Raw genomic sequence first — 288,358 nt, forward strand, 5'->3', positions numbered from 1 at the left:
GACTGACCTTCATTTGATCCAATCGAGAAATTCAGTTGGATCACTGTAGGAAACTGCTAGTCACTTCTCTCCCTTTTGTATTGTTTTCCTTTGAGAGTAAATACGCAGCCTCAACCACACAGCCTCCTGCAACCTTAAGGTGCGTTCACTAAGGAGGCGAAAATAGTTTTTGCATCACTTGATACACATAGCGAACTTTACTCAAGTTTGGAAATTTGGGAGAAGACGAGAAGAGACAAATTTATGTCGCCTGGTTCGCCCCATTCGCGTCACCCAATGCAGCGATGCCTCAGTTTACATTTTCGTTTTTGATTGCTTCCCTTATCGGATATATACAGTACATGACATTTAATGTCCATGTACAGTATCTGTACAGAAATTGCGAATTCCACAAGTCACGATGTTATTTAGCTACCCTAATAATGTCTTCTTTCACTTTAGTTGAAGATGTTTGATCTCAATGGTGATGGTAAGCTGGGCCTCTCTGAGATGGCCAGGTGAGTCTTTTTCATGTCAATAAGTTTTATTTTGTGTTTTGACACCAGTCTTTTACAGCTGTTTACAAGAGAATATCTTCTTTCAGGCTTTTACCAACCCAGGAAAATTTCCTGCTGAAGTTCGAAGTAAGACACACACACACACACACACACACACACACACACACACACACACACACACACACACACACACACACACGCACCAACTCACACACACAGGCATTATTTCAGATTTGTGTGAAATACTGTGTCATGAGACACTCAAATAATATCTCAGACCGACAGCTCAAAATAAAGTGAAACACTGCACAGATTTAAGTGTGTGGAAATCTCTTCTATCAAGTTTAATCCAGTAAAAATGTTACAGTGAACATGTTTTCTCCCTTGTGTCTATGTACATCTGCTGATGTTAACTTGTGATAAAGCTGTCATTTGCTTTTGAGTATACTATGTACTAGTCTAGCTTGGAGAAGAAGATCAGCTGTTTGTTTTTGACACAGGATTAGGCAGTCTGATCAGGATTAACTCGACTCCAGTCCCAGTTATCATAATCTGCTGGGATTACATTAATATGAGTTCTGTGTGAGGTGGGGATGTTTTCATCACTCTCTAGAAATATGCTGCAGTTTCTAACCGTTCAATGATCTCCATTTCTTATAGGCCTTCAAGCTGACATCTGAACAGTTTAACACTCTCTTCACCTTTTATGATAAGGTGAGTCGACCCCACTCAGAGTCCTCTCGTTATTAAACAAACAACAATAATAAGTAACATAATTACTCATCTAAAATGAAACAAAACAAACATACTAACTAACAAGACAGAACAAAATATAATCTAAAAACAAATCACAACAAACAGGTATAAACAGTAGAAAAGAAAAAAAGTAACTAGAAAGGGGCTCTCCGTAGAGCGCATATCTCTGCCAGGCTAGGAAAGATTGCAGGAACAATCTTCTTCTTACTTTACCTACTGGCAGTGTGCATGACAAGTTTGATGCTGAATGGTCCAGCGGTTTCTGAGATTAGCTGGACACAAACTTAATCTCCATCTGCCCAGCGGAGATACTGTAATTTCATTATGTAAAAGAATATCTTACCATAAGTTTGAAGATGAAATTGGTTGAACTGTGAGATGTCCCCCAGCTCCTTACTGTCACGTGGCCCATTAGGAAGGAGTTAGGAGTGACAGAAGTTACCACAAGTGTGTGGTGAACTTGGGGATTGGCATAATTAGTAAATTGGGAGAGAAAAAAAGAGGGGGGGGGGCATAATTGGCAACTCTAAATTAGAATGAAATGATAAGCATTTATACTCACTATATTTTATCTATCCACAGGATGGTAATGGTTCTATTGATGAGCATGAGCTGGATGCGCTGCTGAAGGATCTCTGCCAGAAAAGCAAAATGGTAAATTCTCAAGTCCTTTGCTATCAGAAAACTATGGAAGTCCAATACCACCACTGAATAAAAAATAAAAAGCTTTTTCACACAAATGTGAGCGAGGGGGACGACCTGATAGCTGAATGGTTAGTGCGCAATGCACATACTGTACCACATGGGTGCAAAATGCCCCCTTCAGCGTGTCCCCGGTTCGACTCCCGACTCCTGTCTCTCTCTTACTGTCAAATAAAGCAGAAATGCCTAAACTAATCTTTAATAAATGTGAGATAAGTAGAAACCATACTCATAATTCTCATATATAAAGTCACATTCATGAGAAATAATACCCTAACAATTCTGAGATATAAAGAAAAGGAAAAGGAAACTCAATTTGGGACATTTGGGTTTTATTCAGTGGTGGAAATGGGCTTCCGTAGAAAGTCTTCTCTATTTGAGCTAAAGTAAAAGTTGTGTTTGAGTCCAGCCTGTCCACTGACTGCATTTGTTTTGTTGTGAACCTCTTGTGTGATGAAGGATGTGAGTGCATCTGGGCGAGCGGGATACAAGAAGAGCATCATGGCCCTTTCAGATGGAGGAAAGCTCTATCGTACTGAGCTGGAGATTGTCCTCTGTAAGGAAGTCTGAGTCCCCAATATTCTCATTCTGTCTCCATTCCAGCCAGTGATATAACAAGGTGCATGTATGATCCCTATCTCTAGACCACTCGAAGGGAAATTGAATGTGCTTTTGAAAGCACAGGCAAACCTCTTGCCCTAGACTTACCCCCACACAGTAAAATCCCCTATGTTAATTGGACTCAGAGAGTGTATGTAACCAAATTGATTAATTAACACTAAGGATTTTACTGTGTACCTTTGTTTTTTGTTTTTTTTACTTTACATGTACTGTAGTACTATAGAGTGGTAGCCATTCTTGATGAATGAATACAAATAAGATATACGTATGTGAAGTATATACTGTAATGACGTTTTTTGTTATTTGTTTGAAATCCAAAAAGGTCTGCTTGTCTTCCCAAAATGTCCCAGTTTTATTTATTTTTACTCTTCTCAACATTTGCTTCTGTTACTACCTGTCAATACCTGTCACTTTTATAACATTTGGATTTGGCTTGTATTTATCTGTAGAAGATGTCTTTGAGGGAATGAATAAAAACAATATGAATATGTGAGGATAATTTCTGTCTCATTTAACTGTCTCTAAAAGTGAGTGAAAAGAGCAGCATCCGCACACTCACCAATCATAGTTTATTACAAGCTTTGATTGATTGATTGATGTACTTTATTTAGTAAGACATGAGAACAACAGTACATGGAAGTACAAATTCACAATACAAGGTCTACTAAACTGGAAGACTCATTAAGCACTGAGCTTGTTTAAGATGAGATCCCCATGCACACAAATCATGATGACGTATAAGAGACAGACAGACACACTACTATACAGAACGTCACACGCTTACAGGTTACTGGTATGAAGAGTGAAAAATATGTACAAGAGAAGAAAAAAAACGGGGAGGGGGGTGGGGGGGATAGGTTAAGACTTAGACAGGGGCCATTTTCGAATTGCAGCCTCCTGAAGGTGTATCTTTAGTGCAGTTTTGAAAGTGAGTAGGGTTTTACACTCCTTTACTCCTTTTGGTAGGGCATTCCACATTTTTGTTGCTATTTTCATGCTATTGCATGAGAACGAGTTCATTCCCTTTGTTGAGCTTTCGGCCATAGACCTTCTTCAGGCATCCATGTGTTTGTGTCACCTTTTTTGCATTGTTTTGAGTGTGCTGATGCTGCTTTTGTCACTCATTTTCATTCTCTTAAGGCCCTGCACCTCAGCTAAGTTTATAACTGATAAGCGGTCGTATCTTCTACTCTCTACTGAAAGTAAAAAAGAAAAAAAGATATGCTGAGAAGAACATCATGTTTCGATTTCCTGGCACCTCCTCACCTATTAGTGGGGACAATATAATTCTGTCAGATGTTCTTTCATCTTGAAGCTGGGAGCTAAAGTGACTCAGGGTCACTTGACAGATGTAAATGAAAGCACTGTACTTACGACGGAGCTCTGAAAACCTTTAAGTTCTTGTTGAACTGCCTTGGGAGTCTGTCTTCAGTTCAGTGAAGATAAGATGGTCCAAACAGATGGTCCAAGAAGGCATGTCATCTCTGGCATGCCCCACTCTCACACAATGAAAGCCCGAGTGTTATTTTATCCATTTGTAACTCTGACATTGTACAAATGTGGTTACATTTGTACACTGTCAGAGTTAAATTATCACTCAGGGTTTTACAGTGCATTGCTCTAATCTCCTGGTAAAAAAAAGAAAGATGATGGTTGAAGAGAGGGCTATTTCATTTTTCATAGATGAGAGTTTCCGAGGCGCTCATATGTCTCTGTAGCACCCAGCGATGAAGTGTGCACAGAAAGACAAGTAGTGCAATCATGAGAACAGCAAGATGTGTATTAACTCCTCGTACATGAGCAGCAACCTACTGCCACAGCTCAAGAAACTAAAGTAAAACAACGATTTTTTTAAATGTATCAAAGAACTGTCAAGTAGCTCTGAAATGCATGTATTTTAGCCTCCTCACAAGAACAATCTTTAAAAGAAAATAATGTAGGTTACAATGTGCTCTTAGAAAGCTTGCTTCATTGGTCATGCTTTCTAGTTTAAACTCATGAGTGACAAAATACGCTTTTACATGTAACACTCATGTAACACTCAGTTTTTATATAAATAGCGTTATGGCTTTTTTGTCTTTCAGGAGATTGTCAAAGTTTATAAGGTAGCCAATTCTCAGCACAAACTATCACATTTCTGTAACTCATTCTGTAGAGTTGGCACACCCCCATTTTTTTTCAGCTGAATAGAATATTCTACCTTCCATCAATTAATCAGCAGCAGCACTTTCATCTTTAATTAAACTCACTTACTTGAAAGTACAACCCCCCCACACTAAACGCATGCACGCACGTTTGCACGCACGCACGCACGCACGTGTACACACACGCACACACACACACACACACACACACACACGCACACACACACACGCACGCACGCACGCACGCACGCACGCACGCACGCACGCACGCACGCACGCACGCACGCACGCACGCACACACACACACACACACACACACACACACACACACACACACACACACACACACACACACACACACACACACACACACACACACACACACACACACACAGTCACTGAAAACTATCCACAGATTTAAACATTACTGCAACACATTCAGAGGGGCAGTGTCGTCAATATTCTCACATTCAACTCTTAGGAATCAGGTTTTTGGGGGGATTTAAAAGGATACACTAAACGTTATGAGATATAGGACAACCCATTTGGTAAATAATATTATTCAGCAAGAGCAGTGATTTTATATGTGCACATGTCACACAATTGTTGGACGGCTATAAGACTTGATAAAGGAACACTCCTAAGCTTCTCAGGAATTCACTCTATAGCCTGAGCGAGAAAGGGATATAATGTGACAAATCCTTGATAGGTTTTGGAACACCCGCCTCTTTCAAAATTGTGTCAAAAATATAGCACTCATCGGATTTACACGTTGTTGTTTCTGTCTGTAATCTATTTATTCTGCTGAAAAATAATTTGCAGAAGTTGCGCAAAATCTGTGAGGATGATGGAAGTTTGCACACATTGGGGATTCCAACCCCAGACCCAACTAATTTAGAAAGGTGTGCTCCACTGAGCACAAGTCTCCACCAGAAGGCCTGCCCTACATCTCTCCATTTTCTATGACTGGGGCATGTGACGATAATGTTTTGGGGTTGTGCGTGTGTATAAAAAGGGGAGGATATATAAACGACTGTTATTACATCATTACGTTGCACCCACAGTAGACAGTCTGTATGGAGACAAATCTTTTTTTAATTGAACACATTTTGCCGTATGGTGGACGTTGCTCGCCAGACGTGCTGTTCTGCTCCGATGGAAGGACGCTGACCCGCCCGTGCTCACTCAGTGGCTTCGCGATATAATGTCTTGCCTTAAGATGGAGATGAGACGAGAAATAAGACCTGGGGTCTGTTCATGACATTTTACCACAACACTCAGGCTGCATAGTGTGGCGTATGCCTGTTGCGACTGCAGCACACAGCAAACCTAAAATGTTTTTATTTTATTTTTATATATCTGCTTTTGTTTCCTATTCTATCTGCTCTGATAAATGTTCGTGCCTTTTGTTTTTCCTTTTATTTCTAATTTTCTCTTACGATTGTGCCCTACAACTGTCCTGGGGATTGAGGGTGGGGGGAGGGTGGGATAGGGGTATGTAGTATGTACATTTTGTTTGTCCTTTTTGTGATACGATATGAAAATATTTGTATGTGCAGTATGCTTGCCCCTGGGCCTTGTACTAAAAACCAATAAAAAGATCTTGAAAATAAAAGAAATAGAACACATTTGGTGTTCCCTTCTGGCTTGCGCACCACCATACCTTCAGGAAATGATCAAACCCCACAACCCTTCCCTATCATTTAGATCAGCTAACACAGGAAGGCTGTTTGAACCTTCCCAAAAGCACCCTGGCCAACCTCCACACATCCTAGACCTAGATTAATCTCTCTCCTGGCTCCCAAGCTATGGAGTAAACTACCCCTTGCAGTCAGAGCTGCAGACTCACTTCCGATTTTCTGCCACAGTCTGAAAACTCACCTCACCCCACCTCAAACACTTCTCTCTTCTTGTACATTCTAGTCACCTTTTGATAGATGCTAGTTATACTATACAGCTATGTTGGTTACTTGTTCACACGTTTTGTGTGTAATCTGTAAAGTGTAGGCCTAACAGTTAATTCCTTGTGTCAATTACGTTTTTATCACCGGGTAAATCAAAGGTTGCGAATTGCTGCCCCACCGTCGCTTTGCAAGTCCTTAGAGACAGTTAGTAAGCACTGTAATGTCACTGACATAACAGCTACACAGTTGTACATGAAACTAAACAATAGTGGTGTTTGTAGGATGAGATGTACAGCTACACATGGCATTATATAGTTACATTATTGAGTAAAACATGAACAGTATAAGCTTGACCAAGCAGTTCATTTTTAATCACGTAGAACTTCCCATAAGTTATTTTGTGTACCTCTTTATATATAATAATGTTAAATGGCTGATGATCATAGAGATTGACATCACATAATTCAATTCAATTCAATCTTTATTTCAGACTCAGGGTCCATATAGCAAAACATGACAATCACACAGTAAAAGCAATAAAATAATAAAAAGAAATAAAAAAAACACATAAAAACAGTCCAACTACAGCTTTTCAAAGTCCGTAGAGATATAAATGACCTTACCCCATAAAAGAATAATCACATACCATGCACACTTTTTATCACTTTATTCTTGTGCTAGTGCATATTCTTTCTTGTAGTAAAACTTCCAGTGTAAGTTCTTGACATTTGGAAAATGTTTCATTTTTAGTTCTATCCAGTGAGGTTCCTCCACATTCCCCCAAGGAGCAGCGTAAACAACTACCCTGCCCACAGAGCAATTATAGGGCTACAGTATCAGTGGCAGCACATGCTTTTCTATTGATAAGAGAGACCAAAGCTTCTTAACAACATGCCATCAAATCAACTCTGTTATGAAAAGTTGGTGGATAGTTCATATGAATATACCTGTACAGTAGATTGTAGGCATATGTTTGTGTTGATTAGAGTTTGTTTTCTAACAGGTTGTGTTTCTATCTTGAGAATATCATTTTCTAAGTAATGTACCCCTTTAATTGTGTAAGTAATGTAATTACCCCCAAACAAAAAATTGTTAACCAGCTGCCGTATTTATCTGGATGTTTTTTTGTGGAAGGGAAGGCCTGCCTGCAAGTGACAGACCTCCTTACGGTAGATGAGAACTGTTCCTACATGGAGAAAATGAAAACAAATCATTGAGTATATTGATGAAAATAAAGCCAAGTAGACAAAGAATAAATGAGGCTTAAATGTCATTAATTCATATCGTAAAACATGTCAGTGTGATTGCATTATCTATCTTTTGATGCCATCCAGTTGTCAGCGGGACAACTTGATACAGATAGTTGTGTTACAGATTGCCATGAATATACAATAAACATGTATAGCTTGTCATAATAAAATCATCAGGGTGACTCATGACTGTGGTCATACTGCCATTGCCTCTCCTAGATTTACATTACAGCTTACATATCTTTGAAAAAAATATATATTATGGCATAATGTACAAATGTAAAAGAATGGATGTGTTAAATTGAATGAACTGGTTACCTTTGCAAAGTGGGCCCAATGGATAATCGGGCACTAAGTATTAAGTGGGCCCAGTGCAAATCTGTATGTCTTCATAATTTCATTAAGTAGCCATAAGTATAATTGTAGTGACCGGACATCCGCAGGGCCGCATTAAGACCCCTCAGGGCCGTGGAACAACACAAAATCAAAGGCCCCCCCTCAACATTAATCGGACAATATCGGGTGCGTTCGCGCGCCCAGTGAATGAACGCGCACCGCACGTGCGTTCGGTGCATGTGCCACCGCCAGCACGAGCGGCGCTGACAGTCACACTGCACAGACACAGGGCACAGCACAGCCTTTCCAACAGTCCGTTTCTGCTATAAAGAGACGTGCAGAGGGATTTGGAGAGGCAGGGGCTGGAATTTCAAAAGGGCATTACAGGACATTAGATTACATTTCTACCCAGATATAGAGGAATATCTCATTTTAAATTAACACTATGAATCGATTCGAGAGTTATACTGAAACAAACATGAACAATATTCATACAAAAGTTACTGTCACTGATGATCTATATGAGCAATTCAGCATATTACTCTACAACAGTGGGACACAACCTTCTTGCCCTGATCACATTGACAAAAAACAATCTTTGCCAGAACAGCCACAACAACCACCCAGCCTGCCCTAACAATCCAGTATAGCCTTAAATTGCTGGTTAACAATGTAAAATGAGCAGTTTCAGTTATTAAGTATTTAAGTAGCCTTAAATACTGAAGGCAGATAGATGTATTTTATCGATTTTGATATCCTTTATCTCTACGAGAGTCTTATCTACCACCCCCCCAGATTACCCTGGAATATCAGCTCCAAAGCCCGTACTTCTCCAAACATGGACAAATGCTAAATATAAGGTGCTTACCCGCTTGCCCCAAATGTTAACTCGGTGTCCGTTCTGTTTGTGTAATGTATTAGTCCATATTTTTTAATAAAGAAGTGTTTTGTTCCCGTCTGTGGCTGAACGCCATTTTCCCCCCTCGTTTATTTCCTGTTTACATTGAGTGTAATTCCGGATTTCACCGGATGCGCCCCGTCACCACCGCTATTGGGAACCGACAGAATTGGCCACAGACGGGATTAAAACACTTCTTTATTGAAAGATATGGACTAATACATTGCACAAATACGCCTTAAACCGAGTTAACATTTGGGGCAAGCGGGTAAGCACCTTATATTTAGCATTTGTACATGTTTGGAGAAGTACGGTCTTTGGAGCTGACATTCCAGGGCAATCGGGGGGTGGTAGGTAGATAAGACTCTCGTAGAGATAAAACATAGTAAAATCGATAAAATACATCTAGAGTCTTTATCTAAGGCTATATTAGATAAAGAGCGAGAGAGAGAGGAAATGAACAGTATAATTATTTGTAATCCACATCTACCTACTGTATCTGTCTCAAATTGAGACGGATCACTGATTGTCTGCGCTTCTCTGTGTGCGTCTGCTCTCCTCATTGAATGGACAATGGACATGTGAGTGCGTGCGCCCGGCAGGGTTAGGTTTCGATTGGACATACTTCGTTGCGCGCTGTATCGCGTACCGAAAATAGACGATCTACAAGCTCACAACTCGTCGCGCTGGGACGCGTTGTGAGCTTGTAGATCGGCTATAATTCATGGTCTGGAGAGGGCACCTTTTTACCAACGGGTAAAAGGGCAGGGGCTCAAGCCCCCTTTTATGTCTATGTGTGCACGTGCAGTGTCTAAACTGTCTATCATTCTCACAGGGCCCTGCAGGCTGCAGGCCGTGGAACACAAGTTCCACTAAGTTCCACGGTTAATGCGGCCCTGGACATCCGTAATTCAAAGGTAGGCCACCTAACAAAGTGAGTGACACCCACAGCCACAATACTAGCGGGAGCGACAACGATCTGGTACCACTACCACCCATTTATAAAACAAACATGGGAAAATTCTCATCTACTACTCTGCCTCTATCAGGAGACCACAAGGGGAGGCAAACTAAATGTTCCCATAGAAAGGAGGTGACATTCACTGCCGACATTTTTCTCCTTTGTACATATAGAGTTTTATATTTGTTGATGATAGGTATTATTGTGTTATTCTATGCTATATTGATGAATTGAATACAGAGGACCACAATGGAAACAAGTCCCCAGGACTTTTTTGTGTTATCCTTTAAGCCTAAATGTCTGACTGTACCTCGTGCTGTTTAATAAAGTATTCAATCAATCAATCAAACCAAGTTCTCAACCTAAGGTGTGAATTGAGATGGGGCACTCAACTGAACTGATGTAAAAGCAGCTGCTGCAGGCTACAGCTCAGCTCAGATCACAACGTTCTATTGTAACATGTCGCTCTCAAGTGGACAAACGAGGAACTACAATGCTTGTGGATGAGTAAAATGTTTTACTTTAATCAACCATTATCGTCGTCGTCGAGATACTCCTACAGCAAACCTTGAATCCTAAATGTGGCAGAACAGCTGTACATTTGAGCCTATTGGTCTATGCTCTATGGGGATGGCATTGTAGGACCTAATGGTCGGAAATAAGTATAGGGATATAGCCTACATTATTTTATACATGCTTGAACATTTAATATTTAACCCCTAATTTTTTAAACAACTGCTACAAATTACAACAAAAGTGGCTAGTCAGTCATTATGGCATAAACAATAAATTCAAGGGTACGTTTAGGTCTGACAATGATTTACTGTACATTATTTGAGCGCATTTTCCAAAGCATACTTTTATTCCTTACTTTTTCACATTTTGGAAAATAAAATAGCCAATTTCACATTGAGGTGCCCAGACTTCTCAGGTGCCACTGCCCACTCTTCCTGTATCCCTCACATACCCAACCAGTCCCATTACATGCAGTTTACAATCATCTCCTCATATGGGAAATTGTGGAGAATCTTTATTGTATAATACTCACTCCCACCCCCACCTCCCTTTAAAGTAAAATGTTATTGAATCATGAAATGAAAACAGAGGAAACAACCTTTATTAAGGCAGTTTTAATAAAGGCTGTCCCTTTACAATTGAGTGCCTGGATAATGTTTAATAGCAAAATTGTATTATTTGATTTGATAACAGGTTTCAAAATGGATTGGATACACATGTACATGGCCTCGGAGGATTCAGGATTGCTAATTGGGCATCCTTGGTTTGGTACCGTGTGTGCGCTGCCTGCCACACACAGGACCACAATGGAAACAAGCTCTAGGGCTTTTTGTGTTATCCTTTTAGCACCATTGTATAATCGTACCACTGTGCTATTTGCAGTGGTGTAAAGTACATTTACTCAAGTACTGTTGTACATAAGTTATGTATTGTTAAGGAACATTTTTTACTTTACTGGAGTATTTACAATTTTCAGTACTTTTAATTCTACTCCACTACATCTCAGAGGCAAATATTATACTTTTACTCCCCTACAATTATTTGAAAACTTTAGTTACTAGTTACTTTATAGATTTTGATTATCATTACAGAACATACATTATTACCACTTCTTCAGCCCCATTCTTCAGCCCCATTTCGGCGATTTGAAAATAGCAGATCTACAAGCCCACATGCGTTGCATCGCGATGCATTGTGAGCTTGTAGATATGCAAATTTCAAAAGATTTTTATACATTTGATTTTGAAACTTGTGAAATGGGACATTCTGCATAATGAGTACTTTCTACTTGTTAATTCCGGACTTTTACTTGTAACACTACAGAGTATTTCTACAATGCAGTATTGATACTTTTACTCGAGGAAATGTGAGTACTTTTTCCACCACTGACTACTATAGTATTATTTGAAAACTCTTAATAAAGTATTCAATCCAGTACGTCATATTGTAGTCACACACGGGCTCGAGCACGTTTTGGCCCAGAGCCTAGCCCCTACGGAACCTCTCCCTCCGCTGTATAGCTCCGAGATGAGGTTCCTCGTTTCCCTCTGCCGTTTGAGAAGGACATTGTCGCACATTTTCCACTTTACATGTTTCTTACCCCTTTCTGCACATCGTATCCAAAACGCAAAGCTTTTCCACCATTCTCTCAGATGTTTTAAGTTCTAGCGCACCATAAAAGCTATCCAACAAGTTGAAAAAAGTATTTAATTTGCCTCTGTCCTCAGCCGGTTACATGTTTTTAAGACATTGCGCAAGAGTTGCGCCCGTAGAGATAACATTACTGAATCCCCTACTGGTCAAATGTTGAATTGCATCTTCTAATGCAAAATATTATGGAACCGGCTGAGGACCGAGGCAAATTAAATACTTTCTTCAACTCGTTGGATAGCTTTTATGGTGCGCTAGAACTTAAAACATCTGAGAGAATGGCGGAAAAGCTTTAATTTTTGGATACGATGTGCAGAAAGGGGTAAGAAACATGTAAAGTGGAAAATGTGCGACAATGTCCTGCTCAAATGGCAGAGGGAAACGAGGAACCTCATATCGGAGCTATACAGCGGAGGGAGAGGTTCCGTCGGAGCTAGCCCAGAGCCATGTTTTGCCTTGACGCAGACACCACGTGACCAGAGCGTGGCTACGCACTACTTGGTGCCCTTTCCGTCTCGTCCGTCCACACTCTGCCAACCTAGTCTGTGACCGAGCGCTGCTTGTTACAACAAACATGGCCCTCCTCAAGTCCAGCAAGGTGATCTTCTGCGTGGGGAACATCTCCCCGAGCCTGGGAGCTCTGTCCACCCGCAACAGGTACCGGCGCATTATCCTTAAGAAAATGAAAAACATCCTTCTTTGGGCGTTTGTATGTCATTCAGTAATGTGTCGCTCGGGCAGGTGTGCTTCTTGTCGGTGTTTAGTATCTACCAAAAATAGCGAATCTACAAGCTCACAGCGCGGCGCGTCCGGGATGCTTTGTGAGCTTATAGGTCTGCTTAGCATTAGCTAATGTTTAGCTAGTAGCTCTTGTTAGGAGAGCTGTCAGCCAGCGAACTTCCACTGATGCTGAGCTTTACCTCCGTTAACCACGTAGCTAGCTAATACAGATAGCGGTCAAATGGGACACAACGGGCCTACATTCAGTTGTCTTTATAGAGCTATTGTCGCGCAAGTGGCACTGGATCCGATTAACGATCCTTTACACGTTGTTTCGTCTGAAATGACTTTCATTTCGCTAAATTGTTGTATTCACCGGGTTATTTGAACAGGTTTCCTTTGGTATTTCAGGGTCGCAATCGCGCGTTCGCGGTTTGATCCAAGCGACGTCCCGTACTCTGTGAATTCGCACAATATAATTGGTTATCGTGATCTCGCCTTTAGTCGTTGATTGGCTCAATTCTAGACCGGAGGATCTGGTCGGTGCGTGTCATCATTATACCTCTCTGTGTCCTTTCACGTTCTCGTTGGAGGGCAAATACTTTTACTGCAGTTGTTTTCGCAGGATAATAATGTATGCACATTTATAATGACAGATCATGTCTCATCATATGCACATGACCTGTCCTGTGCGTGTCGTTGTGTCTCATCAAAATGAGTCTGCCCAATGCCTCTGAGTCTGCATCTGTTGCTTGCTAGCCATGGATCACACGACGGTCGTCTGTCACGACCGTCATGGTGAAACTTAAACCTGGTGTTTGCACGTTCTCCCTTTTTGGCCCGTACATCTACGTACACGTTCAGATATAAAATATAAAGTGCTTACCCCATGGCCACGGATGTAATAATTATATACGGGACCTCAGAAGTACCCGTATCTTCCATATTGTTCAATAAAAAGCATTTTAATCCGATCGGTGGCCATTTCTCCGCATTTCCTCCATATGCTTTCAACTACGTGACCCTATGGGTTGGGAGGTGTATTGCACTCTGTTACATTATAACTTTGGAAAAAATAGCCACCAATTGGCTTAAAATGCTTTTTATTGAACAATACGGAAGATACGGGTACTTCTGAGAGGCCGTACTTAAACGTAATTGTAACATCCGTGGCCATGGGGTAAGCACTTTATATTTGAAATCTGAACGTTGATGTAGATATACGGGCCAAAAAGGGGGAGAGTGCAAACACCAGGTTGAAGTTTCGTCATGAAGTCATGTTTCAGGGCTACCTCTTTTGCATACTTGGCGGTTGGCTTCCAAACTACTGCAGTTTTATTCAAAGTCAGGGTGTTTGACATTTGTTGTTTACTTGATACAAACGTTTTTCTTTGAATCATTATTATTTCTTAATAATAAATGAAGCCTAGTTCTTTGACCAAAATCAACAGTGGTACTGCCCATTCTAATTAAGTAAGGCCATTGAACCCTGGCACTGGGACCTTGATGTCTGATGTTCGTAAGTTCAGATGTTCAAAGGTTTTGTGTGCATGGCATGCACACATACTCCTACAATAACAAAGCTTTGGACAGGTGAAAGTTTTCTGTACTTAATCATGAGTATAATTCCTCAGAGAGAGACAGTATAATTATTATTTTTTGCAAAAGACCCTTTACCATTTATTGGACTAATTATTGGTGTGTAACTGTTTAATTTGATTATATATAGCTGTCAGACAAAACACATTTCCAACAAGTCAAGTGTAGAGCAATGGATGCCCAACTCACTGTTGCAACTGAAACTGAAATATATGACCTTATCCGTTATCGGTCTGGTCGTTCCTGCCTCTTGCACTACTTTAAGAGAGCTTTAGGTCTAATTTTAGCTCCAAGCTTGCTTCTGTGAGAGTAGATGAAATGAAACCTGAGATTTTGAGTCATTTAACATTCAACATATAGTCTAAATTTATTTATGACTGTGTGAGTGACCCGATGTGATAATTACCAAAGGGTCAAAAGGGAAATGCATTGTTGTAGATGCACAAAACAAAATGGTTTATGATTGGGCATTTTGATATAATGCTATTTTAAAATAAAATAGCATTATATATGTCTTTATAAAGTTTATAGCAGACTTTGTTCATGATGCTGTGAGATAAAAAAAAAGATCTCTGCCACACATGATGGCACTGAGTAGGTGACATTGATCAAAACAATTAAACATTCTTAGTTCATGGGCTTTACATGTATGTAGATCCATGACTTGCATGAGACATTCAGACTGACATATGAGCATTGTATCTTACCAACAATTTATGCACATTGTCTCCTGTAATGTATGAAACATTGGCTGTACACAAGATGAAAATGTCCAAGCCTGTTAACTCTAATCCACTAGTACAACTAGACCACTGTATTGTGGAAGATTAGCTTAGTGTGTGCCCTTAGCCTGGCGTCATGTGAAAGAGTTTACTATAAGATTTGATGTGTAACTTAAACTTGTAGATTTTAATGCTTATTGGTCCCTTTTTTATTTCCCCAAATTTTGATATTGATTTAATACAATGCATCTGGGAAGGTAACCTAGTGGTTTGAGTTAATACCTGGCAGTAAATGTAACATTTAAGCCTTATTGAGCTTGAGTTAGTAGACACTGGGAAAAGACAATGGCTAATCATGCTCCAAGTGAAAGGGGTATTTCACTTGATACACTTCTGTGGTCATTGTCACACCTATCCATGCTGTTGTGTGTGCCCCAGCCAGTTTTTAAGTTGCTTGCTTCAATATTTAGATATTTTATATTCATTTTGATCAACCCCCCTCCACCATCCAATAGAAGTCCATTCAACATCAAACTCCACATTAGACTCATTGTAACAAGGTCCCTTCATCTCATGACTGATATTAACCTTCTAATGAATGTGTAGACCTTCATTCTTTTATTAGTTTTTTAATTGTTAAACATTAACATTGGAAACAGACCCATTTTCTTTTAGTGCAAGTTCACATATCGGCCCGCTCTCGCACATCAGCCTGCAAAATTTGCCTGCTCTTCTTCTGTATATTCTGTCTCCAATTGATGGGGGACAACAATACCATGACCCAAAACTAAATTTCCTTCAACCTCAGACAATTTCAGTGTTTCTTTTCCGCAGGTATGCCCACATCAGAAGTTGCGCAATGATATGCATCCTTGATTTCAAAAGTGAACTGACTGAGTCTACTTCCTGCATTTGGAAAGGAAAGCAACAGCATAAAATATTAACATGAGAAATAACTAATCGAAAAATAAAGGTCAAAACATTCACTTGGAGGACAATGTCGGTCATCATGAGAATCTGAAGCAGAGACATGCGTTTGCAATGGGCTTATATAGGATGGGGGGGGGGGATTGAATTAATATAGGGTTAAGGTCATATAATATTGAAGCAAGCAACCTAAAAAACTGTCTGGGGTGCACACAGAAGCCAGAGTAGATGTGAAAATAACCCCTTAAAAGTGACATTTCACTTAAGTGCGATCGGTGTTAGAGATGAGCTGTGTAGATTGATAGAATTATTAATGCACTCTCCTAAGTGAATGGGAACTAGCTTTCTCCTCAACATGTTTTTCCTATTTTTGGTGTTTCTGGGTTAAGAGTTTATTTATAGTGCAGTGCACACTATTTACATCTCACTCTTCACCCTGCCTTATCACCCATGACCCACCCTTGACCCTCCTATGATCTCTTCTATATCTTATGTCTATTCTCCCATTCACTTATTGGGCTTCTTTGCAGCTCATGGTGGGGTGGATTGCAAATGGGCCCCCCAGATCCCATCCTGGGTGTGACTGAGGCATTCAAGAAAGACACCAACCCCAAGAAGATGAACTTGGGTGTGGGGGCGTACAGAGATGACCAGGGCAAGCCCTTTGTGCTCAGCTGTGTCCGCAAGGTAAAGTGATCTCTCTCTATCCCCGAAGGTGTAACCCCCACCACTCCATGTTTTAATATACAGCTTCACTTTGAAAAAAATCATATACACACACACACACACACACACACACACACACACACACACACACACACACACACACACACACACACACACACACTAGAAAAAATAGGGTCCTTAACAGCATTGAACTATGCAAAACATACATACTCCCATTAAATAAGGCACTGTTGTTGAACCATGGCAGTATTTTATTGGCTTTCACCCCACCCGCGCAAGGGGGAAATATTCATTGTTGTTACCTTTCCAAGTTTAAACGGATCAATATATTCCACTATTATGCAGTATGAGATTAAGTGCAAGATTTTGTGTGAGAGAACATTGACTGTGCTTGTAGGATTATAGGGGTGTAGCATGTCTGTATGTTTCTCATTGGTGCATTCTTGCACTGTCATCCTGACCTCAGCTGCTATAGCTATAGCAGCGGAAAATCAGGATTCTGAATGTCTTAAGGCACACATGTTTGTATTTAGTGGATTTTTTTTTTTACTTCATCACCATAATGGTGTACAGTTGTTATATGCTTGTAGCAATTGCACAGCAAATAAAATTAAGAAGCTATTGTGTATTCAAAAGGAATCAACATACTCTTTCTGTCCCCTTGCATTTTGAATTTTCCTTATAGGCAGAGGCTCTGATTGCAGCTAAGCAGATGGATAAGGAGTACCTTGGGATTGGCGGTCTGGGGGAATTTTCCAAAGCGTGTGCCCAGCTTGCTCTTGGAGATGATAGTGAGGTCTTGAAGAGTGGCAGAGTAAGTCACAACATATTGCAATTGGGACATGTTGAAGGCTTGTACAGTAGATTGGCTATTTTTGCTATTGTCTTGCGACGAAGTATATAGGGCTTAACATAAGTGGTTAAAACCAAGCCACTACAGTAATCTTTCTCTTCCATGTTCAGAACATCACTGTCCAGACCATCTCAGGAACCGGATCTCTTCGCATTGGAGGCAACTTCCTGGTTAGGACCTCCTTTTTTTGTGATTTCTATTAATGCAGGTTGATGTTTGGGTGGATTAGTCATTAAATATGTTCCCTTGTTACAGGCTCGTTTCCATGATGGGCCTCGTGATGTGTACCTGCCCAAGCCTTCCTGGGGTAACCACACACCCATCTTCAAGGACGCTGGCTTGCAGCTCAAAGCATACAGATATTACGATCCTTCCACCTGCGGCTTTGACTTCAAAGGGGCACTTGAGGATATTTCGGTAAGTGAAGAGACCGGAATAGTTCAGGGGGTTAAGAAGAATGATTTGAGAAGATAAAAATGGAGGTGGTGACCCGTGTGATTGAAGCATTCATGCATTTTATTCCACAGCAAATCCCAGAAAAGAGTATCATCCTGCTGCATGCATGTGCCCACAACCCTACTGGTGTGGACCCCAGGCCAGAACAATGGAAGGAGCTCTCTGACCTGATTAAGGTGAGAATGCACTCACTCTCCTTAAACTTTTGTTGCTACACACAGTGCACCTTGTCAAAGACTCCAAAGACAGGACTTGGGAGTACAACCAAGATTAACCATTGTGCGATTTCCTCACTCTACCCTTTTCACTTCTAAGAAACGGGACCTGCTGGTGTTCTTTGACATGGCCTACCAAGGCTTCGCCAGTGGAGACATTGATAAAGATGCCTGGGCTGTACGTCACTTCATTGAACAGGGTCACAACATCGTTCTCTCTCAGTCCTTTGCAAAGAATATGGGTCTCTATGGTCAGTACACTGTAATGATAATAAACTTTATTTATGTAGCACTAGCAAAAGATACGAAGTGCTTGGTATAAAAAATTCTACTGGTGTGAATGATACATTGAAAATGTATGCTACCATACCATTCAAAAGGTACATTGTCATAGTCATCAAGTAGATAAAATCACTAAAAGAAAGTTGTTAAAATGTGTATTATGTAATAACTTGTGTACTGTGTAACAGTGCTCATTTACATGCTAACTTCAGCAAATACATAATATTAAATGATTAATGTACAGCAGAAATATACTTTGATTAAAGCCCAAGTTGTGTGTGTGTGTGTGTGTGTGTGTGTGTGTTTATGTAAACAGGTGAGCGTGTTGGAGGGTTCTCTGTTATATGTAACGATGCGGAGGAGGCTAAGAGGGTTGAGTCTCAACTTAAGATTCTCATCAGACCCATTTACTCAAATCCACCAATGAATGGTGCCAGAATCGCAGCAACCATTCTCAACACACCAGAACTGCGTGCATTGTGGTATGTCCTTAGAATTATTATAATTTTTATATGCGTTTGTGTGTATATTATTTGTTTTCCCTTCAGATGTGCATGAGTCTAAGCACATCAGATCTTGTTTATATGTCATAACATTGTCGTATGTTACTACAATCATTTCATCAGTTTACTTATGTTTTTCAATCTCTTGCCCAGGTTGCAGGAGGTTCATGACATGGCCAATCGCATCATCGTGATGAGGGAAAAGCTGGAAGCTGGCCTGAAAAAGGAGGGCTCTAGCCGCAACTGGCAGCATGTTATCGATCAGATTGGCATGTTCTGCTTCACAGGCCTTAAACCTGACCAGGTACATGGATGCGTATAGTCTTTTTTACAGGGTTTGTCCACTTGAACAGTAGCGTCCCTTTTTTGGGGGCAAACATTCGGAGACAATTCACCGCTGTGCGTTGTGAGCTTGTATATATCGGCTATTTTCAGTAAAGGTTTGATCTTGATGGGAAAAAGGAACAGAGGTAGTATAAAGCTCTGGGGGACTCCGGTCAACTAAGTATGTATGGTTTACATGTTTAATTTGTCTTATTTTCTTCCCCTAATCCTCGGTAGAATTTGGTGTGAAGAATCATGAAGAGGTGGTATCTGTTACCGTCTCGTTCTGTAACAAAATCCCATGAGTTTACATTGGAATTTCAATTGCTTAAAGCTGCAATATGTTACTTACTCTTAAATCATACCTGGGTCCCCCATGTGAGTACTGACATTTCTACTGCTGAGCTAAGACAGAAAGCACATTTAAACACTTTGAGCTTCTTGCAATAGGCTCTGTGCATAACTTTAATCCCGGGTTTCCCAAATGTAGAATACCAGAACCTGGTTTAGTTTCCCATAGCTTCGCTTGCTTGGTGCAGCAGCAGATAAAAAAAATCTGAGTGACTACAGACACAACCCAGAGCGGAGCCACAGCGCCACATATTGAACTGCTCGCGAATGCAAACATTGTTTTTATGACTTTTTTTATTTTGTTGGTAGAACAGTTTGTACAGTAAAACTAATATCTCTTATTTAAGCCCCGTCATGACTCACTGCGTTCACACTTGTGCTGTTATGACAATGTAGGCATTTTGACTAGGTAGGGTGATATTGCCTGCACGAAAATGGTCGTTGAATGCAGCATAAAAAAATAACGCACATTCACACATGATGCCAAAAGTTTAATATACCAGTAAATGCCAGCATTTATTTTTTATCTGTATAGTATACATAAATCATCTCAAACTCTTCCCCCTATTCTAAAATGGAACAATGTCATTAGGTGAGGATTCATCTACGGTATTGAAGTGAAGATGCATCTCGACAGCATTTGTGAACATATATTGTCTTTGAAAGCAAATGGAAAAGCAAGACTTAATCTGTGATGTTGTGATGCATGAAATGTACACTTTATGTACTTATTGAATATTTATTTGGCCTATTATGTTCAGTTGAGCTTAACTGAAGTGCTTCTTTGTCCATATAGTTGGTCTTCTATCTAATGTCATTATAAAAGCATTAAAAAAAGCTTCAAAATGTAGCCACATGCACAAATGACCATACTGGCATGGCCATTGTGTTCTTGTGTCATACATATGTGAGTTTTTTGTACGATGTAATAGCAAAATGGCTGTCGTGTGAAGAGTATATCCATATCCAGGTGCTTAGCACAATGTACACAATACCAAAACAACACCACACACACACACTCTGGAGAGTTGATCCCTAAGATCAATTTAATCCATTTAGACATGAGCCTGATTCTACACATGCCTTCTAAATCCTAACCGTTTTCGGAAAAACGTATGTTGCTATATGCAGTATATAGCTCAAATCTAAAATGACACAGACGCTTTCCCGGTTTTAATGGGTTGATAATGATTTGACTTAACAATGTGTGGTCTACTGTATGAGCTCAAGTTTTTGACAATGTAAACATGAGCAATTGAGGTGGGCAAACTTTCCTCCTGAAGAAGCACTGTGTCACAGTGACATTGGGTTTGCCTTAAGATCTACAGTAATAGAATTGCCTTGAGCCGAGTAAGGCCATTCCATTGTGAAATACTGTATGTGCTGCTGACTTTAAATTACTGACCATATCTCTTATTGTAGGTTGAGCGCCTGACGAAGGAGTTCTCTGTGTATATGACCAAGGATGGCAGGATTTCCATGGCTGGTGTTACTTCGGGCAACGTGGGACACTTGGCACAAGGAATCCATGCAGTCACCAAGTAGAGAGGATCCCATAGGAGAGACCACATCAAAGCAACTATCTAAAAGAGGAGCGTCGTGTGTCATTTTGTCTCTCTTTTCCTTTCATTCCATCATAGAAAAAGAGCTGGATGTTGGGTTTGACATTTTATTGATTGGGTTTCATCATGAGTTCAACTTTGACCAGTGAGTCCCTAGCATTTAGGGTTATTGTTAAACGGTTTGTTTCTTTTTAGTTTCCAAACGCACATCTTTCTGCCGGAGAGACGACTATGTCAGAGATTGTAAAAACAACTTTTACCCCAATGCTGACTGAAGGGCTGATATCTGAGGACCTTGTCTGTGCTTATTTATTATTTGGAATCAAATTATGGTTGCATTTTAGATTGTTGTTCTTCTCATAGCTTTATTTGTCTGCTGTGGGCCATTGTGATCCAATCACTGGGGTGATGTTAGTTTGTAAATTTGTTCTTGGACTGAATTTTGTTCTTGTATGTCTTTAGCCAGAGTTATGTTTTCCTCCTTGAAGCTGAGACCATTATATTAAAATCTCATAGCACTTTATTGGAGATAATTGTTTCATCGTTTCAGTAGAATGGCACTCTACAGTGTATATACTACAGTCCCTAAGTGTTGAGCTTTTCTTGCTTTTTAACCAATCAAGCACAATCAATCTGGTTTCAGGATGAACTAACATGATGAACGATGAGTGACTGGCCCATTGTCTCTTAATTATCGGGTCCTTTGTTATTGCGCTATCTTGTCTCCCTTGTATGCAGTATTTGTCCTGTAGGAATGTTTAGCATTTCGGTGTAGTTGGTTACTGTGTGTTCTATTGACAGACAGCGGTTTCTAAGTCAGTTCTCTTCAATGTCTCTTGCAACACGAGCACTAGTCATGAGACTTCTAACAAGGTTTAGAGATGGATGGTTCCTTTGCACAATTGCTTGACACCACTCTTTTTTTCATGCCCGAAATCCAAACACCCAACTTTATTTCTTTCCATATATGTTGAACATTGTACTGATATGGGGGGGGAAATAAAAATGCATCGGGTTCTTGTTTATGGATGTTACCACCCATAATAACCTATTGGCCTCATTAGGAAATTGACAGATTGAGGGATAAAGGTCCAAACCACATTAAAGGGGATGTTTGTTTGGAATTTCCCCCCCAATGGAAGTCAGTGAATAATGGGGGCACTGGTCATGTACTTTACTCTGAACAAACAATAAATCAATTCTAGAAGAAACTGCAGTGTTTTTTTTTTTCCTTCTCAAGCTCATTATCTTTAAAATATAGACTCATGTAAACACTTTTTTTTCTTCTAAAAAGAACAAATTGCAAAGCCCTGTAATTATAGCTAATACTGAGACCTGATTTTGTGTTGACTGCATAAACAACTAATATACTGGTTAACCACTTAACCTTTCACTGAAAATAGCATCTGCTATTTTCAGTGAAAGCTTTCCCCACAATAACAGAAAACAAAAGATACTAGTATTGAGCCCTGAGGGACTCCGGTTACCCCTTATGGGGTTTAAGTGGTTAAGAAGACTACAATTCCCAGAACTCCAATCACATGATACCAGGTCACGTGATGTCTCACTGCTTGTTCTAAGGTGCGGACCACCGTGGTGGCCACTCCACACACAAACACCCTCTCATTCTGAGGACAGGACAGGAGAGCTGCAACATACTGGACCAGGTAAATGCCCTCTGCAAATGTCATATTATTCTGTAAACCTGTGTCCACAAAGTAAACAACATTGGCAAATAAGGATATTTGTTTAAACGTAAATGGATGGTCTAGAAAGATTTGCTTTTGTCTGGTTAACGTTGGTCAACATTGAGTTACCATTTCCTATGCAGCGTTAATCATGTCAGATTTATTCTTCTGTTATTCACTAAGTAAATCACAGCTACTAAACGTTAATTGCCTGAAACACGGGTAGCAGTTTTAGCTGTTAGCAGGTAAAATCTGGCTTTTTCCCCCCTGTACTATTTAATGCTAGTAACATTGAAATAAGTCAACGTTAACATAACCGTCTTGTCCGTTTTAGATATCTGGGATTTTGTGCCTCCTAGGTTTCAGGTCCTCACTTAATTGTAAACGTTGTTCTGCTAAACAACAACAACAACACTACTATTCATTCAGTGTTATTATTAGGTTAGCTTAGATCTGGGTGCTGGTTGGTCATGTGACCCGCAGATGTCGCTATTCCAGGTTCCTGGAGTCAGGAGGTGATATCAGTGGTGGAAAAAGTACTCGAATTTTTTAACTTAAGTAAAAGTATCAATACTGCAATGTAGAAATACTCTGGTAGAAGTCAAAGTCCGGAATTCAAAATTTACTTGAGTAAAAGTACAAAAGTATTGGTTTCAAAATGTGCTTAAAGTACCAAAAGTAGAAAGTACTTATTATGCAGAATGTCCCATTTCACAAGTTTTCAAATGTATAAAAATGATGCAGTGCTTTGTGAGCTTGTAGATCGGCTATTTTCAAATGGCAGAAATGTATATAGGGTTGAAGTGGATACTGTATGTGTTGTTGTTGTAATCAAAATCTACAAAGTAACTAGCAACTAAAGTTTTGTAGTGGAGTAAAAGTATAATATTTGCCTCTGAGATGATGTAGTGGAGTAGAAGTAAAAGTATTGAACATTGGAAATACTCCAGTAAAGTAACAAAATTGTACTTAAGCACAGTACTTGAGTAAATGTACTAAGTGACTTTACACCACTGGTGATAATGAGATGTGGTGTGTGGACTGAGCCAAGACTTTAATGCATTATGGACCTCAGACTTGGCACGACTTGGCTTGCGCAAAGGTATGCTGCAATCTGCGGTACTTAACATTAAAACGAACTAAAACCATGCTTATTTGATTGATATTGTGGTCTCAGTGAGGAAGGAAGGGTTCATTATTCCAAAGTGAATTCATGAATTGCATAAAATACGATCAGTAAAGCTCTCTTCACTGATCACATGCCTTGTGGGGCTGACTGGGATGAAATAGAGTTTTTACAATGATTTTTTTATTGTAGTTTAGAGTCTTTCCACTTCATAAACTGTGTTCTTCTAGAGTTCATACAATTAATTGGTCATGAGTGTTTTTTTATGACTTTGAAAACTTAAAGAGTTTGCTCATAGGGCAACAACTGTATGGTGTTTTTTTTTAACCATACAAGTCTTTATTTGATATTGATAGAATAATAATTAGGCATAAGTTTGAAAAAACAAATCTTTAACACTTTCCGTGAAGCCCATTTTTATATTGTCCATATCTGATATATTGGCCATAGCTGAATGGGTAGAGAGGCCCCCTGTGAAGAACATAAATGTAGAAGTAGACTAATCACAGAAGGTCCAAGGTTTGATTCCTGGCAACGGCAGTCTTCGAGGTGTCCCTGAGCAAGACATTTAACCCCTAACTGCTCGCTGTTATAATGCACAGTGTGATTATAAGTCACTATAAGTGGTCATTGAGCATTATAGTATTTATAGAGGGCTTATAACTATAATACTGTTATAGCAGATTATAATGCATTATAAGTATGTTTATAATCCATAATAGATATGGGCTATATACAAGGTTTTATAGATATCTTTATGCAACTTCTGCAGCATAAAAAAAAGTTGAAAACCATCCACTATTTGTGGTATCCATTCACAAAAACATTTGACTAATGAATCCCTTTCTGTTAAGTTTTCATTGTTAACGGGATGTTTTAATATTTTAAACTGTACCACTTTGTTTTGCGTTTCTCATAATGAACTTTACTTGTGAACAATGTGTCATTGGAGGTCACTGAGTAAGTGAGACAACTGCCACTTTGAACTTGGAAGTCAGAGAACAGGCTGGACATTTACACTCTTATGTGATTTCTTGTCCCCTCACACAGGCTGAGCACCCTGCCTGTTCCTAGAACTTCCTACACTCACATTGTGAGGTTTTGAGGTCGTTTTTTGTGGAGTCCTTGCAGCTTGACTGTTAAACATGGCGATTAACAGTGACACAGCAGACTGGGTTGGAGTAGGGAGTGAGGACCCTGGAGAAAGAGCATGGCTCTTGCAAAGCCCCAGTGTGGATTCTGTCCCACACCTCGATCCAGACAGGAGAAAGAGTAATGGCGTGTCGTCTATGGGAGCTGTCTTCATTGTAGTGAACGCAGCACTGGGAGCGGGACTCCTAAACTTCCCAGCAGCCTTCAATATGGCAGGAGGCGTGACTGCTGGAATAATGCTTCAGATGGTGAGAAGTTCTGAGAGAGGAACTCTTCTGTTCTAATATGCAGTTCATTTCTCCACTTCATGGAAGACATGTTCACGACTATTAACATTTTTGTATAAAGATCTCATCATACTTGCAACTTAAGCATTCCTACAGTATTTGTTGATTTCTACTAGTATAGTTGTGTCACAAATGGTGACCGTTGTCTGTCAACTACAAACTCATACTGTATATGGACCCTCTTTTGATCGACCACAACATTATTTATAGACACGGTAACGGAAGAACATAATGTAATACTTTTTCTTCCTATTTCAGTTCATGTTGACCTTCATTATCACTGGATTGGTGGTCCTGGCCTACTGTTCCCAGGTGAGTGTCTGTCTAGGCCGGGTCTATTATGTCACTTGGTAATGATGGTCTGAAATACTTTCTGCCTTTCTCTCATGCTTTCAACCTGTCTGTATCGACTTATCGATCGATCACTCGCAGCCCTATAACTCTATAGCCCTGCTATAACTATGTCTCTTAACTTGCTCTGCCTGCCCACTGCCTGTTGGTATTGAAGTTATTTGAAATGTGTTATTTATGCTGTGTATTTAATTTGTAAGATATGTATTTAATTATGTATTCACATGTTGCCATATGTTCATCTTTGATGAGTATTTGATTAACTACCATATTTAATATTTTAAATAGATATACTGTAGTCAGAATCAATAGCTGATAGTCTGTTGCTATGCGTAACTCATCTTTTTTTTATAATCAGGAATTCATGTGTTCATAGCCAAAATAACTTTATACTCAATGGTTCGAGAGTACTTTATTTTATGTTTTGTTGCACGACAAAAAGAACATATTTCCACCTAGTTATTGTTGTCACGTGACCAGTGTTAATTTAGTTCACTAAGACTAAAAATATTTTGATATTTAGTCGACTAAGACTAGACTAAGACTAATGAATTTCAGATTACTAAAATAGTACTAAAGGACTAAATCAGAATTTGCTGTAAAAATGAACCCTGCACATGACGTACACAAGTCGTACGACAAAATACAAATGAAGGCTGACTGTATATCCATCATAATGCATGAGATTACATTGTTTTTACCTCATTGGTCCCTTGTGTTATTACTAGGTCAGTAATGAAAGCACCTATCAAGAGGTAGTGAGGGCCTCTTGTGGGAAGGTTACAGGCGTTTTATGTGAAGTGGCCATTGCTGTCTACACCTTCGGCACCTGCATTGCATTCTTCATTGTCATTGGAGACCAGCTAGACCGCTGTGAGTGTATGCTTTTGTATTGAATTTCAGGTTTCATTTTTCTATCTTAACTGTTAGTCCGTTTTTATAAATGCCACTATTCCATATGTGAGTCAGTTTTACGTGCTGCCAGAATCAGGCTCTACCTTCTCACATAAGAGCAAAGGGTGTCAAAGCCAACTACTACTACTTCTGCTTTTACAGTCTTTAAACGTATACATCACATGACCCTTCCATGCAATTGCATGATCTGAAGTGCTGACAGTATAGAAATTCTACCTCCGTCTGCTTATGGTAGCAGAATGTGACCGGTGACGCTTCTATCTGTTGTTAACACTTCCCTCTCAATTCTGCATATCTATCTAGTTGTATAGCTATATTTATATTCATATTTATATATATACACACATACACACACACACCCACACCCACAGTATACAGTATGTCATGAGTCGCGACAATGTAAATACCCTGTTCCTTCCTCCAAGGTGATAACTGGTGCAAGAATCTATGAACAATGTTTCTATACAAATAATACAGTGTAATACAGTGCATTGAACTTGACTTACATTTTTATTTGATAGTTTTGTTTTGATTCGAAACAGAACTATTTCAAGTAAAATAGTCAAGTTCTATGGTGTGCACTGGATTATGCATTACAATATTGTGTAATATTGTTTACTTTGTCCTTTTTTATATAGTGATGGCTGCAATATATCATGAAGGGGAAGCGGAGGTTAATAGCAATTGGTATACGGACCGCAAGTTCACCATTGTTGTTACTGGGGTCCTGGTTATTCTACCGCTCTCCATCCCCAAAGAGATTGGGTTTCAGAAATATGCCAGGTAATTATCACTCAACAGTTTTAACATTTAATTATGCCCTGCAAATGTAACATGAGATATCCGTCTGTGTTTTTATTATAGTACATTGAGTGTCATTGGTACCTGGTACGTTACCATCGTTGTCATTATCAAGTACATCTGGCCTGATAAAGAGGTGGTTCCAGGCTACATTCCTACCAGGTGAGCTCTTAATATTAGTATGTAATATCAGTGTATGCCATGACCTCCTTTATATTCAATTTACAGCTTTTTCTCCTGCTGGGATATGATGATATCAAAGCTTAAACAGCATATTGATGATTATTTACCTCTCATTCAAACCCTAACATAAACATTGTGCTAAACCAGTGTGTTTCTTACAGTGCGTCTTCCTGGACTGCTGCGTTCAATGCAATGCCCACCATATGCTTTGGTTTCCAGGTACTGTATAATTTTAGATCATGAAGTTTGCCCAACAACAAAAAGAGGGACATAGGGATGTTGCTATAAACTTAAGCTAATGTATATGCCTGTCAGAGAAAGCCCCCTCCCATCCAAATAAAGTGATATACTGTAGGCACATAGAAGGTGAACTAGAACGTTGTAACAAAGGTAGATAAAATGTCCAAATTGTTACTCATTCAAACTCCATTCAAATTCTATTATTGAATTTATTACCATTACCATTGCACTGTAATGTAAAAAATATACATACTTCAGTTTGGGGGGCAAGCTAAAATATTGGAAGGTTAAATGCCAAAATTGTGTTTAATGTCCTGTTTAGGCCAAATGATGTATTGGTCAATCACTACATGTACTGCAAGTGTTTGCCTGTTTGGCAATTGCTATTACTTGTTGTGACTTCTATTGAATGTTGAGAGAAATTGATTTACTCCTCCCTCCTTGTCTCTCTCCTCCTATATCACAGTGCCATGTCAGCGCTGTCCCAGTGTTCAATAGCATGAAAAGGAGTGAGCTTAAACCTTGGGGAATTGTAGTCACTTTCAGCATGCTTATCTGCCTCTTTGTGTACACAGGGACAGGTATGTTGTTTATGTGTCTCTGTCTATTTTTCAAAATGCAAAGGTTTTATATTGGGGTGCATCAGCTTGGGTTCTGAAGAAGACCATGTGTCGAAACGTTAATCTATAATAAAGCCTTGATTGGGAGCTTTTGCAAAATCACAGTGTGAGGACATATATATATATATATATATATATATACTCAGTGGTTTTGAATGTAAGTTACAATACCCAACACAATAACACGGTGGTAATTTAATATTCTCCATCTGCAGGTGTCTGTGGGTTCCTGTCATTTGGCTCCAATGTTAGTCAGGATGTGCTGATGTCATATCCTCCTGATGACATTGCAGTTGCCATCGCAAGAGCTTTCATCATCGTCTGTGTTGTCACCTCCTATCCCATTTTGCACTTCTGTGGCAGGTGAGGCAATGCTACTGAGGCACAGAAAAAGACTGTGGTACACAGTATCTCTATAGTCATTAAACGAAATAGGTCTTTAACATTTTTCATATTCCATCCTGATTGGCTAAGATTGGCTTCCAAAGTTTACAGGATTGCTTCGTTTTGAACAAAATGCCACAAAACATGAATACATCGTGCGATTTCCGTGAAATGTTTCAAGCATATTCCCACCAGGCCGAGGAAGAAATGCCACTTGAAAATGTTCTAATCAGCCTCATGGTGGCGTTATACCAGGCCGATTTGCGTTTTTACCTATAACTGCACCGATCTGTGTAAAACTGTATGCGCACTCCCTAGACCTAGAGGCCAAGGAAAAACCTTTGCCCTGCATTTTTCACATCTGCCATTTATAGCGCCACCAGGAGGCCAACTTATGTAAAAAAGAAAAAAAATGATATTACTCCTTCAGATTTTATCAAAATTTCACGCAAATCGGTACACATGATCTCTATAGTCATGTGATCAAGACTAATCTGTCGATATTCCATCCTGATTGGCTAAGATTGACATCTAAAGTTTGCAGTGGCCCGTTTTGAACAAAATGCTGCAAATCATGAAGGCAGCGTCCGATCGCGGTGGAACTGTGTGCACACACATTCGCACATTGATTTTTGCGAATTACGCCTACAAATTTGTCCAAACATCACGCAAATCGGCACACATTATCACTTTAGTCAAGTGATCAAGACGGATCCGTTCTATTTTTCATATTCCATCCTGATTGGCGAATTCCGGACATTGCTGGCCCACAACTGACTCAGCGCTTATTTGGTTTTGGTCAACATTGTAGCAGCAATAATAAACAAGGGGTATAGCATGCTGTAATAATAGAACCTTTTCCATATGAGAGAGTGGCAAGACGCAGTCCTACTACTAGGCTATCGTCCATACTTATGGTTCCCCTCTAAAACTCCTTTATTCCCAACCCCCAGAATACATATCCTACAACTTGTCATCTTCTTCTGGTCTGGGTGTGATCATTAGAAAATGTAATTCTCAATGGTGCTAATGTAGTATTTTCTCACTGTAGTGAAAATGAATATTACTGTTACATTCTTCCAGGGCGGTTATAGAAGGACTGTGGCTGCGTTTCCAAGGCGAGCAGGTTGAGGTGTGTGTGCGACGTGAGCAGAGACGCAGGATACTGCAGACGCTGGTGTGGTTTTCTATCACCCTCGTCCTTGCCCTCTTCATCCCAGATATAGGACGGGTGATATCACTAATTGGAGGACTAGCAGCCTGTTTCATCTTTGTTTTCCCAGGTATGATTGTATGATATTTGGCACTGTGTAAAGCTTTAATGCCACAATAATTGTGATACTTTAACATCTGTTCATTTATTTTTTTCAATAGGTCTGTGTCTCATTCATGCCAAGCTTTCAGAGACCGAGAGCAGATCTCCCAGGTAAGATAGATTGATCATTACTTGGCAACGGGTCTCTCAAGTGAATTATTTTATTTCCTTTCAGTTGGGAAACCAACCAGCAACCATATTTATTGGGAATGTCCCGATCCAGTCTGAAAGATCAGTCTCAGAGCCGATCAAGACAATCTAATCAAACGCTTAAGTTCAGAGTGCCGACAATCTCTCTTACTTTGTAGGGCAAATAAATTACGCCGCTATAACTATGACTATATCACTCAAAATCTTGGTTTTGATATCATTTTGGTGCAAGCTGGGTAACTACATTGCTGTTACAAAAGAAGTAAGAGAATTCTAACATTGCGCCAGAATGCACTGTAACCGATCTACAATCTCACGTGTTGAGATGCAACACGGTGCAGTTAGGCCATTTTCGCTGTAGATCACCGTCGTACGACAAAGTAGAAAATAGGGCTCAAGTGATTTAAAGGGGAAAATTGAAGTAGTCCAACAGCCACTCCTACTTAATTTGATTGGCTTTACTAAGTAAATTTTTGCAGCTGTATTATCTGGTTAAGTATAAATCTTGGATAGGGAGGGGATTCTGTATTGGCAGATTAATATTAAATTACTTGGATCCCTAAGAGTTATGCAAGCTAATATTTTTTTTACATTTTCAATGCATGAACTGGTCCTCTGGTGCCATTTGAAAATATATTTCTAACTCTTATGACTTTCATGTTGCTTCTGTCACCTACAGTTGGCATGTGTTGGTGGTGTATGGTGTAATCACAGTTTCGCTTGGAGCATTCATCTTTGGCCTGACCACCACCAACTCCATTATTCAAGACATTAACAGCTAAAAAGGCAGTTTCCTGGATACAGAGGCATCTTCGCTAGAAGGAATGGTGTGATTAATTCTCTGCTGCTATTCTGAACTATTTGAATGAACTAGAATGAGATGAAGAGGATGCAACTCAAGACACACTGATTTGAATACTCTCCTACTGCATGTCATTTCTCCACTCCTTGCTGAGCAAATGCCTCAGAGGACTTACCTCAACCATGGGGCACTGTTGTCTGATTTAACAGAAGACAGAAGACAGATAACTTTCCTTTTTTATTTTTGTGCCAGTTTTTATGTTGCATGTTGTTTTAAATATTGTTCTCTTTTACGGTAGAAGCAGCTTTGGGGTTCTACCTGTTTGAGGTAGTGGGGCACTGAACTGCCTCTGTCATCTCATAGCCCTGGGGTGAGAACCCCAATCTTATTGTATATAAAGTCCTCATGATCAAACTGGAAGCAATGTTTGTACGCCAAAATGGTGGTTTATAAATCTTTTAATTTAATGTGCAATAGTTACCAACTCTCCACCTGGTCCAGACTTGACTTTCAAACATGTTAGAGTTCAGTGTTGATGTATAGCTGACTTGACAAAGAAGTGAGCTGCTTTTTTATTTAATTTCCCTTTTTTTCCATCCTTTTTTTTTAGAATGTCATGCTTGCTTCTCCCATTTATGGGTTAACAATTGTAATCATTGTTACGGTTTGGTCTGTTTATTTCCCCAGCCAGAATCAACATCTACAGTATTATACTTTTCAACTCCATTGCATTGACATTATTTTTTTTATACATCTTCAATTTACACAGCTGAACTACTGTGTTTCCTGAAATGCATTGAAATGAAACTTTTTTATTTTGGCACTACATTACTATAAAACAAGGTGCAAAGAGGGAGTGGCAAAACAGAAGAAGCAATTTCTTACAATCACACCTAAGGTAGACATTACTGTATGTGCATTTGTATTCATGAAGCCCTGTGTATGGAGGCTTAATTTCTCTGACATTAATTTCATGTGTCTTCTAGGGTCACCCTAATTTATCTAATTATGTATCATAAGGAAGCAAAACATGGTTTACTCATATAGAGCTTCCAAGAATGTAAAAGTAGCCCAAAGAGGTTAACCATTTGACTCCAACTCCAAACTCAGCGCTGCTGCAACAAACGGGTTAATCTGCCAGCAGCAGTTAAACCAAAAACAAGAATGCCTAAGCCTATGTACAGCACACCATTGTGTGACGCTCATGATGAAACCCCCTTTGGTCTCCATACTTGGATGTTTGGCAGGTTTTTAAAATAACATTTGTATGATTAGTTTTACAATTCCATAAACATGTCTTGCCATCATGGTTAACTGGCCTCGTATAACCTTGTGGTGCATGTCTTGGGAAATTATAAAGTTCTTTTGGGGTATTGGATCAATTACTATACTTGACAAGTGTATTTGTGTTTTGAATGACTATACCTGTATGTACAGTACATGTAACTAAGAAGGGATATAAAATCAGGGGATTCTTTAAAATTGCAGTTTTGTCAGTGACTTATGAAAGAATACTTGTCATATCTGTATATTTTAGGAAAATTATCCGACAGCTAGGCTCAGCATATATGCTACATGTTCTCACCAGACCTTTATACTGATCACATTTCTACCAAAGAAATATTTGAGACACGGTCACTGATATCGTTGCAGTCGGGCATAAACCTCCAAATTTAAACAGTAATTAATGCCCTGCTTCAACTACAGTGTCACACAAAGGAGCTGATCTATAAGCTCACAACGTATCGCATTGTGAGCTTGTAGATCAGCTTTAAGTTAAGTGGTTAGGTGTGCGGGTTTTATAAATATTAACCAATGAAAGTATTAAGAGCTTGTGCCTAAACTACAAACTAATTGAAAAGTGATGTGTTGTCTTCGGTCTATTTGTTCCGTCTCCCCCCAATAAATAACTTCAAATCTAGATTTGAATGAATCCATGACACGGTAGTTCAGACAACTTTAATACAGACACAAAATTCACATAAAAATGAAGACTGCTCAAGACAATTTGAGCTAGGTTGTTCAGAGCTGACAAGTCCCTTTAAGGCACACCCGATTTGACAATAGTACAGTGATCTAATAAAGCTAGCTTCAGAAGCATAAAGTTAGACTTGTGGCTTGATGATTTAAACCATATATTGATTAGGAGTTCTTCCCTGAGAAAAATGACCTGTGCTCACTACTAGGGGTGTGCCGATACACTAATTTCACCAAACGATACGATATTTGGCTCACAACTTCGATACGATACGCACTTTTTTTATTATGAAAATATATGGGGGAGAGAAAATGCAAACAAATAATTCTGTTTTTGCATTATTCAGACGCAACCGTTTTGAATCCAAATAGGGCAATAGTGTGACACCTGACCCGAAAAAAAAAACAACATGTTGTCACCCTTTTCACCTCGGGGCTGTTTTCAAGCCTGATAATTTTTTTTCTTTTCGATATTTTTTTCCCCCAAAACGATACATATCGTCACGAAAACGTATCGCGGGACGATATATCGGCACACCCCTACTCACTACACACAAGTGTAGTTATCAACGTTTCTCCAACATGCTCAGTAGGAGCCATTTGTTACAAAAGACTGGAACATGTGGAAAGCTGGGCCTGGAGCCCACTGGGGAACCATGTGTCCTGCACCCTGGAACAGAGGATAATCAGTTTGATTGAATATTTTAACAGTTTGAAAATAGTACAGTCGTACGATTATACAATGATGCTAAAGGCTGTTAAGTTATTATCTTTAAAAAAAAAATATATATATATATATATACACACACACACATACACACACACACACACACACACACACACACACACAGACCCCCAACCAGGGCAAATAAGTGTGATTTGTTGACTACTAATGCTTACCTTAACCGTCAGGAATGTGACGTTCCCAAACTGTTGGTAGAAGCCAGCAATCTGGTCATCGTAAAACCAACTCTGGTATTTGGTGGTTGCCTATGAGAAAAGTTTACATACTTAACATGCATGTACAAGATCCAAGTCATGTGCATCTGATAATTAGCTCTTGAATTAAAAAAACCCCACCTTCTGGCCAAGGTCTTCCACGAACCACTGGTCTCCCAGAAAGTTACAGGCCATGTCAGTGTCTCCATTGTACACCAGTGCCCGGACACCCAAAGACAACAGCTTCTGATAAACCTCCTTCACCGTTGGGTAGACAGTGGAGTATTGTGCTCCAACCTCAGAACTACAGATGAGAAAAACAATTTATATGATGAGGACTAACCTCTTTGTGACCATCAACTCAACTGCAGGACAAGGGTGTGTCAAGTTAGTTTCAAACAAAACTGAAAATAATTTGTGATCAACGTGGTACACTCAATCCCAGTAATTTGTGATCAACGTCACTGGTACACTCAATCCCAGTCATTTAAGTCACGTCTATATATGTAAAGTATAATGTATTTGAGCTGACAGACCAAGTTCACTAGTGTTATGCTGCGTCACCCTAATCTTAACCAAATGAACCCTAGGATCCTAGTCTGGGGCGAGCAGTCTGTGAAAATAACCTACAAGCTCAGAACATGTCACTTTGCAACGTAGATGGCCATTTTTGGCAAATGGAGTCGAGGGAAATGCTTATAGAGCCCTGGGGAACCCCGGTCAACCAAGTAAATAACATTTAATTCCAATGCTTTCAACCATTACGTCTACATTTAATTTGGTACTCTTGTATGAACATGTTGCTTGCTGAAAATTGATCAACAAAAAATTATGCTTTTTAGTTTATCGGTTATGTTGTCATAATTTACCTGCAAAGGTCCCACGGTGGTAGTGTGTCTGGAATGTGCAAAGCCTTTCTCACATCACCCCTGATAAGCCAATTCATCTGAGCTGTACTGTTGATGCAAGGAGGGACGTGACTCAAAGACGGAGGGACGTCACTCAAAGACAGAGGGACAAATGCAGTCTGCAAAAACAAACAAAAAAATAAAATGCAAATCAGTGATTTGCTTAACAAAAACCAAGATCAGATATGCATTTAAGAACCAAAAACTGCCAATTGCTCATGAAAAGAACACTCACTTGAGTTTCCCAGTACTTTCTGTAGTTTGTAAAGAGATGGCGCATGGACATTTCATAGGCTTTGATTCCACCTGCACAGTCCAAGTATAGTGCATACGAATTGAGCCCAGACTCGTAAACTATCCTGAAGGCCAGATTTAGCTGCGAGTGGGAATGAGTGCAGACACTTAAAAATCACTCAAATACAACAAAAAGTGCATGTGCATATTATACAGTAAGTAGACATGCATATTGTACCTGTGTCTTGCAGGCATCCACACTGTTATTGTAGAAGTTACAGCTTCCCTTCTCACAACAATTGATGTTCAGATCACGCCATAAACTGCAGAGAGAAAAAAATAATAATCCTAACTTTACTGCATTTGTGCAAAATGAGCATTTGCAAATTGATTGTAGCCGAAGAAAAATCTAGTTACAAACCCCCCCTCCCCAATCCTTAAAACTATCGCACTACACCAATGTCTAAACTTAACCACGCTAAAGAAAAAGGCCAATTTTTTACAAAAACAAATTAACCACACTAAACATTACAGTCATTTAGCAGACGCTTTTATCCAAGCGACTTACAATAAGTAAACCTGCCTACAATCAACCATATTTAATAACCTTGGGCTGTTTACACAATGCATCATGGGCATTGTCCTGCAGCAAATCGGCCAGTAGAGGTGGAATGACCTCAGTTAAATATCTCTAGTGTAAATACTTTCCTTTGCCTAACTCAAGGAGACAATGGGCTCTGATTTGTTACTTACTCTTCTCCCAAGAGTCCATGGTAGTAAGCAAAGTAGACCAAAGATTGGTCATTGAGAGCAAAGCTACTGAGCCCGTTGCCCACTGCAAAGCCCTAAAAGAGAGGAGAACACCAAAATCACATAAATAATGAATGGCTCAGTGGCAAATTGAACGCCAACATCTTAATGCTAGAATTTTCACAGCACTACTGAGTGTGTAGTGCAGGTGAAACCAGGCTTGTTTGCTCACCTTGAAGTTCATTTTGCCAGTTCCAGTGACCACACGCTGACTCAGGGTTGGGGCATAGATACCCCCATAACTCTCACCAAATATGAAGAACTCATTTTGTGTGAAGTTGGGAAACTTGGCAAAGAAACTCTGTAGCGCCAAGTAATTATCATCAGCAACCTACAAGATAGATGAAATAAATAAAATGATGGGATTGTCAAATGCAAGGTTATGTATAAACTGTCAAAATAGTCTTAACCAGGGGTTCTTCCTTGAGGGGGTTCCTAATCAACCCTTACTGGTCTGCAACTCTGAGTGTACAAATGGAACCATTATGGAGGTCCTTGAAATTAAAAGGTTTGAGAACCACTGGTCTCAACCATGTTCTGTCGCTGGCACCTGAATTTCCCTCACGGAACAATAAAGGCATCTATCCATCTGTTCTCCTGGGCTTAATGACACTAAACAGACTGAACTCACCTGGTTGTCATCCGTTTTGTACTTCTGGTCATCAGAGTAAGAATAGCCCACTCCTGCAGGAGATTCCAGATATAGAATGTTGGCTATCTTGTTCCAGCTGAATTTGTTCTCATACAGTGTAGCCCCATCATCGTGTACCTGAAAAGAAACCTCATTTAGTTACTTTCAATCTGTGCTCATGTATGCAGCTAGTACAACCAAGAAGGGGAGAGGGGCGTCTACATGCAAGGCAATTCAACAAGGGAACTTCAAGTGCTTCACATAAAACAAGCAAAAATAAACTCATTATAAAGAGGGAAATTTAAATTCAGTGAAAAGTTCAATACCCATCTCCTCAATAGGAAATGTAGAGCAAAAATCACAATACAAAAAAAAGACATTTGAATACAATAAGAGTAAAATGGCAGAATAATAATTAAAAGACTCAATAAAGGCAGCAGCAAACATAATTTTAGCTGCGACTTAAAGAAAGGTTGTAGACCTGCACTTTTATGAGAGTATGTACCTGCACTTTTATGAGAGTATGTAGTCTGTTATAGTTCCAGATATGTGGTGCATAAAAACTCGACATTGCTTTTAGTTCCGATTCTGGGGATATAAAGCAGACCTCTCCCAGATGACCCAAGAGGTCTGGAAGTCTGGATGGTTCATGACAGCACAAGATAAGAAATGTATTTTTTTTTAAACCCAAAAGGAAACAGTAGGAGGATTTCTGATGTTGTATGTCCTCCAAGTTTTCATGATCGATCATACTAAATTGTGTCATGGAGCTGACTTAGTTTTAAGTAGACCCACACATCATGCACCAAGTGCATGTCTATTTTTGTTTTAATTTATCACAAGCGTGCCCATATACACATGGAGAGAAATCAATACAAAAAAAACTTGCATGAAAGGGGCCATTCTCTGACAGGAACCCATCCAGAGAACTGCAGCCAGGCCCGCCGTTCAGCCACAGCACCAGGGGGTCTTTCAGTGGGTTCCTCTGAGAGGTCACAAACCTGGGGATTTACAGGTTTAAATAATTGGACATCCTACAAGTAAGTGTTTACTTTACGCCAACAGGATAGTCCTAGTCACATGAATAAGAAGGCAATTGTGGCAGGGCTCACAGGAGGGAACAGATGACTTCAGGGTTTTAGAGCAAAGTTTTTTATTTCTATGCTGTTGGTCATGCCTTAGGTGTAAATACAGTATACTGTATTGCCAAAACTTCTGGAATCCAATAAGCAGATGGAACAAGTTATAATGGCTGTGTGCATTAGCTCATGCAGGACAGGTGTGTACTGTGTACTAGAGCCTACTTAGTTTGGCTCAGGCCAAGTGTGACTGCCTGCATTTAGAATATAGTCTACTCTGCTACACTCCAGGCACTTTAGCCTCCAAAAAAGGTGCCCACACACTCTGATGTGGTCATTCATTAACAAGGTGTGCACAGGCAGCACTCCATAAGTGTTGACTGTCATTAGCAAACAAGAGCAAAATCATCCAAGACTGCAAACTTATTTAGGAACCAACCATACTGACATAAACAGTAGATTTGTGATCATTTCAAGATAAATCAAAAACAAGCACAACCGTCTGTTTTACATCAAAAAGAGCCCATTTTAAAACGGGTTTAATAGTATTTGCATACAGTTTGACGAATGTTTTTATATACAAACTCACAACATGTCACTTGTAAGTTTAGATAGGGCTGAAGTGGTTAATGTACGTTTTGTAATAATCTACAACGTAACTAAGTTTTCAAAAAAATGATTTTGAAAATACTTCAGTAAAGTAAAAATCATTCAAATTAGTACTTAATTGCAGTACTTGAGTACATGTACTTAGTTACTTTCCACCACTGCTGGTTTAAAAGTGACTCAAACCTACCAGTAATGTAGAAACTTCCCTGGACCAGCATAGAGATAGCCAGACCACTGACGATAGTTTGGTTTAAATGCCATGCCAGGAAGCTCGGTCACCTCGTCGGGAGCATAGTGACACTGCGCCACGGTGAAGACACAGAGCAAGGCGACAAAACACGACAATACACCTCCAGAAAACATTATCTGTAGCACCGAACCGTTGATATGATCTGTCAGGAACACAACTTCTTCTATTAAGCTAGGCTTGCTGCCCTGTGCTTTAAACTGAAACCATGCAGGTCATGTGACTGCTCTGCAGCGTTGCCAGATTTCGTGAGAGAAATATAAGCAACCAGGTCTATGAAAACAAGCCACATGAACTTTTGATTGATTGAATACTTTATTAACAGTTTGCAACAAAAAAAAGCACAGAGGTACAGTTCCATAAAAAAGGATGCTAAAAGTATAAACCCAAGAAAGCACTATGGCTTGTTTCCATTGTGTATTCAATTCATCAAAAACATTTAGAGACAAACGAGTATAAACGAGTAGTAAAAAAAGAAAAATATGTAAGGTAAACAGTTGGGGGGTGGGGGCATTTCTGGTGATAAGCTTGGACTTTTTACATAAGCCATTTATATGGCATTATAAGTATGTTTATAATGCATAATAGATATGGGCTATATACAAGGTTTTATAGATATCTTTATGCAACTTCTGCAGCATAAACAAAAGTTGAAAACCATGACTATTTGTGGTATCCATTCACAAAAACATTTGACTAATCAATCCCTTTCTGTTAAGTTTTCATTGTTAACGGGATGTTTTAATATTTTAAACTGTACCACTTTGTTTTGCGTTTCTCATAATGAACTTTACTTGTGAACAATGTGTCATTGGAGGTCACTGAGTAAGTGAGACAACTGCCACTTTGAACTTGGAAGTCAGAGAACAGGCTGGACATTTACACTCTTATGTGATTTCTTGTCCCCTCACACAGGCTGAGCACCCTGCCTGTTCCTAGAACTTCCTACACTCACATTGTGAGGGTTTGAGGTTGTTTTTTGTGGAGTCCTTGCAGCTTGACTGTTAAACATGGCGATTAACAGTGACACAGCAGACTGGGTTGGAGTAGGGAGTGAGGACCCTGGAGAAAGAGCGTGGCTCTTGCAAAGCCCCAGTGTGGATTCTGTCCCACACCTCGATCCAGACAGGAGAAAGAGTAATGGCGTGTCATCTATGGGAGCTGTCTTCATTGTAGTGAACGCAGCACTGGGAGCGGGACTCCTAAACTTCCCAGCAGCCTTCAATATGGCAGGAGGCGTGACTGCTGGAATAATGCTTCAGATGGTGAGAAGTTCTGAGAGAGGAACTCTTCTGTTCTAATATGCAGTTCATTTCTCCACTTCATGGAAGACATGTTCACGACTATTAACATTTTTGTATAAAGATCTCATCATACTTGCAACTTAAGCATTCCTACAGTATTTGTTGATTTCTACTAGTATAGTTGTGTCACAAATGGTGACCGTTGTCTGTCAACTACAAACTCATACTGTATATGGACCCTCTTTTGATCGACCACAACATTATTTATAGACACGGTAACGGAAGAACATAATGTAATACTTTTTCTTCCTATTTCAGTTCATGTTGACCTTCATTATCACGGGATTGGTGGTCCTGGCCTACTGTTCCCAGGTGAGTGTCTGTCTAGGCCGGGTCTATTATGTCACTTGGTAATGATGGTCTGAAATACTTTCTGCCTTTCTCTCATGCTTTCAACCTGTCTGTATCGACTTATCGATCGATCACTCGCAGCCCTATAACTCTATAGCCCTGCTATAACTATGTCTCTTAACTTGCTCTGCCTGCCCACTGCCTGTTGGTATTGAAGTTATTTGAAATGTGTTATTTATGCTGTGTATTTAATTTGTAAGATATGTATTTAATTATGTATTCACATGTTGCCATATGTTCATCTTTGATGAGTATTTGATTAACTACCATATTTAATATTTTAAATAGATATACTGTAGTCAGAATCAATAGCTGATAGTCTGTTGCTATGCGTAACTCATCTTTTTTTTATAATCAGGAATTCAATATGTGTTCATAGCCAAAATAACTTTATACTCAATGGTTCGAGAGTACTTTATTTTATGTTTTGTTGCACGACAAAAAGAACATATTTCCACCTAGTTATTGTTGTCACGTGACCAGTGTTAATTTAGTTGACTAAGACTAAAAATATTTTGATATTTAGTCGACTAAGACTAGACTAAGACTAATGAATTTCAGATTACTAAAATAGTACTAAAGGACTAAATCAGAATTTGCTGTAAAAATTAACCCTGCACATGACGTACACAAGTCGTACGACAAAATACAAATGAAGGCTGACTGTATATCCATCATAATGCATGAGATTACATTGTTTTTACCTCATTGGTCCCTTGTGTTATTACTAGGTCAGTAATGAAAGCACCTATCAAGAGGTAGTGAGGGCCTCTTGTGGGAAGGTTACAGGCGTTTTATGTGAAGTAGCCATTGCTGTCTACACCTTCGGCACCTGCATTGCATTCTTCATTGTCATTGGAGACCAGCTAGACCGCTGTGAGTGTATGCTTTTGTATTGAATTTCAGGTTTCATTTTTCTATCTTAACTGTTAGTCCGTTTTTATAAATGCCACTATTCCATATGTGAGTCAGTTTTACATGCTGCCAGAATCAGGTTCTACCTTCTCACATAAGAGCAAAGGGTGTCAAAGCCAACTACTACTACTTCTGCTTTTACAGTCTTTAAACGTATACATCACATGACCCTTCCATGCAATTGCATGATCTGAAGTGCTGACAGTATAGAAATTCTACCTCCGTCTGCTTATGGTAGCAGAATGTGACCGGTGACGCTTCTATCTGTTGTTAACACTGCCCTCTCAATTCTGCATATCTATCTAGTTGTATAGCTATATTTATATTCATATTTATATATATACACACATGCACACACACACCCACACCCACAGTATACAGTATGTCATGAGTCGCGACAATGTAAATACCCTGTTCCTTCCTCCAAGACTCCAACTGGTGCAAGAATCTGAACAATGTTTCTATACAAATAATACAGTGCATTGAACTTGACTTACATTTGTATTTGATAGTTTTGTTTTGATTCGAAACAGAACTATTTCAAGTAAAATAGTCAAGTTCTATGGTGTGCACTGGATTATTCATTACAATATTGTGTAATATTGTTTACTTTGTCCTTTTTTATATAGTGATGGCTGCAATATATCATGAAGGGGAAGCGGAGGTTAATAGCAATTGGTACACAGACCGCAAGTTCACCATCGTTGTTACTGGGGTCCTGGTTATTCTACCGCTCTCCATCCCCAAAGAGATTGGGTTTCAGAAATATGCCAGGTAATTATCACTCAACAGTTTTAACATTTAATTATGCCCTGCAAATGTAACATGAGATATCCGTCTGTGTTTTTATTATAGTACATTGAGTGTCATTGGTACCTGGTACGTTACCATCGTTGTCATTATCAAGTACATCTGGCCTGATAAAGAGGTGGTTCCAGGCTACATTCCTACCAGGTGAGCTCTTAATATTAGTATGTAATATCAGTGTATGCCATGACCTCCTTTATATTCAATTTACAGCTTTTTCTCCTGCTGGGATATGATGTTATCAAAGCTTAAACAGCATATTTACCTCTCATTCAAACCCTAACATAAACATTGTGCTAAACCAGTGTGTTTCTTACAGTGCGTCTTCCTGGACTGCTGCGTTCAATGCAATGCCCACCATATGCTTTGGTTTCCAGGTACTGTATAATTTTAGATCATGAAGTTTGCCCAACAACAAAAAGAGGGACATAGGGATGTTGCTATAAACTTAAGCTAATGTATATGCCTGTCAGAGAAAGCCCCCTCCCATCCAAATAAAGTGATATACTGTAGGCACATAGAAGGTGAACTAGAACGTTGTAACAAAGGTAGATAAAATGTCCAAATTGTTACTCATTCAAACTCAATTCAAATTCTATTATTGCATTTATTACCATTACCATTGCACTGTAATGTAAAAAATATACATACTTCAGTTTGGGGGGCAAGCTAAAATATTGGAAGGTTAAATGCCAAAATTGTGTTTAATGTCCTGTTTAGGCCAAATGATGTATTGGTCAATCACTACATGTACTGCAAGTGTTTGCCTGTTTGGCAATTGCTATTACTTGTTGTGACTTCCATTGAATGTTGAGAGAAATTGATTTACTCCTCCCTCCTTGTCTCTCTCCTCCTATATCACAGTGCCATGTCAGCGCTGTCCCAGTGTTCAATAGCATGAAAAGGAGTGAGCTTAAACCTTGGGGAATTGTAGTCACTTTCAGCATGCTTATCTGCCTCTTTGTGTACACAGGGACAGGTATGTTGTTTATGTGTCTCTGTCTATTTTTCAAAATGCAAAGGTTTTATATTGGGGTGCATCAGCTTGGGTTCTGAAGAAGACCATGTGTCGAAACGTTAATCTATAATAAAGCCTTGATTGGGAGCTTTTGCAAAATCACAGTGTGAGGACATATATACTCAGTGGTTTGAATGTAAGTTACAATACCCAACACAATAACACGGTGGTAATTTAATATTCTCCATCTGCAGGTGTCTGTGGGTTCCTGTCATTTGGCTCCAATGTTAGTCAGGATGTGCTGATGTCATATCCTCCTGATGACATTGCAGTTGCCATCGCAAGAGCTTTCATCATCGTCTGTGTTGTCACCTCCTATCCCATTTTGCACTTCTGTGGCAGGTGAGGCAATGCTACTGAGGCACAGAAAAAGACTGTGCTACACAGTATCTCTATAGTCATTAAACGAAATAGGTCTTTAAAATTTTTCATATTCCATCCTGATTGGCTAAGATTGGCTTCCAAAGTTTACAGGATTGCTTCGTTTTGAACAAAATGCCACAAAACATGAATACATCGTGCGATTTCCGTGAAATGTTTCAAGCATATTCCCACCAGGCCGAGGAAGAAATGCCACTTGAAAATGTTCTAATCAGCCTCATGGTGGCGTTATACCAGGCCGATTTGCGTTTTTACCTATAACTGCACCGATCTGTGTAAAACTGTTTGCGCACTCCCTAGACCTAGAGGCTAAGGAAAAACCTTTGCCCTGCATTTTTCACATCTGCCATTTATAGCGCCACCAGGAGGCCAACTTATGTAAAAAAGAAAGAAAATGATATTACTCCTTCAGATTTTATAAAAATTTCACGCAAATCGGTACACATGATCTCTATAGTCATGTGATCAAGACTAATCTGTTAGATTTTTCATATTCCATCCTGATTGGCTAAGATTGACATCTAAAGTTTGCAGTGGCCCGTTTTGAACAAAATGCTGCAAATCATGAAGGCAGCGTCCGATCGCGGTGGAACTGTGTGCACACACATTCGCACATTGATTTTTGCGAATTACGCCTACAAATTTGTCCAAACATCACGCAAATCGGCACACATTATCACTTTAGTCAAGTGATCAAGACGGATCCGTTCTATTTTTCATATTCCATCCTGATTGGCACATTGCTGGCCCACAACTGACTCAGCGCTTATTTGGTTTTGGTCAACATTGCAGCAGCAATAATAAACAAGGGGTATAGCATGCTGTAATAATAGAACCTTTTCCATATGAGAGAGTGGCAAGACGCAGTCCTACTACTAGGCTATCGTCCATACTTATGGTTCCCCTCTAAAACCTTTCTCCTTTATCCCCAATCCCCAGAATACATATCCTACAACTTGTCATCTTCTTATGGTCTGGGTGTGATAATTAGAAAATGTAATTCTCAATGGTGCTAATGTAGTATTTTCTCACTGTAGTGAAAATAAATATTACTGTTACATTCTTCCAGGGCGGTTATAGAAGGACTGTGGCTGCGTTTCCAAGGCGAGCAGGTTGAGGTGTGTGTGCGACGTGAGCAGAGACGCAGGATACTGCAGACGCTGGTGTGGTTTTCTATCACCCTCGTCCTTGCCCTCTTCATCCCAGATATAGGACGGGTGATATCACTAATTGGAGGACTAGCAGCCTGTTTCATCTTTGTTTTCCCAGGTATGATTGTATGATATTTGGCACTGTGTAAAGCTTTAATGCCACAATAATTGTGATACTTTAACATCTGTTCATTTATTTTTTTCAATAGGTCTGTGTCTCATTCATGCCAAGCTTTCAGAGACCGAGAGCAGATCTCCCAGGTAAGATAGATTGATCATTACTTGGCAACGGGTCTCTCAAGTGAATTATTTGATTTCCTTTCAGTTGGGAAACCAACCAGCAACCATATTTATTGGGAATGTCCCGATCCAGTCTGAAAGATCAGTCTCAGAGCCAATCAAGACATGTTTAATTTGCCCGAATTAATTAAGCCCGATCAAAGTCTGATCCTTCTACCACATTGCTCTCCTGTCTATGTCAGCTGTCATAGACTGTAGGTGTTGTAAACGGACATTACCCACAACTTGCAGCAGTAAGGCAGAAACACGTATTTACTGTTCAGCAGCTGCTAAATTGTCTGCAGTGTGGAGATATTTTAAAGGGCAATTCTAGCCAAATTTCTCTATCTTCTGAGGTCAATCTAATCAAACACTTAAGTTCAGAGTGCCGACAATCTCTCTTACTTGGTAGGGCAAATAAATTACGCCGCTATAACTATGACTATATCACTCAAAATGTCTTGGTTTTGATATAATTTTGGTGCAAGCTGGGTAACTACATTGCTGTTGCAAAAGAAGTAAGAGAATTCTAACATTGCGCCAGAATGCACTGTAACCGATCTACAATCTCACGTGTTGAGATGCAACACGGTGCAGTTAGGCCATTTTCGCTGTAGATCACCGTCGTACGACAAAGTATAAAATAGGGCTCAAGTGATTTAAAGGGGAAAATTGAAGTAGTCCAACAGCCACTCCTACTTAATTTGATTGGCTTTACTAAGTACATTTTGCAGCTGTATTATCTGGTTAAGTATAAATCTTGGATCGGGAGGGGATTCTGTATTGGCAGATTAATATTAAATTACTTGGATCCCTAAGAGTTATGCAAGCTAATATTTTTTTAAACATTTTCAATGCATGAACTGGTCCTCTGGTGCCATTTGAAAATATATTTCTAACTCTTATGACTTTCATGTTGCTTCTGTCACCTACAGTTGGCATGTGTTGGTGGTGTATGGTGTAATCACAGTTTCGCTTGGAGCATTCATCTTTGGCCTGACCACCACCAACTCCATAATTCAAGACATTAACAGCTAAAAAGGCAGTTTCCTGGATACAGAGGCATCTTCGCTAGAAGGAATGGTGTGATTAATTCTCTGCTGCTATTCTGAACTATTTGAATGAACTAGAATGAGATGAAGAGGATGCAACTCAAGACACACTGATTTGAATACTTTCCTACTGCATGTCATTTCTCCACTCCTTGCTGAGCAAATGCCTCAGAGGACTTCCATGGGGCACTGTTGTCTGATTTAACAGAAGACAGATAACTTTCCTTTTTTATTTTTGTGCCAGTTTTTATGTTGCATGTTGTTTTAAATATTGTTCTCTTTTACGGTAGAAGCAGCTTTGGGGTTCTACCTGTTTGAGGTAGTGGGGCACTGAACTGCCTCTGTCATCTCATAGCCCTGGGGTGAGAACCCCAATCTTATTGTATATAAAGTCCTCATGATCAAACTGGAAGCAATGTTTGTACGCCAAAATGGTGGTTTATAAATCTTTTAATTTAATGTGCAATAGTTACCAACTCTCCACCTGGTCCAGACTTGACTTTCAAACATGTGAGAGTTCAGTGTTGTCAAGTGAGCTGCTTTTTTATTTAATTTCCCTTTTTTCCATCCTTTTTTTTAGAATATCATGCTTGCTTCTCCCATTTATGGGTTAACAATTGTAATCATTGTTACGGTTTGGTCTGTTTATTTCCCCAGCCAGAATCAACATCTACAGTATTATACTTTTCAACTCCATTGCATTGACATTAATTTTGACATTACATCTTCAATTTACACAGCTGAACTACTGTGCTTCCTGAAATGCTTTGAAATGAAACTTTTATTTATTTATTTTGGCACTACATTACTATAAAACAAGGTGCAAAGAGGGAGTGGCAAAACAGAAGCAATTTCTTACAATCACACCTAAGGTAGACATTACTGTATGTGCATTTGTATTCATGAAGCCCTGTGTATGGAGGCTTAATTTCTCTGACATTAATTTCATGTGTCTTCTAGGGTCACCCTAATTTATCTAATTATGTATCATAAGGAAGCAAAACCAGGTTTACTCGTATAGAGCTTCCAAGAATGTAAAAGTAGCCCAAAGAGGATAACTATTTGACTCCAACTCCAAACTCTGCGCTGCTGCAACAAACGGGTTTATCTGCCAGCAGCAGTTAAACCAAAAACAAGACTGCCTAAGCCTATGTACAGCACACCATTGTGTGACGCTCATGATGAAACCCCCTTTGGTCTCCATACTTGGATGTTTGGCAGGTTTTTAAAACAACATTTGTATGATTAGTTTTACAATTCCATAAACATGTCTTGCCATCATGGTTAACTGGCCTCGTATAACCTTGTGGTGCATGTCTTGGGAAATTATTTTGGGGTATTAGATCAATTACTATACTTGACAATAAGTGTATTTGTGTTTTGAATGACTATACCTGTATGTACAGTACATGTAACTAAGGGATATAAAATCAGGGGATTCTTTAAAATTGCAGTTTTGTCTGACTTATGAAAGAATACTTGATTGTCACATCTGCAGCATAATAGCAGATAAGCAATGTTGTACAACTGAAATATTTTAAGGAAAATTATCCGACAGCTAGGCTCAGCATATATGCTACATGTTCTCACCATACCTTTATACTGATCACATTTCTACCAAAGAAATATTTGAGACATGGTCACTGATATCGTTGCAGTCGGGCACAAACCTCCAAATTTAAACTTTGTTTTTAACGGTAATTAATGCCCTACTTCAACTACAGTGTCACAAAGGAGCTGATCTATAAGCTCACAACGTATCGCATTGTGAGCTTGTAGATCAGCTTTAAGTTAAGTGGTTAGGTGTGCAGGTTTTATAAATATTAACCAATGAAAGTATTAAGAGCTTGTGACTAAACTACAAACTAACTGAAAAGTGATGTGTTGTCTTCGGTCTATTTGTTCCGTCTCACCCCCAATAAATAACTTCAAATCTAGATTTGAATGAACCATGACACTGGTAGTTCAGACAACTTTTTAATACAGACACAAAATTCACATAAAAATGAAGACTGCTCAAGACAATTTGAGCTAGGTTGTTCAGAGCTGACAAGTCCCTTTAAGGCACACCCGATTTGACTATAGTACATCTAATAAAGCTAGCTTCAGAAGCATAAAGTTAGACTTGTGGCTTGATGATTTAAACCATATATTGATTAGGCATTAGGAGTTCTTCCCTGAGAAAAATGAACTGTGCTCACTACACACAAGTGTAGTCATCAACGTTTCTCCAACATGCTCAGTAGGAGCCATTTGTTACAAAAGACTGGAACATGTGGAAAGCTGGGCCTGGAGCCCACTGGGGAACCATGTGTCCTGCACCCTGGAACAGAGGATAATCAGTTTGATTGAATATTTTAACAGTTTGAAAATAGTACAGTGGTACGATTATACAATGATGCTAAAAGGATAACAAAAAGCATTAAGCGCTCGTTTCCATTGTGGTCCTGTGTATTCAATTCATCAGTGATACCTCTTGAATCTTTCAGAGTATAAGACGTGGGTAGCAATAATTGCAGTGGCAATCATTTTTTATTACATACCCTTATTTAGTCAAAGACTGAGAAAAACCCATTTAATGAGCGCAGCAGCTGTGGCGACCATGTTTGATATGCATTGATCTTCTCCAGTGGTGTTGCTCATGGTGACAGCTCTAAAGGCTGTTAGGAGAATTCCGGACAAATTAAGTGTTATCTTTCATGTCTCGTTACTCACCTAGCGACGTAAAAAAGTGGCGTTCTTTTTTTCCATATATTCCCCTGTCGTCATTTTTTAAACACCCTCCGTTGTTATAATGGGAGCGCGTGGGTTAGTGAAGTTCGTCTATTATAACCGATGCAATGTTATTTTTTTTCTCTTCTACGATTCATTGTAGAGTCTCATGATAGTCAAACATGCGCTGAAAATTCCTGCGAGCCTGCCGTTAATGGCGAACGATTTAACACTGGATGCTTGTTTCTTTCCAGAACCTGGCAACTCGTGTTGCCAGATTCTGGAAACAAGCAACCAGTGTTAAATCGTTCGCCATTAACGGCAGGCTCGCAGGAATTTTCAGCGCATGTTTGACTATCATGAGACTCTACAATGAATCGTAGAAGATAAAAAAATAACATTGCATCGGTTATAATAGACGAACTTCACTAACCCACGCGCTCCCATTATAACAACGGAGGGTGTTTAAAAAATGACGACAGGGGAATATATGGAAAAAAAGAACGCCACTTTTTACGTCGCTAGGTGAGTAACGAGACATGAAAGATAACACTTAATTTGTCCGGAATTCTCCTTTAAGTTATTATCTTTAAAACTATACACACAGACCCCCAACCAGGGCAAATATGTGGGATTTGTTTTTAGATTCCTTTCAGACGATTTTAAATGTCTAGCAGAGTATCGCATAACTAGTATAGTCTGACTGGAATAGCATGACTTTGAGATGCATATGCTCTACTAATGCTTACCTTAACCGTCAGGAATGTGACGTTCCCAAACTGTTGGTAGAAGCCAGCAATCTGGTCATCGTAAAACCAACTCTGGTATTTGGTGGTTGCCTATGAGAAAAGTTTACATACTTAACATGCATGTACAAGAGCCAAGTCATGTGCATCTGATAATTAGCTCTTGAATAAAAAAAAAAACCCACCTTCTGGCCAAGGTCTTCCACGAACCACTGGTCTCCCAGAAAGTTACAGGACATGTCAGTGTCTCCATTGTACACCAGTGCCCGGACCCCCAAAGACAACAGCTTCTGATAAACCTCCTTCACCGTTCGGTAGACAACTGAGTATTGTGCTTCAACCTCAGAACTACAGATGAGAAAATCAATTTATATGATGAGGACTAAGCTCTTTGTGACCATCAACTCAACTGCAGGACAACTGGTGTGGCAAGTTAGTTTCAAACAAAACTGAAAATAATTTGTGATCAACGTGGTACACTCAATCCCAGTAATTTGTGATCAACGTCACTGGTACACTCAATCCCAGTAATTTAAGTCACGTCTATATATGTAAAGTATAATGTATTCGAGCTGACAGACCAAGTTCACTAGTGTTATGCTGCGTCACCATAATCTTAACCAAATGAACCCTAGGATCCTAGTCTGGGGCGAGCAGTCTGTGAAAATAATCTACAAGCTCAGAACATGTCACTTTGCAACGTAGATGGCCATTTTTGGCAAATAGGAGTTGAGGGAAATGCTTATAGAGCCCTGGGGAACCCCGGTCAACCAAGTAAATAACATTTAATTCCAATGCTTTCAACCATTACGTCTACATTTAATTTGTTACTCTTGTATGAACATGTTGCTTGCTGAAAATTGATCAACAAAAAATTATGCTTTTTAGTTTATCGGTTATGTTGTCATAATTTACCTGCAAAGGTCCCACGGTGGTAGTGTGTCTGGAATGTGCAAAGCCTTTCTCACATCACCCCTGATAAGCCAATTCATCTGAGCTGTACTGTTGATGCAAGGAGGGACGTGACTCAAAGACGGAGGGACGTCACTCAAAGACAGAGGGACAAATGCAGTCTGCAAAAAACAAACATAAAATGCAAATCAGTGATTTGCTTAACAAAAACCAAGATCAGATATGCATTTAAGAACCAAAAACTGCCAATTGCTCATGAAAAGAACACTCACTTGGGTCTCCCAGTACTTTCTGTAGTTTGTAAAGAGATGGCGCATGGACATTTCATAGGCTTTGATTCCACCTGCACAGTCCAAGTATAGTGCAAACGAATTGAGCCCAGACTCGTAAACTATCCTGAAGGCCAGATTTAGCTGCGAGTGGGAATGAGCGCAGACACTTAAAAATCACTCAAATACAACAAAAAGTGCATGTGCATATTATACAGTAAGTAGACATGCATATTGTACCTGTGTCTTGCAGGCATCCACACTGTTATTGTAGAAGTTACAGCTTCCCTTCTCACAACAATTGATGTTCAGATCACGCCATAAACTGCAGAGAAAAAAAAAATCCTAACTTTACTGCATTTGTGCAAAATGTGCATTTGCAAATTGATTGTATCCTAAGAAAAATCTAGTTACAAACCCCCCCTCCCCAATCCTTAAAACTATCGCACTACACCAATGTCTAAACTTAACCACGCTAAAGAAAAAGGCCAATTTTTTACCAAAACAAATTAACCACACTAAACATTAGTCATTTAGCAGACGCTTTTATCCAAGCGACTTACAATAAGTACAATTAACCATATTTAATAACCTTGGGCTGTTTACACAATGCATCATGGGCATTGTCCTGCAGCAAATCGGCCAGTAGAGGTGGAATGACCTCAGTTAAATATCTCTAGTGTAAATACTTTCCTTTGCCTAACTCAAGGAGACAATGGGCTCTGATTTGTTACTTACTCTTCTCCCAAGAGTCCATGGTAGTAAGCAAAGTAGACTATAGATTGGTCATTGAGAGCAACGCTACTGAGCCCGTTGCCCACTGCAAAGCCCTAAAAGAGAGGAGAACACCAAAATCACATAAATAATGAATGGCTCAGTGGCAAATTGAACGCCAACATCTTAATGCTAGAATTTTCACAGCACTACTGAGTGTGTAGTGCAGGTGAAACCAGGCTTGTTTGCTCACCTTGAAGTTCATTTTGCCAGTTCCAGTGACCACACGCTGACTCAGGGTTGGGGCATAGATACCCCCATAACTCTCACCAAATATGAAGAACTCATTCTGTGTGAAGTTGGGAAACTTGGCAAAGAAACTCTGTAGCGCCAAGTAATTATCATCAGCAACCTACAAGATAGATGAAATAAAATTATGCGATTGTCAAATGCAAGGTTATGTATAAACTGTCAAAATGGTCTTAACCAGGGGTTCTTCCTTGAGGGGGTTCCTAATCAACCCTTACTGGTCTGCAACTCTGAGTGTACAAATGGAACCATTATGGAGGTCCTTGAAATTAAAAAGGTTTGAGAACCACTGGTCGCAACCATGTTCCGTCGCTGGCGCCTGAATTTCCCTCACGGAACAATAAAGGCATCTATCCATCTGTTCTCCTGGGCTGGTAAAGACTCTTAATGACACTAAACAGACTGAACTCACCTGGTTGTCATCCGTTTTGTACTTCTGGTCATCAGAGTAAGAATAGCCCACTCCTGCAGGAGATTCCAGATATAGAATGTTGGCTATCTTGTTCCAGCTGAATTTGTTCTCATACAGTGTAGCCCCATCATCGTGTACCTGAAAAGAAACCTCATTTAGTTACTTTCAATCTGTGCTCATGTATGCAGCTAGTACAACCAAGAAGGGGAGAGGGTCGTCTACATGCAAGGCAATTCAACAAGGGAACTTCAAGTGCTTCACATAAAACAAGCAAAATAAACTCATTATAAAGAGGGACATTTTTATTCAGTGAAAAGTTCAATACCCATCTCCTCAATAGGAAACATATTCAAGATGCAGAGCAAAAAAAAAAAAAATCACAATACAAAAAAAAATACATTTGAATACAATAAGAGTAAAATGGCAGAATAATAATTTAAAGACTCAATAAAGGCAGCAGCAAACATCATTTTAGCTGTGACTTAAAGAAAAGTTGTAGACCTGCACTTTTATGAGAGTTTGTAGTCTGTTATAGTTCCAGATATGTGGTGCATAAAAACTCAACATTGCTTTTAGTTCCGATTCTGGAGATATAAAGCAGACCTCTCCCAGATGCCCCAAGAGGTCTGGAAGTCTGGATGGTTCGTGACAGCACAAGATAAGAAATGCTTTATATATTTATGCTTTATAAACTAACAGTAGCATTTTCATTTTGCGCAGCAGCTGTGGCAACCATGTTTGATATGCAGAGATCTTCTCCAGTGGTGTTGCTCATGGTGACCACCCGGTGTCATCAATTGCTTACCAGCTCTAAGATGGCCACCAGGTATTCCTAAACGTAACCGCAGTAAAACAAGAACCACTGGGGGAAAGCGGTGCACAAAAAAACAACAACCCCAAAGTGTGTTTCGGGGCGAGTGCTCCGGTTACCGCTGAGACATAAGTCCTTTAATCCTTAATATATTTTTGTGGCTGCCAACATTCAGATCGGAGCTCATGACTACACCAAGGTTTTTGGCTTGGGTTGTAGTTTTTAACATTACCGATTGATACTAGGCACTGACTTTTAAAACAGTCTTCTTTGACTCCAAAAACAATTGCTGACTGAAAGATTTCAAAGCCAGGATGTTTTTCAAGCCATTTCAAGTCTACTCAAAGGTTTGTTATGGCACTATAATAGTTCATTAGTTGAGGTTTAAACTTTAGAGCACTTTTTTGAGAGTGGTGTGATGACTGCAGACAGTTTTCAGGGCCTATGGGAGAGGTTTTGACAATTTGTAAGAGATCTGAGCCCATGCAATTTGAACTATTTTTGAAAAGGCCTGTTGGAAGAATATCAAGGAAACAGTAGGAGGATTTCTGATGTTGTATGTCCTCCAAGTTTTCATGATCGATCATATTAAATTGTGTCATGCAGACGACTTAGTTTTAAGTAGACCCACACATCATGCAAGTGCATGTCTATTTTTATTCGGCACAAGCGTGCCCATATACACATGGAGAGAAATGAACTTGCATGAAAGGGGCCATTCTCTGACAGGAATCCATCCAGAGAACTGCAGCCAGGCCCTCCGTTCAGCCACAGCACCAGGGGGTCTTTCAGTGGGTTCCTCTGAGAGGTCACAAACCTGGGGATTTACAGGTTTAAATAATTAGACATCCTACAAGTAAGTGTTTACTTTACACCAACAGGATAGTCCTAGTCACATGAATAAGAAGGCAATTGTGGCAGGGCTCACAGGAGGGAACAGATGACTTCAGGGTTTTAGAGCAAAGTTTTTTATTTCTATGCTGTTGGCCATGCGTAAACAACTCACAGTATACTGTATTGCCAAAAATTCTGGAATCCAATAAGCAGGTGAAACAAGTTATAATGGCTGTGTGCATTAGCTCATGCAGGACAGGTGTGTACTGTGTACTAGAGCCTACTTAGTTTGGCTCAGGCCAACTGTGACTGCCTGCATATAATATCGTCTACTCTGCTACACTCCAGGCACTTTAGCCTCCACAAGGTGCCCACACACTCTTATGTGGTCATTCATTAACAAGGTGTGCACAGGCAGCACTCCATAAGTGTTGACTGTCATTAGCAAACAAGAGCAAAATCATCCAAGACTGCAACTTATTTTGGAACCAACCATACTGACATGTACAAGTAGATTTGTGATCATTTCAAGATAAATCAAAAACGGCACAACTGTCTGTTTTACATCAGAAAGAGCCCATTTTAAAACGGGTTTAATAGTATTTGCATACAGTTTGACGAATGTTTTTATATACAAACTCACAACATGTCACTTGTAAGTTTAGATAGGGCTGAAGTGGTTAATGTACGTTTTGTAATAATAATAATAATCTACAACGTAACTAAGTTTTCAAAAAATGATTTTGAAAATACTTCAGTAAAGTAAAAATCATTCAAATTAGTACTTAATTGCAGTACTTGAGTACATGTACTTAGTTACTTTCCACCACTGCTGGTTTAAAAGTGACTCAAACCTACCAGTAATGTAGAAACTTCCCTGGACCAGCATAGAGATAGCCAGACCACTGACGATAGTTTGGTTTAAATGCCATGCCAGGAAGCTCGGTCACCTCGTCGGGAGCATAGTGACACTGAGCCACGGTGAAGACACAGAGCAAGGCGACAAAACACGACAATAGACCTCCAGAAAACATTATCTGTAGCACCGAACCGTTGATATGATCTGACTGTCAGGAACAACTTCTTCTATTAAGCTAGGCTTGCTTCCCTGTGCTTTAAACTGCAACCATGCAGGTCATGTGACTGCTCTGTAGCGTTGCCAGATTTCGTGAGAGAAATATAAGCAACCAGGTCTATGAAAACAAGCCCAAAAGAGGCCACATGAACTTTTGATTGATTGATTGAATACTTTATTAACAGTTTGCAAAAAAAAAGCACAGAGGTACAGTTCCATAAAAAAGGATGCTAAAAGGATAAACCCAAGAAAGCACTATGGCTTGTTTCCATTGTGTATTCAATTCATCAAAACATTTAGAGACAAACAATAATAAACAAAATATCCAAAAACATCATATAAACGTAGTAGTAAAAAAAGAAAAATATGTTGGGGGGTGGGGGCATTTCTGGTGATAAGCTTGGACTTTTTACATAAGCCATTTGAGAATAGCCGATCTACAATCTACTTGTAGATCTGCAATGTTCAAAGAAAAAAACATTTTGGTCAAGGTACTAGTATAATTCGGGTCCTATTTTAATACACAAATCCTGGGGGTCCCTGGCACAAAATATTTTCAGATCGGTGGTCAAGTAGCCTACATGTTAATTTGGGGGTGGGTCTTTGACATGAAAAAGTTTGAGAACCACTGATTTAAACAACATTTAGGAAAGTAGCTCAAATGAGCAACGACTCTTTAGAAACAAGCCCCCCCCCCCAAAAAAAACGCAACCCGCAACAATAACTACCAATATTTACAAACAACTTTACAGAAAAACAAGCCCAAAGTCACTTATAAAAAGCAGACATGGCAACACTGCTGCTCTGGTGTCATGTGACTATACCAGACACCTGGCAGAGGAAGTTCACTCTCACTTTGAAATTAGATCTACATGTACAGAGATACACACTTTGGAATGAGAATCTAATTTCAAAGTGATTTTAACAACTGCCTATAGTGGTTGAAAGGGAATGACATTTAACTTTTTTTTTTGCTAAATACATTCTTCATCACCACCACCACCACCATCATCATCACAGGACCACAATGGAAACAAGCCCTTATAGGGCTTTTTGTGTTATCCCTTTAGCACCATTGTATAATCGTACCACATTTGCAAACTGTTAATCAATCAGTCAATCAATCAATTAGAACATTTATTGTGAAAGAAAAAAAAACCCAAAACAACAACCAACCACTTTATTATGAAGTCCCGGAACAAACGTCTCCCGGAAGTTCAACTCGCTGGATTCATTCAGCTCAGCCTAGATGGTCGGGAGGGAGTTTTCAAATCGCTTTACTCGGCTGCTGAACTAAAGACGCCAAACTTGTTGTAGTCTAATCTTCCGTGCGTTAGCTATGATTAATATGAAAGACTATCTGAATTCTAAAGTCACTCTGGAGCAGAACATCCTGATACTAGAGCACTTCTTGGTACGGTGAGCGATTGAGGTAAACAAAACAAACGGCTCCATTTCAGCCATACGGCACACTTCAAAACAAACACAGCTTCTACTAGGAAGTGAAACGACCTTCCACTTCCAGACAGAGAGAGCTACTTTCTGCAGACCTGCTGGCTGCTTCATCATCATCATAGTCATCATCAGTGCTCTATGTGAGTAAGTGTGGTGGGTGTCTGGGTGGGTGGCTGTTCGTCCCGCCACTTCAACCAGCTCCTCCACCGCGTTTGTTTTGAAGTGAACAACACGAACATGAGCATGATGGACGTGGAGCCGCAGTCTCAACAGGCTGGAACACAGAGACGTGAGAGGAGCCTGGGACTGCTCACTGCCAAGTTTGTCGCTTTATTACAAGATGCGAAGGATGGTGTGGTGGATCTCAAAGTAGTAAGTACTAACAACAAATATTTAAAAGAGTATTTATTAAATATGGTGTATAATTAATTATTTAAATATGTTTTAACACAGAATCGAATGTGTTATGGTCATGATTCATCAGGAGCCTGGATGGCTTGGTTCCAGGCTAATAATATTCTTGGAAATCTCTATGGGGGGGGGGGGGGGGGAATGAATGGGTTTTCTATATGTGGCACCACAAAATGGCTGTGCTGGCACTGCTATGCCCTATATATAGGCCCAATAGCCAATTGCACAGAATATAAAACATCTCTCTCTTTCTCTTTCTAAATATTGTGGGCACCTCAGTGTTAAATTGGCTATTTAAAAGAAAATAACCGGTCTGAAGTAATGTAAAGAATACATGATGTGAACATGCACGGTACATCATTATCAGATTACCCTTCTTCAACTTATTGTTTATGCCCATAAATGACTGACTAGCCACAGATTTTGTAGCAATTTGTAGGGATTGTAGAACTATTAGGCCTTGCATGTCTTTCCGGTTTAGTTTTTAAATGTTGTGCAATGTGAGACTACTGTCAAGTATCCAAGGAATTATGAAGAACACTGATTTATGAAATGTCTGATAGATTAATATGCTATGGCTCACTCACTGTGGATAATTTAACGGCTGTATTTAATTCCAGGCTGCCACTGTCTTGGCTGTCAGACAGAAGAGGCGCATCTATGACATCACCAATGTACTAGAGGGAGTTGGTCTGATTGAGAAAAAAACCAAGAACAGTGTACGGTGGAAGTAAGTTTTAGCATTTGTATGGGTGGATATGCATGTGTGTGCGTACTGCATAGAGAGATTTTACTTCTTGTAATAACGACATATCGTCATTGTTTTTGTCTGAATAAGGGGTGTGGCGCTTGGAGGTAACTCGAAGGCGATTGCTCAAAGGGTGATGGGCTTAAAGTCAGAACTGGAGGATCTGGAACTGAAGGAAAATGAGTTGGACCAACAGAAGGGCTGGGTCCAACAGAGCATCAAGAATGTGACAGAAGACTCTGATAACCATCCATATCCTTTGAATACTAAAGCAAACACTTACTTAACCACTTAAACCCTCTAGATTGTATTTAGACCGCTTTTTCTCTTCACCAAAAATAGTCAATCTACAAGCTCACAATGCGTCGCAACGCGCCACATTGTGAGCTTGTAGATCTGCACTTTTTTTGGCAAACGTTCTAATTTTGCAATGAAACTTTGAATTGAACATTAAGGAGAAGTTTTAGAGATGATACTGATATGTGTGTTAAAAACAACAACAAACCAAAACAAATGACATATTATTTATGTAGTTTTAACTACAAGTACTCTAAATTCAACCTTAACTCTGATCAACGCTTGCCTATGTGAACCATGACGATATCTGCAGCTGCTTCAGTGGTACATTTTATTTTCTCATAAACGAACCAGATACGCCCATATATAGGCATGTCACTATGACTCAGACATAACCATAAAATTGCCGATCCAACTGATATACCTATATATGGGCATGCCAATATTGGGCATATACTGGGCATAAAAGGGACAAAGACCGACAGATACAGAGATCTCCATATATGGGCATAAAGGGACACAGGCAGACGGGTACAACGGGTACTCTGACAAAGCCCCCGACATTATGACTCAGACATATCAGTCGGATCGGTGGTTCAACGTAGGTGTGAGGGTCATGTAGCAGCCCGAAATCTAGTTTGTTAAAAAGCACAAAGTTTCATGTCAAAAGCTAGCAGGACCCACATTGTGAAAAGCACAATGCTAATAACACATTTTGAACACAGTGATGTACTGTCGCCTCCACCCGTTGGATGGCAATTTCAGAGTAGGCGTGCAAGAGGTGGTAGAGAAGCGTGTGTTCATTTTACATTTTCACCGTCCGTTTATTTCATGAGAAAAACTCTTGTCTTTTAAGCACAAGCTCACTGGCATTCTCTTTCAGCGGCAACTGAAATTACTACAAAAGCCAGCATTGTTCAAAGTTCTTACATGGCTTAGCATTAAAAAGGCACATCAAAAGATGACAGTCTATCCTCTTTTAATTTGACATAATAGTGAATTTATTTCTTCTCAGGTCATACCCTGTTGGCCGTGCGTGCACCCTTCGGTACACAGCTAGATGTCCCCATACCCAAAGCTGTAAGTCTTGCAACATTAGAGCTCTAGTCTCTTTATAGTTGCTTGCGTTACTTTACCCCAGATAGTGTGACTTGTTCATATCTCTACTCAGGGGCGGGATGGTGAGAGGAAGTATCAGATCCATCTGAAAAGCACAACCGGACCAATTGATGTCCTGTTGATCAATAAAGGTCATGCTGACTCTGTTCCTATGGTGCTTCCTGTCCCACCACCTGAAGACATTTTGCATAATGCCAAGTCTTCTGCAGATGAAACGCAGGACCCACTAAGCCAGGCCTCGGCTAATCCCAGCTATAATGTTGCCAAGTCCATCACTGAATCAGCTGAATGTGAGTGGCTTATTACGCCCCCTCATGGAGGGTTATTGTTTTAGTCCGTGTCTATCTGTTTGTTAATAACCTTTCCTGAATTGGATCAAGGTCAAAGGTCACATTAAAAGGTAATAGTTTTTGGGCTATAACTTAATTAAAGAATATTAGTCAAATTTACTTATAACTAAGAAGACCCCCCCCCCTGCCCCCTCAGTTATTGAGCTATATAATATTCCCATCTATTGAAGATTGTTGGGGTTTAAAGGTTTGGTGAAGGGCATCTGTCAAATGTCAGTTTACGCCACAGCTCTAAAATGGTTGACGGTAAACATCTTTACTTAATGGACAAATGGTCTAATTGGAAACATGACCTTTGACCGTGAAAGGGCAAACTCAAAAGTGACATTATTCTAAAATGAATCAAAACCCAAATATGTGTGTATTTGTTCAGTTTAAAGGGGTGGGCATTGTTGTGCTAAGCACCACTTGTTGATTTTATTTTTATTTTTTAATATATATCTTTATGGAGAGTATTACTGAAAATAATCGAGTAATGTATATACAGTAACAATTTTTTCTTCTTGAAATGTGTTCAATAGTTTGGCTATACTGTACCTGAAAAAGCACGTTTTTAAATTTTCATGGAAAACAAATCAGACATAAATGTCAAGTTGTTCCTTTTAATAATATTGAAATCTGATCACCCTATTACTGCACAGAAATTAGAGAAGAGAGGAAAAGGTTCAAATGTTTCCTGTGCCTGCCACCTACAGCAAGGTGGCATGACCCTGGTAACTACTAGTGTCCACTATCCAAATATTCTATTACAGGCTTTTATTCTGCAGTGTTTTAGCTGCTGTTTCCACCATGTTCTTCAGTTGTCTTCTTTCTGTACTGACTGCTCTGATGTATTTGTTTTACAGTGATGGACGTATCCAAAGGCCTGGCAGATTTACTAGACCCAACCAAAGGTACTGATTGTGTTTTTGTGTTAATTTGATTATTTTTGTTGTTCTTCTCAATGTTACTTCCATTTTCACATGTAAATGATTGAGTATTCAAACCACATTTCTCTTAATTTTGTAGAAATTATGACCGAAGATCTAATAGCAGAGCTTATGGCTTCTGACGGTAAGTGTTGGTGAAAAACGGCATATAATCACGAAGGACCAATTAATAGAGTTGATAAAGGGTCGTTAATCCTGCTCTATGTTATTTATAACTATTTGTAGTTAAACAGCTGAAAACCAGTGTAAAAAGGATGAGACGAAATCAAAGACAGACACAGGCCGGTTCTCAAATTAAAAGGTTGACATTGTATTAAGAGAGAGAATCAATCCACGAGGCACCGTACAGCAAAAATATCTCTCTCCTATTACAAATACAGGCAATAGTATTTATACACAAGTTGGAGTCCGGACATCAGACATAAGGTGGATCCTAACGATTGGTTAAAACCCTCAGACGTCAGATCATATCTGATGAGCTGTCAGGCATCAGGGTGTCATCATAATAAGTTGTTGTTCATCTTATAGTGTCCTTGTGTACAACTTTTGGTTCCATAAACAAGTTATTCCTTCGATATCATAGGACATGTGGCAGGTTTATCTGTGACAGGGTGACAGCTGACAGAGTAAATTAGTGACAATATCCCGGTCATACAGGTCATCTTACACAGATACAGGTCATTTGACATTTAATCACAAAGCGTTGACCAAGACATGTTTTTACTGATTGGGAACATATCGAGCCGGCACCAGATAGCAAATATGGAGCCAGCTACATGGCCTTGGTAGAGAAAGTATAGTAGAGTTACAAAAGGCATGTTTAAAATACTGAAGTACAGGCCCAAAAAGACATCAGCTATATTTAATTTGACTGGTTAGATCGATAGTTCTAGATCATATCAATCTGGTCCACAAAACATATATATTTTTAACTCCATCAATCAGTATCATCTGATCATATCAGATGCTGTATTTGTACGGTGTATATACGATGATCTCAACCTAATGAATACATTTTTATTCTTCAGTTTTCTCTCCACTCCTGCGTCTTTCTCCTCCCCCGGGTGAACATGAGTACATCTATAATCTGGATGAGACTGAGGGCCTCTGTGACCTCTTTGACATCCCTGTCCTCAACGTCTGACCTTGGAATCATGTTTGGTGAAAAGCAACTTAAACCTGCAGAACATTTCTTTTTTTCCCCAAATTATTATTTTTAATTATGTATTTTTATACTTTATTAAGGTCTAATGTCTGCATGGCTTCCCTGTGGATCTATGACGTCATGTTGACGATGTCATGTTGATGATCTCAGTCTTGCCCAAATCAGTTTTTTTCCCCTTTTATAAAAATAGTTATTAAGGGCTAATTTGTTTAAACAAGACAGGGTCTAGTACCGTCGTGGCTTCCCTGTGGATCTCTTGATGTCATGTTGATGATGTCAGTCTTGCAAAAAAATATGGCAGTACAGTTGATCTAAGATCTGAGGCCCATCACAAAATGGAAAATATATTCACACAACTATAACGAAAAACATCACATGGACACGGCTTGGCCCCTATAGTGCCACGCTGTAAAGAAAAAATTATGGTGCCGCTGGCTTGGCACTTCAATGAACACAGTTGGCGTTGTGCTTGTGTAGGAAGCCCGGCGAAAGAGTGTTCTCTGTCACTGCACTAGTGACTCATACAGGCCTTTTCTGTTCAGCAGGGAGCGGAACTGGGAGGAATAGCATGTTCCTCTGCATGCGTTATAACCTCCTGGTGAGACCCCTCGATGTCAGGTGAAAAAAGGTGTTTGTTGACGTGTGTATCGGAGGAGATGTGTGGTTGTCTACACCCTCCCGAGACCAAACAGTAGCGGTTGGAAGTGGCAGGGACTATACACATGGGGGTGGGGGACGACAACAAAAGGGGGGGAAAAACAACTAATAGTTGATAAAAAAATACATTTGTAATTTTGAACTGGTATATGTGCATATTATGTGACAAGGAAAATGCTGTCTGAGATGTTTGATGATGTGATTAAAGTGGCAGCCCTCGACTTATTTTAATGAATAAAATATTTTAACCATTCTCTATGGTAGAGTATGTTAATACTATATAACTACTGAAGGTGTTGCATGTGGTCCCTGACCATGCATTTAGGAATGGAGGAAAGTGAGGATTTCTTCCACAGAACAGTGCACTAAATGACCTGGTGACCTATAAGTGTTACTGGGAAGGCGCCAGGCGGAGGTCAAGAAAGAAGGGAGGGAAGGGAAAGAAGGGAGTCAGAATCTCAAGAAGGGGAAGTGTACCGGATTGCCTGATTGAGTCCTCAATATTAGGAAATATGCTCATATAATCACATGTGTCTGCTCACTCATACATAAAATACAAATCAGTATATCAGTTAACATGAGTTTAATGGAATGTTGGATAAAGTAAGAGAATGGGATAGGAATAGATCAGTGGTTCTCAACCTTTTTTTGAGCTCTGGAATACTAGCATATTTCAGTTAAATAATGCCTCGGCTTTATATAATTTGTTCTACATAGTATCGTGCAAGAAATTAAATAAAATCAAGTCATTATTCAATTTCAAGCTTTTTCTCCCACACCGTGCTTATTAATTCAAATATTTTCTTACATTTGATGGACTTATGAAATATCATTTAAACATTTTAATACATTTAAAATTAGTATTTTATTTATGTATTTACATTTTAAAACGTTTTCCCATGGATCACCTGCAGACCTAATTATGCCATGGACCACTAGTAGTCTCATGGACCATTGGTTTAGAAACAGTGGGATGTATAGCAAGTGTTACCAAAGCACTAATCTTAACCCAACACAACAGTGGTCCCCAGGTTGATTCTTAGTCAGGGTGGTGGTCAAAATTGCTCTTCTTGAGTAAAGGCGTGATTATAAAACCCTGAAGTGAACATTTCCCTTAACAATGGGCTAGGGAAATAAACCTTTAAAAGCATCCATCAGGGCTTCCTGCTCAGCCAGTTAGTGGACAGACCATATGCTCCTTGTGAGTGCGGGACCCGAGTTTGCATCAGACTTTCATCTTGTCTGCATTTCTCTCCTCTCTCTGCCATTGGTTTACTGTCTGTCTACCGCGTCTAAACTCTCATGAAATAAAGCATTCAATACAATACAAATAAATGTCTACATTTTGTTTTAAATTAAAATACAATAACTTACACAGGCATATGCCAATTTCGACTGTCAGATACATACCGCTTATATATCATTTGTTAATGTAAATGGAAAATGTTATGTTTAGAGTCATGACTCATGACCTAACCTAATCAAGTGTTCTGTCCAAACCACCATGAATCGTACCATAGGCGTAGGACAGGAGCCAAACACGCAATCAAACCAGTATTGAAATCTCAACAGCATCTTTGTGTGTTGGTTTTCTACAGCTGATATCTCCTGTGTCAGAGAGAGAGAGAGAGAGAGAGGGAGAGGGTGAGGGAGAGAGAGAGAGAGAGAGAGAGAGTGAGTGGAGCGCAGTCTGAGGGGGGATCCAGTTTCTCATTGAATATTCCTGCAGCCAATCGAGCCCTGCTGCACTGAGTGACTGCTGTTCCCTGAAGTATTAATAATACAAGAGGAAGTTATTGTCCTACTGAAGGCCACAGTAATACACAGCTAAAGGAAAGGAGTGTGGGGGGAGCATGTTTCAATCAACCCTCTAGGGTTTCAGGGCCTGCAGACAGCGGTCTGACACTGGGGAGCCTGCTGCTGTGCCCCTGTAAAGAGCTTGATTGTACGGCTGCAGTGACCGAGAGGATAAATGTGTCTGACCAGTGACAGCCTGCAGAGTCTTGCTGTCCCAGCTCAGTGGGTAAGACTACACCCCCGTAGAACCACAGTCACAAAATGACTCCCAGCTGAGAGACAACTCAATAGAGAATTAGTCAGTGGGAGACAGTGGACACGTAGAGAATGGGGGAGATGCCTGGGTGTGATTAATATGATCCAGATTTTCACCTTGCTTGTTATATGACAGCAGTGACCTTCATATTGCTTCATATCGGACCTGCATAGAATAGAAAAACAATAACTATTTTAGAAGAATCCTTAGCATGGCATGACATAACTTATGAACTTAGGGATATATTCTGATCTATACCCTTTAAGATACTGTGTGAGCTCATGCTTTCTGCACACCACTTTTTCCTTTTCTATGCATTATCACAGGAAGTGGTGATCCAACACATGATGGGCAGCCAGATTACTCATGAAATATGAAGCCATGCATCTACATGAACCCCAGAGACATGAGAGCAAGTTCACAAAACAGAGAAAAGTACGCAGAGAGTTACAGAACACAGGTAGGAGGGGGTACTGAAGGAGAGTGAAATGGAGAAAGGAGAGATGGTGAAACAGAGTGATGGTGAAAGAGAGATCGACTGCTGGCGCATGATATCTGCAAGTTAGAGATGTTGACAAAGCCTATAAAGGATATTTAACAAAGTGAATGGGGATTAACAGTTGGTGAGTTCATATTTATTTTTTCTGCATTGCACTGCTATAGTTGTGCTAAAATGTAGTTTATAATTATTATTATTATTTTTAATTGTTTTTTACATAAAATTGTACCCACAACATTAGATGTATCCTTAATTGGTATACTTGTTTAGATCAATCTAGCTGGCAATGAAATACCTATCCATGTCCTAAATTTAAAAGGGGTTTTCTGGGGCACAGCTAATTTTCCATAAGCCCTTCAGTAAAGTATTAGTATTAGTAGTTCATATATCGATAAAATGGATATATAACTAGAAGTATTATTATTCTTTTAATTAACATTGGTTAAACAACTTCACTTGAGAGAAAGTGGTAACGTGATGTAGCCTGTCATTAAGATTTAATATCCTCTCTGCAGTGAGACACCGTACTCCATGTCCACCCCATCACAGAAAATGCTACAACAACTCACATTTGAATACATGGTTGTGTGACATCAGCAAAAAGCTGATTGAAGAGACAGATGTGACATCACTGTGTGCTTGTACTTAATGGTGTGAGAGGAAGATGGCAGAGAAAGGGCAAGGCATGGCAACTCTTAGATTCACAAGCATCATAATTTGGCTAATGTTACTGGGACAAGCATATCCTGAGAGGACAGGTGAGTGCACAACCTAAATTAATGTAAATGCTATATTTTACACAAGCGTGAGTTGAGTTTGTAATATAATGGTCCTATTTTCAGAAGGAAAAAAACAGAGAGATGCCTCTTTCAAGGAGCTGATTTCAAAATGGAAGCAAGGAGGTGAGTGGAATCCTCTGAAGGACTCTCCTGGCCCAGATACAGGCCAAGAACAATATGTCCACCCTTGGTTGAGGAGCATCATGGGGGGTCTTGAGACACTGGGCTTTATGTCAACCAAGAACTTGGGCCTGCCCTCCCTGAACAAGCCTGTGGACAGGCAGCGACTATCAAGCTTCCTCTACAACATCTCCCTTTACCTCCAAGAGATGGGTGCAGAACTAGAGGAGAGACAGACCTCATCTGATGAGGGGCAGCTATGGGAAAAGGTGCTGCAGTCGTTCATCCAGTCTGAAGGGAGTGCTACAATGAGCCAATGGAACGATGGTCACTTTCCACCTAGACCCAGCGTCAGACTCCAAGACTGGTTTTTGTCCTTGAGAGGCAGCCCTCACTGGGACTGGCTACTGGGGCTGTTGCAGAGTCTCATCTCTCTGTCCGAGCGCCAGCCTCAAAAGCCCATTTTGGCTTTGTTATCTCAGAACTGGAGGACAGTAAGTGCTGTGCTGGAGGCAATGATCCAGGCTATGGTCAGTGGAACCTACGGTCAAGCCAGCGCGGGTCTTCAGGGCTTCATTTGTGCACTGAAGGGCCGTAGTGACTGTGCTTTCAATGTCAGCTGGCTACAGCAGCTGCTTCTGTATTTAGAGACCCGCAACTGGAGGCCAGTGGTCAGTCTGCACCCAGTGGGTGAAGGGGGGGACCCAAATAGGGGCTCGCCTGTGTATGGACGAGTAATGCCCTTCAGGTTGCCCCCTGAGGCTATGAGTGAGGGCGGATCTCCTGAAAATACTTCTCTGGGAGACACATGGGGCACAGCGGAGGATTTAGGGTCCATGCAATCTTTACTCTTGCAAGCACTGTCACGCACAGGCGGGGAGAGGGCAGGTCACATAGCAGAGAAAAATCCTGAACTTATGCAACGGTTGGATGGTCTAAGGAATGGTCTCCTGCACAGGGTGGGTAGTTCTGTCTACAGTAACTTGAGGAAGAAAGTATCACGGGTTACCATGGCACTGCTTGATGATGCAAGCAGCTATGTGGATGTGCCACACCCCAGCCCACAGGGAAAATGCTCATTGGGTGAGTACGTGGTCCACTTGGCCTTCAAATTATAATATCACAAACAATTGAATGAAGGCCCACTTACCATTAAACATTAACATTAAATGCTCTATGAAAAAAGGTAGCAATGTTGTTTAAGTAGGCCAATCCCTGCATGTATTTTCTGTTCAGTTTGACTTATTCATGAATACAATCTAACTATCAAGTTATTTAAGAAAGACACTACTACACTCGTGTTAAAGTAGAACTGACATTTCAAACAAATGTATCTAACATTTACGAAAGAGTTCAGAATATTTAATGAAAGTACGATGGAAAAGTGCCAACAATACAATAATTTTGACAGAGCTCAGAACAATCCAAGACAGTGCACAACACTTGAATGCTTTACATCTAAAGATTGTTATATGAGTTTTACTATATTTAAAACTTTATTAACTGTTGCTGCCTGTCTTGGCCAGGCCTCCCCCGAAAAAAAAGACTTTTAATCTCAATAGGTGTTTCTCTCCTTTTTAAAGAGCTATGAAATATAAAAATAAAGGACAAATCAGAGCTAATTTCACAAAACAAATCACAAAATCTCCATTTTGTCATCAGTATGAATCTAAAGCATTAGAAACTTTTCTAAATAGCGGGATTATTGCTGGTCACTTAAACATGCAAACAATAAAGATACTGTGACTGACACTGCTTTAAAATCATTATGTCTGTGTCATTGAGAGGATCTGTCTTACCCTGAATCCCTTGGCTCGGTTAATCTCTTTACCCTTTCATTGATGCCAGTAACACTATATCCTGGGCATTGTTAGCTGTGGTATGCTGTTACAGTACAACCATAACTGTATGCTAGGGCATCCAGTTGCGTTCACAATTCCGTACTTTTATTCCTCTGTGATTTTCTGTTAATATTTTCCCTCATTTGTCTTTCTAAAGGTAACCTCAGACAGCTTATATTATGGTAAGATATCCACGTTTACACACACACACACACACGCACACGCACGCACGCACGCACACACACACACACACACACACACACACACACACACACACACACACACACACACACACACACACACACACACACACACACACACACACACACACACACACACACACACACACACACACACACACAGTCACACAGTCACACAGTCACACACACACACCCCCACACACACACACACACACACACACACACACACACACACACACACACACACACACACACACACACACACACACACACACACACACACACACACACACACACACACACACACACAGAAGGATAGTTATAAAAAAGTCATATGATCTCCATCTTATTGTCTTATTTGTCCATACATATTTAGGGGCATCAGACATAATGTAACATGGAACACCCAGGCTTTAGGCTTCACCTCCCAGGGTCTCCCCACCGCTCCTCCATTCCTGCTGTCCTGCACATCCACTGGGGATGATGGAGTAAGGTCCAGATCACCACGTCCAGCGCCGGCATCCCACCAAACCTCTGAGAACCCCCGTCCCAATCCTCGCCACTCCCGTTTCAAGCAGCGAAGGACAGAGGGCGGAGGTGGGGGTACAGACCACCAGGAAGACATGGAATCATCCTCCCCCTCAATAGAGATCCTGGAGGCAGCGTGTAATTCTACTATTCCAGGTTTGACAGGAGTCTCCAACTTCACAGTGTTTCTGTACTGCAACCTGTATGAAGTGGATAATGGGTCAGAGAGCCCTTCAGTGGTTCAGATGGACCTTGACCTACAAGCCTCCTGTTCTGATGCTGCCTGGTACCTGTCTGCTGCCGAGGAGGACTTCATGTGGGTTCATGTTTGTAGTGAGTTCTTGCCCCATGAGTTCAACAACACAGTGTGTGCCAATTCCTCTTTCTGGCTGCAGAGAGCCCACCAGGTGAGATTCATTTGATTATGTTTAAATACAAATATTTAGCAATACCATGACAAAACTATCTAAATTCACAAGCACCACAAATAATGTTCACTAAAAGGTTTTGGTTATTGGTATATATATACAGTATGTAATGTCAAAGCAAGTGTATGCAATATTCTGTATTTGATATTGGCTTTCATTCAATTTATTCTTTATCAGTGCCATAAATGCTAACTTAAATCTTTGCAGGCTGCATTGACGAAGGACTATCATTATTTAAACCAATCCAGCATAGACGACTTGTGTGTGCAACTATCACCGGAGACAGTAGAGCCTGGAGGGAGTCCAGGCCCTGATGAGAACTGTTTGGCTCAGCTGGGCAGCAGATCCCTCAGTGCCCGGGATTTCAGACGATGCTTCCTGCCCAACAACTCGGCCATGATTTCGGCACTGTGTGGTGGGGATTCCCCGGAATCTCACCACATCGTCCCAGGGGGAAGCTGGGCGGCGGAGTACTGCTCAAAGGTACACAACTCCTCCCGTGGCAACATCACTGAGGACATCTGTCTCTACAGGAAGTGGGATATTCAGCATTTTACCAACACCACCCTCCTGGAGCACTGTAGGCAGACACCTGGACTGAGAGAGTACGTTTGTCACAACGACAGCGTCTCACTCTATCGCCAGCAGTTAATACCTATATCGCATCTTTATGTCTTCTGTGCTTATATGGAAGCAGAGCTGGAGAGCAGGAAGTGCTTCCTGCAGAGATTCTTTGACATACTCCCAGCACCGTATGACTTTGACACATCACAGCTGTGCGTAGAGCCGGGCCCGCTACTGATGGATGCTGTGGAGAAGCTCAGTGCGTGTGAGGTTGAGGATGCTGAGAATGGTGGGTTTTTAGCTGCCTTGGGTTACCTGTTGCGAGTGCTGGACTTCATGGTGGGACTTTCTGCAGGCCTGGAGGAGGGGGAAGGAGAGGCGAGGCTAGGTTTGAGCCAGGCCATACTCCTCTCCGGTCTCCTTGACAATACCTCGTTCTGGACCACTCTGCAGCCTGCGGCCCCGCTGAGCGTGCTTCACACTGTGGGGATGTTCCTGCGCAGGGAGCAGAACCACACTGTCAAAGAGGATCTACTAAGCTGCTTCAGTGTAAGACAGACGCACGCACGCACGCACGCACGCACGCACGCACGCACGCACGCACGCACGCACGCACGCACGCACGCACGCACGCACGCACGCACGCACGCACGCACGCACACTTACTCACTCACTCACTCACTCACTCACTCACTCACTCACTCACAATGAGTAAATAAAATGTTTCCACTATCACCATCAGCCTGTTCTGTGGGACCTCATTCAGCAAGAAGACAACTCATCTGCCCTCAGAGTTCTGATGCAGGTATTTGACCATAAAGCTCCATTAGTATCCACACATCTGTGTTACAGATATCAGCTGCCTTTGGAGTTAGAGGAATAATTTTTTATTTTTTTTGGGCGGTGAAACCGCCCCTATAAGTGAGATTTGGAAAAATGTACAAATATCTTGGGCAGTGAAACCGCCCCTAAAAGTGAGGTTTGGAAATTTGTACAATTATCCTGCGCTGTGATTGGCCAATCACAATCTATTCAGGACTGTGATTGGCCAGTGTCACATGACACATGTGCATAGCCCTATATAAGCAACCATAACTTAAAAAAAACCATAAATTGTTTTTTTTAAAGTTATGGTCTTGTCCATCATAAATAGTGTTTCAATAAATGTATTTATCTTTTGTACATGATTGATCGACTCCATTCAGTATTGTGATTAGCTAGCAAGACACCGCCCACTTCACACAGGGTGTGATTTTTTATCTCAACAGGAGTATCTCCAAATGCCAAGAGAGAGAATTCGCACTCTTGTGATGTCTGCTGAAAAGGATGCTGTTAAGCGGTTTCTGTCTCACATGCATCAAAGTTGGGACCAATTACACGTTGAAACCACCCAGGTTAGCTTGAAAGATGATTCACATACCCTGGCAGTAGGGCTGGGTGATGTGACTTCAAATCAATATCACAATTATTTCAAGCATAATTGCCTCGATTACGATGAATGAAAAAATATATATATTTGAAGATCTCCAAGTTTGCACAAGCTTGTCAATCGGATATTTTCACAATTTTTGTATGCTACCATTGTAAAAAGAAGTATAATACAGGTTTAAGTGGTTAATCAGACTATTCTGTTTAGTGGATTAAAATCAAAACCTTGTTCTCGATTATTCGGTTATAAGTCGATTGGTATTGGTTTTGATTTTTTTTCCTTTAATTGCCCAGCCATACCAGCAACATTTAAATATTATTGAAACTACAGTACAAACCCGTTACTAGGCCGATAATATAGCTCTTGTATGCCATGGTCCTTGTTAAGTGCTTGAATGCTCCATTTGTGTCCTCTCTGTTATTTTCTCTCCCAGGCCTCTCAAAAAGAGTTACAAGCCATGGAAACAATGACAGCAGCCTTCATTCAAAAGTTCCCTCGTGTTACCCCAGAACTTTTTGTGGATCTATCTCAGTTCATTCCCTTCATGTCCGTCTCTGACATCATGAGCTTCCCAGCATCCCTCATGGTCAATGATAGTGTGTGAGTTGCCTAAAATGTCAATTTGTATTCTGACAGATTTGAAGATGCTGTTGCTAATACATTCTACATTGTGCTCGAAGGTTGCTGGCCATTCGTGACCATAGTTCGGAGATGAAGTCCCCACAGAAACAGGCTTTTCTAAATAGACTTCTCCAGTCAAATATGGTTGGTGATGTCTCTACATGGCCTCCATACTTTCTCAGTTCCATCCTCCCACTACTCCCATACCTACCAGTCAGTTATTTTCATCAGCTGACACCACAACAGGTAAGAGACATCTCTGCTTATGAAATTCTCCCGATGTTAAAGTCACAATTCATTAATTCATTAAGATAATCAGCAGCAAGTCTGCCTTCTCAGGAACTTTCATCCTGGCTTCCCTATTTTGGATATGTCATTGTAGGTGGAGACTTCAAACTTCAAAAATATAGTCGCTGGGTATCTAATATAAAAAATAACACAAATATAAAGTATTGTATTCTATCTCCCTTAGCTTAGTCCTCTTGTGGAGTTGTTGGGCAACATCAGTGTTGATGGCACAAGGGGACGCCATGTGCTCCGGACCCTGTTCAATGGCAAGAAGAAGAATCTCACTGGCGATAGCATACTGAGGTATAGGTCCTTGAAACTTGACACTCTACTCCAGCTTTATTCCCATGAATATGAAATAAATAGAAATAATTTACGTTGCAGGTTAGGAGTTCTTCTGTGTTACCTAGATGCAGAAGATCTATGGCCATTTCTCCAGGCATCACCTGTGTCCTCTGCTCTCTGGCAGCAACTGGCTCAATGCATGTCTGATGGACTCATCAGTCCCAGTGGCAGGGTAAGGACCACAATGCGGCACAAACCCTTACTGACATTTCTTGCATAACACATTTGCTCCTTACAACATCCAACACCCGTTCTGCCCACCATATCATCTATTGAAAGTTCTAGAACCCGTCCGATTATCAGGTTAGCAGATATATCAGGCATTATTTTACTTTCTTTTTTCCAACATCGATATCGTCAATTATCGTCGATGTTTCTGGATGTTTTTACATTTTAAAAAAATTTGGAGATCTACAAGCTCATGTTTGTGAAGTGGGTAATTAAAATAAAGCTTATTTTATATTATACTGTACTTATTTGCTTGTTCATTGTATAAGTAAGTTATGTTGTTTTTTTTCTTTTGAAGTTATGAAATCTAGGTTTTTCAAATTGATGAAAAATAAATACATCTTTTAACAAAACAATGGTCAAAACATTGACAAAATCGAGATCAACATCAGACCCAAAAATCTGGCATCGGTCGGCCTCTAGAAAGTTTCAAAATGAAATACCAGGGACTGGATCGACTTGCAAAAGACATAACCTAATGGTTGACCCATGCTCGTTTTTATGTAATTTTTGTTGCTGTTTTTTTATAATGCTGTGTGTATGCTACTCTTGTCTTGTTGCATTGCCCGCTTGTATCTGCTGTTTAATTTTAACATTTTTATATAGCTTGAATGTGTTTGTTCTTTAGCCCCTACCTCCTTTCCCTCAAGAGGCCTTGCCTTTTTCCAGGCCGTAATTGTTAAAAGGAATTTGTCCTTAATGACTTTCCTGGTTAAATAAACTTTAAAGGTTAAATTGATATTAATATTAATATTAATATTAATATTAATATTAATATTAATATTAATATTAATATTAATATTAATATTAATAATAATAAATAAATTTAGAATGGTACCGTAATGTACAATCTTCATGAATGATATTTTTGCTCAAATATGCTTTTCTGTTGTACATTTTGTTTAATGATAAAGCAAATATTTTTAGATGTGAGGGGCTAACCCTTTGAACTGTGTTTTGTACTCAGATGTCCTCTTGGTTGATACCAGCAGTTCAGACCATGAATGTCAGCAGCCTCTCCCCTGCAGAATTATCTTCTCTAAGTGGTCTGCTGCCCCAGCTAGGAGCATCCTTCTTGCTGTCACTTCCCTCACAGCAGCTTCTGGAACTCCTCACACAACCAGGATTACCTAGTTATTCCACAGCACAGGTCAGCAGGAATTCTGATAAAAAGTGATAAACCTTAAAGTATTTTTCTTCTTATATGTTGGTTATTTGCCATTCTTGTCTTGTTAAGTGTTAATCTGAAACCACAGATTAGGTGGTTCGGGCATCTAGTACGGATGCCTCCCGAGCGTCTCCCTAGGGAGGTCCTTGCTGCACGTCCCACTGGGAGGAGACCCCCTGGCAGACCAAGGACCAGATGGGGGGATTATATCTCCACACTGGCCTTGGAACGCCTCAGGATAGTGGCTAATGTTACTCGTGAAAGGGAAGTCTGGAGCTCTCTGCTGAAACTGTTTTCCCCGCGGCCCGACTCTGGATAATCGGTTGAAGATGGATGGATGGAACCACTGTTCTTCCCAATTAGAGTATTGATTTATTGCGTTGGCATTTTTTGCTGCCGATCACTGCCATGTCTGAAAATGTATTTAAAATACCTTTGATACACTTGAAAACCCCCAGATTTTATTTAAAAAAGATTATGATATTATCTTCACCGTATACTATAGACTGATAATTGCTTTGTGGCAACCAAATCATGTCAGATGTTCTGCTTTAACTCCTATCCAGAGAAAATGAGATTTGTACTCTAACTTGTAACTTGTACTTGTACTTGTATCTTGAAGACTATAAGAACTTTTGCAACAGCTTTTTGTTTTGTTTCTTCTTCAGGCTTTTCAATTATTATCCAAGATCTCAGAAGAAACCAATGTAAGTACTATAGATCTGTTCAACTGTTTTAGCTGATTTTCGGCCAAATATTTTGTAACTGGGCTGTGTTTCTTTGGTGACTCACTCCCTGCTAGCTTACCATGGGAACACTGTGCAGGCTGAAGCCGTTACACCCTGGTCTCTCCCCTGCGGTGCTGAGAAACCTCCACTGGACTGAGACCAGTGGAAAGGCCCTCTGCCAGTGCTGGAGAGACCTACTGACTGAACTAAGGCCTGGCCAAAGAGCTATGCTTTACACTGCACTGCAGGAGGTGAAGGGGCTCTTGTCTTTCTTTCAGTAGATCACTTTCTGCTCTCACTGTCTACAGTTAATAACTTGCAGTGACTCTCACTTATCGTTGTCACCACATCTTTACTGGAGGACAATGGGGGGGTATAGATGTTGGTTGGCAATAGATACCACTTAAACACAGCCTCCTTTCACATGCAAATACAGATCATATTACTAGACTTAAAGACCTTGCTTGGTAAATACTACCACTACTATTACTACGAACTACTACTACTACTAATATCAATAAAACAATTCCTGTAAAGAGAGGATAGATAATTGTGGGCATGGTTAACTATTGAAAATTAATCCAATAGTAAGTTTTATCCATCTGATCCATGACTGTGAAACATGCATTTATGCCTGTCTTACAGGAAATGGCTATGTAGGATTCATTTATTTTTGCTCTCTGTTGCGCATCCACAGGTTCTTGACAGAGACGTGAAGGACATCAGTCTGCAGCTACAGTGTCTCCTCCCTTTTGTCCCCCTGAGGAAGCTAACCGAAGACGTGAATGGGAATACAATCCTCAGACACATCAGCTTGTATAGACACATGCCCTGGTCTCATCAACAGGTTCACTGTTTGTTCCAACATGCTCTTGTGTGACTTACAGCACTTGATTGACACACCAATCTGACTCCAACAGACATGGTGCTAGCTTGGATCCAGGCTCCAATTAATCTGCAACTCATTGGCTATGCTTCAGCTAAGCCATTCAGGATATTAATACTCCATAGGCTTCAACTGCCATCAAGCTAATTAGTTTGGATGTAGTACAATAGTCTGGAGCAGGTGGTATAAATTATTAATGGCTACTTTAAAGAGATTTTGTCACAGCCAGCAGTGCATTAGACTGCTTTCATCACCTGTTCCCTGCCTACGTCCTGGGCCAAATTAATCTAGTATATACTGAAGCATAACAACAACTCTTCCAGCTAGTTTGAAATATATTATGAGACAGATCCCCCCCCTGCCATTCAAGATTATATTTAAAAGCTAAACATGTATTATTGTTGTTGGATGGGAAAGAAAGTGAAAAAAAAGAAAGAAAATAACAACAAAAAAAATCTAATCTTTTTTCTGTCTGACTAGGCTCAGCTTCTGTTCAATAAGATCCAAGGATTTAGAAACACTACCAGAGCAGCTGTTGAGTAAGTTGAAATACTGATCCCAGCGATGAAGTCCTCATTTTGTGGTCATACTGTCCAACAACTACAATGTTTAATATATTTGAAGGAATTTGGGCCATATTGCTGGTGGAATGAGTTGTGACTATTTGCGGCTCTGGACCAATGAATCTGATTTCCCAGGATTGCTTCAGTTTGTCAGTCAACAGCCTGGAGGTGTGAGACCTGCTCTGGTGAGAAATTTCAGATAACGCCACCTACCTCAATCACGCTTTTAGAACAGCAATTGATCATTAACGACGTAAGCCCTATTTTCTAAAAAAAATTATAACTTTTCAAAAACAATTACAAAATGGCCGATGCTACAATTTTTACAAACCATTTTTCAAAAAGTGTCAAAATCAGGGTTAAAGTGGTTAAGTTGTTTTATTAATTTAGTGTCAGGGTTATATTCCAAGATAATTGATTTACCGAGAATGTATCAATATATTGAGAATTAACGTATCTGTTTGAATTTAACATTTGTTTTGTCTTTGTTGCTAGCGAAAATGTATTGTGGAAGAACTGAGCAACAGACCAGATATAGACCTTGGCGTTCTGAACTCATGGTTTGCGACAAGATTACCGTAAGCACCTTATTACTGTATTATATACATTTTCTTTGTGAATGTTTGTATCCATATATTAATACTTCTATTCTGTTCCAGAGCAAGGATGATAGAGAATCTATCCAATACATCTCTCAGAGCCGTTTTGGATCACATCCTTGGACACTTTGCTGATTTCCTGAAACTGCCACGTTATAGACAGGCGACTTTAGCAGAGAAGACCATTACTGTGCTGGTAATTAAAATAAACAAGTCATATCATTATATTACATACAGTGCATTTGCAACATAATACAATTGATGTTTTTAAGAGGCTAATTAGATAACATGAGAAGTCACCGAAATGTGAAGGAAATGTTGATCACACAAGCAATGGGACTTATGCCAGTCCCTTTGAAGAAGTGTTACATTTAATTCATGTTCATAAAATAACAATATTAGATTAGACACGCACGCACGCACGCACGCACGCACGCACGCACGCACGCACGCACGCACGCACGCACGCACGCACACACACTGATACACTTGACGCCATGGCCATCAACCTCTTTATCAGATAGACAGATGTCTGTGCACAATGATACGAGACACATGTTCTTCTGTTCTGTTCTTTTCCATGTCTCATATTCTCTAGTCACGTCATGTGTCCAGTACTTATTATATTCTCTATAAACTTCAGAACTTGTCATGTGATACTGCCTGGCGTCATCTTGTTCTCTGAGCTCGCCACTCAACTGAACCATCATTCACCACCCTTAGTTAAAGGGAGAGTCTTAGGACCACATGGAGGGTCAACTAAATTCTCGCACACACATTACATTACACACACACACACACACACACACACACACACACACACACACACACACACACACACACACACACACACACACACACACACACACACACACACACACACACACACACACACATTGTGTGTAATTTGAGATGATTCATGTCTTACTCATCTGCTATTATAGAAGTGGTGTCTTATCATTCTTATGTGTCTCCCATCTTCTATAGGGCCCTTCACAGGCTGTGGCTGAAGGGAAGATAGACAGTGCCACTCTTGAACTCCTCGGGCCCTTGCTCCCTTTTTTGGACCATGATAGTTTGGCCCTGGTGGACAGAAGTGCCCTGGTACTGCGGCTTGATGAGATGAGAAGCTACTGTCTACCTCGCAAGGCTCTGAAAGATATTGGTGTCCTTATTACTAAGAGGGAGTTGATGGGGTAAATGAAGCCTATCTGTTGTGGTTATGGAATATATGTAATATCACACCTGGGTCAAGAATATCTGAAGACTAAACTGAAAACTAAAATATATGACAAGCTTTGTGTCTATGTTTGAGTTTTCAAGAAAACATTTAGCCTCTGTGCAGTAAGTTACTGAATAATGCAACAATGTCATGACTCATGAGTGAAAAAGCCCAGAAGGCAAGTGAGATCGGAGGCAGCAAATTCTGGAGGTCAACTGTTCATGAACTTGCATCAAGGTTTTGAGAAATGCTAATTCTCTACCAGAATTAAATATCTATATTCATGGTTTGAAAATGTTAGGCAGGAATGATATTCACTATACAGTGTGAGAAATGCTTGATTTGTCATTGCACGTTGCATGCATGTTGTAAAAGAAGACTAATGCTTGTGTTTGTATGTTTGGCAGGGAGCCATCAAAATGGGATGCTGGAAATGTAGAACATTTGGGTAGACTAGTGTTTAGTCTCTCGCCAAAGCAAATCAACTCTATTCCACTGGTGAGTGCATGAATGCATGGTTGCCATTTTTAAGTGTATTTCTGTGAACACAATGGGTTCCCATTCAGCTCATGTGATGTGTCACACCTGCTGTGACTGTGGGGGTGGCACAAAGACAATTGGGGTACTGCATTAACTGCATTATAAAGAAAAAAATCACACCCAGTGTGAAGTGGGCGGTGTGGTCACAGTGGTCATCACAGTGATGGAAGTTCACTTAAAGAAAAGTAATATTGTGGACCAACCATTGTACACCCCATAAATGTTTTTTTTAAGTGCATAGTCCTATTTATAGGGCTATGCACATGTGTCATGTTTCACTAGCCAATCACAGTCCTGAATAGACTGTGATTGGCCAATCACGGTGCAGGGTTAGGGGTGTACACTGGTGGCCAATCACAGCGCAGGGTTGGGGGGGTGCAATGGGTGTCGATGTCCAAACCTCACATATAGGGGCGGTTTCACCGCCCAAAAATCACACCCAGTGGGCGGTGTGGTCACAGTGGTCATCACAGTGATGGAAGTTCACTTAAAGAAAAGTAATATTGTGGACCAACCATTGTACACCCCTAACTTAAAAAAAAAACATACATGTGTTTTGTTTAAGTGCATAGTCCTATTTATAGGGCTATGCACATGTGTCATGTGTTTCACTAGCCAATCACAGTCCTGAATAGAGTCAGCGGTGGCCAATCACGGTGCAGGGTTAGGGGGGTACAATGGTGGCCAATCACAGCGCAGGGTTGGGGGGGTACAATGGGTGGGGGGGGGTACAATGGTGGCCAATCACAGTGCAGCGAATGTCGATGTCCAAACCTCACTTATAGGGGCGGTTTCACCGCCCAAAAACGGTGTGCATCACATGACCTGATGAAGATCCACGACAGAATCGAAAGAGGTTTTTGTACCTACTCTGGTGTGCGGGCTCTACCCTCTTTGAACTGAAACCTCTTTAGCCCAGCACCCACCAGTCGATGTGCGTTTTTTAATTGGATTTAATTTATATGACATTACTGGTTTGTAGCATACAATCTTATGGATTGTTTTTTCTTCCTGATTAGTCAGTGTTGAGTAAAGACACAGTGGAACAGGTCCTGTTCGGCAAAAACCACTGGGAAGATACTGATGTGGGCAAAGTCTGCATAACCCAGTGTATGGACCAACAGAACCAGAGAGAGATGACTCAGAACTTTCTTCGAGGGATTGTCAGAGCACGCAACAGAAGAGCTAAAGGTTTTCCCCCTGATGCATAATGTAGCATATTAAACAATTATTTTGACACCTACTGTTGTTATTACTATTGCTATTACTATCACTCCAGATTCACTGTAATTCAATAACCATTAATTAACTTTTATAGCCTAGCTTGATTGTTTTGGCACTTGTTCACTCCTGAAGTCACACCCAATGGTAGCATGGTGAGATGCTCCGCAATTAATTGTTACATCTATTGTTCCATTGTTACATCACTTTTCCTTTGTGTAGTTCCAGTGCCAAGCTGTGCGGACATTAGAGGGACATTCCCTTCAGCTTGGACGTCCCTGCAGCTGAACCGCATGTCACTGGCAGATCTGAAACAGTGTGTGGAAGTTGTCGGTCAGGACGGCTCACTGAGCTCTGACCAGCGCAGAACCCTGTGGTTAAAGATCAGACAGGTCAGTGCTGTTAAACCTGATTTATACTTCATCGTACAACGAAGTACAAATTGTATAAGTTAAGCATTACAGCTCATTGCCTTTCCTGTCTGCAAGATCATTTTAAAAGGTATGGGAATCAATCACTGCAGTGCTTCTCTGCATGATCTTCATACTGTTTCATTTTCAGTACATTGTTCGCTGTTAATTTCAGTAGAAATGCCTCAGCGTCACAGAACAGCTGACCAGTTGCATGAATGAAAAATGTAATGTATAGCCATCAACACAAGACACTATGGTTGAAGTATGATCTGGATGTTCTTACCAGGCCTACAGTCCAGTGAGACTCTTGAGACCAGAGCAGGTGCTGTCTCTGGGTTGTGTGGTGACTGAGATGGGGGAGAGGGAACTGCAGGACACTGATCTCACTGATCTTGGAGTACTGGAGCAACTGGGGACACTGACAGAATGGAGCCCTAAAAAAGTGAAATTTTGACCCAGACATAGAACTTGAATTCAATAAGAGCATCTAAACGTATGGCTTATATTATTGATGATATAGCCTGTGGTATGTGTAAGCTGTAAGTGTCGTTACAGATGAGAGCAGCAGTTCTAGGCCTGAAGCGGAGGCGAAAGCTGAAAGTTGAGCAGTTATCTGCAGTAGAGCTTGCAACTCTTGGCCACCTGATCTGCGGTTTGTATCCCGCCGAGATCAGCAGATTAAATCCCTACAATTTGAGGTCAGTCAAATTCTTCATATGCAGTCTTTCTGTTGTTGTTGCTGTTGTTGTTGTTGTGTTTTTACTTAACCACATGTATGATGTACCCCAACATTCCTATTCTGGGGCAAACATTTGGTGGAAATAGCAGATCTACAAGCTCACACATACTGTGCACAAGTGAACATAGTTTAACTCCTTGAACACCTTGATAGTAGAATCCTGTGTCCCCGGCCCCGCCCCCTCCTCAATTTTCTCTGTAAATATACCCTATTATTCTACTGAACGTTATTCCAATATGTTTTGTGGTATATTTGTATTGTATTGTATTGTCTGTATTATATGTATTATTACCGATGAATTGAATACAAAGGACCACAATTGAAACAAGCCCCTGGGGCTTTTTGTGTTATCCTTTTAGCATTACCTTTGACTGTACTACCTGTTAATAATAAAACAAGAGCTCGTACAAATAATTGACAACAAGTAGGCAAGGCTAAGAGGAAGGGTCAGGGTAGTGTTTCCATACGTACGTATACGTATATAGTGTATACTGATAGAACACACCACTGGTATGGATAGCCTGCACATGATTGCTACTGTACTGTATACTCCACTCCTCTGCATTAGTAATAGTAACATTTAGCAGGCAGGTTCTAATTTAATACTTTTTGAATGTCCTTAAGACAGAACTCTCAGATTAAATCTCAGGCAGGTCAGTGGTGTTAAACCCGATTTATTCTTCACCATACGATGAAGTACAAATTGTATATGTGTAGGTGATCAAAGCTATTAAATATTAAAATGCCTGAACCTATCATTTACAGTATTGCGGCTCTATTCCTACGGGAGATAGCCTTGCCCTGTACAGAACAGCAGATGGAGGCGTTGGCAAGTCGTCTGTCCAACCCAGATGCCTTTGGTCCAGTCAGTGCCTGGGGACCAGAAGTATTCACTGAGATTGGTACCTTGGCAGGTATTATAGAGCACTGGGCGCATTCTTTTGAGATTTGATTTGGGAAACATTCATGTATATTTGATCATGCAATCAATGCACTCATCATATTGTCTTTTTCTGTCCAGTGGGTCTTGAGGACATGGTTCTGTCAGCTCTGGTACAAGAGCAAATGGAGGGAATCACACCTGAAACTATTGCCTTAATTCCTCCAGAAAAGATGGCTGTGAGTTTATACGGTGTGGCTCTGCGGGAGTGTAGCCGTTAGAAGCCACAGAATGACCTCCATTTCCCCCCGCATATGTTTTTTTTTTTTACTTTTTGAAATATTTACTTTAATTTTATGATGGAAATCAAAGTGGCTCTGAACCTTGCCCAAATTTGGAGTCATACTGTACTTCATAGATACAGTATGCCATAGACGACTGACTTCACAGGCTGTTCACATGAAGTCTGACACCCACACTGGAGCCACACCATTTCCATATGGATCCCGAGATCCACCTGATTTGGGGTTTTTTTCCGTCACTAATGTTATCTCACTTAATGTGCAGTTAGCCACATAGCAAAATCCTTACTGTTGTATTAACCCTGAGAGTGTAAAGATAGGATTCAGCTGTGTATTGTTTCTGCATTTCTACCCCATCGTCTGCCCAATTTAGTTGTTTCCAAATCCTATACTGTGGTCCCTGTCACTGCCTGGGGGGACGTCCATGTGCCTCCCCCAATACATATGGATTTGCCAGCTGCAGGGAGAGCAAAACGCACATGGTCTCCTCCAGGTCCCTTCCCTGCCGAACAGCAACACCGACCAACTAGCAGAGGTCACTAGAGCAGCAAGGACATGATCCCTGATTGGCTTCCCATCAGTGGACACAGCCAGGAACACAGCCAGTTGTGTTTCACTAGACTAGAGCGCCTGGCCAAGCCGGAGGCACCGTTGCTCCTTGCTCGGCACTGAATCTGGTTCTCTGCAGTGGTGGTATTTTACTTTTGTGACACCCAGATGCCCCCAAGATTTTGCAGTGCATATGATTTTTTTCCTTTTGTTTTACTAGTCATGATTAGCACGACTCAATTATACATAAGAGTACGTAAAGTAGGCTACTTTATGTGTGCCTCATGTATTATTGAGTATTTGTGTAATGTGTTTGCCAGGTGGTGTTCAGTGCAACTCAGTTGTCTTGGCTAAGTGTGGAGCAGGCCTGGGCAATTACTGAGGAGCAGTGGGCAGAACTGGACCGGGGACAGAGACTCGCTCTTACCCAAGCTCAATATGAAGGAGACATCCTACATGAGTATAGAGGTGGGCTTTAACCACTTTCAACCTGGCATCCAATTGTTCATGACAACTACCACCCACCCCACCCCTATATATATATATATATATATATATATATATATATATATATATATATATATATATATATATATATATTGCAATCAGTTTGATATGTTATGTTTTTAAGCTATCATTTATAAAGACATGTTGAAGATATTCATGTTCTGTTCATCTACTTTCACAGGAAGGAACTTTGCTCCAGTTGCCTTGAACACAAACCGCCTCACTATATGCTTATTGGCCCTGTGCCTTATGTCATGGCAACTATTTTAAAATGCACAAACTCATTTGTATTTATTGTCCTTTGACCTCCAAATGGCATGACACACATTTGTACTTAAAATAAAGATTTTGAAATGTGTTACGTAACGTATGTGTGATGTCTTAGATCCACTCCTTGTCGTGCTCTCCAAATGCATATTTGTTAATCCGACGTATTTTTGCACAGCACCATTAAACTAAATTGATATAAACTGCTATGCATATTTGTGGCATAATGTAGATAGTTTTATAAAGCTGAAGAAATGATTATGCTTTGACTTCCTAACAAATAATCCTTTTGTGTTTCAAAAAAGTTCAAATGTTCTGTCTACTTTACCTTTTAACTGAGACTGATTTACAGTAGCTATGTCAGACATTTTCAAATGAACTGCGACAGAACATAGGCTACTGTAAGCTTGCCACATCATGATCGTTGAATATACAGTCAGTAATTCACCAGCAAATCTCAATATTTCTCAGTGTTTCTTGTGCAGGTGTATTTTTGAGTTCAACTTTGTACTTTTGCTGAAGTACATGCTTTGTACTTTTGTACTTTTGCTGAAGTACATTTCTAATGCGGGACTTCCACTTGTAACAGAGTATATCTACATTACAGTATTGATATTTTTACTGAAGTAAAAAATGTGACTACTACTTCTTCCATCACTGTTCCTAGAGAACAATTGCGGGGGTTGAACAGTTTCCGCTATCTGACCTTGGCAATTTTGTGACAATAGATGGCGCTGTTGCAACGTCTGATGGTATAAATAACTGGAGTCAACCAGGATGACAATGGATCCCATAGTCCAGATGGATAGTTGCTCGAGCTGTGATTCGCTAGTTGGTTGTCACTGGTAACTGCTGTCGATTGACAAACAGCAGTTTTTAATAGAGAAACATGACATGTCAATTATTTGATTGTGTGAAATAAATAACGCTGATGAAACCAGGGAGGGGGGGGGGGGTCACTGAGATTTTTACAGTGGTGGAAAGTAACTAAGTACAAGTACTCTTAGTACATTTTTTTTTAAACTTTCAGCTCCAATTTTTACATTTTGCATCACTTTTACTTCTACTCCACTACATCTCAGAGGCAAATATTGTACTTTTTACTCCATTACAATTATTTGACAACTTAAGTTACTGATACAGATATAAATTATTATATTATAAAACATACATTAGCCTCTTTGGCCCTATTTTATACATAGGTGACTAAATAGCTGATCTACAAGCTCACAACACGTAGCATCGCTTGTAGATCTGCTATTTTCAAACATTTTAGTACTTTTACTTTTGGTACTTTTAAGTATATTTTAATGCCAATTACTTTTGTACTTTTACTCAAGTAAGATTTTGAACACAGGCCTTTTACTTGAAACAGAGTATTTCAACCTTGCAGTATTGATACTTTTACTTAAGTAAAATATCTGAGTACTTCTTCCACCACTGTTAAAGATTCCAATGAAACTGGTATGTAACGTAAACTCATAGAGCTCAAAACAGCGGTTGCCGTGACAACCCAACCACCCAATCCCGGTGCGATTGTCTCTCTGCGGTATGGGATCTAAAGACAGGAGGCGTGCTCCTACGTCTGCACTGGCATAGAGACACACGGCCGGAAGCGGAAGGCCTACAAATCCACGCCCACTTTTGACACTCGGGGTCCGTTAGAAAGATGAACTGCAGCTCTCAATGCAATCTCTATGAGAGGCATTGTAAAATACCGTCATTTCACTGGTTAACTACTGAGGCTGTAGCGATTTTTTTTGTGTTCTAATAATCTGTCCCATTTGTTTAATTTGTCCTTTTTAATGTCCCATATCTTTCATCTCGATATACTACCCACAATATACTATAATATACTCCATCAGTATGTCAAAACCGCTAGCATCGGAGATCCAGACTTTAAGTGGTCGCATCACGGACGCATCCCTTGAGGTTTTCAATACCCAGAAAACTGGCGAAAGTGGCCGTTTTCAATAGGTTTTGGTCATTATCTCTGGAACAGAAGGTCCAATCTGCTCAGTTCAAAGCTTGTTGGATGCGTGACTTTGAGGACAATAAGCACGCAATGACACATTTTCGGGTTATTTATTTTTTTAGGGGAGGCGAGACCTTAGTTGGGCAGGCGACCGCCTCTCCTGCCTCTACAGTGGGTACGCTGTCGGTCGGCGCTCGGCGCTCGTAAAGACAGTGATGTCACTGAAATGCCTGTCTGCTGTCTACCCTCTGCTGTGTTAGCATTATGGGTAACTCGTTAAAGTGGCAAATTAAATGTGAAACACATCAACTATTAAGAAAACAAGAAGATATGTTGACAAAGACACTCCATACATTTGGAAACATATTTTTATTTAAATCAATATCGTCTCCAGTTAATGTAGGAATATTTCAAAAGTAGGCTAATTCTCATATCCTCTCATAGGGATTGCATTGGCAGCTGCAGTTCATCGTTCTAACGGACCTCGAGTAGCGGCGCTGTCTCAAAAGTGGGCGTGAAATTTGTAGTCCCCGTGTGTCTCTATTGCGTGGCTAGTGTTGCCATGTCCGCTTAATATAAGCGACCGTAGGCGTCTTTTTCTGTAAAGTTGCTTGTAAAAATTGTTTATTTGCGGGTTGCAGTTTTTTGGGGCTGGTTTCCAAAGTGTAGTTGTTTATTTCGGCTTGCTTCTTATTTTTTTTATTATTATTTAAACCAGTGGTTCCCAAATATTTTCATGAAAATGTTTTGTGCCCCAGGGGAGCATTTGTGTTGTTAGAATGTTTCAAATAATATTCCAAATATCTCACATTTTATTGCAAGATTTTTTGAAAATAGCACATAGGTTTTAAAAGTGCTCATGTGGCCCAAGTTGCTTCTTTCGGGCTTGTTTTCATATACCTGGTTGCTTGTTTCTCTCGCAAAACCTGGCAACACTGGCCGTGGTCGTGACGTATTTCCTGGGGGTGGTATATCGCATCGCGGACCACTCAGCTGTATAGTGGTTATCATGACTATTTATAGTCTTCAATTGGACGTTGTTATCTTCTTCCAGTGTGTTTATCGTGTCATTGAGGGGCACAGTGACGTGGTGTACGAACACAACTAGCCCAGGGGAGGACGGACACCATGTAAACGGAACCCCGGTAAGTTAATCTTAATAATAATGCGAGGTAAAGTTTCCCCCCGTAATGTTAGTTCTTTAAAAGGTGTGTGTGTGTGTGTGTGGCGAGTTCGCCGTGTGTGTAAACGCCCGGCTGGTATATGTATACTCCGTAGTATGACGGCGTCGCTCGCCGAAAAGAACGGGTATATATCGCGGCGCACATTGTTGTTACCAGCGTTGCCATGTCCGCGTATTATAAGCAACTTTGGGCTTGTTTTTCTGTAAAGTTGCTTGTAAATATTGGTGGTTGCGGTTTTCTTGGGCTGGTTTCTAAAGTGTCCTTGCTTATTTAGGCTTGCTTCCCAGTTTTTTATTATTATTTAAACTAGTGGTTCTCAAATATTTTCATAAATGTTTTGTGCCAGGGTTCAGGGAGCATTTGTGGTGTTAGAATGTTTCAAAGAAATATTCCAAATATTCCAAATTTTATTGCAAGAGTTTTTGAAAATAGCCGATCTACAAGCTCACAACGCATTGCTATTTTCAAATGTGCTCATGTAGCCTAAGACGCTTCTTTTGGGTTTGTTTTCCTAGACCTGGTTGCTTATTTGTCTCACAAAATATGGCAGCACTGGTTGTTACCTTGTAGGTTTAAGTTATTTTTCGGCAAGCGACACCGTTGTACCATAAGGTCTCTCAATGAAGCTTGAGTCTGTGCTCTTGGCCCTGGTACCGCTGGGACTGACTGGCCGAGAGGAGCGCGTTTTGTCCAATTGATCCTGATCAATCAATGTTGTTAGTTACACTGTATCGGCTCCTATGGATCTGATCAGTCAACATGCATTATGTGGTGACGTCTGTCTGTCTGTGTGAATGCCTGCTGCAGAAACCCTCCTTGTGAGCTCTCTGTCAGTCATCATCAGTCGTCAGTCAGATAGTAAATGTATGCAGTGGTGTAAAGTAATAGGTACATGTACTCAAGTACTGTACTTCGGTACATTTTTTTTAAAATACCTTATTTTTTTTTCATTTGAAAACTGGTGAAATGGGACATTATGCATAATGACAACTTTTACTTTTGGTACTTTCAGTATATTTTGATTCCAATACTTTTGTACTTTTACTCGTGTACATTTTGAATACGGGACTTCTACTCGTAACAGAGTATATCTACGTTGCAGTATTGATACTTTTACGTAAGTAGAAAAATGGAGTACTTTTTCCACCACTGGAGTTAAGTGGTGGAAAATCCTCGGACTAGGAGGAATGACAGAACTGAGAGGAAACGAGGAAGACATGTGAGTGTGAAGTACATTGTATCCTGTTGCTGATCACAACACAACACACTGAATACAGTAGTAGTAAGCAGAGGCAGGACTTCTCACAATGAGAGTGAAGTCTAGAGGAGGTCCAGCCAGATCGATGCAAAATGATGATTACATGTGGTTTCTGGTGAGTCAGTCATGATGATTTAGAAAGCTTTTTACGCCATCAGTTGAGTTAAAGTTCTTCAAGTAACTCCACCCTACACACAGACTGATTGACGCTTGATGCATTTGGCACTTGCTGAGTGAAGTTTTTCTTGTTTCCGAACTAAACTGACTTGTTGTTTCCTTGCCTACTATGCTGTAAGTAACATCGGCGTTCAAGATAATTCATATTTTACCGGAACATCCTCGTGATCTAGATGGATATCTGGTGCATAATGCATTTCCTAAATTCAAAAATCGAGTTGAATTTTTGTAGTAGCTCTAGAAGTCCGTAATGCGACTGTTGGCCTAGTTCTCACCAGCATGTCACTCTGAATGTGCGTTATGTAATTGATGTTGGGTGTTTATTAGCTAGCACCCACACAAATGCAACTGTTGCATTAGATTTGTTTAGTTGTATTTTATGTTGCCTTACAGGGAACCATGAACTATAGTTGCTCTTTAGCCTTGGATCAAGACTATCAAATATGTATTTTTTGCTTTTGTTCATACGAAAGTCAGACTCTATTAAACACATCTATGACTATGATAGTCTTGATCCAATTGGTTTGTGGCTCTTATAAGGCGACATGCTGTTCTGCAAACTTCTCTGGTTACAATGCAAATGGAGCATTGATAGGCTGTTACGTGTGGGGATTAGGAATGTACTTGACATTGGTATATGCTTCATAGCAGGAGCTGACCGATACCCGTCTTTCCTTGCTTTGAGTGCTCTGGACAGAATCACGATTGTCTTTATTGCGTTAAGTACATTTAGCAAGGAATTGTTCCTAGACAGTTGCACAGAAACACACTAACAAACAGTAAACAGGGTATAGGTGTGTTTGTTAGTATATTAAATAAATCAAACATATCTTTAGGCCTATGTATAAAAATCCATTATTTATTCATTCATTATTCAGTGTTCCAACATAGTTATGTATGTATCTATCTCAGAGAGATGTTATAAAGACATGTAAATAACATGTATAAAGAAATGTATGCTTTACAGCCCCTGTACAGTATGAGCTTTAGAGCTTTAGTTTGAAAACTAATTTTTGGTGGATGAAGAATAGGCACTAGAAATGTGAAGTGGTTAGCTTCACATTCACACTGACTATACAACTGACTGTCAAAGTCCAGATCTGAGTTAATTGACACAACTGAAAATCACAATTTTCAGTTGTGCTGAAATGTAATGGAAGGTCTAGGTCTAAACCACCACACGGCTGACTAACTAAAAAATCTGCAAGTGAAAAGTTTGCATCAGTCAAAAGCATTCTGTGCGAAGGCGCTCTAGTGGAATAGAAAGCTTTGACAGCGATAGTCCTGTGGCTATCATTAGGCCTCTGGTGTATTATTTAGTCCAGAGTCAGGTTCATTTCAGATAGCCTTGTCATCATGTTGTATGATGCTGTAGATGCACTTTTGTGAACGCCGGCCAGCTTTTTATAGCTTATGGTGGGAATTCCATATTTTTTCAAGGCTGTCTTTTGCATAGCTTACTACCCGAGTATTTTAAATCATACTGATACATTAAATATTATGTTGCCGAACTTGCCGTTAAAGTAGGTGTAATTAAAAAAAAAACGTATTTGCCTAGCTAGCTATTTCATACCATACAGTAACTTTCCTCCAAAATGTTTGAATATAGACTTGTTTAGCCTATTGATCATCCTTGAGGACAGAAAGAATCCAGAAAAATATCCGCACACAGAGTTGCTTTATTTAACACATGAAATCTTATTCTACATTGTTCATTAAGAATTTTACTTTCACTTTGAGACTCATTAAAGTCATATTTTTGAATCTTGACTTGTTTATTGCTATTTGTCAAATGAGCTAATGCTTTTTTTTGTATCTTGGAAACAATATTTGAAAAATAATTAAACTAACATGTTACTGCCATTTAGTGGTATGTTGGGACCACTGACCAGTCACTCAACATAGTTGACATTGTTTCTTAAGAGCAGTAAAAGGGTAGACCTTTTGTCATTCCATGATGTGTGGCTTGCATGTTGACGTTAAAGCCTGCTGAATGGCTGAGTGGCCCTATGAGGTCACAAGCGGAGTCTGTACTTTGAGCTATGCTTTACTCTGGACGTTACAGGGCAGCTTTACATGCCACCCCTTCTCATTTGCACAGCATCCTTTATTAAAACAACACTACTACTAGGAAGGTGAGTGAGGTATTCTGTCTTCTGGCTGGGGTGAGTGAGGTATTCTGTCTTCAATATAGCCTAAGTAGTCATAGTTTTTAGGCTGTGTGTGGACTAATTTGCACATTTTGCAGATAAATGCTGGATTAAGTGGCCAGTTTAAGATACCAACTCTTGAGCCAGTCAAAATTTTAAGGGTACAGGCAAGAATTCTTGTTTGATGTTGTTCATTTACATTGAGAATTTAAGAGGTAGTCAAAAAGCTAAGCTTATTTAGTTACTGGATAAAATATGTTTGTATGTATTCTACTGCACTCTGACCGCCTCATTCTAACTTCTTACACAAATGTATTTATGAAATATCCAAAGACTAATAATGTGTAGGAACATTGCAGCTGGTAGGAATGTCAAGATCCATAAGAGTAATGGCATGTCCAAAAGAGTTATTCTACTGCTTTCTCATTTCTCTAGCTTGGTGTTGTTACGATATATTGACATTATGTCTACACACTGTAACATCCCGAGTGTTAATTTAACTGTGTGAGCGTAAAATTGCACACTATTCAGAGTTGAATTAGACTAACACTCAGCATTTCAGAGTGTATGATTAAGTTTTTTCCCTTAATACTTGTAAAAAAGCAACAAGCCAATTAAAAGGGAGTACGTGGCCACCATCTGCATGTCTCTGAAAATAGTTGTGGCAACATGACCTGTGGGCCGTTTTCACAACAAATGCTGGTTACGACACAATGTTGAAAGATGGCTTTGACCACATCTTACCGAAAGGCTTTTGTATGGTGAAATATTTGTTAGTCATCCACAGGTGTGTTCCAATCCTCGTCATCACTGTACAGTGTACATATTTAGACAATAGCTTGTTTGTCTTGTATTATTCTCTTGAGTTTTCAGTTGTTGTCAACAAGTGTCAATTGCTGTTATGTTGACTTCAAAGGGTATATAGGTGCCTATTATACTGCTTTCTCCCTATTATCTTGACTGGGTATTTATTTGGCCTCCTTCCCCTTTTAATGCACAAAAAATTAGCACAATGTTGCTACAATGAATGTATGTCGGAACCCTGGGTTATATAGCTACTTTTATTACATTATGTCTATACTTTAGTTTTTCCTCTTAACTCTTTCACTGCCAGACTTATTTCAGACTGTGTCGTCCCAGTGCCAGGAAAAAGGTGCATTTTGTTTTTTAACATTGAAGTGAATGGAGCAGCAATTTTTTGGATAGCGTTATCTCCTAGTTCCTTTGAGATAAACCCCCCCCAAAAAAAGACCAAAAAATTCAGAAAATTTCAAAAAAAAAAAAAAAAAAAATGTTTCAAAAAAAATGTTTCCTGTTTGTCCTGTTACTTAGTTACAGTAAGTGAAACGTCTCTCTTCATGCCTACACTTTCATTTCACCAAAATCTGTGACCCCGTCGGGAGTTTGTTACATCAGAATGCGCTGATTAGGACTGGCAGAATCCGCTTTGTTACGTTTGTGTGCTAAAAGTGATTTTGACCGATTTTGATCGGTTTCCCCATGCAGTCAGAGTAAAAATGGAAAAAAAAGTCCTTGATTCCTTCTCCCCACTCAAGGAGCACAGGAACAGATAAAGCATCAGTTGCCTTGACAACACTTAAACTTCTTTCATAGCCAGGAAGCTATGATAGAAGTTCTACCAAAATTCAACATCACCTTTATTTACTTATTTTAACACGTTATTTATTTTTGGCTCATTAAATGCTTTTTATGGTTCCAATGGCTTGAGTGTGGCTGATTCTAGACTAACATTTACCTGCTAAGTAGAGATTCTCAGACTCTTCCAAGGGGTGTTTTTCATTCAGTTCCAACTCTTACTGCAGTAATCTTTCTTTCCACTGTTTTCTTCAGGTGACCCGTGTGCTGTGACTGTCCCCTCGTGTGTCTCTGTGCTCCTGCATGTACCGTTAGAGAGACACTGTGCACAGAGACTGAGAACCTATGGCTTTGGGCCCTCCATCTCCCTCATTGGGCCCTAGGCTCAGGCTGGTAGAGTTGCTGCTGGGGCCACTTTTGGTCTTGCTGCTTGCTGGCCTGGGAACAGCACTGGGTCAGAAAGTCTACACCAACACATGGGCTGTCCACATCTCTGGAGGTCCAGAGGAAGCTGACCGGATTGCCAGTAAACATGGTTTCATCAACTCGGGACATGTGAGTAGACTTTAACTTTTTCATATTGTTCTTCCTGGGTTTCATTTCCTTTCTCTAATGCTCCCGTTAACTTTGCTGACTAATGGCAAAATGATTATGCTCGCGGAAACGGTGCATAACAGCACTGGTCTTTTCAGGGCATTGGTAGTGTTTGGAATCTTTGAGGAATGCCCAGCGCTGAAGTGCTTCAGACTATTCACTAAACTGCTGCTGTTCGTGGAAAGAATTTAAACTCAAGATTTGTCAGTTGTGGGATTATACAAGTCAGCAGACTCCTGAAATCTTAAAATAAATTGGCTGAGTTTGCCATTCTTTTTCTTGTGCATTTGTGTGTGTATAGACTACTGTACACAGTAAAATCCTCAGTGTTGATTTAACTCAAAAGAGTGTACACATTTGGTTCCATCTCCACTTTAGGTAGATCAACACATTCATAATGTTTTTTTTTGTTCTGGTACTATTTTGTTATTGTTTTTTTCATTTTAAGTCAGACACTGCCTGGAGCTATTGTTTTAATACATTGGTCGGCCTTTGGTGGCATAAAAGGATAACACAAAAAGCCCCTGGGGGCTTGTTTCCATTGTGGTCCATTGTACTTCACAAAAAGTACCATATGGTATATTTATAGAGATTGTAGGGGTGGGCATAGGATTCAAGGTGTTAAACTATGCTCAATTGTATTTTAAGGTCAGCCAGTCTTTTAGGTTAGTTTTGAGTTTGGGTAGGGAGTCGAGAACCGTGACATTTGTTTCCAGTTTTACAGGAAGTGATTCATGAGCCTGATCTATGAAGTTGTGCCAGCCCAGTGTTGCTCAGAAAAATTGTAGATGTACAAGCTCACAATGCGCCATACCACAATGTTTCACTCAGACCAGTAGTGGCCTGAATTAGAGCATGGTCAATGTGGTCACTGGTCATGATCTAAACTGTTATTTATGTTCTGAATCACAGAGTGCAGACTAATGAGTAATCTCACTCTTGTCATCCTTTAAATATGTATTGAGTCTTGACCATAGGGGAACCGGATCTCAGATGAGATGAGACGATGAGATGAAATGTAGCCTACTCACATACTTTGTTCAGGACTCTAGAATCAGTTTGTTGACTTGAGAGTGCTGTAATGTTTGCCCTATTGCAACAAGTGGGGCACACGGGTAGGAATTCGTTTTTTATGTTTTGACTGAGGGAAAACTCCTATTTAACTGAATAAGCAGTTCCAGTTCCTGTGCTATGTAGTTTGTTGTTTATTTTAACCCTGGGTATGGCAAAACTACAATATATTCTCAGATACTTAGTTTGATCATAAATGCCTGTGTTCCAACACTTTTTGTATGACATCTATGAAAATGTGTCTTACAGCCTTTTAGAGAAAGATTAACGTTGAATAATCTCTACTGTAAATGTACGGTCTAATTGCTATTTACGGAGTTCCATAGTTATGGCACCTATTTTCAATGGCATATTTTTTAAACCTTTCCTTTTACGATTTCATTGAAGAGACCTAATGATGGAGCACATTGGTTGTAGTGTGTTGTTTTTGGCACTGGCTTTTGTCTACTGACATTCATTTAGTGATTATCATCAAACCTTGAGCTTAACTTTGTTGTAGTTGGCCCCATTTTAAGTGAACATCTTAAAGTATGTTTTTCTAAGAAGGTAACAGGGAACCACAATGACTTGACACGGTGGACTGCAGAGTTTCAACCACAGGTCTGCCTCCAACACCTCTGCGGTGGTGTCTGCATACCTCATTTTCTGTTTGTGGATTTGTGATGCACTGAATGACACCCCACTCTGAAACCCATACCTAAAAACTCACTGTAGGGAAATGCCAGTTGGCAAAGGGATGTCACTTTATACCGCTGAAATGAAGGTGAAACCTTGAGAAAATTCCCGGTAAAATACCAACATGCATACAAAGTCTGACAAGGTTGAGCAAGCATTCTCGACCAGCCCCCACTTTGCATAGCCAAACACGGTGTGCCTATTAAAGCTGCCAAGGCCGAAATACCAGGAAAGGTCTAGCAAAACATTCTGTACCGCCTGCCCCTCTGAATTATGTGTGATGTCGTGAATTTAAGGATGCTTATGACCTGGCTATGAGGGTGATATTTTGAGGAATGGTGGTAGTTATGATGATGATGATGTATGAGTCTATGTCCAGTGGTGGTGCTGCTCGGTGTTGTGCAGTTATGTTACAGTTATATAAAGCTCCTAAACTCATACAGCCTGTATAAATGAATGAGAAACACTGGCTATTGCTGTTTAGGAAACTGCCCATACGGTACACAGCCGTACGTTGCCACATCTACACCTCATTAAGGAACCACATAAAACAATCTCAGCTGTTCAGCCTACAGCCTATCATGGGTATTATTTGTTCATCACAGCATCATGGTATGCATTAACTTTGAGATGATTAAGGGCAGGCTATAACTGTGTGTGATGACTATAATAAAGATTGACTTGATATTCATAATTTCCCCTGACGAGAGATTTAATGTACATTTGAAAATTAAGGTTGCACTTAAAAGCGATGGGAGTGGAGCCATTTTCCCTAAAACTGAAATGAATGACTGTTCTATCTCCATGATGGATGTCTGGTCAGGCGTGGTATGTCCCAGCTGTGTGAGGCGAGGCTTTTTTTCTCCTTTGCTGGTGTTTGCAGGTGTTTAATTTAGTGGAGGAGAGATTGAGGGGAGGATCAAAGACTGCAGCTGGGCAGCTTTTTTTAACGACTCTACTGATTGTTTCTATTGTTTCGCCCTTCACCGTACACTACCATTAAAACCCCCCTCCTTCCCTTGGTAGGGGTTGCAAGTTGCCCAGTCTATGCTAACGGATGATGCATGCTGATGTCTTGCACCAAAAATAGCCGATCTACAAGCTCACAATGCGTTGGCATATGACACTGTTAGCTTGTAGATCTGCTATTTTTGGAGCGAGACACGGTACCAGGTATAAATCGGGTATAACATGAGCTTGATCCACCCTGAGGTTAAAAATGGATGAAGGATGGACATTTTCAGTGACTTTTAAATAACAAGACTAATAATATATGTATATTTTTATTTATGTGACTATTTAGTCAACAATATTTATACCACACACCATAAATAGGCTGTATAAGAATGCACACAATTGCCACAATGTTTAAGCAGGAACTGTAGTGGACCTCAATTTGGAAAAGCTGAAATTTTAAAATAAACAGATGGCCAACCATAGGAGGCCAAGCATATTAGAATAGCTAGGAGCCTAATAACATTTTGAATGTGATTATCAGTTCCCATAATTACATACAATTTTGTAACCCTTGACCCACAAGCAACCCACCAACTATGCTGTAGTGCTGTAGTTGTTTGTGAAAGTTTATCAGTTGAATTTGTGAGAGAATAAACTGAGGTTGCACCATATTAAACCTCTTCAGTTGATTTAGTGACCAGAGTGACTTCTGGTCAAATTATCTTTTTAGTTTATCTTCTGGGCAACATTTCCTGACTGTAGTCAATCATGTACTAATGTTTGTAGACTGAAAGTACAAAACTATCACGACCCACTTCCTAATATTGACTTGCACACATTTTGTGTGAGCCGTGTCTGTTATGCAGGTTTAAAAAGTATTATTTAACCCATTTCATTAAGTTACATCTCCCCATCACTATTAAAAGGTAAAATCATTTGTCCAGAAGTCAGCCTGGCGACTAAATTAACTGAAGAGGTTTAATATAGTGCACCCTCAGTTTAGGCAGGTATTTTAGCAATAAACTGTAGCCTACCATTTGTAATATCTGTCACCACCATCCATAAGCTCAATGGAGAGTGATGTTATCATAAATAAACTCATACCTTACATGACCTAAAAAAAAGAGTTTATGCATTAATATTCATTTACCTGAGAACCAAAACATTTGCATGTCACTGTTAAATGGGTGCAGGAAAACATACCTGGTCTCGGCTGTAAGGCATTTTCATCATGAATAATAAAATTTAAAAAAATAAATTAAGGCAATTTAAAAACTGGTGACCTATAGTTGTAACTTGGTATTAACTGCCAGTTTACCTATTGTGTCCTTTCTTACAGGGTGATTATATTGCAATTTAGAGTACATTTCTGGGCTACAGCACCAGACTTGTACATTTGGGTTATTATGCTAATAGTAGGAGGCGGCATGAGCTCGGCTCTGGGAGTGTAGCGCCCAGGATTACAAAAGGTGACTCCACCAAACCGACTACTTCAGACTACAACAGACTGGTAGTCGGTTGGCAAAAGTTGGCATTTAGTTCAGCACAAACTGTCAGCCGATGAACACATTGTTGTGCTAATGCGTTAGAGCTGGCAGCGCTTATCTGCGAGATCCTGCCAGTGTTGCCAGGTCTGCTTATTATAAGCGACTTTAGGCTTGTTTCCCTGTAAAGTCGCGTAACTGTCTCTCTGTCTCTCTTTCTCTCGCCAAAATCGGTGTGATGGAAACCTAGCTTTAAACAATTGGCACTGGGTGGAAAAAATGGGGTTGCAAAATCGCGGGATAAAAATCTAAAGGAAAAAAAAATTATGATAACTGTTGAGTTTCATTGTGCTATAGCACTAAACTCATAACGAGATCAAACACCAATGTCAGAGTGCCTGTATAATTCAAGATTAGCCATGAAAATCTACAAAATGGGATTAGGAAGATATAAATCCAATAATTAGATTGTTGCCCAGTCTAATCACTTGCCAATCAGGATCAGTCCAAAAAGTGACTGTACTTACTTATTTTCATCTGTCATGTTTGGCTTTTGTTTAAAGTGAACCAAATCGATGGACAATTTCTAAGATACTTTTACCAGTATTTTAGGTCTTTTCATTTTTGCTCTACCAGAGGCAATTTAACTTTAGCTCATTATGCTCATGAAGTGTACTTGCTTGCAAGTAAGCGCAACAATGATCTATAACTAACTTATATGCTGTGAGGCTATTTTCAGGCTTCACTTTGTCTAAGACAGTTTACTGCTTCTGGCTTAATGTTCTCACTCCCCTGATTTATTACAGCCTGATGTTATTGCTAAAGTTAATATTATAACTGTCATCATTGAGTGGTATTGTTGTAGCTTCATTTTTCCAACTTGACATTTTGCTACAGATCACATAAAACCAATGGTTTAAAGATACAACTCAATTTACCGTAGGCATTTTATCCAGAGCGACTTACAAAGGTAGACCAACCTGTACAGGATTTGTCTTTCAGAACTTCTTACAAAAGAGTTCGCTATTATTATTCAAAGACTTTGTGTACTGGAACGTCTGTTTTTTCTTTTCCTTGTCTCCCACACCTGTGTTGGAAACTGACTGGAATGTGAAAGCAGGTTAGGTTGCTGTGAAAGCAGGTTAGGTTGCTGTTGACAAGAAGACAATCATGCCACTGCGCCATTCACTAATTTCACAGAAAAGTCTAGGCTATTTATAGCCAGCTGTGGAAGATGGAAGCTAATTTATATTTGATAGAAGGCCTCATTGTTTTCTACCCACCAACTTCAAAGCGGTTTATAGTATTTCTTAGAACCCATGTGGTTTCCATGTTTCTCTGAACATTCTGTGGTTTGTGTCACTTGTGGTGGCTGGTAGAAACTACCTTTATGACGAAAAGTGCAACTGCTAAAAGTGTGGCTATTTTGCAACCTAATGCTTGTGTAGCTTGTTCTGCTGGTTCACCCCAGGGTCTCGCTTGACTGAATGGATTGTGTTAGGAAAACTGTACCCTCCCTGGCACAATAGCATATTACAGAAGACCACAAACATATGGCCCATCTCTGCATATATCATATCAGATTACTTATTTTTTCCCTGATCTGTTCCATGCCTTTGATAATGTAGCGCAACTTTGTGTAATAGCCTATTTTTCACCACACTGAAGTAAGAATATTGGATGATTGCTGCATTTGCTCGCTTTAGCAGGAGTTGTGTCTGCTCTGCCATTTCGGCATTAAACAAACTGCCTCGCTGACAGTGTATGCTAATATGTATGACTGTATTTATGGAGATTTAATGTATTGTCTTCACATGTTGTGTGTGTGCTAATGTATTTGTTTCTTGAATGGGCTGTGAAAACAAATTTCCCTCTGGGACAAAAAAGTCAAATCTAATAGGCTATGTGAAGTATATAGGAAGTTAAAGTGGATATCCTACATTTAGTGCATTTTGTTTGTTCTTTTTGTTGTTACTCGTTACCATTATAGTCTCCTTGTAATTAATTTGTAGCAGTTGACCTTTAACAAAGTGAGGAGGATGTAAGGAGGTTCTGACTTGAGAACTCAGACAAGCTGTTTTTGCTTTTAAATTGGCTGTTGACGTGGTTAAGTGAAGTGTCAGAACCAACTGCACCTACTATGAATCACAGGGCCATAGAAACACTAGTCTCTCCTGCCAAACACCGCTTTACTGTATGTAATATGTATGTTAACAGTCCATCCACCTCTTCTGTCCGTGCTCTGACTTCTCTACTTCCATACACGATTACACAGGACTTCCATTGGATAAAGAGGATTTTGGAGTGATATAAAATAAATATAATCATGTGTTCATGGGAATGTTTTCCTGTAAATGTCTCCAACTCATTTACCCATGTCTCCAATAGCTGCTGGGTTTGAGCTGTCTAGACAGTGATAAATCATAGCTGACCCCTCTGTATTTGACCCGCCCCCTGCACATTGCTGAAGTGAAGCTTCATTTTAGGGCCAGCTGAGCTCATATAAAACAGAGAAGACCAGACCCAAAAATGAGAGGATGAAGGCATAGAGCCTATAATTGCCCCTTGGAGAAGTGAAGCTGTTAACTGTGAGGCAACAGGGGGTTGAAGATATTGTCTGGAAAAAGATGAGAGACGATATGATTGGCCAGGAGGTGACTTGGGAGGAAGCTGCATGCTGAGCTCCAAGAGGAGCCACACTCCAGGATTTGCTCGGCTGCACACAGGTGCTTCCTCCCTATTGTTCTGTGTCACCATGTAAACACGACTAAACACGAGTCAGCTGCCAGACATACAGTTTGTATCAAACTGCTCCAGGCCTGTAAGACCTCTGATAAGAAATGCAGGGTCTCATCAGATTAACTCGTTTTGTAACATGGCTTCATTGTAACAGTGTTTTTTGTGTATTCAGGGTTTATTAAGTTGGACTGGCCCTGTGGAATGTCTATGTCCCTTGACTGTTACACAAGGCTCAAATAGGCTATAGCTATCCTGTATATTGCCGGTGGTAAATATTACATGATGGTTTACCATGTTTTGTAAGCTGACTTACTTCTGTATTAATGTTTAACGGTTTCCTGTCTGTTCTGTGGTTCTGTTCTACATCAGCCAATGAGAGCTGACAGGTCTAACGGAGCGTGCAACTCTATACAGCATGTGTAGGACGCTTCTTATAGATGATGCTGCTTTGAAGCGCTGCAGCAAGATGGCTGCCCAATATTCAGCCTGAACTCTAGGAGAGGACCCTTGTTTGACCTGGATGGGTCCCATTAATACACTGAGTGGAATGCGTCTCATCTGTAGTGCAGAGCATTGTAGCAATGCTGTGTCTTTGGTTCCGGTGTCTTTGTTCGGAGTGTTCCTGTCAATGGAGAACTTCCCTTTATTTCATTCTCCACCCTCCATCACACTAAGTGGAGCCAGATTATCAGGCCATCTCGAGGCTGTCCTTTGATGAAAGCTAATGAACTGCAGAGATTGACTTGTCCTGTGTGCTGAGATGGAGACTTGCTGTAGTCAGAAGGGGAGAGAGAAAAGACACCGAAATGGAGGCGACTGGTGTTGTATCTGAATCTGTACAGTGAAAAAGAGAGAACAAATATCGTACATAATTATTTGCTTTAATTAAATTATTCAATTACATTGCTTTATAACGTGTTTTGATTGCATTATTATATTATTATTGCATGAGTACTAATTATCACTTATTAGTAATTATACAGTGTTATATGTGAATTATGTTGCATTTATATTTGATCTTTATAAGTCATTATAGAATGCCTTATAATGTGGCATGATTATTGTTATAAAGCATTGAGTATTTATGAGTTCTTATAACTACACTTATACAGTGTTGTAAACGGATTATAAATCATTGTAGTATGCTTCTGATGTATTATAGACATGGGATGCATAGCAAGTGTTAAAAATGTTCACTTTGGATGTTGTCTGGTTCTTAAGCCAGGCTATCTCCATCAAACCCTCACTACCAGTGGTACGTGCAGTAGGCCATGGAAAAGAAATGAGATCACACCTACGCACATCTGTCTGTACCAAAATAACTTGACCACGCAGGAAATTAATGTCTGTCTTAAGTTGATATCATCCAATTTAACCCTGTTGTTTTTCTGTGGTTAGATGTGGTGCCCATGCCTTCGGCCATAAATGTAACTTTAAAGGTTTCATGACGTTCAGTTTTACCACACATTAAAAGTCTTTGTCATGGTCCTTCAAACGTGTATAGAAATTTTTAACAAAAACTTCCACTCCATTGATTCAATTCAGGTGTTTTTCTCTCACATTTCTAAAGCCTTTTCAACTGCAATGAAAAAAGAAATCTTTGCCTGCGGGTGTCGCTGGTGAGGGATTTTTCCTGTCAATCATCGCCTCTGCTCCGCCCCCCCAAAGGAAAGGATAGGGGAGGGGCGAGGAGGAGAGTGGGCGGGATTAATCGGCTGTGACCTCACTGCCGAAGGGCCAAGCTCAGATTACTTTTCAGCCTAATTATTCAGAAAACCCCAGACCACAGAAAATCCACTGAATGTTCAAAGTTACGATTTTTGGGGTGTAATTGAGGTCATAAACCCCCCAAAAAAACACAAAAAATGTGAAAATGAATGTCATAGAACCTTTAACCCATTAAATCCGGGAACGCATCTCAGTCATTTTAGATGTCTTTGGCTATTCAAAAATGGCAGATATACAAGCTCACACACACTTAGATTCAGTGCGTCCTCCACCACAGACCCGCCGACACAGTGTGGTTTTGCCGTTTTTGACAACTGCTGGTCCAACAGAATTCCCACTCGCTGCACACGCCCAGGTCATCGGCGACACACACGCTAAATTTCAGGTTAATAGATCAGGCGGTGCCCCAGTTATGCCCTTGACAGACACACAGACAGACGGACGCAGGAACAGGTTTCGTGAATGTATAGATAGATTTCTGTACAACTGCTGATCTGACCGACTTTCCACTCAATACTGCACTAAATGGGAAATGGTTAACCCATTAAGACCCGAGGCTGATTCTACAAATGACTTCTAAATCCTAACAGTTTTCTGAAAAACTTATGTTTCTATGTCAGTGGTTCTCAATACCTTTTCATGTCAAGGACCACCCAAAATGATATGTATTTGGCCGCGGACCCCCATCTCAAAATATTTTGTTCCAGAGAGTCAGGGACCCCCAGAAGCAAAGATTTGAGGTTTGCTTTTAATAATTGTAGATCTGCTATTGTAGATCTGCTATTTTTGAACAGCCAAAGTATAAAATAATGGATAAAGTGGTTAAAACCTAAAATGACACAGATTCCTTCCCGGTCTAAATGGGTTAATTTCCATAGCACCTTTATCCAATGGTGGAGGAAACCATGCAAGGTAGGGCTGGTGAATTAATATTCGAATTTAGAATATTCCTCGAATATGGGGAAAATATGTATATTCGAATATGAACATTAATATTTGATTTTTTAAAATCTTTATTTGACAAGGACAATACAAAAAACTATGTATTATTGGATTCGAGCGATTGAATTTTTTATAATGTATTCGAATATCTGCCAATTTTTAAGACCAATATTCAAATCTAATTTCTGAGGAAAATTACCAGCCCTACAAGGTTGTGGTACCACCAACCCGGTCATCGGGAGCAGTTAAGGAGTTAATTTTCTTGCTCAAGGACACATTGACAATAACCCAACGGGAGCCAGCAGGGATCGAACCCTGAACCTTGGGTCCTCGGTCTACGCCAAGTTTGAGGTTTGAAGCAGTTTGAAGATTTTGTGCATTTACAGTGTGTGTGTGTCTGTTTCTGGAGCTAATCTCACATCTCAAGCGCTGGACCAAACGGCGCCAAACTTGTATGCACATTGCACACTGCCAGTAGGCTCCACTGTTGTTGTTGTTTTAATTTGACATATGTTTTACACTTGTAAATTTGATTTATTTTTTCTTTTCAAATCATGTGGAATTCAGGATCCATCATAAAATATGAATTAATGTCTACCAGCACTCACTAACAACCTTCCTAGACAAAAAAAAAGGAGGTATTATTGCAATCGGCTATAAGGGAATTGGCGAGATATCCTCATAAAACTGCCACTGATGAGACCCGTGAGAATGGTAGCCAAAAGAAATGTCCTGAGAAGTGAAAACGGCTCATGTATCAGCTCTGCTATCTGTGTTGCTTTGGGATACATGTCCTCAGGATGATAAAAAATGTCTGGACCAAGCCAGCACTGGGCCGCACCCCTCCTCCAAAAGCAAAAACATGATCCTGACGAGCAGTAGAAAATCCCAATCGGGTCAGCGGGCGGCTGGGCGGCTGTCTCCCAACCTACAGCAGAGGCGAGGACACCCAGATTGTCAGGGGCCCTGGGCCCTGGGAACTCCTGCAATAGTCCCAGCACCGCTCAGTCATTACCCTGCTCTCCCACGAGAGAGGGGTTGGGGGGGTTGGAGGGGGTTGGCGTGGAGAGGCACCACACACAGGTCAGAGGGGCTGTAACAAGAGCCAGATGTGCTGAGGGGACACAAATATACATGGACAAGCAACTCTCTCCTGCTCTCAAGGCATATACGAACACTCACACACTGAGTGAGGGGGTGGGGAGACGAGTTCAGTTCAGTTCACATGCTGGGTTAATTTACTGTTTGATCAAATTGAAATCTCTTCGTAGATTTGTTTTATGTTCTCAGGGAAAGGTTGCCGAGCAGGAGACTCCTGAAGAGATTTGGAGATTCTTTGGTCAATGTTTTTGTATCTGTCGAAAATTAAAAACGATCAATCATGTAATGATGAAACCGTAAGATATTAAGTATTTTAAAGTCTCCTTGTTCTCCTTGTTCTGTGCTGTGCGAGTACTCAAGAGACTGCCTGGCTGACATTCAGCACATTTAATAACTCCTGGAAGTTGCTGGTAATGCCAGTGGCTTGGATCTAATGTCATGGACCGTATAACCAGGACTGAGACTGGACCCTTGTGATGGAGCCTGCGTGAATCAGCCTCTCACTTTACGTCCTCCACCCAAAACGGACATGGACACAGCACCGCCAGCCACCAGCAAACACATACACACGCTATTTGTGTTGTATTTTGAAAGGGCCCAGGCTTAGATCAGATAAGCCCTTTTACAATGAAAACAATGAGGTGAACCTTTTTAAAAGCCTGTAACCAGCCTAATGGAGTGTGGGAGGAATGCAGCATTTAGGTTTTTGCATTTTTTATGACTGTTGCTAGTGGTTATTTCCCTGTAATATGAGTCCTGCTTACTTGTAACAGATCCAGGGATTTGAGCTGTGTGCTCTGCAGCACAGTGTAACCAAGGAACTGGGTTCACATGACAGATCAGGTGTTGGTAGCATACAGATATAGCTAACTACACTGGATACATTCCTGTTGAAATACAGATTTCTTAGCACTCTTGTGGCGCAGGGGTTTGAATCCTCTGCAGTCCCTCCGGCTTGGCCGAGCGTCCTTACAAACACAAATTGATTGCCCTCCCTGCCCGGCTTCCCTCCCACGAACACGGGCACTGTCGCTGCACCAGCAACTCCTAACCTATGGGCTGGGGTGTTTGCCACATGCACTGCATCTTACCGTTGGGTACTCCTCACTGGCAGGTAAACCATTAGGGATCAACAACAGTAACAACAACACATAAGTGTAAAGGGAATTTGGGAATTGTCTACAAAAAAAAAGAAGAGAGATTTCTCTGCACATGCTTGCTCTGTGTTGTCAGGGATCTGAAGAAATGAGATGCAATGTATACAACCTTTCAGAAGTCTAAATTCATTCCAGTTGGCAGTGGCACACCGAGCCAAGCAGCTACATTACGGTGCACTAAAATGCTGATTCAGAAAGTTATCTTACATTAAATAAATTACGTCATTAATTTTTGATCTTTTCGTCAGTCTAACTGAATGAATAATGCATCAAAATGAAAATATGCTTCATTCATGTTGTACCAGAAGATCAAGTGAAGTCTTGGTCTTTATTGTCAAGGTTTTATCTGAAAATGTTATATTCAGTGTTTTTTTTATTTATTTATTTACTTGAATTCCTGATCCTGTTTAGCATTTCTTTTAGACAATTCAAGAGCAAACAAGCCAATAAAAACATGCACCCCCCCCCCTTTTTTTAATGCCATGTAACTGGTTATTCCTACTTACATCTGTTCCAACCATTCCTTTTAACTAATCTCCCTTCACCCACTTTATCCTCTTTAGACTATCATTCTCCTTGTTAACTTCTCCACCGCTTACATTCCGTAACATTTTAATTTGACTTCCTCTTCCTGCATGTTTTTCTTGTCTTTTCAATGAACTTAAGACACACACACACACACACACACACACACACACACACACACACCAGCCTTCTCATACCACAATACACTCAGCAGCATGTGATTATTTATTTAATGTCTCCAGTAATATGTTGACAGCCTTCCAGCTTGCCAGAAATGAACGGGCATGATCATCTGTATTATTACCAGCTGAGTCAGGTCTCTGCATTCTTCAATTTCTTCAGTTTAGGATGAGCTTGACAGATGCATTGAAATGGAGGAAAAGACCGAGGGAACATTTCTATTTAGGCTGCTGTAGTGTGCTGCAAAGGAAGTGGAATATATCACATCTATGTCAATGCAGAGTATCAGTTATTGTGATGCGTTTTACTGCTCATGAATATTTGAACACCGATGTACCCTATGAACTGGGACTGTGGGGTATGCTTTTATGTGCTTGACAGAATCTAAGTAGTTGTAAGGCTGTTGCATGTTTGTGACATGATGCTGTTGTAGTCATCTGTCCAAATGACTCATTTAGCCTCTGTTTAACCAAAACTGAAACGTGTTTGTGTGTTGTGCAAGCGCCTTGAGAATGTGAGCAGGGGTTTTACAGTGCTCCTTGTTTGAGAGAGCACGAGTGTCGTGTGACAAGTGTCCAACTGTTTGTGTAGCTGGACGATGGTTGAGCTAAGGGGATGGACACCACTGTTTTGGACAGGATGCTGGGGTGGCTATAGTTGGTAAGCCTCAGTGACTTGCTCTCGCTCCCAGGGCAGTACTCCAGACCTGTTTCGGAGACGGACCTTGTCTGCTAAGTGTGTTCAGCTGTGTTCTGCTGTGGTTGTGGAGGAGATACTTCAGCTCTCAGGTTTCCCCGAAGTCCAGCTCTGCCATTCCTCAACTTGCCAATACACGAAGTAAACCACAAGGCCTGCAATTATGGTTCATGTGAAATAGCTGAGCCCTGTGCTGTGTTTAGCTCTTAGGGAGCTTTCCCAACAAGTGGGTTCAGTCCACAGAAAACAGTCCACCTCCCACGGCTTCCCAGACCTATAATACTAGCTGTCTGTGAAAGAATCTCTATTTCCTTCTCGCTCTCTCTCTCATTCCTCACTCTCTCATTCCTCACTCTCTTTCTCCTTCCCCTACGTGCATAACAACCTGAAACCTTTGATTATCCTTATTTTGGAACCAGGTTGGCTTGTTTGTCTGTTGCTGAACCACTTGCTATTTTGGCTTCAGCTTTCACCTCAACCTGATGCAATAAATTAGTCTTCAAGTTACATGGAGCCTGTATTTGTGCTTTATTTACCACAATAGACTGATAAAGAACTGCGAATGTTAGCATATTCTTTGTAAGTAGGCTACTGTATAGTATTCCTCATTGAAACTGGGGGCCTGTGGCTAGCTGTGCTCTGTGGTTTCAGTGAGACAAGCTTAAAGGTCCTTACACACCGGCGAATATACGCAAAATTCTGACTCGTTCCGAATAATTAAAAGACGCTTTTTCGCTTCGCAAAACTGATGTGGACGCTTGCATTGACATTATAAGGTTTAAAAAAACAACGGATTTATTCGCATGAAGAATTCGCCCCGGTGTGTAAGGACCTTTTAGAGTGCTTTATACCGAGTTGTGTGCCAATGTCGTGCACCAAACATAGCTGATCTACAAGCTCACAATGTGTTTGTAGTTTACTGCATGTAAACAACCATAAATAAGGCATTACAATGCTGAGATGCAATTTTTAGTACAACAATGCTGAGATGCTATTTTTAGTACAATCTGTGGACAAATTTGGATATTACCTCCCCCCTCCCTCCCCAACCCCATCCAACTCAAGTTCAAAATATCGGATTATCCCCATGACAATGAAGTTGGCTTGTTGAATAGAGACCTTGTCAAAGTCATTGTGTGACTTGTTGAATGTTATGTTCATAGTGGTGTGGTGTCAGACTCGGGGAGTGGTTGTGGTCAGCCTTTCTGTCATTTCCTTGTAGCCAAGCAGTAGCACGGCTGTGGCATCTAGGAACTTAGAGGAACCCAGCTGTTGTCATGGTAAAGTACTGGCCTGACAGCCTGCCTTGCATCCTCAAAGTTCAGTTTGCACTGGAACCTGTGAGAGAATGGAATGTTGTGGGCCAGCATGCCTCTCTAGCCTACTCTGGATGAACCAGGCGGCAAGGATCCGGTTTTGAAAATGAAGTCAATGAGGAAGTCATGAAAACACTGCGTTTCTCATTAATGGCCTAGAGAAGGTGTTGCTATTTCCACTCCTGCTGGTTGCAGAAGAATTAACACTCCATTCAAGTGAATGGGTATTTGGCCGGACTTTACACTTGGTTATATTACCCTATTAAACATTTTCATAAATACAATATGTTTTCAAATCGCTGGTTTAAAGTATTTTTCAATTACCATAATAGGCCTATGCGTTTTTGTAAATGATGGTCCCATTAATTCTTAAATTGATGACCGGAAATTCCAAGATGGTGGATTTGAATTGGCTGAAATAGTGGTTTCAAAACGAGTCTGTAGAACCAATGGGTGACGTCACAACTCACTTTGTCATTTTGTACTGCCATGCATTCTCTATCTATAAATGCACAGAATTTCTGAGTGAGTGAGTCTGCCATCTATCTGGAGAAACGTCTGACCGATTGACTTCAAACTAGCCTGAGTATCGCCAGGGACCCGAGGGAGTGATGTGCCAAGTGGAAAGTCTGTCGGATCGGCGGTTGTCCAGAACTCTTATCTATTAATTAAAAAAAACTAAAAAAACACAAGAGGGCGCTCTAATGCAACTTAGGAATGATCCCTCGACTCTGATGGAAGGAATGGACGGATGTGACGTCATCCCAAAAAAACATCACTTCCGTCCACTCCATTCCTATATTAGGATTTGTAGAAAAACACTTACAGCTCGGATTTTTTTGTTGTTGGTGAAAGCAAGCCATTTTCAACGGGCGATAGCAATAACATGGCCGATTGCGGTAAAAAAAATAAATTGTTCCAGTGGACCCTCCCCCACCCTCCGGACACTTTGTTTACATCCGCGTGCACGTCGTGGCTTCTGCGGCTCTCCAATGATAGTCAAAACAAGGTAAAAAAACGCTGGCACCAGCGGATGAAGCTGATGCATAGTACCTGGCAGTGAATGTGTTAATGCTCATATACATGGAGATCCATGATGTCATCAATATGATTTTATAGTACTGAAGACATAGACTGGCCTTCAAGTGCTACGATAATGTGTACTGCACTAAGTACTCTGACAACAGCTATGGGTATTGCATAACGGAGGTGCATGCGTTTGCATTCCCAGTGGGCATCGTTCCCAACGGGCATCGGCCCAGTCTTCTTGAAATCTGACTTGTATGCTACTCAAAGCAACGTGTGTTTGATGTCATGTACTCCAAGAAAAAAGAAAAACACCTCAAGGACATAAATTCAATGGTTGAACAGAGCCGATTTGATAAACTTGTATGGTTGGAAACATCCAAGCATCTAGGTCGTTAGCGTACCGACTCTAATGGAGGCGACTGGTTGGCACAGTTGTAGTAATAATTCAGATTACTGTAATCCTTGAAAAAGTGTGGGGACAAAGTCCTCTGGCTCCTTATTTCTGCACTACTGTTTCAAAGTCGAGTGATCTATTAAAGTTTTCTATAAGCAATAAAGTGTACATTGAAATCAACACTGTCTTTTTCTCTCTCTCTCCTCACCTCTGTGGTACTGAACTGTTTTCTCATTCTTATGAGTAATGATAAATAAACTAAAGGCAAAATAACTTTTTGGCATATATATGAAATGTATATGTTATATATTGTATGGTTATATCTGCCATTTCAGACCACGAAAACCGTTTGTTTTTCATTATTTTCACGTTGGTGCCTACTGGCACAGAAAATTGGTTGGTGCCCCAGGGCACTCGCTCGGTGCGAGATAATCCAATCCAGAGAGAGACAGGGAGGCAGACAGTGGAGACAACTGGTAATCACATGCCAGCATTGGCGCACTACTTTCATGGCCGTACATAGAAATGTCACTGCATACGTTATTATTAATAAGAGCATGCCTCCTGGCTGAGATTTGCGCTCTGCTGAGCGCATCCGTCTAGTTTTTGCTTCAGCTGGTCAAGGTCGTGCAGTGATGAATTATGAAAAATTCCAATATTTCAGGGAATCATTTCGCAAGAGTTGTTGATATTGAAGTAAGGAGCCCGCACTTGAACAAGCTGCATCTGTTCGGTTCCTATGAAGGGGAGAACTTGTTCACGTCTATTGCTAGATTACAAAACTCAAAGCATGTGTGGGCTTATTTAGGAAACGAAAACAAAATGGGCTGAAAATAACTCAATCTGCAAACGTTTTCATGCAGTACTAAAATACTGTGTTCAAATGCATGTGTTCATGATGCTCAGATGATGTCCTTTGTCCTTTTTGCTCCCATCACACACAATCTGAATATCAAATATATAGTCATATATAAGATGTTGATTCATCCTCAAATGATACACAAACATTTATCAAATCTTTGTATATTTCAGTCATACTGTAGGTTATTTTGATATCTAAATAAAAAATAGGCCTACTGTATCAAAATGTGATCTATTATGTATGGCTTATCATTTTGTAAACCTCCCAGTACACCAATACTCAGCCCTAGTGTTTATCAAGCTATGTTTTTTTTTCCCACTGTTGCCAGCTGTGAATCAGGAGGGTGATAAGAATGATCAGGTGTCATCATATGTACTTAGAGGACATAAAACGAATCCGGTTTATGCTAGGTCCTCTGTACAGATGGCAGATGTCTTACGATGCTGTTGGGCAGTGACATGTAAACAAATTTTCCATTTCAACCTGTGCCCATGGGCAAACGGAGCTAATGATCAGTATGCTACTAAGCAATGTGTAAGTTATACTGTAAAAGAAAATAAGTACCTTTTTATATGGTCGTGTGATGAATCAAGGTGGGGCTTTCAGCTGGATGAGTTGAATAAAGTAAACTGTGAAAGTGGATGCTCACAACTGTTTTTGAAAACTGATCCTGTACACATGGACTTGACTCTACTCCACAGCCATGTTGAATTGCTTTATTTTCATTGATGCAGGATGTTGGGCAAAGATCATGTACAGCATGCATAGTAATGTACTGCTTGGTGTGTACACACTGTCCAGTCTTTTCAACGGCAGCACATGATTGATTGGCTGCTTCTTTTTCCACAGCCATTTCTGAATGATTTGACAGGGAGCTGAAATAAAGCCAGCCATGTGTTCAGCATCCCCTGACACTATGGTGATTGCTACTCATACTCATAATGTAGGCGTAGATGAGACGGAGTTGTTTTCTACTATGCTGCTGGATAGTATTAATAATTTGCCGTCGGTTCCTTACCCAACATATCTATCCTGAATTATTTGGTTGGAAGAGCTCATTTATTTTTCTTGTCAAGGGGGGGAAATCATGAATATTTTTCTTCATCGACATCACCCTTAATAAATAAGAAAATTATCCATTTCAAATCGGGTAGAAAAACAGCGGTTGGCAGGGTGTGTGTGTGAGCCGCTGGCAGGGGCCAATATAGAGGTGTGCTCTTTACTGGATTGGTTTTCACGAACCTTCAAAGGGATGTGTTATCATTATAAACAATGATACACCATTGATTGTATAAGATGGTGAGCTGTTGAATTTCTCTTGGCAGAGTCAACTTCCTGGAGCTGCCAATTAATTGCTGCTACTGTTACAATGTTTGCATTGAACTTCATCACCTCTCTGTGTAGGATTGAACTTCATCACCTCTCTGTGTAGGATTGAACTTCATCACCGCTCTGTGTAGGATTCAAAGCCCAGATCAAGAGAATAGAACACTGTAGCGTACTGTAAATAGCACATAAGATTTGTTACCACCTACAAACTTGTTACTACCTACAAATATCATCGTAAATACGATGATATTTGTTCTATTCTGCTATACTTCTCAAAATCATTCCTTTTAACATGACATGGTTTGTCAGACATAGCCTACTAACTAGCTTATACTAATGCATGTGAGGCACATGTACAGGTAGGGCTGTCACAATTATGAAATTGTACTTGAAGATTAATTGTCGCTCAAATAATTGCGATTAACGATTTAATTGTTTCTGTCGTTGAACATTGGAACGTATGTATAGAAATACATTTTCTGTTTGGCTTTTAGACTTTCTGTTTGGCTTGTAAACTAAAGTTGCACAGGAAAGGAAATTGACGATTATGCAAGAAATTATTGTGATTGTCTTATCTCAAATAATTGTGACTATATCAAATAATTGTGACTATCCCAAATAATTGCGACTAGGCGATTATGTAATAATTGTGACGGGGCTATCTACAGGACCTGACCACAAATGGAAATCAACCTGTTAACTGTTATTACAGAAGTGTTTACCATGACACTGAGCATAATGCAAACTGTGAACATCAGCAGGAGCTCCACAAAGCGCTTCCCCAGGTTTCTTATCAGATCAGTGCTTTACTGTGGCCGGATCCAGTGACCCACTGTGCACAGTGTTGCAGCTGGGTTTAAAGACCACTGTGATATTTGTGGAAATGCTCCTTCAGTTACTGGATGTGCCTTTGGTTCCGCTTTCAGATAAATGTCAAAATGGATTTCAGAAAGGTTCCCTGGCTGCTTTCTTCCCTGAGCTTCCAGAGTTCTGTTTCCTGAAACTTTTTACACTTCCAGATAGCAGTGGTGGAAAGTAACTAAGTACAGTACTTGAGTAAATGTACTTAAAGTACAATTTTGAGGTACTTTTACTTTACTGGAGTATTTCCAATTGTCTATACTTTTACTTCTCAGTCCACCACATATCAGAGGCAAATATTACTACTACTACAAATAGTACTTACTTCTCTAAATTATTTGAAAACTTTAGTTACTAGTTACTTTGTAGATTTAGATTATTATTACAAAACATAAATTACCCATTTCAGCCCTATATACATTTTGGCCATTTGAAAATAGCAGTTCTACAAGCTCACAATGCGACGCATTGTGAGCTTGTAGTCGTATATCTGCTATTTTCAAAAGATTTGTATACATTTGAAAACTTGTGAAAGACCTAATGAGTACTTTTACTTAAGCACATTGCAGTATTTCTACATTGCAGTATTGATACTTTCGCTTAAGTACAAAATGTGAGTACTTTTTCCACCACTGCCAGATAGCCACGGCAGTGGCTCAGGGAAGAGAGGCCATCTAGGAACTGAAAGGGTCACGAGGCCATCTAGGAACTGAAAGGGTCACGGTTCGATCCCTGGCTCCCCCTGGCTTTGTGTGGAAGTGTGCTTGAGCAAGACCGTGAACCCCTAACTGCCCTAACCCTTGCATGGTTGCCTTTTGCTGTTGGTGTGTGAATGGGTGAAGGTAAACGCACAATGAAAAGCACTTTGGATGAAGGTGCTATAGAACATTTACTCTGTGAAGTAGGGGATGGGCCACTTTGAAGTTAAAGCAGACTATAAAAACAATGTATGCCTACATAAAGTCAATATAGCCTAATCTAGATGGAAGGATATTAGAGTGTATATCTAATCTACTCATATTTAATGTAAATCCTATTATTCTATTGCAAGGAGGCGCTCAATATAACAATAGGCTGCACATTGAATATTGGCCAAGTTCCCCTTCAACGACAAATGACAAGTTATTGAAAAATACTTTCAGCACAACTTTATGCAATCATGCAACCCTTTAGGAAGTTTATTTCAGTACCTTTTTTATGTGTGAATAGTCACCTGTAGTATGTTAAGATAAAAGCACTGCAGTAGTACTGCCATCATTGTAAGAATTATAGCAACAAGAGATTAAGGTCTCAACCCATCCTTTACCAGATCTGACCTCATCCTTTACCAGATCTGACCTCACTAACCAGGAACATCTGGCACATCTTCAGCTATATTTGCTGCCATAAATGGAATGCAATATCTGCCAAGGTACACATAATCAGCCTTCTCATTGAAGGAGGCTACATCAACTTAAACAAAATGTCCAGTTTTGAGAAAGTTTTCGAATTTTTTAAAATGATGTATGTACCTTTTGATTCTGTGGAGCTTATTGTTGTACTTATGGGTCATGATTATTATAATGCTTTGTATTAATAATTAACCTTCCCCAAGACATGAAAATGGATAAAGAGACTGGATTTGGTCAAACTTCAGTTAAAGGCTCATTTATACCAAGTAAAATACAGAATGGGCCTCTCCATTCGCGTAGTCTGCGTACATTTTGATCCATCGGCTGCACGAATCCCCAGACCTCAGTGATACGTACATGTGCAGTATGTACGGAGCAAAACTGGAGGACACATCGAACATTACACAGTGAAGAAGAAACACACCAAGCACTTTGGCTCAGTGACACAGTGCAGTTTAAAAATGCATGTGATGTGTGCAGACGTATCTAAATCTGACCATTTTATTTTCTCCATCAGATATCTTGGTTACAAGAAGATTGAGCTAACAGTGAAGTTGTTTTTCATTATTTATTCAGTTTTGGGAAACCACAATCTCAGCTGGTTTTACAGTGCGAGGCTAGGCTAGTAGTTTTGCTTTTGAAGTTTGCAGACATAGCATCTGCCCATTAATGATCCCCCCCCCCTTATGTATATCTTAGGTACAAAAAAAGCTAATAACAGTGAAGTTCCTTTGTGTGGTTTGTATTTGGTTTTCGGAAACGAAGATCTCTATTTAGCTCATTATCACAAGTTGGCTAGAGCTGGTTGAATCACCCTGCCCTCTAGTGGATGAATATAGTATGCATCCGTTCTGAACGGGGGTATATCTGGGCCTTAAGCTTGGCCTCTGTCTTTTGCCTACAATGGTCCTCCTGTATTATCTGTGGAACATCATGGTTCCGGTGTAAAGTCCCAAGTGGAATTTCTGAAACAATCCAAAAGTGCACGAGAATGAATATAGAAAGTCAATTCAAAGTGTCAGTACATGTATACTAGAGATCCTCAGTATCCCCATATTGAGGTAAACTACTATTTCACAGAAACACTGCTAGATGACTGGATAGTGCTTCAACCGCATAATCGCAACGTCCCTGATGTCGCAATGTCTTTTCCCCCTTTCTGCCCCTACTCAAGATCCTGTCTCTGTGCACTGTCCTGTGTAAAGAAAATGAAAATCATGTGGATCTAGTGATCCACATGGGAACGGCATGGCTTCAATGTGGATCTCGGACTTCATGTGGCCAGCCTGTGACGTCAGTCATCTATGACTTATCTATGATGTATGACTCCACATTGGGCAAGGTTTCAGCCCGAGATAAGTTGAGAGCAACTCGCACACCAAACTGCTTTACTCTCTTCTGTGGTGCAGGGAATCCAAAGCCACAAAAATACATCAACACAGAATGCACACATGCAAAGAACGCGCACACAGAATCGCCTCTGCATTGACTTTATTAAAAACGACTGATCGGTCGCACAAGACCATCATCAGGATCAGATCCTAGACTAACATTATGAAATTAAAGTTAAATATTTTACAAAGTATAAAACGTCTGTGAAAGAACATTTGGAGGTACTTTTGTTCTTTTGCCTACTGGCATTTTTCAGAAGAAATTTGGCACTAATCTGTTCACCAGTTTGCAAGATTACCTCTGGACATGCACACGTGCAAACGGACGGACGGACGGACGGACGGACGGACGGACGCACGCAGAGCTACATTGTAAAAGCAAAATAATTAATCTCTTGGCCATTACCACTGCATTTGACTTTGGGCCAGATTTGAGAGGTGTCAGGCCTGGATCTGAGCCACCAGCGCCCATCATTAAAGGGATGTAGTAATACTGATGATTTAGCATTAAATTTAATTCGGATTTTGGGGAGAGGAATTATACATTTTTCCCTCCAGTGAATTATTAGCATAAACATACCATTCACATCATCTCGTCATTTACAACCCCACACTGTTGAGACTGCTCTGTCATATACTCCTTGTTTTAGCTTTGTCTCAGGCAAAAAGCCTGAGCCTTTCCCTTTAAATAAGGTCACAATGGATAAGTAACAGTTGATAAACCACCCAGTCATCCGTGCATAGGGATTTGCAGGTTCTATTTCCTGAGTAGCTTGAAGTGCTTGGTGCATACCCTCTGAGAAAATGCAGACATCGTGCCTTGGGGATATTGCGAAGGATTATGGCCTGTAGAAAAAAAGTATTAAGTATTTATGAGGATAAATCTAAGTATTATTGTGGTTGATTTAACTGAAAGCAGTAAGTCTATCATGCCCTCATGTGAATTCACTCTTTTCACTAGCCTGCTTTGAGAGATAAAAAACAACCTAATCCTCATAATAGTTCCAGCGATTTATGAGTCAGAAATTGGGGCTAAAGTGTTGAGTTGATGAGGGCTTATCATCATCTCTTCCCCTCCTCTTACATGATACCACACCACCCAAATAGAATCCTAAAGTGATTTTTATCATTGTAGCTTTATCTCCATGGTAACGCCAGAAACAAAACGCCTTGGAGGAATGTTCTCCTATCTGTTAAAAGGATGTAGCTGCAGCAGTGTGTTGGAGTTTCTATTGTGGCCATTCTTCCTTTCACAGTGAACTGAGGAGGATCACAGATCGTATTATTTTACGTGTTGTATTATTGCACACAGTAAAATCCTCAGTGTTAATCCATGTGTTTATCCATTTGTATCTCAAATTAAAACGGAGGATTCTGCAGTGTTGCCAGCAGTGGAATGAGGTTGGTACTGTAACTCAATGCCGCAAGCAGTGGCATATCCACGGGTGGCCCAGGGTGGCACCCATGGAATCTGACTGGCCACTCCAGGTGCCACCCATTATCCTAAAGTTTAAACTATGATTGGATATCTGAATGGAATTCATATAATTTAATTACATTTAATTCAATTTGTCAGTAAATTAAACTTAAAACACATGAATGAAATACACTCTATGTTAGTCATTTAAGTAGATTAGGGTAATGGAGATAAAAATGTTAAATGAATGTGCGAGTGTGAGCGCACATGCGCTGGTACCCCTGCATAAGGCAGTGCCCCTCTTGGGCACAATTGCAACACTTCAGTTGCAATTGAATCACAAGGGATCAAACCCAGCAACACAAAAGAGCTCTTTGAAATATAGCTACAGGGTTGGGTACGAGTACCCAACCCTCTGTGGAGGGACAAAGTAATGATGGAAGTGTTCTACATGGAGAGTTGTTACACAATTAGAGGCTGTACTCTCTACAGAGAGCCACTGTGGTACTCCATGTGGCTTTGATGAACCCGACTGGTATTTTTATCCAGCGTGCTTTTATATTAAGAGTGGGGGGTGATAAAAAATAAACGTAGATGAGAGTTAATCTCATTAGCATCTATCCCCATGGCCTGTCACCTCCACCATCTTCATCATCATCACCACGATCATCGTGTGTGTGCGTGTGTGTGCGTGTGTGTGTGTGTGTGTGTGGATGTGAGAGAGGGAATGAGACGAGAAAGAATTAGAAGGGGAAGATTAAACCGAGTGCACAAGTTCGACCACGAATGTGACTGGTGATTAATTAGATTGTTAAACTATCCTGATGGAACTGTCTTTCTATTTGAAATGTAGACAATCTCACAGTGACTATTGTCCTTGACCTATATGTCTAAACTCCCAGGCACTCTCCTGTCACCATTAACCCACTGTCACCTTTTTCTAGACTTTTTCAAGTTCCACACTCATCTCAGACATTAGCCTCTTCTTGTACTCACCAACATTCCATCTTAAAAACCTCTTAAAGGCCGACTGGAGTTTGGAAATGTCCCAAACAACCATTTTGTAAGAAACAATGAGTCATGAGATCAAATTAAATTTCTGTGATGTATTTTAATGCAGAAATCTCCATCTGCACTAGTAGGGCATGACTCACCCCTGCATTAATATTATTGCTCATGTTTATTCATCAGCACTCATTAATTCTGTCAAACCCTAAATCTAACGAGTAACCTCCTTCATGCATCTCTGCACACCCTATTCCTGACAGGGGGCTGAGGACCATACTATGTGCTTGCAGTGTTATTGGTTCAAATCTGTCTCATGATGACCTTGTCGCATGTGTGTCAAACTCACACCCTCTCATGTCTGTCCCTGATACTCTACATTAGGGGTGTGCCGATATATCGTCCCGCGATATATCGCGATACGTTTTCGTGACGATATGTATCGTTTTGGAGAAAAAGAAATATAGTTTTGAAAAAAATGTTTTAAACAATAATAATAATCAGGCATGCAAACAGCCCGAGGTGAAAAGAGTGACCTACAACATGTTTTTTTTTCGGGTCAGGTGTCACACTATTGCCCTATTTGGATTCAAAACAGCTATTGTAGCTGAAAAGCTACAAGTTTGCATGTCTGAATAATGCAAAAACAGAATTATTTGTTTGCAGTTGCTTTTTTTCCCCCCCATATATTTTCATAATAAAAAAGTGCGTATCGAAGTTGTGAGCCCAATATCGTATCGTTTCGTGAAATTGTGTATCGGCACACCCCTACTCTACATCCTTCTCATTTCACAAAGCAGGAATATCTGAAAAAGTTAGTAGTTCATAGTTCTATAGATAATTCCAATTTGAGATTAGAATTGGCATTCTCTTAAGGTCTCAAAAGCAATCACACAATCCTCTCTGTGACAGGACTGCATCCATGGTGCTACAATCTAGCATATATCCTCTGTTTCCCATTTATTTCCCCTCTAACTTTATCTCCTCTCTGTGCTGCTGTCTCTTTCCATCTCCCCTCCTCCTCAACCCACCGGGTATAAAAACAGACGGATGTAATGGAATTCCACTCTTAACGAGGATCAGCTCCTCCAGACATCTGCATGTAAAGGAGACATGTTTGGATAGCATATCTGTCCACTATATGACAGCAAATGACTGTGTGACTTTTGATTTCCAATAGAATGAGCACGGAAAGTGTTTGGTTTCAGGCTGTTATAGATAGCAATGTCAGACAAGTGCAATAATGAAGAGTGTTCATGGAGGAAGTTCTGTGTCTGATTATATAACAGACCCTTGGACTGGTTCCATTTGATTCTATCTGCTTTGCTGCTTGTTATGTTGAAGTATCTTGCAAGACTTCAGGCCTTTTTTTTGCCTTTTTGTTTTGTTTTAATGAAAAACATCTGAACATCTCAAACAAGAATTGCACCGAACAAAAAAAAACAGCCTCTGCTTCCCTCCCTGTTAAGAAGCTTTAGTGCATCGTAAAGTAGGCCACCAGACTGTAGTCATTGTATTAAGGCAGACATTAAGGGTTTCTTGCAGTCTTTGTGGGGTAAGACGTTGTTGTTGATACTCATGCGGTGTACTATATAAAGGGAAGCAGTGTCCTCCCATAAAAGAAAAAAAAAGCCCTCCAGTCTGTAATTTCTTTTAGTCTGTTTAAATGTGTGAAAACCTTCTTGGTCAGGTCTTGTCTTATCTTGTTGGCTATTATCACTGGCTATAAAGGCTTGAGACCACTTAAGATTGTGACTATATAATTTCCTAGCTAGTGTATGCAATTAACAGGTTCCCGTGCTACAGTTTAGACTGTGATGCTTACAAGAACATGTGAGTGCATGTTTTATACTTTGGATAAGTTATATCTGTGTTGTTTGTTTGCCACCTTTAATTGCTGTTGAACCACCTAATGAGGGTGCAACAAATAGTGATTTTTATTTGAAGATACATAACAGTATTTATTTACCATGTTTAAATTAATAGTACAATTTGCATGATTGATGCCTTTGTTAGTAATACATTTTCAAAACGTATTTTTGCTGCTCTGTGCACCTGAATCTATTGACATTATTTAATGATTAACAAGAACTGTTTTTGAAGTTGTGCTACTCAAATTCGACCCTTGGTCTCCTGGTTATGGCACTCTGACACTATAAACTAGACAAACATAACATTCCGTCTGTCGGTCTGGAATAATAGCCTAAATAAAAACAACCCATGAAATATTCATTGCAATGGAGACAGCCATTGACATTTTTTATTGGGTTCTTTGTGTTCTAGCGACGTCACTTCCATGAATAAAGACGGTCACATTAACCATTGATGTTTTAGGTGGGTCTTGGATTATTTTAAATGAGCACCTGTTTACATTTAAAATTATGTACGAAATAAAAAATCGATGGAGAACAAAAGAATATATGAACTAATATGATTATAAAATTACATTTTAATAATTTATCCAAAATGAGATGAGTACCAATCTCAGACCATTCTGTGTGTGCAATTTGCTCTGAAAGATACTTTTAACCCCTCCTGGGGATGAGTCCGATGAGATTTTCCTTCATTCTCTCGCTGGGTTATGCCTGAAGTCTGTTCACTGTTGAAGGACACTTAACTGGGTTAGTGATTCAAAACAGGGAAGTAAATAGCCGAGAGGGAAACGTCCTTAATGGGAACTTATCAGGTCATTGGCCACGTTGCTTTTCCGCAACAGTGGAAAAGAATGGAACACTCACTTGCTGAGTTGACAGGTGTCTGCTCCTGAGCTACATGCATTGAGCTGCCTTTTATTGATTCTAGCAGAAGCTACTGTATAGATATACAGCCATGGTAAAACTGCGGCTCTGCTGATTTCAGGGCTGTGTGCTTCTGTATGCCATCCCATGCTTATTTCCCTGGACCCTCGCAGTAGTCTGCATGTGGATCTCAATGTGTCAAGAGGTAGACATTTAAGGACCGTAGTGTTGCAACGGTTAATCGAACTAATCGATTTAATCCATTATAAAAGTAATTGGTATTAATTGTTATTGATTTTTCTAACGATAGATCTACACCATTGTAGATCTATTGTTAGAATTAATAATAATTAATTAATAATCATTAAGATCGATAGTTGCAGCACTAATAGACGCACCAATAGACCTTCAGCACCGAAGCTATTTCACTGTAAACCTTTTACACCCTGATCCACTCCATGAACTAGAGGTACGCTATGGCTGAACGCTTGTTATGTCCTCTATTCATAAGTCCCACGACATAGGTTGGGACATGAAAGGTTAAATTGTTTGTCTTTTTTCTTTAATGATAATTTCATGGCTCATCTCATTTAATGATGATGTGTTAGAGACCCCCTTTTCCATAGAGGGTTTATAGTAAGAGTCAACATTTTCAATAATGCTTTTATTAACCAGAGTTTATTGTCCAAACAGATTTTTTTTTGTGACGTTTTATTTATTGTATACGACACACCAACAGCACGCCAACAACATAATGGGCTGTAAAAAACAAATGCAGGCTGAACAACATATAAGGGAGAAAGGATGTGGAACACAAACTGGACTGTTGATGTGATTTCTAAGTTAAAAGAGTCGCATTTGTTTGTATAGAGTTTGTATAGGGTAAAACTTTGAACCTAGTCCTTAATCACTGTTACACTTTCAACGGCTCCTGGATAAGAAAAATCTCCCAAGAACTCTTAACTAAGAAAGTACTGTAACTAAAAGTCAGCAACAAAACGTATGTCTAAAAGCATGCTACATACTAAATCTCCTTAAAGTGATGTGCAACTTTGGTAGAACCTTGAGTTGTCTTGTATAGCTACCATAAGTCCAAATATTAGAAACCGTTCTGTGGGCCACTTCTCAATGACTGAACCCAAAGAAGATGCTGGGGCATACGATTCACTATATACAATTGTATTTATAGAGTGCAAACAAGTCCAAATATTGTCAGTCATCTTTATCTGTTGCTTCTGTTCTCTGTGAGCAAGCAACCGGAAGTAGTTGTTCAATTCGCTCTCATTGTGTTGCAAAAAGGTCTCAAAATCACACTTAATAAATGCATGCATGGATTCAAGTTCTCAGTCACCACGACTGATTTCAGTCATTTGGATTCCATAGAAGTCAGCATGTCTTCTATGGAAGCATGTCATGCACCGAAAATAGACTATCTACAAGCTTACCACGCATTGCACTGTGCGTGTTTTAAGCTTGTAGATTGTCTATTTCCGGTTATTCGCTATTTTAAGCTTAAAGAGTACTTGAAGTGGTCAAACTGGGCAAACAAGTGGTTCAATCCTCCAGAAAATCCTAGTGATCTCAGATATTTCATAAAAGCAAAGGTTAACCCTCTGGCGTCTGGCATTTTGTTTTAAATTACCTTTTTTGTCAGCTTAAAGAGTACTTGAAGTGGTCAAACTGGTCAAACAAGTGGTTCAATCCTCCAGAAAATCCTAATGATCTCAGATATTTTTTGTCAGGGCTGGTATGGCTGACTTCAATCTTCGCATCAATCTGCAATTTCTTCAACTGGTTGGTTGTATAGCTACCAAAACATCATAATCAGTCGTGAGATTTTATTTTGCTTTAATCCATGTGCACGTAAGGTGGGTTCTGCCACTGTCTAATGCACAGTACTCTGACGGAAGTTCTCTAATGCAGCAACAATTTATAGGTCCTCAATACTGGTGTAACGTGAGCTCCTGCTGCTACCATTAGACTACACAGACCAGGAGTCTTTTTTTTGCAGAATCTGCTTTGTTTGAGGTTGTTTATGTGCTTAAAGTGTTTCTGCAATACAATGAGAGTGAATGGAGTTTGTTTCCTCAATCACAATGCACAGAAGCAAATGATAAAGATGATCGACAATATTTATATCCAAGTAGCTGTACAACCCAAGGTTCTACCAAAGTACAATCAGCATAGCTTTTAACATAAAAGTCAACACTGTAGGCCAGTGTTTTTCAAACATTTTCATAGGCTGTGGGCCTCTTTTGAAAAGCTGTTGTTCCAGGGACCCCCAAAAGAGAAGATTTTTGTTGTTAGTTTAGTACAGAATTCTACAACTGTCTATTACTGAAGGTGGGGAGATAACCGTGTTGGGAGTGAATTTTATGATCTGAGTAGTCGTTCTGATACATTGAGCTAACTTCTAGCTGAAATAATAATGAAATTAAACTGTTCCTCATTTTGCTGGAGACCCTTAAGGACCCTTGTCGGTCCCCAGACCCCACTTTCATAATTAATGCTGTGTAGGCCATTACATTGACAATTATAGAAGTCTCTAGAATAGCCTAAACCCCTGAATCACTAACATAATGGTCAAATGCACAGCACTGACTTGGGTCAATTTGTTACAGTGGAAGAAGAGACCATAGACTGATGTTTAGGCGTTAAGCCACAATACGAGGAATAGTTCAACATTAAACACAACCCCCAAAAATTGACAATTTTGACAATTTAAGACTTTTACGAGCTGTTGTTTCAAGAAGTGGGCTTTGCTTTGTTTTAGTGTTGCCTTCGTTGTTTTACAAATGTCACACAATTCACCTTTTCATCTAAGCCATTTGGGCTTTTCAGCACTATTAACTCAATTTCTTTCAGCTGTTTTCAAAACTAGCAAGGCACTGCATAATGGTTGCCGTTTTCTAGCATTGGAGAGGAATATTGCCAGTACGTTGTTGAAACTGGATTGGTATGTGGATAAATGCGCAAAAGTTGGACCTTATAAGGCTTCCTAAACTCCGTTTATCTGGCAGAGAGCTGCAGCAGTTTGGGTTTGGCCTCATTCCAGGTGTGTTACAGCATTGGACAAGTGCACTCTGGCTACCCTTTCACCCCCAAGTGCATCTCTGTGGCCTAGAAATGCAAAGTGAGGCTGTAGTTGTTTAAGACTAAATTAATTATGTAGGTGCGTACACAGTAGGCCTATATGGCGTAGCTTAATCTCAACTCTGTGACTTTATTCAGACAGAACAAATTCACATTCTTATCTCAAATAATAAGGTTAGAGAATCAATCAAGCTTGAGGTGGAAGGAGAGAGGGTGACTGCTGTAATGGAAATGATTTGAGGAGAGAACCGATGAGGAAGTATAGTATATTCTATTCTGGCAGGCAGATTCAGCAGCTGTACAGACCCATCTGGCACTCTTTTGTGGGGGCTGCTTGGCCTGCTGTGTGTGTGTGTGTGTGTGTGTGTGTGTGGTGTGGTATTAAAAGGGAACTACTGGTTAGGTCCAGCTGCCAGTGAGGTACACTTTGCCCCTTGCATCTCTGTGTTGGAGGCAGCCTCATATCATAAAGTTGGTGAATTATTTTTAGAAGGGTGTGTCAATGCACTGGGGTTTAATGATGCTCCCAAGAAATGCAGTACTATTGTTGACATTGATATTTGGGAATGACTGCGATGGTTGACACAGTTTGAAGGTATAAAAAGGGAGATCCCACACACTTTTGCGAGTACTTTTCGGTCCATCGGGTATCCCTGATGCCTGATGAAGGTCAGTGACGGAAACGTTGTTCTCGCAATAAAACACTTTTTTTTTTTGCTGTAATTGAAGATGTAGGGATCTCCCTTTTTCTCATGCATTGACTGCCTGCTCCTATGCACCTGACCCATTAAAAATGGTCCGCGACCCAAACATGGGTCCGACCCACTGTTTGGGTCGTGGACCATTTTTATGGGTCACAGGTATTATATCCCCTTTTTTCATTTCCTACATTAAAAAAAAACATTTATTATTTCAAAATATTTAAAAAAGTTTAAACTAAAAAACATTTCATCAATTAAAACAATGCCAACTTTTAAAAAAAAGTAAAATAAAATCATTTCAATATTATGCATAAAAAAAGAAGTGAAAATAGCAGATCTACGCTCACGACGCATTGTGAGCTTGTAGAGCTGCTATTTTCACTAGTTTGGGTCTCGGGCAAATGTCTAATTTCTCTTTTGGGTCTTGAGCTAAAAGGTTTGGAAACCACTGTGCCTAAAGGACCCTTTTAACACAGTTTGTGAAGGAGAAAGCAATTTATTCATTTCAAGTCAAAAACACAGTACATGTACAGTGGTTAGAGGTGGTCTCCCTACATCGCCATTGAGAAATTTAGACTCAGATGTTGAGTAGGACACCTACTGGTTGATAACGTGGTGCTGCCTGAAGCTCATAAGTGCAATATCTTCCCTGACCAACCACAGATTCGGTCCTGGGGGTAAAAATGTAATCTCTCATGAGGGAGACCGGGATTCGAATCCCAGGTAGGAAATAAATGTTATGGATTGCAGCTTTAAGTCAATGGCCATAACAACATACCCTCAGGTAGCATTTCCAAGCTATTCATGCTTTGCGTACATTATTTTACTGCTCTGTATAGAACAGAATTTCATATCAGTTTTCTTTATCGTATCTTTATAAAATGATTAAAAACCAAAAGAAAATAAAAAAGACAGAAAAAAGAAAATGGGAAAGTCATGAGAGAGAAAGAAAACAAACAAATGTCTCATCACTTTTACCAGACCAAAACATCCCATTCAGTTTGTCTTCAGATATTGTTGATCTCTTTGTAAAACATCATTATGTCAACAGCTTGTGAGATGAGACACCAGACGTTTTTGATAAGTGCTTTCCGGCAAGGTAAACTTGGCAGGCCAAGAGGGAACAAACAAACAAGCGGCAAACAAATCATTTTTGACTGTCTGTTACTGTGCATTTAAATGAGGCTGATGGATCAATGTTTCACCCCAGTAATGGGGCTGTTCTGACTACTGCCAGTTAAGCATTGCTTCTGTGCCCTGCTCTATCAGTACCCTGCTTATCACATCTGTAAGTCACTCACCAGTCTTGAACCCTTTCCACATTTTGCTAATCTAAATGCATTTGGTGTAAATGGCCTTTTTCCCGTAGTGCAAAGTAGTTAAACGTAATGTTTGCAGCATGCTCTTCAGATTAGATGGACGAAAATAAAGCTTTTTTTTTTATGTTGTTCCATTTGGTGGCACAGGGATGGATTTACAGTTTACAGTAATACAAAACAAAAAGGTTCAGGGCTTGTTTCTTACAGTTTGGGTGAATATGAGTGTGCATGCAATTATTTTGAGTTTGCCTCTCAAGGTGTGGGGCTCTTTGAATGTCATACTTGTGTTGATGCATGGATGTGTGAGAGCATACAATTGTTGTGCGTTTTATTTTTGTATCTATTTTATGCCATGGTTGAAAGAAATCATTCACCAGAGTGTGAAGTCATCTCTTGACTTGTACTCAAGGGATTATAGGTCATTTTTAAGTGAATTGCTATTCTGCTTGAATTCTTGCCAGCTTAGTCATTGCTCATCTTTTGAGCCATTCAGACATCTAATTATGTAGAAGTCAAGTTTCAAGGACATCTTGCATGTAGCTATAATTTAGCAAAACATTTGCCTGCTTGTAACACTATCAACTATCAAAAATTTGAAAAACAATGAGAATGAAACTTGTATAAAAAACATTTCAACATATAACCCTTTGTCCCATTAACAGGCAACACAACTATACACCAGTGTGCTCATTATGTCTGAATATATGGTGGTTACAGGTTAGAGTGCATTCCAACCACTCAGGTGTTCTAGTGTTAATTGATCCCATGTTGTTAGCTGACCCTTTCTCTCTGCGATGCAGGAAGGATTATTTTTCAAAGCTTCACATGCCCCACTGGTTTTGGCACGGAATTCAGCCCTTACCTCTTAATGTGCATTTGCTTCCTTTTATTCCTCAGTCTTAATATCATTCTTAGATTTCATTAAAGCTAAAGGCAGCTTAAATGTTTGGCAGCCTTTTGTGCTCACTCTTTTCATTCAGCTAAACTGTTAGGGATAGCTGGGATGGCTTGAACAAAATGTTCCAGCTCAATCAATCTTCAGTGTTTTGTTTATAAGTTGATCTCTTTTCAATGGTGACGTGTTAATGTGATTTAGGGACTTAATTGACCCTGCCAATCGACACCAGATTGATTGTTGCCCGGCCTCCCTGCCTCTTATCTGGACTGACACAATGGACCCACTCCTATAGCTGTCGAAAAAAGAGAGAGAGACTCTGGCCTCCCCTAAAGCATTTGCATGTCAGCATTTTGCTCAATTTACATGCAGTACTTGCTTGTAGCTAGCTTCAGTCTTGCTCTATTACAGTTGCTATCCCTCCCTCATTCTCACCAACGCGCACACGCATACACTGACCCTTTGCAATTGTGAGTTCAGCACCGAACAGCATCTTATTGTAAAATGTGTCATCTTTTCACTTGGTTATGCCTCCGTGTTTGACGTGGGTGGCTGCATGTGTCACCCTGGCTGACTCACTGTCATTAAACAGGAGCATAAGAGTCTAGTGGACACCCCCACCCACCATTCTACATTGGACTGCAGGAATGACACGCACACGCACACGCGACCACACACAGGCCTCATTCACCCAGCCACTGCAACAACAGCAAGGATGAAATCACCTTTTTCCTTATCGTGAAAGGATTGGTATTTCTTGTCTGCCTCACAGTGCTTGCATTAAAGGCACCAGTTCTAACTGTCAGCTTTAATGACAGTGATTTATCCAACTCAATTCTCTTTACTGAAATCATTAATTGACTATTCAGAACCTATTACACAGCCATTAGATTGAGCACAATCCCTTTCTAAGGGCCAGGTGAACAGCTGAGTTGCTAATCATGTTTTGTCCTATGTGATAGCTCCCCCCGCGCTCTCTCCCTCATCCCAGATGTACTATATTCATGTCGTGCAACCGTCCTTGTAAAACTGCACCACCATTGTGATAGGTGGGTGCCTGACTGCCCACTCTTGTTGATGTTTGTTTGAGTATGCATCTTTTTTTTGTCTTAGGCCAGCATTCTCTGCCAAGGGCAAGCATGTCTGCTGGCCTGTCAATACCCTGCAGGCCCGTCATTAGGAATTATGGACAGGGGGACAACAATTTCCAAATTGGGCTCCTCGTCCACACCCACTCTAGCATCACCACCCCCACCCCCCTTTACCTTTAATGCCAACATGGGCAATTTCAACCACCCCCACCCCCCTTTACCTTTAATGCCAACATGGGCAATTTCAACCACCCCCCACCCCCCTTTACCTTTAATGCCAACATGGGCAATTGTATAGTCCTTGTATAGGCCTTGTATAGTCTTTTCATTTTCCTGACAAACTAGGTACGTGGCTTATCTGTGGGCCGAAAGGGGAGTCAAATTCCATCAGGGGGTCAACTCTCACAACGACACTGGCAACTTCAGTGTGTAATAAGTCTATGACTTACTGTATTAGAAAACCTACATTCAATGTCAACATATCTCTTTTTAGTGCTCATTTTCGTTAGCTACTGTCCTGCAAATTAGGTCCATATTAGCCAGCAGTGAACATGAATGAGATACATCAGGTCAATCAGTTTCAGATGCGTGAAAGCATGCACACCTTCATGCATGATGCACAAAACCTATGCCTTGAAAATCAAAGCAATTTAGATTTTTTTTTCTGAAATCTTATGTTTTGTCAAACTGGTTCGTTTTGGATGGGTCTGGGTCTTCAGGTTAAAAAGTGATCAACAATAGACCTTTGCATGGACTGCCCTGGGCCTTGGGCCCAGGTCATATGTACCCTTTGACCCCCTCTGACAGCAGGCCTTATACCCTGAACTACCTGGTGTTAATTTAGTACTGAGTACTTAAAACATTCATTGCCAGGTATTAATTAATGAATTCATCCACCACTGCCAGCGGTTTTACCTTATTTTGAGTCTTTTTGACGATCCACAGAAATTATTTTTCAACGCAGATGTAAACAAACGATGTCTCTCTTTCCACCGGAAAAAAAACACTGTAACCGCGATCGTCTGTTCTTTAGTTATCGGCAGTTGAATATAGCTTGTTTTCACCAAAAAATGTTTTTCATACACACCTTATACGCCTGTGTTATCCATAGGATGTGACTGACTTGCGGTTACCAACCTCTATTTATTTGCCTGTCTTTGTGTTTATAGGTATTTGGTGATTATTATCACTTTCGGCATCGTACCTTGGTGAAGAGATCACTGTCAGATCACAGAGGGACACAAGTACGTCTACAGATGGACCCCAAGGTAAGTCATATCTCTGGCTAGTGTCCCTCTCTATAATCAACTTGCGCAAATATCAAAGATCTCCATATATGGCCATGTGATGTCAGACACAACCGAAACCATTGCCTAACAACTCCAATTTGCGCATGTCCATATTAGGGCATATCCGCACTCCCTCTGATAAGGCAGCACAAAGCGCCTGCCCGACTTTGGTTGTTGCATTGCCAACGCATCTTGAATGTCTAGTCCATATATGGGCATGTCTGTGTGCCCACCACAGACAGACACAAATACACCACTGCAATTGAACCCCACATGAACTCTTAACGACCCCATTCTGGGCATGTCCTAATAGGCGAACATTTTGGCTAAATAAAAACAACGTGGCACATGAGCGTGTAGATCGGCTATTTTAGGTGAAGAGGTTTGGTGTTGTAGGTCAAAAAGGAGGGGACCAAGTATAGACCCCAGGGAGACCACGGTCAACAACGTTTACAGAGTTTAAGTGGTTAAAGAATACCGTTTGAAAAAATAACACTTCTACATCATGACAACAATGGTACTGGCACATGTGTGACACTGAATAACTCGAGTCAGGAGATACACATTTGTTTATGCTAACTTTGATAATGCTTCCAGAGTTGTGACAAATTCTAGACACATTTTTGAGAGTTAATTTTTTTTTAGCAAAAATGTATGTCATATTTTACTGTTTGTTGCACGGATATATTGTAGTCTGAGATTTACAGTAATATACAACATATCTCTTGGTACCTTAGGTACCTCATCACTATCTGAGAGAAGTAACCATTGGGGTAGTCAGTCGGCTGACAACCACAGGGCAAAGAGCCAAACCCTGGACTCTCATTTATCACCCTGTTTTAATGGATGTCTGAGACAGCTCACAGCATCTGGCCTGTCCGTTTACTTCTTACCTTAGTGCTGAAGGGTGGACTGGAGGGTCCTCAACATGTTCCCCAGATACATGGACCACTCTTAAACCAGTTCCTTCTGCTTGTCTATTCTAAATGAACAAGTTAACCACATTAACCATGGCGGGCCTATTTTGGCCATGTCATTATGGGCGACACGTTTCTAAATTTGTCAAATAGTTTTGAATAGTTTTTTATTAAAACATTTTTTGTGGCAAAAATAACCGATCTACTAGCTCACAACGCTTGTAGATCTGCTATTTTTGCTATTCTCGAAAGTTTTAAACATTTTTGAAAGATTTTCAGTTGTTTCACCCATAATGACAAGGCCAAAATTGAACACGGCACATTCAAAGTATTCCTCCAGAAGCTGAAGGGAACAAAATGGGAATGTTGTGAAAACAACATTTAGAGATGTGGGAACATGAGAAATCATGCAAATGTGTTATATCTTTGTATTTTGATTCTCAAAAATAAGTATTAGAACTTTATTTATTTAGCTCCTTTCAAAACGCTTACAAGGTGCTGTAAAGTCAGCAAACACATAACATTACATAGAAATCGTAAAGGATACAAGTAATTAAGAATAAAAGTTAACATAAGAATAATATAAAAACACCAAAGAAAAACATCATGAAAGAGTTTTTAACAACATCTTCTGTCTTTCAGAACTAAGGGGAGACTGTGGGAGCAACTACTGCAAAGGCTCAGTTAGCTTTTTGAGTCTTTGAGTAATTTTTAGTCTTTTTGGACAGGTAGAAGAAGAAGGCGTTTGTCAGAAGGTCTGAGAGATCTTGCATTGGCAAGGTGATGCAGTAATTCAGAGATGTAGATGGGAGTCAGCCTGTGTAGTGCTTTATAGGTGATTAAAAGGACTTTAAAATCAATTCTACATTCAGTGGGAAACAGTGTAAACAATGTGTACGTCGTGTAGTTGTTAGGACTTAGGAGTCTGGCGGACGCATTTTGGACTAACTGGAGCCAAGACACAGAGGAGTCACTCATAGTGCTAAACCGTGCATTGCAGTCATTGAGACGGGATGAAACGAAAGCATGAAAGATTATTTTCTGAGATTTTCTGAGATTTGCTCAGAGCACTGCAAGCATGTCGTAACGTGTTATTTGTGTAATGATTGTTTTATTTGTGAAATGCGTAACTTGTTATTTGCGTAATTATGTTTTATTCATGCTCACAAGCTCTGTTTTGTAGCTCTTGTGGCTGATTTTAACTGGCTGTCAATGTCAATTGCAGTGGAAAGACAAAGTTATGTTGACGGTTTATGTAGGAACACGTGCAGGGAGAAGAGAATGTCGTACAGTGACCACTCTCAACCTGGCATCCCCATATTGGGCATGTCATAACAGGCAGAAACGTTTTAATGAGAAAAAATATACATAATAATTTCCAACAGTGTTTGTGTTTGAGCTCAGCCAGTAAATTGAAATTGCATGATGTACAGTATCAGACGCTTAGCTGAGGTCTAAGGTGGGTTAATCTTGAGCAACTGTTTGTCTCATTTCTACGTAATATTTCCCAAGCCTAATTGGGATTGCTTAGAAATTGTTTACTTTCAAGAAAGACAGCTTTAAAAAAAAAATATATATATATTTATACACACGTTTTAATTAGTCACGCAATAAAAATAGCAGTGAGGAGATACGCTTGCAATTAGTGTACCTAATGATCCTCCATTGTTAAATTATGTGCCAATCATCAGCTAAAATTAAATTCTTGACAAATTATTTAATAAGTAGCTTTTAAGGAAGTGAAATGCAGTGCTGCATCCATGTGCCAATCTTCAAATTTAGATATGAGGAAATTGAAGAGGGAAAAACGTTTTTTTTGGCTTGTGATTGAGGTTATATTTTTCACTAGTATACAGTACACAGTAAAAACTGGTCCATTCTGGTATTTTTACACTTAAAGTTAAACCAGGACTGAGGACTTTACTGTAAAGCCTCCAGTGATAAAAAAGAGAAGAAGAAGCGAACCCTGATTATAGAGACACAGTACGATCCTCTTGTGTTATTTTATCCATTTGTAAGTCACAGAGTGTACAAATATAACCTTTCTAAGTTATATGAACACTCAGGGTTGGCCTGATTATCTTGCTGTGTGGCTGTATAGAGCAGGTGCATGTTGAGAAAACCACTGTGTGTGCCTTCTCCTTTTTGGTTCCTGATGACTCTTTGCAGAACCGACACACCCACATTCACCTCCCTGTTTGGGATTTCCTCTTCCACCCAAGCTCCATTTCCTGTTTTTGAATTCTTTCTCCCCCGGAGCACCTCCGAGAAAGTCCTGCCAGTTCTGTCTGGTCTCAGGTCAGCTTATCAATCCCACCAGGATTTCTGCCCTCCTCCCCCTCTCTCTCAAAATCAAGAGTTCCCAGCAAGTGGTTAAACGTTTTGGTGCATTCCCCACACCAGTACACCCTAAATCCTTACAGAACTTTGGCAGTTTCTATTACACTAGTGGAACTACTATTGCTTTTTTCTTATTATTGTGTTGTATTTTGTAGTTTGTGTGATTGTACTCCCTGCCGGGGAATGAAAATTAGCTTGTGGCTAACTCGGGTGCAATTGTTCTTATTTGTGCATGATCCCTGTTATATAAACAATAAACCAACGTATCAACAGGCAGCCAATTATCAACGGGCAGTTCATTTCCCCTTTAAGCAAATTAAATAGGAAAACACTGAAAACCATATGTTTAAGAAAAGAAAAAAAAAACTACAAAATAAATCCTGATTCACGGTAATAATAAATCCTCTGTTAAGAAATTGTCCGATAGTTTTTAAAGTGGGACAGATGAATCCAAAACAAAGGAGCCATGAACCTCAAAGGGTCTCTAATTACTGGCATCTGGGTCTCTGCCAGACCCCACACATTTGCTCTGTTGAAGGACTAGAATCTAAATCTTGGACCAACCGTAAATGCTTCCTCTCTTATGGACCACCTTCTCTTTGACTAATGTAATGTTATCTAATGTAAATGTATAATATCAATGCCATTATTGTAGTGCTGTAGGAAGCAGACATGCAAACTTGTAGCTTTTCAGCTACAATAGCCGTTTTGAATCTAAATTGGGCAATTGTCTGACACCAGACCCGAAAAAAAACAAAACCTGTTGTCACCTTTTTCACCTCGGGGCTGTTTGCATGCCTGAGGAAGTTTACCAGATACATAAGGATAAGGATAAGGATAATTCCTTTTAACAGGTCGTTCATGAAAGTCCTTGCGGTCTTGTTTCCAATGAGAACCTGTGAGCAATTGGGGTTAAGAGTCTTGCTCAGGGACAAATTTCATATCATCGGCACATATGCTGGGATAGCCTGGAATCGAACCTGGGGCAACCAGGGCCAGCTGGTCCCTAACAACAAACCAGTCCCATCAGTGTAGATGAGATAGATTGAACCACTTTCCTTACCTGTTCCTTTCATGGTATGATTTACTTAATCATACCATGGTCTCATGCTGTGAAAGAAAAAGAGGTGGGGGTGGAAGGATCTTTGCATTCAACAGAGACTCTTCTTGTGAAATGACTGAGTTCTATGTTCTATATAAGCACTATGAATTCTATCTTGCGGAGCCATTTATGAAGGAGATGTTATCTACTAACTGCGGGGCTGTCTGTTGTGTCAGAGTCTCTATTAAAGAAATCCCTTGTTTATTTCTCACTTTAAATATTTCTTAATTGTCTGTCATTAAAATTCCAACTAAAGAGAAGTGATTTAGACAGGAGTTCAGGAGTTCACTGATCTCATGTTGGTTAAAGCAGAACAGATAATGTGATACAGTACATTTCACATGATATGTAGCCGTCTTGTGATGTGCTCTGGTGGATGACTTGCTAATTAATCAGTGGGTGCTGATGGCAGTACCCTGTAATTAATTTCCTTTTGTAAAATGTAGCTAATGCAGCTGTCAAGTCGCCTTACTAACTTCTGTGGCCGATCATGTGTCTGCTGTATGATGACTATTGACCAGGGTGTTTCATTGGAGTATTTCACTCTTCACAGAAAGTAGTAATTAGAACTCGTAATTAATCAGAGAGGTATCATTAAGTGTTTATTTAGCAAGTAATTAACTGTAACGTAATGACTAGCACACAGAACTAATTTTAAATGTAATTATTTGACAAAGGTTCCCATGGGAGACTGACTCAGCGTCTGAGTATGAGCAATCCTTTAGTCATTAGGAAATGTGAAACATTCATCATCACCACTTGAACGACCACTTACAGCACTGTCGTCTCCACATAAATCCAACATACACACAATGCTCTCTCTCGTAACACACCACTTAGGAAGAAGACTTTCTCATTGCATCTGTATCTAAAATTTACAAGCACTGTCATTGGCATTGATATGTCTAGGTCTAGGTGTGCCCATCGGTTGCACACTAAATGGATGTTACTGTCAGTTTCTCTAATAGCTGTGCCCCTATGTGACTGGAGAACCCAAGATGGGTGGCTAATCTGAACGTCTGCCTGGCAGCCCTGGAGCCATGATTAAGTGGTCATGTTGTCTGCTACGTTTGCAGGAGCGTGTGCAGAGGCTCCGCCATGGCACAATTGCACTCTACTGTACTGTTTGTCTTCCTGTATAACTTTAGCCAGACAGACTTTGGCTGCTGTTGTTGCGGTGATCTCTGTTCCCATCACGGAAAAACATTGCTGTTCATGACTCCTGTCCCCTATGCTGACATAGCTTGGTGAGATCTGATGAGTGTGTAAAGCAGACGAGAAAGAAGGAAGACAGACTGCCCCATGTTTCCTCGCCTAGAGTAGGATGAGAAATAAATGGAATGTGTTGCTATCTGACAGGAAACCACTCAGACCGGTGGGTAATGAAGTTTAATTGGGACACTGATGTCAGTGTGACAAAGACTCATTTGTACACAGAGAACCTCTTCTGTCAATACCACTTACCAATTACTTTCTGCAGAAAAGGCTATTTTACCCTGCCAAGGCCAGCCTCCCTTATGTTTTGTATTGTGCCATCTACAATGCTTCACTTCCTCTACTCACCTTCCCTGTCGGATCTAATAATATTATGACCTTCTCAAGAGAGATGCCTACTGTGGCAACATCTGCTCCAGTTGGTTCCTGTATGCTTATGTACACTAGTGTCAGAGCTCTAATATGAACTCAGACCCCTTCACTCCATATCCTACACTTTTCATCCCCTTGACAGTTTTTATCTGGGCGTGTTGTAATAATCACGTTGTTTCTGTGTAACAACTAGACTAGAGCAACCTAGTATAGAGTGATTTGTATCTTATGTTTGAGTGAGCAGGCACATGTGATTATATGGGCATATTTCCTAGAAATGAGGCAAGCCTGTACACTTTCACTTCTTGTAGAATTTCTTATCTCCGACTTCCCAGTAACAGACAACATTGACACATACTGAAAATAATTGATTTCAGAAATCAGTTATTTTTTTGCAAGCAACATAGTCATGAGCCGGAATATACATTAGGCTTTAACCACTTTTAACCTGGTGTCAGTGTTTTGGTCATTATATATGAACTTTACTAAAATAAGTAAAACAAATAAATCGATCTACAAGTTCACAACCAGCCATGTTTATATTTCTTTCTATTTTTGTTATTTGTCATACAACAAAGTATATAGGCCTTACGTAGTTAATGTTTTGTTGCTTTATGTTATTTAGTTTTGCCTATGTGTGCACTGATCCGTGTGTGCACAAGTGCTTTCTGTGTCATCTCTCATGTGCACCAGTCCAGAAATTTTAATTAGTCTCAGACTGTTCTGGCCTTCGTTAGTCAGTCTCATTAGAGAAGCCCACAGTCGCGCTGTGTCTTGTGTCACCACGCTGAGAATTGGGATCTCTATGAATTCGCTTGACACTGTGAACCTCATCATTATGGTTTCACTATCATATATCGAGCAGTGGTACTTACAGCTAAATGTTGGTGACATCATAAATGTATTTGTCTGTGTTCTTTTCTCAGGTAATGTGGGCAGAACAACAGGTGTCGAAACAAAGGAAGAAAAGGGATATCTACACAACGGAGCCTTCAGACCCCAAGTTCCATGACCAGTGGTACCTGGTGAGTAAGCGGGAGCACACCTGGGCAGCAGCATTGTTGACTGAAACACAATGTGTGCACGTGTGTGTTGGGGGTGGGGGGGGATGTGGTTCACAGGGTTTCATTCAGCTGGTCGTCTATTTGAAAAGGAAATTACCTTAGAGATCATTCACCATTACAGTGTTTGATTTGTCCGTCCTCTCAAAGTCAATATACAGGTAATTTAAATCCCAACTATGATGTACAACACGTTCAAAAGACGGGGCAGATTTCATTCAGTCTTTTGTTTGTCTGAAAGCCTTGGTGGCTAAGAGTATAATTTGCAGAACAAACACAAAGTAGAATTACTTAACCCATTTTGGGCGGGAACCCCTATTTGTAACTATACCTTTCAGGACGGGAACCCCTTTTGGGGTTCCTGTTGCTATGTACAATATATAGCAACAAACATTTGTTGTGATCTTTGAATAAATATTTGAAGTTTTTCAGAAAACTTAGGTTAGGATTTAGAAGGCGTTTTTAGAATCTGCCTCAGGTCTAAATGGGTTAAGCTGTAGGATTGAACAAACACAAAGTAGAATGACTTTAGCTGTAGGATTTGAGATACAAAAAAAGGCCCATATACAGTACACTGCAGCTTTTAGATGTTACATTGAATGCATTGGTTTATTGTACATTTCGGCCTGCAACAATGATGACTTCAGTTATTGATGATACATAGGACCACAATGGAAACAAGTCCCCGGGATCCTTTTAGCCTAAATGTTTTACTGTACCCCCATGCTGTTTACATTTTGTACTAATAAAGTATTCAATCAATCAATCAATATACTTGCAAGTTAACCAGGTATTTGAAACTGCCAGTACAATGACAATTTATTTAACTTTATTGTCTCAACACAAGTTTACAGGAATTGGGTGAAAATATTTTTTTGTACAAGCTCACAGCGTTTTGCAGTTTCAAGACTGTCTTCGTCTCCTTTGGAAATATCAATCTTTATAAATATATAAACAAGATATACAGTGTACACACACTATGCAGGCATACAATCAATCCCTGTTCTAGCCGGCTTGGCCTTCGGGCCATAAAAACATAGAGACTGTAGTGTAAGAAGGTCATGCTGTATTTTGGTTTGTCAGCCTGAGCTCAGGGAACACAACAAGAATGGTTTGATTGGTTAGCACTACCCATCCTCTGATTGCAGCAGTTCTCAGTTGGTTCAGTAATAATTCTACCATTCCCTAGCTGGCTATAAGTTGCTTTGCTGACTACCACACCGGTCAGCAATACCACATTCCCCTTATTCCTTTCTGCTCCAGTGTGGTTTCTCTTGTTGAACTTCAAGGTGCCTTTTCATTATATAAAAAATGTCATATACGTTTTGTCATGACTACTGGGTGGGAAATTGGACCATTCTAACTTTTTGCTTAACCTGTGTGTGTGTGTGTGTGCGCACATGTGCTTAGTCGGAACATGGTTGTGTGGTTGCGTGCACAAAATTCTCTGGGAAATCCTATACCATAGCCAGAATTCCGTTCACTTAAATGTATACATTTAGTGAAAAATTATGCATTTATTTGGTCAGAGCCACAATCTGGGACTAATTTTCATGAATTATTTTTTATTTAAACCAATCTGTATGGTAGAGTATGTTAAAACAATATAACTAGCACAGCTGCAGTGGTTGGAGGTGGACTCCCTACTCTTCTATTGAGATTTCAACCCTGATAGGGTAGGACTTCTGGTTGACAATGTCAATAAAGTTATTTGAAGCAGATTGCACACTGGATTGGACACTAGACGTGCCACAGTCTTTATTATTGTAGTTCAGACATTGCATTTACAATCATATTTCTCCATCGGGAGAGGTAAACAAGTGAAACTACAGACATAAAACGTGTGGATTGTAGCTTTAACGTTATATTTAACCTTTATGTAAATGTCACACCAATCACAAAACTTGGGATGGAATTCAATCACACAATAGTTGCCCTATCGACATGCCACCATTTTGGGCACCTGCATCAGATTTGTCCATTCGAGGGGAGGGTGTAGTGAAAGGTCAATTGACTAGTTTGTCCTGCACCACAGGACCGAGTTGGAGCGGTCTTTCAGGACAGTGCTATAGATCCCTTAAGTCCCATGTCACACTGACATCACGCAGGCATGTGTGCGTAGGCAGGTTGCAGAAGAACCCGCTCATAGGACAAAATGGGAAAAAGTCACGGCACTCGCATGTAAAATTGCATTCAATCAAACTTTCGTTACCTAAAACATGGGTGGTATTTTGCCAAAGGTCAAATCGAATGTCAAGTGAACATCAAAGTGTCTGCAGAGTGATTGCTGCTATCACCACATTTGCTGGTGCTTTGCTGACAGAGCCTCTTGTGGGAGAGACTGCTGTTAACTCTGATAAAAGATGCAACCTTAGGGGACTGTGTCTGTTAATACTGAATGAAGAGGCTGCTTTCAACATGGGAAAACCTTCCCTTATCACAGTGGGGAAAGTTTCTGATTTCTTCTGAAAGTTGCAAATCCAACACTTTGTCCTGGCTGGAAGCATTACTCCAAAGCCTACGTCCATCTGTCTAGAATGATTAGAGAAAAACATGCCAGTTATTTTGTTGCTCGCCAGCTCATGAATACCTCCCAGATTATTTAATTGTAACAATTGCTATCCTTGGCTTTCTCTGTCCACAGTATAATGCAAACCACCGTGATCTGAATGCCAAGGGTGCCTGGGAGTTGGGCTACACAGGAAAAGGGGTGGTGGTGTCCATCTTGGATGATGGCATAGAGAAGAACCACCCTGACCTGAGTCAGAACTATGTAAGTATCTCTTCCATATACTGTAGAACAGTGGTTTCCAAAGTGGGGTCTGGGGACCCCCAGGGATCCGTGAGGGGGTTCCAGGGGGTTCCCAGCAAATGATTGATAGTTAGGAACCAAATGTACCCTTACAGGTCTGTAACTCACAGAGTCATGGGGGTTTGTGGCCCAAATGCATACCAAAATGGGGGTCCTTGAAATACAAAAGTTTGAGAACCACTACTGTAGAATGTAGATGGTTTCAGTGGAATGTTTTTGATACGTTGCCAGGTAACAGCTGCGACTACAGCGGACTTCCTCAGGTTTGTTCTTGCATTACGTGCTATGTGTATTAACACCACTATGTCCTCATCTAGTATTACCAATAATGTTATTAGTCTCACGCATGTAGGACATGTACTTACTTCAGGCACGAGAGAAATATAATGACAACCTTACTTGATTGCTAAATGCCGTTATCAACTGACTGACATATTAACGGATAACCTAGTCTCGCATAGTCAGACGAACAGAGATATCCGCCTACTGATATGTCCGGTGACATCTGAATTCAGCTAATGGGAAGAAACTATTCAGAAATTTAACAAATAACAGCATCACAGAACCAATGCGAAGACTTGAGGGCGTTGCTTCATATGGGATGGTGTCAGGATTGGTTTTCAAAGCAGTGGGCATAGGTTTGTTGTTTCTGTTGGTTTTCTGCAGCGGCCAAGCTCATTCATTGAATTTAGATTTCCTGGGACATATCAGTAGGTCAGAGATCTCTGATTGCCTGGCTACGCGAGACTACGGCTAACCTAAAAGCTGACCATAAGTCAATGTTGTCCAAAACATTATTGTTATTGAACAACAGATGACGTTTTCTCTTTGTTTGTCGTACACTAACAGCTTACCTCTCTATCCTCAGGACCCAGAAGCCAGCTACGATGTGAATGATGGGGACCCAGACCCCCAGCCACGATACACACAACTCAATGACAACAGGTACAAACGGATTTTCATTAGTCTGTCTAGGTTAGCAATGAAGGCAGTGCATCCACACAACACATTGCATGCCAAAATCCAAACAGATTTTGACGTGAGTGAAAACAGTACTACTGTTTTGGTCATGGAACAATGTATCACTGCCTTTGAGCAGACAGATGGACCGTAATAATTTCTATAGGTCAGAAATGAACAATTATCTGCTAACTTGAACTTTGCCCCCAACTCTAAGCTTGTACATTACGTTTTTGTCTCTTAAATCACCTAGCTGGCACCAGAGCACTTCTATAGCCTGGTTTAGTAGAACAAATTTGCTGGTGTTTGTGAAGAAAGCGGCCTCTTTTTTGCACTGGTCTCTGTAGGAGTTGTTTACTACCCCTTGTGATATACTATTCCCTCTCACAGAGAAGTTAGTGAATTAAGGTCATCAACATTAATGAAACGGGGCAAATCGTCTGGCGCTTGGAGAAGCTTGTTCTTCATTCCCACTGCCTGCCTCCCCTCTGACTTGAATTTGTGATTTTCTGTTTAAGGTGAATTGGCCAGAAAGCCTCTTTTCCCCCTCTTTTTTCTTGAGGCTCACCATGATGACTGATGAAAGGCAGTGGAGGGTATAGTTAGGGACGGGTGGAAAGGTCCCCAATTGAGACATGGTCCTGCAGCATGCAGAATAAATAAGCCAGAGGAATAAAGCCAGAGCTTCAGCTGTGTTAATACACTATCTGCCCTCCTGAAGGGGTCTGCCACACCGTGCAACACAATATATGTAAATGCACCTGTGCGGGTTCAGTAAACAAGAGCTATAAACCACATTAACCCTCCCTGACTTACCTATTTTGGGACAATTTTAAAGCTTTTAAAAATAAATATCAAAATAGCATCTACAAGCTCACACCGACTTTTTCCGCTATTCATCATGTGACATCATTCTGGTAAGGGGGGTAGTTTAAACCTTCGATCGTTTCTCTCTGGTTGGTATTACTTCTGTGCATGTTTGTTAATGGTGTCAAATTAGAATAATATATCATAGGCCGTAGTAGTGATTGATAGAAGAGATGTCCTACCAGGATTTGTCACCTCAGCCTGCAGTAGACGGCCATCCATCCGTAAACAATTTGTTCTCGCAGGGACTATTTACTTCTCCATTAACGTGCATAATTTCATGAATGACCGTGGCTTAATTAGAAAGAAAAGCAGACATGCGAATAGCCGAGGACATGATGTGGGTCCGTCAAGAAAATTGTCGGAAGAGAAATGGGAGAAAAACTGGAGACCCATAGTGGAAGATCCATAGTGGAAGATGCTTCATGTTGATCATATAGCCTTTGTCCCCTTTCATAATCCCAGCTCAACCCAGACCTTATCTCTTGCCACCCAGGTCTCTGTGGCTTCCTGTAGCGTGTGTGCGCGTGCGTGTGTGCGTGTGTGCGTTTAATGATTGATTGGTATGAATGCATGTGTAAACACCCTGTGGGCGGGCAGGGAGCTGCATAAGGTCGTGCTAGACTGTATAAGGGCCTGTTCCCTGCAGAAAGCCCACCTCTGTTCACCTCCATAAAGCTGTCTTTCTTCCTTTAGTATACAGGCAGCAGTGAGGATGGCTCTGCTGCAATGTGTCCATTCAGCCTCATGTTTGCCCGAGTCAACATGATCTAGCCATTTCTCTCTCCAGGGTTTCCTCTGACTCACATCAAGATGTTCTCCAAGTTCACAGTTGTGCCCTCTTCTCCTTGGCTAAACCTGGAAAAATGGGAGGGGACCTCTCAGAAACGCTCACTCTTAAGTGGAGAAAACCAATGTTCACTGATTTAGTGCAGAGCTGGCTTGTACCAAAAAGAAAACTATCAGGAATGCTTAAGCCACAGAGTAATATACAATAAATGTAGGAATATGCCTTTGTGGCAATGGAGACATTTTGATACCTATGATATTAACATAAGCAATTGTTGTAAAATATAGATATTACATCTTGTAAAATATAGATATTCCATGCAGGTATGCATCCATCATTCACTCATTATAAATTCACACAGCATGACATGCAGTATGTCTCATGCTGCTGAGGCAGATGCTTGTAAATAAGTTATGAGCTTAATTCATGTACACATGTGCAGACATGAGTATTACAAAACTGGGCAAACAACACTTTGGCAATAAATGGGTTGGCACTAATGACTATAGCACGATTACCAGTGACTCTCTGTGTGCAGGCCTGCAGGGAAGTTGAGTCATATACTCTATTTGACCGCAGGAGATTTCCCAGAAATTCAGGAACTTTTCTCCTTTTTGCCCGCAGGAACATAGCTCCATATTCGTTTCAGGAGCATACTGTAGCTCTTGGGGCAAAAAAGTCCCTACTCTTGAGGTAATACTAACCCTCCCAAATCAATTGAGGTGAACCCAGCAGCACTGTACACTAGAGGTGCAACAGTTACTCAAACTACGTTAATCAACTTAATCGATTATAAAAAAATATATAGATTTTGAGAAAATATTAGATTTAGAAAAATATTGAAAATGGCCTATCTACAAACTCATGTGTGAGCTTTTAGATCAGCTAATTTAGCTATTATTGCACTACACTGTTGTTTGAAACAGTATAAAATAGGGGTTTAATAAGATTTATAAATTTAGTCGATTATAGAAAATGTTTTTTCCACATTTGGTGATATATAAAACATTTTTTTAAATATATGAAAAAAAATGTGGTTCAGCATTATTCGTTTAATCAAAAAAGTAAGCGATAATCTAAGAAATGTATCTATAGTTGCAAACCTACTGGCTACTGAACACACTGGTTGGTCAAACGCTAGGTCTGCCTTGGAGAGAAATGATACACACACGCTTGTTTAAATGGATAAACAGAAGATAAAGAGAAGATTGAAAGGCTCAGTTTAAAAAACAATGTCCTAGGGACACAACATTTAACACCACAATGTTGTTTTTATGACCAGTATGGAAGAGTGAGATAAAGTGTGTTCTTCTTAGGTCCTTGTTTTAGTACTTTAAGCCACGATAAGCTGTTTCCTTATCATTTGTTCCTATGGAGAGCAAAACACAATGTGTTTTGGCAGTAGATAGTGTTTATGACAATAAGGTGTGAGAGAAAGTATTTTATAATGACTACAGTGTTATATTTACTGCAGCTGCAAATCATGTGCCTCTGACAAGGCGCACTACAAGCACTACTTTGTATCAGAGGAGACGAGACAGTGAAGCAAAACAAGAAAGTGAATCAAAATAATCCGAATGGTGAATGAATCCTGTATTTCCCCTGTACTGTGCAGCGGTTTAAAGGACAAGTCAATTACATAACGGCATTAAAATATGTATTCACTTGCACTTCGCTGCACTGCTGGTGAACCATGTCCAAAGGCTTTCTTTTTTTAATCTCATCATCAGCTCATCTACAAATTCAATGAATGTTTAAATTACTGGCGTTGAGTAATCAATCTACCGAATTGTAATGCTGTACAGTACGTATCCTGGACAGGGCACACTGTGAATATAAATTGTGTAGACCAAGCCATTTGTGGATGAAGGAGTTGGCTTTTGCCTCCATCCGGCTTACAGCTGATGAGGGGACTTCGCATGGGCCACATCACCCTTGGGTACAGGGTGAAATGATAGCACCATGCCTTGTGCTTTCCAGGTAGCTGGCTTGAATCGATCTTTGAAAGGCCTTCTGATAGCTGTTGATGGTTTTCACCATATCCTTGTCTGAGAGACCGGCTGTATAGTCTTCCCGGGCTTAGAATGTCTTTCCCACCAATGGTGAAGGTGTCATTCCTCTCCCCTTTCCGCAACGAGAGGCTCCTTTACTTCTGTGTCTTGAACTTCATCCTGGACCAGGTGATCATCCAACCTGCTGGCAGCCGGACAAGAACCTGATAAGTTAGTGGTTACTGTCTGTAGGAGGAAGGGAAGTTGTTTTCCTGGATGTGAAAGGCTTATCCCCCCTGCCTTTTTCTTCACTGCCTTAGCCCTGGCTTCATGCAGCTGCACAAGCTAAAACCTGATATCCAATCATGTTTTCAGTAGTGCAAACAATAATGTGGGTGGAGCCTGTACTTGAAAAAACAGAATGTGATGGATAGGGCTGTGAATCTTCTGCTATCTCACGATTCGATTCCGATTCTTGGTCACGATTTTTTTCCGATTTCTTTTTTTTTTTCTCAAAACAAACGATTCTCGATTCAAAAACGTTATTTTTTTCGATTCAAAACGATTCTTGATTCAAAATATAGGATTTCAGGAGCTACTCCAGTCTGCTGGCATGAGAGTAGAGTACATTTATGTAGCTTTTATAATTGTAAAGGTTTTATCAACTGATAATAATGTAAACACACAAAGGTAATACAAGATCCCGCCCCCAAAAAAATGGGGGGGGGGGGAAAAGGTTTATTTGTATTTATTTTTATCGATTTTTTGAAAATGAGAATCGATTCTGAATCGTCCAACAGTAGAATCGCGATTCGTATTCGAATCTATTTTTTCTGACACCCCTAGTGATGAGGACTAGGGGTGTCATATAGAGGATGTTAGGATGTGATCCTGTAGCTTGAAGATTTTCGTACTAGATACATTTTCAATCTTCAAGGAAGGTTTGACTCAACTAGCCTTGAGTTCATTGCTTAATTCATCAAAGGAGCTATAGTTTCTTATTTAAAGTTTACCAAAAATATTGACTTGCTTTAAAACACCTTTGTTGGGCTCAGGCATTTACCTTTGATTTACTGTGTATAGTTATGGGCATTGTAATTTTTTATTTTGGATTATCCACTAACTTTGTTCCAGCCTGACAGGAGGAGACCTATTACTTTGTGAGAAGTACACATTCATCTCTCTGTACTCATCCAATACACTGTGAAAGTGGTCTTTTGTTTGCATGCTAACAGGGTAATTGGAAATAGTATATGCTGTAGTATTTTTCTAATGGATGGAACGCTTATCAAGGGCCATTGTTCATAAACACTTCTTCTGTATTACAGACAGTCGGTAATTTTGGTTATATTAATCATACTAATGCTCCTCAATGATGGATGAAATGAACTGTTTGTAAATAGTGCCGCAAACAGCAGGCTGATTAATCTCACCGCACTGTGCTGAAGACATTTTCTTTGTATTACACTGTCAACGTGTTCTATAAACACTACCAGACCTTTTGTCCTGTAGGCCAACTCATTAGTCAACTGATTAAGTATGAGCCCAGGAAAACAGTTGTCCAGATTTACCTTTTAGGCTCAGCGGCAGCCTAGAGACTAATGATCAACCAGTGCCTCTGGCCAAGTCTCAAAGACCCCTAATGATTTTCTCTAGGTAATTAGGCTAATGCAAGTTAGAAAAACCCAGTGAAATGAAAGAGACTGTGTGCCAGCATTTGAGTAACCGAATATGGAATCTGTCAGAGCAAGAGAAATTAGGACTTGCAGGGAAAAATTAGGACTTGCAGTGAGAAAATCCAAGGCTGTCGTGGATTTTTTTATTTAACCTTTATTTAACCAGTAAAAACACGTTGAGACACAGTCTCTTTTTCAAGTGTGAACTGGCCAAGATACAGCGTTAAAATTACACAGTCTAAGCTTAACATACCAATACTAAAACAAACAACAAAATAGTCATCCAAGATACATCACAAATACAAAAAATAACTCCCAATGCTACACTTTATACAATAGAAAGAAGCCAGTAATCAAACAGAAAATAATAATACACACAGTGTACAACCAATACACATAACCAATAACCTTCCGCTAGGCTAATAAACCTCCGGACAGGAACAGGTGTTTGTGAAAAAAACTAAGGTGATTCTTTTGAAGCTTCTCAACGGAATTAGAGCAGCCAATTTGAGTTTGGTCTGGAGATCATTCCACAACCAAGGGCCTAAGAAAGAAAGAAATGTTTTACCTCCCTCAGATGAAAATGAAGGTACTTCACAGCGTAACCAAGCATTTGATCTGAGATTTAAGCCATTTCTAACCAATTTGAATTTGGAGGTAATGTAGTAGGGGAGCTCACCAAGAATAGCTTTATAAATGAAATTATACCAATGTTGCAACCTGCGCGTAGTCAAAGAGGACCAATCAACTGCAGCATACAACGTGCAATGGTGAGTTCTAAAAGGAGAATTCGTTATGAATCTCAGTGCAGCATGATACAGGGGATCCAGCTTGGTCAATGTGGAGGCACAAGCAAACCTGTAAATATTGTCCCCATAATCCAGCTGGGACAAAAACAGACCAGTGACCAATTTTTTGCGAGCAGTGCAGGCAAAACAAGCCTTCAGTCTATAGAAAAAACCTAGAGTAAATTTCAGCTTCTTACTCAAGGCATCAATATGGAATTTAAAATTTAGATGTTTATCCAACCAGAACCCAAGGTATTTATAGCGATCGACCCACTCAATTAGGGTGCCATCTAAGGTGGGGATGCATAAGGGGATTTGACAAACTCGTGGAGTGAACATCATTGCCTTAGTTTTGTTACCATTTAACATCAATTTGCTTTTTTTCAATTCCTCCTGCAGAGAAATGAAATCCAAAGACAAATTTGTTACAGCCAAGTCTAGCGTGGGCGCACAGGAATACAGAACCGTGTCATCCGATAGGGTCCTAATTATTTCATTGTCATATATTCATGCAATTTATGAATATTCTGGTAATTAGGTCATTTTGCTTTTTTATAAACATCGACACCGTTGAGGGGAGAAATGATTTCCATTTGTTTAAAAATATGAACTTGTGAAAATGATTTTGAAGTGAAAAAATAAGTCTGGAATGCAAAATGGTAACTGTGTCAACCGTGTCAATACGTACAACTTGTTGCATTTTCCCTTATAGGTACTGTGTTACACATTAGATAATACTATGAACAACAATGAACCTACTGTACACACTAGATAAAAGAAAATGAAAATGGTCTAATGATCAAAAGAACTTGCTTATGAAGTGCTTTTGGGTGCTTATTGTTGGCCAGTTGTTTTCTGTGTCAGTGCCTTATACAGATTTCAGGTGTTTGCTGTTTCCATATGTGAATAATTTGTGTTGTATAGTCACCGTCTCCGTAGAGAAATAGTTCTGAATGATGTTGCATAATGATAATGGCTCTGCCAGTTGGTGGATATGAATTGTAATGTTTTTGTTAATACTGAGCCTGTAGCCAGCTGTAGCTGCTCTATGTCTGTGACTAGACTGAACCACAGGCCATGTCTGTCTAAGACAGCAGAACAATCTCTTAGCCTTAATCCCCTGTTATCACTATTATTTTGAGATCCTTGTACAGCTGTTTCACAAATTTACAACGATGCAAAGGATTTTGAGTGGCGTAATAGGAGCTGATCTCTTTTCTGGTTAAAAAAGAAAGGGGAAAAAAGTGTGGATGTGTGTGTGTGTAACCTGTGAGGGTAGCAGCACGGTGTTTAAAAATGTACGTACATGCCCATCATAACTGCTGTTAGCGTAGTTGGATGTAAATCGATCTGGGAGTGGACTCACCACTTCAACTGCACAGTTTGCTGAATATTGGCAATTTGACCCACTGGTCTTGATTTTTTTTGGTCTGCTGGAAGCTTGTTCAAATCTGACTGCTTGAGCAAAACATCTTTAAACTAAAATCCCAGAGTTATTTAATTTGTATCTCATCTTTCTGTATAAACATTTAACCCTAAAACCTAACCCTAACAATCATTCACTTAAATAGCCGAGACTGCATGAGAGTGTATTTGGCATGAAAAGCCTGAGCTGGATTACAAATAATAAAACATAGCTATAAATTGGCCTGGCATTTCCTGAGTTGAAGTGGTTATTTGGCAATGAGCTAATCTGTTTGTGTTGTATATATGAAGCCTGTGCCAGCATTAATTACACTCATGGTTTGAAGGTCTCTTGCTGCTTTAAGCATGCAACTCTAAGGTAGTCTACTATGTCACACCCTTTTATGTTCAGTCATTTCAAGTCCTATTTAAAAAAGTATCCTTTAGCACAGAGGTACAGTATGTCTCTGCAATTATAGATGACAGCCTGAGTACTTAATCATGCTTTCAGAAACGTGTTTTGGCAACAATCATTGACTAGGTCATAACCTAGCTTGAGCCTCATCTAAACATGTTAAAGATAACCAAGAACAGTATTCAGTGTGATTATATTTGAGAGAATAGAGAGAATAAGTTTGAAAAAAAACAAACAATTTGATCAATTCAACGCTGCTACTGACTAACATCAGATGATTTGGTTCTCCTGGAGAGTTTGCAGAGTTGCTTGTTTGGAGCAATGGTATTCCAGTTCTGGTATTCCAGTTCTCTAATTCTTCTAATGCTTCTTGTAAATTCCTATATGCTAAACAAAGGCTGTTTATAACCGTCTTGCTGTTAATTTTGTATACATTCTGAACAGACTATATTATTTCTCTTTGGACTAAGTTTACCCACACTATCCGTTATTTTGAAAAGTCATCAAGTCATTGTATGCCACGTGGGGTATGAGGTAAAGTGCCTGCCCAGGTTGTGGGTTCGAATCCACCGCAGTGCATCTGGATTTGTCGAGCATCTATACGAACACAATTGGCCTGTGTTCGGTGGAGGGAAGCCGGGCGGGAAGAGTGATATTTGTCACTGCACGTACTTGTACAGGCTGGGGCGGCACCTGTCAGCTGAGAATGTTGGGCGGCTGCTGCTCTATGTCCTCCCGGTAGGGGCACCTCACTGGAAGGTGAGCCAGTAGGATACAACACAAATGTGTGTGGGGAGGAATCAATTGGCATAACGACTAAATACATTGGGGAGAAAAAAGGCTAAAACAATTATCGGTATCCTACCTTATTGTATTGTTATGATTGCTATTTAGGGTGTTTAATCTGTGGAAGCAAAGAGAGGTGTTGCTGTTCTCAAGGGCATACAAGAATCAAAAGACCAAGTAGCAGCATTGGTTTGAATGATAGACGATGGCAAATGGGACATAAAAACATCTTTTAAAAAAATCTTCTAGAGAATACAAAAAAATGTTCTCCATTGATACCGTCAAATAATTGTTTGTGCGTGTGGGTGTGTGCACAAGAATCAAAAGACTAAGTAGCAGCATTGGTTTGAATGATGGACGATAACAAATGTGCACACAAGGACACAAAAATGTATTTTCTAGAGAATAAAAAATGTGTTCTCCAATTGATACTGTCAAATAATTGTGTGTGTGTGTGTGTGTGTGTGTGTGTGTGTGTGAGACTGTGTGTAAGCACTCAGCTAACAGTATGCTGTAGGCAGTAGTCGATTCATCAATTGGGCCTGGCTCTCAGTTTAAGGCCAGTCCAGACCAATAAGACAAACTTAGAATCAAGAATCAAGTGGTGTTTAATTGTCAATTACTCATACAGGAACAAGCAGTGAAATGTTGCTACTGCCCGCACAGAGTACAAAACACTGATACAAATACTGGAGCACTCGACTAGTCTGCACGTATTTATTATTTAGCCGGGGTGACTGATGTTTCGACTTGCGTCTACCTCAGTGTCAAACATTTTGACTCTGCAGACCATTCGATTTTATTTGGTTCTCTTCAGAAGTGCCCAGGTATTATTTTCTCTGATACAAAACACTGATGTTGGCCTACAAAGCAACCAAAGCTATGGCTCCCCCATACCTTCAAAGCCTGATCCAAACCTACAACCCCTCCCACGCACTCAGATCAGCTAACGCAGGGAAGCTTTCTGAACCTTCCCCAAAACATCCGGGACAATGTATCACACGTCCCAGACTCCTCTCCCTGCTGGCTCCCAATCTGTGGAAAAACTCCCCATTGCAGTTAGAACTACAGACTCACTCCCAATTTTCCGCCGTAATCTGAAGACTAACATCTTCAGACTCCACCTTAGCCCGTAGCACTTGGCCTAGCCTTGACGACCATGCAGTCTTATGCGAAGGTTAAAATGTAATTTAGATAGCATGTTATTTAGACATAATAGGTTCCATTGTTTACCTGGCATCCTATAGTTTCAATTTACAGATGATTATTCTTTTGTTTAGACTGATGCTAGGTTCTTGATTTACTTATGACCCTAGAGATTGATATGCGTCAGGGCCGGGTACAGAAATGTTTAATTAGGGGGGCAATAGGAAATACTGATGGGGCGTTTCTTCCAGTTTTTTCCGCCTACTTTGCTTCTTTTGGGCTTGTTTTCCTATGCTTCTTTCTCTCGCAATATCTGGCAACACTGTCCATGGCAAATCAGGGCGGAGAATTATTTGAATTGTGCAATGATGCATGATGGAATATGATTACTTTGATTATGGTAAGCTCACATTTCATATCACACACACCATAAATGTAACTTTCACAAGCCCCCCAAAAATATATATTAAAAAAAAAAATCTTAAAAAATGCATTTGGGGGGGCATTGCCCCCCCTTGCCTATGCCTAGATCCGGCCCTGATATGCGTTTACCTTGCTTACTAAGTCGGTCTTCTGCTAAATGCCTAAATTTGAAATGTTGGTGTGACATGTTCCACAAACACTGTGCTAATGCAACAATACAATAAATCAATGACAACTAAATAATAATAACAATAATAATAATAGATATAATGAGAAAAAATACCTTTGATCACATTGACATACACATTTATTCATTTTAGTTAGAGAAAGAGGTTGCACCTCAACAATGGAATGTGCCTTCATCAGAGCTCTGAAGGCACAAAGTTTATTTGTGTGTGTGTGTGTGTGTGTGTGTGTGCCAAATAAAATAGGTGGAAATGTAGTACTGTCTATTGACATTTATTTGTTTTATTTATTTATTACTTTTTGTTTTAGTCTTTACTGAACTAAAACGTCAGATCCAGCAAAGTCAGTAAAATGTGGTTACAAAGGTGTGTATGTCCAATGCCTGTTTGTCACGCTGAGCTAATGGCTCTGGAAAAGGATCAGGACTGATCCCTGACTATGAATGCAATCCTCTGAATTAAATCCATCACATCCTGCTCCACCAGATCAACCGCTTTTCATGTGTGCACATCAACATGCTTTCAAAGTTTGTTCGGGGAAATTACAACCCTCCAGTGTTAACCCATTAAGACCTGGAACTGTCATTTTTTGATTTGAGCTAAAAAGCATTATTTTACACTTTGGGCTATTCAAAAATAGCAGATCTACAAGCTCGTAGCGCGGCACTCGGTGTATATATTTGAAAAATCGTGAAAATGTGTGCAAATCTTCGCTTTAAAGCGAACATTTTTTACTCAAATCTTTGCTTCTGGGGGATTCCTGGAACAAAATATTTTGATGGGGGTCCGCGGCCAAATACATATAATTTTGGGGGTCCTTGACGTGAAAAAGATTGAGCACCACTGATATAGAAACATAGGTTTTTCAGAATACTGTTGAGATTTAGGAGACATGTAGAATCGGCTTCAGGTCTCAATGGGTTAATGTGTGTGTAAATAAGTGATTGAGAAATTCCCTCCTCATAGTGACAGTTGCACATGTTTGTTCGGTTGATTGCATATGCTTTGACGGGAACAATTAATTTGATCCTCTCGTGCCCTGGCCGTCACCTCTGTAGCAGCCTTCCTCTTCCTTAAACTAACAGCATTGAGGTTGGGTCCATGCATCAGGGCATCTTGGGACATCAAATCATTTGAAATGTATCTAAAGGGAATCATTATGTGAGCCATGTATACTGAGATATAATCAATCTCAGTATTATTCCTTCCAGCTTCTGTTACCTCCCTGTAATCATTTTTCTTCATGGGGGTCAGAGAAGAGTATAAACAAGGTAGTTTGAGAAGAAATACTGTCACTGTTGGGTGGAAACCTTGTATGTGGAAACCTTGTATGTCCAAAGAACCAGTGTTCCAATGGATCCAATGTAGTTATTTAGTCACAAGCTCTTGTTAATACTTTTTATTGGTTAAATATTTATAAAACCCTCAGACACACTAACCACATACATTTTTACTTTCAATATCTTTCTGAAATAGTGCAAATACAAGCTCAAGCTTGTAGATGGGGTGTATGTAGGATGGGATATATTTATACGCTCTCTTGCAATGAAGAAGGGCATTAATTTACGCGGGGGGGAGTTGAAATATGTAGATACAAGGTTTTTATCCGACAGTAACGATAAACAACATAGTTTGAAAAGAGTATTAAACAAGGTCATTTGTGGAAGCCAAGTGGAGTTGGATGGGTTTGTTCGCTTGCACTTGTTACCAGCTCCTGATCAATGAGCCTTTGATTTAACAGCCCCTTCTATTTATTTGGTTGTTGAGTTGGTTGTTGTTTGGCAAAGAAAATAGCAGAATTTATAAGTCACTTCATTTATCATTACAAACAGAATCGGCATATGTGGTGTTTATCATACATTAAATATGTTTCACTTCTTACTCTGTTGCTGTTATCATAATTTAGTTATAATATTTATAGTTAATAGTTATAATTAACTGCCAAAATCCAATTTAGCTGAGAACTACTGCTTGTAGTTCAGAAGAAAAGAATCCATGGGAAAAAAACAGAAAATGCTGAAATTATTTTCTGTTTTCTACTCTGCAGATGTCATTCTGAATTTGAATGTGTAGTTTAACTTAATTTTCATTCAAAGATTAAGAGTGCATTTTTTAAACGCGTAATATTTCTCTAATTATAATAGTATTATTTTTATTGTTATTGAATATATACATAAATAATAATTAAAATCACTGAACCTATGATACTCAACCTACCCTAGCTGACAATGTATTGTTGATACAAGGCAGGGGGAGATGGCCAGGGCACGAGAAGATGTAAGATGGCCTGCTGTCTTCTCTGTGAGGGTTGTGAATGACATCTCCTATAATATTGCTTGAGAAAGGAAAAGGAAAATTGATGTTTATCAAAGTGGTTATGGAGAATGGCGTCTATAAATACTTAAACCTTGCTTGTCATTTTGATGTTTTACTCATCAGTGCTTCTTCTGCTTCATTCCACTTCAATCAAGATTTAATTTGTTACATCTCATATACTAGTACACAAGAGTAACTAAATGTACAGTAATCATGGCACACTTTGAGGTGTGTGCGTGGGCGTGCAATGCATCTATCTGTGCATATAATACTGAATGGTTATGTGCGCCTTCAGGATATTCACTAAGGCTGTACAGGCTCGTTTAGTATGTGGTTGTACTGTAAATGGCCAATACTTTGTGAAGATCATTAATATACAGTATATTGGCTACCAGTTGTGATTTGACAAAGCCAAAGGAGTGGGCTATTTATTCTCTTTACAAACTGGCCTCGTTACAAAAGCAAACGTGATTGTCATTACAGCACAAATGTGTAATCTAAATGCATTTCGAATACATGTTCTCATGATTTCAGTTGGCCCCAGCAACATAAGGTAGTTATGATGTTCAAATTAATTTCTACTAGAGCTGTCACTTTCCCCCTCAAATTGAGTTGGAACAAAATTGGTGCAGAAGAAATGTATGCTAATTTATGGAATTGCTTCTCCCTAAGAATGTTTAGCCATAGGTGTCTGTTACCGTATTAAGTGTTGCTGATGATATCTGCATGGGGTACCCTATGGTAGTTTGAAGCCTGCTTCTAACCTAGAAAACTGCTGTAACAGTACAATGAAAGAAACTGTTATAGTCTCCTGCAAGGCATGTTGGGTAAATATTCTGCATAGCTGCAGGGAGCAAGCTGCTATCCCAGCATAATGTTCTGATTTAAAAGTAAAAAAAACAGAAGGGTTCTACCTGGCAAAACACTCTTGTTTGCCAGAAAGCTGATTGCACAGAAGTGCCTATGTCTCAGATTAGCTGACATGCCGGGATATGATTTAGTATCTACAGTGCAGTACACACATACTGAGAAAATCACTGCTGCATTATGATTAGACTGTTACTGTACTGTATGTCTGAAGCTGTAAGAATAGGCAGAGTAGTTTGAAAATTAAATATTCAAATCTTCAGATGAATATTATACTAATATGCTATGTTGTGTATATTATAATGCATTATTGGAATTATGTTCTAATTAGTGCCTGGTTCTTGAGTAGATTCTGTAAAGAGTATTTGAGTTGCTGGCACTAATCTGTCTAGAGACAGAGAGCATGTTTTGCACCCTGTCCCTTCCGTCCGTGCGCGCGTGTGTGTCATTCTGTCTGTGTACAGCTAATCTCCGGCACCGTTGGCTTGATCGCAGCGAAACTGTGCACACACACTCCCTGTATGCCAGAGCAGAACCTCTGCACCGAATATTTCACATGGGCCTGTTATAGCGCCCGATTTTTATAGAGGCCGATTTTGGCAAAACACATTTCTTGACAGTACTCCTACAGATTTTGTCCAAACATCATGCAAATTGGTACACAGTATCTCTATAGTCACAAAGCGAAACGGGTCTTTCAAATGTTTCATATTCCATCCTGATTGGCTAAGATTGGCTTCCAAAGTTTGCAGGAGTGCTCAGTTTTGAACAAAAATCAAAACACAACGTACAAATTCTGTGAAATTTTGCGTGCACATTCCCACTAGGCCGAGGTAGAAATGGCAATTTTAAAACATCAGCCTCATGGTGGCGCTATAACCGGCCGATTCGTGTTTTTACCTATAACTGCACCTATATGTGTAAAACGTTGTATGCACACTCCCTAGAGGCCAAGGAAAACCTTTGGCCTGCATTTTTCACATCTGCCTTTTATAGTGCCACCAGGAGGCTGACTTAGGTCAAACATTATTTTTTGTATTACTCCTTCAGATTTTATCGAAATTTCACACAAATCGGTACACATGATCACTATAGTCATGTGATCAAGACGGATCTGTTTGATTTTTCATATTCCATCCTGATTGGCTAAGATTGACATCTAAAGTTTGCTGGAGTGGCTCGTTTTGAACAAAATGCTGCAAATCATGAACGCAGTGTCCGATTGTGGTGAAACTTTGCACGCATATTCACACTACTTTCAGGAACAAATGCCACCCTTTTATCATTTACCTATTATAGCACCACCAGGAGGCCGATTTTTGCAAAACATTTTCTTTATATTACTTCAACATCACACAAATCGGTACACATAATCTCTTCAGTCAAGTGATCAAGACGGATCCGTCCAATTTTTCATATTCCATCCAGATTGGTGGCCCAATAATAAGGAATGTGCGCGCACGCAAGGAGACGGCAAGAGAGGTTGTTATAGAATATCTGTCTTTTATGATCTCAGAATCTTTGAAATACCTTAACCCATTAATACCTGGAACGCATCTGTGTCACTTTAGATTTCTTTGGCTATTCAAAAATAGCATATCTACAAGCTCATAGCGCGGCACAGAGTGATTTTTTTTTTTTTTTTTTTAAATCTGTTAGGATATAGAAAACATTTTAAGAATCGGACTCAGGCCTTAATGGGTTAACATAATTATATTGTCCCCTTCACCATTGTAGCATGCGGCTCAGGTGGCTCAGGTCCCGTGATATTTTGATGATAGTGGCAATGCCGTCGACATGACTTCTGACCTTTCACCTCACACCATTGCTAAACAGATCACAGGGGGGGGATTGGCTGATTCTCTTCCGTGCTCTATGACCTTCTGTTAAGCAGGCCAGTCTGCACACCCTGCCCCAATTTGTTTGACCAAAATAATAGCCTTAAAATCAGTCAAGTGTGGTTAAGAAAGTGAAGTTGATCTTCCTTTTAATTAGAGCTTACCTCTGGATCATGGATATTATTATTAGAAAAGGAATCAAGCAGAATCTTGTGCAGTGCATTGCAATGTGACGAGAGCAAATCCTTTACCCACTTAACCACAAAATAAACCTACATTTTTTTGAAAATAGTCGATCTACAACCTCACAATGCATTCCAGCACAACACGTTGTGAGCTTGTAGATCCGTTATTTTAGAATATCTTTTGAAATGGTTAGAATTTTTTTATTTACGCCTATAATGACAGGCCCAACCACAGGGTTAAAGTGGTTAATACTTCATTGGTCATTGTGGCTTTCTGACTCCACATGCTACTATTTATGTATTAGTGCAAATGAAGACTGAAGAAAATACGCGCAAGATATTTGTGGACTCTGCCTACAGTTCACATCCCAGCATACAATTCAACTCTGTATGTTTCAGCATGATATTATAATACAGCTTGCTGACCTGGCTGGTTCCCTGGCCAGTAGGGTGCTCGCTCTCTCTCTCTCATTACTTTTCTTTGCTACTCTGTGCTTCTTACCTATGGTGCAGCCTGGGCTCCAACAGTGTGGTCTGAGAACATCTGTTATCCGATGGGGAGACTGTGGTTTTCGAGGGCATTAAGAGTGCGTGTCCGTCTGACACAACAGAGGATCGCACCTGACTGTAATGTGACAATCGGCCGTTGTTTCCCTCTGTGTGGGTTCCCTGACGCGCTTCCCTGACCCTCAACTCTGTTGTGCCTGGAAGAGGAGCTCTATGTAGAGAGGCAAAGGCCTAATGAAAAGCTCTTTGTGAAAACTGCAAATCTTAAATCGCCATTTCCTCCCTCATGTGATGCTAGCATGTCATCTCATTTTCCATTTTGGCTTAACTCGGACCCTGTGGTCATTGCAAGGCTGAAAATGCTAGAGAGGCACAAGTAGTATATTTCATGATCTTCATGTTTTTTTGGATGAACTAGAAAATGGGTGAAAAGTCAACATATAGCCCCCTACGTTTGTTTTTTGTTTCGATGGCCAACTTGACCACAGTGTTTAAAAAAGAACATTCTTCCATCTTATTTATTAATGTGGTGTCTCTGATGGTCTCATTGGTAGATAAAGTGCACTGCCTGGTAGGAATTCCATTAACCCAAAGTAATTTGGTTCATCTAACTCATGTGAATTAAAGCCTCAAGGATACGTCCTTTTCTGTAACCTTTCTTTTCCATTTTCTCTCTAGACATGGAACACGGTGTGCTGGAGAGGTGGCAGCAGTAGCCAACAATGGGATCTGTGGAGTCGGTGTAGCTTACAATGCCAAGATTGGAGGTACGGTTAATGGAAAACAAATGGTGTGGCAGCTGCCCTCAGACAGGGCAGGAGTGTTCTGAATGAAAGGCCAGCAACATGGGAAGCCCTATCACCATGTGTGCAGCGGGTGGAGCTTGAACTGGATCGAAAAGGACTAGTCTCCTATTGTGGGTTGTACGAGGTCTGCCAAATAAGCTAGGCCATTTAGAGCCTTATAGTTCAGCAGCAGGATATTGTAGCTAATTCTTGATTTTGTATGGAAGCCAGTGAAGGTTTTTGAATGTTGGGGTGATTTTGTTTTTATGTCCTAACCTATTTTGGGCGGGAACCCCTATTTGTAACTACCGTAATTTTCGCACTATAACCCGCACCTGAATATAAGCCGCAGCAGCTAAATTGAATGATTTGTACATATATAAGCCGCACTGGACTATAAGCCGGCGGGTGTAAAATCCATAGATTTAGGAGGTCCCCTAGTGGCCGTTAGCTGTAAAAATCCATAGATAAGCCGCACCATTATATAAGCCGCAGGGTTGAAAAATTGGAAAAAAGTCGCGGCTTATAGTCCGAAATTTACGGTATACCTTTTGAATAAATATTTGAAGTTTTTCAAAAACTTAGGTCAGGATTTAGAAGGCGTTTTAGAATCGGCCTCAGGTCTAAATGGGCTAATGTAACAATGGAGTAATGCAGCAAATCGTTTCTCTATGGCAACATTTAGATTGGAAATTGAAATATGTATGTGAATCCTGAACATAGACAACATCACAGTGCTGGTACTTTGTGTGAACATGAGTCTGCATGCATTATTTAAAGAACATTATGTGCTAACTGGCTCTGCAGTTTCTACTAGTGAGTATGTGTTTTCTATGAGTGATTCCTTTTTGGGTTCTGCTCTGAGAATGTGTCATAATCACAGTCCGAGCTGGGCTCAGTCAGGGTCGTATGAGTCCAGTACTCCAATTATGTGTAATCCCTGTTAATTAGAAGCATCTCATCTATCCATTCAGTGTATGCTCTATCTCATTATTACACCTCTCTGTCTCTCTCGGCACTCTGCTGCTTACTAAAGCTGTCTTAGGATGCTTGAACACAATCAAATGGCGCTAGAATTTTAAGTCTTTATGTTGATTCCAGATGGTAAGCGATAGTGACTGACCCAGATGTCATTCAGATTCACTGAAACACAAGTTGCCAGGTGAAGAGCACTGACTGGTGACTGGTTATAGAGGAAGAACAAGCATCACGTACACACACACACACACACACACACACACACACACACACACACACACACACACACACACACACACACACACACACCCACACACCCTCCCTCTTGCACAAATAGAATTTTGAAGCATTCTTCCTAAAGTGATTATCTTCTTCAGTGTGGATGAAAAGACACTTCACCTGGGAAATAATATTTAGATTTGACTATATTTTGCTTATGCCGCAGTGCGTTTCTATAAGAATTCACCTGTAGACCATTCTCTAAATACCACAGAGTCAGCATGAAGCTTGAGCCTGGATAAATGAATAATAAACAAGCATTTGATTTATCAAACCAACGTCGAATCATCCAGCTGCCATCGAGCTTCAAGATAGGCTTGAATAGTATTAAGGGTTGTTTTTCCACTATTTTCTGTTGCAGTAGGGATAACAATTTATGGTTATTTTTGATGCTCCAGGAGCATTATGAGGGGAAACTGGCTTCATAATTATTAGCCATTTACTTCATGAATATACTGTAGAGCCTGCCTCTATATTCATGAAGTAAAGGCCACAGCGGAATCACCTTATAAATTTGATCAAATTCATGAATATTGGGAGAAGAATCAGAAAGATTATATATTAAGTCTTGTTATGCAAGCCATTGAAGAGTGACCACACAACAACAATACAAGCATACAAGTTTATCATGTTTCTTTGGTATCCTTATGCAGGGCGCCTACTAGATTGTTCTTGAATCTTGTCAGATTTAGGGTTAGTGATAAGACATTTCCCCATCTATCTCTTATTCCCATCCCTTTATCAGCTTGTTTTGACTGGGAATATCCCCCCCCCCCCCCCCACCCCCGCACAAATGCTCCTTTTCAGTAACACCCTGCTTCACACTCTCACATTCTCACCTCGGAGCTGCACCAATGTCTGTTCAAAACTATCGCTGCTTTTGCTGCTGGCAGAATCAAGCCTTGGGCAGAATGCAGAAACGATAATGAATCAATCAGGCCCACCTTGAAATTCTGACCACAGTCTTTTATACTAACTGCCTGCCACTGAGCAGCCTCACTGGAGCCGTTGGGGGTTATGTATCTTGCTCAAGGGCACTTCAACAGTGGGTATTGAGTGGTGAGGGTGAGTGTCCCCACCCACATATTTCCTGCCAGACCTGAGGATCAAACCATCAACCGCCTGGCCACAAGCATGCTCCTCTGACCTTTAGGTCAATGCTACCCCTATTCGCCCCAATCCAACCTTATGACCTCATAATCAAAGTAGTTAAGTCAATTTGTAAGTCTGGCCCTTCCTTCAGTATTCTTGATTCTCCAATAGAATCAGATATACAAAGAAATCTGAATTGCGGCTTTTTTCCACCCTTTGTTTTTATGTGTGGGAGGTGGGATGATAAGGAGATGAGAGGTGTATGCCCAGATGTCTCACTCAGGGACTTGTGTGACTATCTCTGGTAGAAGTACAGGCTGCCATGGGACTGAAGTACAGGCTGCCACTGACAGTTCTGTGGTGGTCCTGTTTGATGCCTCTAGAGGACTTCAAAGATTCAGAGCTTTGTTTACTTTAACCCATATGAGGGCAGTATGGAGTAACCTGACCCTCCATGCATCAAAGAGGAGAATGTGTTTGTTTTGAAGATGTCTTCGATTTCTCAACCTTCCCTCAGCGGATGCGGGCTGTAAAGCCATAGAGGGGAGGCTCAACAGCCCAGGGCTGGAAGACTTTCTGAATTATTCACAAAATCAAGAACACACACTTTCAACAATTTTAAATCTCAGGGGAACTGGAACCTGTGCCTAAGGCTGAAGTCGTATTTTCTACAGAGAGCAAAGCTGAATCAATTTAAGGACAAAGGGAAAGGGTTCATGTTCAATTACAGTAGACTGTTATAAGGGAATGCATACATTTGAACTTTATTTTGCCCCAGCATTCATTTGTATTGATTATGATTTTTGCTCAGGTCTTTTCAGTAAGATATGAGCTGTTCATTAGATATTTGGTTTTAATGCTTTTGATTGAAAACAACTATATTAGCTAAAATGGACACAAAAACAAAATGAACAGATTTAATTGTAGCACAAGTATTTGGTATTCGTAGATTTGGCGCATTTGTGTGTGACGTGTGTGTGTGTGTGTGTGTGTGTGTGTGTGTGTGTGTGTGTGTGTGTGTGTGTGTGTGTGTGTGTGTGTCTGTGTGTGGAAACAGGTGTGCGTATGCTAGACGGGGAGGTGACTGATGTGGTGGAGGCCCAGTCTCTCAGTCTGAATCCCCAGCACATCGACATCTACAGTGCCAGCTGGGGCCCAGAAGATGACGGCAAAACTGTTGATGGACCTGCAAAGCTCGCCAAAGAAGCCTTTCTGCATGGAGTTACAGTGGTGGGTGTATTGTGTGTGTGTGTGCATGTGTGTGTATTGTGTAATGGCCTCAATTATGCGTTCCCAATTTCCATCTCAACCACCCTGTGAGACTGAAATTGGTATTTACTGCCTGTGTGTGGCTTGCTTTCACAGTCGGTAATTATGTATTGAACTATTGAAGCAGAAGAGGACAGTGAGTTGAACAAAGCAGTGGTCCTTTTGACCATGAGAGTTATGAATGGAGGGGAATTTGATTTGGGTTTATTGCAAATAGCAGACTCGATAAAACCCATTAGGGAAAACTTAAATAGCAGTAAAGAGAAATATTATGTAGGGACTTCTATTTATATATTCACAGTTTTCCATTCGGCACTTTTCTAATCTGGGATAATTTTTCAGTTTCATTAGTAGATTGTGGTATTGAAAAATATTGAAGTCTCTGTATTGGGTGTAACTGGAGAAATCAAGATTGTTGGCAAAGTTTCACATTAAGCAAGTCTTCTTCTCTATGATGGTTGTTGATGTGAAACATCAGACTAGTGGTAGATACAAGTACAAAGAGGAGCACCACAATGTTTATACACTGAATGATTAATGACCACAGATAGAGGCTGCAGGGTACTCCAACCGTACACAAACTTTAGAGAAGAAAATGAAATCATAAGTACTTCGACAGTGCCTTTCAGAACATAGTTGGTGCTTGGAAGTTCTTGCACCGCTGGGATTTTGTAACTAGCCTAACAAAGTTTTTTGCCGAAAATCGTGTGCGATTGGTCAGAATTTCAAGGTGGGCCTGATTCATTTATTATCGTTTCTGCATTCTGCCCAAGGCTTGATTCTACCAGCAGCAAAAGCAGTGATAGTTTTGAACAGACGTTGGCTGAGGAGGTTAGGAGGTACTAGTCTTGCATGCCAGCCTCCAGGAGATACAAACACCTCACTAATGCCGCTCTGAGAACCATAAACACAACCTGTTGCAAGAAAAGGAAAACCCTCCATGACAAATTTGACAACGCGCTGGAGGGAGATCCAGGTGGTAAAACCACCGGTTCAAGCACTGTATGGTGGCTTGAGCTGCGTAACTAGAATCTACCTAGCAACACCGTGGCACGCTCCTTCGCTCAAGCCACAGTACAATGCTGGAGCCGGGTGGCGGGGTCTACCATTCAGAATGTCCTTAATAACTTTAGATGCCAACAAAGTTCTTGTTTGTTTGGAGTATGCTGCAGCTTTTGGACACAGAGTATAAAATCAATATATTGAATGGAAACACTGCAAATGGATTTAGACTGAATGTGAACCCGACGGGGCTGATGGTAATCATGGCTGTCAGGTAATGAGTCTTATTTCTGATAGCAGCACTTGTGAAAATACATGCTGCGGATTATGTTCAAGTGTTAGGAGTGTGGCACAATGACTAACCGGATAAGTAAACTTACAGAATGCACACTGGACTGCCTTTACTGTAGTCCATAATTGACCACACCCATCAAGCTAATACCCACCTGTGTTATGAATGAGGGTACAGAAGGATTACTTACTGAAAGTTAGATTTCAAATGAAGGTCTGTGTGACCAAAACTGTGAATAACTGAATTAAATACTGAGAGGTTACACCGGTAGCACTCTTTTCTTCTTGAAGTGAAATTCTAGACGTATGCAATGTTATATTGGTGAATGGACAGAGACAACTAAGATATTGGCCTCAGTGACAACATTGTCAGATGAAGAGCCTGTGTATGGAAACACATACCGTGGGTCCGTGACAGTGTTCCAAAAAGCCTGTTGGATGAATAACATATGTGCAGCATGTAACCACATTATGTACAAAAGAACATGGCAGTATGGGTGGTGTTGGACATGGTATAGTCTTTGTTGCTTACACAGTTGTGTGCAGAGAGACTGTGCCACTCATTACAGTAAATCATTTCTTGGATGATGTTGGAATACTGTGAGCACTGAGAAGTTGGCTGATATATTACTCTGAGCTGTTGACATTTAGTCCCTGCTGTCTTGTAATGCTGTCATTTGATATTTAGCTCTTTTTAATTCAAAGCATTGTATGGCCACACAGACTTCTGTGATGAATGCACAGTGTTTTTAATAGGCCTTTTCATAAATGAGCCCTGTAATGAATTTACCCTTTCATCATTGGGATCCCTATTAAGGTTGCAAACGGTCCCCCCCCCACTTTTAAATCCTTATCATTAGTGGTGGTTCAAAGAAATAACATGTGTTGAGGAATGGATGACGGGCTTGTGGTTGTCTAGTTAATTTCGATTACGTGTTGTCTGCCCCTATTCGAAGGTCTGACTAAAATGTGTTTGCTACAGGGCCGTGGGGGTCTGGGCTCCATCTTTGTCTGGGCGTCTGGGAATGGAGGAAGGGAGAAGGACAGCTGTAACTGTGACGGCTACACCAACAGCATCTACACCCTGTCAATCAGCAGCTCCACCCAGAACGGCAATGTGCCGTGGTACAGCGAGGCCTGCTCCTCCACCCTTGCCACCACCTACAGCTCCGGGAACCTCAACGAGAAACAGATTGTGAGTTGTTACGTGTAGACACATTGTCACAATTCAATTGCATGCCATCACACACTCGGGACGCTTGTGATATCCCCGCTAGTGATATTCCCTCCAGGAGTGAAGGTGTCAGAATATTCCAAAGACCTGTGGATCATATGGAACACATATAACATTCTCCCTCTCTCTCTGCATCGCTTCCTCCCTGCCTTCATTATTTAAGATATCCCCCTGTGCACATTCTGGCATATGTATGGTGAAAGGTTTTATACAAGGCTGGAGAATTTAATTACAAAATTGACTTGACCCATGGTTTTTATATACTGTAGCCCCTGAACTGTTGAATCATAGCCAAAGCACTAATCCTTTGTGAGTGCCAGGTAATTTATGTCTTTTCACAGGAATAGATTTCAAAGCCAACTGTACAGTGTATCGCTATTCCTAGCATTCTATTACATCACCACAGCTGTCCTTATAAGTCAAACAGGTGATTTTGATCAAACATCTGCCATGGTTATTGCGCTTTGTTTCTGATGACCATATTGATACAGTTAAGAGAATGCCAGGATTCTTTTATTTTTTTATGAAGAAAAAAGTTCAAGGTAGAATTTGTTTCTGCTCAAATACCAAGAGGTAACTGAAGCTCCTATTATCTGAATAATAGCGTGTCTTATTGTCTTTGTGAATATGAACACAATCCTCCCTTTCTTTAAGCACATGAACCATACATAGCATCTCTATTCTGGGGGCGAACGTTTGACGACAATAGTAGATCTACAAGCTCACAACGTGACGCGTTGTGAGCTTGCAGATCTGCCATTTCCGGCAAAGCGATTCGGTGTTGAGGGAAAAAAGAAGGGGGCCTAGTATAGAACCCTGGGGGACTCCAGTCAATTAAGTATATACAGTAGAGTTCAAGTGGTTAACATTCCACTTTCAATCATTCATGGGCTATTAAATCAAGAAAAATATGGACTACTGAAACTCTGTCTCGAAATGTGGTGTTGGCACTCGCATAATATGTATGCATGCTCACACGCTCTAAGTTTTCCCAAATGTACAGTCTAGCGGCAAAAACCTAATGGACAGTCAGCTCATGACATCTCTCCGACATGTGTTGGGCCCCTTAGTGCCTCACTGCTGCATGCATTTAATAGTTCTGTCACTCAGGAAGCAGAGAAGGAATACAAGGCAGTGGTAGAACATCGAGAGAGTATCTTAATGTATGCTCAGGTTTTTTATGCCTTTTGAGTTTCAGTACTTTATACTTACTTCAACAGTTAGGAATTTGATGTAGTGCACTCATAAAATCATGCAGCCGTAAGAGTGGACAAGACATCATTGCATGGCAAATTTATTTGTATTGCACATTTCAACGAGGCAATTTAAAGTGCTTTATATTATTCCCATTGAGACAAAAGAAACAAAAGGACATTACAATTCAGAATAGTTAATAAAGAGTTATAAAGAATAGAAAATAAGAAAAAGAGAATATACAGTGCAGCACAAGAATCAAAGCTTTGATTTAAAAGAACAGAGTTGTAGCAAACCTGCGGTTTTCTGGGAGTTTGTTCCAGAGATATGCATACAAATTGAATGCTGCCTCTCCACCATTTAATTTGGATTCTGGGAACTTAAAGGCAACCTCAGAAGTCTGGATGGTTCATGATGTAGCACATATCAGAAAAATGATTTGTAACTAAACCATTCAGTGCTTTATAGACCAGCTGTAGTATTTTGAAAGCAATTATTTGACAGTGTAAAGATCTTAGAATTAGAGTGATATGATCCACATGTCAAATTAAAATACATAAATAGCGCAATCAAAATTTAATGTCCTGCTGGGGATTCAAACCCTGGTCATAATTCAAAATCTCACAGTTGTAGAAAAGCGGATGTGGATTACTGAGTAATTTTTCTCATAGTTAATTTAAGATAATTAAGATGTTTTCTTTCGAATAGAATGGCATGTTGCTTAGTTACATTTTGTGTGTGCAATTTAGCGTTTTTGTTTGTTTGTTAAATTATAGATTTGCTCAAATTGTATTTCTGGTTGAGAAAAGAACTAGCTAAAGGCCTTACCGGTATGTGTTTTTACTACCAGTGGACTGTCAGAGTTGTACAACAGACTGTTAAACCCAGTGTGACCCCATTTCTTACAGATAACTACTGACCTCAAGTCAAAATGTACCGACTCCCACACCGGCACCTCTGCCTCTGCCCCACTGGCTGCTGGGATTATTGCTCTTGCCCTGGAGGCAAAGTAAGTGCATGAGCACAATATGAATTGAACTGCTTCCTTTTTTATCCTCTCTATCCTTTCTATTTGCACAAGTCTTAGCTGTGCTGGTTAGATACTTTTTGTTTTATATTGTTTGTTTTGGACAGGTATTTTTTGTTATTTTCACTGATTGATTGATTGATTGATTGATTACATTACATTACTTAAATGTATGAAATCATGGAGTGCCATTGAACAGTCAACTTATAAAATGTCCACTTTGTGTAGAATACATACTCTCTAATAGCTTTCTCTTTTGGTTATAGGCTGCTAATGGGCTAGTGTTATATGAAACAGGCCTGTATAGAAACCAGTAGTACCTGCCAGCTATGCCTGCCTGCCTATGCATCTCCTCTGGTTGATTATAACACTTAATGAATTACTTTTTAACGCCTCTGGTTCACCGAATGGGCCCATGTTTTTCCAAAAAGGGCATTTTGTTGTATAACTGCTAATCATTATTACACAGTCATGCTGCACTAATGTAGGGACAAACGGAGGCGCTCTGGAAGAGGGGAAAATTTGTCTGGTGCCAAATTGGTTTAAGCTGGGAGAAAGAATTGGAATTGGGAACAAATTGGACAAGAAAGAAATGGAGAAACGTTGATTGTAGATCAACACATTAGTTTACACTGGCCTAGTATTAAAAATCTGTGCATGTGAGGATTTTTTAATAAGAAGTAAGGAAACTTCTGCACAGGTCGTGTGATCTACTTTAACATGTGTAACTTGTCTCAAACCCTCCATGACTGCACTTATGGTAATCAGGTGTCTCATACAGTAGATCTTTTAGGTTATGTTCTCACTGGCAGCCCAAATCTGCCGTCTGATCAAAGCCTTAGAACTGTCCTTAAGCAGTTGACCTTTTTAAAAGGTTAAAAAGGTCAACCTTAAAAAGGTTGACCTTTTTATTAAAGAGCAGCAATTACAGCAAACTCAGGCTGACTGTGACTCAATATAATTCAGGACTGCTCATTTACTGGGTTTGTCAAATGTTCAACTGTTGGTTAAGACTGCACGGACATATGACTTTATTGTCAGATGCCTGTTTTATCTTTTCAGTGCTCCAACTTAGTATTAAACCAGATTTTTCCTCTGTGTGTGTGTGTATGTGTGTGTGCTGGTGCGTGTGCTTACACACAATATTCCAGTAAAAACCTGACCTGGAGGGACATGCAACATCTGGTAGTAAGAACTTCTCGTCCCGCCCACCTCCTCACCAACGACTGGAGAACCAATGGAGTTGATCGTAAAGGTACAACTTGTCCTATGAATTGTGATGGCTATCTTCCTTTTACTCTGACAGTTACACTTTTTAAATGCTGCTGAGAGTGATCATTATTGGATATACCATCTATTAAACTAATTTTCCACATTAACTGATTACAGACAAGGTTTTGGATGTTGAGAAAGATGTTTGACAACAGGGAATGCCCCTTAATGTAATTTGTCAAGACTTCTACTGGAATGATAGTGATCTGGCCTTCAGCAGGCCAATATTGATCTTTGTGTCACCCTGTCCTTGTGCGTGTTTGTTTTTGAAGTGAGCCATTCCTATGGATATGGTCTACTTGATGCAACTGCAATTGTGTCACTGGCAAAAACGTGGACCAACGTGGGGCCCCAGCAGAAATGTGTACTGTCCATGGTCTCTGAGCCTAGGTTAGTACACACACACACACACACACACACACACACACACACACACACACACACACACACACACACACACACACACACACACACACACACACTCATTATAATCTATTGCTCAATCACTGCACAATCCTGAGTGTCAATTTAACCCCGTGCGTGTAAGAATCTAGCATTGAACATAACATTGTGGGATTACAAGCCCAGAATGGGGACGCTAGGATTCACGTGGTTAAGGACCTGATGTCATTCTTAGTCACTGATTAACTCAGGCTGTGATGAGAGAATGATGAAATGATCTGATCTGATTTAGACCAGGAAGTTTAAGAAGTGAAAGCTGAGAAGATGTGGCGAGACAAGATGAACTGGTTCGTGACCGGATGGGGGTGTGAGAGGTGCTCATGTGTGACAGAGCTGCCTTGCTCCGCTGTGATGACACGTCATGTCTCCATTTTGAGCATAGCTCTGGGCATCTTTTGACATGCTCTGTTGGCTCTGGTACGTGCATGCGTTCGTGCATGTATGTAAAGGGTGGACATACTTGAAGCAAGAGGGAACATTTTTAAGATTTTTAAGATTGTCGTTCCGAGAAGAGTATCGCTTCACGGTGGTTTTTAGGCTTCCATGTAATTTTTATCTGTATAACTTATTTCTTTATGCCAATTACCTATTTTTTTCATTCTTCACTTCATGAAACTTATACTGTTATGGTGATCCAAGAACAGAACGATCCGTTCTGCTGTGAACAACTATTTCTACACTACTATTGCCAGAAATATGATAAATCTCACACACACACACACACACACACACACACACACACACACACACACACACACACACACACACACACGCACAGTCGCACACGAGGCAACATGAGGTGATGAGTTGTTGATGAATAGCTCAACAACATTGGAATGAGTGATTGAACAGATAGAGCATTAGGGAAGAGCAGTCATCCTTTGGTGGCTTTGGTGAATCAGGGCCATAGAGAGGCATCAAGAAAACGGTACAGAAAGGAGTCATTGAAGTGGGTAAATTAACCCATTCAATCCGGGAACGCATCTGTGTCATTTTAGATTTAAGCTATAACCATTAATTTATACTTTGGCTATTCAAAAATAGCAGATATACAAGCTCGTAGCGCGTCACCGAGTGCCGCGCTACGAGCTTGTAGATCTGCTATTTTTGAAAAATATACATTTTGAATATATATTTTTTTAAAGCAAACATTTGTAAAATAAAATATATACAAGCGCTATGAGCTTGTATATCTGCTATTTTTGAATAGCCAAAGAAATCTAAAAAGACAGATGTGTTCCCGGTTTTAATGGGTTAAATCAAACCGATGTGTTGTGAGTCTCAATTAAAAGGTGGAAAAATGTACTGTTCTGCATGGTATTAATAGGAAAATGCTGTGTTTTTCATCCTCTGTCTCTCCAATATTTCAATATTTACCACTGAAACCTTTTTTGTTGTTCTAGTTTGACGCATTCACTGTAGTGTACCTTTATATGTTTATGTGTTTGTTTTATGATCGTGTTTGTTTCTAAGATTGTTTTTGATGGAGAGTACTGCAAAGCAGTGCATAACGCCACATTTATTGGAATATAATTTTGGAGACGGTGTATATTATTGTTAATCATTTGGGCACCTCATTGACAGTTTAAGCCTAATTTCTGCCCCCAGACTTCCACTCAGAATCATTGTGGATGTGTGTAATCTCCTAAGCGGATTTGGGGGTAGAAGAGACTGGTACTTTACTCCTGTAGAGGTTGTTGGTGCTACCAGACACTGCTAATCCTGTTCCAAGGCCATAAACCTTCTGCCCTTCACAGTCACATACTGGCCAGAATCTACTGTAAATATCAGACCCACAGAGATGAATGGAATGTTCCAGCGGCTGGGACTTTTGTGCACAATTACAGTATCTACAAGGCAGCAACACAAACCATAATCCATATGCAAGGGTGCATTGATATTTACAGTGTATACTAATGATGTACTGTTTTGCATATATCAGGAACATTGGCAGCCGTTTGGTGATTGCCAAAAGTGTGGATTCCTGCATTGGGACAGCCAGCCATGTGACTTCATTGGAGCATGTACAGGCCCAGCTCTCATTGTCTTACAACCGCAGGGGAAACCTGGCAATCTATCTCATCAGCCCCATGGGCACACACTCTACACTGCTTGCCCCCAGGTATGCACACACACACACACGCACACACGCACCCACGCACACACGCACGTATCTCCAGTATAATGAATCGTTATATTCTGCTTGTCCTTTCCGACAGGCCTCATGACTACTCGTCAGAGGGTTTTAATAACTGGGCTTTCATGACCACCCACTCCTGGGATGAGAACCCTAGTGGCGAGTGGACTCTGGAAATAGAGAATGTGGTGGGGGCCAGCGACTATGGTAAGTCAGCTTCCTCCCACCATTACTGTAAAAGAATCGTACATTTTTTGTTAATCCGAATGGTCTGCAGACTCTGCACCTTGGACACTGAGCTGTTTTTTTTCTGAAGAACTACCGGTATTCCCTTTATAGTTGTTTACGTCCTAACACAGTTCACAACCCACGTTTTCCATATGGAACAATAAGGATTTCAAATGAAGGACTTATGTGTTTGTGCAGGTTCCTATGTATTTGTGTGTTAGACGTTAGCACCCACAGCACTCTTAAGTAAGCAATAATAATGGGTGACCCGATGGCCAAATGTTTGGGGCACATGGGTGCAGAATGCCCTCATCATGAAATGGCGATGGTGTCTACACCCAGAATCCCTGCGTCTTTGTTCTGTTTGTATGGACTGTGAAACAGACGCTGTATAGCTCTACACAACCAGCCCTAAATCGGCCTAATTTAAGCAGGGAGTATAATGAGACAGGCGGAGTGAGCCTTGCACTGATGATGCTCTCTGGCCGTGAAACAACCTAGCAGTATCAGGTTTAGAGACGGCACTGTTCTCTGCAGCAAGAGAATCCCAGAACTATACATGTCCGTCAGCCCCTCCCTCAGTAAAGATGATTTACTAAGGCAGAACCGCTCATAACGCCCCCGCAATTTATTACTCTTGAAGTCTGATTTATGCTTCAGTTGAAAATATGTCCTTTTGCTTTTCAATTCAAACGTTATTTCTGGTGAGCGACATGTTGCTTGCCACTTTGTTGCAAAGCATAAGTCAGCCTTCAGGATTGTGCTCTTTATAACGCTTACAATAGATTCTTACTAAAGCAGACGTCTGCCTTTAGATTTCTGCTTATTTCAAGGTATACTTTATGGCCGCTTTGTCCCAAGAAATCTAAGAATATAAAACGAGAAGGATAGAAGCTACAATTATACACCCCGGGGAATGCCAAGGCCTGTTACTTTCGGGACAATTTAACACGTTTTCCCTTCCTATCTCTCCGTCTCTCAGGCACTCTAACCCAGTTCACTCTGGTCCTGTTTGGAACAGGGTCTGCATCTTCCAGTTCCCCCGATGAAGAGCTGTTCTCCGCTCAGCCTGGTAATGGCAGCTGTAAGACCTTTGACTTGCGGCAGATTTGCATTGGTAAGAACGGTATCACTTTTGTCCATTGGTTACAGTTTATGCCACACACTTGTAGCAGCCTCTGCACTAGCTGATTTGGGGTTTGTACAAGTCACGTTGACTGTACAAGTTGGTATCAGTTGAACAGGGTGGAACATTGATCTGCTTTATCACACCGTTTTGGTTACTTCGCATCAAGTTTTCCTATTTCAAATGTGTGAGTTTGCAAATTTACTGTGTGGTACCATGAGTATAAATGCTGTAAACTTCATGTCATGAGAGGCTATAGGTCTGTTTTCCAATTACAAAATAGAAGAATGCTAGCCCTTTTTTTTTATCAGTTCCTTCTGCCTTTGCAGTCAACATTTAAAATTAATGATATCCAGATTATGTCTACTGCCAAACCCAGATGGTCAGGCCTGACATACCACTGAGCGTGCCTCTGTGATAGCTTACTGTATATCGACGCTGTCGGGTAAACCATGTATGTCTGAAACCGTTACTTTTCAGGAAATATCGAAAAAAAAGAACCTGTGTTCCACTGTAGTTATTTAGTAAATACTTATTTTGTTCATACTTTTCATTGGTTAAATTGTGAGCTTGTAGATCAGTAACTTTTTGCTACTTTTATGACACTGTAGTAGTATGACAAAGTAGGACATTATTCTATTAAAATAAAGTTGAAATATGGAGATATGAGGTTTCTTCCCAATGGCAACGATATTCAAGTAAACTCCATGATAGTTGGCTGAAATGGTGGTAGTCTGACCCCTGCAGGCTCTGGGTGGTTCTTACAGGGCTCAACCAAACATACAGATCGAAAGGCTACATTAGATTTGGTTTAGAAAAACCCAAACAAAAGGAAATGATAACACAACTGCAGATTGAGTCTGAACTACAGCATGCAGTGCTTTTCTGAACTCGGTCAGTATATCATAATCTGATCTAAAGTAATTAGCATAATAATTTGAGCAAATGCCTTTGTGCTTGGAACAAATGCATGGGTCTATGAGTCAACAGTTAAAACCCTGCTGTAAATTGGATTTTGTTTCCCCCTCCTGTCTCGCCACACTCTGTCAGCGCCCACATTTAATTGCCTTTGTAGGTAATGGTCTGCATCTGGACCTAGTGGAAATGGAAATGGGTCTGTTGACTTAAATATGCTGCACTCAGCACACAGTTTGCAAAGCTTTTTGTCATTGCATTTTTAGTAAGCAAAAAGTAGCACTGGTGAAATAAAATGAAGTGTTCATGTTTAAAAATTTGTATTTATAATATATTTTAATAGTGCCATAATTATTAATATCTATTTCTGGCCATTACAATTTTTATTAAAATTTAAAATGTAGTAAAACAAAAGTGCTTAGGAAGCGAGATACAGCCTTTTTCAGTTATAAGTTAAACAAGGAGTGGATGGAGCTGCAAATCTTCAGATAATGATATCTTTGGTTAACACGTTAATGGCACGTTGTGCACCATAGCGCTAAAACACGTGAAACACGTTAATGGCACTCAATGAGTTAAGACAATGTCGAATGAATGTGGGAATGTAATTTGTAACCTTTGTGACAAAAAGTGATCAAAGGAGCTTGCTATGCGTCACAACTGTCCCATTCTCCACAAGCTTCTCTCTTGTAGGGTTTTTGATTAATTGGTCCACCCGACATGGCAAATCACCAGGGTATTATGAAGCTTTTTTTGTTTTGTTTTATTTATCTATTTAAATCGGTGGTATACATTTCAGATCTCTTATTCTCTTTGTGTTACAGAGTGCAACGCTGGCTACTACCTCTTCAGGCAGGGCTGTGTGAAGGAATGTCCAGCAGGCTACTCTGTGGGATCCCAGCCCCTCAACTATACGCTGGTGAACTTCGTGGAACCAGCCTCCGTCCTGACCTGCCTGCCCTGCCGACCGCCCTGCCTGACCTGCAGTAGCCTCAGCCCCCGGGCATGTTTGTCCTGCCCCACTCACACCCACTTGGACCCGGTCTCTGGCACATGCCTGCACCTCAACCAGATCCGCGAGTCTCCCGAGCCCGGCAGCTTCATGGTGGGTCAAGGGAAAGGTGGGCCGGAGCCCCAGTACAACTCTCGGCTGCCCATCACCATCGCCGTGCTCAGCTGCATGGCCATCATTGCCACCTTCGCGGGTGTCTTCCTGCTGCTGCAGCTGCGCTCGGGTGCGCTCCCCAAGCTGCCCTCCCTGGAGGCTGGCGGGGTCCTGAGGGCAGGCTTCAGTCTCGGGGGCAATAGGGTGGTGTCATACCGCGGGATCCCCACAGTGTGGGGGGAAGAAGGGATAAACACAGACTCCGATAATGAAGAGTTTGACGTCCACAACGAGAGGACTGCCTTTATCAAGACGCAAAGTGCTCTTTAACACCCCCCCCCTTTCCTCTCCTCTCTTGCTCTCAACAATCCCTTCCCTTTGATAAAGAAGGGCTGTGGTACTGACCTTTCACAGTCGTCTCCTGCTTTCATCTCTCATTCCTTCTTATTGTCTCTCACTGGGTTCTTATCCGGGTCCTGCCTTTGGATTGTGTCTTCCACACGTCTGTGGAAGACCTAATCAGAGGCTGTTGCCTCTCAAAGCTGGGGATGGCCTGAGCTCTTCCTCTGTTCACAGTTGGGTGCATTTCTTTTAAACTAACTATCTCCCACAATTCGATCTCGATCACTCGCAGACAGAGTCTGTGATGGAGCCCACATCGCCCCATAACTTCAGGGTTCTTTGTGTCACAATAAACATACAAGGATTGTTTGCTTACTCCCTCTTTATTTCGTTTCCATGGGTCTCGGTGCAGTAGCCAGATGAGATTGTTAGATGTGGGGAACTGTGTGTGTGTGTGTGTGGGGGGAACTGTGTGTGTGTGTGTGTGTGTGTGTGTGTGTGTGTGTGTGTGTGTGTGTGGGACTGGGGGTAACTTTGTTGAGCATTATAGTTAGTTTTGTTACAGAGAAGCTACGGCTGGTTCTGTCACATCTTGAACTAAAACTATGAAATTATAATATCAAGTAATTGGGACTGAAAGTCATATTTTGGAAATTATTGCTTCACTGTGAACCCCTGACAATTAGCTGAAGCAAATGTTTTAAACCGCATCAGGTTATTAACCTTTTTTGGTACAAATTCAGTATTTGAAAAAGCATAATGCAACATCCCTACCAAAGGACCACAAAATATGTCAAATAAAAGACAAAATGTAGAAATGTAACCCACACTCTGATTTCCGTAAAGTAAGTGCCTCCTCAGGGTGGATGTTCATGGATACGTCGTTTAACTGGATGTCATTTCTTCCTTTTATTTTTAGAGAACCAAAAAGAGTCCATCTTGGGCGTTTGGGTATTCAGTTTTTCATTTTAGGATGAGACACAATCGTAGTGTTTTAATATCTTTCTAGTTGCGTGTCTTTTTCTAGCTGCGTGCCTCTGCATGGGTGCCATTCTGGGTGTGAAGAAGTCCTTGTCCTTCCATTGTCGTCACGAATGATGTCTCTTTGGCAGAATGTTCAGTTGTGAGTCTTGCAGCTTATGATGTTCCCCCGCCATTTTAGATTTTAGGCTGCATTGAACTTTTTCTGGATAGGTAATGTTGTTATAATGTGATAATATGAATTCTCCTGCCCTCTCGACCACTGAGCCCTCGCATTGTAGAACCCCATACTGACTTTTACTATTGGCAATGCAGTACATAAATCTCCTGACAAGATCCCATCTGTAGGAAGAGGTACTACTGTATGCTCAACATGCTAAGGCTGAGGGTAGCTGCAGGGTTTGTGAAACATTGTCGCTGTCGGGCGGAAAACATTTATGTCACTTTTCAGGAGATGCAAAAAAAAGAGCCTGTGTTCCAATGGATCCAATGTGGATCCAAAGTAGTTGATGTTAAGTCACAAACTCTTGTTAATACTTTTTGTTATATATTAATAAAACCCACAGACAGACTTAACCACTTTCAACCCGCCGTCCCTGTTTTGGGAATGTAATTATAGGCGATTTGCCATGACACTGTCATACGACGAAGCATTAGGGCATTAATTTATGGAGAAAAAAAAAAGAAATATGGAGATACATGGTTTCTGCCTGACAATGATGATATCCAACAACAGCTCACTAGATAACGTTGTCATTAACACAAGGGCTTGTCAAAGCAGCTGTTAGATAATGTGGGACCTGTTTTTTTTTGTGCCCTACAGACCAGACTGAATGGTACATGTTGTTCTCTCCATCAAAACACATAGGCACTGCCTAGATCATACACGTGTCTCACATCATTATGACTGTGCTTGTGTTCAAGTGCTCACCTGAACCCTAATTTATATTTAGTCGCACAACTGCGTTGCTCGCCAAAAAAATTACTGACTTTAAAGTGGGAAATGTGAATTGTCTTTTGACCACTCTTGTGTGAAAACATTTTGGCCTGTAGCTTTCCTTCTCTCCTTGAGCTCACAGCTTTGTACTTATAGATTGAGGCAGTGTTACACTATCCTGAGACGTATTATATATTGTGTCACAGCTTCTATACACCCATCACCCAGTCATCCTCTGGTCTGAACCTGCGATTATGTTCAGTATATTTAGCAATTAACTAGAATTTTAATGTTATTAATAGCAACGTTTTTTTTTTTTTTTTTTTATCTTCAGTGAAAATTATTCTAAAGCAGTTGTTATTTAGAGCTGTTTCCTCTAAAATCTGCATCTCATAAACTGATCCAGTGTATGAATTTAGGATCCATCTTTTTTGTTATGAAGTTTCTTTTCTAGTTTTAGTACAGAACTGTGGAGCTTGCTGAGAGAGGTTGTCATGGTGATGACATGCATTCAAGACTGCATCTACCTCTCATACCGTTCAGCTATGTTTCGCTTGTTAATACTACATGATTATAATATTACTGTAAAACGTTTCATGGGAGAGCGTGGAAGAAGTATAATTTCTCTCGATTTATATTTTAGAAATAATAAGTAGTGCCAGGTCTGGAAGCCTGCAGCATGAATGATAGTACCCCCTAAACCTTATATTTGATTTATCACTTCAATATATTGCCTCTAGGGTTGATCATCATGGGTGTTAACCCAAGTGCTGTAAATTTATGTTCTTGAAAATAGGATGGGTAGGAATAGCGTTTAAGTTTATACGCAGTTGTACAACGGTGTTATGTGCCTAAAGTAGCTGGTCTACAAGCTCAATTCAGTATAAGTGCATTGTGAACTTGTAGATTGGCTCTTTTCAGCATGTGACACCATGTTACAACGAAGTATTATTAATATTCACAGAAATGTTTGAGTGTTAAGTCAGTGCTTGGAATCAAGAGCATTGCTTTCAGTCGTCTACACGATCTCTTCTGTTACCATGAGTTGAGAATGTTTTTGCCATATTGTTGCTGTTGGGCGGAAACCTCATATGTCCAAAACATACTTGTAATGTAGTTATTATTTAGTCGTTTTTGTTGATGCCTTTCATTGGTTCAATATTTATAAAAATCCACAGACACATTAACCACTTTCAGTTTCACAAAAACAAAACAATAGAATGGCAAAAATAGAAGATCTACAAGTTCACAGTGTGTCACATCGTAGATCGGCTCTTTTTGCTACTTTTGTGTGACACTACTAAAAAGCTGATATATGGTTTCTGCACGACAGCAATGATATACATCGATTTTATGTCCCTGACAATCACCGTTTGTCTTCCCTTTTGGCAGGGATTGTTAGCTTGGAAGTTGTACAAGCATCGCAAGAAAATGAAGCTTGATTTAAAGATCTCTTGAAAAAAGCTTTCATTGGAGGTACCACTGTACCATAAATATGTTGGCGCTAATTTGATTAATGTTGTGAGGTCATCTTCTTGCACAAAATAAGCAAAAAATTACATCTAGAAAGGCAAAATAATAAATGGCAAGTATCATAAAATGAATTACCTTTCCCTGCTCGCCAATGGCAGCAGTAACTCTAAAATGCACTGGGACAGGGAGTCCGTTGCTTCAGCCAGGGGTATACACTTTTAAAAACAATCTCTAAACAGGGTTTTAGAGTCCTTATTCTCAAAAAGAACAAATATTTCTCATGAGCCCTATTCAAAATGATGCGTGAATCCTTACAAAATGTAACTATTGTTTGCTTTGTATAAATCATGTTTTTCCTTTGGGTTTTCTGACAAAAACATTTGACATCTATAGTAGAGAGTCTTAAGTACTAAGCAGTGGTTCTCAACCCTTTTAATTTGAAGGATGCCCACTTTGATATACATTAGGCCAGTGGTTCTCAACCTTTTCAGGCCGTGACCCCCCAAAATAAACATATTTGAACTGGGGACCCCCCACCCCCCCAGATAAATATTGTGAAAATAGCAGATCTACCAGCTCACAATGCCTAGCAACGCGAGGCGTTGTGAGCTTGTAGATCTGTTATTTTCACAATATTATTTGACAATTTCGCTTGTTTGACCAGTCTTTTTTTTTTAAATATGTTTTTTGACTTTTTCTGCCTTTTGATGCAGTATTGGTCTTTTTTGGTTTTAAAAAGGTCTTAAAAGTCCTTCAATTGTACTTCACTGTCATCTGGGCCTGGGGATCCCCCCAAAATCATGTGGGGACCACCCTGGGGGTCTCAACCCACATGTTGAAAACCACTGCATTAGTACACCAATGTTTCACAATCTCTATCTCCCTGGACCCCAATCTGCCCTGTAAAGCTTAATCTTTTGACCTTATTTTGGTCTATAAAAGAATTACGCTCTACAAAAACTGTGCTAAAAAGTACCCTTTGTTGTTCTTTAACATCCAATTCATGTCCAGAATGTTTTTTAAAAGGTTCTATGTAGATTATCAGAAATGTCCTATTTTGCTTTGGTTCATTCCTCTCTATGCTACAACTATGGTGGTCAGTTTCAAGTTTGGCTTAATCCCAGCAATATCTTTGGCTTAGCCAAAGACTGAACCCATTTTTTACTACTTGTCCTGTGAGCTTATTTTGCATTTGGAAATCAGCATCCATCAACTTCTGTTTCATTTGATTTGCTGTAATTCCTGCCTTTAAATATCTACACAGTAAATCATTAGTGTTAATTTAACACTAACCCTACGGGTCCATTTGGTTCCATATACACAACCTTCCTGTAACACTAAAGTTAAAGTTGATGTGATAAACAGACAGAAACAAAACCTGTTTTTGTCCAAAAGTTGAATATCTATATTCCAATAGTAATCGTTGAGTGTTCATTCAGTGTTCACCCATCTCCCCTGCTCTTACAAAACTGAAAATACATTTTCAGGTCGGCAACACTTTTATCCAGTCAGGAGAGAGAACTCCACAAAGATCATTTATCAGCTTCAATTTGAACGTTTTCCTGTTAAAAATGTGTCTCATCACTTCCAATTTCACTGTTATCCTTTATCCTGTATGAGTTATGTCCTGATTGGATAAAATTGGTATCCGGAACTGAAAATTTATTTTCTGTTTGCCAAAGAGCTGAGACTCCTGTTACTGAACACTCTATAGCAATGATTGCTGTCAGAATATCAAACTATTTTACACTCAAAACAAATATCTCTTACACCACCTTGAAATTAACACTGATTTTACTGTGGATAAAGACTTGCAGTGGCATTCTGTATGTTCAGCAGCTGTGGAGGGAGGAGGTAGCGAATGTATTCCATCACCATAAACTTAAGGGCTGAATCAGGTGTGTGTGTGTGTGTGTGTGTGCGTGCGCGCGCGCGTGTGTGTGTGTGTGCGCGTGTGTGTGTGTGTGTGTGTGTGTGTATGTGTGCACGCATCTTTGTTAAAGTATAAATGAAACACTTTTGGGTGTGCAGGTTCAGTGGAGCTGCCTCATGCAGCTCTGTTGACCACTTCCCACCTCTTATGAGGTCACTGACCTGTGACTGCACACAGTGCAGTCAGTGACCTATGAATAATATAAAAGAATGAACTATATTACATGGGACATAGCTCTAAAATAAGGCCTATTTTTGTACTATATGAATGGTGCAGTGTAATTTTCTTGTAATTTAAAGATTTGTTTTGTGCTTTTATTTTCTCCTTATTTAATTGATGTCAATTATAGATTCTACTAAAAAAATAAAGATCTATGCAAATTTGATTCTGTGTTTCTTCCTTATGCTGTGCTGGTATTTATGTTATGATTATGTTCAATTAACCATTACTAAATGGTAAACCATCAACGCAGCTAATTAATGAGACCTTCAGATTTCATTTGAAACCTTAAAAGACCATTCTGGTGCCATCTAAATTAATTGTGATGTCAGGCATGTCCATTCTAAAAAGTTAAATATCCATCTATAAATGGGCTAAATAGGCTCTCTCCCCCTCTGTCTCTCTTGCTGATTGAGCTCTCGTTTGACATTACTCTGACGCTAGCCTCGGAAACCCAGGCTTTTTTTTTTGTTACAAAAGAAAAAAAGCCTGGGGAAGCGATGCAGGAACGATGGTCTTGGACCTTGTTATCTCCTAACCAATCAGAGTGCAGAGGGGCGTCGCTCTAAATTTGGTGACGTCAGCGTGCTCCGTGCACAGGCCGAGGGGGGGAGGGGAGGGGAGGCGGGGACATAGATTGGTGAAGCAATAGGAAGCCACGCACAAATCCAGGCGGCTGTGTTTGGGTCCGCCCTTCAAGACCATGGATTGAGCTCGTAGCCTCAGGCTACTCTGACGCTGATCAAGCTCTGCTCTGGTCTGATGTCACACAATAGAAAGCTTTGCCTAATAATGCTGATTTGCGCTCCATATCTGGGCATACCTTTGACAGGCATGGCCATATATGCAGAAAACATAGTCTTCTCTCAGCCTGTCGGCCTGGGGAAGCTAATCTGACGACATCAATGTCGTCAGATGGGGGACCTATTCTGACGACATCAGTGACGTCAGATGGTGGAGCTACTCTGATGATCTATATCGGATCTATTCAGTAGCACAGATTTTCTTAAACGGACCGGGGTGATTCAAGCAACACAAAACCATTGTTTTAAATGAGCGAAATTAACTTTACCAGGCTTGATATCATCAACCAGCGTTTTGCAATGTTCGGGAAAATTAAAGGCCGAACGGCTGCAAATGCTGAGGCGATATGTGGCACTGTGGCCCCTGATGAGCGCATCTTACGGGACTGTCATCAGCTGTACATCGATGCAGACAGCGGGCTTGTCGCAGTAGCCCAGTCTGTTGGTATAACATTGCAGCCACCCAGGAAAAAGATCACGGTCATGGTGATGGGCAACCACTCAGCTGGCAAGAGCACTTTCATCAACTGGTATGTCGAAGAGCACATCCAACGCACTGGTGTTGCCATAGAGACTCAAGGCTTCACCTTTGTAACTAGTGGCCGCAAGAGAGAATCTCTCACAGGAAATGCCACCTTTCATCTATATCCACACTTCAAGCCTCTGCAAGAATTCAAAGGTGTGTCAGAGTACCTGAGCACAGAGATCTGCTCGTCGCGGCAGAAGCGCTTCAGCCTGGTGACATTCGTGGACACGCCAGGCCTTGTAGATGGAGACATGAAGTATCCCTTTGATGTTGACCAGGTTCTCATGTGGCTAGGTGAACAGTGTGAGCTGATCCTGGTGTTTTTTGACCCCATGGGCCAGGCTCTGTGCAAGCGCACGCTAAACATAGTAGAGGCCCTTAACGAGCGGCACGGGGACCGGCTGCGCTTCTACCTCAGCAAGGCTGACGAGGCCGGTGGAGACTCTGACAGGCAGAGAGTGATGATGCAGATTGTTCAGGAGCTGTGCAAGCGGCCGGGACTCAACAAATGTGGCTTTGACATGCCTACTATCTACATTCCTACTCCAAGCAAACCCAGTCGCTGTGTTAACCAGATTGAGGAGCTGTGTCGCACCATTGAGAAAACCATCAACCAGACTGTCCAGAACACACTCAACTCACTGGAGAAGGATTGTGAGCTCATCACTGAGGCCATCGCAATCGTCCTCCAAGACGACATGCAGAACAGTGTTGAGAATCGCCGGTTGCACCTCAAAGGCTTCTTCCTGGGCCTTCTGGGGCTCAGCATGTCATTGGCGCTGATGGTCATGCTGGTCGTGGGCAACCTCTCCAGAGAACTGCTAGAAATGGCGCTGGGACGCCACATCACAGGAGTACTCACTCTCCGCCTGACTCCAGCGGTGCATGTGTTCAACTCCCTGTCTGTGAAGCAGCAGTTCTATGGATGTGGTGTGCTGGTGCTCCTCTCCTACGTCCTGCTCATCTTCGCACGTATCTCCTTCAGGACTCCACACACTCTGTCACGCAAACAGAAAAGGCAGCTGCAAGAGAAACTGGATTATGTGCAGGATGTGGTCAAGACCAAAAAGAAAACCATGTATGAAGACTACCTGCGTCAGAGTGTCTGTGATCAAGACATGGGCTGCTTGTAGAGAGAACAGGCGCCACAGCAAAGGCATTCAACATTTCCTGTCTACCATAGGACCAAATGCATTCTAACTTTGGTGTCAGACAGCACCACCCTCTATTGTAGTTGTGAAATATACTGTATGGGTGTAACCCTCAAGGTAATTATCATTCTGATACTGTGGGCTGTTATCTCTAATCCATCTAGATACTTAAATCAAAATGTCCCCTTTTTGATAAATTACAAATTATGAACACTTTTTTTGTTTTGTTTTGACATGAGCTGTAGGTTTTTTTTGTTTTTGAAAAAAATATATTTGATTTTTGTTCAATCGCACTGGTTTCACACCAGCCGGAAGGACCTCCTACAGTCCACACAGTTATACTTTGGTATTTCTGCACTGCCTCTCTTCCCCTTAGTATCCAGTACTTCCTACGTAGTTCTGCAAAGACACATTCTGGGCCCGAATGCATCAACTGCTTATCGTACTGTTGGATAAGTAGTTTAGTGATTGACTGTGAAGGGTCCAAAAGAATTGGGTGTTTCTCATTTCGACTTAGCTCATCACATTGGCGGAGTCGGCCGCCTACTCTTATCAATTCGCTATCCTTGTCATATTCGGGGCTAAGAGTGTCTTTGCAGAACTACGTAGGAAGTACTGGATACAAAGGGGAAGAGAGGCAGTGAAGAAATACCAACGTAACTTTGCGGATGGTGCTCCTGTACTTTGTATTGAAGTGGACAACAAGTGGACAGAAGTTCGAGTTTCACCCAATAAATTCCACATACCTTCATGCCATGGTGTGTCTACTGTATGAGTCAGCTGATGTTCTGTGATGTGTAACTGGAACTGGCGTCAGTCCACCAGCAACCACATCTCTATGATAAACCCTTTGTACTCTTTTTTTTTTACACGTACACACACACACACACACACACACACACACACACACACACACACACACACACACACACACACACACACACACACACACACTACATATGATCGGGCTGAAACATTACCCAAATATGGTTGAAGTCCTAGATCCACATGGCAGATGGCCATGTTGTTGTGTCTACCAAAATGTGTTTTCCCCACCTTCCAGATTTCAGTATGGTAAGAAAATCAGCTTGCAGAGATTGTAAACTTGCTTGAGGTAAGTAATCCAACACAGTGAACTTTATGTCATCTTTTTTTCCTTTCTTTTGGTCAGTTACTGTACATGCGTGGTATGCAGTTGAATGTACAGATTGGAATATGGCCTTTTTGTGAGAGCGAATCAGCAATTACAGTATATCAGTGACTACAATGTAGAGGAAATTGTAGGGCCACATTCATCTCTACATCTCTGTCACAGCCATAAGGACGACATTTTCAGTGGCTCAACATTACACCTTCCAGTTTGCTGGCAGACAGACTGCTCCTTAGACTGATTTTTATGCAATTTAACTTTGAAAATTATCGTTCACAGGATAACTTGAGTTATTGAAAATGTCAGCATGAACTTATAAGGAAGTCCAAGCAGGTAATCTGTGAGCATGTTGAATCTCTGGAGAATTGCCATCTGTTTGAGGACTTCTTGTGTTGACATCCTATGGGCAGAGAGGATGTCCAGCCCTCCCGTCTGCATGTACTGTACTTGGACATTTTGAATTTCCTGAGCTGTCAGTTAAGTGTTACATATCTCATACCCTGAGCAGGCCCTCTTTGTATTCTCTGGCTTTGTTGTACATGACCTTTCACTGTCTTCTGTTCCTGTATGGCCGTGAGAGTCCAAATGATCCAAATATTTTCTTCAGGGCACCGGTCTTGGCCCACCAATGTGTCTCTCCATTTTCCAAATGGAGCGATGTGTCTGTGTCTCTTCATGGCTCTCCTCCCACAGTTACCACTGCTATGCCACTGAGGAGATCAAACAGCGTTCCACTCTCAGTCACTATTTGAGTGGTATCAGACAGCATTGAGATGGAGGTGGTCTTTTGTTGTATATCACCAGTTGTATCCAGCTGTGCCATCTCTACTGGTGAACACCTTCTTCACCACATCCCCTTTGGGGTGATGATTCAAAAACACCTGCATCATAGCAGTCAGGCTTGACTGTATGATTACAGTTTATTGGTTGAGATGTAATGTTTCTTTTTTTTTTTGTATAGATTTTGATTATATAGTCCTGTATTATTGAAAAGCAGGACTTCTAGATGGACGATGTGCTCTTTTAATTGTTAATGCACCATATCTCAAAATACAAGCCTGTTTTGCTCTAATATTTACAAACAATACAAATGTAATACAATCTTTTATGGATTTAAAGTACAAAAACTAATTTTTGCTCTACCAGAGCAAAAAGATACTTTGACATAACATTTTCAATATATATTGAATTTGAACATTTGAAACGGTTTCAATACTCATTTGCTGCACCATCTACCAGCCGCACATACTCCCATGACTTCTATTTCTGCTAGTGAAGAGATATGTGAGTCCACAGGGACACACGGACTACGCAGGCACGCACACACATTTAAAGGGCAAGACCACTTTGGCAGAGGTTTGGGTTGTGTAGTTACATTGCCATGATGTAACTCCAAAGGTGGACAAGAAATCTGAAATAATTGCTCCATCAATTAGAAATTGATAATTCAAAATATGCTCCTCATTGACTTACATTGTACAGTGAAACAGCTCTCAAAGTCACTCTTTTTAACTAAGCTGATTCAGACAATATAGAACATCACCAAACCCAGTACTGTTTTTTTTTTTTAAATAGAAATGTCAACTTCCTGTTGATTTTACTAGTTGATCCGGATCCGCGGAGCCAGTCCGGGGAAACAAACAGGAAGTACAAAAAAAAAAAACTGTACTGGCTTTGCAATGTTTTATATTGTCTGAATCAACTTTGTTTACGTTTGTTTACATGCTAAAAGAATAACTTTGAGAGCTGTTTGGCTTTGGTGATCTATATTGTCTGAATCAACTTTGTTTACGTTTGTTTACATGCTAAAAGAATAACTTTGAGAACTGTTTCACCGTACAATGTAAGTCAATGAGGAGTATATTTAGAATGATCAATTTCTAATCAATGGAGCAATTTAAAAAAAATTCTTGACCACCTTTGGAGTTACATCATGGCAAGGTAACTACACAACCCAAACCTCTACCTAAGTGGTCTTGCCCTTTAACATCTTTATTTGCATTCACATTTTACAAGAAATTCTTGAACACAAACAATAGTAGATGCACAAACTGGGGAAGCTCAACAACAAGTGTTTCAAGATACAGATCACGGCTACAGGAAGCATCGTCTCCTCTATATGTGGCTACTGCCAATTATCACAGACACTGAACAGAATTTAACCAATTCCTATGAGTTAGTTCTTGGCTTGGGCATTCCTGCAATTTGCTGGCCTCTCACAACTAATTACCGAGGCCTCCAAATAATACACAAGCAGTTTATATTTGTAACCAAGCTGTATAATAGCATCCTTAAGACGTTGGTACTTTAGCACCTTGGTATAAGGAATGCCTCCTCCAGACTGTGGTCGAATGTACGACCCACTTCCAAAATGGTCACTTATCTACTGTCCTCATCAACAACAACAACATCTGGTGTACTGGCGCACGTACGCACGCACGAACATACATACATAACATTGTGTGAATATGTGCACATACTGTATGTGCTAGCGGTTTATAAGGAAGAGAGAAACCATGACAGATGCAGGTGTGATCGTGCCACCCACACACATACACCTCATCTCTCACTCACAGTGCTGCATTCAGCTCTCCTCACTCAACTCGTCTTATTTGCTCCACTCAAACACAGATGTCACTGTGTCACAGTGACAGTGCCATCGTTTGCGACTGTCAACTTGCTAAAGATGACAATCGTGCAGAGCCTCTGTGAAGGATTTTGAGTCACAAATATGAGGTGCTCTGAACAAAAGTCAAATGACTGTGCTTCCTCTTTCCCTCTCTCCCATCTCTTCCATAATTTGGCTTAACCTTTTAAAAAAATCTAATCATGAGGATCTCGGGATCCACATGGGGCTGCAATGTGGATCTTGGCTTCCAGTGACATCATTCATCTATGACGTCTAGTTGTCTATGACATATGTACCGTATGACTCTAAATTTGGGTTAGGTTTTCAGCCCCATTGACTGCAATTATAAATACCAAATATTTCAGAAAATATATAAAACTTATATGAACCAAAATAGTGGAGGTTGGCTACTTATGGAGCCTACTGGTGGTGTGCACAAGAAATTTGCGGCTCACAATATCAAGGCAACCAATATCACACACTTTCTTCTATTATCAGTATGTCGCATGTAGTAAATAATTATCTGTTTATATCTTACCTATCATCACTTAACTGCTTTAATGTTAAGTTAATTGCATTTCCTCTGTGTCCCAGATCCCTGATTAAACATCTACAGTATGACAAGAACCTCAGGTGAATGCAATGAACTTCCGGGTAGGATAGAAAACCAACAGTAGGCCGGCCTACTAGCAGAGGTCTCAAATTGAAGAACTGCTGAGTCACAGCAACTTGCCTCTAATGATGCTTAGTAACCTGTTAGACAATGAATCACTAAGGACGAAGGATATTGTAGAGGGGGAAACGCACGCATGCTCACACATACTGTACAGTAAATAGATTTGTAATATGCAGTGTACAAGTGCAGGTGGGAGTGTGTGTATATACTGTACTGTATGTGTAGATTAGATCAGTGGTTCGTTCTCAAACAATTTAAGGTCAAAGACCCCCAAATTGATACGTACAGTATTAGGCTGTGGACCCCCATGTTTAAATAGTTTGTACCAGGGACCACCATAAGAGAAGATTCTTGTTGATAGATTAGATTTAAAACAGTCAAGATCCTATAATAGATACCTGCACACCAGGGCTAGAAAGCCTTAAAAAAAAGTCCAAATGCTGATATCAATGCAAAAAAAAACTATTCTCTTCAATTCAAGACAACTGTGTCAAACAGTGCTCAAGTGCCACACAAATATAATACTGTAGGTGTAGGTGAATTTAAAAAGCAACAAATGTTTCAATCCTTGACTATCATCAGAGCGACTAACATAGAGATCCCATACAAGGCAGTCAGCGGATGCCTCTTAATGAATGTTCTTGCTTGGCCAAATAGACAGAACCACAATGTTTTAGTACATTTAATACATAATTCTATACTGTAGGTGTGGAGACAACAGTTGAGAGAGTGAAACCTATGCTCTCATTGGGTTAACTTCTAGTTAAATAACAGTGAATTTAAACTGTTCCTCATTTTGCTGGGGACCCCTCAAGGACTCCTGAGGGTCTAGGATTTTAGCCCGCATAATTCTGAGGGTCTAGGATTTTAGCCGGCATAAGCCTGAGGGTCTAGGATTTTAGCCCGCATAATCAAGGATTTTTGCCTGCGTTTTTCTGGAGGGTCTAAACTTATTCAATATACATGCTTGACTCTTTGCACATTGATTGAACACTGCTGCTTTGATCAGATATGTATCTGCACGTTACCTGCATAAGAAAAAAGTTATTGTACCTGTCCTAAGCATACGCTTCTTTAAATTGTATCCATTATTTTACCATTATTGTATATTTTTTGTTGTACATATTTAAATTATATATATATATTTATTTATTTGTTTTCTTTAATATATTATTACGTTAGAATGTTAGCACAATTTGCGGAACAAATACCAACATTTTGCTGCTTGTACTTATAAGTAAAACCTTCTTGATTCTCTTGAATGCATAGATGCATGTGTATGACTACATGAAAACATCAGTTGTTTAGCATCAGATGCCTCAATAACACCTCCTGGTTTCCTGTTAAATTTACAGTCCTTTGGACGATGTGGTTGACTATGTGGTTGAACCTGACAATATGTTGATGCTCTGATGACTGTTTACACTTTATCTCATGTACAATGCTGCTTTGTGGACCTACCGAAGTGCTATCACCTTTGTACCTAACCTCATGCACCTTACCTTGTGTCTAACCACATGTACATGCCTATCCCTGACATGTTTCTCTTTACTGTTAGATTTTTCCCTCCTTGCTCTCCCTTTCCCATGCACCCCCCTTGTTTCTTTTTCTCTTCCTGAAAAAAAAATACAAAAAGTATAAAAACAAATTTCACCCACTTCTTTACACCTGTAAACCAGTGATGTGACAATAGAGTCGATTCTGATTTGGAAATGACACTACAGAGGTGATAGTGGTTTACAAGGAAGACGGAAACCATGACAAGGGGAAGGTGTGATCGTGCCACCCATCCTTCCCACACACACGCACGCACGCACACACGTGATGAACAGGTATAAGACAATTATATTTCATATTTTGGCCTATAACTCTTAAACCGGTCGTACAATCAAAATCTTTTCCCCCAGGATCCTTGGATCATGACGCAACTCCACATATGGGCTCCGGCCATTTGTGCCATTTCACGTTTCTTCTAAACACACTTTTTGCTACTCCTATTTTGCCTCTCCTACTAATATGTACCAAATCAGTACATAGTATCTCTGAAGTCATGTGATCAAGATGTATGCAAAGTGTAAATTCCATTCCAATTGGCTATGACTGCTGTACACATTTTGCTGGCCCTGGGTAGGCAACCCAGCCTCGCAGGGGATCTGCGCTCCGAGGAATGCACTTTTCTAGTTTTTTTTACACCAACAATTTTGAATGTCAGGGTTACACTTGTTACACAACTGTCACATTTGGTGAAACTGTTATAGTGAATGACTGACTTATTGTCTTTTGACCATGTGGTTATCATTTAGATTTTTATACTTTATTTTGCAACTTAGAGTTTTGAGATTAGAGTTTCAGGAAATAAGTGATTGACAAAAACTGTAATGTTTTGAAGTGATCACGTCCTCACCACATGGCTGTACAACTGTCAACTGTAAAGGAGCGTTTTCGTGAGAGACTTTGACCAGCTTTTGTTAGAATAATTTCACTTATAGTTACTTTCGTTTCCTGTGCATCTGAATTCACCAATAAACATAGCGTGACTTTACTTTTCTGAAGGTAAAGGCTAGCAATTTGCATGAAAAACAGCTTTTTAACTCTACACACTACTAGACATGAAATGCAATGAAAACTTTGATTGATATTTGCACTAGATTAACTCAACAGCAAATGAATAACAATTATGTAAACAATCAATTGTCCTTGTCTGACTTTGATTATTGTCTCCAGCCGTCCGCCATGCCAACAGCCCTATTTACATATACAAATAAAACACAAACATGAGATTTCATTAGCCTTGGATCAAGACTATCATAGATGTATTTTTATAGATTTTGACATGTTCATATCTATGATCGTAAAAGTCAGACTCGATAAAGTACATCTATGATAGTCTTGATCCAAGGCTAAGATTTCATAGAGTCCTGGCACAATGCCTGCAATGAGTCAACAGTCTCCTATGCAGCAGAGCTTTGCCTGCAGTCCCAAATGTAATTGTCAGAAGATATAGTGAACTCACAGCCTTCTCCAACTATAACACAGGGGCATGTGAGGAACTGAGCCTCAGAACTCTCAAATTATACTGTGAGCCACAAAGCCTTCATATTCTTCTACAAGCAAGTTTTATCACAGCTGATTCATAGTGATACAGAGGAAATTGTGTAGGCTGACTCTTTTTAAGGTTTCACTCGTTATCCTTATTTTGACCAAAAAGTTAAGTACTACAGACCTAGTCTGGACATTGAAGGCCTCAATGTTAATGGGAACAACTCTCTTATATCCTCTCTTAAATCAGAAAACAAACACTATCTGTGACTTACCAGTGTTTAATTTTGAAAGGGATTCAATATGGGAATGATAAAGGTGTAGCCTGTGTGCATTACAGGCTGCAATGATTAGATAAACCAGGTTGTATGAAAACTCCAACACTATCTAGGCAAGCCTAGTTATGCCCAGATAAATGCCAGGGCTGCCACATCTTCAGAAAACCTTTGAGTGAGATTTGATGGTACCAGTGCAGCAAAAAAGAAAAAAGCATTGTTCACCGCATACCGAAGACATTCATTTTTATTGTCTCCGCCAGGCCGAAAGGCATGGCGAGAGAGTATGTTTTACCCCCTGTCCGTCCGTGTGTGTGTGTGTGTGTGTGTGTCCTGTCCGTCCGTTAGCAGCTAATCTCCGGCACCGTTGGCCAGGTCGCTGCGAAACTGTGCACACACACTCCCTGGATGCCAATTCAGAACCTCTGCCCCAAAATTTTCACATGGGCCTGTTATAGCGCCACCAGAAGGCCGATTTGTGCAAAACCCATTTTTTGACATTACTCCTACAGATTTTATCCAAACGTCATGCAAATTGGTACACAGTATCTCTATAGTCATGTGATCAACACGGATCTGTCCGATTTCCCATATTCCATCCTGATTGGCTACGGTTGGCTTCCAAAGTTTGCAGGATTGGTCAGTTTTTAACAAAATGCCTCAAATTATGCACGCAGCTTGCAATTTCCGTGAAATTTCACACACACATTCCCACTAGGCCGAGGAAGAAATGCCAACCTTTTCACATTGGCCTGTTATAGCGCCAACAGCAGGTCTAATTTAGCAAAACACATTTGTGGAACAAAATGTCTCAAATCATGAATGCAGTGTCCGATTGCTGTGAAAGGCCCAAGAATGATTGCCACCCTTTTCACATTGGCCTATTATAGCGCCACCAGGAGGCCACAATAACGTACCTGACCTGGCGGAGACCTGTGCTCCGAGGAGCACTTTTTCTAGTTAATTTTTGTACTTGAAGTAAAGATACAAGACTATTAACAGCCATTTCCTGAGTTTCATAACTTCAAATCCGTACCCCACCATAAAATAATTAACCCAGTGATAAAAGATAATTATTTTCACATAATTTCAAAATTCACACAATTTGGTACACAACATTATCTTTGGAGTGGTGCTAAACATGTAGGCTATCATTCAGACTTTTCATATTCCATTCAGCAAGATCTATGGCAGTGGTTCTCAAACCTTTTGAGAACCCCCAATTGATATGTATTTGGCCACGACCCCCATCTGAAAAGATAAAGCCAGAGACCCCTTAAAAGATTTGCTTTATTAAAATGTTTCAAAAATATGCCAACATTTTTGTATTTTTTAAAGATGTTTTGAAAAGTGTTTTTTGATCCTATACTAGTTTCGCTGGGGACCTCCTGGAACCCCCCAAGTCACTGGTCCTCTGCCCATGTTCACTCCCCTCTTTCACCTCTTTGTATGACCCTCCAAGACCAAACACCTTTCTCTGTTCCACTTGGCTGTAGCTTTACATTTTGGGAATTCATTTGTCTCCTCTGCTTAGCCACTGCAGATTCATTTTCTGCTTTCAGCATCACTATCTCTATTCTCAACATATCAGTCACGGCAGCATTTTTTTCATCTATCTTATTACAAATCTGTGTGTTAAAGAGAGAGAACTTGGAATGCATTCAATGTAGCTTGGACCATAGCAATGTTATAGCAGTCATAACTTCCCGGTTGTCAGTACTCTGGAGTTTCTCCTCGGAATGTGTCACCCCTGTCGAGCTCGAGGCTCCTAGGGGACGAAATGACTGTAGCTCTGGCATTGGTGAGGACTTAATCTCGGACTGTAGTACTGTTAAAGCAGTAAAAATGTCCCGGGTGCCTGCACTCTGCAGACTCTCCTCATCAACCCAGTTGCACCCAAGGTTTCTGGGCACTCTCCCTCGTTTGTAACTGTCCTGGGACTATTTCTTGTTAATAGAGTTTTTGGTCTAATCTGTTAACTCATATGAAGTATGAAGCATCCTAAATGCACGTTTGGACCACACATAAAGTAGCCGGTTTTGTTGAAAATGTAGTTTTGATATTAAAACTGCACAAGCTACTGAGAAGTGCATCATAACTGCTCAATGCTTGACTTGCTTATCCGTAAATGATCTTGTCTCTCACCCTCATCAATCGTTTTAATCACTTAAAGGGATATTTCACTTTCAAAAAAACTTTTGGTCATTTTATCGTCTACTCAGGCTTTTGTGAGCCCCCCGGACCGTTTTTAAGTTGCTTGATTCATTATTTAGATATTTGATATTCATTTTATCAGACACGCCCCTATCATCCTATACAAACCCATTATAACTTCAAACTCCATTTTTAACATGTTAGATTCATCAAAAACACCCGTCCTTGGTTCTGGTGACTCACCCTGCCCTCCTAATACGCGAGGGGGCCGTGTTTTTTCGATAACTTTTTTCATTTATTTTTAATATTCTTTTTGGAAAATGAAAACAATTAAATACAATAAAAAAATTAAATAAAATAAATGAAAAAAGTAATCGAAAAACCACGGCCCCCTCACGTATTAGGAGGGCAGGGTGAGTCACCAGAACCAAGGACGGGTGTTTTTGATGAATCGAACGGGTTAAAAATGGAGTTTGAAGTTATAATGGGTTTGTATAGGAAGGGGGCGTGTCTGATAAAATGATTATCAAATATCTAAATACTAAATCAAGCAACTTAAAAACTGTCTGGGGGGCTCCTAAAAGCCTGAGTAGACGATAAAATGACCAAAAGTTTTTTTGAAAGTGAAATATCCCTTTAAGCCCTATTTGCAGTTGATTGGGTCTATACTAGTACGTTCCATTTTTCCCCTCTACACCAAATCTTGCCGTTGAAGATAGCTAGGGAGAAAATAAGCAGTGATGGAGTGATCAGAGAGAGAGAAAGTAAACAATAGAGACAGGGATGTGGAGAGGAGCCATGATGCTTCCTTGGCGTCATCTTAGGGTAATTCAGTCTGCATTCTGAAGAAGCCTGTGTGTCGAAACGTTAATCAATAAAGCCTTGACTGGGAGCTTTTGCAAAGTCACAGTGTGCAGACTATTTTTTATCCTGCCTTGATCCACTGTTGGTCCTGCATCTGACGTCCAGCGGATGTGACAGTTTTATTTTTTCTTTAATTCAGTCTGCTCACTGCTATTTTTCTCTACAACATTCAAATGCGTACTATGCGTCATATGACAGTGTTGCACAAAAAAATTGCAGATCTACAAGTTCACAATGCGCGTTGCCACATCGGCGATGCGTTGTGAGGTTTTAGAATGGCTATTTTCTGTGCACAGTCAAACGTCAAATTGGGCTTTGATCTGAACTAAGCTTGAATCTGCTGCACTACACTGCATACTCCACTATCACAGGTACATGTCTCTAGTGTGATTAGTAGTAAGGTCAAGCAGGAAGGATGTCACAGTTATTGTCATCTTTCCTGCTTAACCATTCTACTATAATTTTATATTCACTAAATAAGGCACTGTAACTGAACAAGGCACTAGAACCCACCATTATACGATAAAGTATACTATAAAGTAGATACGGGCAAAAATACTATAATTTCTGTTTCATTTTTAGTTCACTTCAACAGTGAAAAGGGTTGCTGAGCAGGTTATTTGAACCTGTCATGGGTGCCTCAAGATGAACTTAGTTAAGTCAGTATAGCAATTACTGTGACAGCTTACTGTTGAAGTCATAGTAATGTAAACAATGTCCACTCCTCACACAGAACAGTTTGCAGCACGCATGAGGAAGTGTTTACTTTCAACTACTTTCTTTTTTGTTCAAGGGGAAGTGAAAACGTGTGAATAGCCCCCTGGTCATAAAGAGGCTCAGTTATCAGGTAGCCTACTGCTTCAAACAGTAAGTAGCCTCTGTTTTACTCTGTTTCTAAATTTAACTTCCACGGACTCCATATGGATTATTGCTGAGAGACAGAAAAGATATAGTGCATAGCAGAGGTGGGTAGTAATGAGTTACATTTACTAACGTTACATTAACTTAAGTAACATTTTGAATGAATTGCAAGTGTAATTTTCATGCAACATAAATTACATTTTACTTTCACTATAGTATATTTTGTGAATAATTGTTTTTACTTTTAATTCTTTACATTTGGGCCAAAGAGGAAAAGTATAATGTTTTTCAATGATTTGGCTACATTATGTAGTTTTTTACCCATTGTTTTTTTTTAAATTCAATACATGTTCTGTTTGCTTCATTCTCTCAGAGACTTCAGCCAAAGAGGCTGACTGGTATTTGCATTGGCTCTTAATATTTATATTGGACGAACATTTATAAGTTTATATATTATACATGTCAATTACGTTCTGATTATTTAAACAATAATCAGATTGAGATCCTATGAAGAATCTCAGTACTTAAGTTGTCTTTTCACTAGATGGACTCAAGTAATCTGGATGATTTACTTTTACTTGAGTCATTATTTTAACCACTTCAGCATGCCTATTCTGGGTGGAACATTCCAAAACGCATTGTGTTGCGAGACATTGTGAGCATGTAGATCGTCTATTTTTGGCCAAGAGATTTTGTTTAGACAGGAAAAAAACGGGACAGTTGTAACTGTTTTCCTGACTAGAGGGTTGGTTAAAGAAACAATACTTTTACTTGAGTACAGTTTTTTTTTTTGCTACTCCACAAACCTCTGCTGTGTATTGACCTTCATTTACAGAGATGGGGTTTGGGGAGGTTCTCTGGTGTCCTCAAGCACATGCAGCCCTGCTGCGGCTACAAGACTCTGAGCTTCACCTGATGGAGGTTATGAAGAAATGGATGGCACAACGGGCCAAGAGTGAACGGGAGTTCTCTGTACAGCTTCACCAGATGTCTATCATGGTGGACAGGCTGGATAGGCCTCAGTCTGGTGGAGGAATGGATTACATCAGCCAGCTCAACAAGGTGATGCTTGGGGTAGAATCACTACATCAATTTTGCTATACTGTAGAATCATGAACAATGGCCACAGCAATGTTTGGGTATGTCACTGCAGGGTACACAGTATAGTATTAAACCACTTTCAACCAGTGTACCTATTTTGAGTCAGCAGTCCTATTCTGGGTCTTGTGAGACATTGTGAGCTTGTAGATCGGCTATTTGCGTGCTCAAACATTCAAACATTCAAACATTCAATCATTTGCGTGCGGCAACGTGTCGGATACGTGGGGGATGGAGGAGGGAACTTCCAGTTACATTCATTTTCAATGGGAGTCGCGTGGTACCTCGCATCCGATATGCCGCCCCAGGAGGGTGTGTATGGGGAAAATGCTTGCCCCACGGCACGCAAATGTGTGAGAGGCCCCCTGGAGGGCCCACGGTTCCCCCTGAGAATGGCCAAACAAGACCCCACAAATGGGTCTAAGGCCGGAGTAGTAAATGCAGGGTCGTCAGGAATCTGTGAAATAGCAGGCCGGAGAGCAGGCGAGCCCGGCTCGATCAGCCCATGTGTGTGTCTGAGAGGGGCGGCCGACATTACACTGCCACCTGAAGTTCACCATGTGCTGGGCAATTTCAGGGGCACTCTTCCAAGAGATGACAAGGGACTCAAGGAACTCGGGGTCATAAATATCCTCCTATGTCACTCCAAAATCTTCCCAGGAAAAGGGCAGGCAGGACTGGTGACTAATGACCTTAGGACAGGCAGGTTGGAGACCCACACACCAGAGTCTTAATGGCTGGGGCACAGGAAAAGAAAGGTAGACTGCCTCAAAGGTTTGTTCAAAACCAGCGGCATTCTAACAAGAATATAATAACCAAAAACAAAACAAACCTCAGTCCGCTGGGTCCAGATTGGCCAGTTTGTACTGTCACTGTGTGTCTGGAAGTAGGACAGGGACTACCTCAACACAAGTGAACAGAGACACAACACATGATAGGCTAGACACTAACAGGGTTAACTAGACACAGGTGAACCAGATAATCAATAATCACAAGGTGGGCTGAGAACAATACAGGAAACAATACAGTAGCTACAGTACAAAGGACAACAGGAAACACTAGAACATCCTTTTTATTAAAAAAAAGGGAACATTCTTTTGAACCCTCTTTAACCCCAGCATGCCTATTCTGTTGAGAACATTCCCCCAAAATAGCCGATCTACAAGCTCACTTGTGAGCTGTTTAACTAAGACTAGAGGGTTTAAGTTTATTGACCAATAATGACATGCTCAAAATTGGGACACAAGGTTGAAAGTGGTTAATCAATATAAATAATGAAATATCTTATCTTATATTATTACACAGTACTGAATGTTCCCCATTCTGAAGAAGTTTTTTTTGCTCCCACTTAATACTGACATAGTTAAATATTAACTACCACTAACAAGTTCCCTATTCTAAAATGTTTTAGTAACAGTAGTATAACACTTTGACTACAGAGTTCGCTCCCCATTCCAAAGTGATTTACCAAACCTTGTAAAAACAGAGAAACTTTTAAACAGCACTGACAGGAATGGCAACCCTTAATTTCCATCGATCGTTATACTGTTATAGTATTAAGGATGATATTGTTCTGTTGAGTGGATATCAGAGTAATTGTACAGTGAATAATCAAGTGTTTCAAATGTCTGCTTGTGACCAAAGACAAGGGAAACCTACAGCAGAGGTGTGCATAGTTGTCAGATTGACAGATATGTACACAATATGTCAGATATTGAGTTACAATATAGTAAGTTTCATGACCTTGTATTGTATTATGATTTGATGAATGATGATGAAGTGTATTGGGTCATTGCAGACAGAGTGACATATACTGTATGTTCGGGCGGCTGTGGCTCAGGAGGTAGAGCAGGTCGTCCATTGATCCGTGGGTCGGCGGTTCGAATCCCAACTCCTCCTGTCCACATGTCGAAGTGTCCTTGGGCAAGACACTGAACCCTACATTGCCTCCAATGATTCGGTCGGCGCTAGCTTGACACCATTGGTGTGTGAATGTGGGAAAAGTGGGGACGCTGGCGTCGACTGTTCGCCGCTCCACCTCCCAATGCCCCCCCCCCTGTATGAATGAATGAACCATTGTAAAGCGCTTTGAGTAAGTTTGAGTACTTAGAAAAGCGCCATATAAATGCAATTCATTATTATTATTATTACTGTACATACACACACACACACACACACACACACACACACACACACACACACACACACACACACACACACACACACACACACACACACACACGTGCTGTACATATACACATTATACATGCATGCGTACATACATACAGCACATACTGTACATATATACGGTACATACATGTATATATACATGCGTACATACATTGTACAGTACATATGTATACATACAGTACATGCAGTACACACACACATACAGTAAACACATACATACTGTATGCACACAGACGCATACATACATACATACATACATACATACATGACAATATAGTTAACTCAATGTGGAAAGGCCACAGCACTGGAGCACAACAACATAGACTAGCAAGCCCATGAACTCAAATGGAGCTGTTTTTCTGCTTTTTGCACCATCCATTTATTTATTGTAATTTTTTTCATTCACTTTTTGCTCCTGTTAGTCGTGGGCTGTACTGTACTGTCAGACAGACAACCTGAGCCGCGTGATGCGTAAGCGGTCAGAGGACTTGCTGGATGGTCCCATAAGCAAACTGGCACTCCTCATCAGAGACAAGCAGCAACTACGCAAGACCTACGCAGAGCAATGGAGTCTACTCCACCAGGAACTTAATAAGGTCTGATAAACCCACCCACGCACGCACATACGTACACACGCCAATACTGAACAAACTTATGGCCAAACCTTTCTAAAGTTACAAAAGGGAGAAATATCCACACACTGAAAGTTAAGCTCGCAATATTACATTTTCTTATTGAAAAAGTTTTGGTCAATGGGCCTGCATCAGTCATCAGGCATTGCATGTGTGTGTTTTTTATTTTTTTATAAATTGCTATCATTTTCAGTCCTGATTTTTTCCTCTTGTATGAATCTGCTGGCTAACCCTTTTTGACACGCAGGGCAGAACTGCAATATCAGCTATATTAATACAGTGCAGTCAAATGAAATGAAAATTAATGGACCAGAAACCCAGTTTGGTGACAAAACACATTTTGATTAACGGATGTTGTCCATTACTGTAGTTTTCCTCTCAATGTTCCTTTTATTACCCAATTATTGCAGCCAGGCAAATTATGTTTATTTCAGCAATCCATATTGGTTCATAATGGTAATTTGTAGACATTTAGCCTTTTTTTTGCCATACTGTACAGATGAAGTACTGTAGTAACGCCAATGCTCTGATGCAGTAGTTTTCAAAAAGTGTGCTGTGAGACAAGTGCAGGGCATAGTCAAATCTCATATTGATGTAACCTTTTCAATTAAAGTTTAAACAAACATTAATTTGAAACACTATTTTAGGCGTGAGTGTCTGTCCCCGACACTTGATGTAGGCATTGGAAATGTACCGGAAATCTTTGTATTTATCTATTTCAATTACATTATCTTTCTGAAAATGTAGTTGTTGCTTTCCAAACTAACTCTGCATCATTCGTTTTGGAGCGGTACTGTGAGTTTTGGGAACGGTACTGAATTCTGGGAGTTCAGTTCAGTTCTAACTGAGCTATCTGAGGTGTCACCAAAAAGTCTATAAAAATGGATATTACTTTTCTCCATAAAATATTATGAAATATTAAAAATAGCAGATCTACAAGCTCACAATGCCTCACATCACGACACGTGATCTTGTAGACTGGGTATTTTAGCAAAAAATACCTGTGTGGGGTGCCCTGAGACTTTTGACATAGTGTGCCTTCGGCACAAAAGTTTGAAAACTACTGCTTCCTATCTGTCCTGTTCTGTAGGTGATCCATACAGAGCTGGAGAGGTTAAAAAGTAGCTACAGACAAGCTGCGAGGGACGCAGCACTGGCCAAGAAGAAGTATCAGGATGCTAGTAAAGGTGGGCCGACTCTCACTTCACTAAAAAGGGGTTTAGAGGCACTCTCATTCTGACAAACTGAAACACAGAGCCATCCACGCTTTAACTCCTCTATGACAGTGTCTCCCACACACAGGCCCTGTTTATGGTTTGTCAGTACATTTTTAAGTCTTCCTACAAAAAAAGTCAAAAGAAAAATCCATACAAAACTGAAAAAGTAAGATTTTCATAAAAACTAAATTGTGAAACATTTTAGATTTTATTTTGTATATTTCAGAAAATATTTAGCAAAAGTTTTAAAAAATGTTTTATTAGATTTTTCTCTCTTTAAAACAACGAGCTTGAGAGATTGTAAATCGGCTATTTTCACAATTTTTTAAATGGGTATTAGTGGTTAATTGTCTCCGCCAGGCCGAATGGCATGGCGAGAGGGTATGTTTTGCACCCTGTCCGTCCGTCCGTCCGTGTGACTTGTCCGTCCGTTAGCAGCTAATCTCCGGCACCGTTGGCCCGGTCGCTGCGAAACTGTGCACACACACTCCCTGGATGCCAATTCAGAACCTCTGCCCCAAATTTTTCACACCTCCTGGTGGCGCCTATTATAGCGCCACCAGGAGGCCGATTTGTGCAAAACCATGAAAGAAATGCCACCCTTTTCACATTGGCCTGTCATAGTGCCACCAGCAGGTCTAATTTAACAAAACATTTTCAGAACAAAATGCCTCAAATCATGAATGCAGTGTCCGATTGCCGTGAAAGGCCTAAGAATAAATGGCACCCCTTTCACATTGGCCTATTATAGTGCCACCAGGAGGCCACAATAACGTACCTGACCTGGCGGAGAGCTGTGCTCCGAGGAGCCCTTTATCTAGTTCATTATGTATCTTTATAAATTTGGGTCCCAGGGAGACAGCAAATGTTGGGTCTCGAGCTGAAATGGTTTTGGAAGCCCTGTTCTATAATGTCATATCATTATTTCATTTGTGTGTGTGTGTGGGTGTGTACAGACAAGGAGCGTGACAAGGCAAAAGAACGCTATGTCAAGGCTATGCTGAGACACCATGAGTTGCACAATGACTATGTTCTGTCTGTGCGAGCAGCCCAAGTATATCATCAGCAACATTATAGTAAGATCCAGCCTGCCCTGCTTGATGCACTGCAGAGCCTACAGCAGGAGATGGTGCTCATACTGTAAGCTCAAATGTGTGTGTGTGTGTGTGTGTGTGTGTGTGTGTGTGTGTGTGTGTGTGTGTGTGTGTGTGTGTGTGTGTGTGTGTGTGTGTGTGTGTGTGTGTGTGTGTGTGTGTGTGTGTGTGTGTGTGTGTGTGTGTGTGTGTGTGTGCGCGTGCGTGAATTATTGTTGATAAGAAAACATTCCATTTGTACACTATTCATAATTTTCAGAGAACATATTATTAGCACAACGATACTAAATGTGCAAAGCCTACAGCATTGTAGCTCACAACACAGACTGGCAAGCCCATGATCAGAAATTATTATATGTTTTTGTTTTTTTTACTCCTTTTAGCACCATCACTTTATAATATTACTTAATTAATAATTAATTAGTACAGTATGTATATTATTATATTATTATTATTATCCAAATGATTGTATTGGCCACATATTGTTAACATCATAACTTGTGTGTAGCCTAATAATAATGAGATGCTATCCATAACCTCTGACCCAGGAGGGAGATCTTGCAGGAGTATTTTGACATTTCCAGTCTTGTTCAACATGAAGTTGAACGCATCCACAAGGAGATGTCCTCTGCTCTGAAATCAATAGACCCTGAAAAGGAATATGAAAACTTCATCCAACAGAACAGGTACTGTAGGCCTAAACGTCTTCTTCTCCTAAACCAATCAAACCACACAGCCACAAAGATCCACATTTCAAGAGGATTATAACAACTGTGTGTGTGTGTGTGTGTGTGTGTGTGTGTGTGTGTGTGTGTGTGTGTGTGTGTGTGTGTGTGTGTGTGTGTGTGTGTGTGTGTGTGTGTGTGTGTGTGTGTGTGTGTGTGTGTGTGTGTGTGTGTGTGTGTGTGTGTGTGTGTGTGTGTGTGTGTGCGCGCGCATGCGTGCATGCCCAACTGTCTCTCTCTTTGTCTATGGATAGATCTGTTGGTGACATCCCAGTCTGTGCACACTTTGACTGGGGTGCTTTAGAGGACACTGATCAGCTAAAGCCTGGAGAGATTCAACTGAATGACCTCACACTGGAGGTACTTCAACACAGGTGAGTACAAAACATACAGCTTTAAGCCCTGTTCATACTTTGTCACTTGACGTTGTCGTGCTCTGAAAATAGCCGACCTGCAAGCTCTCAACGTGTCGCGGATGCAATGTGTTGTGAGCTTGTACATTGTCAATTTTTGGCATGTGACGCTTTATACCACGAAGCATAAATTAGGCATAATGCATTATGCTTGCATGCACACACACACACGCACACACACACACACACACGCACACTCTCTCTCTCTCTCTCTCTCTCTCTCTCTCTCTCTAACCCCTCACCGTAACTGGCATATTGATTTCCACTATTCCCAGCCTTCTTAACTCTTCTATCACTCAAGGCTTTCCAACCTATATTTTCTCCTTATCCTTGCCATCTTACCGGTACCCCGGCCTCCGTTAAACCTCTTCCTACTCCCTGTCTTATTATCTCTACATTCTGCCCACGCCTGCCCTTGCCTCTCTCTCTGCAGACTGACTGCGACAGAGGAGGAGCTGCTGCTCCTGGCTAGAGTTCTGGGCTCACAGCAGGATTCAGTCAACAACCTGGAGCTGCAACTGGAGGCAGAGAATGGGGGCATGAAGAAGGGGCAGAGGTGAGGTAACCCCAGACGGGCACACAGGAAAAATCCTGGGTGTTCATTTAACTCAGAGGGTGTACAAATGTACGGGTCCATTTGGTTATGTTGGTTCCCTCTCTCAGTTACAATTGGTTGAATTAACGATGAGGATTTTGTCAGTGCAGCCAAAGGTTCATTGTGATCAGTTTTTGTTAGAGGATGCAGGAGATGTTCAGAGCACTGATGTGGTCCAGATCAAGTTTGGCCAAACAAATTGCTGGTCTGTGGGCAGTCTCTCAGTATTTTAAGCTGGACTGTAAGCAGTCTCTCCTAGAGCAATTTAAGCCGGTCTGTAGGCAGTTTCTCTAATAACGTAATTAAAGCTGGTCCGACAGTCTGGCGTAGCTGGTCTTTAGTAGAGTAATTTAACCTGGTCTGTAGTAGAGTAGTTTAAACTGTCACATCATAGGTTTACAACGTGTAAAAAAATAAGTGAGAGAAATTCTTTGCCATCCAAGCTCCATCATTCAGTTTCAAGAAAGGTGGACAGAGAAAGAAACAGAGCAACAGGTCAGATGTCATTGTGGGCAGTGGTGGAAAGTAACTAAGTACATTTACTTAAGTACAATTTTGTGGTATTTGTACTTTACTTGAGTATTTCCAATTTCCAATACTTTTACTTCTACTCCACTATATCTCAGAGGCAAATATTGTACTTTTACTCCACTACAATTATTTGAAAACTTTAGTTACTAGTTACTTTTCAGATATACATTATTATATTATGAAACATACATTAACCACTTTAGCCCTATTTTATACCTAGGCTATCTGAAAATAGCAGATCTACAAGCTCACAACGCGTCTACTTTTACTTTTGGTACTTTAAGTACATTTTGATGCCAATACTTTTGTACTTTTACTCAAATACATTTTTAATTCTGGACTTTTACTTGTAACAGAGTATTTCTATATTGCAGTATTGGTACTTTTACTTAAGTAAAGAATTTGAGTACTTTTTCCACCACTGAGTGTGAAATATGCAAAAGGTGCATGATATATACATAAGGTGCACGGTTAAAATAGCAGTGGGATGAGGCCGTTAAAAGCAGTAGATGTAATTACTGTTATGTCCAATAAAATGAGGCAGTTTAGTTTAAGCTGGTCTTGCTGTAACAGGCAGTGAAGCCATACTTGACCATGCTTCGTGAATGATAAAGCACTGATGTGTTTAGAATTGTGGAGACTTCTCATTTTGCCTAAGGAGGATTAGAGGTTCCTCAAAGCGAGAGTTGTCAAGACATTAACAAGATCCTGGAGGACCTGCTGACAGCTTGCTTCAAATTGGGAGATGATCAGATTGCCTCTCAGTTAAGGGTTGAGAGTTGCTTCAGAAATGAACAGTTACGTCTTACGTGTGGAACTTCCTCTAACGGCAGAGACAAGTTGCTTTTTGCTATTTAATAAACAGTAAAAAAAAACTTAGTTTGTTTTACGTTTTTGGAAAATGTCGAAAAGTTTTACCTAAATGACATGCCCAAAATAGGGATAAAAAAAAAGAAAAAAAAAAAAAAAACAGTAAATCTTTTAACAAAAGTTAAGTTCCAAATTTGCCCACATCCTGCACACAGAGTGTACCAGTTCAGCAAGCTGCATGCCCTAGAGGAGTGTCGGCACCAGGTTTTGCTGACCCTAGGCACCAGAGCCAGGCTGGAGGCTCAAAGACTGCTGCTGACGGAGAGACTAGAATGGCTGGGGTCCCGTGACCCCCCCTCTGCCTTGATGCCTGATGACAACAGCTCTGTAGTCTCTACCACCACTTCTAGTGTATGTTCTCTGTGGTTCTTTATCTGTCTTTCTGTCATTCTTCTAGCATGAACAGTCATCAACCTCGCTTTTCCTATCACTGTTGTTTGCTCTTACTGACAACTGTGATCTGCTGTTTTCAGGAGCCGGAGGGGAGTGGTTCCATGCACCTCATCAAGGAGGGGATCATGAACCATCTGGGCAACGTGTTTAAAACCAAATTCACAGTCAGTAGTACATCAGTATCTCCCTGTCAGGGCACAATAATCCACCAGCATTCTAGAGTTAGTCAGTTACAGGTATTTGTGTCTAGGCATAAGTACAATTAATTGTCATTGTACCGTGTATGAACACGTCTTTCCTTTTTTACTGTCACATTAGTTCGAAATGAAGGTAAGGAGAAGTCTGTAAATAAGTAATTACAGTTTTTGTACATCTGCTGTCAAAGACTAAATGTGTGGATTAAAGTTTGATAGTATACGTACACTTAATGGCCCAGTTCAATTGTCCACCGTGGTTCTTCCGATGGGCCTCTGTTCAATAACTTTAGGAGGTCAAATACTGATGTCAGTCTTGTTTAACAAACTGTACCCTGAAGTAAAGTTAACCTCTATTTGTCATTTTACATATTAACACAGAAACAGTACAGGTATCCAGAGAAATATCAACAGTACTAGCATATTAGCACTCTCAGTCTTATCCAAGAATGAGAGCGGTAATAAGATAAACTTTTATGTGTACCGTATGACTACACAGAAGGTACACTTGAGATGTTGCTGCTCTTCAAAGAGACTCTCTCTCTCTGACGTGTGAACTCATAATATGGCACATCTTTATTCAAGTCTTCTTGTGCGCAGGTGCCCCCAGCCCAGACACTGGTGCCAGAGGTGGACCGACCTCTGGGGCAGCAGGGCTGGTACCATGGAGCTATCCCCAGGCTGGAGGTGCAAGAGCTGTTGAAGAACGAAGGAGATTTCCTGGTCAGAGAGAGCCAGGGGAAACAAGAATATGTCCTCTCTGTCTACGGGGCCGGTGGCTGTCGACACTTCCTCATTCAGAGAGTTGACGTAAGTCAATCCAGCGGTTCTCATACTATTTATTTTCAAGGACCCCCAGTCTGTTATGCATTATGCCACAGACCCCCATAACTCTGAGAGTGTACAAGCGGAACCATTTATACACTCTGAGTTACAGACCTATAATTTATAATCCATTTGGTTCCTAACTATCATTTAGTTGGGGGGTCCCCGGACCCCACTTTGAGAACAACTGAGTTTATCTAAGAAGTTGGTGTGCAGTGCACCGTATACCTCATACAGTACTGTTAAACATTTTTGTTCCTACTTAAAGTTGTACAATGCAGAATCCCAAATAACGATTTTTAGCAACCTCTGCTGGTCACTACCGTCACTGCATACAATTTCCGTAATCCTCGATTACCCAGAATTCCATTCGTTTTCACCGGAAGCCGGAAGCGTTTCAAAAAGCGATCTTTTAATTGTTTTATACTACTGTATCTACGGATCGTTTCTCTTAGCCAGTGGAGCATTAGTTACCATGAGCTGTGCTTTCTTTTTCTGTTCTTTTTCGATCTTCCAATCCTACATTCTCTTAACATCAGCGTGAGGTTCCTTTTTGCTATTACCGCGGTAGTTCCTGGCCAAACAGGAAACCGTTGCGGTAGTTCCTGGGGACGTCGGCCACGACGTCATGACGTTGGCCAGGAACGTCATTTTCCCGGGAAAGTCCCCCCCTTCACCGTTCAATAGAAAATATATAAATAAAAGACTTCCGGGGGTGAAATTCATGGAGTGGGTGTTGTGAAACTTTTGCCACTGACAAAAGATATACAATTTAACTTTAGTTTTGTTGAAAACGTTACCTAGTATTACTTTAAAATGACGTTCAAGTGATATTCCAGAGCGAAATCTACAATACTATATGGAAAACTCCCCAACGAGTTTGTGGCGTCTCAATCGGTCGAAATGGGCCGTGAAATAAAACAAAAATCATCAAAGTGCATTACAAAGCAAACATTTACCGAACCTCAGAGGGTGAGGTCATTCCCTACATCAGTGGTTGTCAACCAGTGGTCCGGGGACCACCAGTGGTCCTTGAGGGGGTTCCAGGTGGTCCCCAGATCTTTAATCTTGAGAGTGTAAAATGAACCGCCTACGGATCCATTTAGTTTCATTTTACGCTCTCAAGAGTTCAATTATTGTTAAACATCTGCATTACTTAATTAAAGAATTGTTATCTCTCCTATGGTACCAGCATCAATACAGCATGGAATTTTGGACAAAATCGTATCCAACGATAACAAAATATTCTTGGGTCTGAAAGGCTAAATCTCATCAAATGGTGGTCTGTGGCTCAAATGCCCAATAAATAATGGACCTTGATATGAAAAGGGTTGAGACCAACTACCTTACATTACCCACGGCCACGACATATTGCATCCCTATAACAGACGAGCAGCTGCCGTGTTCCCTGGCAGCCGTCTCCGCTGATATCCCTTGTTCCTTCCACTTAGTAAAACCTGAATGATGTTCAATTTTACCACAGTGTGTTTGTCATTTACAACGGGCCAGCGGCTATAGGCCTACTGCACTGTTCTCTATTAGCTCCAATAAAAGACCAACAGGATTGGTATCACTGGGGGAAGTCTGGTAATGGCCTATATGTTTGACTACAGATCAACGTAATTTCTGCTTATTATTAACTACCGTTTTTCAGCAAACTGCCACATACACAAATAGCTTGGGGGGGGTAAAGTGATATGTTCCTCTATAATTTGATGGTGTAATAAGGTGATACTTATCTCACATGGGGGTAGAGAGAGAGAGAGAACAGGAAATAAAGTGTAGTTCTTTAAAACGGGTTACTGGCAAACACTTCATTTTCCAGGAACTCCTGAATATTCAAAATAGCTAGAATCTTATCAACAGAGACCCGGTTTGTTCACCGGACCCTCCTGGCTTTGTGTCGAAATGTCCTTTAGCAAGAGAATCCCTACAGTAACGATGAGCAGGCTGGTGCCTTGCATGGTTGCCTCCACTGTCTGTGTGTGAATGTGTGAATATAATGCACACACTCACCAAATCTCTACACAAACAAATACCAAACACTCAGCTTGTAAATCTGCTGTTTTTGCAGAATGTTCAACTATTTTCGGGATGCTAGGTTAGGGTTAAGCAAAGCCCTATTTTATACTTCCTTCTACGGTGGTTTCGCACAAAAATAACCAGTCTAATATTATATACCGATCTGGCAAAAAAAAAAAACGAATAATAATAATTAAAGTAAAGATTTAAGCAGGACTGAAGTGGAAATTCCACATCGTGTTGACCATCTTTTGCACAACAAACACTGTTCCTGTTTATTTCTTTTGGGGAATTCCAATGTTATACAACATACAGTACAGTGGAGGTGTTTCTGCATACATAGGTATTTTTGTGATTGCATGTGTGTCCATGCATGTACAGTGAACATGCATGCATGTCATGCATTTCTGTGTCAGTAGAATTTGTACCGTCTGGATGGAGAAGGGTTCCGTAGTGTCCCCCTACTGGTGCACAACATGGTCTCCTTACATCAGCATGTCACCAAGAGGACAGACATTGTGCTTAAGAAACCTATCCTTAAGGTATATCATCCACACACACACACACACACACACACACACACACACACACACACACACACACACACACACACACACACACACACACACACACACACACACACACACACACACACACACACACACACACACACACACAATCATAGTAAAAGCGTTATTGTCGATAACAGCTGGTACCTTGGGTCTTGTTAGATTTTACAGTCTGCTATAAATTGTTGTTTTCTCTCCCACTCTCTCTCTCTTTTTCTGTATTAAAATAAAATTAGGACAAGTGGGTTCTGGAGCATGATGATATTATCTTGGGACACAGTATAGGTCGGGTGAGTTGACATTTACTAACTGGTTGTTTAGAAATGAACTGCACATGGTGTTCTTCATTTCTTAAATGTTCTCTGTGTGTGTGTGTGTGTGTGTGTGTGTGTGTGTGTGTGTGTGTGTGTGTGTGTGTGTGTGTGTGTGTGTGTGTGTGTGTGTGTGTGTGTGTGTGTGTGTGTGTGTGTGTGTGTGTGTGTGTGTGTGTGTGTGTGTGTTTTCTTTTATTTGTTAACAGTAGGCCTACAGCAGAGAAATTCTTCTGAAATGTTAATTCATAACAATACTCAAGACATTGTGAATGAACCTTTGTTTTCCCACTGGGTCTTCAGGGGCTAATAGCCAGTGTGTTTCTATTGCCCAGGGCAACTTTGGGGAAGTTTATATTGGTCGCCTGCGCTCTGATAACACCCCAGTGGCTGTCAAAACCTGCAGAGAAAACCTGCCACCAGAACACAAGAATAGGTTCCTTATGGAAGCCAGGTTGGTTCGGTACAAACACACACCCAATACACACACTACATTTACATGCAAGTGTGCTCACACACACACACACACACACACACACACACACACACACACACACACACACACACACACACACACACACACACACACACACACACACACACACACACACACACACACACACACACACACACACACACACACATCAGAATAATGTTTATTGTCATATCACTGGTTTACAGGTGTAAAACAGTGGGTGAAATACATTTTCTCTGCAAGCTCCATCGTTTCTTTGTTATTTCAAAGAAGAGGGGTGGGGGGGGGGACCAAGGGGGGAAATAAGGCATACAAAACTAAGGTATCTGTATATTTACACATACTGTAGCATATCTATCCGTACAGCATGTACATGAGGTTAGAATACATGCAGACACCGTGTATTGTCTTGAGAGGCATCCAGTGTTTATTTATTACTCTTAAAAATGTCCCCCTTTCTTTCCAACTTTATTACTGTCCCTTCATCTATCTCTCATCACTGCTATTTATATCTAAACCCACAACTGTCCAGGATCCTGAAGCAGTATGATCACCCCAACATTGTCAGGTTAATTGGGGTATGCACTCAGAAACAACCCATCTACATCATCATGGAGTTAGTGGAAGGTATATTATATGATCCTTATTTTAATATATGTGAAATGAATAATAATCTTCAAATGGGATTATCCGTCCTGGTTTTCCTGGCTTTGACCATAATTCATCATAGTTGGTACTATAATACAGATTATTTAATAGCTGGAATCACAGAGATAGTGTGTGTGGGTGTGTCAAACAGGTGGTGACTTTCTCACCTTTCTGCGCACTGTGGGTTACAACATGCAGCCAAAGATGTTGGTGAAAATGGTAGAAAATGTAACTTCTGGCATGGAGTACCTGGAGAGCAAGAAGTGCATCCACAGGTATGTCAAACAGATCTATGAATCAGGACACTTTAAGGACACAAACGATGAAACCAAATAATGAAATAGCATAAAAGCAAAGTGTGTGCATAGTTAGTATACCATATTACAGTATAACTGCACATGCAGAGCACATTATTTAGGGATCGCTGTGGAAGGATGAGCACATTGCTTTTACAGTATTGCATAGCTTTCATTATGCAATATTTTTGATTATCATAAGTTTTTTTATTTTTTGGCCCCATCCTAAAGCATAATTTATACTCTGTTGCATGGCGCTCATAAAAATATTTATTATTTTCAGATAAGAAGTCATTTCGAGAATGTTTCTCATTATAACGACTTAAAGGATTTTTTGTTTTAAGTAAAAACAATTCATCACATAGGCAGAAATGGGTTTCCATAGCTTCTATTGGCAACTCCCTCACTGCTCACTAAGGCAGATTATCCAGACCAACATGACCGGTAGTAGCCCAGTTTGTCTAACTTTGGCTGCCGTTGGCTAGTGGATGCCTATGAAGGAAAGGTGGAGAGCTGGCTTTTTGTTTTTTTACATGCATTGCTGTAATTCCTCTTGTTTATTGGCTGTGGCCACTTATTGCACAATGGGGCTTTAAATCTCAGCCCCTCGAGTTGTTACAGTATAGTTTATAGATTATACAGTATATAGTAGTTCTATATATACAGAGACTACAACAACAATACAGTAATAATAATAATAATTATAGAGCTTTTCAAAGCAGCTTCACAAAGTGCTTTACAAAAGAGATAAATCACAGGAACATAACATGCAAGAGATAAAATGTAAAATTCAAGAGATAAAGGAAATAAAGTAAAAAAATAAATAGGCCAAATGAAAAGTCATGAAAGGAGATGAGCAAGGATAAAATAGAGGCAATGAGAAATATATATATATATTTTAAAGGGGGGAAAAGAGATAGAGAAAAAGAGAAGATTAGAAACACAAGAATACACAAGTACATTTCCAGATGACACTGACTGGCTAGTCTTAGGTAGGCCTACTTGGTGACAACCCGATCGCCTCAGGTAACGCTCACTTACTTACTCACTCACTCACTCACTCACTCACTCACTGACTGACTGACTGACTGACTGACTGACTCGGTCACTCACTCACTCACTCACTCACCTCGCCATCACTTTAAACAGCCTTTCTCATTTCAGGGATCTAGCAGCAAGAAACTGTCTAGTGGGAGACGAGAGTATTGTGAAAATCAGTGATTTTGGTATGTCTCGTGAGCAAGAGGATGGTGTCTATTCTGCCACAGGAGTCTTCAAACAGATCCCAGTCAAATGGACGGCCCCTGAGGCCCTCAACTATGGTGCGGCCCATTTGCTTCTGACCAACCGACATGCCTTGGAAAGGCTATTCCTTGTTTTGCAACAACTCTGTTTGGTTGTGTATAAAACCCAAAAGGTTTTCTGTAAAACACAATATCATGTTTCAGATCTTGAAGGAGGAAAAAAGCACATAGCTTATGCTGGTGACAGTTAGGCAGTGTCTTTGCCAATGCTGCCCCCTGTCTGTGTTTTCAGGTCGTTACACCACAGAGAGTGACGTGTGGAGCTTTGGTGTCTTGCTATGGGAGACTTTCTCCAAGGGAATGACCCCATATACCAGCATGACCAACCAACAGACACGGGACGAGGTGGAGAAGGGTACGGAAGCATTATGTGTATGAATCTACTGGAATTTGTATATGATAATAACACTGCCAGTGCCTAATTCTTATTATTTTTTGCGGGGGAAAAGGGCACTTTGAGGCAAAAGGGCAGGTGAAGCACCCAAAGCCCCCCCCCCTCCCTGCACGTGCCTGCCCTGCCCTGCATTAGTACTGTCTGTCAACTGCAGTCATTCTTCTTATTGTGTCAGCATATACTGTACTTTGTACAGTACCTCAAGGCAAAATACCAAGATGTACGGTAATTATTTGTGTAGGTAGAGAGAGAGAGAGAGGGAGAGGGAGAGAGGGAGAGAGAGAGAGAGAGAGAGAGAGAGAGAGAGAGAGAGAGAGAGAGAGAGAGAGAGAGAGAGAGAGAGAGAGAGAGACATGAGAGAGACACAATGAACACAAGACACAGTAATGTGGAAGTAGACGTGACATTGACAATTAACCACTTAAACCATATACTTTGTTGACAGAGGGGTCCCCCAAGGGTCTATACTTGAGGGTCCCTCAGGGGTCATTACCCCTCCTTTTTCCCCTTTAAACCAAATGTCTTTGCCGAAAATAGCTGATCTACAACAAGCTCACAATGCCTGGTGACACGTAACTTGTACATATGCTATTTTTGCTGAATGTTCGCCCCCAGAATAGGACCGCTAGGATTCGTGTGGTTAAATCAATTCAAAATGTTCTCTCTTCATGTGCGTATACGGTTACTGTAATTGTGCAACCATCAGATCTGATTAGAAATTCCAACTCTGTTCTCAATGTCTCCCAGGGTACCGTATGCCTGCTCCCGTCGGCTGCCCCTCGGAGGTCTACAGCCTCATGTGTAGCTGCTGGCAGTATGACTCCAGAAGCAGACCAACTTTCACCAAACTCCAGGCTGAACTCAGCGCTCTCTACCACAAGTTTCCATGACATGCTTGTTTTGGGTGGAACATGTTTGTTTTTTGTTAACATTTGTTTTCAGTTAACTTTCACCTGTCTCTTTTTTTGCTGAACGGCGTTCAAGTGAATTTGAAAATAAAACAGAATTTGTACTGAGCACAAGCTATCTCTCTCTCTCTCTTTCTGTGTGTGTGTGTGTGTGTGTGTGTGTGTGTGTGTGTGTGTTGGATATTTTTGTCACTACATCTACACAATGTGTCCTCTGCATTTACCAATCCTAGCTATAGGGCATAGCAGTGGCGGCCATTTTGTGGTGCCCCCCCCCCCCCCCCATAGAGATTTCTGATAAAAAAAAAAAAAAAGTGTTTATTATTAACACACACACACACACACACACACACACACACACACACACACACACACACACACACACACACACACACACACACACACATACACGTACACAAATATGTGTCAGTGACAAAATGGGCTTGGCAAGATGAATAATTTACAAATCTTTTAAGGCTTGTTTGTCAGGTTTGTTAAAATGTGCATTTTGTAGTCATGTTGTTTTCAAATCATTTTAAGACATTTGCATAATTTTTACAATGAAAAGGACAGAATGCGCCTGAAAATGTGTAATTGTGTAATTTTTAAATATTGAATATTCTATCCATTTCAGTGAGTGAATGTACTCTAAGGAGTTTATAGATTACTAGACTAGTGCTGCTATACTGCTAAGAAGCACAACCATAATTACACCCTTTCTTGCTTTTCTTGCCTGCGAGTTTCAGAATCGATTTCACAATTTCACAGATGATTTTTAAAGCCTTAGGGCGGCCATAGCTGAGTGGTTAGTGAGCCCGCCTAGGGAGCCAGAGGCCCTGGTTGCCCCAGGTTCGATTCCAGGCCAGGTCAGCATTTGTGTCGATGAAATGAAATTTGTCCCTGAGCAAGACTCTTAACCCCTAAATGCTCACAGGTTCTCATTGGAAACAAGACTTTCATGAACGACCTGTTAAAAGGAATTATCCTTATCCTTGTCCATAAGCCTGAACGTAGACTGAGATCCTTAGGGCCCTCTGGGTTGTTCCTAAAACGTGTCTTATCTGAGGTGATCAGGTTGTCACTATAGGGACCTAAGACTAGCCAGTCCATGTCATCTGGAAATGTACTGTAGCTACTATTATGTCGGCCTTTTTTAATCTTCTATCAATCCTATCTTTTAATGCCTCTATCGCCTTTTTTCACTTTTGTGAATAATATCTCTACTTTATCCTTGCGCATCTCCTTTTATGAGGTCTATTTGTTTTTACTTATAAACCCATGATCCCACTTCTGACACTACTTTTTTCCCATAGTGGATAGGATTCCTGGTTTTCACCCAGGCGGCCCGGATTCGACTCCCGATATGGTAACAACTCTTTTCGTGATGAATTGAATACATAGGACCACAATGGAAACAAGCCCTCAGGGCTTTTTGTATTATCATTTTAGCATCATTGTATATATATAATCGTACCCCTGTACCGCTTGCAAACTGTTAATAAAGTATTCAATCAATCAATCAAACGACACACACGTGTTGCCAACCGGCATTATGACCTTTTCCATCTTCAAATTGGGCCTCTTCACAAACGTCACGTGAAACCCGGCACGAATGAATGTCACGCGAAGCCCTACCTCATAGTGTCAGATACTCCTCCCAAACCCACGTTTTGAATGCTGTGCCTCCTCCTCCATGGAGGGCCAGAACTGCCATATTAAAAAAATATATAAATAAAGGAATGAATGAAATAATAAATATGCACAGAAATAGACAAATACATGTATTGTGTGATTACTTATTTTTCTTTTCACTTATTTCCAAATGTAGCCAATTTTGATGTATTTCCCAATGTATTTATTATTCCCTCTTTATTTAGCTATTTATTCATTTATTTAGCTATTTATTTAGCTATTTCCTCAACCATAAAAAACGATTCAGGACTCATAGCTTCATAGCTAATATTCATGTAGTAGCTATCAAACCCAGAGTGATCACAATGAGATTTCAGTGTCAGGCCCTTTTCACAAAGACCGGAAGTGTTCAGTTTAAACTGTAAAACTGTATTTATATTTTGACAAACTCTGCTTGTTGTGTTGCATGATATATGATAAAATGGTAATGTTAACTGCACATACGGTATATAAAATATAATACCAATATTCTGGGATCCATACACGAACGACCCTGAGCTTATGAAAGGATCAAAGTGTAAAATATGGCCTGCTCTTTTCCAAATCTATTTAAAATGACAAGAAATGGGATGAGGTGTGAGGGCGGGGTGACAAGAGATGTCGTGAAATTGACAGTAAGGGTTCAACGGACTGAAAAGAATAACGAAATTGCATTTGTCAACCCTACTCCATCCTGTCAAGTAGGGCACTGACAGCCCCTGTCCCAAGCACTAGAGAGCTTATCAGCCAAGCATTCAGTGTTCGGCTTCTCATGCGTAACTTGTTCTGTACCCATGTAAAGCAGCAGGTGATTTAAAGATGATACTTGTTCTGAACCTGCACGTAAAGCAGCAGGTGAAGTAAATGAGACAGATCATACTTAACTTGTGATGGTAGACAGAAGACGTGGTTGACAGGCAGGATGACACTGACACTCCCACTTCGTGTCAGAGGTAAGAGTGAAAGGGGTCAGGTGCAGTTCATTTTAAGGGATGTCTGAATCCTGTCTAGACCCTATCTGTCACCAGCACTACAATTCGATTTGTTGAATTATGTAGCTGTAATTCTTAATATATTTCAGTGTGGTGGTAAGCAGTGTTTAAAGTGGATGCCATACATTCATTATTAATTCCATTCATTGTTCAATAATAACAAAGTCACTACCCACTAATTGCTTTAGCTATAGGAATTTGAGGAATGCAAACATGAAAGAAAAATGCAGTTGCAGAACAAGTACTAAAAGTCTACTTTTTGCATAAGTTCGATTTTACTCACGTGCCGAGACACGAGAATTACATTCTGCAATGCTTTTTTCTACTGTACCTTCTGCATTTCGTTTTTTCTTAGCACAGGAGGAGGGGGGAGGAGGTTGGGCACTGTCTCCACAGTGTCTCACCCAATGCCCCTGCCTGTACTCAAGTAAAACTGGATTTATTATGTTTAGTTTTTTGTTTTGTAAACGAAAATCAACAATATGTTTTCTATAAATCATCCTTACTAAAATCTATATTTAATTCCAGTAAATGGAGTCATTGTAGCAATAGACTTCATATGTTCCCGCCACCGTAAGGCACTGATTTTGCCATTCATCTGCCAAAAAGAAAACAAGAAATACCTGCATTAACTAAGGTGTGGCATTTGTCAGTCATCGCCGATTCGCCTTGGATATGATCAGATAAAGTCAGGTTTAAACTGATTGCTCAACCGTCACACTTTTAAAACAATCTCACCTGTCAAGCTTGTTCTGCGACTTTCCATCTTCACCTGACAGTCCCGTGATTTTGAGGATTGCCTCTAACCTTTGCTGTTTGCTACAAACTGAAGGATTGCATACCGTACACCAGCGTCCTTTCATTTTGAAACAGTGTCCATATTATTAAAGGGATAGTTCACCCCAAAAAAATATTTTTTTCTATCGATTAGTCACCCGATGGAGACTTGAATTCATGAATATTTTTTTGTTTTTGTCGCATTCCTAAGCCAATAATTTGATGACCTGCGGACCGGTAGGAGACACAAAGGAGACTCTTTGTGTCTCCTACCGGCACTGCAGCCGTTCATCAAATTATTGGCTTAGGAATGCGACAAAAACTAAAAAATATCCATGAATTCAAGTCTCCATGGGGTGACTAATCAATAGAAAACAAGTAATTTTGGGGGTGAACTATCCCTTTAAACATGAACATCCTGTACTGCATAACCTACTGTAAAAACCTTCATAAAGACATGTATATTGCATTGTTGCATAAAGTTCTTGAAACCTTTCTGACAGCTTTTAATATTGACAGTATGCATTACAATTTGTACCAAAAGCTTATATCCACAACTGTAGAGGAATTTACAGAAAAGATAATTACAGTATGCTCAAGAAAGGAAGTGATTTTAATTTGACAAGATCAAAGACCCTTCCACTCCAGGAACCAGATTATCTGTTCCTCAAACTCATAAATCAAATGAATTGTTTCTGGCCTTTTGGACACATTTGCACTGTTTCTCTATTTCTCTGCATTTTTAAGTTCTTAAGTTATTTAGCATTTAAATTCACATGGTGTCAATATACATACTGTACGTGAGCGAGGCAAAGAGTGTAGATATCTTTTACTACAGTAAATGAACACTAGCATCCCTATTCTGGGGCAAACATTCATATACATAGCAGATCTACAAGTTCACAACACACTGCATCGTGATGCAGTGCGAGCTTGTAGATCTGCTATTTTCGCCGAAGATATTTAGTGTAGAGTGAAAACAGGAGGTGTCCTAATATACTCTGGTGTACTCTGGTCAACTATTGTTTGTTTATAGTTTTTTATGTTCTTCTTTTTATGTTCAGCTCTTGGAGTTGCATACATTTTGATTGATTCATGACATTTATTCATGTTATAATGCCAAACTCCGATACTGCTCTTCACACACTTCACGCTGTTTGACTTATGGCTTATTCTTTGAGATCCATGTTTTCAATCATTGGCTGTCCTGCCTGTCCTTCACTCCTTTAAGCCAATGGGGAGACTTCCCCGTTTTGCCTGTCCTTTAAGCCAATGGGGAGACGGCCCGTCCTCCGCAGTACCCCCCTACCCTCCCAGAGACAATCAACGCTCCTTTCTTCAACACTGCAACTTAGCCTCAGGCTACAGAGTTAGCCTAAATGCTAGCGTGCTTCCTCAGACCTAGTTTGGCTATTAAGTTATTATTTGGACATGTTGACCCTGACTTTAATCTTCGCTATTGTTGGGAAGACCCGTGTGGTGTCTAAAAATACACACACACACGCTCACACCACCTGGTATAATATGACCTGTCATTTCTTTCTTGTTTTTTTACTTTGGAGACTTTGTTAAATTTTTATAAGGGTGCATAGATGTAAATTCATCTACAGTATATGTACTGTGTAGGCCTACTGTGTGGTGTAAATGCCTTATGCCAAGTCCAGTTCCTTATGGCGAATGAATCTGGTTCTTATTTCATTCAATTTTTTTATTCTTTAGTGTTCTTCTCAACAATAAATACCTTTATGTATTGTTAAAATATAGGGCAGATTCCTGCTAGCTTAAAAAAAAAGTATTCAACCGGAAAGGTAGCATATCAGAGGAGGACAGATGTGATTTAGGAAGGATTAAAGAAATAAGGAAGTGTCAGTAGATTATTGTCTGTTTCGAGGTAAATGTCAATACAAAGGCTTTGGTAAACTGTTGTCTCACAAATGTCCTATTTGCACAAGTACTATCAGATGTTTGCCATAATGGCATTGGCTCTGGAATTATTTCTTTACAAATTACAGATATGGCCGATTCACACAGGTAATTATTACCCCCAGGTAATACTAGTTCTGTGGGCTATATTCACTGTCGTGGAGTGACAGTTGTTCTGCTAGTGTCAAGGGAATTGTTGTCACTCTTTGGTCTGATTTATTGCATATAATAATGCAAGTGTCAATGCTTAGGCTTCTCTGTGTAGTAGATATAGGCCTAATACATATATAGTAGACCTAATAATATTATACACCATCAATACGTTTCATTGGCTTTTGTGAGACGTAGTAGAGTATGTTGCTGTTGTCGGGTAGAAACCGCTATCTCCATATACAAACTTTTTGTGTTTTTTCGTAATTTAACGCCCTACTTGATCATACTACAGTGTCACTCAAAAGTGGCAGATCTGCAAGCTCAAAACACGGCGCAAAGCGACACGTTTTGAGCTTGCAGATCTGCTACGTTTCATATTTTTGAATTTGAATCCTGAAAAGTAACAGTTTTGGACATATGGGGTTTCCACCCGACAGAGACGATATAAGGCTGGATTAAAAAAATGGACCAGTAAAAACTCCAGCATCTTTAGCAGCTCAACTGGCCAAAAAAAAAAATCTTAACATATTATTTGTCTCTGTCTCCTACCACTGTAATGATTTGAATACATCTGCTTATGGACACATGCTCAGGATGATGCATTGAACAAAAACAAATCACTGAAGAAAATATTTCAAGTAATCAAGTAGATAATTCCTAGAACAGCCTGACTTTAGGGACTTATACTGTACTACAGTATGAATGACAGGAAGTTGTGTGCAACCGCAGGGCTGATTTCTATCAGTATGTAAGCAAACCAGTCATGTCACGTGTTGGCCATTGTGAGAGACACTACACAATAAAATGTAATCTATTTCTACCTCAGAACATAGCTCACTGGTTGAAGGTTATCTGAGAGTCAGATCATTTTTAAATGTACAGCAGGAGGTCACTGTCGCCCAGAGACAGTCAGCTACCTGTCTCCTACTGTATATCGCCCCGTGTCATCTCGTCTCCCTCTGCACACTGTCCTGCACAAGTACAGTAGGCTACCTGCAGGAAAATTCCTCCTCTGTTAGTCACAGCCATTATGGTGCCACAGCGTACAGACTGGCCGGGCTCCACATGAATGAATATCTGATGTCACAGAATAAATCATTTTATTGTTCTTGAATTTCCAGGAAACAAATGTTGTGGACAATGGCAGATAAACCCCCAGTGTTCATAACATGTATTTAACCCTATGCCACATCAGATCAATAACCAATTGAAATGGTTGAAACCAGTTTTAAATACCTGGACAAAAGATTCAGCATTGCCTAGCACACTTATCAAAGAAGACTAAAAGAGACACCAAATACTATGCAAGCTTAGAGGTCTCTATGTTGCCCCCATCTCTTGTTGTAGCAGAGTATTATTTAGCCCACCCTACTGTTCCGCCTGCTTCTTTTCTGTAACATGCTATCTGTTACTAACCAGGCCAAACTCACATGCATAACCAACACTGCTGCCAGGATAATTGGTCTCCCCACACCCAACCTTGCAGAACTAAATAATAAAGGCAAGGTCTCATAGCTTTCACGACGGAAGACAACAGAAGAGGAGTAATTGAACTGTCTGATGAGGTACATGTCTGACTCTAAAGAAGGAAGCAGGGCTGTGCCAGTAGGAAGGATTACTGTCATTGATATGTTTGCACTTGCCAAGCCTTTTTTTCTTATCATTTGATGACTCTTGTCAAATAAAGACTGGCAAAAGAGGTAGCTTTTTACAGTATGTGTGTGATTAACCAATGTTAAAAAATAACAAATTAACTGTGTTGCAAAGAAAGTACAGTACATATTGTAATATTATCCATATGGTAATGCAAACACTAGATGCAAACAACCTTCTCTACATCCTCATTTTCCACATCACTTCTATCAAACATCATAATGGAATGGAATAATTACATTTTCATCGCAAAAAGATCCACATCCCTCAACTACAAAGATTGCACTACAGAGTGCATATCTCCACAACAACTATGTAACTGTCAAGATGTGCCATTTTCCACCATACTGATTATGCTGCCCCCCCCCACACACACACACACACACACACACACACACACACACACACACACACACACACACACACACACACACACACACACACACACACACACGATAAACATATACACTATATCAACTATATGACGTTTCTTAATTAATGATTAACTCATACATTAATTTTACATTAATTCATCATTAATTCATGTTAAGTAATGATGAATTCACTATGACTTAAAGCTGCACTATAACTTTCCTCTTTTACCCTGGAATGGGACCCGGTTTCCTGTGCAAGTGCTGTATTGTTTTTACCATTGAGCTAATAGAGCCTGCCTGCTTGCTCAGGGGATACATTGAATCTTGACCATCAGGTAAAATTTCGTGTCAGATCCTGTGTCTAGGTGAGACATGACCTCCATGACCGGAGTTTGTCTTGTATTTTAGAGACTTGTCTTTTCATGCAAGGCATCTTTTCATAAAAATGCAGCACATGATAGATAAGGCAGGCAGATTTGTTTGGAATGATCAGACACAGTATTAGCCGATGAGCTGTGTAAAGGCCTCGTTCTGAAAAGGCTGTGTCATAACAACAAATAAGAAGTCTGGAAAAAAGGCAAAGAAAATCTAATAACTAATGGCACATTTAATAATTCCTCTGTAGCTACAGAGATAAGGTTATTAAATGAACAACATAGTGCTTGAACAAGAGATAAAACATACATTTTACAACAGGTGTAATGCAGTTGCCTATTAGTCATTTTATTATATGACCTGTTTTGATCTGGTGCTCTCTCTCTCTCTCTCTCTCTCTCTCTCTCTCTCTCTCTCTCTCTCTCTCTCTCTCTCTCTCTCTCTCTCTCTCTCTCTCTCTCTCTCTCTCTCTCTCTCTCTCTCTCTCTCTCTCTCTCTCTCTCTCTCTCTGTGTGTGGGTGGGTGTGCGTGTGAAGGATTTATACTTTTACTTTTTTTTCTCCGTTTAGTTATAATATGGGAGGTATTTTCCAGCAGCTACAAGCTCACGCAAGGGTTCATGTGGTTGAATCAAAATGCCAAGCTTCTTTTAATAATGCAGTTTAATAATCACAAGTGAAACAAAACAGCAGTCTTGGCATGAATATGCAAGACCTTGGCAAAGAGAATGGCAAGAAAAACAAACCTCTGCGCTCTGATATTCACTATGGCTGCTTGATCTGTGCATCACTCTGCTTCTGAGTGACACCTCATAAAATCTCAATCTACGTACATCGACACTGGAATGTTCACGTCAAGGACAGAAGAAGAGACACGCCATGTGACAGAGAACTACTTTGGAATGCCACCTAATAGAGATACAATCTGAAGCCTCTATACTGTCGTTTTGTCACATGTTTCAGCATTCCCATTGCTGAAATGTTTGTACTAAAGTTACCTGCCAGTTTAATATCCCAGAGCATATTCTTTCATGATTTCAATGGACCACACTGTCAAATGCAAAATATTAATTCAACACTGAGAGGTTGCATTTGGTAAGCAGCGCACTGTGAAATTGTAGATCTGATATTTTCGGCAAAGAGATTTGGTGTAATGGGGGAAAAATGATTGGACCAAGGATAGATCCCTGGGGTCTATGCAGTAGATATGAGATGTACTCTTGGTGCAAACGCTGAACGATGGAAGCCAGTGCATTCTGGAAATCAGCCACAATTAATTAATTAATATTATATATTATTTGAATAAAAGCAATTAAAATATATGTTATCAGTCCTCCCCACGGATTGTAGCTTACATACTGTACTAACCTAGAAACCGGCAGAGACTCAATGGAGAGTCCTATCATAGACTCTGCCGGTCATCAAATTATTGGCTTGGGAATGCAACAAAAACTAAAAAAATCTCCATGAATTCAAGGCTTCATTGTGTAATTGATAGAAAATAAGTCATTTTTAAGTACAAATAAATGGTGAGCACAAATTCAGCTTAAATGCAATGGAGTTCAGGTACTGTGTGTGTGTGTGTGTGTGTGTGTGTGTGTGTGTGTGTGTGTGTGTGTGTGTGTGTGTGTGTGTGTGTGTGTGTGTGTGTGTGTGTGTGTGTGTGTGTGTGTGTGTGTGTGTGTGTGTGTGTGTGTGTGTGTGTGTGTGTGTGTGTGTGCGTGCGTGTGCGTGCGCACACACACACACACACACACACACACGCGCGTGTGTGTGTGTGTGTACATTGCATTGCATTGTAATTAGCTTGTTTGTGCATATCATTTACTTGTGTCTGTTTGCAACTACATTTATTTACAAAAATATGCCTGTCCTCTATTAACAACGAACAATTATCAATCTGTTCCGGTGGCCACAGTGGACAAGTGAGGCATACGTTTGTACAACTCAAAATCACTTGTACAGTATGTTTGTTTTGACATCACATGTGCACACGTGTGCCTACAGTACTGTACAACTGTAAGGGATAGTAAGAGTTCATGTTACACATAATTCAGTATAGTGCATATTAGCAGAACACATGATAGCATCTGGAATGTGTTTTTTTTGGTCAAAGCCCCATCATATGGTGGATGGTAAGGGAGGAAATACATACCAGAACTCAATGTACACACATTTTTGGCAGAAGAGAGATAACCTGAAAACGTGCACTAGTGTAACATGCGGTCACATGCATGTTGTCACTAAATGGACATCCTTAAATTATTTTATAATCAAAGCTTAGTTCATTTTAACATTAATTACTTTATTTAACATTTGCTTTTAGGTCTAACAAAATTTCATTTAGCTCTTTTGCAGTTATTCAGTTTTTCATTTGCTGTCTGTTATTGTGAAGTACTTTGTAACAGGTAACTAACTAATTATTATTATTATTTGTTTGAGCTTTGTTTTATGATAGGGAGGTTAGTATTTGTATTTTGCTTTCTTTCGTGTGTAGGTAAGAGGTTTGTTTTCTAGTTTTGTTTTGTTGTAACCCTTCCTCCGCCCCTGGCGAGTTTTGTAAACCACTTGTGAGAATAAAAAGAAAAGATCGAAAAGCAAACTGTTTGGACGGCGGTTCTTGGGAGTTGGGAAGGGCGGTCTTCCACATCATATGTTGCGTCTCGGTTCCCCTAGGCCGGGGCGTAACAAATCAACTAAAATCAACTTTTACATTTGAAATTGAAATACACCATTTTGTCAAGTGACAGCAAAGTATAAGTGAGAAAGAAGAGAGACAGAGCCTCTGTTTCTTCTATTTTAATCAATAACTCAATATATCACAATAAGAGTGAGTAAACTTAAACTCAAAGCTTGATTTGTGGATACATTTAAGAATGGGCACAAACATCTAAAGGTTGTTACACAAACAGTACAGTATGTAAACCAAGGCCACTTGGTATGGACACTGTATTGTTAACTTTTTACCCAAATCCCACTTTATATTCCATTCCTTTCTCTTTGACTCACACACTCGACAACTAAGCAGTGCTAATCTTTTCATGTTCCACATAATGACGCCTTGGATACTATGTTTGTTGTTTTTGTGTTGCTAGCATGACTAACCCCAGTTACATTTTCTTAAAGGGATATTTCACTTTCAAACATGTTTGGGGTCATTTTAATGTCTACTCTGGCTTTTCTGTTTCACCCCAGACAGTTTTTAAGTTTCTTGATTCAGTATTTACCGGGGTTCAAATCCAACTCGGGGCCCTTTGCTGCATGTCCTCCGCCATTTCCTGTCTCCCCTAAAGGCCAGGGAATAACAAAACAACAAAAATATTAATTAATTAAAAACAAAGTCTGGTAATGAGCAGTATAGGCCAAACAATGAGTTTGTATGATGCAAAATATCCACATACTACTTTATTTCAAATGTTAACTGATTACTGATGCTTTCCAATGTGTTACAGAAAAATGGGGGTGAATCCCCCATAAGACAACTATAGAACACTGTTAGCCATAACAGATTACAAATAGGATCATCATATGATCAATATTACCAACATGACCCAAGACCAAGATGTCAGAATAAAGAGTTAAAGTGCAAGTCATTAAAACCTAAAAGCAAATGTAAATATTTCATAATTAGTAATCAATGAATTGTTTACCTCGGAGTCATGCAATGCTCATCCTCCTCAAAATCTGCTAATTAGTCAATGACCTCCTAATCAGTCCCACTCTCAGGAGGATTTTGTTGGACATTTTTGTGACATTTTGTGGCCATGTCAGTTTGGGGCCAAACAGAACCAATATGCACAATAGCAGCACCCTGACTGTTTGACCTGAATGGAATGTTAGACCTGGATGGAACACAACCAATTAGTATCATTGGCAACACCTTTAAATGATTTAACATTACATAACTGTTCATGTCAATATGGCTGCCATGAAAAAGGTCTATTCAATACCTGAACATCGAAGACTGACAAGCTGAGCACATCTGAAAGCTGAGCGAGCAGTCATCATGCCTTTCAAACATAAAGGCGGCCAAAAGTCAAGAGAGAACATGATCAGGATGCAGCAAAGCTCAATTAGACTTCAACTAATTCGCTAAATTAGAGCAGGAATCCAGCAGTGCGGCTGGCAGATTGTGAAAAGGGCTGGCATTATAAGACTGCCCTCTGTGGTGTGGTGTAGAAACAATGCAGCAGGTAATGTTAGCATAGCAAGATATAGCCTATAATGCTAAATAATCACAGTAGTTTTGGGCTAGTTATCTAGCATCTCACCTGCTGACGGGCTGTGCAGAGACCATTAGTGGGGCAGGTGCCAAAGTCTAATCATAATAAAAGAAAAAATATGTTTAGAACACTTAACACTGACTGGACAAAGCAGAAAGATTCTATATAAATATTATAGTACATTCAAGTTATGAGGGACGGGGAAGAGGAATCTAAATGTTGTCTTAGATATCAATAGTAACTAATCACACAAATTAAACTCAGAACTCAGCATTTATACTGAGCGCCTAGCTGTCTCCCAGATAGTGGTTGCTGCTGCAAAGCATAACGGAAGTACAAGGGCACGTGACAACACTACGTCAGGTGAAAGTGAGAATGACTTCCAATTCCCTCATGTATGCTAGTCCCTACCCTTTATTAATGCTCCTACAGGTGGTCCTATAGGGAGAACACAGACAACCACACATGTCTCGAGTGATGTCAAGGCCACTATTTTTCACAGTGAGGTGTTTCACCGGGAGGATGTAATGCATGCGGAGGTACACGATATTCTTCCTAGCTCCACACAGGGTATTCATAGAAGAAGGTACAGTATGGTCAGTCCACGGGCCAGTCAGGCGCCATTGACGCACATGGGAGGCAAACTGGATCCAGAAGTTTGGTCAAATACATTGGTGTCAAAGAGAGCCGGCTGGACCGGCCTGTGAACACTATTTCTGAACGATTGCGTCCTTTGTCAGTTAATCACAGATTTTTTTCTAATCACTTGTCTTTTTGATGTGCACACTACAGTACGTAATTTTATTGAGGCATCTACACAGTGCCATATACCGTTTCTGGCTCGGCAGTATCGCGATATTTGGTTGGCACTTTTGCACGTTTAGAAACACAACAGAAAACAATATGTCTTCTTTTATTTTCCTGGACCGAGTATTTTACAAATATGGTTCTCAATGGTTCAGAAATAATGTTTGTTCATAAGCTGGTCCACTTGGCCCTCATTGACTGCAATGCATTCCATCGACCTCCCCGGCTGCAGTTTGCCTCCCAGTGCAACAAATCTGCCAGCTGGAATTGCTGGATAGAGAAAATGATGTAGACGACCGTATCTTCTTTTATAAAATACCACTTGCCAGATGATGCAAATCATTTGTTTTCAGAAGCAATGCTAATGATCCTCCCTCTGGTGCCAGCTTGCTCAGACCAAACCCAGTTTCAGATGATGCCACATGTAAAGTGGCTCTGTAGCCAATACTTCCACTGGCAGTAGATTGCTAAAGAGCAAAGAAACCATACAATCAGGCACATGATCGAGCTGGCCAAAGCAAAGAATTATAATTGGGAAACGCTAATAACCCCCAAATGTCCCCCTGCCCCGACAGACCCCCCAGTTTTATCACAAAATAAAATGGAAAAAGTAATAAACTATACAATTAATGGTCATTATCAAAGGCAAACCGTTATCAGATTTGATACAAATATAATCCCATCTAAAACTAATGTCATGTAAAATGACACGTGGCCAGTTGTGTTGTTGTATCCGTAGTATGTGACAGTGTGCTATGTAAATCACGTGTGTTTCCTGTCGCATGTGCTACGGCACATGTTTTAAGAATGTTACCTTCAGGGGCTAACCCTGGGTCAGGAGGAATGAACGTGTACTGTACGAGTGCAGTAAGGTGGTGCTCTAAGTGGACACGCCTCCCCAAAGGCCCATATATACCTGTGATGCTTGCAAGTCTCAGAAACAAAGGCAGACTGAGAACTGATCAGAGCATCATTCATCTTCAGAGGCAGAACCATGGGGAACTGTGTTCAGGGAACGAAGGACTTCTTTCTTTCTTTCTTCTGCGGGCAGAAAAACACCAATGTGCGGATCAGTTTGCCAGCAGTGGCAATGGTATGGCAACTTGCCATGATCATCCTGTTTGGAGTCTTCATCCGTTATGATGATGAATCGGACACAGGAAAATGGATTGAACACAAAAAACATTTCAACATTACCAGCGACATCGAAAATGACTTCTACTTCAGATATCCAAGTAAGTATGGATTAAGAAAGGTCAATTGTATTTTTTTTGGGTATATTTTGCATTAATTTGCTGGACATACAATAGATTTTTATTTATTTATTTAACCTTTATTTAACCAGGATAGGGACTAAAAATACATTTTTCAAAGGAAACCTGGCCAAGACAGACAGCAGCATAATTAAAAACACAGTTACAGACAAGAACACACAAAAGCATACAAAATTTTAGAAATTCACATTTCAAAAGACATTTCTAGCAGTCCATTTTATAAACAGATGTAGTATAAATTAAAAACATTGAAATTGGCATATTAAGGAATCCGAATCTTATTCTTATATTTTGTATTTAAAAGCATTATCTAAATAGTACTTTAGTGAATTTCAAGTTATTCTGCAACATATTCCATGCCTATACCTCATCTCACCTCCAGTGATATTTTAAAGTGGAAATCCATTATAAAACAGAACATACTTACTTAACCCATTTCCAGTGATTTCAATTGTATGAATATTCACTATTGTATTACAACCTACACCACAAGAGTCCAGTTTTTGTTGACCTAGGTCATCTCTTGATCTTTTGAGTTGGCACTGAATATGAACCTCATTTTCAGCATGCATATGCTGCTTGTTTGAACAGTCAAACACAGTTTATTTTATTGTATGCCTTCCTTGGCAGTTTTGTACAATACAATGACATTGTGTACTGTGAGAGAGTATTGCTTTCATTTCACTGACAAGTTAATGATGACCATAGAGAACATAAATTGTTATGTAGATTGTTATCTAATGAGCAGCTGAACTGTTGTTGACTTAAGGCAAATGGAATGATACTTTGTTTCAAAATCGAAAGTTGCCTTGGGCTTGCTTCCACATAATGCAAAAATATCAGCTTCGCATTAAGTTTCAAACCCATTTGATTGTTATAAATTATTTAGAGATCTTGTAATTTATTTGAACCCCTATTCCAATTTGTATTAGATTACCACAATTTCACATTCATTGAATTGTTACTATGTACATGCACTGGGAGGATATATTAATTAATTAATTTAGGAAGACTTTCGTTGAAGTAGGCTACATATTTTGAATGGTTGCTGAACCCATGTGGATATAAGTGATGTTTTTCACTAATAGACCCTTTCCATTGCAGGGTAAACACAGATACAGATAATAACATAATTAACAATAATTGATACACATTGTACGTTCAATGTAGGTGCACCCAAGACTTGAGAATAGTCAACAGTTATCAATGCTTTCTAACTGGTACACCTGAATTGAACATACCAACAATACATTTTCTTAGCTTTAGCTCCCTGCTAGACACATCTGTGAAAAGGATAATCTTACCACAGTTGTGACTCATACCTCATATAAATGAACCATAATACTCTTTGTTTCCAGGCTTCCAGGACGTCCATGTCATGATCTTTGTTGGCTTCGGCTTCCTCATGACTTTTCTGAAACGCTACAGCTTCGGCGCTGTGGGGTTCAACTTTCTGATTGCAGCTTTTGGTATCCAGTGGGCTCTTCTTATGCAAGGCTGGTTTCATTCTCTCGACCACGAAACAGGAAAGATCTACATCGGAGTTGAGAGGTAAAAGCTTTCCTAGAAAACAGAACAGTGCAGTCATGCTATAAATCTGTCAACATGAGTTTATTAGTTTAACTTGGTTATATAACAAGTATGAACATACTGTAGTTATGTAACATAGATGGTTCATTCATCACCCCTGTCACTCTTGAGTACACGTCTGTGTTTTTCCTTTGTTGTACCTCTCTTACCGGTTCTTCTCATACTTTCGTCTTCTTAAAAAGATTAAGATCTATAGTACAAGTTAGTCTGCTCAATGTCTAACAGTGACTTGCTCAGCATTAAATCATATATCTTGTCCTCTCCCCACCCCACCCCACCCCACCCCACCCCCATCCAGTCTCATCAATGCAGATTTCTGTGTAGCTGGCTGTCTGATAGCCTACGGCGCCTGCCTGGGAAAAGTCAGTCCAGTGCAGCTATTGGTTCTTACCCTATTTGGTGTCACGCTGTTTGCTGTGGAAGAGTACATTATCCTCAGCCTCCTACATGTGAGTCCCACGGAATACACAGCACAGAGGGACCCAAAGAATGCGTTTTCCAATGGGCAGTTATCTCCTGAAACAGTCATGTTATCTATTGATTAATGCAAATATTGAGATTCTAAAATAATTATATTCATGTACAGTGCAGAGATGCTGGTGGCTCCATGATTATTCATTGCTTCGGAGGGTATTACGGGTTGGCCATCTCCTGGGTCCTCTACCGACCAAAACTACACCAGAGCAGCGGCCGCAATGGTTCTCTCTACCACTCTGATGTGTTTGCCATGATTGGTGAGTTGGAAATGTCTGACTATGCCAGTTGCACCAACAAACACAATCAGTCTTGTTTATAGGTGGGCAGCTGGCAGGGGAGGGTGATCTCTGTCGCTGCACTATGACTTCTGCAAGTCGGGCACCCGTTCAGCAGGGAGTGGAACTGGAAGGGGTAGCGTGTTCCTCTACAAATGTTATGTCCTCCCTGTGAAAGTCTCACAGTCAGGTGAAAAGCAATGGCTGGCAACTCCATGTGTACCAGAGGAGACATGTGGGTAATTACACCCTCCTCAAGACCAACAAGTAGGAGTTGGCAGTGATAGGGATTACTAAAATTGCGTATAAAATGTAAAACAAAAACAAGACAAAAAAACAACAGTTGATTAAAAAACATAAGCTGTTTCTTTGTTTTTCTATATTCAACATGTTGTCAGAGTCTCTTTGTAATGTGCTGTGCGTGTGTGTGTGTTAATACAATGATTGCAATGAATGATGACAGAATCCTATTGTCCTAATGAACCTCACAGGCACACTGTTTCTGTGGATGTTCTGGCCCAGTTTCAACGGTGCTATCACAGACCATGGTGATGGACAGCACAGGACAGCAATTAACACCTACCTGGCCCTGGCCTCCTGTGTTCTTACCACTGTGTCCATCTCCAGCGTGTCCCAGAAGGGGGGCAAACTTGATATGGTAACAAACAACTAAGAACTACTCATATTTAACCACTTTCAACCTGGGGTCCCTGTTTTGGGCACAGGCAAACATTCTACAAAGATTTCTAAAATGTTTCAAAAATTTTCAAACATTTTCAAACATTTTCAAACATTTCCAAAACAAAAACAGTGAACATAGCCAATCTGCTCTTTCCACTATTTTGAAAGTTGTTTCATATAATTGGTCCTCACTAATGCTCATTATAAAATGGCACCAATTTTTGTCCACTCACTCTGTGAGTAGACATTTTTGTCTACTCAGACCTGCCTACCAGTGACATCATCACTGGGGAATCCAAGCTAAGAGAAACTCGAACGTTAGCATGTTATAATAGAAGCCATTGTTCTTGCATTAATAAAATATAAAATGAGAATGTTTAAATCTAGTTTCAAATGACCAAACATGTCTACCGATGATGTCACTGGTAGGCGTGTTTCTGAACTGTCCACGTTCCTCCTCTAAGACACAGACCGAGTAGACAAAAACTGGTACCACATTATTATGATCATTAGTGAGGACCAATTATACGAAGAAAATGGGTGAAGAGGTCCCTTAAGTGGTTAAAAGCAGAAGTTTTATTAAATAAAATGAGAAGAACAATCAATGATCATACAGATGAAATGTAATCTGCAGACTGGTGCTTCTGACTATCTGAGGCATGTGTTTTTTGTCAATCCCCTGACTGACATGCTTGTTTGTGACAGGTACATATCCAGAATGCTACCCTGGCAGGTGGTGTTGCCATGGGAACATCAGCTGAGTTCATGATCACTCCATATGGGGCACTAATTGTGGGCTTCTGCTGTGGCATCATCTCCACCTTCGGCTACATTGTTGTCACTGTAAGCATGCAAAATATTCATTTGATTATGTCATGTGAAACCAAGCACAGGATTGTCTGTTGACTACCCTCAGTATACACAGTCAAATCCTCTGTGTTAATTTCACCACCAAGAGAGTACAAATGGAACATGGCATTTGCTTTCATTTGTAATCACTTTGGAATTAAATGAACACTATGTAATTTACAGTGTAGCAGAGTGAATTAAATTAATGCAATCTGACTTCAAGAAGGAAAGGAATACTTATTTTGGAAGTCACCAGTGCCTAGAGTAGTGTCCCTGGGTGCTGTGTTGGTTAAACAAACTATAGAAATACAAATTTGATTGCACAGAAAAAGTTGGTAATTCCTCTGTGACTGTTTTCTTTGTTCTTATTTTCTTTTTGAAAGTGGGAGTGAGTAGTGTCAAATCGTTCTGCTATGTGCTTAGCTTTCTCCATGTCATTTTGACAAAAGGCCTCGCATGACAAGTAGATAACAAACAACCCCCTGTCTCTCCCTGCCTCCCAGCCATTTATGGAGAAATACTTGAAGATCCAAGATACTTGTGGCGTCCACAACCTGCACGCCGTACCAGGGATGCTGGGAGGGTTTGTTGGAGCCATTGTTGCTGCAGCTGCCACTGAAGCGGTCTATACAAGGGAGGGGTGAGTGGAAACACACACACACACACACACACACACACACACACACACACACACACACACACACACACACACACACACACACACACACACACACACACGCATGCATGCCTACGCCCACGCACGTGTGCACACACACACACACACACACACACACACACACACACACACACACACACACACACACACACAGGTGTGTCTCAAAGTGGAAACCCATAACATGGTCTGTTTTATCTTCATAAACAATCAGAAGTACACATCTCTCCATCAGTAAACTGAGACACTGATGTCACGGTCCAGTGACCAGGCTTTGTTTCTCTTCCATGAGACAGCTGAATTTAAACACTATCTCCTCAGCAGTGTTTATCACATTTAATCACTTTTAGTCATCAAGAACATGTTTTAGGGATTTAAGTCACCGTTTGACCATAACAGAATAATTGTTTTAATGCAGTATCATTGTAAATAAATGGCCCTTTCGCTTTCTTAAAATGATCAAAATGGAATTCAGATTGAAAATGAAGTGTAATCTGATCTCGCAGGAAACATAACATTAGAAATGCCTCATTCTTCACAGGTTGGTCAACACATTTGATTTTGAAGGGGACTTTGCAGACAGAACTGTGGGGATGCAGGGTGGCTTCCAAGCTGCTGGGACATGTGTGGCAATTGTATTTGGAATTGGTGGAGGAGCTCTCGTTGGTAAGTTTGGACAGTATACTGTACGTTAATATCTGAACCAAAATACTATTTCCTTGTCATGTCAAGTGGTCTGTGTGTCTCGTGGACTGACAATAAGAAGATTCATAATCATATGTATTCATAGAGATATTTTAGTTATTTAAAAAAAGAAAGAAAATAAAGCTCTATAAAAATAATGACAACATAGTATAGGTTTGCCATTGTGGAAGTAAAGACAATACAACAATGACAATTGTCAATTGGAATTTGGCATGATCACCTTGGCACACCAACCAACACCCATCATTATTTTTTATTAGCTGCAGCTGAGTTACTGACATCACAGAACTGCAAAGTCAGTTATTTTTAACTATAAAATGACTCATAACTCATAACCTTGGCTAAGGTTCAGTTATTTCCCCTTTTTAACAGTACATTTCCTTTATCTGACACTTACTGTTGGTAAATGTGCCTTTTTTTTTTAGAAGTGGTTGTGATTATATTTAAACGGTGTGAGAAGCTTCTTTGGTTTTATAGACTAGGACTAAGACTAATGCTGCATCCACACTAGCGGTGACAAAGCAACAGGCTTCAAGTCATTTTCAATAGAAGCCAGCATCATGAAGCTACAGATGCTCGACACTCTCAAGGCAAACCAGACAACTCTTACACAATCTTCAAATACTACAGAGAGTCTGTACTTCGGCCTCCTAAAAGTTTGGCCCTGGAAGCTGTCATCTATTTGTCATTTCCATTCATTGAAACATATTTTTTAAATATCTTTAAAATATCTTTTTGAATTTCCATTTCTGCTTAGCAGCAAGCTAGATAGGCTTTGACTAACAAATCAGAGCTGGCTTTAACTGTTTTTCAGCCCTCCAATGGCACAGTGAAGCATCAATCAATCTAATGTTTTTGTTTCACCACTTACACCCCTCTTCTCTCTCCCCACAATTCCTGTTCCATTCTGTAACTAGAAGAAAACCATATATTTTCCGTTAACCAGTTCCCTATGCTATTTAAGCCGACCCTTTTCATACAGGCAGTGCGCTTCAGAAAAATACTTAATCGGCAGCAATGTAGCTGGCCACGTTTGGCTGTTTTGGAGCTTTAGTCACTGCTAGTGTGAACACAGCATGAATCTATTTGCTGCTTTTTCACATAAAAACAGCTGCATTTATAATTTTATCAAGCTCAAGGTCTTAAAATTGAGAAGATTTAGTGTGATAATAACATCCATCCTTCTGTCTTCACAGGCTTGATCCTGAGGTTGCCCTTCTGGGGAGACCCTGCTGATGACAACTGCTTTGATGATGAGGTTTACTGGGAGGTCAGTGCTATTCGGTGTCTTACCACTAGATGACAGTATTGCCCTATTTAACTGAAAAGCTACAGTATGTTTCTTGTCAATGTTCTGATCAAGTGTGTTTCTCCTCAGCTTCCTGAAGAGGAGGAGTCTCAGTCTATCCCCCCTGTTCTGGAATACAACAACCATATGATACACAAGCAACAGGAAATGTAGGTCCTGCTTTTCCCCAGCACAGAAACATCTATTATCTTATTATTATATTTTATCTTATTATTTTGATGATTATAACCCTGTTATTACATGGTCATCTTTTTATTTGAACTCTAATACATTTTAAACACTTCTCTTCTACAGGTCTGAGTCCAATTTCTCTGTGGATCAAAGCTAGAGCATGCTGGAAACAGCCCTGAAGAATGAAGGACCCTCCCTGATAATGAAGGCAATTCATACAAGCACAGTTGTTTGATTTTCCTGTGAAGTATGATGGTTTATAACATTGTTGCCTCAAATCATTTATACTTTAAACTCTTTTCTTATTCAATTATTAGAAGCCCATGACAGTGGTGAGTCAGCGCAAAATAGGCTATATTGCCATTTTCTATAACAGAAAAAAGTTTATGACAATGTGAGGAATTATATGAATTCCCATCAAGATATAAGATATCAGATCCACATTACGCATAAAATGGTACTGTCCTTACTGTACATTGGCGGTACGTCTTAACAAGGTCATCTGTAGAGAGGCAGGGAATCCATAATCCTTGTGAATGTAATATAAGTTGTGGTTATAACTCCACTACACAGAGGAATGAGTTACTATGTTGTATGTTATCTTAAAATGCTTCACAACTTAAATCTTTGCCTTAAGAAATTCATATTTTTTAGATTAGAATTCAATGACACTGTAATATACTTTGATGTTGTGACTTATAGTCACCATGGATGTTGTATTATATTTAAAATCTCTATATATATATATTTCTTTTCTCCTTTTTTTTATGTAAGTGTTGTTTGTGGACACATCTATTGGACTTTAGTTTGTGTAACAAACAAGGCATCATGAATAGGATGGGAGTGCCTTTTGAGGTCGTATTTTCCAATTGATTTCCTTGCATAATTTATATGGGAGAAGTAATTATAGTATTTAAACAAAGAGTTAATGGTATTGAAGATCTTAAATAGTTATACATAACTCTGTGTACAGTACATACAATATATCTCTCTGTCCTATTAAGGAAGTTTTGTTGCCATAAATATGACACGTTTTATGTACTGTTGAATGTGTGAATATCTGTTTGTCTAGATGAAATGTATCAAACAGAATGATGAATGAATGACGAATATTTTCTGTATCTTCTTATTGTTCTTTGTTTTGGACTATGAAGAAGCTTTGTAAATACAATTTACAATATTATGTGTCTTGAAATATCACTGTGACTTCAATAAAGGTGCTTCAAAACTGTATGATTTGAGGCTGTGCGTTTATACAGTAGACCACACGTTTGACTGACAGACCTATACGATTCTGGTAGGCTAGATGAGCATATGTGTGGGTGTGGATAGCTAAAAGAGAGGGGCTGAACTAGTCTGGGGCTCTGGGTCCATGTGGTCAATGGTCATCAGACTTGATACCCTCGGGGCAAACCTCCCCACTCCTTCCATTCTGATGGTAATGAAGGCCAGACAGGGTCATTTCCTGACCAAACACTGTGACACTGATGAACTCTAAACGCACTGTGTGGACATTGGCTTTATGCTGGCATGATAGGTTTGCTGGTGGCTGGAGTTTTATTGAGTGAAGAGGCCTCAATGACTGGAAGGGTTAAATGAGTTAACCAGGAGGTTACAACTTCAGGGTCAAATACTTCAGAGAATCTTGTCATTAAGACGAGAGTTGCAGTGAAAAAAAAAAGTGCACTACCCTTTTCTGTGAGTGTCATACAAATATATTTTAGTGACATACTGTATAGAAACAAATGATGAGCCAGAGTAGTTGACAGGTTTGCCGAGGCTTGATTACAGGATGAGTAATAGGGAAGCTATGACACCTCATCTTCAACATACATACATACAGTAGAAACATTTTTACAGCGCATGGATAGAATAGTGGTAAAGTAGCTGCCCGCCAGTCTGGGGGTCTGGAGTCTGAGGTTTCAAATCTCTCGCGGTGCAGCCGGCCTTGTCGAGCGTCTGTACAAACACAATTGGCCCGTGTTCGGGGGAAGGAAGCAGGGCGGGGAGGGTGACATTTGTCACTACACCTACTCCTACGGACTGGAGCAGCACCTGTCAGTGGGGGTTGTTGGGCGGGAGGAGTAGGACGAAGTCTCTACGTCCTCCTGGTGGGGGCTCCTCACTGGAAGGTGAGCCTAGCCTTTTTTTTCATAAATCAGTGCTATTGAACACCCTTTACGTCTGTGTGTTGGTTAAAAAAATATTGAACCAATGAAAAGTATTAGGAGGTTTTGTTCGTCATTGATAAGAACAGCTGAATGGACCTCCATGCTCACAATTAGGTTGGAGGTCAAAAGGGTGTGGAGCCTGGAGTCAGCAAAACCAGCTAACCCCCTTTGGTGGAGTTAGCTGGTTTAGCAGAAAGTTTGAGGATCCAATGGAGTTAGCTGTTTTTTTTTTTACCTCAAACCCAATTGTGAGCTTGGAGGTCCATTCAGCTGTTCTTATCAATGATGAACAAAACCTCCTAACTAGTTTTTTTCAATTCCTGAAACATGAAGATTTTGGTGGTTTCCAGGCTAAAGGTGAGCCAGTATAGGATACAACAGCAGTGACAACACATAAATAACGACTAAATTGGGGAGAAAAAGGGGGGAAAATTATAATTCTGCAGTACATAATGTGAGAATATTATTGTACAAGAGGTTCGTGGCCTTCACACCTACGTCGCACCACCGATCCGACCGATATGCCCATATATGGAGATCTCTGATGTCATCAGTATGCCCTATGGGGGCATGTAACAGGCATAGAGTTAAAAAATAATAGAGAGGGGACCAGAAATCTCCTCCCATCCACTTGCATTGAGTTGCTCACCCAGCGCATGGGCCTAAATCACCCCTTCTTCCGGGTTGGAAATTTGGTGGGCGCGGCCTATCATGGGCCCAATTCGTCACAGATGTGACGCGTTTTGCGTCACAGAAGCGCGCAGCCCCGTGCGCAAGCACGTGCGCACGCTCGTGAGTCGAACCCATTGGTCGAAACCGTTTTCGCTCGTTCATGTTGAGGCCCCAGGCCTGCAGTACCATGAATGGCCAGCATGTCCATTTGGCTTCAATGAAACCACTGGGTTCTGGGGGCTTGGTAACAGGGTTATGTATGAGTCATAGTGATGGGCCGCAGGCCGCGGCCTCTATATATGGTTATGTCTGAGTCATAGGTCCACCCGCCCGCCAGCCCTCCCATTAGTCAATTTTAACATAGGATATCTGAGAGTTTTTGCCCTGGTAATGGCCGACCTCTAAAAGGAAGGCTATGTTGGTGGGTCCATTCACAACTATGATCCCAAACAACATATCTCAAAAACTGCTGGATGGATTGTCATGGAATTATCTGTGCACCTTTTAGTTTAGTTTAGTTTAACTTATTTCGATTCACATCAACAGTATCACAAAATGTACCACACTGTAATCCAATAATTCATTTTGGTTGATCGAAAAGGCATAGGCTGAAGCTCAAAGCTTCATGAACCACAGGGAAAGGGGATAGGGTTGGTTAGAGTGAGGGGGAGAGAACTTCAGAACACAGTGGTTCCCAAATGGTGAGCCAGGCACACTGGTGTGCCATGAGACAAGTGTACCATGGGATTTTGGGACAACCACACATTATTGCAATAACTATTTTTTTTTACTAATTTATATATTGTGTGCACTCGTTTCCCAATACTGAGGCAAATTCTATACCCTGAAAATATATATATTTTAACCACTTTCAACTTGGCAAACCTATTTTGGGTATGTCGTCATTAGGCTATAGGTGAAATATTTTAATTGCATGTATTTTATTTTAGTTATTTCCCCCCCACTAATTCTCAATCTTCAAAAATAGTGAAAATAGCAGATGTACAAGCTTTCAATACATTGCATCGCAGCATGTTGTGAGCTTGTAGATCTGCTATTCCCACAATGAATCCAGATGTGCCTTGAGATTTTGACTTGCACGTTGGTGTGCCTAAAAAGTTTGAAAACCACTGATGAGTTATACTTTTTTGATCCCTGTGGGGATCCTTTGCATTTAACCCATACTAACCCTTACTACTATATCAGTGTAAAAATGTACCACTTTTTATACTTTCGGAGTTAAATGAATACTCCAGATTTCACTGTGGATGGAAGACAGGCAGGGAGTGCTAATCCCACTCTTTATCTCCCCTGAAAAGACCTGATGTTAAAAGGAGAGTGGACACAGCTCCTCTCATGAATCATATGACCCCTGGGAGTGTGTTTGTGAAACCACTTGGGCCGCTATTGTCCCCCTGGGACTGGCCTCATCTGAAAAGCTGCCGAATGCCTGTAATCAGATTAAAGGTTGAAGGGACAGGGAGGAGGGATTTTCTAGGAATGGGGACGAGATTGTGGAAGTTCTCTAATCAGTACCTGCTATTGAAGTGCAGAAGAGAGGCTAAATAACGCAGCAGGGGACCAAGCCACAGGGACAAATTGGCCTATTGTTGAGCGGGTGCGATGGGGTGGGTTGCACAGGGAATATAATCAGTGAGGTTAGAGTGGAGTAGAATTTGTGGAATGGGCAAAGTAGGAGAACTGAAGAACTCCTAAAGGTGGCGGCCCTCTGCCCTCCTGCCTCGGCAATTATATCACCTTTGTGAGCTGATTGGAACAGGCTGCCGAATCCATCTGGGCTGATCAATGTGTGTAGCATCCACCATTTTCTCACCAGCCAGAGGCTTTTCTGGTCCAAAACAGACTTATAAACATGCCCCATCAGAAAGCACCCTCCCCGTCCAGGGGCCCATTACCAGTGTTTTGCAAAGACCACTTCACAATCAGGTTTTGTTCTCCTTGGAACACAGAGGATGTAGATGTCCAGTGTTCATGGTGAGGGGTGATCTCATTTTGTCAAAAGATTAAATATGGAAAAAGACCATAGGTCTCTGTTGCCTTTGTGAGAGATTTGAAATTGAAAGAAAGAAAAATAAACAAAGGGAAATTAAGTGAGAGTGAAAGGGTGGATAGAGAGGATATCATCACCATCTAACCAGCATGGTTAACAATCTTGTAGTGTTAGAGCTTGTAGTGTAATATCACAAATAGGATGTCCTGCTGATTTAGCTGCATTTCCCCTACACTTCTGTCATGGTCACTCATCAAATGTCCATTGACAGAACACTAGGCATTATCAGAGGCCAATCAACCCTTTTTATCCACTTGACAAGAGTCCATTTGTTGAGGTCAGAGGGGTAAGTCTCAGGGGGGTATGACCCCTGTACTAACATTGGTAAAGAGAACCAGAAAAATCCCTATTCATAACAAGGGGAGCTTTGATAGGAGCACAAAGGGCACAGGATCCTTGCCAGAGTGAAATAGGTAGAAATCAGAGCAGCTTTAGAACATGTGAGAATGATCACAACTGAATGGTTTAGCCAATTAAGGTGCTCCACCTGCATCTGGCCTCCAATTAGAGCAAGCTAATTGATAAATAACCATTGAAAACAATACAACACATATATAATTGCTTGCTTAAACTGAAGCTTGGACCTATCATAGCAAAATTACAAGTTGGCAGAAGGCCTCTACTGGCTTCTTATGGTCAGAATTAATGTGTAAAAATGTAAGATGTGATGATAAATCAGCAAAACTTCCTATCCTATTTTCTTACTGTGGTATCATTGGCACAATTTAATAATATGGAAACATGAATTTAAAACATGATGCTATTTTTTTTATTATTCATGCGCTGAATTAAATTATATAAATGTTTTAACTAAATCACTCCCATGCATGGATACATTATTTGTGTGAATAGGATTTTAGATCACCAATACCCCAGAGCATTTGACAATATCTTAGACTATAATACTATGTTACTATGTTATTTTTCAGTTCAGGCAGATAATCAGATAATCCTGACCCTTTTATATAACTATATTGCTCTAAACCACATTTTCATTTTTCACTTTAACTTGTGTGTGTAACAGTGTGTAGTTTGTTTTCCTGTGAAGTAAAAAAAGAAAAGTGCACAGGGGTACAAACAGCTAGTAAGCAACGTAGCTGCAGCCAATAAAATGAATGAGTGTGTTTAATATGGGTGTACCAATGTATAAATCTAATACACCCATTATTCATTTTATGAGCTGCAGTTGCATACATCACAGTATACTGTAAGGTCAAACTTAGGGCATGGTCTCACATATGAGTCTGAAGGGGAGTTGGTGTATTTCATTTGACTTATGTTGGAGTGGTTGGCTCACTGAAAGAAAACAAAGGTTACAAAGGTAACCATGGTTATGTGACCCGGTTGGATCACTCCAATGTGGGTACCTCTCTGCTGCAGAGTGATACCCACATTGGAGCTGGAGTGATCCAATGAGGGGAAACATAACTACAACTGCAAGTGAAACGCCTCCCAAGTGAGGTCAGCCACGCGTTTCTTTCCTATTGGTTGACACCAATGTTGAATGTGATGTGTCAACGTGCTGCAACAGGAAGTTCCACACCTTCGCTCCTATAGAATGGAAGTGAGCGGGTGTTTCTGATGCATATTATGTGTGACCATGCCCATACTCTAGTCTAGTCTATGCAGCCTGCCATGTTAAAACAAACTACAAAATCAGCCTAGGGTTTCATGCCTCTTTAGGAGCTGAGCTAGTCTGTAACCTCTCTTGAATTATTATTTTTTCTTCTCTGCCCAAAAGCCATCATTATTCAGTCAGAGCAGACAAGCTGCTGCTTCGCAGAACCTTTTTTGGTTCTCTGTGGCAAAGGAAAACTGATGAGTCATGATCTTATCCTCCAAGCACCTGGGCCTTTTATTTCTTTCAGCCAAGTTAAAGATGGAGTGCCATGATATTTTTCAACCCTAAAACCTGATCATAAGGTATTATTATTATGTAAGGATTTTTTTCAACAAAAAGAAAGTGTACAGTAAGTGTTAAAATGTTGTTTTTATGTAGACACACCCACCAGTTCATTAAGTATACCTGGTTCTCACCTTAGCACCTCCTCCACCACCTTAGCACCACCCACCTGTCCTAGTCCCTCCTCCTCCTCATGCCCACACCTGTTGTGTTATGATAATGAGGGGGAGGGTATGGCTTTGTGATGTCACTAAAGCGCTGTTTCTCTATTGGCACGTTTGACCCTCAAGGTTTCAGCCTCCAGGAAGAAACTCCAAATAGTCAGAGAAGACATAAAACACCATAAAAACACCACCGGGGGGCTTAATGAAGTTCTATCAACCTCATAGACACATGAAAAACAGAAAAAGTGCAAAAACATGGCACCAGCTCTTTAAGGGCATACATACTTGGAGTGATTGTAGTGAGGGACTGCAGGGTTCCTCATGGTACCTCTGTCTCTCATTTGTGAAATGGAGTTGGAACACTGTTTGCTCAGAAGGGAAGAGCACGCTTGATACTGTAACTACAGGTATAACATTACAAACTCATCTGATAACATCTACTCCGCTGCAAAACCGATCACTCAACTCCTTTCCTGCTCACCTGACTTCAATCTCACCTGATAATTCGTTCCCCATTCATCTGACTTCTAACTCACCTGATGACGTCAACTCCTCCCCCGTTCACGTGCAGCCAATCTATCTTGCTAATCAGAGGTATGTACCTTGCCATACCTGTGATTTGTGCTTTGTATCTCACATTCTAAAATAGAGGCACTGTAGCACAGACTGTGGACTGTGCCTTGAATTACATAAAAGGTACATAGCTGATTTGAAGTCATGTTTCATGTCAGTCTACATGGGAAAAAACGTCGAAGTTTACATTTGCACTTCTGGTATAAATGCTGCCTTAAATTGTAGTATATCTACATATCTATAGAATGTGTGGTCAGACCATTGGGGCCAGAATGTGCAACACCCACAGTTGGGATGATTTCTTTTAAAGAGTGTTATGTGTGGCCTCTAAGAGACCGCTTTTGTCACACATGCATATTCATGACCACATGAATGCAGGTGCACAAGGGTTGACAAGGAGTGTATTTATATTTGGTGCGGGCCATCTTGCACACCTAAAAGCAGGTCTACAAGTTCACAACACCTGTAATGCGTGTCGCATGTGTTGTGATTTAAGTATAAATCACCCTGTGCGTCTGACTCTGAAGTCAAAGTCTCACAAAGCTTCACATGCTGCACTGGGTATACAAAGTACGAACACTGTCAACTTCTCTGTCTGGGATCATCCTCGCTCTCTGAACTCTGGGATCTTACAATTTTGCCTAATCCAAACCTTAACCCTATCCGTAACCTCACAAAAACTATACCTATTAACCTAACACTGATCTAACATCTGTTGAACTATTGGGACGTCGGTCTAACCTATGGGTGCTCTCTGACACTGACACCCAATATGCCGTGCCCCCTGCCTTCCAGAAAACCCCACTGTATAACCGTGTGTATCTTAAGGCCAGTCCACACCAATGCAACTAGTCGCAACTCCTTGCAAAAAAACTATTTAACGGCCAGTCCACACCAATGCAACTACTTGCAACTGCCATTGGGGATAATGGTTGCATGTAGTTGCATGTTTCAAGGGGTTGAGTCGCGAATCATTGGTGTGGACTATGGGGTTAGTCTTGAGTTACTGTAGGGTGCTGAAGGATCTGGGAAAAAGGCTACATCCTGTACTTTTTGCAGAATGGCCATGCAGCAAAAGTAAATTTCGGAAAGCTAGAGGGTCAGATGATCTAAGTACAATACATAAAAGCATCTCGGCATAGCTATTTTGGAGAAAGCGTAAAGTGCCTAAGAATTGTATACAAAGTAAAATGCATATGGACAGGGAGAGCGGCAGCGCATTTTGTCATGTAGGCCACTGGTTCTCAACGTCGGGTCTGGAGACCACCAGGGTCCTTGTGGGTTTGTTAGAATAACACTGAGGATTTTACACTGTAGATTGAGGTCCCATAGATAAAAATTCATACCAAATGGGGTCTGTGGCCTAATGCACATCAAACTGGATGTCCTTGAAATTCAAATCACTGGCATAGGCGACGCCATGTGTTCAATTGCATTGATGAAAATTGCATTGACTGACAGGGGGCAGTCATCTCACAGTGCAATGGAAGGAGGGAACGTCTGCGATGAGTGGAGGGAACAGGGAAAAGAAGGGGAGTGGGAAGATTCTCTAGGGAAGGGTGGGTGTTTGGGTGAAAAGCGACAGCATATGTATTGTTGAGAGGCCCTGACTCGCCACCCTGGAGAGCTCCCTGTTCCCACGGTCTGCTCAACAAACAAACGCATTCCCCCTCCACTTCTCCACCAACACCCCCCCCCGCCCTGCAACCCAGTGGTGATGTCATTAATTACCATCAAAATGAGTATGACAGCAAGCAAGGGTGCGTGCGTCTGCCAGCAAGTGTTTGTATGCGGGTATGTGTGTGTGTGTGTGTGTGTGTGTGTGTGTGTGTGTGTGTGTGTGTGTGTGTGTGTGTGTGTGTGTGTGTGTGTGTGTGTGTGTGTGTGTGTGTGTGTGTGTGTGTGTGTGTGTGTGTGTGTGTGTGTGTGTGTGTGTGTGTGTGTGTGTGAGAGAGAGAGAGAGAGAGAGACGCACACAGAGAGCGAGGAAGAGGGAGAGGGAGAGAGGGAGAGCGAGGGAGAACGAGAAAGAAAGAGACCATTGTCTGTTCTGAAATAAAGAAATGTCCACTGAACCATTGTAAAGGGGAAAGGCAGAAAAATGGACCAAATTCAGGGTTGTGTGAGTAAGAGCTAGGCTGTCACATCCTGTCAGAGTCCCACAAAACCTGACACGCACACATTGCCCTGCCTGGCCACAGAGACACACTGTGCTCCTGTGATTGTATGCTCTCCTCATGTAATTCAGCCTATTCCCTCCCAGGCATATATGGACTATTGTCTGTGTGTGTGTGTGTGTGTGTGTGTGTGTGTGTGTGTGTGTGTGTGTGTGTGTGTGTGTGTGTGTGTGTGTGTGTGTGTGTGTGTGTGTGTGTGTGTGTGTGTGTGTGTGTGTGTGAGTGTGTGTGGGGGGGGTCTGAGAGTGTGAATTATGTTCTTGTTTACCTGAGCAAACCAGTGATGACCTTTCCTGTTCTCTCTGTGAGAAGCCTGTTCAATGCATCTGTTGTTCTGTTTTCTGGAACGTTTAGGACATGACATGACATGAACCATTGTACATCCTTTCATTAGTGCAGTGTTTAGAAAAAACAAAAACAAATTGGTCTAATGTCTTTGTGCCATGGACAAAACCGTAGAACAAAATTATAGTCAGATGTGTGACCATGAATGCATAGAATTCCACATGATCTTCCCACAGATAATTGCAAGTGTTTTATCTCCAGGCTCTCAAATGAAATTGTGTTAATTAACCAAGTAAGCCCTATTATGTTGGATGACAAATAGTGAAAATAGCTGAATGCACAGTACAAGGTCACAAGACATTGCAATGAGACACGATGTGAGCTTATAGATGCTGTTTTTGCTATTTTTTTAAATGTTATTATAATTTACTTTTATATTTTGGGACATTATTTTGCCTATAATGACATGCATAAAATATGGATTCCAGGGTTAATGTGGTTAATCGCTCCAACAGGCAAAAACCAAAGAAAAAAACATGCATAAAGTGTGCTTTGTTCACCACAAGACTCTCGTCTCAGCTTATTCCTGAGGAGAGGTGGAAGGTTGCTGTCACTCCAAACCAGGCCTTCTTGCTTCAGGACCAGGCGCATCTCTTTCTTTAGTAAATGTTCATCTGTGCCTCCTCTTCCAAGGCTAACAGCTCCCATTGAACTGAAACAATGACCTGCATTGAATGCATGACGTCGGTTGGAAACCTTTTATTACTATTAAAAAAATTATAGTGAATAGTGAAAATAGTCAAAATAGCAGATCTGCAAGCTCACATCGTGCCGCTATAAAACGTATTGTGAGCTTGTAGATTGGCTATTTAAAAAAAATATGTTACACTGAAAAGGAACATTAACAATAACTTTAGAATCATAATTTTACAAAGTTATATTTTTCCTTCTGTTGATTTGTCATTCCAACTAGTGGAAGAACAGACAGGAGGTGGAAATGTCTAGAGGGAATTCTCTTATAAGAGATTATGGATTATTACCAGCAGATGGTGCCACAGTGACAGTGACCCAACTAACACCCTGTAGCTAAGGACACTTGGGACCCTGTTTTCTGAATTAGCATTTCTTATAGACATAGTCATATATTTACATTTATTTTGGCAGTCATTTTGGAAAAGAAAGTAACCTTAATTTGCATTTACACAAGGTATAAAAAGATAGGTTTGAATAAAAAAGGATGGTTTCATCACTTTCTTTCTTCCTTTTTTTCTTTCTTTCTTTCTTTCTTTCTTTCTTTCTTTCTTTCTGGCCAAAGGGTTAAAAACATCTCAAACCCAATCTCAACCGAGGACAAGACGGCCTATCTGGAGGAGGTGGCAGACCTGCCACAGTGATGCTAAAACAGCCTCTTTCTGAACATTGGAAAGACAAAATGAGATAATCATGGACTTCTGTAATCAGAAGCAGAGCATGCCTCTCCTGATCAATGAGCAACCATGCAGTGGACAGTTTCCTTAGGGGGTACAACAAGAGGACCTGACTTGGAGAATGCACACAGAGGCAAGGTGAGGCAACTCCTGTGCCACCTCAGGCAGCTAAGGAAATTCAAGGTCTCAGAGAAGGTTCTGAAATCTGTTACAACCCAGAGCATCCTGTCAGGGGCCATCTCTACTGTATGGTATGGAAAGCGCTCTTCCCAGGACCTGCAAGTGCTGTGGAGGGTGATGAGGTCAATTGACACAGCACAGGGAGCTCTATCCCAGCAGGACTTATACAACAACAGCAGGTGTTTGAGTAGAGCAATAATTATTATGAAGGACAAACACCATCCTAGTAATGGACTGTTTGTGATGTTACAAAATGGGAAATGCTGGAGGTGTTGACATGGTAAAAATAAATAAATTATAAATTATAAGAAGAAGAAGAAGAAGAAGAAGAAGAAGAAGAAGAAGAAGAAGAAGAAGAAGAAGAAGAAGAAGAAGAAGAAGAAGAAGAAGAAGAAGAAGAAGAAGAAGAAGAAGAAGAAGTAAATCTAAATAACAAAAGAAAAATAACAGGTCTCCGCCAGGTCAGGTAGGTTATTGTGGCCTCCTGGTGGCGCTATAATAGGCCAATGTGAAAAGGGTGCCATTTCTTATTAGGCCTTGCACGGCAATCGGACACTGCATTCATGGCTTGAGGCATTTTGTGCAAAAAAATGTTTTTGCTAAATTAGACCTGCTGGTGGCGCTATAACAGGCCAATGTTAAAAGGGTGGCATTTGTTCCTCAACATAGTGTGAAAGTGCCTGCAAAAGTTTGACCGCAATCCGACGGTGCGTTCATGATTTGCGGAATTTTGTTCAAAACAAGCCACTACTGCAAACTTTAGATGTCAATCTTAGCCAATGAGAATAGAATATGAAAAATCAAACACATCCGTCTTGATCACATGACTATGGAGATCATGTGTATCGATTTGCGTGAAATTTGGATAAAATCGGAAGGAGTAATACAAAAAAATGTGTTTTACGTAAGTCGGCCTCCTGGTGGCGCTATAAAAGGCAAATGTGAAAAATGCAGGGCAAAGGTTTTTCCTTGACCTCTAGGGAGTGCGCACACAAAGTTTTACACAGATCGGTGCAGTTATAGGTACAAACATGAATCGGCCTGTTATAGCGCCACCATGAGGCTGATTTGAAAATGTTCAAGTGCCATTTCTTCCTCGGCATAGTGGAAATATGCGCGCAAAATTTCACGGAAATTGCATGCTGTGTTCATGATTTGAGGCATTTTGTTCAAAACGGAGTACTCCTGCAAACTTTGGAAGCCATTTTTAGCCAATCAGGATGGAATATGAAAAATCTGAAAGACCGGTTTTGTTTAATGACTATAGAGATACTGTGTACCGATTTGCGGGATTTTTGGACAAAATCTGTAGGAGTACTGTCAAAAAATATGTTTTGCACAAATTGGCCTCCTGGTGGCGCTATAAAAGGCCCATGTGAAAAATTTGGGGCAGAAGTTCGGAATTGGCATCCAGGGAGTGTGTGTGCACAGATTCGTTGCGATCAAGGCAACGGTGGCGAAGATTAGCTGGTCACGGACGGACGGACGGACGGACGGACGGACACACGGACGGACGGACGGACAGGGGGTAAAACATACTCTCTCGCCATGCCTGGCGGAGACAATAACAAAAGCAAAATAAAACAACTGTAAGATCCTGAGCAGCTGATCAAAAGATGTTGTGTGCCTTTTGCTTTGCACATGTGACACCGCTGCTAAAGACATGCTGCTCTTGCACATTTTGACACTGCTGCTAAAAGATATTGTACCTTTATCATACTGCCATTCCACCTGTACTCAGTGGTGTGTCTAGGGAGTGGCCTATATTATATTATATATAATATATATATATATTTGTATATTTAAATATGCAAATTAGGCATTTAGTCCATGAGCCAGAGCCCCAAAATTGAGCCAGATATTGAATATTCCCTCGTTAAAAACCTTTGACTCCAACATCTTAACAAAATGAAATAAGTATGTTGACTCTGGCTTTGTCCAAAGTTCCAATGTTGATTCTGGAAAGTTATGCAAATGTGGGCATATTTTCCTAATGCCTAATTTGCATATTTAAATATACAATTTCAGAAAACTTGTAATACAATAAATCATTGTCTTCATGTAAGTAATCAACTCAGGAAGTTTCATTATGATAACTCTTTTTTAATTTTGTAATTTTTTCACCTGTCATGGACGTATGGGGAAAATAACAAAATGTGTGATAACCATGAAAAAGCTGCTCCTGTGGAAAGGTTATCATCACTCGTATTGACCCTATGAACAATTTAATATAGGTTTGGTTTTGCCCACTCTTTCGATAATCATTGCTCAATTTTGGGGCTCTGGCTCATGGACTACTGTGAGAGTGCTGGTATTCGGAAATTCAGAGTGCTTGGGGTGTCGCCGTTTGAAAATTCAGTGCTGACTGCCTGGCCGCTCCACGTTTTCTAAGTGTCTCTGAACATTTGTGATAACACTGATGGTCGGCTGAAGTCATTGCAAATTGTGATGGTTGTGGCTTTCTTTGATAGGCTACTCTAAAATATTCAACATGTGTATACATGCTGTACTTCACATCTCATACAGTGTTATTACTTTTGAATTATCCTTAGCACAGTCTCTGCAGAATATGTCCCACCAACATTACACTGCTTGTACCTGTATGAGTAAAAAAGAATTCCCTCTTGATTCTTGATAATGCCTTCTTCTCTTGAACATTATGATTGTATCTGTCTCAAGAGGTTTATCATACCTATCGTTCTCGACAAGGTTATAGTTTTGGGAGAATCAATTTGGGTGTTAAGACATTCGAGCATATCAGAAAATAGTACACTTGAACTTTATTTCTATCTTATCTTTTTATTTTTTCTTATTTTATTAACCCAGCATTATTACTTTTTTTTTCTTTGGTATTGTATTGTTGTGTTGTTGTGTACAGTATCTGTGGAACATGTCCCAGCAACATTTCATAGCTTGTACCCTGTATGAGAAAGTGACAAATAAACCCCAATTGATTGAACCCCCCCCCCCCCCCCCCGACTTGTAGTAGTTTATAATGGTATTATGGTTATATATCACATTTCACAAGACATACTTGTAGATAATAGAGATCAATTGGCTGAAAATGCTCTGATAAGTCTTAACTTTATATTCAAGTCGCACTGTTTCAGCTGGAAGTGAGATTCCCCATTCTAGTGAATGCAGCAGCCTAGAGGCCGGAGCCAAAAGTACACTGTACGTATGTCACTGATCACATGACCTCAACAATCAATTCTCCAGTTCTAGGCAACATAGAAGGGGTTTTTTTTTTTCTTTTCTTATTTCCACACAACAGCTCTAAGGTGTATTAATGACATAGTTCAATGTTGAATATGAGTGGTATTCCCCTTTAATCATGAAAATGTTTTTTTTAAATTAAAATCTTTTGAAATAAAACTAAATGTAGGAAACGGAAAATAAAGGGATATTTACTCACGACCCATACAAATGGCTCCTCGACTCACAAATGGGTCCCATGTTTGGGAAAGACTGAATTAGAAGAAGGGGCTAGAAAAGAGCAGATCTATTGGTGTGAGGGAGCTGCAGGTTGGCTGATTGCCCAACTGCCTAGTTACATTAACATTCACTCAGTGTGCCAACCGGACCCCCAAGTCCTGAAAAAGACCCCCCTCCCTCTCTCTCTCTCTCTCTCTTTCTTTCTTTCTAGAGTGGACATACAATAACATCACTATGTCACTTCCTGCTCACCCACACAACTCCAGGGTCTTCTGTACACTCATTCATAGTGTTGAATGCACTCCACTGTTACACACTGTGACCCTGACTAAATGTTGGGCACACTGTTATTTTTTGTTCTGTTTGGACTCGCTCAACATGTTTTGATGCTCCTGTCTCATTTCAATTAGTGCTTATGATCTTGGTCCCCCCATTTTCTGATCTACCAGGAAAAGACAGACTTTTTTTCTGATATGCGCGAATAGCTTAACACCCAAATTGATTCTCCCAAAACTATAACCTTGTCAAGTGGAGAGCGATAGCATTACTTTTTTTATATATACTTTGTCTTTGTCTTTATTGAAGGTAGCGTTACTTTTTTTGAAAAACATTAATTAATTATCCCACTAAACAAAAACTAATTTTACTATTATCCTTTTTTGTACAAACTACTCTATACGTTTGTAATCATATTGCTCCATGGTAACAGCACATCTCTTCGGGTCAGCCTACTGATCATTCCCTCCAAGTTTCATGAAAATCTGTCAATCCATTCCAAGCTTTAACCTTGACCTTAATTATGACCTTGACAGTTGAACTTTTCAACCCAAAAAATAATAAACTCTTCGGAGCAGGAAAATGACCATTCCCACCAACTTTCATGAACAATCAGCAATCTATTCTCAAGCTCAAACAGATCATGAATAACAAAATGGCAGTTGCCTTCAGTTCTGGTGAAACCAAGAGGACCCACCCAGAGTAAAGTCTGTGTTAATTAAAATCTGAGAGTGTACAGATGGAACCAAATGGATCATAACCTTGAATACACCACCAGAGAATTTCTCACGGCCTGATCATTGACTCCCAGGTGTTGTAGCGTCCTCTGGCTGCTTTTTTACATTTTCTATGTCTTCTATGTCCTCTTTATAATCCACATTTTAATAATCAAGTCATAGCAGCCCTTCATATGTCCCAAATAAGGATTGGTTATGATGAGATGAGAGTGAATGCCTAAAATAAACTGTACTGGGCCTCTACTAAAGCAGCCAGAGGCTTAAAATATATTAAATTACCATGATTGGGACTTTAGGCATGGTTAAAGCCTATTTGAGAGGCTGGGGTGCCTGAAAGTGGTGCTATTCATGTCTTCAGAGCTGGGTCAATAGGTCAGCGAAGTTCACAGGACCTGTTTCTATTCTTATGCTAACACAGAATACAGGCTTTATTGCTCACTGGTTTGGAAGATATAAATGACTACAGGCAATAATCTGGAGCCCTCCATACGGTATGAACACAGTCAAATCCTTAGTGTTAATTCAACTCTGGGGAGTGTACAAATGGAACCAAACAGACAGGTCCATCCTGGGTGTTAATTAAACTCTGAAGAGAGTACAAATGGAACCAAATTGACCCGTAAGCCATTTGGTACCATTTGTACACTCTGAATTAACACTAAGGATTTGGTCTAGTTAATTGCACTCTGTGTTTTTATCAATTCAGGAGGCAACGATGTAAGTGAAAAATGCCTGAATGCTTTCACTGGTCCTCTCTATTCCCGTTGATTGAAAAGGTTCATAATTGTATTATATTTAAAGCTGCAGTAAGTGATATGTTTTTGTTAAAACAAGTGTCTCTCCAGTTCTTTAGTAAACAGACATTTTGTTTTCAGGTCGGTATACCAACAGTATTTTATCCAATCAGGAGAGAGAACTCCTGCAGGATACAGGATAACAAAGTGAAAATAGAAGCGATGAGACAAAGAATTCAGCAGACAAAATTGGAACAGGAACATTATAAAATAGAAGCTGATAAATGGGTAATCGCTCCTGATTGGATACAATTGGCAACCCACCTGAAAATGTAGCTGGAAAGATGGGGGGATCCCTGTTATTGAACAAACACTCTGCAGTAATGATTATCTAAAAATAGAATTTTGACCTTTTCATTAAAAGAAAAAAACGCTTTTGTTTCAACCATATATAACTTACACTTCCTTTAATACAGAGCTCTTCACTAAGTTGATGGGTTCTCATGATATTTAATACACAACTCTACAGTAAGATGGTAGGTTCTGTTGACAACTGGTGGGAGTAGTTTAACCATATCAATCCACAGTCTAGTATACAGATTGAGGGAGGCTGTTGTTGGAGTATACATTTGAAATATGAATCCCTCCACAAAACATTCAATATCATAAGCATTATAGCACAACAGCTCTGACTGTTAAATGTGAATCACATTCAGTTCAGTTGCCTCTTTTGGACAACTTCTATTGTTACTCTAAATAAAGGATTTTGAGTGTAGAAATGTCAACTGACCAAACTGTCATGACAACTATTTCATTTACTTGCATATTATAATGGAGCACACATAAATTAGTCCTTTTGTTCTTTTGCAGCAAGTCTGAAGATTAATTTCTCAGCAATGGTATATGTATGGGGTCCCTTAGTGACTCCTGTTACAATAGACCACATCTATCATCACTTGACAAGCATAAAATCTGAGCTGGGTAAATGAATGAATACAAATGATCATCAAGTGCCATGTGACAGAACACCTGCAGCTTCATGAGTTCTTCTGGTCAGGTCTGTCTGGCTCATCTGACTTCAGTCCATACAGTACACTTGACCCTGGCAACATGATGGGAGTAGCTCATTGTGGCCCATGCGTTCACATACGTTTTTTGGCTTGGTTCAGAACGCCCAGGCTTGAATTGGTGGAAGAATGATTAATTGATTGCGAGCTATCCTGGATTAAGGAATTACAGATCAAAGATGAGGAAAGCCAGCAAAAGATGAAGTCATTCTCATGCATAAACGCTAGCATTAATTCAGAGCAGAATACCAGTTTGTTTTTGTTTTGAATTGTTAAAATATTGGGAACTTACACGAAACAGCATGGTGAAATAACTTATTAGTGTTATTCAATATTCACTGAAGTGAAATGAAAACGTTTGTTAAAATCTTGTCTTGTCTGTCAAAATGTACTGGTGTTAGCCATGTGATAGGTAAGAAACACCAACTGTATTCGCAAGTGTATACGTTTCTGTCAATTCATTATTGTGATTAAAGTGATTCTGATTAATTACTTAAACTATGCCCCAATGTTTTTACAGTAACACTGTTAGAATGAACCTTACGTGAATTCTGCTAAACTTTTAAAGTCATGCACACAGTAAACTCTTCAGTGTAAATGTATCAAAGAGTGTACAAGTGTGACAAATGTAATGTTACATCATTTTGTAAACTCTCTGAGTTAAATGAACACTTGGGATATTACTGTGCACTTTATGCAACTAAATTGTTGACTATATATCTGACCATAGGCTGGCACATGTCCTTTATATATTATTACTTGGATGATAAGTTATTGGCCACTTGGGAATGGTCTGCATCCCACTGGTCACAACCGTGGCCATGACCTTGACCTCTGATTGCTTACAAAGTCTCTGGGGAGACACTTGATAACATCCAGAATGTAACAAGTTCCTACATAGATTACGATTAAATGTTGTACTTCTACATTTAGTTGCACATTTCTAAAAAAAAATGTTTTAACGTTATTTTGTGACTTTTCTGCCTTTATTTGGATAGTCCAGTATAGAGTGACAAGAAACAGGGAGAGAGACGGGTAGCGACGCACAGCAACAGTCATCAGGCTCATCAAGCTCAGGAATCAAACCCACGGTTTCGCTGTCAGGCTGCATCAGATGTAATATGTAGAATGCGCCTTAAAGGGTTAGTTCAGATTTTTTTAGTATTTTCTGTAGGAAATACTTACCATTAATGTAGTGGTTGAAAAGGTATTAATTGATTGCCCGAGTCCCGTGGTCAGAGTTATGGTCCGGTTCTGATAAATATGAAGTAGTTCCGGTAGATTAGTAGATTTGGTGGGGGCCGCTCATTCAAAATTAATTAATTAAAAAAACTAGCGTCATTTGTATTGTTGACCTATTTCTACCATATACAGCAGGTTTCGTTCAATTTTGACCCCTCTGTCACATGGCACTATTTTATGTGTCATATATTTTGTGCGTGAGTAGGCTGCCGCGGCGCAGTGATTCTGGACACAAACATTAGTACCATGTGACAGAGGGGTCGAAATTGAACGAAACCTGCTCTATATGGTAGAAATAGGTCAACAATACAAATGACGCTAGTTTTTTAAATTAATTTATTTTTAATGAGCGGCCCCCACCAAATCTACTAATCTACCGGAACTACTTCATATTTATCAGAACCGGACCATAACTCTGACCACGGGACTCGGGCAATCAATTAATACCTTTGCAACCACTACATTAATGGTAAGTATTTCCTACAGAAAATACAAAAAAAATCTGAACTAACCCTTAACCCATTCAATCCGGGAACGCATACTGTGTCGTTTTAGATTTTTAGCTATAACCATTATTTTATACTTTGGGCTTTCAAAAATAGCAGATATAAAGATCTCCATTTTATTTTTTTAATCATGAAAGTTTTTGCTAATCTTTGAATATATGTATTTTTTAAAGCAGTTTTGTTTGAAAAAAAAACTTATGTTGCTATAATATCAGTGGTTCTCAAACTTTTTTCATGTCAAGGACCACCCAAAATGATATGTATTTGTCCGCGTACCCCAAAATATTTTGTTCCAGGGACCCCCAGAAGCAAAGATTTGAGTAAATAATATATATAAAGATTTGCACAAATTTTCACAATTATTCAAAAACAGCAGATCTACAAGCTCATAGCGTGGTCCTCGAGCTTGTATATCTGCTATTTTTGAATAGCCAAAGAAATCTAAAATGACACAGATGCATTCCCAGACTGAATGGGTTAACCACTAGGCCATCAGTGCCCAAACACTGTTTCTGTTTATTGTTTGCTTTCTTTCTTGTTTCATGAAATAAAATAAATCAAGGACTAATGTGAGGTGAGGTCATTAGCACTTAGCACGTGTCTATTCATTGATTTTGTGGGGTCAAATTGTGCCCTGGCCCTATCAAGGGTCATGACTCCTGTGTGTCTACAACACATTTCCTCTTTGGACATATTGGACACTACTGCCTTGTAATATAACTTTTTTGTTATTGTTACAGGACAGTTGACAATGGTCATTTAAATATACTAGACCGGTGCCCGTTGGGTACTACTTGGGAACGATGCAAGTTGGGACGATGCAAATAGGGAACGCATGCTCCACCCTGTTATGCAATACTTGTTATACCCATTGTCAGAGTACCCGTTGTAAACGTCTGTCTGTGCACCTTTTGTGCCCATATGGAAAAGTCCTAGTGAAGTGGTAAACGTCTGTGAGGAATGTGTGGAGAATGTATGAAGAGTGCAAACTGACTGTGAAAAGTGGACTGACTAACTGATCGAATGGCAGGTGTGGGGAATTTGCCAAATCAAGCTTAGGCTGGGGTTGCCATAGCAATCAACTGGCTGCTCTGAAGGCCGCTACGCAGCCTTCAAATCCAGCCCTATATTGCACTGATCAGAGCAATGGTCACGAGTTATGGCCATTTGAAGTGTTAAACACTGCTGTAGTGCCCCATTTAGTTTTGGCAGACCCCTGAGCAGTGTTTCTGCCAAGTTTGGTGCGGATCGGAGCAATGGTGTGCTTGTGGCACCCAGGGGCCCCTGGGGGCCACATGGGACCCCTGGTGTGGCTATTCTGATGGCAGACCCCTGAACAGTGTTTGTGGCAAGTTTGCTCCGGTTCAGAGCAACGGTGCGCCTGTGGCAGGGGCCCCTGGGGGCCACACGGGGCCCCTGGTGTGGTTATTCTGATGGCAGACCCCTGAACAGTGTTTGTGCCAAGTTTGGTGCAGATCAGAGCAACGTGTTCTCGAGATACGTGAACTAGGTACAGATATTTCGTGCATTTATTGTAAGATTATTGCGCTGGTTTCCAAGAGATCCTTGCTGAAACTGAATCTGTGACTCATTGAAATTTGTGGACTTTTTCAATAAGCAGGAGATTTATTTATAACTCATATTTTGAAAACAATTGGAGCATTTTCAAGCCATTCATGGAAAATAATGTAATAATGCAAACAGGCTGGTCTTACCCTTAGGCCTACCAGCATTCTGGCAACTCAGATAGTTTAAACGATTGCATTATGCGTCATCTACTCCATCTCGTTTTGGACTAATATACTAATATACTGCTGTCCATGGTGCTGAATACACAAAATCATGACCAACTCTTGAATATATATTTTATTGTGTATATATTTTACATTGTGTCCAAGCCAGTTTGAAAATATCACAAACATAATCTAACTTCAGTTTAAGAAAAGTTTTACTCTTTTACTCTTTAGCTTTATGAAGTCATGCTGAATTGAGAGATTGTGACACATGACAAACAAAATCCATAAGGAAACCCTTGAAAAAAAAAGTTATTGACAGGAAACCCCAAAACATCATTTAAGGCAATTATTTTACAGAATTGTTGAAAATAATGCCAAAGAATATCAACATTTATGTATATTTTGACATTTCACATTTCATAAATCTAAATATTGTTTTAAATGTTTGCCTTTTTTAGACATCAAAATGTTTTTTTTTCAATATCAGTCAAAGTTAAGAAATAATATAATACGATTGGCACACTCCTGATTATCGTTTTGATAAAGTGTGGTTAATGTTCATACCAGATCTGGTGTCAATGTTTGATTTTAGAAAGAAGCTTGTCAGTAAGTTCTCATTGTCATCATAACAGCAACCTTTATTCCATTAGTGGGTCTATACAGAAGAAGAATAATGGCACCACCATGTGATGTCCTCTGATCCTTTTATGAGCTTTGAATATCACCCACAGTATCCATAGCATCAGCATCAGCATCTTCATAATTTCCTAGAAAACAACAACAAACAACAACAAAACATAATTACACAATGCTGGTTATCTAAAGAATTTGTGTAATGAGTAGAGTAAAAGTAAAAAGGAGAATTAAGAGTTGATGAGTTTTACTTTAAGAGGGGTTTTCAAAAGGGTGGGAAAACCAAAAAGGAAATGTCTTAAACAAGTTCTATGATCCTCGTTAACACAGTGTACACATTTAGTATCTATTATTTGCATGAGTTTCTTAACATGAAATACTAATGGAATAAACGTTCTGCATGTAGTGCATTGCAAGTTGCTATTTCACTATTATACATTAGGAGGTTTCTGGACAATTTAATCCCAGTGTGGGGGCCTGGTTGGATCCTTTCTCTTCCAATTTTCACCCTCTCCCTTATTCAAATCTTCTGTTTCTTTTTGTGTTTCCATAATGCAGGACCTCACTCTTTTTTATGTTCTCTCATATCTTTTCTTTGGCTGCTGCCCCAAAGCCCCTTAGACAGCATACAGCTTATGCAAATCATCAGCCTTTTATGCTAAATTCTCCTCTTCAAACTTAAATGAGACCTCAACTAAATAACCCTCCCTCTTCTCCCCCCTCTCTCTCACACACACATATACACACACGATAGACATTTGCTATGCTATTGTCAAATTTATACCTTTCAACCATAAAAATAGGAACATGGTCGTATTATGAAGTATAATTTAGACATAATAAACAAACACACACACACACACGCACACGCACACGCACACGCACACGCACACGCACACGCACACGCACACACGCGCACACACACACACACACACACACACACACACACACACACACACACACACACACACACACACACACACACACACACCACTTCTTGAGCGCTCTGCCAACCTCAATATGACTGTAGTGAAATTCAGTTTGACATGATGAACTCTGTAGATTGGGAGAGCAAAGTGAGGAATTGGTGACATGGAGGGTGGAGGTTTAGGGCAAGACTTATTATTAAGGGATGAAGCAATAGATAGACAGTTAATCTATGTTGAGGTTGTGAGGGATGGAGGGAGGGAGGGTTGGTTGGAAGGGGTGGGATGGGAGTCTGATGAATGTGAAATCCTCTGTGTTCCCAGGCTCCCGGTGGTGTTTGAAGGGGACAGAGAGGGGGCGACCATTGGGGGACGGGTGGGGTACAGGGTGCCTGTGCCCAGCTGTAGGGGAACCTGGGAGACTCAGACTCCTCTCACACTCTCTGACAGGCTGTCCTTTTCACCAGCACATTACTGGGGCAGCTAGCCTGCTGCCATAACAACACCATAGCCCCTCTGTCATAGTAACACCACGGAGTCACCACAGAACATGGGGGTCCCCCCAGTCAGATTGCATGAGACATTTCCATGGGGGCGGGGATCGGGGCTTAGCAGTGACAAAAGTGAATGAAGAAGTAAGGAATCTCAATTGGGCGAGTCTAGACATCCAACCACTGTGAACTTGAACTTGACTGTCAGCCTGGATCCTATGTGAAATGAATGCTGCGTAGACAGGGCATGCAATGTTGACAATGGGGGATCCATGTCTTTAAGGATTCAGGTCTATGCCGACTTTGTGGTCCCTCAATATTGACATTGAAACATTACGAATAAATAATTTGAGTTAACTTTTTTTAATGTATTTGATTACTTTCCTTTAAATAGCAGCTTCTATAGAAATGCACCGTGCAACACTTTTAGAAATAATTATAAAGATATAAATGTCCTTATAAGACAACTATGGTATAGTACCTAGACCTGGGACATCACATGGCTGTTTGCTTTATCATACAGCCTGTGAATGGCGACTGGGCCATGTCAGGGGTCTTAGACGCTCAGGCCCACTCAGCCATGGGAAAAGGGGAGCTGTGAAAGGTCCCCTGTTGCTGTTACAAAGCTGAGAACAAGCCATAGCAGGATAATCGCATTTATCCCCAGATTAAGACAGGATCGCAGCTGAGGTATCCTTGTGGAGGGAAACAACTGAAAGACCACAGAACATACAACCTCCTCCCTTAAAGAAATCTCAGTGCACTCCTGACGGATCAGTTCTGATGGTGAGACTGACTTTGATGAGCTTGGATGGTGTCTCTCAAATGTGGTGAATGAACCCATCTAAAGAGATTGTTCTGCTTCGTTTAAGGAAAGATTATGCTAGGGGCATCCCTGCGGCATATAAAGTTCAACATAGCAGCCATTGAAGCTTATGCAAAAGCAGTGATTCTCAAACTGGGGTCCGGTGGTCCATGAGGTGTGTCCAGGGGGTCTGAGAATCTTTTTTTTTAAATACTATTGTTTTTTAAAGGCCCAAACATTTTTAAATAGTGCTATTCATATTTTGTACGTGGCTTTAGCTGAATTTCTGCACTTGAGCCTATACTGCACTGCCCTACACAGACTTTGCAGTGCAAAGCAGGCCCATCCTTCACATTAAAGGTATACAATTTCCTTCACCATATGTTGCTAAATTTTAGACAGGGGGACAATGGAATGTTTTCCTCCACGTCGGGTACATAGTCCACAAGGGGGTCCTCAGAAATACTCTAAGCTATACAAAAAGGGGTACGTGACACCAAAAAGTTTTAAAAACATGACAAAAGGACAACTTTTCCATGGGACACTCTTGTGGCTGTGTTGCAAATGCAGGCATCTGCCACTGTCTGGTCTGCTATGGGGCGTTGTTCCCACCTCATTACCCTGCATTTCCTGCAGCACCCACACAGACATTCAGTGTTGGGAAAAAGGGGTGGTGGACCTCTGTCAAGTGCTCCTTTCACAAAACAGCCATTGTAGAGTGGAGCCAGGATCAGAATGATAATGTGGAATCTGGCTACTATTTACCAACAGCGCGGATATGCAGCTGCAGTGCACAGCATGAACCGGCAACCCAGTCTTTACTTTATGGTGGGTAGGTTTAGGCTATATGTCTGGGTGGCCGCATGGGTAGAAAACAACAACATTCACCCTGTTCTGAGTTTCCAGAGCTGCATGTTTAAGTGTAAAGTATGTATCTATGAGTCTACAACGGTGTCATGCAAACTGTAGCGAAAATATTACCTATAATGTGCCACAATGCAACGCATTGAGCTTAAGTTGCAGATATGCAGTTTTTGCTAATTCATTTAGTAGAATTTTGAAATACTTACTTACCTATAATGCCCAAAATAGGGATGCCAGGTTAAAAGTGAGTAATGATTGACCTTTAGCATGTGAACTAACTAATTAGCAATCTACAGTAGGCTAATTCAAATTCTCTCAACAAAAAAAATATTTCACCTTTGAATATAACCTTTTATGCATTTCCTATGATTTCACAATGAATATCCACAGCCATCAACTACAGAACATGCATGCAAGCTTCTATAGCATTGCTGATGCTGCTACAACTGCATCAGCTCTCCCATCCTCAGCTCTATAAGAAAGGCCAAGAAGAGAAGAGAAGAACAATAACTGCTCTTGCAAAGCAAAAGGCAAAGTTTTTTTTTGTTGTTGCAAATATCAACAGTGAAACAGTGTTAGATTTACTATGATAGATAACTTCCTCCATATAATTATTCCAGGATTCAAATGTATGCTAATAATTACATAATAGGCTAATTCAAATTTATTGTAACATTTACATTCTTACATGTGTGCAACAGCTTGAATCACATTTGACTGATTTTTTTAGTTATAGGCTACAGTCATTTGTATTTGTGCCAGCTTAATAATTGTATGCTACTATTGTCTATATTATGCACAGCCCAAGGCATCTGCCATGCTGGCCTTGAGAATATGCAAATTATAGTCGGAGCCCCTCCCCCATTATAGAAGTAGCTGGTCTAATTAAAGCATGGGTTCTATTAAAGGCACAGTTATCCGATAATGTGTTAAAACATGGTGGCTAGCCCTTAAAGGGAATGCTTTCTTTGTTATGGTAAGAATATTACTGTATCCTTACTAAGGATACAGTAATATTTGATTATGTTGAATGGCAGGTAGCTATGTCGGCTATATGATGCAGAGATGTTGCAGAAAGTCCGACTGTAGACATCTTATATAAAATACATTAGGTCATCTTCTCGCTGAGAACTTAGGCCTGTATCTACGTGTAAATCAGTAGCCGGTGGTCTAGCATAGTGGTTCTAAACCTTTTCAGGCCGCGACCCCCCAATATAATCATATTTGAACTGGGGACCCCCAACCCTGACAAGCACTTGGATAGGAGTTGAGGCATTACATTTTGTTTGTCTCTAGATAAATATCGTGAAAATAGCCGATCTACAAGCTCACAATGCCTTGCAACATTTTTTGCCTCTTTCTTATATTATCTGACAATTTGACCAGTTTTTAGAGTATAGTTTGTTGATTACTTTTGATGCAGTAATGGTCCAAAAAAAATTAAGGTATTAAAAACGTCTTAAAAGTCCTTATATTGTCACTTTACTGTCATCTGGGGACCCCCCCAAAATCATGTGGGGACCCCTCTGGGGGTCCCGACCCACAGGTTGAGAACCACTAGACTCTAGCGTGGTCTCCTATTGCTTCTAATTTACGCTTGCCATAAACGGTCAATATTGTTCATATCGCAAAAGATAACAGCCCATGACAAAAGAAATGGACAGCAGAGTGAAAGGCCTAGCCTACTGTATTGGTTATGTTACCTTATCCTATACTTAACGCCAGTACAGTACAGTAGGCCTAATGTTGGTTATTTGGTGTTGGACACATTTCCCTTTAGGCCTAAATAAATTGCGTCTCATTTAAGCCAGGGATATTAGATATTTTCGGTTGGTCCAAAACAATACCAATATTGACACATAATAGGCCTAGGCCACGTGAGTAGTGAGTACTTATATTATATTGGCTATTTGAAAATATATTGGCCATGTGATGCATTGTGAGCTTGTAGATCTGCTATTTTCCAAAAAAAACTTTCCAAAAAGTGCAAAATGTGGAATATTTTTGAAACATGATTCTAATAACACAAATCTTGTATGTGTCTCTTGGTGAGAAAACACTGCAGAGCCATGTCGCTGTGCCTTTAAATAGGGCTCTCTGCTCTCCCTGTTTCTCTGTAATTACATTAATAGACAGAGCTTGTCTGGTCCTTTTCATTAACAGCGTCGGCGTGGCTTGCATTATTGTCTCCTTTATGTATTGTCTTTGTCTTTGATGATGCCAACATTTTTGGTTTATTTCTGTAGGCCTTTCCTTCAAAGGAACTGCCTTTCCTCAATAGTCCTGCAGAAAACGGTAAATAGGATTAAAGAAGGTTTTTTAATTGGCTATGAGATTTTATGTTTATACGCGACTGCAGCAAATTGTCTTGTATCAAGGTCATGCTATCAGTCTCTGTTTTGGACATCGGTTAAAAATAAACGGCAAATAAGTAAGTATGACAATATTGAATATTTGGTGATTATCAACTTGTAATTAAAAAATTTCGTTAGGCTATAGGCTATTCTATGATTTCGTTATACTTATAGTAGAATATGCTAAATTGAATTGCACAGAGCTAGTTCGAGAAAAAGATTTTCTATATAATTAAATCAGGCACTTATTCATTTATCATATTAATTTTGTATAGCACAAGACTTGACTTTAACGTTGAAGCATTGTCATGGACAGTAGTTAAAACATATTTTTATATTATATTATTATAACAGAATATAGCCTATACAAGAACAAAAATACGAATCCGAGGCGAGGGTAATAAGACAATCGGTGAAACAGCAGGTGTGCAGCGTTTCATTAAGATCATTGTGGAGACTGAACAGAGAACATGCTGGAAAAACCACGATGCCACTCAATCTTCTTGCATGTGTAGGCTACCGAAAATAAAGGCCACACAAACTGGCCCCCCAGCTTAAAAAAATACGTAAAATAAAAGCAAATTGAAGTGAATGGCATCACCTAAAGAAAATAAATATGCAACTCAGCGTCGACTGAGTGTGATGTGAGTGTGATGTCCCTAAACTTTAAGTCTTGTCCCGCGCCCTATAACCTCTTATAGCCCTATAGTTAGTTTTAGGCCCATTCTAAAACATTGACGATTAAGACCCATGCATACACAATCTTAAGCTCGAAAATATTGTGTATAGGTTATTATTTATTATTCTATTCACTTCGCTCCCAAAGGTGTCCTACAGTAGGCCTGGCTATACAGTAGTAGCCGAATGCAAGCCTGGATGCTTCTTTTGAGGTTTACTAAACCTGTTAAGACTGTCACTGTGGTCCCGTATCGGATTGTTTCCACCATTGATAATTAACACTCACCTATAGGCCTAATGAAGATTGTGTACTGATGTTAAATAAGAAACCCACACATCACAATTCCAATCTGCAATCTCATGGGCCTATACACGTGTGCATACATTTTAACATGTATCCATTGGCCAAGAGTGAACGCCATATTTCGTTCATTGACGTGGGGAAATGTTCATCAAGTATATTTTACATTATTTTGAATATTAGCACAATTATGTTGTTTTACTAAGCCCAATACTGTACTTAATTAAAGGCCTATGTTATGGCCTACTATCTTCTGTCTAAAAAACACACATATTTTCATTTATAAAATTAATCTTGCTTAGATTTGTTATTGTATTTTCATTAAAAAAAATAAGGTATAATTTATCACTATTATTTATTTATTTTAAATCCACATGGTGGCTAGGCTACTTGAGGTATACTGCATTAGTTTGTTCTGTATTGGATTGGATTTCTACACTAATGTAAGAATAAGTAAGAATTGTAATTGTTCAAATCCTTTTTAATATAGGTGAATCTGAAACAAATTAAGCCTTTTTATTCTATGGGTGGAGGTGGGGGGCTATGGCCAAGACATAGGATAATTATACCTTATTTTAACTCGTAGCAGTTGTAAGATACAAATCATATTTAATATTTACATGTGTATTTCAATAAGAAATAATTTAGAATAGATGATACAAAGTGGAATTATTAGCATTTTTTTTACATTTTACTATATTTTATATAAAAAAATGTAAGAGTAAATATTAACAAACATATGTAATCATAAAAATTCTACTGTGTGTGTGTGTGTGTGTGTGTGTGTGTGTGTGTGTGTGTGTGTGTGTGTGTGTGTGTGTGTGTGTGTGTGTGTGTGTGTGTGTGTGTGTGTGTGTGTGTGTGTGTGTGTGTGTGTGTGTGTGAGAGAGAAACCAGTGAATCTTTAGCCAAACAATCTCCTGTCAATTTGTTAATATTGATGCTAATATAAGATGTATGTACAGTATATGCTTTTGGTTCACATGCGCGGCTCACTGCACTGGTTTCGTCGCTATTGTCAAATGCCACTATAGTTTTGCTGATCAGATCAGATTGGAGAGGAGTTGATGGTGAAGACATGAGAGGTGAGATAGAGGCTGTTGATTAGGGGGTGACAGAGAAATGCTGATAGAGTCATTAATGCAGCCCTATACCTTATGCCAACACAGCCATTTTAGGCGCAGTCGTATAACACCCTCAATCAAGATGGCCTCCATATCTATGCCAAGTAAGCAACGAGTGGACTGCTCTTACTGTTACCTGTCTTGGCCCTTGTAGGAGTTAAGATGCCTCCCATCATTGATGATTTAGGAACAGCGATTAAATGTACATTTAGGAACAGCGATTACATACTGTATACTCTCATCTTACCCTCTTTGTTTAGCTACAGTATTTACCTCCATACATATCTGGTGTAAATTGTTGACAATCACTGTGGGAAAATCATACAAATCCACCAATACCACACACTCACACAGATACACACAGTAATTGCTACTACAAGACAAGGATGACATAATATGAATTTATTGGTAATTGAAAGCAAAATCACGTCTTCTATATAATTATTTTGAGCCATTACAAACAAATTGATGGATGAATAACAGTAGTTTAATGATGCTGATTAGCATCAGTGAGGTGAAGTTTGAGCTTGCATTTATGATTATCTTTACTGAAAGGCACAAATTACAAGCAACGATCAAATTCAAGGGACTCGCACACGCATTAAGTGTACGAGTCATTGCATAACATTTTGTACTTTGCTGTACTTTTTTTTCCCAAGTAATTTTTACTTTCAAATGAGATAATTCCTTGTACTGCAGCCACACCTTTGACAACAAAGACATTACACAATTGAGAATAACATGGTCGATATTTGGGGAAAGCAAAATAAATTTGTTCGGGTAAAAAGCAATGGAATCATCCTTATCCAAACTATATCCTACCGAAAGTAACACATTTAATGGGTGTACAGTAGTTGAGTTTGGAAAAGGGAGATCAATTTCAAGTAGGGTCTATGTCCCCCCCCCCCCCCCCCAAAGGAGTCAGTAGTGTTTTCAACACTCACATTAAACTCAGCAAGCAAATCCCTACCTGTACACTCAGTAGGGACCAAAGGTCAGACATGTGATTCTATGCACTATATGGGACAACAATGAGTTTGAGGTAACGAGAACACTACTGAAGAACAGTGTGTTTTCTCTGAGAAAATTCTGTTTATATTAGACAGAATGTAATGTTTGCTAGACAGTCATGAGTAAAAAATTGATTTAAAAAAACATAATTTGTGAAAAGTGGGCCTACTGTTGTACAATGAGTAGGTTAGGCATGATAGAGGATGCCTCTTCTATAAGAGGTCATGAAAGCTGCAGAATGCAGCTGCTTTGACATAGCATGACCACAGAAAAAATTGCCAGATCTAGGCCAAATAACATTTATGCATCATAAATGCTGTCAAATGTTTCATAATAACCACTAAAACCCATTCTGTGATATTTTAAAGTAAATTGTTACTTAGACCCACCTGTAAAGGATTTATGTCCTCTCGAGTGATTTCTTCTCCCATCAGATCATCTTTTATGTCAGTTATGCATCAAGTTACATACAGATTTGGGAGACATTCCTACTTTCGGTTATCTAGCTTTATGATGGTTGATTAACACTCATACAGCTAGATAACCAAAGACAGGAACATACTCCATATGGTATATGCCATGGTATGTCTGAGGGCTCCTAGAAACAAAGACAATTATTATGATGTTGCAGCACAAGCCTACATTAATCCCTAATGTTCAGTGGTGCAAAGGTGAATACACCCATCTTTAACACTAGAGCTTGTATATCAGCTTTGCAGCTAGAATCTATAGTGGGTCCTTGGCGTGCACCATCTCAGCAGTATACAAATACTTCCTAATCTACCAATACAAACATGTACTGTAGCAGCATATACAATAAGATTACAATGTCCCATTTCAGTGAGACCTATACATGAAACCTATACATTTTCTCAAAAGTTGGCTTCTGGGCCTGGATCACAGCAGTAATCTTATTTATCCACATTTTTACTCCATGAGTGAAATCCTAAAACTAAATACTGCTCAGAGTGATTAGTGCTTCATCATTTGTTCACTCACTGCATTCTGCTAAATTCATCTCACCATGAGCAGTAAGCCTACTGAAAGTAGTCTATCCTAGTGGGCCTAGAAGTAAAAAAGAATACATCTTCAGAATATATTGGAGCATGTTCCATCTACTAATGTAATAAGACTAGTTTCTATGAAAATCGTCACCAATTTGCCCTTGTAAGTAACTATATATTTGCTGAGATAGTAAGTAGTCTATTATTTTGTTATTATTGTTTTGCTAATAGGCTATGCCTTAACACTTGGGTCATTGTTATGGATTGCTTTAACACTATTCTCAATATTTATTTCCAAGCCAATGGGTCACTATTATCAGCAAATCTCCAAAACAGCAGGTCATCATTTAACAATTATCGTTTGCTGTTTAACCATATGTAGGCCCCTATCTGTCTTTAATTGAAAATAACCTTATGATGAACTCACGTTTCCCCGATCAGTACGTCTGACGTCAGAGAGCTTAATTGGAAATTAGATGGCAGAAACGGAACCTGCGTCACCTTATGTGCAATCAATGAGAAAACTTTAAGAAATAGCCTATATTGAAAACTAGCAATATATTTTCTTCAGACATGTAGCAATTAGGCCTGACCACAATAAGTTATTATGACTGCAATAAACCAATTCCAATTTAGGCGCCACCACCCCTCCGACTTGATCCGATCATGTCATGACATAACCCACGATCTATTGATAAAGATAGCTATACTAGAAGACTAGTCTTAGCCTACTGCTGAATAACCATAATACTGTAAGCATCATCACGGTCACAATAAAAAGCCTGCAAGCTCACACTTGAAATGTGACAGGGCATTTATTTCAAAGCGACCATGGACTTTATCCTAGTCTCCAGGCCAACCTACCTGCAATTTTGGCAATTATGGTTCTTGACTCACTCCCCTGACTATTGCACGATTTGACAATTGTTGGTGGTCAAGAAGTAGGCCTATTTATAAGAATATTTTCAAACGTGACTATACATCTTGTATGTGTCAGGGGAAATTTAAATAGCCTAATCATAAAAACTTATGCGAGGATGACTGAACCCAAACGCGCTTACTTTTCCATTGTGAGAACGTGTCCCTTGCGTCCACGGTAACTAATCCACGTGTAGGGATGGATGGATGGATGGATGGATGGATGGCTCATCTAGGGTTGTGAGCATGGAACAGGTCTCATAGAAGCCCTGATGTGCCAAACAGGTGACTGCAACCATGCAATCTAACGGTCGCTTTATGCTAGGTGTATTCAGCCGTTGTGGATGCTCATATCACAATGTCTGCTCCATGCTGAATAATATTTGTATCCGTAGCCGAAAGGTCCCTCGGTGCCAGCCTGGTTTCCGTCAAACAAGGTGATCTTTCGCAGAAAGAAGCCTTTAATCCTATGTTACAATCCGCGGTCTTGTTGCTCTGTGCGTATCCGCTAGTGTCTTGACGCTCTCCTCCTCTCCTCCTCCTCCTCTCACTACATGTGACTGGAGGAGAGAGATTTCTTTTTTCTAAATGCTTCCTCCTGATGCTCGTCTGCAGTGACGTCACATTGCCACCAAGTTGCCCACTAGCCAATCACAAATTGTCAGCTCGTATGTGTGTGTGGTGGAGGGTGGGGTGGGCTAATGTTCATAAGGACCATAGACACCCTGGTTTAAAAGCTAAATTAGGATTAATGGAACCTGAAAATAAACACTTCAGGAAAGATTACCACGTATAGGCCCTTAATTGATACAACTAATTGGCAAATAGTGTCCTAGTTTATGACTAACCGTTTACAATTTTTTTTCACATGAACAACAGGAATTCAATTGGCTATAGCTACATCTGTTCAAGCTGCAATTGAAAGAGTTCAAATTGGCATTGAAACATCGATTAACTTTGGAATAACTGATTAGACCTCATGAAGTAGCACACACAGACAGCAGGCGACAGTCTTACTCAAAATGTGTCAATTAGAATCTGACTTTCTTTATATTGGACTGTTGTTCTGTCTGTTGTTGAAGTTGTAGGACCTCTCCGAGCCCAACTGACCGACATGCAGACACCTGAAGCAGATCAGAGGCCACAGCCGTGCCCGTGACCCGTTACGTCACATTTAACCTGGCGGCCCTATTTTGGGCTTGTCATTATAGGCAACTTTTTTTTAAAGTTTCCAATTTAAAAAAAAATATTATCCCAAAATTTCTAAACTATTTGAATAGGGCGTATTAGCCTATAAGATCATGTCCCCTCCCTCCATCTACTCCGTTGACAATAGACCTACATTTCAAGTGGCTTTCCAGTGCGTTCACTTAAACCTATAGGGTTCCCCAGGGCCCGGGGTCTAGCCAGCTTGACCCCCCCCCCTCTACACCAAATATGTTCCCTGAAAATAGCAGATATATTAGGCTACTAAAGGAATTGTCATGCAAGTTAGGAAAGTTGTAGGTACGGTAAAAAAAAAAGATTGTTAAAAGGATAACACAAAAAGCCCTATTTCAATTAATTAAGAAAGATATACAGATCATACACATTTGATCTTACTCTATAGTTTGATCTAATCATAATACAAAATCCGTCACCTCCTCTGACTTGTCAATAGGCCTATGGCAGGTTGAGCTGAGTGTTCATTATGAATAAGAGTTCATGTGCCGCCATGCAGCCATGGTATGGTGTCGTTCAGTTAGATTGTGAGTTTTCGTTCCAGACAGGCTGCCCTGCATCAGGTGATTTTACAAATGTATTCACATTATTTCCTTGAAGGTGTGCAGTGCTGCTATATTGAACCACGGGTGGGAGTGTAAAGTAAACGTCATTATGCACAGTAAGATTAATAAAGATATTTTTTATTTTCTTAATTAAAAATGTGGTTTTCAGTGCTGCAGCCTAGTCTAGCCCACAAGCTCCAAAGCACACCGTTATAACTACTAGCCGTAGGCTACTAGACTATAGGCTACTAGATTAAAAGGAACGTGTTCTTTTTACTTTGCTAGTTGATACTAAAAATTAACACGTGGTTGCATCACACATACGTCTACAATTAAGGGAGTGTTGGGCCTAACTAAACTTCATTATGCACAATAAGACTAAGATATTTTCTTAATCTATTTAAGATTTTTAGTGTTGGCCCCTCTAAAGCTCATGAGATCCAAAGCTCACCTTTATCACTATTAAAATAAAACATTAATAGTTTGAACTTGAACTTCTGAGAGCTATGCCAATGAGTTTAAGAGGTGCCTCAAAGTGGGTGAAGGTCTATATAGGCTATACTATGCTAAATAATATGTTGCATTTTTTGATTAATATTCTGTTTTGCATATCCCAAACATTAACTTCTATTTCATAATTAGAAAGAAGAATGGGTTGCTCGATAGGCTGTGGTGGAAAGTCTGGTGACGCGAGGTTAGGCAGGCTATGTGAAGTCAGGTGTATTGTGTTTGTATTGTGGGGTTATACCGATCTCTAGTGCCATCTATTGGCCTATTCTATCAACTGAAATATAGACTGTTTCCCCTCATTTCGTTGTCGTAGGAGCCTTGAGGATAGTATAGCCTACATCAACATATTATATTTGTGCATGTATGTTATGTCAAAGGGGGGGGGGGGGTGGGGGGGGGGGGGGGGGGGGGGGGGGGGGGGGGGGGGGGGGGGTAGAGACATACAAATGAAAACAAATTTAAACACATGCATACAATTTCAACATAGTAGAGTTACACAACTAAAATATCACAAAACAAATGGGTTCCGAATATTTTGTTACAACTCATCTAATTGGGGTTGTTGAAAATGTGCAGTTGTTGGCTGATGAAAAATCAAGGATCACGCACGGCGCACGCACTCTCTCTCTCTCACACACACACACACACACACACACACACACACACACACACACACCACACACCACACTCTTCTTTATTAGGTCTATATGATTTTAAAAAATGCTTAAATTTCTAATAATGCCTTAAAACAAAGACTTTAAAGCAGTCAGAAGATTGGCTCGCACAGAAGGCACATTTCAATAAAACTCAGTGAAGTTATTAAAATGGCACAAAATAGGGACAGTGATGGAAAAGCATAAGTTTCCAAGTTATTGTAGCCTATGTGAAAAAGGCCTACGAGGCTACGAAGGCATATAAACCAAACAAATGACCATATTGATCAGCGGCAGGGGAGTCACATTTCGGCACATTATAGGCCTATTCAGTTCAGTAGCATTATCATGTCCAGTTACATAAAACCCATGAAATCTGGGGACCCATTCGGTAAAATAAAAGGAAAAATCCCCAGCAGAATCTGTCTCGAAAGATTACATAAAACATGAACCATTAGCCTGACTGACTAATTGACTAACCGTTTGCAACAGTGTATTATATTATAATACACTAATTTGCAGCAACCTACGAATGAATAAATAGCCAGTCTAAGCTACGTCCAAGCGTGTTCCCCTCAGTAACTGCTAAAGCTAGCCTACGTTATGTTATGTATTATCAATTATATAAACTAACACAATAAAGACTAGCCTATGGGAGGTATTACAGTTGGCATGTCCTCAGCACATAGGAGCCATAGTGGCTGAGCCATTAATTAAAAGACACATTCAGAATTCAGTTTCAATGACTGTTTAAGTTTCTAAAATATACTGACATTTGTGAAATGATAAGTTAAGATGTGGTGAATTGTAAAACCTAACCTTTTCCACAGGTATTCTTTTATGTCCTTACAATTATGGTTGGAAGTGCAGAAAAATGGGAGTAGAGAAGTTTGGAAATGTATAGCTTATAACATAATAATACTCCCAATAGTAAAACATTAGAAAAATAAAAAATATATATATTGCCCCATTATTCTTCCATGGCCCGACATGTGTTTTGGTTGTCAGTAGCTATAATGGTAGTGGTGCCTAAAACATGATCTTTAATAGAGCAGAGGTTTCTCTAGTTTATTCTGTTCTGCAAATAAATGTGTCCCAATATTCCACAATGCTTTTGAGACATTGAGACGGCAGGAGCATTACTTAACTAAAAACCACCAACAGTCATGATGTAAATGATTTCAAGGTCAAAGTCGATGACACAATTATCTCTAGCAAAGAAGAGATTACCTATTTGGGTTGTGTTCTTGACAAATACCTGACAGGTGAAAGCATGGCTACAAAGGTGGTCAAAAGAGTAAACCAGAGAACCAAATTTATGGGCAGAGTTTCCTCTTTTGTCAACCCTCAGGCCCTCAGGACCCTCTCTGGGGCCCTGATTCAACCACTTTTTGACTATGCTTGCACCTCCTGGTACTCCAACACCTCAGTGTCACTGAAGAGTGCTTCAAACCTCCCAAACAAACTGATTCGGCTACTCCTCGGATTGGGGCCCATGACCCACCTTTCTCCCACCCATTTTGCCAGCCTAGGCTGGCTCAGGGTGGAAGACAGGGTTAAACAACTAAAAATGGGACTGGCCTTCAAAATTGTAAATGCAAATTTGCCCGATATGCCCCCTATTCCCGCATATCTGAGTAAATACCTCCAAAAGGTTAGCGACACCCACAGTCACAATACCAGAGGGAGCGTTAACAACAATTTGGTACCACCCACCCATAAAACAAACATGGGCAAAGTCTCCTTCTACAGCACTGCCACCCAGGATTGGAATAGTCTCCATCCCTCAAAAAATGCAGTTCGCTGCCTTTCAGGAGGCCAAAAGAGGAGGTAGTACCATTTTCCCGTTAGACAGCAGACCCTCCCCCCCCCCTGTTCTTGTACATATTTTCTTCCCCTTTTTTTGGGCGGTGAAACCGCCCCTATAAGTGAGATTTGGAAAAATGTACATTCTCCTGCGCTGTGATCTGGGCCCAGGAAATTAGTAGAATTATCCTGCGCTGTGATTGGCCAATCACAGTCTATTCAGGACTGTGATTTGCCAGTGTCACATGACACATGTGCATAGCCCTATATAAGCAACCATAACTTGAAAAAAACCAAATATTGGTTTTTTTCAAGTTATGGTTTCGTCCATCATAAAGAGTGTTTCAATAAATGTATTTATCTTTTGTACATGATTGGTTGACTCCATTCAGTATTGTGATTAGCTAGCAAGACACCGCCCACTTCACACAGGGTGTGATTTTTATTGTTTTGTTGTACATAGTGTTATTTATTTATTATTATTTTTTTGCTGTTTTTTTGTAATATTTGAACTGTGGTGCCACTATATATGCCTATGAATTGAATACCAAGGCCCTCATTGGAAACAAGTCCGCAAGGACTTTTATGAACGGACCTGTTAGACAAAGTATTTTAAATGTAACTGTGTTGTTTTACATTTTTTTGCCTAATAAAATATTCAATCAAAAAAGTCCGAATTACTAGTCCTATTTCCTATAGGTTTAAATGTAGATGCCATCCTGTATTTCCCTAAAACTGATGAGCTTTCTGTGTATCTCCACCAAGTCATTTTTAACAGGATAATAATGGCATGGATCATGGGAGGAAATAAGCTTTATAGTGTACTAGTGAGGTGAGACCATTAAAACATTGCTCCATTATTCTTTTTATAGGGGTGAGACACATATCATTCCCTTGCAGAGTTAGAAAGTTCAGTTTGAAAAGCAATTCTGGTGCATTACCACCATCTAGTGGTGGGATTGAGGAGTGGAAAAACTCCAAATCCACTCATATATGGGGGGGTATAAGTAGATAATTATCATTATGTGTACAGTAAGATTAATAAGGATATTTTTTTTTTTCTTAATATATTTAAATGTAGATAGTGTTTGCCTCTCTCTAAAGCTCACATGTATCACTAGATTAAAAATAAAGTGTGTTATATAGTTTATAGTTTTCTACCTCACAAATAGTTTTAACATGTGGTTGCATCACACAATTACAATTAAAGGATAATCATAAGAATAAGATATCTTCTTAATCTAAGGTCTTTAAAGTTGGCCTCTCTGTAAAGTTCACATAATCCAAAGCTCACCTTTACCACTAGATTGAAATAAAACCATGAACCTGATCTTCTGAGCGCTATGCCAGGGCCTGAGTTTAAATCATGGAGGGTGTAAATAGCCCAAATGAGCCTTAAGGTGGTTAAGGTCTATAGCTAGACTAGTATGCTAAAGTCCATAGACTAGTTGCTCTCTCTCTCTCGCTCTCTCACACACACACAAAAGAAAAAAAACAAGCAAATGTTTTAATAGTTCAGAGCTTTTTCTTGCAATGTTAGGTGAGCTTGTAGTTCTGCTATTGCCAAATGTTCGCCTATTATGACATGCCTGTATAGGGGCCCTAGGGTTCATGTGATTAAATTCGTTTAAAATGTGTTTGTCAATACTTATTCAACAACTATTGTATTTACAGAGTGAAAATGTCTCCAGCCATAACAATCAAAATCAACAGATGACTGCAAAAGAAATAGTTTTTGATTTATCATTAAAAAATATATTGTGGGAAGAAATTGAATAAAAAAAGCACATTTATTTTTCAGAATGACAAATGAATCAAAGCATTAAAACATGATGACTTTAAAGCCAGATACAAGTTACATTATTTAAACTATGAGCATGAATATAACCTTCGTAAAAGTGCTTTGTATAAGAATGACTGGGTTTCTTTTTTTCATAAAACTATTTAAAAAAATGTATATACACAAGTAAAAAAAGTGAAGAATACAAAAAATAGAAAAGTTAATAGAAAACGAAAGTTTAGGGTCTCAAGAAAATACGTTTCCCATTCTTTTAAACAGGATTCCTTCGCACATCGATCAATGCATTGCTTGAGATTAGTGGTCCAATGTTCAGGCTGGATCGGCGAGACTCTCTGCGGGATTTAACTAGGGGAAGTGATGTAACTCCTCCACCCCAGGGTGCCGTTGCTGTTTGAACGACGCGATTAACAGGAATCTCCCCTGCTGCATAAAGCCGCAGCTCCTCCATAACCCCGGGTTCCTCCGTGGGGAGAGAAGACCGCCTCCACGTGGATGGGAGAGGGGTGTTCACCAGCTCCCGCATTTCCTCTCTGGACTTGGAGGGCTTCTCAGCCTGCCCTGCTCCTCTGCCATTCTCTGCTGGGCTTCGGCTCAGCTTCTCCATGCTGCCAACACCTGCTGATTTGCCATCAGATACCAGCCCATGTAACAAACAAGAACATGTTAGGGAGACTGATGAAATAACATGCAAGTTCGTATAGACAGACACCGCACCACACTAATAATAATATTACCTTTGGCATGTTCCTTTGGCTGGGTGACTGAACCACAAAGCTCCTTGAGTTTGCTGCTCAGCTCCAGGTTAGCTGTTTTGTAGTGGTTCAGTTCCTTACTGAGATTATGGATCCATCCCTCATAATGCCTCTGCCGTCCTGCAAGACCCTCATCCATTTGCTCTGTGAGGGGAGAGAGAACATACCAGGGAGAATAAACACAGTCCCAGCATAAAACACTTTCAAACTGACAACGTACAACAAAGTATAAAATAGGGCATAAGTGGTTAAGCTGTGTATAGCCATAAAGCTTGTTCAGATGTCAAATTGAAGGACAAAAACATATGAAATGGTACTCATGATAGCAGGCACATGTCAAGACTGTTGACCCACTGATGCTTTCACCCCCCAACCAAACCTAAACTTAACAAGACAACTTAACCTTCATTATAATCAGATCTCTAGTTATAGGCATTATCTGTTGAGGATCTGCAAACATGGTCCTTTACAAGCAGGTAACTGACAGCTAACTTTTATAATTGGTCACATGCAGATACCCACCCCGACATTGTTGCAGTAATAGCTGTATGCTCCTTTCGTGCTCCTTCTGCTGTTGCGTGAGTCGTCGATCTGTGTCTAGCTGCGTACGATCCAGGGCATTCTCTAGCCACTCCACCAGCTTCTGCTGCTCCTCCCCCCGCATTTCCAGATCAGCCAAGGCCAGCTGGAGTTTACGTTCCTCCTCACGAAGACACACCACCTACAGTCCACAACACACATTCATATTTTGAGCATATAACACACTCTGAGCTCTATGAGACTATAGGATTTCCAAAACCTGAAAGATTTTACACCTGCACTAACCTTAACCCAACATCTCCAAGAGGAGATGAAATAAAGGGGTTCTGGAGGCCCCTCTCCTTGAAATATTATAAATGATAAATCACCTACTAATTTGACTAGCCCCCCCCCCCCTCCACACACACACACACACACACACAAAATAAGGCTTCCCACCTTGTCAAAGTACTTGCACAGCAGAGCTCTTGTCTCAGAGGCAGATAAATAACTGAGCTTGGCCATGAGGTTCATTTCCCATTGGGAGAGCATGCTGGCAGAGGCCCTCAGCTGTCTCTGCCTTTGAGTGATGGCCTCGTTCTTGTACTCGATGGCTGCGTCTAAAGCCTCGATCGCCTCGTCCAACTGGAACAGGGTACGCTCCTCCTGAAGAGACAGATGGGGCAACATGCATTACTGGATATTTGAACTGCAGTTACATTGCTAACCCTGGATATTTGAACTACAGTTACATTGATACCCCCCCCCCCACACACACACACAGGTACATCATCCACCTTTCTCCTTCTAAATGCCAAACTAGACCAAGCCTACTGTTGCCTGAAAACAGAGGTCACAGCCCTTAGGCTAGGATCAGCAGTGATCCAAAGTGCACTGATGGTTGCCTCCTCATTTTGCACAACAACCAGATTATAAAATCTTATACCTTAGTGCTGATAATAGGTGCCCTTTCCTTAGTAAACAATCAACAGAATCAAGGTCTGTAAAAGAGAGGCGCCAACAGTGGACACGGTGCCATTAGGTTTCATTCCGTTGTTGGTCTAATGTCTGACCTCCGGGGAGAGCAGGTTACCCTGCCGAAGCTTATCGTCCAGCTCCACCCGCTGTTTCAGAAGCGTGTCCTTTTCTTGCCGCAGGTTGTTGATCTCTTGTCGGACCTGCTGTGAGTCCTGTGCACTGCTGCTGCGGAGGAGACCGTTTCTGTCACTCAGCTCCCGCTCTAGAGACTCAATACGTCCAGACAGGGTCACCAGGTCCTTACTGAGGGCCTGCAGGGGGAGGTGCCAGGAGCACGTTATAATTGATACTCAAACATTTCCACTGTGAATGAAAGGCGTATGTGTGTGTGTTTACCTGGCTGGAGCGGAGTCTTTTGGTCTCCAGTCCGCTGCGTTCTTGCAGCAGAGCCTCCTTCTTCGCCAGGATCTCCTCTCTTTTAGTGAGCTCTCCTTCTAGGTCCTCCAGTCCTCTCCTCTGTTCCAGTACCTTCTCCATCTCCTCATCCAACCAGCGCTTCTGCTCCTCGATCTTCTGCTCAGAGTTAGCGCATGCACACACGCACACACACAAAATATGAGTACAACCACACAAACACTGTACAATTATGTATATCTTCATGACACAACGTTGCTCAGAAGTCAAAATCAAATATTAGTGCTTTCCAGGTTCTTGTCCCACCTGTTGCTCCTCTAATGAAATGACTGAGCCGTTACTGCCACTGCGTCTCTGTTTTTGGAAGGCAGCAATCTCCTCTGTCTTTATACGCAGTATTTTCTGTTGCTGCTCATTCTTTATCTCCAGTTCCTAAAGGGAGAGATAGTATGGTGGAGAGGGGATGACAATTAATCAATTAATTGTCATTGACACTTTTAGGCTGGTTTCACATTTCGTTGCTGTCGAGCAGAAATCTCGTATCTCCATATTCCCCCCCCCCCCCCCCCAAAAAAAGATCTGTAAATTAATGCCCTACTTCATCAAGAGTGTCGCCCGAAAGTAGTGAAAATAGCTGATCTACAAGCTCACAACACCTTGCATCGCGACGCATTGTGAGCTTATAGATCGACATTTTTTAAATTATAATAAAAAAGGAACGGTTTCGGACATACAAGGTGTATGTCCCGACAGCAACGATTTGGTACAATTGCTTTGAACCGTGGCAGAGTACGATTGCCCCTCCCCCACCGGTCAGCTTTCACATTAGTAATGCTTTTCTGTACCCGAGTACACTTGCGAGGGAGTTGATCTATGATCCGTTGATTGAGTACAAATGTTGATCCGTCCCCGCGTACGGTGCACTAATGTTCACACTCATCAAAACATCTGGTAAGTGGACCCAGGCCCGGATCCCCGTTGTGAATCCACACCAATGGGGTAAGGACAAGGCCCTTCCAATCAACAACAATTGCACTGGTTGAATTTAACTGCTTCCAGCTTGAATGCCACCCGCTCAAATCATGTTTGCAAGACTTGTGGAATTGCTACCATCTGTTCACTGTAACCAATATTTGAATCTGCTCTGTATAATTAAACAAAAAAATAACCTTACACTGCAGCACAAAGCCTAAAAAATCCAATTGGCACAACTGACTAAACTGAAGTCCCTTTACATTACTTTTAACATCAAATTTAAATGTAGGCATTTTACAGACGCTCTTATCCAGATTGTCTTACAAAGTGCAAGGACAGTGAAAGGGCCACGTACATATGGAAAACAAGTGGTGAAAGAATTATACTGACAGGAGAACAAGGATATGCTTCAAAGTAACTAGGAAGTAAACAACTTATCAAGCATCTAAACAGTCGTCTAGGTAGAAGTACCAGGGTAGAGGGACGGTAGGGTGAAATAGAGATGTTAGGCATGTTAGGTGTGTTGTTCAGATACATGCTTGGTATGTTGCTTACTTGTCATGTTGCTTTGTGGCATATACTTGTTCGCCAAGCACTCAAACTTCTTGACCCACTAACTACGTTCAAAGAACTTACTCCGACCATGCAAGTCGCTTTGAATAAGAGACTGCTAAATGTCAAAATTGTTGGGTGAAGGATGATTGAACGCAGCCTGGCTAGGAGGTACATAATACTGCCACCCTGCTGCAATGGCACGGCGGGTTATGTCATGACACCACCAGAAGGCTGTTTGTTCTCCTGAAGCGGACAATTAAGGCGTCGGTGTTGAGGCGAAGCCACACCTTGACTCTGTGCGTCCTTCGTTGCATCTCGGTCTCTAGACGACGTTTCTGCTGGCTCTCCTGACGCAGCCGTCGCTGCAACTGTTCTTGCTGCTGCCTCATGCTCTGCACGCTGCGTTCCAGCTCTGTCACCCGACGTTCGCTCAACGCAGGCATGGAAGCCAGACGAGCGGTGTCCCTCTGACGCTGGCTGAGAACCTAACAAGCAGTCACACACACGTTGCTATTCAGATAGATGATGCTCAAACCAACCTTCTGCTTGCCCTGAAGAAGGCCATTTAGGGTCATAAAATGTAGGAATGGACAAAACTATTTGAAAATTCATGTCATGTGACTGTATATTATTTAAAACACATTTGAGAAACCAAAAGAAAACAGCATGTGTATAAATCTATATGTGTAAGAGTCGAACCTGAACTTTGCTCTGAGCGGCAGCTATCTTCCTGCGACACTCCTGTGCTCTAGTCCTGTCTGTAGCGCTGGTCTGCCGTTCCGGCTTCTCCAGATCCTGCAGCTGTCTCTGAGCTTCCTGTAACTCCTGCCGTGCCTGCACAGCTTCCCCCTCCAGGGCAGAGATCTTATGGCTGTACTGCCTGTTCAGGGCTTGCGCATCTTTACCTGTTACAGTATGTTATGTTATGCACACACACACACACACACACACACACACACACACACACACACACACACACACACACACACACACACACACACACACACACACACACACACACACACACACACACACACACACACACACACACACACACACACACACACACACACACACACACACAGTAAGTTAAGAACAAACTACAGTAGAGACCCTCTCTATGAAAATTATGCTGCTCAGGGTTATTGAGGGGTTATTGGGATGTGTAGTTTATGAGGAAAGAAAAATATAGACTTTAATTAAAAAGAAAGCTTCCACTACATTTTGCGACACATACGGTTTCAAGGTTCTCTGATCTAGACTTAATAAATGTTAACAATACTATATGTGTATATATTATCCTCAACCTTTTTGCAGTTTAAAGCGATGATGCCACCAGCTAATAAGGTGGAAAGAAGATGGAAGATGGTAGTTTCAAAGGAACAAATGAAGATGGGACTATGGCAGCTTCACAGACAAACCTATTATCTATGTCTATTACAATAAAAAACTGACAAATACAAGTTTGAACTTGTCAATGCTGGACACCCATACATTGTATTTTGGTGGTCTGTGCCTCGCTCATCATTTCGAAAATAGAACCGTGCTCTGAAAGATGCGGTTTTGACACAGCCACTTGATGACTCCAGTGTGACTACAGCCGGGTTAGTTTCTTCAAATGTCTTCGCCAGAAATAGCCGCATTGAGATGTGACGTTGTAGATTTGCTATTTTTGGGAAATGTTCCCCACAGAATCGAGATGCAGGGGTTCAAGTGGTTAAGAGGTTCGTACTGTACCTGTCTTGACTAGCTCTTTGATGAGTTCCTCCTTCATGCGGATGGTGACAGATAACTCTCTGATCTTCTGTTGGGCCTGGAGAAGACCCGACTCCGAGCACCCCTCAAAACCCTTCAGACTATCACGTACAGTGGTGTCCCCTGCATTGGAGTAGGCTGTATAGAGAGAGAGATGAAAGAGCGTTGTATTGTGGACTGGAATGTGGATTTGAATGCTGTTGTGTTGCTTTCATGTGATATAAGCATGTTCTTATTGTCTCTGCTCTAGCAAAGGCACATTTTTCCATTGGGACGATAATGTTTCTATTCTATCCTATTTACCAAAAAATACCAATATTACCTGCATGCCTTCTACAGTACATCTTCCATATTTTTATCCGTTTGAGGTTAGTTAGTTACTTAAGAAGTACCATCACTTACACCCTATGTATACTTAGTCGACCACGGTCCCCCAGGGCAATGTAGTCTGTACTTAAGTTGGTCTGCTCCTTTTTTCCCCTCTACACCAAATCTCTTCACCTGAAATTAGCCATATTCCCTAAAATTAGCCATCTTCCCTACAAGCTCACAACGCGTTGCAGTTTATAGCTTATACTATAATATTCGCACCCAGAATACGGACGCTTTCCGTGATCACCGTGAGGACGGTGATCACAGAAAATAATTTGTGACTACTTGAAAAAGGTATTGTTAAAAACGCTGGCACTAGCTGTACCCTGTCTTAAACAAGACCAGGAGACCTGGTTCTGCCAGACCCAGAATGAAGTCCTAGTATGTAACACACCTACAAACCACTTTATAATACTTGTGACATAATAATGATGTCATGAATAGTTCGTGACGAAAGGGGACGAAAGGGGGACAGACTTTTTTGGCTGGGGCCCGGGGACAAAGTGACAGACTTTTTTTTGGCTGGGGCCGGAGGACAAAGTGACCATGCCCATGTATGGACGAAACAGGTACAAAGCCTCATGTAAGCCCGACCCCTTGGGTCTGGCAAAAACCTCTGGCACTCAATGTGTTAAACGTCCACGTACGTATGTGTTTTTTAATGTCACTCACACCCACCACCTGCCTGTTGAGCTCCCAGGAATAAACAACAGAGCTACATTATACTGTAGCTCCTGCTTTTATTGTAAAAACGCTCTAACAACAACTCTAAAAAAAAACTAAACACACCATACATATCTTTACACTTAGTAGAAAAGCAGCCAACTCCCTATTTTAAAAGGGATGAGATGGTTTTGTTTAGTCAACCTAATTAGTTAATGTTAGCAATACATCCGCAATGAAAGGAACTTTTCATTGCAGCATATTTTGTTGTCATTAAAATGTCTGTGATTGAAGATAGGATATCCATGCAGTATGTATTGCACTAGTTAGCAAGTCTTCAGCAAACAATATTAACAAACAGCCATAGATTTCTATTAGAAATTATTCTAATATACAGTAACAATGGTCACAATGATTATGTGGTTGCAGTACAAGCAAAGAAATGAATGAAACAAATGAATTAATTAAACCCCAGCCTCAACTGTGATGTAACAAATCATAATGTTATTTGGACCAGTTGCTGAGAGAGGAAGGTCGGAGAACTAGAAAGACACAAGACAACGTTCTACAAGAAGAAATGTGCACACTGTAATGAGAGAACACACAACACTGTCTTTTTGCTCCTCTGAATTCTCAGAATCCTCAAAAAGTTCTACCTCTTATGGCGTATGCTATGGCCTTTTCATTTATTTCGAACATTATTAAAAAATAAATGAGAAAAGACAAAGGAAATAAAAAGGAAGTAATAAAGAAAGTGCCAAAGTTATCTTAACTCATTCACTGCCAGAACTTTTTTTTTTTGCGTTTGCCCACTGCCAGAGATTTTTAATTAAAAAAAAAAAGTACTCAGGAGCCGAGATACAAAATGTTTAAGTTTTAAGTTAACAAGGAAGTGGATGGGAGTCTAGATCTTCAACAAATCATATCTCCTTGGTCTTTGGGTTAAAAAATAAATAAATAAATAAGAAAAAAAAAAAAGGGGGCTTAAAGGACAAAAGTCGTTTTAGTCGTTCTAGGCAGGGAATGAGTTAACATCATCGAAAAAGGAGTAGGAAGAAGTTTTGTGAAAACTTGTACTCTCTCTCGTTTGGAACAACTTTTGAGTATTGTTCGGTAATAATAGGAGGATTATAGCAGGATGGTAGACTCACATGCTTGTTTGTTGCAGTGTAAAGAGTATAGCTGGTCTGAGACTTGTGGCTGAAATATCAGCCCTTTACTTCCTGCTGACAGCATATCCCTCTTCGTCCAAGTAAGGTTCACCTGTCTACAGGAAACATATGATTTACATTACCAAACAAACTACTCTGTAGTTGTTGCTGTGTTGCCGTTGTATGAGGAAGGACTGATTGCTTTAATGAAGTATTATTTTCTTAAGTAGAACACTAAAACAACAAATCCAAGTCATATTGTAGCTTGATTAAGTGTGATTAAGGTGCTGAAAGTGGTATTTATTTTCTTAAAATAATTGTTTTATAGCTCTATAATCCAATAGTAACTCTTGCTATAGAGTGTTTGTTCAGTAACAGCGGTCTCCCTGTCTCTCCAGCTCTTTTCAGGTCAGATACCAATTTCATCTAATCAGGAGAGAGACAGACCTCATACAGGATACAGAATAAACATTCACTTACAGCACCTTTAAATTCCCTTTATTTTTGCATGGCAAAATACAAATGAAAAGTGTTGCAACCTGTTCTGGTCATCATCAGGGTCAGATGTGACCACACCAGCATGTAAGACCTAGCAGTGCTTCAATCTATTCTTTAGGTTTATTTCAACAAATAAGACATACCAGGGAAACAAAGATGAATAAGAGGCTCCTTGCACGCAGAAAAAAAAGATTTAATAAAGCTTAAATAGGCGCATATGAAAACAAACAAAGGGGCCACAAAGCAAAACATGAACACGTTTCAACACGCATCTCAAGCAACAACTTCTAGAGACGCTGAATTCAAAGAGGCCTGTTCATTGTTGTTTCCCTGGTATGTCTTCTGGACATTTTTGGAGGCACTTAATTTTCCACAAAGGGTTTAAACAAATAAGACATACCATGTGTGACCTTACTAATAGTCAAATATCACTTCATTTAACATGCAATTCATGTGCCAACATGGCAGAAACATACTTGCGTCTTTCCCTGGTTAGGTTGGTTTGCGTTTCCTCTTCGCCACAGTTTGTCATTTCTTCTTCCTCTGGGTCCTGGTGTTCCTCAAAGATATTACCATAACAACACTGTTCCTGGTCCCCCCATGGTTCATTACCACAACCCACTGGACTGCTCTGTAACCGCAAGCACACCTCTACACATTAATACAGTTCTTCATATTCAACCACGATTAAGCAAGTTATTTAAAAGATCAGTATGACCTTTAATTATGTTATCATGTGTATTACTCCATGGGTTTCAAACAAACAAATAATCCCATCTTTTCCCTAAAATTAATAATGTTTATTTTATTCAGAATGTTGTCAAAGCCTGAAATCTGATTAGTTGCTTATTTGTATGGCAGTGGAAAATAGAACTAGATGTCTGTGTTGCTCTACCACGGTTCAATATGTATTTATTGAAACCACGGCCATGCCGCCATGCACACGTGTCTTAATAAATATCCCACTTTCAGTCATTAAAGACAACACAAGATGGGGCAATTCCAAATGTCCACCTTACTGAACGTTCCACAGCTAGATATGTGCGTAGAACATATTAATAAATGAGTGGCCATGCACCTATTAACATTTAACATTTCAAATGTATCCAGGCAACTAGACATTTAAATCCTTGACGACGGTGATTAAACTAAACGGGATAAGCTTCCAACTGCAATGGAAATATCCAAGTACAGATATTACACATCTCTAAACTCTATTTTCATCTCTTTTTCAAGGTTAATTTGATTCATTACTAGAGCAATGACATCATTGCCATCAATAATGCTGTATGTGGGAGTCAATTAGTAAGGGGTCTAAAAAATAGCTGTCGTCCTGGACCGTTACCTGTCTGGCTGTCACTCCATTGTGGCTGTTGCGCCGCGTGGAGCCCAGAGGGGCAGTGTGAGGCCGTGGTCTCAGATGCAGACCCAGTCCCAGTAGCCCTGGTGTAGACAGCAGACACTGCAGCTCTGCTATCAGGTCCTGCTGCTCTTGTAGCTTATCACTCTGAGAGAGAGAAGACCACCAATGATCACACTCACACACACAAATATATAACATGATGATGAATCACAGACATATAACACCAATAGAACATCAAAGGATGAAGCTGGTCTGACCTGTTGCTTGTATTGCTCCATGGCATCCTCGAGGGCTGCGAGGAAGTCTATGTTCTCTTTCTCCAGCTGCTCGACCTGGGCTTGAAGCTGGGTGATGCTCTCCTCCCTTTCATTTTCATGGCTCCATTTCTCCCCTGTAGCCTCTGGGTCCTGGTCCTAAACCATAGTTATTATGTATCATAAGTCTAGTCTAAAAAATACAGTCAGAAAAAGAAAGAAATACAAATAATAATAATCATGTGTAGGGGGAAACAGTTACTATAATTGAACTAATTGATGTAATAAATAATCTAAAATATAATACATGATCGATTTTGGGGGGAATTGTTTTCCTTCCAAAATGTTAAGAAATTGTGAAAATAGTAAGTAAGCTTATTGTAATACATAACACCGTTGTACGACAAAGGATATATATATATATTTTAAATGTTTATTATTTTTGCAATAGCGGTTTCTTTTTTTTGCATTGATTCGTTGATATATATAAAAAATATCAAGAATATATTTAAAAACGTGCTTCAAGATTATTCAATCCTATTTTAAAATTGCCTAGAGGGTGGGACGACCGCGGACCACGGGCCGTGGTCACAAACGTAACATTCGGACCGTTGCTCCGATCCGCACCAAACTTGGCACAAGCACTGTTCAGGGGTCTGCCATGCAAATAGTCACAAAACAATTCGTGGCCCTGCAACAGTGTTTAACACTTCAAATGGCCATAACTCGGTGAACATTTCTCTGATCAGCGCAATATAGGACTGGATTTGAAGGCCTGAAAATCGAGTCATTGATAGAATAATTGCTAAATAATTGATAGCTGGAGCCATATTTGGTGGTTGCAGGGTAAGAGTATTGATGGGTTCCCAGATTGGGAGTATTGTGACTGTCACCTGATTCTTTAAAGCAATCCTTCCCGTCCTTAATGTAACACTGTCCTCAGTAGAGCTGTTGTCGATGCCGCTGTCCGGTCCAGAGGCAGAGGTCAGGCCGCTCCTCTCCTCCTCCACAGAGTATAGCCACTCCTTCACTCTGAGGCTTTGTTCTGCACTCAGCGCCTCCTCGTTCTGCAACTCATGCAGTAACCTGAGTGGGGAGCAAGGTTATCATAGTTAATGGAAATGAAATTAAGTGAAATAAAAATAACAATAAGGCTTTACAAAAAAAGATAACTGAAACGGTATTGTATGTTTACAAAACTAACAAAAAGATCTGAGAAAAGATTAGTAGCCTAGTATTTAGGGTGGATATGAAATATTTTATCTGTGGCAGTTTTAAATGTGAAACTGTCTTGTTGAGTTATTACAGAATACTTTTTTCTAGCGTTAATAAGAAATAAATACAATGTGCATCTGAGGCTGTCTTGCAACTGTTATTTTGGAGCGCTGTTTTTTTCCACTTTGTAGGTTTCTTGAACTTAGTTGTATCTTAAGCTGAACAACCACTGCCTAAACAAAAAGGAATCCAGAGGAAGCGCACCCGCTTGTTTCTTAAATTTTTCTATCCTTTTAGATACTCAATACTGACAAATGCCCCATATTATTACAAATTAAAAATAACATTAAAAATGATTAAAAAACTAAACCTAAGCCTTTTCAAAAAACACAAAATAAACTAAACTAGCAAACCCTCTCTAAAATCGAATTAAAAGTAATTAAAAAGTGAAACTATAATACCCTTGGAGGGGAGGGCAGATAAAAAATGTAAAACATTTTCATGGATAACAAAAAGCGTGGGAATGCAAGAGAACGAGTTACATGTGTTTACCCATCTGACCATACTAACATTATGGGAAATCAACAGAAATGTCCCTCTAGTCTCACTTTGCATTCAGCGCTTCCATACAGCATAATATGAGGCATCTAAAACAATTTTAATCTTAAAATGTGTAACAATCAACATGTTTTTTTTTTAAAGGCACATTACCCCAAATGTATACGAACAAATCCCACAGGGCTTAAGCAGATACTAACACACTAAAGAAGGTATCAATAGTATCAATTCAAGAGACAATTTGTGTCAATACCACATAAACATAATAGGAGTTAAAAGATGGTTGAGTAACATCTTATATACAACAGTCTCGTTGCTGTCCGGCAGAAACCAGCTAACTCAATTCTTCCGCTTTTGCAATTTTTTCCATACATCAGTGCTATTGAACACCCTTTACGTCTGTGTGTTGATTAAAAGAATATTGAACCAATGAAAAGTATTAAAAAAGGGCTTCTGACAAAACCAGCTAACTCCATTGGATCCTCAAACTTTCTGCTAAACCAGCTTACTCCACCAAAGGTGGGTGGAGTTAGCTGGTTTTGCTGACTCCAGGCTCCACCCCCTTTTGACCTCCAACCTCATTGTGAGCTTGGAGGTCCATTTAGCTGCACTAATCAATGATGAACTAACTCCACTTTTTGTTTTGTTTTAGTCATTTCCTGAAAAATGAACATTTTGGAGTTAGCTAGTTTCTGCCGGACAGCAGAGATATAGTAAATAATGTGGTTATGCTGTAACCTGTATGCAGTATCTGTACAGGTCCTGTAGTGGGCACTCTGGGCCTGCAATCTACTCATCTCTGCCTCTCCATGTCGAGGTCTCCTGTGTGGATCGGCATGCGAAATTATTCGGGTCTCAGATCGCTGACGGTTTTCCAGGGCTCGGCGAAGGGCCTTGATTTGTTGCTCCAGCCCCTCCACCCGGTCTGGCTCGCCCTTGCAGTTCACAGTAGCCCGGTTCTGAATGTTCCGAGCTCGCTTGGCATAGTTCAGTGTATTCAGACTCTCATCAAAGTCTGCCGAGGACGGGCTGATGCAAGCAATCATCAGTGTTTTAGAGTTTCCTCCCAAAGAGTCTTTTAGGATCCTAAGTGAAAAAAGCCACATAATCAAACAAAAATAATAACCTCCAACACTGGTAAGATACATACAGTATATGACCACTTAAAACTTAATAATTTGTTGAGCAGGGTCCCTCATAGGTGTATATCCTCATTTCTGAACAAAGTACCTGGTAATTTTGGAATCTCTGTAAGGTATATGGGTGCCTTTCCTCTTGGGGTCCCCCAGTGCCCCTATAACATTTCCCAAAGCCAGCAGGCCACTGTTGATCTGAATGCTCTCCTTCAGCCTTTCCCCGGTGTTCCCTGTCCGCAGAATGCGCTCCGACCCTGCCAGGTCCACAAAGTGGAATTTGGAGTACAAGACATGTGGCCCAGCACCTGCAGTGCTCCCAAAAAGTCGCGAGCCACCCCGACGCTGGTCCATATGCACAGTGAAAATGGTATGGGAACGGCTGGAATGGGGATTCATTTGGGTTGCTCCTGTGTGCCTGGCCGTGTTTCCCGACTCCAGCAGGCTCAATACCTCATCGAGACCTTCCACTTCACACTCTTTCACTCCACATAACACTACAAGGTTATGTGCATGCACACAGAGACACAGACAATCATGGTTACTGTTGTTGACCTGCACAATATTTCATTATCAACCAAGTATAAAACAGGAAAAATACTTTTATGTAAATAATATGAAACTTGTTGACATTGATCCTTACCTATGTTGCCTTTATCCTCCCTGATGTTAATTTGCCTACTGGCAGTCTCCACTTCCAGTAAGTCCTTGAACTCCTCTTTGTAGACCTCCAGGTAGGAAACTCGGACAGAAAAGTCTGTGAGGTCATTCTCATCAAGCAGCTTGAAGACCTCTGCAACAGCTCTGGGGATGATGCCCTGCTCTTCATCCCTAAATGAAGCTACACATGGAACAACATGGCCTTATATATTCATAATACACAAAGCAGGGGGGGTTTGTGCTACTTAACCTGAAGAAGAGTCAGAGTGAAATGCCTGATTTAACCACTTTAATCCTGGTGACCCTATAAAATCTTCCCCAAAAACATTGTATGTTAAAATAGGCAATCTACAAGCTCCTAATGCGTTCGCGATGTGACAAGTGAGCTTGTAGATCACCTACTTTCGCTATTCGTCGTATGACCAAGTGCATACAGAGCTTAAATGGTTAACTTACAATTACAAGTAACAGTACAATGTTCACTCACTTGTGCTTTCTTTCAGTTCTGTGGTCGTGATCCTCAAATAAAATAACTGAAAAACTGTGTTATCCTCCTTCTATTGGTTGTATCCTCTCTCTTTCTCTTCATTATGCATTTGTCCAGTGGACAGCATTAATCAAAACAATTTATCAGTGAAATGCTTAAGTGTGATTAACATAATGCATTTCAAATGATTTTTTTCATAACCTCTTTACGTAGAGCTGCATTCGACTTCAGAGCCTTCACCAAATGTCAATGTGGGTGTAAATACTGCCTTTGCCTCCCTTATTTACTAAAAGCGACAATAACCGCTTAGTTTAGTTCATTTAGGGAGACTCAACCAATCAACAAAAAAAACACAAAAGAACAGTGGGGAAAAAGAAGGTCCCAATAGGTCAGAGAGAAAACAAAATAGAAGAATGAGGGGAAAAACCATGAAATGCACAAAAAAATTAAGTACCTCTTGTTTCATGCATTACATGGTTTCCCACATTCTTCAGTTCTTTTTAACACATCAATCAAACCCAGCCATGTATCAAACAACCACACCCTGGCCCACCTGAGAGTGGTGCCCTCAGGTTGCTTTCAAGTGGTATAATTTGGAAACAAACTATAAATCCTTTGCATTATGAGTGGAAAGGGCAGCGCATAACATGTTGAGGATAAAGCACATCACCAGAGCCAAGCTCCCAGCAGATTACTCGTCAGCTACAGTGTAAAATCCTGAATGTTCATTTAAATCTGAAAGTGAACAAATGTCACCATATGGACTCATATTTGTACACTCTCTGAGCTACAAATGGATGAATTATCCCGGAGGATTTTACTATGCAAGTAGAATGCAATAGGAGGAGAACTAACACCAAGCTTTGAACAAGTATCGTCTCAGGCTGTTTTCTAATACAGGTGTTTACGCTAAGGAATGACCTCAAAATTAGTAATCACTGCCATCAGAGTGATTACAAATTGGGGCTCCATGATTTCCTGCTTGCAGTTGGGAAACAGGTTAATTACACCCACATGCACAGGCTATTGCAATTACTACTCTAGAGCATGTGTGTCTGTGACACAGAGATTACCTCCAATGCTCCAATTCTAATCACATTTGGATGAAACTTCACACATAGGTTGACAATCGACCCAGGATCGGAGTCAGTATTCATTAATTACACTATTAATTTCCACCAAAGGCTAATGGAATCAATGTGAAGAAGACGTTACAGCTTTTGAACTAGACAATATTAGGCAAAAGCAAATATCCTGATCCTGCTCTGTTTGCTTGACGGCGCACCCGTTTGTGGATCAGAGGGGGCTAGGCTCCATCTCGCACGCACGCACGCACACACGCACAGAAAGAGAGCGATAACTACATTTGGAAATCAATCAATTCACACAGCAATTTTGCATCTGGCCTGCCCACTCAAGTATGTGAGTAGGCATCACTCTGAGTGTCATTCTAGCTATGTTTTACAATAGGCCAATAGCCATTTGGGACAACATGTTTTTTGTTTACAACTAGTGGTCTGTTTATTTGGTGCAATCAAATATAAAAACAACAACATCAATGTATCAACTTCATGCCGATCGTTCAAGCAAACAGACCATTAGGTGAGAAGATGCACAGAGTGTGTGGGAGAATGAGAATATGTAAACTTACAAATATTGGCTTCTCCAACTGTGTACGTCTTGCCTGAGCCTGTCTGACCGTAGGCAAAGACTGTGGCATTGAAACCCTGGAAGAAGGCCTCAATTAGCGGCTGGACTGACACAGTATAAACCTCCTCCTGGCAGCAAGCTTCTTCAAACAGGAAGTCACAAAGGAAGTGCCGGTCATGGCCCAGAGTAACACGACGCTGTTCTTGGTCCACGGTAATACAGCTCTCGTGGCTGTGCAGACGCTCTTTGGGCAGCAGCGGACGCACTCGGACAGCAACCTGAACAGCGGTGTCCTCTCCTCTGCTCTGCCCACTTGGCACTTTGGGAGACATATCGGCTGAGATTCACTCAGCGTTCTTCGCTGCGACTGCTATGAACATATCATATTCAGCCCACTAGAAAAGAAATACAGATATATTTCAGTCACCAATGTCTTTTCTAATTATGTCAGGTCATGAAATAGCATTGACTATCATAATTCAAAGACCCCCAGTTTGGTTTGCATTAGGCCACGGACCGCTATAACTCTGAGTGTGTACAAATGGAACCAAATGGACCCATATGGGTCCATTTGGTGCCATGTCCACACTCTCTTGAGTTACAGACCCATAAGAGTCAATTTGGTTCCTAATCCGTTTGCTGGGGAACCCCTGGAACCCCCTCAAGGACCCTGGGTCCCCACTTTGAGAACCACTGATGTAGAGAAGACAGCTCTTTTGTCATTAGATTGGCGGTCTGTATACCAATGTAACAGCATAGCACCACAAAATATACACACATATCTAGCTGCAGTAGCTAGGCAACAATCATTGCCATGGGAGCAGCATCGCATAAGACCATGCCAATTAAATTTGATTTGACATGGTAAAATCATGGCAGTTGACTTCCCATATCAAATGGTATATTATTCTCCAGTATCTAACCTACTTCAACATACTGTATGTCTACATGTTGTGTTTATTAAGTGTAGAAATAAGCAATTTTGAATGTAAATATTTCAGTCACTATAGCTGAAAACACACGTTGCTTTTGGTTTAGGGTAGAACCAACATTTAAACATTAAAGATGTAGCTTAAAGCAGTACTATGTAACTTTTTTATTAATAAAATGTAATTATGTCCAACCTTTATGGTAGACTACTAGAGTGTGGTAATACAATATAACTAAATGGGGTATTTTGTGTCCCTGCTCTTCTATTGAGACATTTAGATTGTGTCAAAGGTCATGCCCCCCCCCCCCCCCCCCCCAACTGTTTCATCAACATAAATAAAGATGCTAAGATCACATAATGGACATACAAACAAAAATTCTCCTCGTATTCAAGTCATCTCGGGGTAAGTAAAGAACAGAAATACAGCAATTTATTGTGAACTATACTCATTTAATCAAGAGCATCCTTATCCTTGCACCCACAACAGCAACCTCCTGGGTCACATAATATGATAGGTTACTGATGTCGGTGTAGCACCTAGTAGAACCTCTGCCCTGCCTTGACCTCCCTCCCTGTCATGTGTGCCATCGTCATGTTATGTTACTATTCTAAATGATGTGAACGGATTTACTTTAATGCATCTCCAGAATCATTCATTTACGTACCGCCGTACGACGGTGTCGCTTGTCGAAGAGCGCTGATTTAAGCTTGTAGATCACCTCTTTAAGTCAAGCGACACGGCGATACGACGGAGTATACATTGAAGTTTAAGATTGTCTTTCATCATCACGCACCATGGTCAGTGTTGCCATGTCCGCTTATTATAAGCTATTTTGGGCTTGTTTTTCTGTAAAGTTGCTTGTAAAGTTGATTCTCAAACATTTTCATGTCAAGGACCCCCAAATTAATATATATTTGTAGACCCAACCTTATGAAAATATGTTGTGCCAGATGATCCCCCACACAAGATTTTGAGGATTTGAAAATATTCCTAAATTTTCACTTTTACAAGATATTTATTTGAAAATAGCATAGCATATCTATAATCTCAGAACGAAGATCGGCTATTACCAAATAGCCAATGTTGGTTAGAGTGCTCATGTAGACTAATAGTCGCTTCTTTTGGGCTTGTTTTCATAAACCTGGTTGCTTATTTCTCTCGCACAATCTGGCAACACTGACCATGGTCCATCATGATGGGGTTCGCCCGCTAACTAACAGTCAGCCAAGTTGGATGATGACAATCAATGTAACTTGTTAAATAGCTCGGCACCCAACCTGATTGTTGGTCAACTATGACTACACGACATCACATAAATCAGATGTGACTGACATACATGTACTGTAGCTAATGCCAGTGGTGGGAAGTAAGTACTATATAAGTACATTCGGATTTACTCAAGTACTGTATAGGTGAAAGTTTGAGGTATTTTGACTTTACTTCTCCACTACATCTCAGGCAATTATAGTACTTTTACTCCACTACAATTATTTGACAACTTTAGTTACTTTGTAGATTTTGATTATTACAAAACATACCCCACTTCAGCCCTATATATTATGTCGGCCATTTGTAGCAGATCTACAAGCTCACAATGCCTCACGATGCGAGGTATTGTGGACTTGTAGATGTGCTATTTTCAAAATATTTTGTATACATTTTGAACTTGTGAAATTGGACATTCTGCTCAATGAGTAGGCTACTTTAAGTACACTTTGATGCCAAAACTTTTGTACTTTTACTCAAGTTTATTTTGAATTCCGGGAGTCACTTTTACTTGTAACAGGAGTATTTCTAGTATTGCAGATATTGATACTTTTACTTAAGCAAAAGTGTGAGTACTTTTTCCACCACTGACTGTATGTAGCTAATGCTAGTGAACGTACCTCTCCTGGGCTAACGTTAGCCAGTTAGCAGCTGTCTCAACAACAAAAGCAAAACAAGAGCATGAGGCGGTCTAATAATCAGCCTTTGAGTAGAAATGCTGCTGCCTCTTGCTTGTAATGCTGCAGCTAAACCACACATTTAGGTCAATTAGTTGACTTATCTTCAATTAAAAGTAAACGATACTCACTTTGCTATGTTGCCAACAACATAGATCCTAAAAACTGTGCTTCGGCTGCTGAAGAGAGTTTTTTGGAAGTTAGAAACAGGGGTGGAGCTTCACGTTGGGGGTTGTTGCCATCTGATTTAGTTGTCATCTAGTCCAGGGGTCCTCAACGTTTTTCAGTCCAAGGACCCCTTAGCTGAGAGAGAGTTGAAGCAGGGACCCCCACTACATATTGGATAAAAGATGTAACTTTTTCATAGATTTCATGGATTCATGTTCATGTGTGTTTTCAGACATTTAACCACTTAAACGGTCAATACCTAGTAAACTTGACCTTTCACTCTGTGCTCTGTGTCTGCTCTTTTTTTCCTTGTTTTCCCTCTACACCAAACCTCTTTGCCGAAAATAGCCGATGGTGCTGTGAGCTTGTAGATCTGCTATTTTTCCCTATTCTCTTCAAAATAGGGATGCTAGGGTTCAAGTGGTTAATGTAAATAAAGTTCCCATCACACAAATATTAAGTGGACCCCCTGTAGTAACTCTGAGGACCCGTTAGGGGTCCCGGACCACCTGTTGAAGAACCCTGATCTAGTCAAACACTACAGCCTGGACAACTTTGATAAGACATTAAAGCCGTTTATGCAAAGATGAACAGATTTAGCAAGATAATGACAGATTTTATTATTATTTACAACAACAAAATCACAAGTCTTCCAGAACATTCAAAACAGATTTGGGATATTTCACATTTATGTTTCGGGTAGATCCAAATGTCACCCTTTTATGGATTAATTCTTGAAAAAAAAGGAAGAAACAGAAATTCAGGAAAATTACAATACAGTATTAATTCCTTAAAGTAAAAAAGTAATGAAAATCTTCTATTCTAACTAATGGATGTTTTGATTGAGTCTGTCCTCAGGACCACAATGGACTTTTTTGTGTTATCCTTTTAGCCTCAAAGTATGACTGTAACACATGCTGTTTACATTTCTGACTAATAAAGTATTCTTTCTTTTTCCTTTATTTATTCAGGGAAGCCCATTGAGAGCAAGCTCTCTTTTTAAAGGACGCCCTGATTACAGCATGAAAACAAGTACAGTCATAAAATACAATACATAATGAAAAACAATAACAAACATTTGAACTACATTAAAACAAATCACAGATGCAAATAAATATAGGTTTACATGAAACAGGTGCAGTCACTATCTAATGTGTCCTCAAGAAGCACCCTAAATGTCTCTATGGAGACCAATCGAACCTGAAGTTTGTTCCATCAATCAATCAATAACCCTGGGAAGACTTAATAATGTCACACACGGCTCTAAATCCCACTGCCCTTTCCATTGAGGGGGGCAAATTATGTTATTTGCTTTCAACTGTCACCTGTGTCCCACTACAGTGCTTGAGGAAATTGACAGTCAATTCCAGAAATAAAATTCTCAGTCCAATAAAGCACACCATTGAACAAGTGGACCTTGTAAAGCAGCATCCCATACACAGTGTAAATAC

At 40.3% G+C, this 288,358-nt stretch overlaps 13 protein-coding genes across 19 annotated transcripts in view; 10 read left to right on the forward strand and 3 right to left on the reverse strand.

Moving 5' to 3' along the window:
• Nucleotides 1–2,525, forward strand: part of LOC308088679 (calretinin-like) — a gene marked incomplete at both ends in the record, with an annotated part of 13,031 nt that extends 10,506 nt beyond the window's left edge. Inside the window, 5 exons of the mRNA XM_080433231.1 lie at nt 442–497; nt 584–623; nt 1,158–1,211; nt 1,836–1,907; nt 2,415–2,525. Coding sequence (XP_080289357.1) covers nt 442–497; nt 584–623; nt 1,158–1,211; nt 1,836–1,907; nt 2,415–2,525 — 333 coding nt within the window. The remainder of the gene's footprint in view (nt 1–441; nt 498–583; nt 624–1,157; nt 1,212–1,835; nt 1,908–2,414) is intronic.
• Nucleotides 2,526–12,723: 10,198 nt separating this feature from the next.
• Nucleotides 12,724–22,647, forward strand: LOC308084808 (aspartate aminotransferase, mitochondrial-like). The gene is made up of 10 exons (XM_080427717.1): nt 12,724–12,892; nt 16,734–16,890; nt 17,576–17,704; nt 17,854–17,913; nt 17,999–18,160; nt 18,271–18,375; nt 18,515–18,665; nt 19,013–19,178; nt 19,353–19,503; nt 21,297–22,647. The coding sequence occupies exons 1-10, from the start codon at nt 12,810–12,812 to the stop codon at nt 21,417–21,419; spliced, it is 1,287 nt and encodes a 428-aa protein (XP_080283843.1). The 5' UTR covers nt 12,724–12,809; the 3' UTR covers nt 21,420–22,647.
• Nucleotides 22,648–23,019: 372 nt separating this feature from the next.
• LOC308102069 (sodium-coupled neutral amino acid transporter 7-like) lies at nt 23,020–32,912 on the forward strand. Of its 2 annotated transcripts, none has more exons than XM_080451661.1 (12): nt 23,020–23,103; nt 25,301–25,650; nt 25,948–26,001; nt 26,769–26,913; nt 27,594–27,738; nt 27,820–27,918; nt 28,101–28,158; nt 28,646–28,760; nt 29,015–29,162; nt 30,267–30,466; nt 30,558–30,609; nt 31,328–32,912. In XM_080451661.1, the coding sequence occupies exons 2-12, from the start codon at nt 25,396–25,398 to the stop codon at nt 31,428–31,430; spliced, it is 1,374 nt and encodes a 457-aa protein (XP_080307787.1). In that variant the 5' UTR covers nt 23,020–23,103; nt 25,301–25,395; the 3' UTR covers nt 31,431–32,912. The 2 variants fall into 2 exon arrangements, with proteins under 2 accessions (XP_080307787.1, XP_080307788.1); XM_080451662.1 differs by having other exon boundaries at nt 23,064–23,103; nt 25,203–25,650.
• A 481-nt stretch (nt 32,913–33,393) lies between these two features.
• LOC308082468 (lysosomal protective protein-like) lies at nt 33,394–39,106 on the reverse strand. 2 transcript variants are annotated; one of them, XM_080424222.1, is made up of 12 exons: nt 38,825–39,106; nt 37,839–37,950; nt 36,950–37,087; nt 36,491–36,649; nt 36,262–36,353; nt 35,747–35,831; nt 35,510–35,650; nt 35,236–35,393; nt 34,508–34,670; nt 34,328–34,417; nt 33,966–34,097; nt 33,394–33,620 (listed from the first exon to the last, which is right to left on the reverse strand). In XM_080424222.1, the coding sequence occupies exons 1-11, from the start codon at nt 38,998–39,000 to the stop codon at nt 34,014–34,016; spliced, it is 1,398 nt and encodes a 465-aa protein (XP_080280348.1). In that variant the 5' UTR covers nt 39,001–39,106; the 3' UTR covers nt 33,394–33,620; nt 33,966–34,013. The 2 variants fall into 2 exon arrangements, with proteins under 2 accessions (XP_080280348.1, XP_080280347.1); XM_080424221.1 differs by having other exon boundaries at nt 33,394–34,097.
• A 696-nt stretch (nt 39,107–39,802) lies between these two features.
• On the forward strand, nt 39,803–45,125 carry LOC308091098 (sodium-coupled neutral amino acid transporter 7-like). The gene is made up of 10 exons (XM_080436439.1): nt 39,803–40,149; nt 40,447–40,500; nt 41,271–41,415; nt 42,084–42,228; nt 42,310–42,408; nt 42,581–42,638; nt 43,126–43,240; nt 43,474–43,621; nt 44,730–44,929; nt 45,021–45,125. The coding sequence occupies exons 1-10, from the start codon at nt 39,895–39,897 to the stop codon at nt 45,074–45,076; spliced, it is 1,275 nt and encodes a 424-aa protein (XP_080292565.1). The 5' UTR covers nt 39,803–39,894; the 3' UTR covers nt 45,077–45,125.
• Nucleotides 45,126–48,106: 2,981 nt separating this feature from the next.
• LOC308082592 (lysosomal protective protein-like) lies at nt 48,107–54,976 on the reverse strand. Its single transcript, XM_080424432.1, has 11 exons — nt 54,720–54,976; nt 53,733–53,844; nt 52,217–52,354; nt 51,749–51,907; nt 51,520–51,611; nt 51,022–51,106; nt 50,785–50,925; nt 50,516–50,673; nt 49,786–49,948; nt 49,604–49,693; nt 48,107–48,465 (listed from the first exon to the last, which is right to left on the reverse strand). The coding sequence occupies exons 1-11, from the start codon at nt 54,893–54,895 to the stop codon at nt 48,382–48,384; spliced, it is 1,398 nt and encodes a 465-aa protein (XP_080280558.1). The 5' UTR covers nt 54,896–54,976; the 3' UTR covers nt 48,107–48,381.
• A 1,211-nt stretch (nt 54,977–56,187) lies between these two features.
• On the forward strand, nt 56,188–62,307 carry LOC308082757 (transcription factor E2F5-like). The gene is made up of 9 exons (XM_080424756.1): nt 56,188–56,763; nt 57,423–57,532; nt 57,641–57,801; nt 58,127–58,171; nt 58,863–58,927; nt 59,019–59,256; nt 60,162–60,209; nt 60,325–60,369; nt 61,274–62,307. Exons 1-9 carry the CDS (start codon nt 56,629–56,631, stop codon nt 61,387–61,389), a joined length of 963 nt encoding a protein of 320 aa, XP_080280882.1. The 5' UTR covers nt 56,188–56,628; the 3' UTR covers nt 61,390–62,307.
• A 2,194-nt stretch (nt 62,308–64,501) lies between these two features.
• On the forward strand, nt 64,502–82,619 carry LOC308088691 (stereocilin; the record flags this gene model as incomplete). The annotated part of the gene is made up of 29 exons (XM_080433242.1): nt 64,502–64,580; nt 65,462–66,601; nt 67,517–67,541; nt 67,936–68,494; nt 68,723–69,628; nt 69,822–69,884; nt 70,348–70,473; nt 70,942–71,108; nt 71,189–71,375; nt 71,602–71,720; nt 71,802–71,934; nt 72,958–73,140; nt 73,827–73,865; nt 73,961–74,137; nt 74,584–74,733; nt 75,253–75,311; nt 75,397–75,520; nt 75,831–75,913; nt 75,995–76,130; nt 76,922–77,130; nt 77,564–77,654; nt 78,716–78,887; nt 79,140–79,309; nt 79,617–79,772; nt 79,886–80,028; nt 80,835–80,983; nt 81,091–81,188; nt 82,121–82,268; nt 82,489–82,619. 29 exons carry the CDS (start codon nt 64,502–64,504, stop codon nt 82,575–82,577), a joined length of 5,880 nt encoding a protein of 1,959 aa, XP_080289368.1. The 3' UTR covers nt 82,578–82,619.
• Nucleotides 82,620–85,529: 2,910 nt separating this feature from the next.
• Nucleotides 85,530–176,294, forward strand: furina (furin (paired basic amino acid cleaving enzyme) a). Of its 3 annotated transcripts, none has more exons than XM_080436030.1 (16): nt 85,530–85,694; nt 91,170–91,469; nt 126,765–126,863; nt 133,757–133,855; nt 136,536–136,664; nt 137,572–137,648; nt 154,526–154,614; nt 158,039–158,211; nt 160,526–160,738; nt 162,880–162,980; nt 164,150–164,253; nt 164,543–164,660; nt 166,675–166,854; nt 166,952–167,076; nt 168,080–168,214; nt 169,963–176,294. In XM_080436030.1, exons 2-16 carry the CDS (start codon nt 91,260–91,262, stop codon nt 170,571–170,573), a joined length of 2,463 nt encoding a protein of 820 aa, XP_080292156.1. In that variant the 5' UTR covers nt 85,530–85,694; nt 91,170–91,259; the 3' UTR covers nt 170,574–176,294. The 3 variants fall into 3 exon arrangements, with proteins under 3 accessions (XP_080292156.1, XP_080292158.1, XP_080292157.1); XM_080436032.1 differs by lacking the exon at nt 85,530–85,694 and adding an exon at nt 86,989–87,106; XM_080436031.1 differs by lacking the exon at nt 85,530–85,694 and adding an exon at nt 89,223–89,303.
• A 937-nt stretch (nt 176,295–177,231) lies between these two features.
• Nucleotides 177,232–178,590, forward strand: LOC308088698 (uncharacterized protein; the record flags this gene model as incomplete). The annotated part of the gene is made up of 1 exon (XM_080433254.1): nt 177,232–178,590. One exon carries the CDS (start codon nt 177,232–177,234, stop codon nt 178,588–178,590), a length of 1,359 nt encoding a protein of 452 aa, XP_080289380.1.
• Nucleotides 178,591–190,241: 11,651 nt separating this feature from the next.
• fes (FES proto-oncogene, tyrosine kinase) lies at nt 190,242–208,024 on the forward strand. The gene is made up of 19 exons (XM_080428886.1): nt 190,242–190,360; nt 191,092–191,318; nt 193,967–194,140; nt 195,267–195,363; nt 196,350–196,533; nt 197,036–197,173; nt 197,467–197,586; nt 198,059–198,181; nt 199,777–199,972; nt 200,095–200,178; nt 200,809–201,018; nt 203,475–203,597; nt 203,861–203,914; nt 204,271–204,389; nt 204,943–205,037; nt 205,210–205,333; nt 206,519–206,676; nt 206,891–207,013; nt 207,800–208,024. The coding sequence occupies exons 2-19, from the start codon at nt 191,094–191,096 to the stop codon at nt 207,940–207,942; spliced, it is 2,490 nt and encodes an 829-aa protein (XP_080285012.1). The 5' UTR covers nt 190,242–190,360; nt 191,092–191,093; the 3' UTR covers nt 207,943–208,024.
• A 13,817-nt stretch (nt 208,025–221,841) lies between these two features.
• LOC308085658 (ammonium transporter Rh type C 2-like) overlaps nt 221,842–288,358 on the forward strand; it is a 212,258-nt gene continuing 145,741 nt past the window's right edge. Inside the window, exons 1-11 of one of the 2 annotated variants that reach the window (XR_013933202.1) lie at nt 221,842–222,142; nt 223,540–223,732; nt 224,070–224,220; nt 224,358–224,505; nt 225,015–225,181; nt 225,910–226,047; nt 226,557–226,693; nt 227,268–227,392; nt 228,628–228,701; nt 228,810–228,889; nt 229,035–229,169. Coding sequence is in view for 1 of the 2 variants with exons in the window: in XM_080428897.1 (XP_080285023.1) it covers nt 221,902–222,142; nt 223,540–223,732; nt 224,070–224,220; nt 224,358–224,505; nt 225,015–225,181; nt 225,910–226,047; nt 226,557–226,693; nt 227,268–227,392; nt 228,628–228,701; nt 228,810–228,889; nt 229,035–229,068 (1,488 nt within the window). In the remaining variant the exon portion in view is untranslated. Of the gene's footprint in view, nt 222,143–223,539; nt 223,733–224,069; nt 224,221–224,357; nt 224,506–225,014; nt 225,182–225,909; nt 226,048–226,556; nt 226,694–227,267; nt 227,393–228,627; nt 228,702–228,809; nt 228,890–229,034; nt 230,143–288,358 lie in introns of those variants that run through there. The other variant, XM_080428897.1, reaches the window with a different exon arrangement.
• Nucleotides 267,888–286,930, reverse strand: kif7 (kinesin family member 7). Of its 2 annotated transcripts, none has more exons than XM_080426057.1 (20): nt 286,871–286,930; nt 283,866–284,259; nt 281,711–281,908; nt 281,165–281,564; nt 280,673–281,020; nt 279,055–279,247; nt 278,165–278,320; nt 277,890–278,051; nt 277,021–277,175; nt 276,047–276,162; nt 273,843–273,998; nt 272,805–273,010; nt 272,393–272,590; nt 270,882–271,007; nt 270,558–270,734; nt 270,257–270,472; nt 269,643–269,849; nt 269,187–269,385; nt 268,647–268,808; nt 267,888–268,527 (listed from the first exon to the last, which is right to left on the reverse strand). In XM_080426057.1, the coding sequence occupies exons 2-20, from the start codon at nt 284,194–284,196 to the stop codon at nt 268,163–268,165; spliced, it is 4,071 nt and encodes a 1,356-aa protein (XP_080282183.1). In that variant the 5' UTR covers nt 284,197–284,259; nt 286,871–286,930; the 3' UTR covers nt 267,888–268,162. The 2 variants fall into 2 exon arrangements, with proteins under 2 accessions (XP_080282183.1, XP_080282182.1); XM_080426056.1 differs by having other exon boundaries at nt 267,888–268,530.

Source organism: Gymnoscopelus braueri (assembly GCF_963280865.1).
Source record: "Gymnoscopelus braueri genome assembly, chromosome: 1".
NCBI classification, from domain to species: Eukaryota; Metazoa; Chordata; class Actinopteri; order Myctophiformes; family Myctophidae; genus Gymnoscopelus; species Gymnoscopelus braueri.

Coding starts and splice junctions, on each gene's coding strand:
- LOC308082592 (XM_080424432.1), bottom strand. CDS start 54,895: ATGTTTTCTGGAGGTCTATTGTCGTGTTTTGTCGCCTTGCTCTGTGTC. Junction 51,612..51,748: donor CTGGCAAAATGAACTTCAAG/GTGAGCAAACAA, acceptor CCTCTCTTTTAG/GGCTTTGCAGTGGGCAACGG. Junction 51,107..51,519: donor CATGGACTCTTGGGAGAAGA/GTAAGTAACAAA, acceptor TTTTCTCTGCAG/TTTATGGCGTGATCTGAACA.
- LOC308082757 (XM_080424756.1), top strand. CDS start 56,629: ATGAGCATGATGGACGTGGAGCCGCAGTCTCAACAGGCTGGAACACAG. Junction 58,172..58,862: donor TATCTGCAGCTGCTTCAGTG/GTACATTTTATT, acceptor ATTTCTTCTCAG/GTCATACCCTGTTGGCCGTG. Junction 59,257..60,161: donor CATCACTGAATCAGCTGAAT/GTGAGTGGCTTA, acceptor TTTGTTTTACAG/TGATGGACGTATCCAAAGGC.
- LOC308084808 (XM_080427717.1), top strand. CDS start 12,810: ATGGCCCTCCTCAAGTCCAGCAAGGTGATCTTCTGCGTGGGGAACATC. Junction 12,893..16,733: donor GCTCTGTCCACCCGCAACAG/GTACCGGCGCAT, acceptor GCTTCTTTGCAG/CTCATGGTGGGGTGGATTGC. Junction 17,705..17,853: donor AGGTCTTGAAGAGTGGCAGA/GTAAGTCACAAC, acceptor TTCCATGTTCAG/AACATCACTGTCCAGACCAT.
- furina (XM_080436030.1), top strand. CDS start 91,260: ATGGCTTTGGGCCCTCCATCTCCCTCATTGGGCCCTAGGCTCAGGCTG. Junction 158,212..160,525: donor TTCTGCATGGAGTTACAGTG/GTGGGTGTATTG, acceptor TGTTTGCTACAG/GGCCGTGGGGGTCTGGGCTC. Junction 160,739..162,879: donor ACCTCAACGAGAAACAGATT/GTGAGTTGTTAC, acceptor CATTTCTTACAG/ATAACTACTGACCTCAAGTC.
- fes (XM_080428886.1), top strand. CDS start 191,094: ATGGGGTTTGGGGAGGTTCTCTGGTGTCCTCAAGCACATGCAGCCCTG. Junction 195,364..196,349: donor GTATCAGGATGCTAGTAAAG/GTGGGCCGACTC, acceptor GGGTGTGTACAG/ACAAGGAGCGTGACAAGGCA. Junction 203,598..203,860: donor TTAAGAAACCTATCCTTAAG/GTATATCATCCA, acceptor AAATAAAATTAG/GACAAGTGGGTTCTGGAGCA.
- LOC308091098 (XM_080436439.1), top strand. CDS start 39,895: ATGGCGATTAACAGTGACACAGCAGACTGGGTTGGAGTAGGGAGTGAG. Junction 40,150..40,446: donor CTGGAATAATGCTTCAGATG/GTGAGAAGTTCT, acceptor TTCCTATTTCAG/TTCATGTTGACCTTCATTAT. Junction 43,241..43,473: donor CTTTGTGTACACAGGGACAG/GTATGTTGTTTA, acceptor CTCCATCTGCAG/GTGTCTGTGGGTTCCTGTCA.
- kif7 (XM_080426056.1), bottom strand. CDS start 284,196: ATGTCTCCCAAAGTGCCAAGTGGGCAGAGCAGAGGAGAGGACACCGCT. Junction 281,021..281,164: donor AGAGATTCCAAAATTACCAG/GTACTTTGTTCA, acceptor TTTTTCACTTAG/GATCCTAAAAGACTCTTTGG. Junction 273,999..276,046: donor ACACTGCAACAAACAAGCAT/GTGAGTCTACCA, acceptor CTCTCTATACAG/CCTACTCCAATGCAGGGGAC.
- LOC308102069 (XM_080451661.1), top strand. CDS start 25,396: ATGGCGATTAACAGTGACACAGCAGACTGGGTTGGAGTAGGGAGTGAG. Junction 25,651..25,947: donor CTGGAATAATGCTTCAGATG/GTGAGAAGTTCT, acceptor TTCCTATTTCAG/TTCATGTTGACCTTCATTAT. Junction 27,739..27,819: donor GGGTTTCAGAAATATGCCAG/GTAATTATCACT, acceptor TTTTTATTATAG/TACATTGAGTGTCATTGGTA.
- LOC308082468 (XM_080424222.1), bottom strand. CDS start 39,000: ATGTTTTCTGGAGGTGTATTGTCGTGTTTTGTCGCCTTGCTCTGTGTC. Junction 35,832..36,261: donor CATGGACTCTTGGGAGAAGA/GTAAGTAACAAA, acceptor TTCTCTCTGCAG/TTTATGGCGTGATCTGAACA. Junction 35,651..35,746: donor TGGATGCCTGCAAGACACAG/GTACAATATGCA, acceptor TCCCACTCGCAG/CTAAATCTGGCCTTCAGGAT.